Source organism: Lissotriton vulgaris, chromosome 2_1 (genome assembly GCF_964263255.1).
Source record: "Lissotriton vulgaris chromosome 2_1, aLisVul1.2, whole genome shotgun sequence".
Classification (NCBI taxonomy): domain Eukaryota; kingdom Metazoa; phylum Chordata; class Amphibia; order Caudata; family Salamandridae; genus Lissotriton; species Lissotriton vulgaris.
This window is the reverse complement of record NC_141687.1, coordinates 258,673,134-258,961,491: the sequence shown is the minus strand read 5'-3', so window position 1 is coordinate 258,961,491 and position 288,358 is coordinate 258,673,134.

Sequence of the window (288,358 nt, the reverse complement as noted above, 5' to 3'; positions counted from 1 at the left end):
GAAAGAAGAGGAGGAGTGGAGAGTAGGAGAGGAGAGGAGAGAAGAGGAGGAGATGAAATGAGAGGAGGGGGAGGAGAAGGGCGGAGAGGAGAGGGGAGGGGATGGGATGGGAGAGGAGAGGAGGCGAGGAAAGGAAAGTAAAGAAGGAAGGAAACTAGAAAGTAGTATGAAAGGTCAAGGACAGAAACAAATGCAGGAGGGAGGAAAGGATGAGTAGAGAATGAAGGGGGAGAGAGAGGAAGGAAGTCGCTCGCTTCTACTGTCTAAAGATTACCATTCTACATACTGTGGTAATTACTATGCAGTAATACCTGTGTACCTGTCATTACAGATACTGCAGGTGTCTATAATTCCAGGATGCACTAATACCAGGGGAGTATATGTAATCCCCTATAGATCCTTTGTAGAATGGCTAATAAGAGGGAGGGCTCAATGGTACTTATTCGATTTCCACGTTATCATCTGATACCTGGCTTTTTCGTTCTGGCAATTTTCCCCAGGTTTGACATGGATAATTTATGCCCAGTAATTTGGCATTTGGTAAGACTGCCTATATTATTATATTATTACTGCACATCTTGCAATAGTGATTTGGGGGAAAACTTTGATTTCCACTCAAATAGGTATTAAGATGCTGGTTATCATGTGGGCCTAAGGGTCCCCATCCTCGCTGCAACCCGCATGTTACAGTTAGAGTTGGGCGAGCAACTGAAGACTGGAGCCAGGATTGAACCAAAGGCCTGGCTTTGGCTCGGCTTGATGGCCTGCTAGACACTGAAGCCAAAAACGAGCAGAGCTTTCATTTAGCTTCTGCCTGCCACTCTTGCTGTAACCTCACGTGCCAAGAATCCAAAGCCAAATCATAAAACGTTGATATTGCCGGAGAGAAAGAGGTACATCTTGTGGTTGGATTGTATGATGTGAGACCAGAAACCCGAAATATTACCCAGCTTGACCAAAATGTGTGATCCTGGGCAAATATTTTATTTCACTAAGCCTCTTTTTTCGTTGTTATCACACATTAGAGCACCTTCAAAATACGTGAGTTCAGAAAGTGCACTGAACAAAAACCTCTGACATTTGATTTAATAGACTATAATGCTACTCCATCTATAATAAGAATCTAAGCCACATGCAGGCAGGCGACTGGAATTATGTGGCAGAGGAGGAACAAATTATGCAGTAGGGTGTCTAAATTATGCATCAAGAAAATGCAAAGTATGCCGCATAATGTGGCATATTTTCTGATAGTACTACTTGGTTATTATGACATTTTTACACATGTTAACACAGTCTTGGAACATTATTAGTACCAGTTTAACTCCCAAAATTGCAAAAGCAACTGAAAGGTGACCAGTGCTCCTTGTGACCAAGGGCCTTAAGAATGATACAGATAACTCTTACCTTGATCTGAGAAACCGGCTCGAAACATGATGGTCATGTAGATAATTGAAAACGGCCTTCCACTGCACAGCAATGACATTTGATTTAAATAGAGCAGGAAACAATTTTTTTTGTTAGAATCTTCTAATTATGCAGCAGATGCTAGATTATGTGGCAAATACACAATTATGCGGAAAAACTGCAATTGCAGAATCACATAATTCTAGTGGCCTTGCATATAGGGTACAGATGACAATTGACCTGCCTATTAGTACACTAATAGCATTGTTATCAAGGTGGGTGCAGGAATGTTTCTCGTTTCATGTTTAAAAACTATCACTTTGATTAATTACCTCTCAATGCAGTTACATAATCTGATGTACTAATGTGAAATATTTTTGCATGTTAACCGCATCGCTGCGGCGGCTTTTCCCGCTGTGCGCGGCATTTTTAAAAATCCAGCGTAACGTGACAAAGCCAGCTCGTCATCCGCGCAGCGCAGGTAACGCCCATGACGAGCTGGCTTTGTCATTAGCGTTGAAGGGGTTAAAGGACAACACCTTTTTGAATTTTAAAAAGACATTATCATATTTATACATGAGGTTTGTTATATGATTGAAATATCATCTATTTTCAGGGCTTGTGCACAGACTCTTCGAGCCATGCTAGACCCTTGGCTTGGCTTGGCTCTTCTTGTTAGTTTGTTTGCTCTCCAGGCTATAGTTAGATGTTAAATCCTGTTAGAGTCGGTGGCGTGGCCAACTGCCGATCGCAATGGCCGGGCACCTTGGTCCGCAGGCTGCATTTGAATGATCAATGGGAGGACAAAATCTCTTTGTACACTGATGACATTCGGTTTCATGTAACAGACCCTGTCAATAACCTAGATCGATTGATGCAGATTATAACCCACTTTGGTCGCTACTACAGTTACTCTATTAACTAGAGAAAGTCTCTCATTTATCTTTTGGAGGGTGGGCGACACAACCGCCCCACGATTGTGATGCTAACATAGATACAGATGGATTTCGTTATCTGGGTATATACATAACTATCAGTTCAGGTCTGTTCTTCAGTTAAAATCTCTCACCACCATTAGCCAGGCTGAGATGAGACGTTCAGCACTAGAGGTCTTTGCACCTGTTGTTTCTCGGCAGGGCCGCCATCTTTAAAATGATGTCCCTGCCCGCTTCCACTACAAAACACTCCTTAACCGTTGCAAGACTCATACTTTAAAGCCATTAACGAAGAAATTAGAGCAATGCTCTTGGATGGGAAACGAAAATTCATCAGGGGTTGGTATGATAGTGGGATAGCCCTGCCCATTATTCAGAAATATTACTTGGCTGCACAAGTCACTACCATGAAAGCTGGGTATTTTCACCCTCAGACGAACCTGCAATATGAATGGACAAGCTGAAAATGCAGCATGGGGGAGATCTGTGGGCACTCTATGGCACGGATAGGAACATAGCCCTCCACAGCCCAACAGCAACTGTGATTGCTGTCTGGCACACAGTGACAAGAAGGATAAACTCATGCAGACTACACCCTTATGGGACACGACTCGGCTGGGAACGCTGGGAGCGCAGTCAAGATTTGACAAGTGGGACTTCATTGGCCTATCACAAGTGAGGGACCTTTGGACCAAGGGGGAAGTTCACTCATGGGTAAATCTACAGCATGACTATCAACTAGCCCCTACCAAGATTTATCGCTAGCTCCAAATACGGTACACACTCAGGGCGGTGTTGCTGAAGGGAGTGGAGCTCCCCGAGGCTTCACCCCTTGAGGACAGTCAGTCTGTTCGACAAATATATGCCACAGAAAGCCACATCCCTGACATACAAAAAGTTAATTAATAATATACCTGATGCCCTGCAACATCTGAGGGAACAATGGGCGCAAGATCTAGTAGAGATAGAAGACAATGATTGGGCAGAGGCCTTAGCATCCCCGAGGTAAGTGACTACATGGGCATGTTTCCGTTTAGGCCAATTAAAATTGCTCCATCTGTCCTATTATGCCCAGACTACCCTGGTTCAATTGGGTCGGGCAATGACATAGGGTTGTCGGCGTGGGTGTGGGCAAGTTGTTACATTTTATCACATGGTCTTGTACTCCCCAGCACTATAGATGTTCTGGGCATCAGTTATGGACTGTAAGAGTGAGTTAAATGAATGTGCTATAACCCCTTCTGCAAAATGTGTCTCCTCAACATCTGGAGCGCAACAGACCTGAACCATATGGAACAAATATGGTGGACATTGGGACTGTCGGTTGCAAAACGCAATATAGCGAGACTATGGGGGGAGAACATACACCGCAGTTGGGGGACTGGAAACGTGATATGGATTGGTGTATGTTGGCTGAGACAGTGGTATATGAGGGTTGGTTTGGTCCCCATACTGGGGGGAATTTAGAGAAAACGGAATGATTATAGGGGCAACATTTGTAATGATTTAGCCTCTACTGGCTGGTGGAGTAGCAATTGGGTCTGACGACACCCCTCGCCTATGTCGATTGAGTTATGTGATGGAGAGGATATATTACCACGAAAGTTGGGTATTGAAATTATTGTACATCCAAAAGAAATGTGAGTGCACGTTTATGCTTTGCATTTGTTTTTTACTAAACTGCCAATAAAAAGATTTATAAAAACAAAATCTTGGTAGAGTCCACTTAACCTCATGTTCTTCGTGTTTACAGGTCAAATGACAACAAGTTGGTGTTAATAAGTCATAATACTGATGCACCTACAAGTAAATCAAATAGTAGTGTGTGTTGCCAGTATAATACAAATTATAAAAATGCTCACCTCTCACAGTTCTTCACTCATCTTCATCACTTCCCATTACACAATAACTGCACCTCAGTTGTGATCACACATGACATGGAAACACTTCCCACATAGTGTCTAAGCAAAAACAACACACTTCCACCAACATTCCACCACAGTGTGGCATGCTGCCCACATAGACAAGTGATTCAGTCCCTCACATAAGGGTAGTAAGTCCTATATAAATACAATAATGCAATACAATACAGCTAACTATTAAGGCTGAAAGCAGCCTGCAAATAGCTTGTCTCTCCCTCTGAAAAAGCCATAGAACATAAACAAGGGAGTCAGAGATTATAAAGAATGCTCCTGTAACAGAATTATAAAATATTTTACATTATCAAACATATCTGGTAGCACAAAAGATAAGACAGCGTTCTCATAATAGAATATATGTTTAATTGAATATAAATTAAGGTCAACCAGCTGCCTCAGATTTTGTGTTAGGCCAGGAGCATAACAAAACTTGAAAGGGCCTCACTGCAAACTACATGGAGCCCCCCCCGCCCCCCCTCACTCCACCCACCTCACGGACTCAGTCAGGAGCTCTCAGGCTAGGCTTCTGTGCTCCAGCTAATATACCCTGTTTGTGACTGCTAGACCAGCAACCACTGCCTTCCAGAATGAATGCAGTGTTCAGATTGTTGGAACCAACTCATCCAGCTGTCTAATAGCAGGCCTTCTCAAAGCCAATATTTTGTGAGATAGTTAGGGATCAATCCATCAAGGGCCTTCATAATGATACAGAGAACCCTCACCTTGATCTGAGAAATGACGCTGAGCTATCCCAGACTACTCCTCAGACTAGAAACATGATAGCCTATTGATAACTAAAAAGCTTTAGATTTACCATTAGAAAACTATGGAACAGTCTTGATAATGGCTTTACAGTAGCTGAGCCTAGAACTCTAAATAGCTTGAACAGGAGCTATTCTATGTTTAATGGTCAGCGGAAGAGGTGTTTTAAATGTGTGGTAGAGATGTCAATGAGCTGCCTGGTGGTAAAAAAGGACAGCGGCGTAATGAAAAATTGCACACAGGTTCCTAATTTCTCGGGTAGGTTTCCAGGGTACACCCTTTATTCCGGCCAGTCAAATGAAGGTGCCATGGATTACGTAAAACCAAACTGTACACAACAAAATGTAAATGTCAATAAAGGAACTATGCAAATGTTTGAGAATTTGGAAGGCAAATATGAAGCACTTCTTTTGTAATTTCTAAGTGTGATGGAAACAAATATGTTAATACCTTTCAAAGCAAATCGATACACTAGGTGATGCCATTTCAAGACACTATCATTTGTGGGCTGTATAGTTTTATCAGTAAATCTGTATGCCAGTGCAAATATAATAGTAATTTCCATTGAAAATATGTTGTCTGTATTGGCATACACCACCACACCAAGCATACTGCACTCTACGCCACTCCACTTTACGCCCCTCCATTCCAGTCTATGCTACTCTACCCACTCCACTCTATGCCACTCTACTCCACTCCACTCTATGCCACTCCACGACACTCAACGCTACTTCACTCTATGCCATTGTACGGCACTCTACACCACTCTATTCTACGCCAATCTACTTCACTTAACTCATTCTCCACTTCACTCTATGCCACTCTGCTCAATTCTATGCTGACCTACTCCACTCTACGCCTCTCTACTCCAATCTATGCCACTCTACTGTACGCCGCTCCACTCTATGACACTACTCTCTGTGACACTCCACTCTGTCATTTCACTCTATGACACTCTACTCCTTTCTATGCTACTCCATTCTACGGAACTCCGTGTCATTCTAGGCCACTATACTGCACTCTACGAAACTCCATTCTCTGACACTATACTCTACGGCACTCTACTATACAACACTGCACTCTATGACACTCCACTCTATCACAACCCACTCTCTAACACTCTACTCCACTGTACGACACTCATCTTCACTCTATGCCACTCCACTCTATGATACTCTACTTCACTCTGTGCCACTATACTCTACAACATTCTATGTGCCACCACTTTACGCCCCTAATTACTACACCTCTCCACTCTACGACACTACTCCACTCTGCTCAAATCCCTTTTAATGCCACTCCCCAACACTTTACTCCACTCTACTCCACTCTGCACCACCCTACTCTACATCACTCTACTCTACTCCACAACACTCCACTCTACTCCATACACTCCATATACTCCACTCCATGCCACTCCACGACAATGTAAGCTTCTCCACTCTACAACACTCTACTGCACTCTACACCACTCCACTCTACTCCATACACTCCATATACTCCACTCCATGCCACTCCACAACAATGTAAGCTTCTCCACTCTACAACACTCTACTACACTCTACACCACTCCACTCTACTGCACGCCACTCTTCTCTTTGCCACAAACTTTTAGTCATGCTGAACTGCAGCCACGCTGGTGCACAACATGACTAAAATACACTGGCAAAGTCAATAGCTCTTACATAGGAGAAACTTACTGGCTTTGCCAATGCTTGGTTTCTTTTTTCATTTATTGGACCTATTTTTGTCTAATCTGTGAGACTTGATATCCGCTAAGTAGACTTCAGTTTTTATGTGGTCTTTTAAATTCTAAATCCACATTACACAGACAACCAGATAGTGCAGGATTGGAGTACTCTGTGTGAAAGACTTCGAGGTGGCTCTGAGAGATACATCATTTTAATAATTTCATACATTGTTAGTTGAAAGTACATGGCTGGGGTACCAGCTCACAGATCTGTGTGTTATTGGTATCAGGGTCAGCAGGTACAATACTCCTGCTGTCTACCATTTTTCACAATTAAAAGGATGTCAATGGTGACGACACTAACGTTTGTAGAACCTTCCCTAAATCCCAAAAGTAGAACGGTGACAGAGAGTTAGTGATGATTTATAAAGGAATAGAGGGGCATATTATCAAGAACAGGCAATAAAATTATCGCTGCTTTATCCGCATGAAACTGGCGCTAAAGCAGCTATAATGAGCTTGATAATATGTCCTTGTGAATTCCCATAGCAGCCCAGGGTCTGGTGTTAACCTGGGCTGCTATGGGAATTCACAAGGGCATATTATCAAGCCCATTATCGCCACTTTAATTTTATTGCCTGTTCTTGATAATATGCCCCATAGATATGACAATAGAATTGATATATCAGACAGCACAACCTAGTTTAATAAATACTATTTTCAATTGCTAGTTGCAGAAATGTGCCGAGTACCCGAATGTTTGGAAAAATACACTTTCTGATAGGTGACTACAAGCTTCATTTTTGTTTTCTACATTAAAGAACTAGAGGTGAGTGGACATGTCTGCTCTGTGGACCTTTGCTGAAGGGTAACAATGAAAATCCTGTCAAAGTTCGTGCCTTTTCGGAAAGGATGGGATTTTCAAATATTATATCTCTGAGCAGTACCAGAGGTCTTTGAAAGAGGGCTCTTAAGTGTCACGGGGGGTAGGCGGGAGGGGGATGTTAGAGATCAGGCAGGATGTCAGAGCTGGAGAAAGAGATGGAAAAGGAAAGTAAAGAGTGGTAGAGAGTGAAGGGGCTGGAAATCTATTTTATGAATTAATTTGAATTTGGTGTATCTGTTGCAAAGACACCTTTGTGCACTTGTGACATGATCCTAAGTGGAGAAGGGAGAACAGTATGACTGGGAATTAACAAAGGATTGGGTGGAATATTTTCACCACTCATTAACCCCTGGATACTCTATAACTTCCTCAAGCTTAGCCTGACCCTCTTCTCCACAGTATGTTCCCCGGGAGATGTGCAATAGACCTCCCTGTCTTGCCATCAGGGTCAGTGCATCAAAAACCCACGTGGAGCAGCCAAATCAATTTGCAACATCCTCTCCACAAGCCTGAAAATAATGCCACCAGTGCATGGGACAGACATGCACATTTTTAACTTGCAACCAAAGAAAACTGACTGGTATTGTTAGTACGGGAAAATCCTCAAAAGTGGATTGCAATATATTCTTGGCTTGTGAAATACTTGGATTTGTGCTGGTAATACCCCTGAGGATCTCAGGATTGCCTCCCAAAAAACACACATATGGGGGTTTGTAGTGACCGGGCTTTTGGTTCTATTTCTGAGTGATGGTGACTTTAGCTTGCTACGTTCCTAGATCCCTATTCTTAGCTTGTTTTGGTCCTTTTCAGGCCTCCTTTCAGACCTAGAAGCATAAACTAGAGGATAGCCGCTTTATACGATGATAGATCCCTTATTTCTGACTCTAATCTATCTATTGCCTATTGGCTTTGACATAATTATGTGTCCTTTCATCATTTTCAGGCCTGAAGACCTATAGTAGAGGGTGGATCCTGTAGTTCTGACTTTATATTACCTATTGGTAGGGTTTGTGTATGTATTTTGATAGAGCTATGTGTCTATTTCATCCTTTTCGGGCCTACAAGGCCCAGAACCAGAGAGACTCCATTTTGCTTTCTGCCTCTGCTGACTGAGGAGCTTGCAGGGTAAAGGTAATGTTTATAGTTAAGCCTGTTGTGTGCTAGAGGAAAGCCAGCGAGACTGGTTCTTATCGAAAGAATGTGTTTGTCTCTTGGGTCCAGACGTAACATGCAGATGGCCACTGCAGTTGCGCGGAGAGCCTTGGAGCTGGCACAGGAATTCGGTGGGAGGTAGTTTCTGTTGGAAATTTCCATGAGGAGAGAGCATTCTATATTAGCGAAGTGCAGAGAGGTGGAGTTGTCAGAAGCAGTTGTGTTCAGATGGTTTTTGGAGCTGAAGAGAGCGGTCAGATGAATCTTGGAATGGTAGAGGTCAGATGGTTTTTGGAGCTGAAGAAAGCAGTCAGAAGCAGTTGCAGTCAGAAGCAGTTACTTGTCAGAAGGAGTTGTGATCAGAGGGAGCTGGTCAGGATGAGATGCAGTCTGGAGAAGATGCAGTCAGAATAAGTTGCTTTGCAGTTTGAGTAAGATGCTTTGGAGACAGAATGAAGTTACATCATGATAGATCAGTTGGAGCAGGCAGTTAACAGCTGGAGTTTGGAGTGATACCTTTCGGAAGAGTCTGAAGTTATATCGTGGATTAGTCTGTGGGAGCAGCTGGAGTGAGTTGGACATTGGAGCTGGAACAATCAGACAGAGTGAAGAAGCTAGTGAAGCAGATGGTTATCAGAGCGGCAGAAACTATATCATTAGACTGAAGTTGGAAGGTGAAGACAGTTCGTGGAAGAGAGGAATCCAGTGCAGAGTGATCGGCGCAGATGTGTGTCCAAGAGTGCAGGGGAGAATCTGAAATGAGCCAAGGCACAGACGAGAGAGGGACCCAGATGACAGCTAGAACAAGACTTCATAATAATCAGGTGATATCTCTCCTGTTACATTAGTGCCCATATATATATATATTAATCCTTTCCTTTATTTCCTAGGCTATATTCCCTACTGTATTGTTGCACTGATTAATCCCTTTTCTTTCAGCGGTGTGCAGTCCTGTTATAATCCATTATTTCCCTTTTTAGCTATCTACAGTTCCTGTCAGCTATATGTGGATGTGTTAGTAATAACGCTTTATGTATTCCTTAGATGTGTCTATTTCCCTTTACTTTTCAGGCTATGTCTAGATTGCTAGTTATTGTGATGTTATAATTTGCTATTGCGTAATAAAGGGACCACAGTTCTTAGTGAACAGCTGTGCAGGTGTTATTTCTTCATGACTAACCTTTCTTCTAGCCAGATGCTGTTATGTGGACGGATGTGTTTCCCGTCCAGGTAAGTGGTAACTGATCAAGGGAGCAAGGAGCGCCTAAATCAGGGAATAACCTTTGCATATAGTAATTACATTTGGTTGTTATCTTCGAGGACAGAGCTAACCCTTCTTTTTACCCAAATGCTGACAGGAGAAGGATGTGACATTCCCTTCCCTGCAGATAATTGATCATGGTAGATTGTGTGTAGATCAGGTCAGGAGATAACCTTTAAATGCTACAATTTGGCCATTCTTGTGTGAGAGGATTGAACTGTCTATCTATCACATAACCTATAATATTACATTCCCAGTAGATATTAGGTATATAGAGAAACTTCCCAACAGAGAGAGAGAGAGAGCACCGGGAGGATACGGTGTGTATACCCATAAGATTGTGGTTTGAGAGAGAGAGAGAGCACCGGGAGGATACGGTGTGTATACCCACAGAATTGTGGCTTGAGAGAGAGAGAGAGAGAGAGCACCGGGAGGATACGGTGTGTATACCCACAGGATTGTGGCTTGTGTGAACACTGATTGTGGTCAGTGTGTAATGGTAAGTGATCAGAACTGCCCCCTTCACTATGAGGAGGAGGGTATTATAGTCTGGGCCAGATTGCCGTGAGACTATAAGGTGAGGTCATAGGATGTAACATGGAATTCCTTAGTAATCAGTGAGTATTCCTAGTAATCCCATAGATTTAGTGGTGTTTTTGATGATATGAGATTGTATATTGCTAATTCCCCATCCCCAGGAAGGTACCTAGGTACTGTGGTAAGTAGGCTCTGGGGAGGGAGATGGTTACGTTTCGGCTGGATTGGTGGTGTCTTGGTGAGCTGGTGATATCTGGTCTGAAAATCCGGTCGTTACAGGGTTCAGAACCAAAGTTGCATACCTCACTGTGATTCAGAAAAGGGGGTGGTGATGAACAGAGTGTCTGAATTAAGCAGACCACTCTTACCCAGTCCAAAGATCAGGGCTTGATCCATCACCGTTATTTATCTCACTGCACCATCCCAGCTCAGAACCTGGCTATATGCAAATCAGTCTGTCCCTGGCCCAGTGCATCATGGGAACAGGGCAGACTAAACTACCAAGCCAATTCTTCACCAGAAAGGAGACAAGCTACCGGGGACCGGTTTCTGGCATTTCAGCCGTCTTCGGCCCCGCTTGCTTGAATCCTGATGGTGCAGTGAGAAAGGGACTCACATCTGAGTATACCCTTCCACGCTTATGGTGGACAAAATGATTCAGAAAAGGGGGTGGTGATGAACAGAGTGTCTGAATTAAGCAGACCACTCTTACCCAGTCCAAAGATCAGGGCTTGATCCATCACCGTTTACCGAGAGATAAATAACGGTGATGGATCAAGCCCTGATCTTTGGACTGGGTAAGAGTGGTCTGCCTAATTCAGACACTCTGTTCATCACCACCCCCTTTTCTGGATCGTTTTTGGCCACTATAGGTGTGGCAGGGTATACTCAGACATGAGTCCCTTTCTCACTGCACCATCAGGATTCAAGCAAGCCGGGCCGAAGACGGCTGAAATGCCAGAAACCGGTCCCCTGTAGCTTGTCTCCTTTCTGATGAAGAATTGGCTTGGTAGTTTAGTCTGCCCTGTTCCCATGATGCACTGGGCCAGGGACAGACTGATTTGCATATAGCCAGGTTCTGAGCTAGGATGGTGCAGTGAGATAAATAACGGTGATGGATCAAGCCCTGATCTTTGGACTGGGTAAGAGTGGTCTGCTTAATTCAGACACTCTGTTCATCACCACCCCCTTTTCTGAATCGTACCTCACTGTGAGGCATCTGGAACCACCAATGTTCAATCTAACCCGACCCTGCCAGCCCGTCAGAAGCCTTGAACTGGATGAGTTCCTCCCGGATGTTCCTAGATGCATCACTGCCTTCCTTTGAACATTTTCAATGACTCTTTGGTACTGAATACTCTAGGCATTACCAGATATTCCTGTTATTTCTCACGGGAAAAAATTCCTTTTGACCTTTTACACTTAATTCGGATTTTGAATAATAAAATATTTCTATGTGTAACTAAGTCTTTGTTTGGACTGTTTGAGCTTTTTACAGGTAGTGTACTTTTTTTTGTGTGAGGTACCCAAATTTTCTCTGAAGATTTAGCCTGATGTTTCATGCCACATTACCAAAGGTGTACAGTGGTATTCCTGGGAAATTAGTTAAGCTCTGCGGATCTATTGGGAAACCATTGGACTTCCTACATCTTCAAACAAACTCTACAAAGTTGATTGAACACTGGACGCCTCATTTATTGTCCCTCCTCCAGCAAACCCTATGCAATGTTTCAACGATAGACTCATGATTTTTTTTTTCTGATAAAACCCTCTCCCTATGGGTCAGCAGGGCACTTGTGCTGGAGTCCCTCCAAGACGTCCCTCAATTAGACATCTTTCAGTGCCCCACCTCTTTTCAGCTCCAGTATATAGAAGAGGAGGTGATTCTGAAGACCATGGGCGATACGAAACACTCAACTTGAATCACTTGCAATGCAAACATCATCACATTAGGTAAGTTGGCTTTCATGCCTCTCATCACTAAGGTTTACAAGGACTCTCTGGAAGTCCCACAGAGCCGCAGACTGATAACACTGCAGCTAAAGGAACAAAACATTAACCTAAACCACCAGCTTATATCACATCTCATAGGCTTTGCAAAGATACTAGAAACATCAGTGACCATCCAGCACACTGATTATCTTGAACTCATCATACCTATTGCTTGCAAGTCTGGCTGCATACCCCCATGGAAGACAGAAATGTTAGAGAAGAACTGGTCACTGCTAGCTGCAGACCTGTGCCTTAGAACTTTTGGACCTCTCTGTGGTGTTCTGCTCCATCCATCACAGAATTCCTATTTGTCTCCTGGAACAACTATGTGCAGTTGGATGGTCAACATTGAAATGGTCCACATTTTCCTCACCATATCCCGATGGCATACCTACTGCCAAAAACAACTGTTTCCTGTGGCATCCTCCAGTAAACTAGCCAGACTTGAATCTTTCACAAAATCTGCATTCCACCACTAGCATAGTTGTGTAATATAAGCCCCCTGCAACACCCATGGTGTGGGGGGGGGCAATCTCCAGGGGGCCCCCCTCAGCAAAAGTGGTAGGTGGTGGGCCGGGAAAGGAGAGCCTTCATATAATTTGCAAGGGGGGCCCCCTCAAGTTTCGTTTCACCACTGCATTAGCATTGGTCCTTAAACAAACAATATTGGCTACCGTATGCATGTAGTTGGCATACAGATTAACTGACTCAGATACCATTCAGGATCAGCAAATGTGTTCTACAAAAATTACAGGTAAATAACTAAATGAATAAAAATGGGTATTATTGCAGTAATGCGTGTAGATTCTCAGAAGGATTCCATGGTTTATACCTTGCTTCCAGTCTTAGATGGAGAGAGTCTCATTCTAAGGGTAAAAACTTTAGCTTAAATTGTGGACTGTAAGCTGTTTTTTAGGTCTCGCCTGGCGACGCTGCGCGAAAGCGCTGTCGCCGCGAGATCTATTGTCAGCGACTTGCCTCGGAAGTGGGACAGACCGGGCCACGCGCTGGGCTTTTGGCGATTGTGGTCTGTGGACGCGCCCGTCATCGCAAGACTCCGCAATGTAAGTTTCACTTTTGTCTTTTTTTTGCGCACACGTGCTTAGTTTAACCTTCTGGCTCCCATATTATGCTTTTAATTAAACTTTCCCCATCGTTGGAGTGGCCCGCAACGGCGGGTCCACTCAGGAAATCAACCTGTACACTGTGCCTTCATCGGCACAACCACTAGACAAACGGAGAATCCCCCACTCACCCGGTCTGCGGGGGGAATCCTCCTGAACGGCGGCTGGCTGCGGCGCAGAGCACTCTAGTTCCTCTGTACCTCTGCCAGCACGATGCAGGGCTCTTTCCCCAGTCATGGGAGCCCCGCACTGCTATCAGCCGATCTTCACCCGGGCCCCCTCCTGGGACCCGGGACTTCAGCTCCCGCACTCCCTCTCTGGCGCCAGGGCTCCCTCTGCACCACGGGCCACGCTGATGTGCACGCTCACGGCGTGTAATGAGCGCATGGCGCTCTTTAACTTTTTTCAAATAAACGAACTGCACTTGCATAACAGGCTTGAACCTTGTTTCTCTCTTTCATTGCGTCTCCATCGTGTTCTCCTTTCCGGCTTAAATTTCTCTTGTCAATATTTCCCCACCTTTCCTTTGTTTCATTGCCCTTCTACCAGACTCCTGTGTAAGTTTTAGCCTCTACCCTGCCTGTCCTATCGCTGACTGTTATTATTTGTAGACTTTTTGACATTCTGTCTTTTATGTTGGCAAGCCTTAAATAAACCCCAATTTGGCAGATACGGTGCACTTCCGTAGGTGCAGTATTTGAATTTCTCCAACTGCCCCCGTCTGCCAAGATGCCAGAGGCGGTAACAATCCACCACTCTCCCCCTTCTGCCCCCGGCTTTAAGTGCCAGGCTCATTGTAGCTCGGTTCTACGCCAGGGTGTCTTTGTCGGTATTACATGCAGGGTGTCACAATAACATTAGGAACACAGTGGTTGGGAGGACAGATATCATATGGAACAAACGTTCTGCAATGCCATTCCGCCTGAACTCTGAACAGTCTAACGGCCAGAGCTGCTGGTTCATGTATGAGAGATTTATCGGACCAGTTCCTGCTCTTCGGCTCTAGGACTGAACTGTCTCTCCCCCCACTGCCTAGTTTTATACTTGGAAATGCTGCATTATAAATGTTGACATGATCTGTGACAAAATGCAGAACTTTGCAAACCTAGCAGGACCAGCAGCAGAGCGAGGCAGCCCTGCGCAGCCTTCTCTATGAGCAGCGCCTCCCTACCAGAGGCGTGTGCGTCCCTGTGTGATGGTTGACAAGACTAGAGCGGCGCTGTACAACTCAGTTTGATCTTCGGCCCTGCCCATTGATTTGAACCTGGACTGGATCCCGTGTGAGTGGCTGCCTCGACCTTAGGGCTTTAGGGAGCTGGCCAAGTGAACCACTAAAATACTGCTTTATTTTGCATGACTTTAAAGGCTCAACAGAAAGACTCCTCTAGGCTGAAATATGACTGGCCGGTGTAGGGGTCTCCTACCCATGGTACATGGACTATGGCATTTTATGATTTTTTTTGCATATGCCACGTTCACCAATCACTTGCTCTCCTGGCTCTTCGCTGCTGAGCTTGCTCACGAATGAGGGTTTGCTCACGGGGTAGGGCCTTCCCGAGGGATGTAAGTGGTGACCATAATCTGCCCTTTGAGTAGGGGTGGTGTGGAACTGATTGCTGAGTGTTTTTTCCAGCGGATGGGTTGCCTAAGTGCGGGCGCGCAACGCCCATTGGGCTCAAAGGGCTTCGGCCGGCCTCCTCCCGTCGGGTGTGTCCGCCCGGGCTGAGGCAACTACCCGGGCACACACACCCGAACCTGAGTACTTCACAGGTCTTTCAAAGACCATTTACTTGTTAACAAGGCTTTTGTTATTCTTAGAGCCCCTGCATCTTCACTCTGCCGATTGCTAGAAGAATAACCCATCCGAAATTTCACTCGAGTTGCACCTCTGCCTAAGTGTGGTATTTTGAGACCTGCCACCCAGGCCATGAATCGGGGCATGTCTGGTGGATGTACCGCAATGGAAGGGTCCCCGCTGCTCTAGATGGGGTTGGATTAGAGGGCGGGCGATGGGCTGGCATCGGAGCTGCGACAGTGGACCACTTTTCCTGACAGCATGATAGCGGACCTATCTGGAGGCCTGTAGCTGGGGGCAGAAGGACCTCTGTTACCCCCCTTCCCCAACTGCACGGCGGAGGTGTCATTACCAGTCTGTTGCTGGGCCCGCCCATTAATGCATGCAGACCGGAGCAGGGGGCCTGAGCAGAACAGGCATTACTGATATTCAGATGTGGTTCACCAGTGTGATCTGATCCGTGCACAAGTAGTGTGTGCTGGCAACATGTGCATTTTTTTTAAATATCCTAATGAAGTTAAGAAAACAAAAGTTCTGTGTCAATAGGTATTTGAGAGCTCTTTACAGCTAGACCGGCAGCCCCATAGGTTAATGTGTTCACTAGGTGATAATGTTCATCATCAAAAGGTCATAGGTTCAGTTCAGTCCCCCATAATGCAATGGTTATAATATTTTTAGCTGCAGTCACACGAGCCAAGTCTTATGTTAAGGTGATGTGCTGCACTTTTTGGGAACTTTTTTTCCTGGTGGGACTTTGATACTGCATGAGCAGCGTTAAACGGAGCATCAATTACTGCTCCCTCAGTTTATGGCTTCCCTAAATGTTACGTTTTTAGGTCGTGCTGGAGAAAGCAATGTGAAGCATTGCGTCCAGCTCGACAACTAATGTTGCCCGTCTCCTGGGATTCTGAGACAGGAGTCGGGCACGCACGGCGATTGGTGTCTGTGGACGCGCACGTCCAGGCCGGCGCCGTGCACACCCCCTGCCTCAGATTCCCTGAAGTGCGCAAACACACACATACACACATGCACATGCAGGCAGGCACACACACACACGCAGGCAGGCACACACACACGCATCCCCCCACGGGCTCACGCGCACACAGCCACGCACGCATCCCCTCCAGACCCACATATACACACGCACAGCTAAGAGACACACAGTCACACATATACAGACACACACAGCTAAACCCATACACGCGCACACACCCCCCCCAGCCACCACCCCCACTACAACTAAGCCCCACTTACCGCATCGGCGCAACTCCGGACTTCAGCCGCCACCGCGGGGCTCTCCCTCGGGCATAGGAGCCCCGCGTCACCACTGCTCCTACCCTAGCCAGCCACTCCGTGGGTGCGAGCTTCCAGCAGGAAACGGTAGTCCCGCCTCACGGCAGTTTTCGGCACGCGCACGTCTTGTTGAACAATTAATTGAAATGTGTCATTGAGAGACTGGCAAATTCAAAGAGTCGGAAGTCGAGTTTTTGTCTGCCGAGTGTGGAGACTTTCTGTGCACAGCGAAGCATTTCAGCCGAGCTCAGGTCAGGTAAACAATGTTGGAGTCCTTATTCAGGGACATCCGCAGGTTTGCCGACATTCGTTATTTTATTTTTATATAGGCTCCTCTGATGCTGCGAATGAACTGACAGGTGAGGCTGTAATGTGGGGAGCTCCGTTCAGTCACACACCATTCTCCCAAGAGTCTCGCTGCAGTCCAGCTCCAGCCACCGCTTTTAAGCAAGGAAGTTAAAGCAGGTCTGCTGCTTGGGAATCTCTCGCTATGCAGCTTTACAAAGGGTAAGAATTCTGCCACTGCAGAAGAAATGCAATGGTATGTATTCGTGTATTTAAGCCCAACTGGTGTCTCATAGTTAGATGAAACATTTCTTGCTGTCTCATAGAGGAAACATCTCAGAGATTCAATAAAAAAGAAAAATGTTCCGGAATCCAATGAACCACCCACAAACTTCAGCAATCTTAACCAATCCAAAAAGATGGTCTGAGAAAGTAAATAAATAAATATACATATTCACTTCAGGTGAGGGGAAGTCGTGGTTCAAACTAATAGATGGATGCCACTAAAAATGCCCAACTGTGATTAGCGATGCAGGATTAACTTGCTTTGAGATGCACTGCTCATGACCTAACAGACAGCACTAGTTACATCATCCATAATATTACTGCTGCCATCACATTTGATCTCACCATATACTTCTTTATGGATACACAATTGTTTGTATCTGTTATTTACTAATTTTGCGTTGCTATATGCTATTATTGTATCGCATATTACCTATACACAGGTGTGGACAAAACCCCTCTTCAGGGGTTTATCACAGGCCCTGCTCAATGACCTGATTCTGCAAATTCCGCCCTAAACCCTGTTGATAAAATGCCCATCACACCGCTATCAAATGTACAGAGTGAGGGTTAGCACAGGTCCTTGCCTTTCACCAGGGCATGTGCTGTAACCTGTGAGCTGGTGTGATTCTTAAAGATTTTAAACAATTTTGTACTTTGACCATGTATATATACAGTTACTGATTCACAAGGCTCTTAACTATTCGGTATGGGGCACTTGATAGCCTTGTTATGAACTGCATGAGCCAGCCCCAGTGAAATACTACACATGGTGTTTATGCTTTGACAGCATGGTTTGTCCTCTCAATACCAGGAAGCCGACTTTGAATATAAAGGAGCTATTGAATGAGTTTACTAAGAATGGTCCAACTCTGCCAGGCACACATTTACCCTTTTTGCCTGCCATGATCAGTGTGTTCAGTATAGGATGCAAGACTCTACAAGAGCTTCGTGAATATTTATGTTTTGTCTTTGAAATACCATAAGACAAAATACCAAACCTAAAAACAAGACTGCTACTACTTAACCATGCCATCCCACAATCGTCCGACAGGAGTGAAACATTCAACTAACAATCACCCATAAAGTAAGCCAGCTCACCACCGCACCCATATCTTTCTGTTTATAAAATGCCATGTCCAGTGGTTCTTTTTGGAATTGCTTACTCACCCTCTACCACATTTGCAGCCCATAGATTGGCACTTGTATCACTAGTACCCCAAACACACAGAACATGATGTATCTACCCCATCCCTATGTCACATCTGCCTACTTGACCTCTCGATTGATTGCATCCCTCTATACCCCAACACTCTCTACCTCTCTCTCCCAAACCCAATTCTCTGCTCTCAACCAATCTCTGTGCCTACCTTCATTTGTATCTATCTCTATGCCTCATCGCTCTTTATATACCTCAGTACTCTGTTTCCATTTCACATATGCCTCCCCTTCATCTACCCCATCTCTCTCTCAACCTTATTGCTTTCTTTACCTCGCCTATCTCTCTCCATCTGTTTATACCCCAACACTCTCAACATTTCTCTTACCCCCTCTCTAATGCACCACATTCTTGATCACCTCTCTCTCTACCTCATTTATCTCCAAAACCCTCATCTCACACAGTACCTCACCAAGCACTGCCCCACTCATTATCTAACCTCTCAATTTTTCTCACCCTTCATTCCCTACCACACCTCTCTCATTACCTTACTCCTTTCCTACTACCCCTAATTCTCTGCCTCCATCGCTTTTTCAATCTATGATTACATCCTCTCTGTTGCTCACTGTTACTCTCATCTCTTTCAGTGGCTTTTCTATTTCAACTTACCCTACCTCACCTCTCTCTCTCTCTAACTTGCTCATTATATACCTCCAATTCACCGCTCTTCCTCCACCTCAATATTCTCTCTATACCTAACATGGTCTCTAAATCTTTATCAATCTCATCTCTCTTTCTGATTTGTGCCTCTGTATTGGCCCAGGCCGTCTCTGCAGTGCCACCTCAGATTTTTGCCTTCCTTTGCTAAACCGTTTTTTGTTGGCTTTTAGGACTTTGCCACAGTCCAACATGACCAGATAATTGAGAATGGCGCTTTGTGCTTTTTGGCATGATTTCCACCTAAACGTTTAAACACTCATAACTCCAGTTCTATTGTTTACATTTTAGTTGAATTGATGTCCTTTTATGTATTAAAATTAACTCTATGTTTCTAAATTGGTTTGGGATTTTTCGTGTGTGGTGTTTACACTTTATTACTGTTTGAGTATTGCATAAATAATTTACACATGACCTCTGAGTTAAGACCGACTACTTTTGTGCCAAGCTACCAGAGGGTTAAGCATAGGTCTATTTAGCACTTTTCGTGGTCTATCCTGACAAGGAATGTGTTTATTATTTAAGTTGGGTTTCCATCCCTCTTAACTAATCAACTCATAACCCAACTTTTTTTATATCAGTGGCAGAGGTGTGATCCAGTACTTGAATTTGTGAGTTGCCACTCAGTGATTTGTGTACAACAAAAAAATCCCTTAATAATCTGATAAAATAATCATTTTTTATATTCTCCTTTATTTTTAATTGCCCATTTTTCTCATTTTTCCTAAATTTCACTCCTCTCTCGCACCTGTGGTTATGCTAAAATGAAGTTGGAACTCAACAGCATTGAGAACTTCAAGGTGGCAAAATTGAGGTAGATCTGGATCTTGGTAAAGGCTGACACACAGATGGACTTTCAGAAAGCACTGAGAGCCATTGAGGAGATCCACAGGATGCAAGTTGCAACAAAAGAGCAGGAGGGTGATAACACTGAGGAGGAAGATGATGAAGAGGTGATGTGCAGATGAAGAAGATGAAGGAGATAGTCCGGCCACAAAGCTGCAACAAGAGGATGAGGAAAACCTGTCCACAGGAGCCAGTTCCAATGCCTCATCAATGGCTGACAGCCCTACCATCCTGACTCCTGAGGAGTTGGAGGACGTGAGGGCTGAGAGAGAGTTATATATACAACTATCCAAACCGAAACTGGCTGATGAAGAGAAAAAGATGGCAATGGAGGAAAAAAAGATGGCCTTTGAAGAGAAATGACTAGCATTGGAGGAGAAAAGGCCTTGCTTGCTCATGAAGTGAGTCAAGCAGTGCTTGACCTAGAAGCCAAATAGCTCTCAGAGTCCATCAGTAATGGTGGCAGTGACAATCCAGGTGGAGTGGTTAGTCAGTCTCTGTAGGCATATGCCCACTGAGGGGAGAGATTCTCTGTTGGCCTTAGGGAATGGTGACAGGATTAAGTATCCCCTTATGAAGAAAACTCTTATCAGGACATATAGCCTCTTCCCTGAGAAGTACAGGTTACAGTTCAAGGACACCCAAAAGCTGTCAAGCCAGTCCTGGGTAGATTTTGTGGATAACTCCAAGAGAGCACTAGATGGTTAGGTGAAAGACGGTAAAATGAGTATTTATACAGAGCTAACTATCTGTTTTTGAGAGCACATGCTCAGTAATTGCTTTACAGAGTTGCACAAACACCTTACTGATTCAAAACTCACTGACCCCAGTGAACTTACCAAGGAAGAGAGCCTCTGGATCAGCACCAGGACCCACACGAATGCACCTGGGAGTTGCCCCCAAGAAGTTTTGTGCAGGCCCCCCCCCCAAGCAGACCAAGGAAGAGGTACAAGGTAAAACTGATAGGACCAAAAAAGGGCCACAACTAGTGTGGGAGAGAAGAATGTACATGCCCTTTTTTAAAATAGTGGGGAAGTTCTGATGGACGGAGGCCCAGTGTGCCCTTTTTCAAGCCTAGGTGATTTAATTGTTCCCAGTTAAGACACAAGCAAGGGGACCCTGTCTGAAACAATAGACCATCCCCTGTTGGGGACACTATAGGGGGTGGCAATATGGCCTTGGTGGCAGGTAGTCCTTAGGTGCAGCGCATGCCCTAGTGTCCCTTAGTTGGGAAGTGGATCAGAGGGTATGCTTGTGAGCTCTGAGGGTGGGAGTTACCACTTCATCCAGATTACAGTAAATGGGGCTCCTGTCATTGCTCTGAGACATACCTGTGCAAGGCAGACCATGGTGGTGGTAAGGCTGTTTTCTCAGATCAATAACTGTCTGGAGAGATGTGTAGGGTGACCCAGGCCCGTGGGCAGAAGTTCTTTCATCCTATGGCCCCTGCCTCCCTAGAATAGGTTGGAGAAGTGGCCCAGAGAGAGTCATAATCAGTCCCCAATTGCCCATTGAGTGGACCGTGGGAAATAATCACCAGTTAGAGAGGAGCTAGGTGGGGAAGCTGCTCAGTGCACAAAAAACTCAGGTTTCTGGGGTACTATTTCCAAATGGAGGGGGCTGCAGCCCAGATGTAGAGCAACAGGTAGGAGGTGGGAACAATTCACAATGGGAAGACCAGTGGATCAGCGTTTGCCAGCTTCGACAGAGTAGCACCCCAAGACTGACCCTAGTGAGGCACTTCTGATCTGGAGATGCTGCTTGTGCAGTCCCAGAGACAGAAGACAGGAGACCTGCAACAGGAAGATCCCTGGATGACATAGACAGAGGGTGTCACCCTTGAGGGGGTGGTGGTTCCTCACTGTAAGTGCCCAGCCTCCCCAAAAGTGACTTCAAGGTCAGTTGACTGACCTCCTGTTTGAGCTATAGTGATATAACACACTTCCAGAGGCCTTTTTTGGAACTGCCCAACTGACCAGCACCAACTGGGCCAACCTTGACTGCCTGGGCCATGTTGATGGACTCTGGAGTGAGTCCTGATCGCCAAGAGAAGCCCCCCATCCTGGACCCTTTGCTGGCATCCTAGTGTACTCCCCCTGAACTATATACAAAATAAGGTGGAACCAGGAGCAAATAAAGGTCCAGTATCCAAGCTCTGAAACATTTAATCACTAATGTATGATGTACTGTTTCTATAGTAAAAAGAAAAAAGAAAGAAAAAGGAGTGGTTGACGAATCATTGTGGATCCTAATGATTTTTTCTTGGTGCCCTCACACATCTAAAAGGATGTCATGCTTCATCATGGGACATGCTCCTCATATGGCTAATATGCTAACAGGCCCCTTGAAGGGTCTCTTTGTCGTACAGCTTTTTATTTTTACTTGTAATGAAGATTGTAAGTGTAAGGGCATGAAACGTGTAGGGTAGAGTGGGTGTATAAAGTTGAGTGAAGTAAGATTATGTAAATGTAAATGTGGGTGTACTTGTAAAGCACACTGCGACTCCATGGAGTATCCTGGCGCTGAAGACCGCTGGGGAACCAGTCCTGGTTTTCCCTGTGAGGTGGTCCCTTTCTGGGTATCTCCAAGGTGAAACCAGGCATCCCCGGAGTCTGTGGGGGGCCGTTGTAGAGATGAGGCAAGCTTAATGCCCAGAGTTCTGAGTGTGTTCCCTGGTTAGAGTAGGCACCAAGGCGAGAATTATTGAGTCCGTTTTGACCCTGGTCCACGACCCTGCTGCATCGGGAATTGAACCCTGGTCCCAGGCCGTTCTCAGCTTACGGGTCTGCCGCCTCTAACCAGTGAGCCACACCACTCCACACTAGTGAGCTACACCACTGCAGATTAAAACTGTCTAAGGGATACCAAGCTATGTTTAATATAGTGGTTCCCTTGGTAGGGTTAAAACCAATGAAGGGAGGCTATCTTATGGGCTCAACGGGCCAAGATAGCCTGAATGAATGGGTGCGGTCAGGTCAACATGTTTCGCCCCTAATTGTCCAGCCAAATCCTCAGCCCTTCCTCAGGACCTAGAAAAGATCCCTATCCCACACCTAGGATGTGATGTGATGTGTAGTGCCAGGTACTCCCCATTAGGAAAATACCTTTATAAAATGATCGTCCAACCTAGACAAAACAAAGAATATAGAAAGACATTAGGCAGACCAGTTTTTATAATACATGGTAAGGTGCTTCTCAAATTAGCAAAGTGCTTGCTTGTGATTCCTCCTGGTAGACAAACTCATGCTGTTAACTATAACTCGTGCCACCACAATGCACAGTGTTGTCATCAATGATGTAACTTCAAATATTGCAGTGATTTTATCAATGATTTCATAAATTATGTCATGAGTGCTGTAATATGTGGGATACTAAGCAGTGCATGATAGATAGATAGATAGATAGATAGATAGATAGATAGATAGATAGATAGATAGATAGATAGATAGATAGATAGATAGATAGATAGATAGATAGATAGATAGACAGACAGACAGACAGACAGATAGACAGACAGACAGACAGATAGATAGATAGATAGATAGATAGATAGATAGATAGATAGATAGATAGATAGATAGATAGATAGATAGATAGATAGATAGATAGATAGATAGATAGATAGATAGATAGATAGATAGATAGATAGATAGATAGATAGATAGATAGATAGATAGATAGATAGATAGATAGATAGATATACTTGGGTAAACATGTCAGTTAAAACATACAGTGTAAACCCATTGAAAGTTGTCAGTTATAGTTATCTCAAGTAACTAAAACTCATACTCGCCATGGACTGCTAAATACCTCACATATTATATCACTCATGACAGGTTCTATGACATCATTGATAACATCCTTGCAACATCTGAAATTACATCATTGGTAAGAACACTGTGCATGATGGGGTACAAGTTATAGTCACTTCAGGGCACAAGTTATAATTTCTTGAGATAACTATAACTGGTGAATTTTCACCTAAGTAAAACATCTCTGTAACATTTATTTTTTTCAGGGAATTTCTATGGTGTTTTTCAATGTAAAGTAAGAGATTATTACAATTCCTAACTATAATGTCAATTTAACCTTTTGTTTTTTGTGAATTCTTTGGTTTTTAAGGTGAAATAAGATGTCCATCGTTGTGCCCAGCATGGGGTTGGGCGCCCAATCCATTGAGGGTACCCACCCTCCCGTCGCGCATGTCTGGGCTCCTGCCATATCCCGCACCCAACTCCCCATGGGTGTCCAAACCCACACTTTGCACATCCTTTCCACTCTGTCTCGATACATTACCTCTCTTCTCTTTTACCTTTTTTCACACCTCGCTACTCTCTTTCGTGAAAAATGTATAACATTAACACGCATGTATTTTCCACGCATCCTTTAATACACAGATGCCTTTAGTACACATGGCTTTACCATGCATGGTAAGTACATGAACGCTAAGTAGAACTAGATATTTTGTCCGTGCAAGGTGAGGGGGTTTGGGCTCAGGGCTCGGCCTGTAGCCACTGCTCACTGCTAACTGTGTGATTTTACAATATAAAGGGTATTACAAACTATTTACCAGAGTATATGCCCAGGATTAATGTAAAACTCTGTAGTGGTTTCTTAATGAATTCTTCTATGCAGCTGATCTTTAAAGAATATGATATACCTGATGTGTTAAAATCATCAAAGTCACCCCAAATCATTTGCTACAAAAGTCTGAAGTGGTTCTTCCGGAAGTGCATGGATCTCTATAGGAGATACGCCATTCCCCATACTAAAGCAGGTACAACTTTGTCAGAACTAGTTAAGGATTCTGGTGCTAATTTGCCACCCAATATAGTGCAAAAGAGGGCCAAAGTGGAGTTCAAGAAGCTAGCAGATTTTTTTATCTGGTGAGAGATGATTATGCATGTCTGAAGCTCACAAATTAGTTCAAGGCGACTTTCTGCTTCTCAGCTCTTTTAGAATGTTGAAAAAAGTATTTAGTTATTAAGATTCTAACCAGAATAGCAGTGGTCAAAAAGTGGTAACCACCTTACCTGTAGCTCCCGACCATAAGTGCCTGGGGAATGGAAAAAATTGTTTGCTTCCATGAAGTGCCCTGATATTAGTCAAAAAGCAATCAAAAAATGGGAAAAATATGAAGGGTTGGAACTAACAAAAAAGATGTGGGATGAAGTTAATATACCAATTTTTTGTGTCCTGAGAAGAGGCAATTAGTGCTGAATTTTTATTTAATTTTTTTAATTCTTTTTATTGATTACAGGTGAAATTCAAAAACCATGCGATCACATGTTGCTACTTTTTTGCACGTTACGCGTTACACAATTAGAATTTTATTTTTTAGTAGGTGATTATTATATAGAACCTCGCAATTTCTTCCACAAGTCAACCCTAGCAGGTCGGGCCATTGCTTCCGATGTGTCTCGGGAGCCGCTGCAAATTTGTTGCGTGCAATTGGTCTGTGTATGCCTATTCAGGAATTTTGGAATTAAATATTTCAGCATTTGACGAACGATTGGCAGGTTAAACTAGCTCACAGTCCCTGGTGGAATGTTTGGGGTACGATCTCGCTTCTTGTCTAACAACCAAATTTGTACCATTATTATACGTAGCAGTGGCCAGATCCTTATTACTCCAGAAGTGGCGGACACAGCTGATCCATAAAATTAGGGATGGCTTCAAAAAATGAAGCATGCTAGAAATAAGGAACCCCTGTACCCAGTGCGTTAAGGGGGGATTAAGAAATGCGATAAACTTTGGGGAAGTTTATGGACCAAGCCGTGGGGTAGGTCTAAAAGACTGGCTAGCACATTATTGCTTCTTTGCACATGAAGTACTTTATGCACGTTAGGTGTCTTAAACAAGAAAGACAGCTGTCAAGACTCTTTCTTTGCATTTATCTTATGCAGAGGTTTTTTGCAGTGTTTGTGCCCCTAGACATATTTTGTGATGAAGTGTGTTTTACATGGGTATTTACTGTTGGTGTACGAAATTAATGAATTGATGTATTTTATCTCAATTTTTGGATCTCAATAAAAATATTAAAAAAATAAAATTAAAGGGTATCAACAACTGAGTTTGTTAAAGGATCAGACGACGAAGCGGACCTATTGGCTTTATTAAGTGATCAGCACATCAACACATATAAAGCAGACCAATTTGCTTTGTCAAATAGTTACCAATAACTATATTCAAATGTATGTTTTATAATTTGGCACATTGCAATGTTTAATAATAGTGATTGTCACAAAATATTTTCAATAAGGCATTAAAAAAAAACTTGAACACACCATTTAGTCTTTTTAATATTTTTCAGGCAACAAAGTGTAGCCACGAAACCAACTACAAGAGACCCTGCACTTTAGCTGAGGAGCATACAGCTCCATCTTAAACTGCTTTAAAAACTATGGTAAGCTCTTCTGGAGTCGTGGATTTAATGACCCAGGGGACTTACTGTACATTCTTTTAATGTTGCTGGGGGGCTGCTGCGCTCCCTGCAGCCCTCTACAGCATTACCAAAAGTCTTGGAGGGGCCTGTCCTTCCTAGGGGCACCACCAAGATCAGAAAAAAATAACTTAAAAGCCCTTGGAGAGCATTATTTGTATTTGTATTTGTATTTAATTTATTTATAAAGCGCTAACAATCATCCTAGGTAGGATATCACGGCGCTGAGGTTTGGTGCTGAGGGGTACGTAACCGCATTGATTACTGATTATTCTGGTTTAGGGAAGAGTAGTGTCTTTAATTGTTTCATTATGGGAACAGTCCTTGCCTGGAGCAGTGAATATTAAATGAGCAGCTCTTGCCTCCCGTTTATTATTATTTTTTGTTTATATTTAGTTTTTTGGGGTTCTCCTGAACCTACCCAGGGCACTCCAACTTTTTTTTACGGTTGGGACCTGCAGTAGGAGCCCTGCGGCCCCCACCACCTCTGCTAATTCCTTAGCTAGCATCCATACTGGGTGCCAGCGGGAGCTGGCTATTTGTTACTGTGGGTGCCCAGTGCTCATCTGGACACCTACAATGTAACTAATGTTGGGAGGAGTGAGGGGAGTGCAAAGGCCCCCGTGGCCCAAACCAGCTCCCCACCCAGTATCCATCCTCGGTGCTGGCAGGAACAGGCTATTTAGTTACAGTGAGTGCCCGGTTCCCACCCAGGGCACCCACAATTTAGTCACTGAGAGGGGCTGCAGAGGGAGTCCCAAGGCCCTCAGAGCCCATACCGGCTCCCCAGCCAGCAAGCATCCCGGGTGCTGTCATCAGATGGCTCCATTCCTTTACATCCGCCTGGGCAGGAGCAGCTTTTTTCTCTGCTCCTATCCAGGTAGAAGCCAAGCTATGTTCCCTGGCTTGGAGACTGCATACATGGAATACAGGTTACATTCTCTGCCCACACTAGTGGAGGGTGAAGAACTTTTTTTATATAAGATTGTAATTTCATATTTTATTTAATTGTTTTCTTTTTTTTTGGAGGAGTCCCCCCAGTCCTCTCTTGCTTTTAATTTACTCCTAACCTCCTTTTACCACCACCCCCACCTAAACCCTACAATTACCTATACCTCCCTTTATCACTACCCAACTCTACACCCTAAGCGTACCCTTTACCTCTCATTTCCCTACCACCCAAAACCCTTAAATGACCCTTACCTTCCATTAACACTGCCCACCCCTAATCTATCCACTCCTGATTCCCTGAAAATTGCTCTTATTTTCCTTTAACACTGCCCGCCCATAAACCCAAAATTAACTTTACCTCCTTTTACCACTGCCCACCCCTAAACCCTAAAATTACCCTTACCTCCATTTACCCCCTACCCAACCCTAATCCTTACAATTACCTTTACCTCCCTGTATCACTGCCTGCACCTAAAACCCTTTTTTTTTTAAATAACATAATAATTATGTTATTAAAAAAATACTTACACGTGTTATAATGCTGTGTGCCTTTGGCATTGCGTGGTAAAGACGTTGTTGTAAAAGTTGGTTCCCTTACTAAAGCTGTCTTTATATATCACGCTTCTCATCTTACCCCTCTGTGTATCTCACTACTCTCTCTGCCTTGCAAATGTCTGTACTCCACTAACTACCTCACTTTTTTACCTGCCACTACTTCTCTCAACCTTCCTTCTCTCTCTCTCTTTCTCCTTCACCCTTTTGTGTACCCTCATTTTACATTTCCTTCTCCATGTCTCTAACTCACTCTATATCCTTACGCACTTCTTTACTTCTACCTAATGTTTCTTCTTTCTACCTCTCTGTATCTTTCTTTCTGATACCTTACCTTTCTCTCTTTACATTAACTACCTCACGTATCTCGTTACCTCATCTCTATCTCTACCTTCCTTTTCTCCCTCTCCTTTGCCTCTCTCTCAATGCTGTTTCATTACCTCTCTGCCCTTCCCCTTTCTCCTGCCCCCTCCTGTTTCTATTACTCAGAAGAGCCATACGTCACCGTCGAGCCAGAGCAGAATACAAATGGAAGAGGACAGGAGCAACAAGGCTGCACACAAACATTAAGGAGAAGATGATCAGATTTGAGCATTTTCAATGGTGAAAATCATCAGAGCTGTGATTTGCTTTTCACTATTGTAGCAAGAATTCCAGTTGTGAAGGGGGATTTATTGGACTTGTGAATATCCAGCAACTAAAGCTACGATTCCTAACACTGTCAGTATAGGTTTTATTTTATTAATGTGCCCTATCCACTCAACATCCACCAAGTCACCTTTACTGTGTGTTTCGTACAATGGAAGGAACTGGCAGGTTACTGAATTATAGGTAAAATATTGTTACAAGACGAAAAAACATTGGGAGGGACTCTGACACAGGAATGCTACAACACATGGATGTAGACACTAACACCATGAACTGATATGACACACGGTCGTCATCTTGCAGGCACTAACACTGGGTCTCTGGGCCACTGTTAAAGAACATCACCACATTCAGGAAGGACACAGATACAGGCACACCAAAAGTTGCAAATGAATACTGCTAGAGGGCACTGAGTCAAGTCAAGTCAAGTCAATAAATTTGTATAGCGCGCTACATACCCAGAGGGTCTCAAGGCGCTTGCGGAAGGGTGGGGAATTATTTGTCAAATATCCACGTTTTTAGTTGCTTTCTGAATGCTAGGTGGTTCTGAGTGAGGCGAAGGTGAGTGGGAAGTGAGTTCCAGGTTTTAGCTGCCAGGTAGGAGAAGGATCTACCTCCCATGGTGGTTTTGTTGATGCGAGGTACAGTGGCAAGGGCTTGGTTGGAGGATCGTAGCTGGCGGGAGGGGGTGTAGAAGGACAGTCGTGTGTTGAGGCATTCGGGTCCGATTTCGTAGAGTGCTTTGTGTGCGTGGGTTAGGAGCCGGAAGGTAATCCTCTTATTGACGGGGAGCCAGTGGAGGTTTTTCAGGTGACCAGAGATGTGTTCTTTACGCGGGATGTCTAGTACGAGCCTGGCTGAAGCGTTCTGGATGCGTTGGAGTTTTTTCTGGAGTTTTGCGGTGGTCCCGGCGTAAAGGGTGTTTCCGTAGTCCAGTCGGCTCGTGACCAGAGCGTGGGTGACCGTTTTTCTAGTTTTGGTGGGGATCCAGCGAAATGTTTTTTGGAGCATGCGAAGAATGTTGAAGCAAGATGAAGAAACGGCGTTGACTTGCCTGTTCATCGAGAGTGAGGAATCCAGGATGACGCCCAGGTTCCGTGCGTGGTCAGTCGGGATGGGTGCTTTTCCGAGGGCCTCTGGCCACCAAGAGTCGTCCCAGGCAGAGGGGGAGGTACCTAAGATAAGGACTTCTGTTTTGTCGGAATTCAGTTTCAGACGGCTGTGATTCATCCATTCGGCTACTTCTTTCATTCCTTCATGCAGGTTGGTTTTGGCAGTGTTCGGGTCTTTGGTGAGTGAGAGGATCAGTTGAGTGTCGTCGGCGTAGGAGATGATGTTGAGGTTGTGTTGGCGTGCGATAACCGCGAGGGGGCTCATGTATACGTTGAAGAGGGTGGGGCTGAGTGAGGATCCTTGTGGTACGCCGCAGATGACTTCAGTGGCCTCTGACTTGAATGGTGGAAGGCGGACTCTCTGGGTTCTTCCGGTGAGGAACGAGGTGATCCATTCCAGTGCTTTTCCTTGGATTCCGACGTTTCTGAGGCGTTGTAAAAGGGTGCTATGACAGACCGTGTCGAAGGCTGCGGAGAGGTCGAGGAGGATGAGGGCGACTGTGTCTCCATTGTCCAGTAGGGTTCGAATGTCATCTGTTGCTGCGATGAGGGCGGTTTCAGTGCTGTGCTTGGCTCGGAAGCCGGATTGTGAGGAGTCGAGGGATTTGTTGGTTTCGAGGAATGCGGCGAGCTGGTTGTTGACCACTTTCTCAATGACTTTGGCCGGGAATGGAAGGAGTGAGATAGGGCGGTAGTTTTTGAGTTCGGTGGGGTCAGCTGTGGGTTTCTTCAGGAGGGCGCTGAGTTCGGCATGTTTCCAGCTTTCCGGGAAGGTTGCTGAGTTGAGGGAGCAGTTGATGACGTCACGGAGGTGCGGTGCTATAATGGAGTCTGCTTTGTTAAAGATGTGGTGAGGGCATGGGTCTGTGGGGGATCCTGAGTGGATAGAGTTCATCAGACGGATGGTGTCCTCAGTGGAGATTGGCTTCCAGTCATTGAGGATGTTGAGGGGGGTGTGGGGGTCCTGCGGGGGGTTGGTCATCGGGTTGGTTGTCGAAGCTGTTGTGGATGTCTGCAATTTTGTTGTGGAAGAATGAGGCTAGGGAGTCGCATAGGGCTTGAGAGGGGGTGATGTCGTTGGAGTTGGCTGAGGGGTTGGTAAATTCCTTGACGATGTTGAATAATTCCTTGCTGTTGTGGGCATTGTTATCTAGTCGGTCCTTGAAAGCGGCTTTCTTGGCATTTCGGATCAGTTGGTGGTGTATGCGGGTGGCGTTTTTGAAGGCGTCCTTGGTGCTGGTGGTTGTGTCTTTTTTCCAGGCCTTCTCAAGGGAGCGACAGAGTTTCTTGGATTTCTTGAGATCATCGTTGAACCATGAGGCCTTCTTGCTGCTTAGTTTGATTTGTCGTTTTTTCAGTGGTGCTAGGATGTCGGCGCTGTTGGATAACCATTGGGTGAGGTTGGTGGCTGCTTGGTCGGGGTTAGAGGAGTGGGTTGGGGGGTTTTGAAGAAGCGATGAGGAGATCTGGTCGATGGTGATTTTGTTCCAGTTTCTTTGCAGAGAGGGTTGGGGGTGGTTGTTGGATGTGGGCTTGTTGTAGGTAAAGTGAACGCAGCTGTGGTCAGTCCAAAGGAGAGCTGTGGTGTGGCTGAAGGAGACATGTTTGCTGGAGGTGAAGATAGGGTCGAGTGTGTGACCTGCGATGTGGGTGGGGGTAGTGACAAGTTGTTTAAGTCCGAGGTTGGCGAGGTTGTCCAACAGGGTGGTGGTGTTGCGGTCGTTGTTCTTTTCAAGGTGAAAGTTGAGGTCTCCCAAAAGGATGTAATCCTCGGAGGGGAGCGCGTGTGGAGTGATGAAGTCCGTGATGTCTTCACTAAATTGTGCGCGGGGTCCTGGTGGCCTGTAGAGGAGGGTGCCTCTGAGTGTGGTCTTGGGGTCGATGTGGATCTGGAAGTGAAGGTGTTCAGTGTTGGCGAGATTGACGTCTGAGCTGGTTGACATGCGGATGGATTTCTTATGGACGATAGCGATGCCTCCTCCTGTGTGGCCGGTACGGTCCTTGCGAATGATCTTATAGCCTTTCGGGATGGCGATGGTGATGTCTGGGGCTGAAGAGGCGTTCATCCATGTTTCTGTTAGGAAGGCGACGTCCGGGGAGATGGTGTCTAGTAGATTCCAAAGGTCGATGGCGTGCCTGTGGACCGAGCGGGTGTTGAGCAGGATGCAATGTAGGTGGTTGGGGTCGGATATCTGTTGTGTGTTCGTAGATGAGGAGTTGTTCTTGGTGCCATCGAACTTGCAGGAGTTGCAGGAAAAGGGTCCATGAGTGTGGCCAGGAGCGGCTTGGACGCAGTTGGGGGAGCGGCCGGGGTTAAGGGCTAGGAGGGTGGTAGTGTCGTAAGTAATGCGGGAGGGGTGGGTGGGACGGGGGCCAGGGGGTCTGGCGCTGGGCGCGGTCCAGGCGCGGACGGGCGTAGACGGGCTTACCTTTGGCGCACCTTCGGCGCGACTGTGGCGCGATCGCTGCGCACAGATACTCCTGTCATAAATGGTGGTGAGGGGGGAGGGGCGAGGGCGGGTCAGCTGGGAAGGCGGGAGCGGGGTGGAGACTAGGGCAGGGCGATCAACAACAACAACAAAATGGCCGGCGGCCTTACAGGATCGATCAGCTGCACTGTACCTGCTGAAATCGATTGTATCCTCTGTGACACACAGCGCAGTAAAGCGGCAAAGGAAATGTGATGCCAGGCAGGCAGCAGCGGCCGGGGCAAGCAGCAGAGCGGCGCTGAACAATTAAATGATTTTAAAGCAGTAATTATAAATACGCAAAGATATCAACAATAGCACGATGCAGACAAGTCAGGCACTGTCAAGCAGCAATGTAGTAGTGGCTAAAGCAAGCAGCGGAGCTGCGAAACGATACCCAGCAGGGAGGCAAGGCGGGTCAGGGAGCAGCGTGGGGAGCGGCCGTGTCCGCAGGGAGCAGAACGGTCACAGCGCGTTAGGGTCAGAGTACGGAGGAAGAGCTTCGTGGGAGGGCGGGTCAGCTGGGAAGGCGGGAGCGGGGTGGAGACTAGGGCAGGGCGATCAACAACAACAACAACAACAAAATGGCCGGCAGCCGTACGGGATTGATCAGCTGCACTGTACCTGCTGAAATCGATTGTATCCTCTGTGACACACAGCGCAGCAAAGCGGCAAAGGAAATGTGATGCCAGGCAGGCAGCAGCGGCCGGGGCAAGCAGCAGAGCGGCGCTGAACAATTAAATGATTTTAAATCAGTAATTATAAATACGCAAAGATATCAACAATAGCGCGATGCAGACAAGTCAGGATATATTGACACAGAAACAAAGGGAAGTCGTAAGTGACATGGAGCAGTAGGACCGGCATTGGGAAGTCCATCGCTGAGACGCCACCACAGATATGGTGAGACACTGACACTGAAGCTGAAGCAGTCATACTTATAGAGTAATACTAACAAAGAAATGTTGACACTGGGACAGTGGCACAGACAGTGAGTGCCTGATTCACAATGGGTCCCACACTCGTCGTGGAGAACCCACAGTCATGGGGGAGCCTCCGCACTCGAGACAGAATCTTCGCATTGAGATTTCTTAATACGGAGATTCCGCCCGAGCGCAGGGACTCCCGCATGACTGTGGGGCCTCCACCATGAGTGAGGAGGCAGTTTGTGAACCAGGCCCTGAGATGGGAGCTCTGGCACTGGGACAAAGACGTAGGGAAACGGAAAGTGTCATGGGAACATATGGACATGGGGACAATGTGAGAACGTACCCTCTTTCTGCATGGTTGAGCCCATTTTTTGCTGAACTGCTGATGTACTTTGACTGAGTGTGCCCAGGGCTCCTGCTAATCAGGTGCCCAGGGCCTATGTTCTTTCCCTAAAACTGCATTGAAGACCAAACCCAATTGTCACTCTCTGGCCACAGGTCAGTCCATGGTAAATGGTACCACAGGTACCCAGGGCAATGTGACTAGGGAAGGCCCCTAAGGGCTGCAGCACTTATTGTGCCACTCTTAGAGGCCATGTACCTTTACACACACACACTGCCTTTGCAGGCTGTGTGTTTTGGTGCCGAACAAAGTGAAGAGTCGACATGGCACCCATCCCTGAGTGCCATGCCTAAAACCCCCTGCCCTGGCATAGATCAGCCACCCCTCTGGCTGGGAGCACTATACCAGTGGTGAGGGTACAGTGGCATGAGCCCTGTACCCCTACAGTGTCTAAGCCAATTCTTAGACATTGTAAGTGGAGTAATGCCATTAAGAGTATATGGTGCTTGGAGTTTTTCATTATGAACTTCACAGTACCACAATGGCTTTACTGAAAACTGAGAAGTTTGGTAACAAACTTCTCAGCACATTAAACCCACACTGATGCCAGTGTGAAATGTAATGAACAATGCACACAGAGGGCTTCTTAGAGATGCCCCATTAAAAATGACCTAACAATAGTGTCCAGGCTGAGTGGCTGCTCCCCAGCTGCCACCACCAGACATGTTTCTGGACCCCTGGATCGAGAGCCTGCTGCTTTTGGGGGCCTGAAACAATGCACATCCTGGGACGAGGTGCCAAGCCTCCTCCCGAGAATGGGCAGGGTCCACGAAAGGGAAGCTTCAAAGGCTTGCCACCTTTGTGAGCTTCCCCAGGCCTTTTTCTACTTCCAGCAACTGGTCCCCACCGGTTCTAACCCCCACTTTAGGCGGGAGAACCGGCGGAAAAACCAAGTGAGGAAGGAAGATGTGCCCACCTTTGCCACCCCGACCCCTAAGGTGGGGGAGACGAGGTGAAGCACAACTCTCAGTCCCCGCCATCTTGCAGATGGGGGGACCCAGCCAACCAGAGTGAGGCATATGCCCCCCGCCCACTGGAGGGTGGCATAATACGTGGTGTACCCACTCCAATGAATGGACCCATTGGTCCCAACTTTTACTTACTTGTAACGCCCCTAAATCAAGTATTATGGGGGAGTCCTGAACCTTGCCTTCTCAGAAAAGCAACGACCAAGAATAAAAGAAGAAGGACCGAACATCTTTGCCGAAGCTAAGAAGAGGAGAACGCCCACTGACTTGGCCCCAGCCCTACCGGTCTTTCCCCACCTCGAACCTGCAAAAGCGTAACTACGGTGTGTCCTGCAGCCAGCAATCTCAAGAAACCCAAGGACCTGCCCTGCCTTCCAAGGAAAATACTTTGTCTCCTGTGAACACCGGATTTGTTCACCCACACACTCCAGCTCCGGCAAAATCCGTGAGTCTGCACCACTCTGCACCCATCACCCACGGCCCAAGTTCCAGTGGCCCAATACCACGAGGAGGTGTCCCTGGCAATCCAGACTTGAGATCCAGTGATCCCTGACCTACCTCAAGCCTCCAGCTGACAGCTGCAGCCTTAATCCGGAAGGTCCCCCCAACCGCGACCAGGAGCTGGTAAGAAGATCCGACCCTAAAAGACACCACTGCACCCGACGCCCCACGGCTTTAGGAGGCCCAACCGAAGGTGTCTAGCCAACCCCCAGCATCCCAACTTACCTCTTCAAGTGGTGTTCGCTCCCAGAAGACCTTTGTCCTGGATGCCTGCAGTGTGTTTGTAAACCGGAGAATCCCCATTGAAAGTAACAGGACACCTGACAACAAAACAGCACCCTGAACCTGGTCGCCCTAGTGCTGCTGAGGGTGTACCTTTGGTGCTGACTTGAACCCCCATTTGCCCTGAGCTTAAGTCCAGGAGCTTTGCTCCCACAACCTTGCGGCCTGCTCGTAAGCAGCCACCAACCCGAGGCTCTCTATCCCCTAATGGATAACATTGGGACTCAGCACTCTGCACCCCCCCCCCGCCCTAATGCCGCTGAGGGTGCTTTGAGAGTGCATCCTCGACCCTGAGGTACCCCTGAGATTATCCCCAGAAACCCAACTCCCACAACAAAGTACTTACCTCTGAACTGATAACATTATTTTCTCCCATAGGATAACATTGACTGTTTTCTATGAAAAAGTTTCGAAGTGTGGAGTTGGAAAATCTATAAAAGTCTCTAAAACTGTAACCAAATAACCAAAACGCTTTTACTTTCCTGTTCTACTGTATTCAAACCAAAGTTTCTCCGTGGATGTAGACACTAACACCATGAACTGATATGACACACGGTCGTCATCTTGCAGGCACTAACACTGGGTCTCTGGGCCACTGTTAAAGAACATCACCACATTCAGGAAGGACACAGATACAGGCACACCAAAAGTTGCAAATGAATACTGCTAGAGGGCACTGAGTCAAGTCAAGTCAAGTCAATAAATTTGTATAGCGCGCTACATACCCAGAGGGTCTCAAGGCGCTTGCGGAAGGGTGGGGAATTATTTGTCAAATATCCACGTTTTTAGTTGCTTTCTGAATGCTAGGTGGTTCTGAGTGAGGCGAAGGTGAGTGGGAAGTGAGTTCCAGGTTTTAGCTGCCAGGTAGGAGAAGGATCTACCTCCCATGGTGTTTTGTTGATGCGAGGTTGTTATATTCACCCTTTTGCTTGGTGTCATGACGCGTGTCGCGCGCTGTACTCGCGCTGCTCCGCTCTGTGACATGTCCTGTGTTCTATCTAACGGTTGACAGTTGCCCGTTAGATCTTGTGCACGATGGTTGGGTTTTCTACTCAGCGACTCATTAAACTACCCTGAACTACACGACGTTGGTGTGCCGCCTCATCTTTCATTTACAACATTTTGGCGACTGCTGAAGGCGGAGGGTAACGTGAGGGAAAGTGTCTCCCGGTAAAGACGACGCGAGAAAGAAAACCCGACCGGAGGATTCGTTTTAAAAGAGAAAGCGGTTTGAAAGTAAGCCTCGACAGAAGGTACGTTACAAACTCGCTCACCGTGAAGGGAAGTGTACTTAAGACTCTCTTCTTCCAAGCGCGACGGAGTGTTGACTGTTGCTCCTCAACCCGTCGACGCAGGCAACAGCGCCCCTTGCTGCCATTGGCCTTAAAAGGGAAATTATTTTTGAAGGAAAGGCAATACCAGTGAGCCCCACTGCTCGCAAGGCGGAGTGCCTTAAAAGGGAAACGCGCAGCCAAAGAAAAAGCGGTTTAAAAGAAACAGATACCACCGCTATTCTTTCTGCAGTGACACACTCACTTCCATGCAAGTTCGCTTTTGTGTGTCACGCTGTCTTTAAGATGTTTTGCCATCAAAGACTACTGTCGTTGGTCTACAGTGACACACTCACTTATAAATCGATTTCTTTACAGTGTGTTACTCAAATGTCAGTGACACACACACTTTAAAATAAGACATTGCGAACTTTGCAGACTGTTTAAAATTTTGGCTGTTTAAGTTATTGTTATCGTGGTTTGGGTATCATTCCTGGGTATTCACTATGAATGTGAGCAATGCCATTCAAGCGCCTGTTCCTTTCCTGAGTGCCCCTGGTGAACCCTCAATGGAATGGGATGACTGGTGTGAGGCATTTGAGAACTATATAATAGCCTTAGATGGTACGAAGTTTTCTGCCATCAGGAAGAAAGCCTTATTACTGGGTGCTTTAGGCAAAGAGGGTCAAAGGGTGTTTAAATACTTGCCAAATCCGCCTCTTGACATTGATGACGTTTATAAAGATGCTCTATTTAGACTTTACACTAGGTTTGCTAAACAAGAGAATGTTGTAATGCGCAGGCACAAGTTTTACACTGCTCCTCAGAAAGAAAGTGAAACTATTGATGAATTTGTTTCTAGGCTGAGGGAACTCTCTGTGAAATGTCAATTTGGGAACATACAGGATGAGATGATTCGCGACCAGTTAATTGTGCAATGTTTTAGCAAGAAGACACAGGAGAAGTTGTGGGCAGCTAAAAACCCCACCCTTACTGAGGCAATTACCATTGCCAAAGTCGCTGAAGAAAGCGATAGGTGTATGAAGGAACTTAAAAGAATACAACTGGGACACACTAGTTGTCAGGAGGTTGCAAGCCTACAGGCAGATGCTTCAGAGAGCATAGCTTTAATACAAGGGAGACAAGCAAACAAGGGGGGGAAACCTGCAACCTCGTTTAATAAAAGTGGGACTAGCAAGTTTAGACCAGCCACACGGTCTTGTAATAGGTGTGGAAGCCCTTTTCATTTAGCTGATTCCAAAAATTGTACAGCTTTGTCTAGGGATTGTTTAAAATGTGGAAAGAAAGGGCATTATGCACGAATGTGTAGGACAGTGGGCATGAAAAAGGTTGCTTTGGTTGAGGGTGAAGTTACTGATGATGAAGCAGAGGTTATGATGATTACGTCTGCTGGCAACATGCAGTCAGAAGAGGATGTTGTCTTATCTCGGCCTAAAGCAGATTTTGAATTGAATGGTGTTATTATCAATTTAATGGTGGATACAGGATCACTTTACACAATCATCCCTAAGATTCTGTACAATTCATCTTGTTCTGGTTCAACTTTAGTCAAATCTGACATCACACTAAGGGGTTACCAGGGTGTGAGCATTGGTGTCCTTGGATATTTTGAGGCAAATATAAAGTTTAAAGGGAGGTTCACTCAGGGGAAGGTTTATGTGTCCCCACATGGCCCTGCCATTTTAGGGTGGTTACATCAGTATGAACTTAACATAAGAGTGAACCCGAGAGCTGATCCACCTGTAATGTGCATTGACGTTGAAAGTGCTTGTAATACAGTCCATGATAATTTAGAAGCTGTTCTTAAGAAGCGTGAGTGTATCTTCAATGAGAAGTTGGGGGAAGCTATTGGTTATCAGCATGTCATTAAAACCAAAAGAGATGTAGCACCTGTGAAACACACTGCAAGGAAGATACCTCTTTCTGCAAGAGATGAGGTCAGGAAAATCATCAAGCAGCTATTAGAGGATGACATAATTGAGCCTGTGGAGGCCACACAGTGGTTGAGTCCAGTCGTGATCACACAGAAACCGGACAAATCTTTGCGCTTCTGTGTGGACCTGCGAAGCCTCAACAAAGCGGTGATAATGGATAGCTTTCCGCTTCCGAACATAAATGAAATTGTTCTGAGTTTGGGTGGAGGAAAAGTGTTTTCAAAGTTAGACCTTCGCAGCGCATACCACCAGATAAAGCTTCATCCGGACTCTAAGCAATTCACATCGTTTATCACTCCGGAGGGTACTTACCAATTTAAAAGACTTCCTTTTGGCCTCTGTTCTGCAGCCAGTGCTTTTCAAAGAATCATTACGGATGTACTAAAAGACATTGAAAGGGTAGTATTTTTCCAGGACGACATCCTGATTCATGGTTTGGATGTGGGTGACCATGATGTTATTCTGGACAAAGTTCTCTCTGCTCTCTCAAGGGCTGGTTTAACATTACGTAGAGAAAAGTGTGTTTTTGCTGTTAAAGAAGTGGACTATTTAGGGTACCATGTATCTGGTCTTGGTATACAACCCAAAAAAGACCTTGTGAGTGCAATCTGTAACGTGTCGGAACCTGATGACAAAGACAAATTAAGGTCTTTTATGGGCATGGTTGAGTACTATGCGAAATTCGTAAAGAATTTTGCGGAAAAGGTTGAACCTTTGCGTATTATCATGCGGAAAGGGAAAGGTTTCATTTGGGGAGCAGATCAGCGGAATGCTTTTCTATTGATCAAACAGAACATTTTAGATGCCAACATTCTGTCAAGTTTTGTGCAGTCTTATCACACCATCCTCACTGTTGACGCAAGTTCCTTTGGGATTGGTGCGGTCTTAACACAGAAAGGGGGTGGCAAACAGAACACTATTGCGTTTGCGTCACGGTCTCTGACTGAGACCGAAAGGAACTACTCAGTCATAGAGCGTGAAGCTCTTGCAGCCGCGTGGGCAACTCGATATTTTAGGGTGTATCTGTGGGGAATCACCTTCACACTCAGGACTGACCACAAGCCCCTATTAAAGGTCTTGGCCCCTGGGGGGATTAGGAACTGCTCTGGGAGATTAGCGAGACTTGCTGTTTGTATACAAGAGTTCACTTGTAGTGTAGAATATTTGCCTGGTTGGTGCAACAGCGTTGCGGACTGTCTTTCTAGATTACCTGACACCAAAGAACCACCTAAAGAATTAATGACTGAAAATGTGGTTGCGTTTTTGGATGACTTGGAAGGTGATTTACCCAGCTCCATATCTAGGAGGGAGTGGATTGAGGAAATGGGGAAAGATTCTGTTATGGCTGGCTTAGTCAAGATGTGCAAAGAAGGGGTATCAAGGCAGAGTACTGTCTCACCAGCTCTTAGGCCTTACGTTCAGTTACAGGATGAAATTTCTTTACAGGGCGAGCATATCCTTGTGCGAGGTGAGAAATATATACCTCCGGCATCCCTTAGACCCCGTATCATTGCGCTGGCGCATGAGGGCCATCTTGGCCAAACCCTTACTGGCAAACGTGTCAAGGCTGATTTTTGGTGGCCCGGTGTAGATGCACAGGTGAAGGGTTGGGTTGAACAGTGCCAGCTGTGCAAGGAGTCTGAAAAGAGACTACAGGTTTGTGCTAGTAAAGATGGCATGGGGAAGATTATTGCAGATGATGGTGTATGGCAGAAGATCTGCATTGATTTCATAGGTCCATTTCATGATCTGGTGGATGTTGAAAAATTCGCTTTGGTTGTAGTTGATTCAACCTCTAGGTGGGTTGAGGTTGCTTTCATGAAAAGCATCACTGCAGAATCCACTGTCAAGGTCCTTGATGAGATATTTCGACGTGAGGGCATTCCCTCAATGGTGTTAACTGATAATGGTACGCAACTTACCTCTGCCATTATGGAGGATTATTTTGTTTTCCTTGGTTTGAAGCACTTGCGTACATCGCTCTACAACCCACAAGGGAATGGACTTTGTGAGCGAATAAACAGGCTTGTTAAGGGTACTATGCAGCTCGCTTTAGCGTCAGGTCGCCCTGTGCAGAAGGAGATCAAAGAAATGCTGTGGGCATACCGTACCACTGTTCATAGCAACATGTCTGTAACACCTTTTGAGCTCATGAGGGGGAGGGTGCCAGGCACTAAACTCATTCCCACTTGGCTACATGAAAAGAAAAAGGGTGTGGGAGGTGACTCCATGGGAAAAGCTGTTCTTTCCAAAATAGCTGAAGGGGACCTGGTAAAAGTTAAACCTGGGGGTAACCAGAGGATGTTCAATAAATTTAGGGGACCCTACCAGGTAAAGTCCGTGGTTGGCAACTATGTTAAGCTACAAAATGGCCAAACGTGGAACCTCCGCAGGGTAGCACTTTACCAAAGAAAGCTTAGGTCTGTTCCTTCAGCTCAAACTTCTAAGGATGTGGTTGCTGATAGAGCTGGCAGACCTCTTCGCTGCAGGGTTGTTCCTGCTTATTTGAAGGACTATGTGTAACTTTGTCTGTTTAAGGGAGAATGTGGGGTTGAATGCCTTGTTTCATTTTCTTCTGCTTTTCCAAGAGCAAGTAATGTGTTCTATGATGCTTTGTTTTTTTCTTGTGTACCACCTTTTCTTCGTAAAAGGTTACTGTGAGCTTTCGACCTATTTCTGTTATTGCATCCTTTTCTCTCTCTGTTTAAGAAAAGGAGATGTGTTATATTCACCCTTTTGCTTGGTGTCATGACGCGTGTCGCGCGCTGTACTCGCGCTGCTCCGCTCTGTGACATGTCCTGTGTTCTATCTAACGGTTGACAGTTGCCCGTTAGATCTTGTGCACGATGGTTGGGTTTTCTACTCAGCGACTCATTAAACTACCCTGAACTACACGACGTTGGTGTGCCGCCTCATCTTTCATTTACAACAGAGGTACAGTGGCAAGGGCTTGGTTGGAGGATCGTAGCTGGCGGGAGGGGGTGTAGAAGGACAGTCGTGTGTTGAGGCATTCGGGTCCAATTTCGTAGAGTGCTTTGTGTGCGTGGGTTAGGAGCCGGAAGGTAATCCTCTTATTGACGGGGAGCCAGTGGAGGTTTTTCAGGTGACCAGAGATGTGTTCTTTACACGGGATGTCTAGTACGAGCCTGGCTGAAGCGTTCTGGATGCGTTGGAGTTTTTTCTGGAGTTTTGCGGTGGTCCCGGCGTAAAGGGTGTTTCCGTAGTCCAGTCGGCTCGTGACCAGAGCGTGGGTGACCGTTTTTCTAGTTTTGGTGGGGATCCAGCGAAATGTTTTTTGGAGCATGCGAAGAATGTTGAAGCAAGATGAAGAAACGGCGTTGACTTGCCTGTTCATCGAGAGTGAGGAATCCAGGATGACGCCCAGGTTCCGTGCGTGGTCAGTCGGGATGGGTGCTTTTCCGAGGGCCTCTGGCCACCAAGAGTCGTCCCAGGCAGAGGGGGAGGTACCTAAGATAAGGACTTCTGTTTTGTCGGAATTCAGTTTCAGACGGCTGTGATTCATCCATTCGGCTACTTCTTTCATTCCTTCATGCAGGTTGGTTTTGGCAGTGTTCGGGTCTTTGGTGAGTGAGAGGATCAGTTGAGTGTCGTCGGCGTAGGAGATGATGTTGAGGTTGTGTTGGCGTGCGATAACCGCGAGGGGGCTCATGTATACGTTGAAGAGGGTGGGGCTGAGTGAGGATCCTTGTGGTACGCCGCAGATGACTTCAGTGGCCTCTGACTTGAATGGTGGAAGGCGGACTCTCTGGGTTCTTCCGGTGAGGAACGAGGTGATCCATTCCAGTGCTTTTCCTTGGATTCCGACGTTTCTGAGGCGTTGTAAAAGGGTGCTATGACAGACCATGTCGAAGGCTGCGGAGAGGTCGAGGAGGATGAGGGCGACTGTGTCTCCATTGTCCAGTAGGGTTCGAATGTCATCTGTTGCTGCGATGAGGGCGGTTTCAGTGCTGTGCTTGGCTCGGAAGCCGGATTGTGAGGAGTCGAGGGATTTGTTGGTTTCGAGGAATGCGGCGAGCTGGTTGTTGACCACTTTCTCGATGACTTTGGCCGGGAATGGAAGGAGTGAGATAGGGCGGTAGTTTTTGAGTTCGGTGGGGTCAGCTGTGGGTTTCTTCAGGAGGGCGCTGAGTTCGGCATGTTTCCAGCTTTCCGGGAAGGTTGCTGAGTTGAGGGAGCAGTTGATGACGTCACGGAGGTGCGGTGCTATAATGGAGTCTGCTTTGTTAAAGATGTGGTGAGGGCATGGGTCTGTGGGGGATCCTGAGTGGATAGAGTTCATCAGACGGATGGTGTCCTCAGTGGAGATTGGCTTCCAGTCATTGAGGATGTTGAGGGGGGTGTGGGGGTCCTGCGGGGGGTTGGTCATCGGGTCGGTTGTCGAAGCTGTTGTGGATGTCTGCAATTTTGTTGTGGAAGAATGAGGCTAGGGAGTCGCATAGGGCTTGAGAGGGGGTGATGTCGTTGGAGTTGGCTGAGGGGTTGGTAAATTCCTTGACGATGTTGAATAATTCCTTGCTGTTGTGGGCATTGTTATCTAGTCGGTCCTTGAAAGCGGCTTTCTTGGCATTTCGGATCAGTTGGTGGTGTATGCGGGTGGCGTTTTTGAAGGCGTCCTTGGTGCTGGTGGTTGGGTCTTTTTTCCAGGCCTTCTCAAGGGAGCGACAGAGTTTCTTGGATTTCTTGAGATCATCGTTGAACCATGAGGCCTTCTTGCTGCTTAGTTTGATTTGTCGTTTTTTCAGTGGTGCTAGGATGTCGGCGCTGTTGGATAACCATTGGGTGAGGTTGGTGGCTGCTTGGTCGGGGTTAGAGGAGTGGGTTGGGGGGTTTTGAAGAAGCGATGAGGAGATCTGGTCGATGGTGATTTTGTTCCAGTTTCTTTGCAGAGAAGGTTGGGGGTGGTTGTTGGATGTGGGCTTGTTGTAGGTAAAGTGAACGCAGCTGTGGTCAGTCCAAAGGAGAGCTGTGGTGTGGCTGAAGGAGACATGTTTGCTGGAGGTGAAGATAGGGTCGAGTGTGTGACCTGCGATGTGGGTGGGGGTAGTGACAAGTTGTTTAAGTCCGAGGTTGGCGAGGTTGTCCAACAGGGTGGTGGTGTTGCGGTCGTTGTTCTTTTCAAGGTGAAAGTTGAGGTCTCCCAAAAGGATGTAATCCTCGGAGGGGAGCGCGTGTGGAGTGATGAAGTCCGTGATGTCTTCACTAAATTGTGCGCGGGGTCCTGGTGGCCTGTAGAGGAGGGTGCCTCTGAGTGTGGTCTTGGGGTCGATGTGGATCTGGAAGTGAAGGTGTTCAGTGTTGGCGAGATTGACGTCTGAGCTGGTTGACATGCGGATGGATTTCTTATGGACAATAGCGATGCCTCCTCCTGTGTGGCCGGTACGGTCCTTGCGAATGATCTTATAGCCTTTCGGGATGGCGATGGTGATGTCTGGGGCTGAAGAGGCGTTCATCCATGTTTCTGTTAGGAAGGCGACGTCCGGGGAGATGGTGTCTAGTAGATTCCAAAGGTCGATGGCGTGCCTGTGGACCGAGCGGGTGTTGAGCAGGATGCAATGTAGGTGGTTGGGGTCGGATATCTGTTGTGTGTTCGTAGATGAGGAGTTGTTCTTGGTGCCATCGAACTTGCAGGAGTTGCAGGAAAAGGGTCCATGAGTGTGGCCAGGAGCGGCTTGGACGCAGTTGGGGGAGCGGCCGGGGTTAAGGGCTAGGAGGGTGGTAGTGTCGTAAGTAATGCGGGAGGGGTGGGTGGGACGGGGGCCAGGGGGTCTGGCGCTGGGCGCGGTCCAGGCGCGGACGGGCGTAGACGGGCTTACCTTTGGCGCACCTTCGGCGCGACTGGGGCGCGATTGCTGCGCGCAGATACTCCTGTCATAAATGGTGGTGAGGGGGGAGGGGCGAGGGCGGGTCAGCTGGGAAGGCGGGAGCGGGGTGGAGACTAGGGCAGGGCGATCAACAACAACAACAAAATGGCCGGCGGCCTTACAGGATCGATCAGCTGCACTGTACCTGCTGAAATCGATTGTATCCTCTGTGACACACAGCGCAGTAAAGCGGCAAAGGAAATGTGATGCCAGGCAGGCAGCAGCGGCCGGGGCAAGCAGCAGAGCGGCGCTGAACAATTAAATGATTTTAAAGCATTAATTATAAATACGCAAAGATATCAACAATAGCACGATGCAGACAAGTCAGGCACTGTCAAGCAGCAATGTAGTAGTGGCTAAAGCAAGCAGCGGAGCTGCGAAACGATACCCAGCAGGGAGGCAAGGCGGGTCAGGGAGCAGCGTGGGGAGCAGCCGTGTCCGCAGGGAGCAGAACGGTCACAGCGCGTTAGGGTCAGAGTACGGAGGAAGAGCTTCGTGGGAGGGCGGGTCAGCTGGGAAGGCGGGAGCGGGGTGGAGACTAGGGCAGGGCGATCAACAACAACAACAACAACAAAATGGCCGGCAGCCGTACGGGATTGATCAGCTGCACTGTACCTGCTGAAATCGATTGTATCCTCTGTGACACACAGCGCAGCAAAGCGGCAAAGGAAATGTGATGCCAGGCAGGCAGCAGCGGCCGGGGCAAGCAGCAGAGCGGCGCTGAACAATTAAATGATTTTAAATCAGTAATTATAAATACGCAAAGATATCAACAATAGCGCGATGCAGACAAGTCAGGATATATTGACACAGAAACAAAGGGAAGTCGTAAGTGACATGGAGCAGTAGGACCGGCATTGGGAAGTCCATCGCTGAGACGCCACCACAGATATGGTGAGACACTGACACTGAAGCTGAAGCAGTCATACTTATAGAGTAATACTAACAAAGAAATGATGACACTGGGACAGTGGCACAGACAGTGAGTGCCTGATTCACAATGGGTCCCACACTCGTCGTGGAGAACCCACAGTCATGGGGGAGCCTCCGCACTCGAGACAGAATCTTCGCATTGAGATTTCTTAATACGGAGATTCCGCCCGAGCGCAGGGACTCCCGCATGACTGTGGGGCCTCCACCATGAGTGAGGAGGCAGTTTGTGAACCAGGCCCTGAGATGGGAGCTCTGGCACTGGGACAAAGACGTAGGGAAACGGAAAGTGTCATGGGAACATATGGACATGGGGACAATGTGAGAACGTGTGGAAAATAAATACAAACTTGGTGAACATTATCGGCGCCATCTTGCCCCTTTCCAAGCCCATTCGTGCGCGTAAGCGGCAGCCATTTTGAGCACCATGGCCTCCCTGCCCCTCGCTGATAGCCAGCGCGTCTCTCTCTCTCTCTTAACCTCGCAAGCATTCCCCCGCACGCTGACAACCCCCGCTCTCTCATGCCTTGGGTCATAAACCCCTCTTCAGCGCAGCTTCACCACGGAATCCCATCCTGTTCCCAGCACGACACCTCCCCTCATTCCTTTCATGGCCTCAAACCCTTCTGATGCAAACCCCCTTTTCCTGTGTCCCCGTTTGTCTTCCCTGTTCCCAGGCTGCCACCTGGCTCTGCGGATACTGTTTATTACCCCGTACAGTAGGAAGCTTCCCCTCCCCATCAAAAGACCCCCGAATCGATCAAAGCCCCCACCCCATGAGATCCGATCAACCCCATGCATTCCGTGAATCGGCGGAATGCCCTGCTGTGCGACAACCATCACCTGTTGTGACCGGGGTGGGGAATCCAACTGTAAATGTATGTGGGAAAGGGTCTGAAGGGGAGATTCCGAGGATGTTCTTTCAAGTACTAAAGTATTGCGAGAATGTGTTATGTGCAATAAAGGTCATAAACCCTAGTATAAGAGGCCAGGCCTCAGAGATGTGGTTAGAGCACCTCGTGACGATACTTGCTGTCTGAATTGATGTGTTCTCCTCCGGAGAGAATAAAATCCTCGTTTCCTGCCTTCCAGTCTCCAGCGCCTGCTTCTTCATTGATTAATATTGGTGGGTCATAGAGGCGATACCGCCGGGCAACATAAAAGGGTCTTTGGTTACCGGTTGTCTTTGGAACCCTTTTTAACAATTGGCGTCCCAAACGTGGGGCCCATCAGCGACTCGTGGATCCAGTGGGAGAGGTCCCGACGACAGAGTGAACGACTGCAACGATCGGAAGGTACCCTGTCCGATAGACCCTCGTCTGACAGCCGATCATCCGAACTTCACTGGTTCCGAACAGACCTCTCTCGAGTGATCTGCGGTCCTGACTGGGAACCATCAGGAAGTGCCATGAGAAGTACGAAGAGAAGAGGACGATCGGGCGCTGGATTCGGAAGACGAGAAACTGTCCATGCGGTCCGGGTAAGGTCGTGTAAACACGACAAATTGCGAAAGTGATAGATAATTGAAAGTGGTTGATAATTGTTGAGAAAATACTAGTATTACTTTTTGTTAATTTATTGGAGATTCACTGTCTACAAACGGAGAAACAACAGGCTCTCCCTTTATAAACAGCGAAGGATAGGTACGCACCCATCGGACCCATCTTTCTCCCCCATTGATTAACTGTTATAGACTGTTTTCTGGAGATTCTCTGTCTGCAAACAGGGAAAAATAGGTCCCCTCTTTGCAGATAGTGAAAGGGTAGGTGACGCGAACCTTTGCGAGCCTACTTATTCTCCCCATTGACCATATTGATTTTTTATTTTCGACCTAAACATTGATTAACTGTTATAGATTGTTTTCTGGAGATTCTCTGTCTGCAAACAGGGAAAAATAGGTCCCCTCTTTACAGATAGTGAAAGGGTAGGTGACGCGAACCTTTGCGAGCCTACTTATTCTCCCCATTGACCATATTGATTTTTTATTTTTGACCTAACATTGATTGCTCAGAATTGGTTCATGAGGTATTCACTACGTGCAAACAACGTAGAATAGAAATATTCTGTCTAGTCTTTGCGCGCAGTGATAAGATAGGTAGTGCTGACTATTATCCCATTGCGATCCGTCATGCCTGTCTTCTCCCCACTGGTTAGTAGCCTGTTTTACCCGGACCGCTTATTAGAGATGAACCATCCGGCTCCGCTGGAAGGCACCCCTAATAAGGACATGTTCATGAAGCATGGATTAATCGCTATAGCCTACAGTGAACTATGGCATAAATATACGAAAAAGGATCGAGAAAGTCAGTGGCCACTGAGAGGATCCTTTGATCTTGACAAAATAGAAACGGTAGAAATAGCCCTTCGTAGGAATGAAACAACACCTATTATGCTCGATAGTCTCGGTATGTGGCGCAAAGAAGCCACGCGACGAAGGGAAGGCGACGAATTCAGAAAAGGTGAGGGGACACGACGGATAACCCTCCAAACGTCTAGTAGGCAAAGGGAAGGGCCAGCGATGGCACAGTCCCGAGGAGTAGACATGAAAAGAGAACGGTGTAAAGGGGTGTGCCGACAAGTCAACCCCGGAACACAACGACCCGAAGGTAATCCCCCAGCACTATGCACAGGACGAACAGATGTAAAACAAAACCAATGTGCTTTCTGTAAATGTCTTGGACACTGGAAAGCCCAATGTCCGACTTTGCAGAGCATAGGTAAGAATGGAGGGTCGACAGAAAGGACAGGCCGACAGAAAGGAAAAAGGCGTGAGATAAAAACCAATCAGACTAGTGCAGACAGAACAGACAGGACCACCCCGTTTGATTATGCTGGGTGGCACAGATTTCGTCAGACCAATTTTAACGACATGTTAGAGTTCTGGGACTGATTGCTCTCTGTTGCTCCCCCACTCTGAAAAACAAACACAACTGCAGGTCAGTGTAAACAACCCCCCCCGTTAGAGAAAAGACTCAAGGAAGCCAAGCGTCTATTATATAACTTAAGGATTTAATTACGGTAAAACACACAACCAACAGTAAATAGAATAACTAGTAGAACTCTCTAAAAAAAAAAAAAAAACTTTACTAATAGGAAAAATACAAAACATATTATGCTCACTCCGGAAGTCTTCCAATGTAACAGTTCGATGGTCCCGCCCATCCGAAACACATAGCACGTGTGGGGCGGGGCCTGCCAGCAACCATGGGCCAAAAAGAGATCGCTGGCGAGAAGGTACTGGAGACTCCACACAGCAGGCAATGAAATGGTCTTCCCATACTGCCCTTCCAGGGATGGCGTCCCCCGGACCGCGAGTAGGGAGGGGGCGGATGAAAATGACCCCCTCCCTCGTATCTCCTGGTCCGGCCATCATGAATTTCTCCATCGAACGGATGCAGGGTGGGCAGGGAGGAAGAGGCGACGCGGACGAACCTCTTCCACCTCCACAGGTAGGAGGCTTCCCTGCCCTGGCCCGACGCCGATGTCCTCCAGCCGGGCGACGGCCATATACCTACGCTGCACAGGAAATATAATACCCGACTGGTATATTTCCGCAACACAGGACACACAATGCCCGACTGGTATATTTTCTCAGTACAGGACATACAAGACCCGGCTGGTATACTTGCGTAGTACAGGACATACAATGTCCGACGGGCATATTTACGGAGCACCGGATGTACAGTGGTCCCCCAAGAGTCGGAATCAGGGGTGTAGGGTGGTCATCATGTGCGCCCCTGATTCAAAGGGACGGCGTAGGATGCGCCGGGAGAGGAAGGCGGCACGGACGAGCCTCCCTCACCTCCCCAGATGAAGGCTCCACTGCTGTACCCTGGCGCCCCGAACCAAAATGTCCTGCTCCAGCAGCATGATGCTCTGTCTTTCGCCATCACAAGAAGTTTCTTCCACTCCTGATGGATACGGCAAAGGTGGCTGCCACAGGGTCTCAAAATGGCGTCTGGGCCCTCGAAAGGCGGGTCTAGGCCGCTGGAGTAACTTTGTCCGAAATTGCAACTCGGGCACTTGCCCACCTGGGCGCAAGCCCCCACCATCGACAAACATCCCCTCGACTTTGAAGATTCTACCAAAGTCCCAAGAGCCCTCGGCCCCTTCAGGCTTCCGGTGAGGAACAGTTGCATTGATCTCAAATGAAATAACCACGGCACAGCAACAAGATGGCGGTGCTCTCGTGTTTGCATCAGCTTCCGTCTGAACCACCCAGGAACATTATGGGCTAACGAACTCGAGCAAGTTCCGGCTGAACATCAACATGACCCGGTAAGAGAGACTCTACCCCCTCCCTCTCTTGATTGACGGTCCACACCACCAGCCCCTCTGTTAGCACAGTTTTCTTTTGAACTGCCGAAAGGGACTCTGGTCCAACCGCCAATTGTCGGGGATATTTTGCCCCTGATGCTACTTCCGGACTAAACCGACCTCGCCCAAAATGGCGCTGGTATCAATGAAAACTAACGGATGCCTCGTGGTGTTCCTCAGCTAATGAAACTTGATGTACTAAGATATATATATATATACGAACCATTGCGCACTCGATGTTAAAGGGAGGAGGGTTCACTTGGCGAACATTTAAGAAGGGTTCCGTAAAATGTTGATTTCAATGAACAATTTATTTTTGATATTTGTTGTAACTGATACATAACGTCGCTCATGATGCACACCCGCGGTTTACATCTAGGAAATGTGGTTACGATGAGCTTGACTGTGTTTCCATTTATGAACTGAAATGCCCCTGATTCCTTCGTCACGCAATGAAATGTTTTTGGTTACTTGCAAATAATTAATTAGACCTTTTTTACATGTTCTTGTGCTACAAAATAACCCCCTGCTGTATATGCTTCCATCGACGACATGTCAGACCAAAATATGAATTGCGCTCTCACATTTTACGTACTGAATAATTCTACAAATAAAGGTCTTAAAAAGCTATGGATAGGCATCGCATACTTTTGTAAATGCGGGTATCGGTGGGAGGGTTTTTCTGTGCGCAACTGTTCTGCTCTTTTTTTAAGGTTATCCGAGAAATGGTTGTTCGGCCCTGGGTTGATGGTCGAATCAAAGGTATGATACGCTGCCTCCAAGATATGCGACTAAGCTCAGGAACTGACGTATGAAGAAGGACCTCGACTTCTGAGAATGGGTAAAGTAAAACGGTGTGATCGATAAAATGTTATTAAGATATGGTGGTCGAAGGTACTAAGGTACCGGGTTAAAACGAAGAACTGATATGTCTTAGAACCTCACAGCTTTGGGAATGATTTAAGGATCCCGAAGGCCGGATACATCTACAAAACCGGGTACCTCACGCTAGGCACCTCTGATTCCTCTTTTTAAGCGTTTTCACTACACACGATCCTTAATGCCATCCTCGAACCTCCCCATGAACCACCTATCACATTGCCTGCCCCCATGACTTTAGGAAACCAAAACCCTAAGGGATTATATCCCGAAGAGATAAGTACGAGTATGTGGTAAGTAAAGGACTTTCGTGCCCATACATTTGATGTGTTCGAATGATGTCCCCCTACCCCCCCTTTTTTTTCCCCCCTTTTTCCCTCTGCAGGTTACATTAGAATCCCGATTGGAGTATCATAAGGGATCTGGAACCACGTCACGCCCGATGCATGAAAACGGACTACCGCTGCAAGACGACACAAAAAGGACGCCCTACCCAATGCACGACCTTTTTGTACTAGATCTAATGCTTTTCTGTCCCAAAACTGCATGCTTTTTTTTACATCCTAACACAGACCCGAAACGTCTAACGTTGGGTAACACACTGAATAGCCCAAACAATACACGGTCATTCTCTATGTCCCATGTGTACTGTTTTGCCTATTGTCTCTCTCTCTCTCTCTCTTTCTCTCTTTCTCTCTCTCTCTCTCTCTCTCTCTCACTCTTTCACCCCTCCACACTTTCCCTCTTCCTAGCGACTGGCACCTAATTGGCGAACCTGGTGCACCTCCTGATTGGCCCCAAATACCACAAGTATTTGCACAAATTTGTCCTAAATAAAATTGTATCGGTACCACGTTACTACCTCTCCTTTTCTACTAAAATATGGATGAAATTTAAATTGGCCGATAGGAAAGGGACAGGTAAGACGACTAAGGTTCCCTAAATTTGACCCACTCTCAGGGAACTATTTGTCAGTGGCTTCTATGATAAAATGTGTCTGTGGTAATGCGACCATCCCCATTGAAAATTGTCTCCGTACCCCAAGCTGTAAGAAATGATCGAGACACCCCCATCTACCCAAAATGCCCCCAGTTTGGTATCAGCTGCCCTGAACGAGAACTTGAAAAACGCCCCTTGCTCCGATTCGCTGTGCTCCTAATCGTTTTTCATAAGATCCCACCTTCCCCGAGGATAAGTTTAATAATTATCGCAAACCACCCCCCGAGTTTTTGTAGTAACCAGGTTGCGAGGATTTATATAGAAAGTTAGAAAGATGTATGCAAAGTTAAAAATTAGATCGAAAATCGAAAGACCTTGTTGCTGTAAGCCTTGCTGAAAATAAGATGTTTTGATGTAATGAAGACTTGTTTAGCCTATGTTCATCCCTCAGAAGGATGCCTATCAGACTATGGTGAATAGCACGTTGCACTTTTTGTAAAATACAAGGCCCTGAAGACCAGCCTAGCCTTGCAAGACTCGTACTAGGGAAATGGGTCTCTGCCAGAAGAACTGACATCTACTATAATAGACATATGACAAATGAACGTTATAATCATCAAAGCGTCAAAGAATTAGCCAACAAAAGGAAGTTGTAAGGAATCCAGCAAATCCATCATCAATTGTTTATACGTAAGCCGCAAAAAAATCTCAAATGTAGCGAGTGCTTACCCCAGTTGCTTGGTGTTGGGAGAGAAAATAGATTTATGTAATTACCTTTTTCTGCAAAATCTCTAAAGACTGTCTTTTCAACACTCATTTAAGGGTATCACTGTCGGAGGGGAAAGAGACCGGATGTGGGAGCACGCGGCCTGACTGCGGATTGTGGAACATCAGCGACGGAGGCCGAGGCGAGACCACAGCAGTAAGGAGTCGCAGGACGGGGCACTGTTTCAAACAAAGCTAAGGAAAGGGCTGACCTGAAGCCCCTGCTCTATGATCAACGTGTGCCAAAAAGTCCCCGCTCTCTGAACATGGTTACGGACCCGCCTGTCGCAAACCCTCCGTCCCCCCTGATCTGTTCCCGACTTGGCCTTGCTCCATCCCCTCCTCCACCGACCTACCATAAGGACTGTTCACACCCGCACCTTTCCACCCGAACTCCCAAGTTCCTCCAAATCCTACTGAGCTACCCAGAGAAGAGTACTCCCTGCGTCAGAAGGGAGGGAGCTCCGACTAAGTAGACCACGAACTATGTTAAATCCCAGAACGGTGACCTAGAACTCCACCAAGGGTCGCCCCCCGAAGAAAAGATAAACAAAGTCTGTGGTTCTGCCCGCTACCAAGCACCCTGAAGATGATGGAAGCAACAGGAAATGCCCACCACAGAGACTCAAGAAACGAACAGATCTCACAATTCTGGAACAATTGCACTTTCCATTGCAAAATCTATGCTCTGCATTACGGAAGAAGATGCACCTGCTCCAAAACCGTAACGCATTTCTCCTACGAGGTCTGGCGAAAACCAAACAGAATGCACCCCTACCCGCAGACCCCCAACGACTCAATCCACATGAACATTTCTGTTGATAGGTAATCCAGGTGCTCAACAGTGCCGACAGAAGACGACAAAGGACAACGAGAACTCTGATACATATATTTTTTTACTGTATCTCATTTCTCTCCCAACCACCATTGGACTGACTATGCACCCGCCGTATACAAAAAGGACTTACTTATATGATAACTTACCAGTTCTTATTCTATGATCTGTACCCAACGCCCTCGCTACATAATTCTAGTCTGATATTACATTACGATGACTTTTTCTGCAACCAACTTAACGATGAACCCGCCTACTAAATGATGAGATTTTTCAATATGATGTTTATAATGTGATGTTTATGTACAGTTCTTTCGCCTAAGTCTCCTCTCCCTTACTTATGATCGCTGCATATAGGTGTAGATAGGAAATAGGCCAGCAAGATGTCTTGGAAATGTTAAAGGGAGGACTGTGGAAAATAAATACAAACTTGGTGAACATTATCGGCGCCATCTTGCCCCTTTCCAAGCCCATTCGTGCGCGTAAGCGGCAGCCATTTTGAGCACCATGGCCTCCCTGCCCCTCGCTGATAGCCAGCGCGTCTCTCTCTCTCTCTTAACCTCGCAAGCATTCCCCCGCACGCTGACAACCCCCGCTCTCTCATGCCTTGGGTCATAAACCCCTCTTCAGCGCAGCTTCACCACGGAATCCCATCCTGTTCCCAGCGCGACACCTCCCCTCATTCCTTTCATGGCCTCAAACCCTTCTGATGCAAACCCCCTTTTCCTGTGTCCCCGTTTGTCTTCCCTGTTCCCAGGCTGCCACCTGGCTCTGCGGATACTGTTTATTACCCCGTACAGTAGGAAGCTTCCCCTCCCCATCAAAAGACCCCCGAATCGATCAAAGCCCCCACCCCATGAGATCCGATCAACCCCATGCATTCCGTGAATCGGCGGAATGCCCTGCTGTGCGACAACCATCACCTGTTGTGACCGGGGTGGGGAATCCAACTGTAAATGTATGTGGGAAAGGGTCTGAAGGGGAGATTCCGAGGATGTTCTTTCAAGTACTAAAGTATTGCGAGAATGTGTTATGTGCAATAAAGGTCATAAACCCTAGTATAAGAGGCCAGGCCTCAGAGATGTGGTTAGAGCACCTCGTGACGATACTTGCTGTCTGAATTGATGTGTTCTCCTCCGGAGAGAATAAAATCCTCGTTTCCTGCCTTCCAGTCTCCAGCGCCTGCTTCTTCATTGATTAATATTGGTGGGTCATAGAGGCGATACCGCCGGGCAACATAAAAGGGTCTTTGGTTACCGGTTGTCTTTGGAACCCTTTTTAACAAACGTACCCTCTTTCTGCATGGTTGAGCCCATTTTTTGCTGAACTGCTGATGTACTTTGACTGAGTGTGCCCAGGGCTCCTGCTAATCAGGTGCCCAGGGCCTATGTTCTTTCCCTAAAACTGCATTGAAGACCAAACCCAATTGTCACTCTCTGGCCACAGGTCAGTCCATGGTAAATGGTACCACAGGTACCCAGGGCAATGTGACTAGGGAAGGCCCCTAAGGGCTGCAGCACTTATTGTGCCACTCTTAGAGGCCATGTACCTTTACACACACACACTGCCTTTGCAGGCTGTGTGTTTTGGTGCCGAACAAAGTGAAGAGTCGACATGGCACCCATCCCTGAGTGCCATGCCTAAAACCCCCTGCCCTGGCATAGATCAGCCACCCCTCTGGCTGGGAGCACTATACCAGTGGTGAGGGTACAGTGGCATGAGCCCTGTACCCCTACAGTGTCTAAGCCAATTCTTAGACATTGTAAGTGGAGTAATGCCATTAAGAGTATATGGTGCTTGGAGTTTTTCATTATGAACTTCACAGTACCACAATGGCTTTACTGAAAACTGAGAAGTTTGGTAACAAACTTCTCAGCACATTAAACCCACACTGATGCCAGTGTGAAATGTAATGAACAATGCACACAGAGGGCTTCTTAGAGATGCCCCATTAAAAATGACCTAACAATAGTGTCCAGGCTGAGTGGCTGCTCCCCAGCTGCCACCACCAGACATGTTTCTGGACCCCTGGATCGAGAGCCTGCTGCTTTTGGGGGCCTGAAACAATGCACATCCTGGGACGAGGTGCCAAGCCTCCTCCCGAGAATGGGCAGGGTCCACGAAAGGGAAGCTTCAAAGGCTTGCCACCTTTGTGAGCTTCCCCAGGCCTTTTTCTACTTCCAGCAACTGGTCCCCACCGGTTCTAACCCCCACTTTAGGCGGGAGAACCGGCGGAAAAACCAAGTGAGGAAGGAAGATGTGCCCACCTTTGCCACCCCGACCCCTAAGGTGGGGGAGACGAGGTGAAGCACAACTCTCAGTCCCCGCCATCTTGCAGATGGGGGGACCCAGCCAACCAGAGTGAGGCATATGCCCCCCGCCCACTGGAGGGTGGCATAATACGTGGTGTACCCACTCCAATGAATGGAACCATTGGTCCCAACTTTTACTTACTTGTAACGCCCCTAAATCAAGTATTATGGGGGAGTCCTGAACCTTGCCTTCTCAGAAAAGCAACGACCAAGAATAAAAGAAGAAGGACCGAACATCTTTGCCGAAGCTAAGAAGAGGAGAACGCCCACTGACTTGGCCCCAGCCCTACCGGTCTTTCCCCACCTCGAACCTGCAAAAGCGTAACTACGGTGTGTCCTGCAGCCAGCAATCTCAAGAAACCCAAGGACCTGCCCTGCCTTCCAAGGAAAATACTTTGTCTCCTGTGAACACCGGATTTGTTCACCCACACACTCCAGCTCCGGCAAAATCCGTGAGTCTGCACCACTCTGCACCCATCACCCACGGCCCAAGTTCCAGTGGCCCAATACCACGAGGAGGTGTCCCTGGCAATCCAGACTTGAGATCCAGTGATCCCTGACCTACCTCAAGCCTCCAGCTGACAGCTGCAGCCTTAATCCGGAAGGTCCCCCCAACCGCGACCAGGAGCTGGTAAGAAGATCCGACCCTAAAAGACACCACTGCACCCGACGCCCCACGGCTTTAGGAGGCCCAACCGAAGGTGTCTAGCCAACCCCCAGCATCCCAACTTACCTCTCCAAGAGGTGTTCGCTCCCAGAAGACCTTTGTCCTGGATGCCTGCAGTGTGTTTGTAAACCGGAGAATCCCCATTGAAAGTAACAGGACACCTGACGACAAAACAGCACCCTGAACCTGGTCGCCCTAGTGCTGCTGAGGGTGTACCTTTGGTGCTGACTTGAACCCCCATTTGCCCTGAGCTTAAGTCCAGGAGCTTTGCTCCCACAACCTTGCGGCCTGCTCGTAAGCAGCCACCAACCGGAGGCTCTCTATCCCCTAATGGATAACATTGGGACTCAGCACTCTGCACCCCCCCCCCCCGCCCTAATGCTGCTGAGGGTGCTTTGAGAGTGCATCCTCGACCCTGAGGTACCCCTGAGACTATCCCCAGAAACCCAACTCCCACAACAAAGTACTTACCTCTGAATTGATAACATTATTTTCTCCCATAGGATAACATTGACTGTTTTCTATGAAAAAGTTTCGAAGTGTGGAGTTGGAAAATCTATAAAAGTCTCTAAAACTGTAACCAAATAACCAAAACGCTTTTACTTTCCTGTTCTACTGTATTCAAACCAAAGTTTCTCCGTTTTTGCTCGCTGGATGGCATTGTGGAGCTTTGCTTGATATATATATATATACCGTTCAAGAATAAGTCCAAATTTGTCCCTTTAATAATGAAAGACGCCATAGACACTTTCCATGATTGTATTACCAACAAAATCAAGCAACTATACATTAAATCACGCAAACGTAATAGAACTAACTATGATCATCAACAAGCTAATTATACAGCGCTAATGAAGAAGCTCAGCGCAAATCCCAATATTGTCGTGAAGACAGCAGACAAAGGGGGAAACCTTGTAATCTGGGCTAAAAGTGATTATCTTACAGAAGCTTTGCGACAGCTTCACAATACATCATGCTATAGCAAAGCCAACAAGAAAGAATATTCTAATGCTAAGATTTCTTTGGAAAAACTTTTGAGCAAATATCGACGAGAAGGATTGATTTCAGGAGAGGAATACAAATTTATGTATAAAGAATTTCCAGTACTCCCTGTTTTCTATCTAATTCCAAAAATCCACAAGGACATCTTGCCAACTCCCGGAAGACCAATTATTTCGACTATTAATAGTGCCGGAGAAAACGTGGGTCGCTATATTGACTATTTTTTACAAGATCTGGTCACCAAACTACCTAGCTATGTGTGTGACACTGGCGACTTTCTTTCTAAAATTAAGGACTTAGAATGGCAAGAAGATATGTTGCTCATCACATTGGACGTAGAGTCCCTATATACAAGTATTGGACACGAAGAGGGACTAAGAGCTACTAAATATTTTTTGGACACTAGATCAGCTGACTTGTATGAACATAACAAAGTCATTCTGGAATTGATGAACTGGTGTTTAAATAACAATTACTTTGCTTTTGGTAAAGAACTATGGAGACAATTATGAGGCGTGGCCATGGGATCCTGCTCCTCCCCCAGCTACGCGTGCTTGCACGTGGGCTGGTGGGAGGAGCGGGTCCTTGGCGTTACGCATGCAGTATGGGTCAGAGAAAAGATTGTCAAATATCTGCGATATATCGACGATGTTTTTATTCTTTGGCAAGGCAGTGAGGATGAGGCCAAATCTTTTATAGATGAAATCAATATAAATTCCCTCAATCTCCACTTCAGTTCACATATCAGTCCTTACCAAATAGAATTCTTGGATGTACAACTATATGTGAAAGCCAATAGACTAATATCTACCCTACATCGCAAACCTACATCTGGTAACACCATATTACACGCCTCTAGTCTCCATCCCATACACACCATATACAGAATCCCTCTTGGTGAAATCTTAAGGATTAAACGAATCTGCAGCTCTACAGCTGATTTTGAGAGCTGTGTAAATGACCTCAGGACCCGTTTTAATGAACGTGGTTATTCCAACCGTATCTTCAACCAAGCTTTGGCTAAAGCAAGGTTGAGAAGCAGAGAGAGTCTGTTACAAACATCTAATCCTGACACAGAAAATGTTGAGATCTCCACCGACCCAGACACACTAACTAACACCTGTCCTAGGTTTATCACTGCTTACAGCAGTGAGGAGAATGCCATTAGAAGGATTATCCAAAAGAATTGGCCGATAGTTCTCACTGACAACATCCTTAGCCCTACTTTACCAGAAAAACCAATCATAACTTTTCGTAGAGCTAGAAATATGGGTACCTCGTTAGATGTCAGTAGTCCGGAACTAAAACAAAAGGACACATTGCTAAAGGCCAAACCTGGTTTTCGTAAATGTACCCATTGTAGGGCATGTAAATTCGGTGAGAACAAGACCCATTACCGTACACCATTTAGCTCTACAGACATTCCAATAAAGGGCTGTTACGATTGCAAAACGGACTTTGCAGTCTATGTTCTGACGTGCACCTGCGGGCTACACTACATAGGAAGTACAAAAGCCCAAGTGCACGTCAGTATCCTGCAACACCTCAGGGCAATATTGCATACTGATCCCTCCTACCCTGTAGCCCGCCATTTTGCAGCTAGGCACAATAAGGATCTCAACTGCCTCGGATACTTTGTGGTAGGATCAGTATTGCCCTTGCGGAGAGGAGGCAACAGAGAGTTGTTATTGCTACAACTTGAGACACCCTTTATCTTAGAATTTGACAGCAAATTGCCGAATGGCCTAAATAACACCGAAGATATTTACAACTTTTTGTAAAGGTATTATAAATCCTTGCAGTGTCTCGTATAATCTAGTTGCCCCTACTTTGACAATTCTGCTTCCGTAATTAGTAATCCCTCTTTGATCTAGGCATTCTTTGTTATGTTTCTCTGTTATGATCCGGAACATCTCTCTGTCCAAATGTGTGGTCAGGTTCCCTGTTGCTCATTCATGCATCCAATGATGGAAATGTATCGATTACCGCTATTTATGATATTTAATAGATAGTCGGGTTCCCTGTTATCTACAAGGTTTTGGTATTTATGACTTTTTGCACTTTACATATGTATAGTAATATGAATATTCTTATATGCATGTGTTATAAAATTCCGTGCAATTTTTTGATCTTCGCTCCTCCGACCATTTTTAGATCAATGGCATGTTTTTCTCCCTCTTTTTAATCAATTTTTATCACTATGTAATTTTTCACTACACTTACTGATATATTCTTTTAAAGAAAATAACATCACAATGGAATTATTGTTTTTAGAACTGCATTTTACCGTTAATTGAATAATATGGCTTAGTTCCTGATTTTAATACGGGTAACTTATATATTTTCTAAGTGCATTCTTCTTTGTTAACAATATAAACTATATAATGAATTTTACTACTTTTTAGAATATACAGTATGCACTTTATTTCCAGCTTCTTCGCACAGTAGGCAGGGTTATCCTAGCTTTTTTGGTTGTTAGTCTTGTAGCACTGTTTGGCCCTCTTCTACATAACTTGACTCCCCCTCTTGTTGGTGTCCATACAGACAAAAAGTAGACTTATATTATCGTTATTTTGAACCTGTATGAAATTGCTAGTTGATTTTTGTCTCAATGATTTACTGGATTTAACCAGTTATTATATCTGTTGTAAATAAGAATTTTATTCCGAGATATGGCTCAATGTACAAAAATGGAACATAATGATACATACAAAATGCATTTATGCACAACATTGACAATATGTCAATTGTCATTTTGGTTCCCATATATTCGTTGAATTGTTATATTTTCAGGAAGAGAATCATTATAAGTTGATTTTCTGTTTGCAATAGTAAACACTTATAACGACAGTCTGTTTTCCATATTAGTTTGGTCACATGACCATCCAGGGAGGAGGGCGGCAGGCGGGGCACTATAGCACTTTAAATATCACAAAAATTCAGCTACACCCTGCATGTGAACAAGGGCTGCAAAGCCCGAAACGCGTCATGGTTGGTTGGTTGATGAAAAACTGAAAAAATAAACTTACTTGGAAAGAACTCGTGGTCTGTCTCCTGCTTCGCCGGTCCTGGGGGATCGGAGGTGGTAATGCGGAGTTCCTGTTGAGAGAGATATATATATATATATATATATATATATATATATATATATATATATATATATATATATATACAGCTCAGCCTCGGAATTGTACTCTCCAAAGAACCGCACTCGTGGAAACCAAAGGATTGCAGTGCTCACACCAAAAGTTTAATCACACTCGTTTGACAGACGCGTTTCAGCAATACGCCTTCCTCAGTGTCAATTACACTGTGAGGACCTGCCGGGGATATAGCGTCAACACAATCATCAACATGGTAGATGGACTACCTCATTCTAACGGGCGCGCCATCTTGGAACATGCAAGTACAGTTCACAATAGGGTGCATATTACCGCCTAGGGGGAAACAAAGTAAATCAAGCCGTGGATCGGCATGGAACCCCGTGTATCCACATCCGGGGTGATGTGGGGTGCTTTAAGATAAGGCCCCTTCTAAACGTTTCCCCAGTCCATCCTGCCATGTATTGGCAAGTACTCCAGTGACTAGTATTTACAGTGTCCCCATATGTCCTTAACCCATCAATGAACTTATTAAACTAAACTATAATAAACAATTAATACATCCGTAAATTGCATTGCTGTTAATGTTAATGTTACTGTGCATCAGTTCATGAAGAAGTGTCGGGAAAATCTCGTGTTGCTTATTTCCCCAAATGAACCGCCAGTTCTTCCCCATGATTCAGCCCGCCTGGACTTTTAGTCATGAGGTCGATTATGTACCTTGATTCCAGGCGTCTCAAAGTTTTTAGCCTGTCTCCTCCTCTTGGATTTTCAGGTACAAAATCTATGCCAAAATACCGCAGCTTAGTCCTGTCCCTTTGATGAACCAGGTCAAAATGTCTCGCGACTGGGTATGCCGGGTCTGCCTTGTCTATTGCCCTTTGGTGCTCAAGTACCCTGATTTTAAGTTGGTGGATCGTGCTCCCGATGTATCTCAATCCACACGGGCAGATGAGGCAATAGACCGCATAATTGGTGCTGCAGGTCAAGAATTTCTTGATGGGTTTCATGATGTTTGCTCCCGGGATGTCATAGTTTCGCACTCTCTTGCATCCCGAGCAGGCCTTACATTTTCCGCAAGGGAAAAACCCACCCATCTCTGCAATTTTTCCTGTTCTTGGGGTCACATTCTTGAAGTGGCTTCTCACAAGGGAGTCTCTTAATGATCTTGCTTTGCGGTATGTGATCAGGGGTTTCGTGGGGATTTCATCTTTCAGGATCGGATCTGTCTCTAGAATATGCCAGTTCTTTTGCATAATTCTTCTCAGTCCCATAGAATCACTGGTGTATGGTGTGATTAAGCGAAATTTCCCCTCATCTTTGGTTTGTTCGTTTGGTGCTTTTGGTTTTAGGAGATCTTCCCTTTTTATTTTTCTCACTTTCTTCAGGGTTTTATCCAAAGAGTCCGGATCGTATCCCCTCCTTGTGAACCTTTCTATGCAACCTGCCGCTGCTGTTTCAAAGTCCTTCTCTCTGCTGCTGTTTCTTCTCATCCTGAGAAGTTCCCCATACGGGATGCTTTGTATCAGCCTCTTCGGATGGTTGCTGTCGGCCCGCAGGATGGAGTTGCCTGCCGTCGCTTTGCGATACAGTGATGTATGTAGCTGGTTATTATCTATTTCCACTCTCAGGTCCAAGTATTCAGCCGTTGTTGTACTGATGGATCCTGAGAAGTGTAGATTACAGTTGTTGTCATTCAGCATTCTTATATATTGCTGTGCCCCCTCCATCGTCCCTTGCCACACGATGAAGAGGTCATCAATGTACCTGAACCACTGTATTACTCTCTCTGTTCCTTGTCCCTCAGTCTGAAGGGCCATGGGCACCCGCTCCTCCCACCAGCCAACGAACAAGTTCGCGTAGCTGGGAGCAAAGCAGGTGCCCATCGCGGTCCCAGAGACCTGTGTGTATAACTGGTCATTGAACAGGAAGATGTTGCTTGTTAGACAGAATTCAATGAATTCCAGCAACATGCGGTTGTGCAGAGTGAATCTGGCAGGTCTCTTGTTCAGAAAATGTTCCACTGCCGCTAAGCCTAAATCATGTCTGATGTTGGTATATAGGCTAGTTATATCTAGCACAATCATCAGGTATGTTGGATCCCATGTTATTTCAGATACTTTCGTGAGGAAGTCTTTGGTATCCTTTACGTGAGATTTGAGTTTGGTTACCAAAGGGAATAAGTAACTGTCTATGAATTTTGACATATTTTCAGTTAATCCATTTATGGATGACACTATAGGCCTTCCCGGGGGCTCCCTTGCATTTTTATGAAGCTTGGGTAAATGATAGAAGGTGGGGATCGTGGGATTGTTGCTTCTCAAATACAAATTTTCATCACTTCCCAACATGGATTTTTTGTACCATTTGTTGACTAGATCGTCATACCTCCTAATGCCCTCCTTGTAGTGTTTATCATCTGTTTGCCGATAATATTGCATATCTGATAGTTGCCGTAGTGCCTCCTTTTGGTAGTACTCACGTTTTAGAAGCACAACATTTCCCCCCTTATCTGAGGGTTTAATTATCATGTTCTCCTCTTTTTCCAGGATATGTAGAGCCTCCCTTTCTTGTGGGGTAATGTTATCTTTCCTGGTTGACTTCTCCCGTTTACCTCTTAGAGTTATTAAATCTTTCAGAACCGTCTCTGAGAATGCATCTATTGCATCCCAAGGCATTATCGGGCAGAACGTGGACATTGGCTTCATGTTGCTTTCCTCTCTCTCCTGATCTATTTCATTTGCGAGAGCTCTATTAATCATGGTGTCCTCCTGTGATGGTTGTGTCTCTCTTTCCAATCTTAGATTTTCAAGATTCTCTATCCCTCTCAAATCTTCACAGGATAGGATATCAGTGGCTGTTAGTCTTTTCTGTACAAGTTTCGGTCCCTTTGTATTGATTCTGATTTTGTGGTATTTATGTAACTTGAGTTTCCTCACAAATGCATGTAGATCGATCCTCATCTGCGTATATTCACTCTTGTTGTTGGGACAAAAGCTTAAACCCCGACTTAATAAGTTATGTTCAACTTCAGTTAACCTTCTGTCTGTTAGGTTAACCACAGTGAGGTCGTCTGCATGGTTCACATTCACTTCTTGTTCGGTTTTCGCTTGCTCCTCCATCTTTGTGCCCTTCCTCTTCCTACCGCCTCCGGCTCTTCTTGTTCTTCTCCTGCCACGGTTTCTGGCGGTTTGTTCTTGCCGCCCCGTAACCATGACTGGCGGATTACCGTGCACTCGTTGTGAAAAGGAGGGGGAAGTGGTGTTTGACCTCCTCTTTGTCTCCCAGTTGTCGTTCTCTTCCTCTGTTCATCCACAGCCTCACTGTCGGTAACTTCTGATTCCGACGTGTCCAGTGGAGATAATGTACCTTGAGCTCTTTTGCGATCAACCTCTTTTCTTGGGGCGTCGTACTTTTTGGCAAAGGTTAGGATCCTACCCGATAGGTAGTCGTTTTCGTCTCTTATGTATTTTTCTTGTTTACGAGTCTTTATCTTTTCTTCGTACTTATTCAGACGAGTTTTGAGTTGGTCTTTAAACGTTGCTAGTTTATCGGGTTTCTCTTCTTTCAGCAGTTCTTGTTCTAACAATTCTATCTCTGCCAGCGTTTTCTCGCGGTCACTCCACGCGTACTTCACAAGTATTGCCAAAGTTCCTTCGCAGTAATGTGCGGTGTGCTCTGCCCAATCTGTTAGAAGCTGAGGGTCCGGGTTCTCATAGGACGGGATCGTATATACTCTTAAACCCCTCGGTACCCTCTTGTCATCTATATAGCTCTGGAGGCTGGTGGCTTCCCACCACTTCCGAATTTCTCTCTCGTGTAGTCTCTCAAGTTTTAACAGCAGTTCATTAAGTTTAGTTTTAGGTGGCTGAGGAGCTGCACCCGCACTGGAGCTTGCTGCTATGGTCTCTTGCTTCTTGAACATCCCTCTCGCCGCATCTCTGCGCGTGTCCTCACAGTACATATCCTCTCATGGATTATACTGTAAACAGTGTGAGGGGGTGTGAGCACTGGTTTGGTTAAGCCACTGACGCCCTGCTGCTGCCTCTGATGCCCGTATGGATCCGGGCTCGCGCTCTCACCGTGATTATGCGTGTCCCGCGTCGTCCTCCCGTTCTCTCGCGGTCCGCCTCTTTCCTCCGGTGTGCGTTATTCTCCCGTTACGCGTTTCAGATCTGCAGCGGTGCCCGTCCGTAAATGATGCTCCCTGTCCCACTGTGAAGTCAGGGCACTCGCGAGCGGGTGCAGTTTGCGGTAATGGGTACCCGCAATAGTATACAGCTCAGCCTCGGAATTGTACTCTCCAAAGAACCGCACTCGTGGAAACCAAAGGATTGCAGTGCTCACACCAAAAGTTTAATCACACTCGTTTGACAGACGCGTTTCAGCAATACGCCTTCCTCAGTGTCAATTACACTGTGAGGACCTGCCGGGGATATAGCGTCAACACAATCATCAACATGGTAGATGGACTACCTCATTCTAACGGGCGCGCCATCTTGGAACATGCAAGTACAGTTCACAATAGGGTGCATATTACCGCCTAGGGGGAAACAAAGTAAATCAAGCCGTGGATCGGCATGGAACCCCGTGTATCCACATCCGGGCTGATGTGGGGTGCTTTAAGATAAGGCCCCTTCTAAACGTTTCCCCAGTCCATCCTGCCATGTATTGGCAAGTACTCCAGTGACTAGTATTTACAGTGTCCCCATATGTCCTTAACCCATCAATGAACTTATTAAACTAAACTATAATAAACAATTAATACATCCGTAAATTGCATTGCTGTTAATGTTAATGTTACTGTGCATCAGTTCATGAAGAAGTGTCGGGAAAATCTCGTGTTGCTTATTTCCCCAAATGAACCGCCAGTTCTTCCCCATGATTCAGCCCGCCTGGACTTTTAGTCATGAGGTCGATTATGTACCTTGATTCCAGGCGTCTCAAAGTTTTTAGCCTGTCTCCTCCTCTTGGATTTTCAGGTACAAAATCTATGCCAAAATACCGCAGCTTAGTCCTGTCCCTTTGATGAACCAGGTCAAAATGTCTCGCGACTGGGTATGCCGGGTCTGCCTTGTCTATTGCCCTTTGGTGCTCAAGTACCCTGATTTTAAGTTGGTGGATCGTGCTCCCGATGTATCTCAATCCACACGGGCAGATGAGGCAATAGACCGCATAATTGGTGCTGCAGGTCAAGAATTTCTTGATGGGTTTCATGATGTTTGCTCCCGGGATGTCATAGTTTCGCACTCTCTTGCATCCCGAGCAGGCCTTACATTTTCCGCAAGGGAAAAACCCACCCATCTCTGCAATTTTTCCTGTTCTTGGGGTCACATTCTTGAAGTGGCTTCTCACAAGGGAGTCTCTTAATGATCTTGCTTTGCGGTATGTGATCAGGGGTTTCGTGGGGATTTCATCTTTCAGGATCGGATCTGTCTCTAGAATATGCCAGTTCTTTTGCATAATTCTTCTCAGTCCCATAGAATCACTGGTGTATGGTGTGATTAAGCGAAATTTCCCCTCATCTTTGGTTTGTTCGTTTGGTGCTTTTGGTTTTAGGAGATCTTCCCTTTTTATTTTTCTCACTTTCTTCAGGGTTTTATCCAAAGAGTCCGGATCGTATCCCCTCCTTGTGAACCTTTCTATGCAACCTGCCGCTGCTGTTTCAAAGTCCTTCTCTCTGCTGCTGTTTCTTCTCATCCTGAGAAGTTCCCCATACGGGATGCTTTGTATCAGCCTCTTCGGATGGTTGCTGTCGGCCCGCAGGATGGAGTTGCCTGCCGTCGCTTTGCGATACAGTGATGTATGTAGCTGGTTATTATCTATTTCCACTCTCAGGTCCAAGTATTCAGCTGTTGTTGTACTGATGGATCCTGAGAAGTGTAGATTACAGTTGTTGTCATTCAGCATTCTTATATATTGCTGTGCCCCCTCCATCGTCCCTTGCCACACGATGAAGAGGTCATCAATGTACCTGAACCACTGTATTACTCTCTCTGTTCCTTGTCCCTCAGTCTGAAGGGCCATGGGCACCCGCTCCTCCCACCAGCCAACGAACAAGTTCGCGTAGCTGGGAGCAAAGCAGGTGCCCATCGCGGTCCCAGAGACCTGTGTGTATAACTGGTCATTGAACAGGAAGATGTTGCTTGTTAGACAGAATTCAATGAATTCCAGCAACATGCGGTTGTGCAGAGTGAATCTGGCAGGTCTCTTGTTCAGAAAATGTTCCACTGCCGCTAAGCCTAAATCATGTCTGATGTTGGTATATAGGCTAGTTATATCTAGCACAATCATCAGGTATGTTGGATCCCATGTTATTTCAGATACTTTCGTGAGGAAGTCTTTGGTATCCTTTACGTGAGATTTGAGTTTGGTTACCAAAGGGAATAAGTAACTGTCTATGAATTTTGACATATTTTCAGTTAATCCATTTATGGATGACACTATAGGCCTTCCCGGGGGCTCCCTTGCATTTTTATGAAGCTTGGGTAAATGATAGAAGGTGGGGATCGTGGGATTGTTGCTTCTCAAATACAAATTTTCATCACTTCCCAACATGGATTTTTTGTACCATTTGTTGACTAGATCGTCATACCTCCTAATGCCCTCCTTGTAGTGTTTATCATCTGTTTGCCGATAATATTGCATATCTGATAGTTGCCGGATGGACTGGGGAAACGTTTAGAAGGGGCCTTATCTTAAAGCACCCCACATCAGCCCGGATGTGGATACACGGGGTTCCATGCCGATCCACGGCTTGATTTACTTTGTTTCCCCCTAGGCGGTAATATGCACCCTATTGTGAACTGTACTTGCATGTTCCAAGATGGCGCGCCCGTTAGAATGAGGTAGTCCATCTACCATGTTGATGATTGTGTTGACGCTATATCCCCGGCAGGTCCTCACAGTGTAATTGACACTGAGGAAGGCGTATTGCTGAAACGCGTCTGTCAAACGAGTGTGATTAAACTTTTGGTGTGAGCACTGCAATCCTTTGGTTTCCACGAGTGCGGTTCTTTGGAGAGTACAATTCCGAGGCTGAGCTGTATACTATTGCGGGTACCCATTACCGCAAACTGCACCCGCTCGCGAGTGCCCTGACTTCACAGTGGGACAGGGAGCATCATTTACGGACGGGCACCGCTGCAGATCTGAAACGCGTAACGGGAGAATAACGCACACCGGAGGAAAGAGGCGGACCGCGAGAGAACGGGAGGACGACGCGGGACACGCATAATCACGGTGAGAGCGCGAGCCCGGATCCATACGGGCATCAGAGGCAGCAGCAGGGCGTCAGTGGCTTAACCAAACCAGTGCTCACACCCCCTCACACTGTTTACAGTATAATCCATGAGAGGATATGTACTGTGAGGACACGCGCAGAGATGCGGCGAGAGGGATGTTCAAGAAGCAAGAGACCATAGCAGCAAGCTCCAGTGCGGGTGCAGCTCCTCAGCCACCTAAAACTAAACTTAATGAACTGCTGTTAAAACTTGAGAGACTACACGAGAGAGAAATTCGGAAGTGGTGGGAAGCCACCAGCCTCCAGAGCTATATAGATGACAAGAGGGTACCGAGGGGTTTAAGAGTATATACGATCCCGTCCTATGAGAACCCGGACCCTCAGCTTCTAACAGATTGGGCAGAGCACACCGCACATTACTGCGAAGGAACTTTGGCAATACTTGTGAAGTACGCGTGGAGTGACCGCGAGAAAACGCTGGCAGAGATAGAATTGTTAGAACAAGAACTGCTGAAAGAAGAGAAACCCGATAAACTAGCAACGTTTAAAGACCAACTCAAAACTCGTCTGAATAAGTACGAAGAAAAGATAAAGACTCGTAAACAAGAAAAATACATAAGAGACGAAAACGACTACCTATCGGGTAGGATCCTAACCTTTGCCAAAAAGTACGACGCCCCAAGAAAAGAGGTTGATCGCAAAAGAGCTCAAGGTACATTATCTCCACTGGACACGTCGGAATCAGAAGTTACCGACAGTGAGGCTGTGGATGAACAGAGGAAGAGAACGACAACTGGGAGACAAAGAGGAGGTCAAACACCACTTCCCCCTCCTTTTCACAACGAGTGCACGGTAATCCGCCAGTCATGGTTACGGGGCGGCAAGAACAAACCGCCAGAAACCGTGGCAGGAGAAGAACAAGAAGAGCCGGAGGCGGTAGGAAGAGGAAGGGCACAAAGATGGAGGAGCAAGCGAAAACCGAACAAGAAGTGAATGTGAACCATGCAGACGACCTCACTGTGGTTAACCTAACAGACAGAAGGTTAACTGAAGTTGAACATAACTTATTAAGTCGGGGTTTAAGCTTTTGTCCCAACAACAAGAGTGAATATACGCAGATGAGGATCGATCTACATGCATTTGTGAGGAAACTCAAGTTACATAAATACCACAAAATCAGAATCAATACAAAGGGACCGAAACTTGTACAGAAAAGACTAACAGCCACTGATATCCTATCCTGTGAAGATTTGAGAGGGATAGAGAATCTTGAAAATCTAAGATTGGAAAGAGAGACACAACTCTCACAGGAGGACACCATGATTAATAGAGCTCTCGCAAATGAAATAGATCAGGAGAGAGAGGAAAGCAACATGAAGCCAATGTCCACGTTCTGCCCGATAATGCCTTGGGATGCAATAGATGCATTCTCAGAGACGGTTCTGAAAGATTTAATAACTCTAAGAGGTAAACGGGAGAAGTCAACCAGGAAAGATAACATTACCCCACAAGAAAGGGAGGCTCTACATATCCTGGAAAAAGAGGAGAACATAATAATTAAACCCTCAGATAAGGGGGGAAATGTTGTGCTTCTAAAACGTGAGTACTACCAAAAGGAGGCACTACGGCAACTATCAGATATGCAATATTATCGGCAAACAGATGATAAACACTACAAGGAGGGCATTAGGAGGTATGACGATCTAGTCAACAAATGGTACAAAAAATCCATGTTGGGAAGTGATGAAAATTTGTATTTGAGAAGCAACAATCCCACGATCCCCACCTTCTATCATTTACCCAAGCTTCATAAAAATGCAAGGGAGCCCCCGGGAAGGCCTATAGTGTCATCCATAAATGGATTAACTGAAAATATGTCAAAATTCATAGACAGTTACTTATTCCCTTTGGTAACCAAACTCAAATCTCACGTAAAGGATACCAAAGACTTCCTCACGAAAGTATCTGAAATAACATGGGATCCAACATACCTGATGATTGTGCTAGATATAACTAGCCTATATACCAACATCAGACATGATTTAGGCTTAGCGGCAGTGGAACATTTTCTGAACAAGAGACCTGCCAGATTCACTCTGCACAACCGCATGTTGCTGGAATTCATTGAATTCTGTCTAACAAGCAACATCTTCCTGTTCAATGACCAGTTATACACAGAGGTCTCTGGGACCGCGATGGGCACCTGCTTTGCTCCCAGCTACGCGAACTTGTTCGTTGGCTGGTGGGAGGAGCGGGTGCCCATGGCCCTTCAGACTGAGGGACAAGGAACAGAGAGAGTAATACAGTGGTTCAGGTACATTGATGACCTCTTCACTCTGCCGCGTTTGACACGGTTCCCCACCAACGCCTCCTGACCAGGCTTGCCGACATTGGCATTGGAGGTCTTGCATTAGATTGGCTGAGCTCATTTCTGTCGGCCAGATCCCAACAGATTTGGCTCCCCCCTTACTCCTCTTCAGCGAGACCTCTCGTGACAGGAGTCCCACAGGGCTCGACTTTGAGCCCTTTGCTCTTTAATATATATTTGACACCTCTGATTGAACTAGCAGAACATCTGGGTGCCAAAGTTATAGCCTACGCGGACGACACGCAGCTGTTGTTTACCTGGCCTGGAGAGGCGCTTGACACTGAGCAGATTCAGAACTGTCTGTCCTCAGTCTTCAATTGGTTAGCGTCTGCTCAATTGAAGTGTAATGAGGACAAGACCGAAATTCTGCTCTACGGCCAGTTCCCTCCTGATTTTCGATCCCTACTGTGGCCGGTTGGCTTTCCTGCACCATGTGCCTCTAACACCTTGGCTAAAAACCTTGGGGTCTGGTTTGGGGAAGACCTCCGCTTCGAGGGGCACATCAAGAGGCTCACTGGTGGCTGCTTTGGGACTCTGAAGTCTCTTAGAAAATGTTTCCCTTATCTGCCTGCCCCGGCCTGCGAGTCAGTCGCGAGAGCTTTAATTCTCTCGCGTCTGGACTACGCCAATGCCCTGTTCTGTGGCTCACCGGCCTATCTGATCGGGCGGCTCCAGATTATTCAAAACGCCACCGCCAGACTTTTGGGGAATATCTCCAGGCGGATCAGTGTTAGAAGTTATCTGGAGAGCCTGCATTGGCTGCCGGTTCAGCATCGTATTACCTTCAAAATTCTGACTCTGGCCCATAAAGCCATCAATGGGTGTGGCCCTGCCTATCTGATGAAACGTTTCACGCGGTACTTCCCTAACAGAGATTTACGCTCAGCAGCTCAACATCTGCTGCTGGTCCCGCGCTTCCAGCGTGTTCGGCTGGGAGGCCACTCTGTGACTGTAAAGGCCGCACGTGCATGGAACGCCCTCCCTGCGGCTCTTCGCTGCATTGACGAATTCACTGCTTTCAAAAAAGCGCTGAAGACTCACCTGTTTAGAATAGCTGTCTAGAATGTTTACTGATCTATGCTCTGTGTCTACTGTTCCCCTCTTTCCGCGCCAGGATACTCCGGAGTAATTGTGCGCGCTATAAAACAGCTTAATAATAATAATAATAATAATAATAATAATAATAATAATAATAATAATAATAATCGTGTGGCAAGGGACGATGGAGGGGGCACAGCAATATATAAGAATGCTGAATGACAACAACTGTAATCTACACTTCTCAGGATCCATCAGTACAACAACGGCTGAATACTTGGACCTGAGAGTGGAAATAGATAATAACCAGCTACATACATCACTGTATCGCAAAGCGACGGCAGGCAACTCCATCCTGCGGGCCGACAGCAACCATCCGAAGAGGCTGATACAAAGCATCCCGTATGGGGAACTTCTCAGGATGAGAAGAAACAGCAGCAGAGAGAAGGACTTTGAAACAGCAGCGGCAGGTTGCATAGAAAGGTTCACAAGGAGGGGATACGATCCGGACTCTTTGGATAAAACCCTGAAGAAAGTGAGAAAAATAAAAAGGGAAGATCTCCTAAAACCAAAAGCACCAAACGAACAAACCAAAGATGAGGGGAAATTTCGCTTAATCACACCATACACCAGTGATTCTATGGGACTGAGAAGAATTATGCAAAAGAACTGGCATATTCTAGAGACAGATCCGATCCTGAAAGATGAAATCCCCACGAAACCCCTGATCACATACCGCAAAGCAAGATCATTAAGAGACTCCCTTGTGAGAAGCCACTTCAAGAATGTGACCCCAAGAACAGGAAAAATTGCAGAGATGGGTGGGTTTTTCCCTTGCGGAAAATGTAAGGCCTGCTCGGGATGCAAGAGAGTGCGAAACTATGACATCCCGGGAGCAAACATCATGAAACCCATCAAGAAATTCTTGACCTGCAGCACCAATTATGCGGTCTATTGCCTCATCTGCCCGTGTGGATTGAGATACATCGGGAGCACGATCCACCAACTTAAAATCAGGGTACTTGAGCACCAAAGGGCAATAGACAAGGCAGACCCGGCATACCCAGTCGCGAGACATTTTGACCTGGTTCATCAAAGGGACAGGACTAAGCTGCGGTATTTTGGCATAGATTTTGTACCTGAAAATCCAAGAGGAGGAGACAGGCTAAAAACTTTGAGACGCCTGGAATCAAGGTACATAATCGACCTCATGACTAAAAGTCCAGGCGGGCTGAATCATGGGGAAGAACTGGCGGTTCATTTGGGGAAATAAGCAACACGAGATTTTCCCGACACTTCTTCATGAACTGATGCACAGTAACATTAACATTAACAGCAATGCAATTTACGGATGTATTAATTGTTTATTATAGTTTAGTTTAATAAGTTCATTGATGGGTTAAGGACATATGGGGACACTGTAAATACTAGTCACTGGAGTACTTGCCAATACATGGCAGGATGGACTGGGGAAACGTTTAGAAGGGGCCTTATCTTAAAGCACCCCACATCACCCCGGATGTGGATACACGGGGTTCCATGCCGATCCACGGATTGATTTACTTTGTTTCCCCCTAGGCGGTAATATGCACCCTATTGTGAACTGTACTTGCATGTTCCAAGATGGCGCGCCCGTTAGAATGAGGTAGTCCATCTACCATGTTGATGATTGTGTTGACGCTATATCCCCGGCAGGTCCTCACAGTGTAATTGACACTGAGGAAGGCGTATTGCTGAAACGCGTCTGTCAAACGAGTGTGATTAAACTTTTGGTGTGAGCACTGCAATCCTTTGGTTTCCACGAGTGCGGTTCTTTGGAGAGTACAATTCCGAGGCTGAGCTGTATACTATTGCGGGTACCCATTACCGCAAACTGCACCCGCTCGCGAGTGCCCTGACTTCACAGTGGGACAGGGAGCATCATATATATACATATATATATATATATATATATATATATATATATATATATATATATATATATATATATATATATATATATATATATATATATATATATATATATATATATCCAAATCTGTTGCAGGAACCCTTTTCGGGGAGCAGCCACACACAAAATGGATCCAAATCCTTGATTCTTCAGCTTGCTGGCAGGTTTTCAACACTCGTGTCCTCACAGGAATGCTGCCAAACGCGTTTTGAGAGCCCAGGCTCTCTTCGTCAGTGGCACAGTTCATTAATCACTGAAGCTGCCCCATATGTAATGCGTCCCCGCCCCCTGGGCGTGTACAGTCAGGGTGGCGTTTCTGGGATCTGTAGTCCTGTGTTCTGGACAAGGGGCTTTTTGCTTGAGGTAATGTTAAATGAAAACCACAGTGGGTGTGAAAGTACATCTATGTTGTCTGCCTGCCCTGCTTTTCAGCTGAAGACGGAGTGTGATGGGGCACCCCTGCAGAGCCCCAGCACGTTTCGTGTCCATGGTTGTCCTCTTATGGTGTCAACCTCGGTTCTGCCTCAGAGCAGCAGGCTGCATCCCCACGACCGGGACGGCCGTTGCTTAAATCCAAAACTGTTGCAGGAACCCTTTTCGGGGAGCAGCCACACACGAAATGGATCCAAATCCTTGATTCTTCAGCTTGCTGGCAGGTTTTCAACACTCGTGTCCTCACAGGAATGCTGCCAAACGTGTTTCGAGAGCCCAGGCTGATTGAGTGTGCACAACAAATGCTTAACAATACCCTCTTATAAAGCCTTACTGCTCACCCACACTACCACAAATAGAGAGTAAAGGGCTATCTACCTTTACCTCTGCCTACCTTTGGGGTTCCACTGGACTCTATGCACACTATACCTCACTTTGGTATAGTATATACAGAGCAAGCTTACTACAGACATTCACACAGATATGGGAACATTGACATGTGGATATGCAGACACTGACAGACGGTCATTGTGACTGACATTGATATTGGACTGACAGTGCAACACTAACACCTGAACACTGGGATACAGGGAAAAAGAGTAACTGAAACTTTCGCAACTTCATACAAAATCTAAACTTAACTTTTTTTAAATTTAACTTTAAACTTGTGGGCACCAAGACAAGTAGACAGGCCAGATAACTTCAGCTGCTTGCACCATAGATATAAGAACTAGCGCGTCTATGGACCCAACTGAGCAGGATTCTTTAACTGTCCTCAAACCCCAGAGAGCATAAAGCTGATAAATGCTGTGCATCAGGAATACCTCCCAACCTTCATTTTTGAATGCTAAGACAGCCTATCAACTTCCAAACACAACGACAGTGAGAGCTGCTAGAAGACACCTTTTCTGTTTCCAGTGCCGGGAGAAGCCCACATGCTTTCTGCTGTCACAGAGCAGAAAGGGGCAGTGTCGGCCACGCAAGTAAGAGCAGTGGGGCGGGAGGGGTGGAGGTTGGGAAAGTCAACAAACGACAGGATAAGTTAAATTACATTTTTAGAAAATACCACTTACCTTACGCTCGCCGCATCGCCGACACTTGCACAGCCTTATTCAGGTGCAAGTGTCAGTTCCTAACACCACCCTAGCTCAAGAACACCCATCAGCCTGGTGTTGGGCCATCAGGATATACAGGGCGCACCTCAGCTCCCTTTGTCTGTGACTGTCTAGAATGAATTCACAAAGCCCAACTGTCATCCAACCCAGGAGTGTATTCCAGGGGCAGGCAGAGGCACAGAATGTTTAAAGTAAGGAAATGCCAACTTTTAAAAATAAACCACTAAAAGATGTGTTTTTAAATTGTGAGTCCAGAGACACCAAGCTCCAAATTTCTGTGTGCTCCCAGGGCCGGCTCTAGGCTCATGGTGGCCCTGGGCAGGGAGCGTAGGTAGGGGGCCCCGAAGAGGGGGTCTGGCGGGGCGCAGCGCGCAGGCCAGTAAAGAGGGGAGGGGGTCAGGGAGTTTAGAAGTGGAACAGAGCCGGAGGCCGCCAAATCCCTGCCAGGGGCCACCACGCAAATATGTATCCATCCTCAGAAGATTAATATATTAAGGATATATATTGGCGTGGTGGCCCCTGGGGTTTGGTGGCCCTGTGCAGGTGCACAGCTTGAACATGCCTAGAGCCGGCCCTGGTGCTCCCAATTGGAAGATACACTTGTAAAGTGTTACAAGGGAGCTCCTATGCTAACCTATTGAAGAGATAGGCCTTGCTGCAGTGAAAAACGAATTTAGCAGTTTTTCACTACCAGGACAGGTGAAACTTAAAAGCACATGTCCTACCTTTTAAATACCCTGCACCCTGCCCATGGGGCTACCTTGGGCCTACCTTAGGGGTGCCTTACAGGGAAGGTTTGGGCCTGGCAAGAAGGTGAACTTGCCAGGTCAACATGGCAGTTTAAAATGGCACCCACAGGCTCTGCAGTGGCAGGCCTGAGACAGGTTTGAAGGGCTACTCATTTGAGTGGCACAAACAGGGCTGCGGCCCCATTAGTAGCATTTGATTTACAGGCCTTAGACACATGTAGTGCACTGTACTAGGGACTTATTAGTAAATCAAATATGCCAATCATGGGAAACTAAATTTCATCACGTATAAATGGGATGCACACCGCTTTTAAACCAATGTTCCTCATTCTTCATAGTCCAAATCCATTGTTTTGCGTGCTTTAACACTGGTGACGTGCCTAGCCCAAACGCACGTGTAAACTAAACATCATCGACCTGGGGCTTTCTTTTTTAGCCCCAGAAACCAGTGGCACAGCTCATGTCGCATTTGCAAATGTTCTCAAATTCTTAAACTATTGATACTTCTTTAAATTCCATGTTTCTTCTTGTTTTTCATTTACACTGAAAACCTTTCAAATCCACAAGCAGGGAAATGCTTTTTCTAAGTTTCTCATGTTTTAAGTGGGCCATCCGAACCTTCGTCAGGGTGTAACTGAAAATAACAATAAAAAGTACATTTTAAAACTCCGAAGTAATTCATTCCGCTAAATGTAACATTTAGCGGAATGAAAATTGTACCACAAGCACATTGACATGAGTTAAACTGTACATACTTCGGAGTTTTAAAATGTACTTTTTATTGTTATTTTCAGTTACACCCTGACGAAGGGCCCCCAGAGGCCCGAAATGCATTGGTGCTAATAAACTGCTTTTGATGAATTTCGCCTCTGTACGTGTTTTTTGGAGAAGAGGTTCGGATGGCCCACTTAAAACATGAGAAACTTAGAAAAAGCATTTCCCTGCTTGTGGATTTGAAAGGTTTTCAGTGTAAATGAAAAACAAGAAGAAACATGGAATTTAAAGAAGTATAAATAGTTTAAGAATTTGAGAACATTTGCAAATGCGACATGAGCTGTGCCACTGGTTTCTGGGGCTAAAAAAGAAAGCCCCAGGTCGATGAAACTAAATTTCATAACATTTTTGCCACAGAGCACATGGTCAGCAGTGGTAAAGTCCCCAGAGTCCCAAAACCAGCAAAAAGGAAAGTCAGGAAAATAGTAAGAGGAACGTTTGGGGATAACCCTGCAAAAATGGCCACATTCAACAATCAGTCTTTAGTAAATGTTACATACGACAATGAGGATTACAAGGTGTAGGAAACACGTCATCTAAACTGTAGGCAGTATGAGTGCTTGTTCTGGATATGCATAAACTCAGGATTTAAAACATACCACACGATTTAAAACATTGTAAACAGTGTTTAGAGTTGCTTTACTAATACGAATGTATTTCTACCCAAACGAACCCTTTTAGCAACATCAGGATAATGAAAGACTGGGCAAAAAGCATAACATTCTAACCCATACCATGCACCATGCCATTTGCATGCCGTTCTTTGATGACAGCTCATAGGTCACTGTGCTATATTAGGATTGAAACTTATGAACTGCAAGTAACAACAGGATCTCTATGACAAAAGTAGTAACCCACTGAGCTATCCGCATAAAATACGGTACTGTGATCTGTCTGGAACATGTTCTTTGAAGCAACCACTTTGAGCAGCTGTGCTACTTTATGTTGTGCCAAAACTGCCACTAGACAAAACTCTGATCCCTCTCCATCAGGTAGATTAATCACTAGAGGTATCTTGGCATTTTTATTGTTGCCTGAAAACAATGCTGGACACACAAGGAACTCTGCAGCTAGTGCTTTTAAACCTGCTAGTTATTTATATTATTTCCAGACACAGCACCCCCTCTCCCAACAGAGTTAGTGCCAGGTGCGGTTGCACCGGTCGCACTGCCCAAAAGCTGGCCCATGCCTATCTTCCACTTCTTTTTCCTTTTACCTTTGCTTCTTGTTCTACTTTTGGTCTGGGTTAAAGTCTGATCATGAAAAATACGTTTGGGCTGGTAGTTACCCACCTCTTGCAACCACCTGCACAAATTAAGCTCAAGGTTCAAGGCCCAGGAACAATGGATGGTCGGCTGACCAGCTGGTTCCTACTCCATTGAATAGTGGAAGTGGGCCCACAGCATGCTCAGTCTGTGAACTGTGCCCATCCTCCCAAAACACCCCTTGGCTATCTCGATTACCTGTCCTGATGACTTCTCTGTTGCAATCTATTCTGCAGGAGCCGGTTATAGATAGTGACCGGGGCAGCATATCTTTATATGCAGGATTTCTGTGTACTCATAGCTCAGTGCCAATGTGCATAGTACTGACATTAAAAACAATGTAATTGTTATGTTATTAATGGCTGTTAGCAAAATGTGCCTATGAATGCAGCATTTGCTACACATTTTCCCAAAGGCATCTTGCGGGAGAACACACAAACCCACATAGCTAATTACATGTACTATTCAGTTCCCATTAATTTTACTAGCTGGAAGTGTTTACAAAAACATCATTTAACACACATTTCCTAAAAAATTCCAAATGTTCCTGGCTCACTTTGCTTTAATTTGTAATACTTCCTACTAATTATGACAACTAAACGTAAATACAGAAAAACTGTAACTTAAAAAAATATATTCAGCAAAATATGCAGCTTTCTTTAAAATTGCACCATATTATGTCATTTTAAAAGATACTATGGGGTAACCTCACTGCTGTCCAACCATGAGACCTCTTTCATGCTATACTTTCTCTTTGGGGCCCTTCCCCCAAAAAACATCTACCTGGATTGGGGAAAGGCACGGGTGAGCAGCTCAATGTATGCGTTTGTAGTCAATACTTCTACATGACTAAACCCCAAATTGGAACATAGTCTCTGCTAGAGTTAGATCAGGCCTGTGCTTTTGACTGGTTGTGCTCACTCATAGCCAAGGCCTCTGGAATTATGCTGCAGGGAGACACCTAGTTATGCGGCAAGAAAAGGCAAACTATATAGAACTTTTGGAGATAGTATTTCGTCATTATTTTTTATTTTTTAAACATGCTAATTCTGTTTGGACAAATATTTCACCTCATAAGTACCGGTTTGACAAACAAATACAGAAACAAGCAACTGAAAGGTGATTAGTTAACCTCTGCAGAAAAGACCTCCAATGAGCATGTTGCCAAGTTTTCAGTAACCTTTGATCCTTGTGAGCTAAAAACATGTATTTGCTTTAAAGTCTGCAGATTATGGAGCAGATGGTGAAATGTGTGGCAAATTCAGCAAATCCAAAATTATGCGGAAAAATAGCCGAAGAATCACATAGTTCCAAAGGCCCTGCTCATCGGTCAGTTTGGTTTGTTTTGGCTCATAGCCAGAGCCGGGCACTTGAGTCAGGTTCGAGGATTTAGTAGCTCGTGCCTCTTTGCTTCCTATGGGGGGATGCCAGGTCCATAAACTCTAATATGGCAATCATATTTAACATTTTATTTTTGCAATATGCTTTATGTAGGTTTGTGAACTGGGAATTACAGCGTGTTTAGTGTTGTTTAATGTCTATGTCTTCACCAAAACAGTCCCAAATTACTCCACCGCCCCTATGACGTTTTTGAAGATGGAATTTAAATACCACCCTACCGCTCAATGACATCAAAAATATAACCTTCTTTTCCCAGACACACCTCCGAGGGAGATGTCGTATTTTGCCAAGCGCGAGCTGAGCATCGGCAAGCGCGTCCTTAGGGCCCGGCCCCCCGGCCCCCGCCCTCCTACCTGGTCCAGATAGGGGCGACCAGTCTGCCCCAATGGGCGACCGGCCGCTTATCATTTCCGGGATCAGGGTGACGCACTTCCGGTGCGACAGAGGGCGGAGCCTGGTGACCTATTTAGGCACTGGGGGCAGTGACCCCGGCCTCTCCTCCCTCTGTGGCACCGGATCGTGGCGGTCTACTTGAAGCGTCCCTCCTACAGCCCTTAGGATAATTTGAACTTGGTTTACCCTAGTTCCTTGTTAACTTTCCCAGCTGTGGTGGGTTTTTTCTGTAAACGTAGACCGGAGGATTTGGGAACGGCGGCGAGACAACACGGCGGAGCCCGGTGGAGAGGCGACAAGGAGGAGCGCATGGGACTCGGAGACCGTCCATCTCGCCAGGTAAGGAGCCGGGTGCTCGGGGGGCCTGCTGGCGGCCGCCGACGACGGGAGGGGGTCGGTGGTGTAAAGTTAGTGTGGGACTGCTCCGGTGGTCTGCGGCTGCCGGTGGGGCTCCGGGGTGCGGGCTCCTTCGGGGGCGACATGGGCGGTCTTCAAAGGGGATGGGGTAGCTAGGTATCCGGAGTCTCGAGCAGCCTGAAAGGGAGCAGCGCCACATAGACGCGAGGCAGAGTCAGGCTTGAAACCGCGTGGTCTGAATCAACCAGTAAGCAGCAATAATCGCGAGCGTACCTCGTGGCTGCTCATGGGCTGTGGGTAAGCCGTCTGCATTGCTAGTTGGGGTGGTTAATGCCCATTCGTGGAGGGAGTATTAGTATTTGGCCCCTGAAGGTTTTTAACGGCTTGCGTGATTTGGCAGCAGGGTGACGAGTGCTCGGCGCGGGCAACGGTGCCACAGTGTGTGTTTAGCGGTGACATAATGGTGTATTTACTTTTTCTCCCATGGGGATCAAACAAGTGGATAGCCTTGTACTGGACACACATGGGGGTTATCGTGGGATCACAGCCCATCATAAGGCAGGAGTCAATTGCAGAGGGTGGGTGGTATATGTGACCCTCAGATGAAAGGAGGTAAAGCTGGTGTTGTCGTAATAGGCGGAGGCCTAGGAATGTTGGTGTAGTGGAGCAGGTGGCGATGTTGAGTGTACTGCGTTACCAAGCCCTGCTCAAGCTGGGATCCCCTTAGCTTATATCATGTTGTCTCTGTGATGGCTAAGTGAGCGGATGCCGAGATGCAGCTCGGGCCTGGTGACTGCCCCTGTGACCGGCAGTAGTGGTCAATGGTAGAAGATCTTAACTGGTAAAGTGCATGTCTTCATAGCTAGCAACCCGGAATATCTGACTCTTGTGCCAGTATGCCGAGCGCGAGTCTAAAGGAGCGCGCCCTTCGGACCCTTGGCCAGAAATATTAGCTGTATCGTTCGCTCCTGAGGTATTAGCAGTGTGGTTCGGTAGAACAGGCCGCTGTAGCGGGGTACTGCTCGGAGCTAGAGGTATCAGTGTGACCAGGGCTCATGGGTATTGTGGAAGGTTGTGTTGGAAGCGACTTGTACTTTCCGCAGTCAGTCAAGGGGGTTGCTTTATATCGTTGTTGTCTGTAACCCAAACTTACGCTTGCAATCACCACTGGGTACATCTGGGTCTGGGGGTAGCGACACAGTACGTCTGTTTCTGTCCCTCTGAAAGTGCATCTGTCCCTCTGAAAGTGCAAAGGTATAGCTGTTAAGGCGCGTGGCAGCAGGCTGCGATCATACAGGGGTTCTTTGGTTACTGGATCTGTGGCACTTCGGAATAGTTATGTCATCATCGCCTCTCGGGGGTTTGATTGTGCACGAGAATAAGGGTCATAGTTTGTGCGTTTTTTCACTAGTTACACTTAATGGTGGAGCGGTCACACGCAGTAATCTATACTTTGGCAGCTTTGTTCTCGGCCCAATGGGGGGATGCCAGGTCCATAAACTCTAATGTGGCAATCATATTTAACATTTTATTTTTGCAATATGCTTTATGTAGGTTTGTGAACTGGAAATTACAGCGTGTTTAGTGTTGTTTAATGTCTATGTCTTCACCAAAACAGTCCCAAATTACTCCACCGCCCCTATGACGTTTTTGAAGATGGAATTACAATACCACCCTACCCCACAAGGACATCATCAAAAATATAGCCTTCTTTTCCGAGACACACCTCCGAGGGAGATGTCGTATTTTGAGACGTGCTGAAACGAGTTCTGCGTGCCACGGTTTGCGATGGCCAGCTCTGCCGTCATTCCCTGGGTGAGATGAAGAGAGTGTGTCTAAAAGGTTAAACTTTATGAAAGAGGGGATGGTGGGGGGAGCAGGGGGTAGAGGGTCAGAAAAAAACATGTTTATCTGAAAAGCCACTTGAAAAATAAATGCGCCGTGGGAGCCGCAGCCGCTCGGCGCGGCCCCCTCGCCAGATGCAATCCCTCCGCCGTAATTTCTGGGGATTGCTTCATCGTGGGTGCAGAGATGTGCGTGTCAAGGTGCAGCTGCAGAGATAGCCCGACTCTATGCATAGCAAGCGGCTTTCAGAGGCAGGGGTTATGCCCGGAGCAAGGCCTTATCACAGGAAGCTGCCTGCATTTATCCGGCTCCCCATCGAATATGGAAACAGGCCTCAATCTGCCGCGTCTCTTTTCCCTGGGAACGCCGCGCGCGGAATAGTAATGCGCTGCACGTCCTTCTTTTGTTTCCAAAAGTAACCTCTCGGCCAAATCGGTCTGATTCTGTCTTATCATGGGGAGGAGACATGCAACGCAGGCAGTTTTTGGGCAAATGAGCGCCTTTTTTTCTTTTTGCTTAAAAAAAGTCCTAACCAAATAGTGCAATCTTACCCATAAAGCGTTAGTTAAATACTAAAAGTTGTCGACCATCCCACACTCGACGATCCATGTAAAGGCATCGTGCTATGGCGGATGTTTCTGAAAGAAACGTCACTGCCATTACTGCTAATTAAAACAGCTACATTTATTTAAAAGGCATTTGTAGGAGCAGAGGGTCATTCTCAGGGCCGTAGCTTCTATTGGTGCAGCAGGTGCAGTGGCACCATGGCCCAGAGGCCTGAGCAGCCCACTAAACCCTGAGTATTGCTGTATTTTATAATTAGGGCTCGCGTTTTCTGGTATATCGTTTTTGTTCTTTTCCATCTGCATTTATCCATGTTTATTTTTTGGCAATCTTATTAGTATTTACCATATTTCATTTGTTTTGTGAATATATGAAGTTGTTAAATGGTATATTTCCACGTTTATTTCAAATTATAAACGTACGCTCATATTATGGCGCCTGTCATGTTTTACCAAATTATGCAGCTAAATCTAACATAACAATATAAATCAATCAATCAATCAAAGACATTTATAGAGCGCACTACCTACCCGTAGGGTCTCAAGGCGCTGGGGGGAGGGGGGTGCCGTTACTGCTCGAACAGCCAGGTCTTCAGCTTCTTCCTGAAGGAGAGGTGGTCTTGGGTCAGGCGCAGATCGGTCGGGAGGGAGTTCCAGGTCTTGGCGGCCAGGTAGGAGAAGGACCTTCCTCCTGTTGTCGCTCTTCGGACGCGGGGGACGGCGGCGAGGGCGTGGTTGGCTGAGCGGAGGTGGCGTTTGGGAGCGTAGAAGTTGACTCGGTTGTTGAGGTAGCTCGGGCCTTGGTCGTGTAGGGCTTTGTGTGCGTGGGTGAGGAGGCGGAAGGTGATTCTTTTGTTGACGGGGAGCCAATGCAGGTCTCTGAGATGTCCGGAGATGTGGCTGGATCGTGGGATGTCGAGGATGAGTCTGGCTGAGGCGTTCTGGATCCGCTGGAGTCTTTTCTGGAGCTTGGCGGTGGTGCCGGCGTAGAGGGCGTTGCCGTAGTCCAGTCGACTGGTGACGAGGGCCTGGGTGACGGTCTTCCTGGTCTCGGTGGGGATATCAGCATTATACTACAAATGGGTGTTGGCATATATTGTAATTTAAGGAAATCTCATCTTGTTTTTAACTCTCCATGCGATCTATCTGCTCAGTGGTTGACCTGGAACTGATGAAAGACAGTATGGAAAGTCACTCAAAATAAAGCAGTTTTTCTGTATTTTTCCGATTTTAAAAATAAATGCAGACTTGAATCCCTTTGCTTTATGTTTGTATTTATCTGTAAACATCTGTAAAAACGGAAAAGTGGGAGTGTTATTTATAATCCAAACAGAAGCCAGGGGACACATTTCTTTCCTTGCACAAGGGCCCATGGCGCACTGGCCATGGTACTGGTAATTCTGCCTTTTGTCATCCTGGTGGGAGTGGCCAGTTATTGTTGTGGAGCTGCGGAGGTTCCAGAGAATGCGGGAAACCAACAGTGCTGGAGCATCCATTATCAGGTCGTAAATGGACCTTGGATGTGTATGAAAAATATGTTGTATCTTACTTTTGAAGTTATCCTGCAAGTGACTATTGAGGAGGTTGGATAATTCATTCCAAACTGGAGTGTGCCATTTATTTGTGAGAATTGTTTGTGAAAAAGGACCTTGCTTTGAATATTGTCGTGTAATTACTCTCTGGCCCTGACAAAGCAACATTATAAGTTGTAAAGCACGCGTTAGCCCTTGGTTCTGAGCGATAAAGAATTTGATTTGCGACAAAACCATTTTCAAAGCAATAATTAAATACAATTGAAGAATTTAAGAAATCTCTAGTCTGATATCTACTTAAAAGACAAGAAGCCTCAAACTCTGTCTACGTTTCAGAATATGTAAATATAAGGACGGTGGGCCTACTCCAGTCTCATCAATGGCATACTTTGCTATCTAAAGCTGTGTTTTGAGCGGAGTTGGGCAATGTCTACATCACTTCCATGTGACAACATGTGTAAACAGTGCTGGAATTGGAAGAAAACAACCCTGGGTGCCCGTAAATTGGGGGACAAGGTGTGGCAGGGGAAAGGGGGTGAAATGACATTTGGAACCCACAAATTGGGGGACAAGGTGTGGCAGAGGAAAGGGTGTGGAGTCACAAGGGCAGAGCTTGATAAGCAGAGTCTGGCAATCAACGTATAATATTCTTTAAAAAAAACAGTGGCAAAGAAATTGGTAGTAAGGGCAAATGTGACAGCAAATCTGTTCTAGATTACTTAGTTGGTGAGAAAGAGGCTGCATTTTAAAATATCTTACAGGGATAAGACACCTGCTGCAGAGATCACTGTGTGCCCAGCAATAATGAGAGGATTATCACAGCGTTAAGATAACTCTGGTAGTTAACAAGGTTCTGGGAGAGTTCTGTGTTTTGTCCAGTTGCAGTTTTGCTCATAATGTAACTAAGAGGGTTAATATGTCTGCTTTAGAGCACACCGTGCTACATGCAGATCACAGATATGTGTGTTTTTTGTTTAGTTAGGTAAGGGTTCGTTCCTTTGGGAAGTAAAAAAGTTTTACTAGCACAGATATGCACAATTATTGTGTTAGATTTCGTATTCTGACTTTGTGTTTCTCCTGACTGTTCACTCTTAACATAATGTTGACAAATATGTATGATATGTGATTCCTACACCTTACATGTTATAACTCTCATAGTCTTATGTTACATTTTTTGTGCATTGATTTACATGTGTATGATTGTTTGTGCTTCTGTGTGTGATGTAAAGCACTCTGTTGCTTAATGCTATAAAAGAAACAAATAAAAAAATAGTAGGTGGCCTTTACCTCATTATTGGTGTAATTACTCATACAGACTGATCAATCTTGCATTCATACTGTACTATCAGACCTCTTAAATAGGGAGTTGAACAAAGTTAAAATCTGCCTCCAAATCATATCTTAAGTACTCATGAAGTGAAAACATGCTGTGTGCCTTTGTATTCTTGCATTAATTTGGCGTCCAGGAGTTAGGCTCCAAATAGCGTCCATCCAGTATTTTGCTAAAAAAAAAAGGAGGACTGATAGCCTTTTAAATCAGGCCTTTGTTTTGGGCACAGCTGGACGTGTAAATAAGAAGTGCCCCTATGCAGTTGTTGCTCCGAACGGATTGCACACAACGTTTGGGTGCTGCTGAAATGTGTCTTGGTATTGGAAAATTACACCAGGACAAATTCAACATGTTTTCCTGGGTTAGCTGGATCCCTGATCTATCCAACAATAGCTGCCGGAATTGGGATCCGGCGTGTTCCTCCTAAGTTCCAGCACTGCGTGTAAATTAAGGTATATGCGCCTGCTGCCTAACAAATAGTTTATGCAACATTTCATGGCATTCTCTGCCTCCTTCAGGTTGATGCCACACTAAAAGGTACAAACACACCCCCATGCCTATACAATGTGTGCACCTTAGTGGACTTGATTATTACTTAAGCAATGGGCAATAACTTGCAAAATGTTAACTGTGCGCGCAAAATTAGAGACACTTTTGCACTCATCTTGTAACAGGAACAAATTGCAACCATGTCCAAAAACAATTTGCAGCCCATTTTCCATTTTGTGCACAACTTGTAATGAGGGCATAAAGGTAACCAGAACAGCCTTGCCTCACAATTTATTCGGAATACACAAAACACAATGTGACCGATGAATGCCATTTTGTATGAAATTTCTATGATGAGTATTTGGTGACAGGAAATCATTGCAGAAAATGAGGGAGACCCAGCCAGATCTGAGATCTGGCAACTGTTACTAAGCCGGATCTGGGATGCGGCTGTCCCCAGTGAAATAGGCCGAATTTGTCCCAGTGTACTTTACAGACATCAGGACGCATTCAGCCGCACCCACACTTTGTCGGCTTCACCTGCAGACGGTGAGGGGGTTCTATTGTCCCTCCCAGCTGGGCCCAATGCAGTGGCCTCACTTAAAAGGCCATCAACTCTCCTTTTGTTGGAGTCTCATCCTGGCTGAGAGCTATCTGGAACCTAGCACCTAGATGCCAGTGCCATGGAAGAAAACAAAGGGGCTCGGTTTTTTATCACTTCATAAGAAACTATGATTTGGAGGCAGTTCTTTTTTACTTTGTTCAGCCCCTGTACATAAGAGATATCCATACACTAAAAGATATGGCAGGTGCATCAGTCTGTATGAGTAATTACACTAATAACAATTTAAATAGCACTTGCTATTTTTTATTACATCTCTTTTGTAGTGCTACTTATTCCAGTGTAGGTTGTCAGAGCGCTTTACATCACACATATATAATCACAGAAACACAATGAATCATACAAGGCTGTAAATTAATGTACAGGAAATGTTAAATAAGAAAATACGGGTTACAAGCTGTAGGAGTCACATATCCTTATTGGTAGGCATTCTATGTTACGGGCGCTCAGTCTGGAGAAGCACAAAGTGAGGATTTAAAACGTAATGCTTTACGGTTGGGATTGTCTGTACTAACAAAAGATCTCTACGACAAAAGCAGTAACCCACTGAGCTGACTACATCAAATACTGAAAGTTAGAGCCGGGCACGAGCCTGAACCCTGGCTCTGGCTCAGCTCGGGACACTGTTGGAACCTCGAGCCCATAACAAGCTGAGCTTTCATGTGGCTTCCGCCTGCCTCTACCCAGGATGTGGCATTATGGTTCAGTCTCAGCATTGGCTCAGCATCATGTGATTCTGGGCAAATCACTTAATTTCCCCATGCCTATATACAATGCATGTGACCTTTGTAATGTAAACAGGTGCTCATGTAAAGTGCTCCAATACCTTCGGGTCACATTCAATCTATATTTTTAAAACTGCACAAAAAGGTCAAAACAAAACCTTAACATATTGAAAAACAAATAGATACCCATTTACTGGATGATTTGTACAAAGTGAAATCAGAAAACCTGGATACATTGCAGCTTCCCCATATTAGTTGAATATTTTATTTCGCCAGTATCTTTTTGCTTCGTTATCTGTATGAAATAAATGTCTAATATGTGAGTTCAGACTACCAGTTGGATAAAATTATCACTTTTAATAGGTACTTCTCACTTCAGTGCTATAATTAGCACTATGCATGTCAAAGCTTCCACATGCTAAACAAAAGCACTTTTTTTAATTTTGAAGAGACTTTATCATATTGTATGTGATGTTTATTGTAAGATTTAAATAGGAAATATTTCCAGGACTCGGCTTATGCACGGCCTCTAAGATCTTTGGGTCGGCTCTGGCCTGGCACTCCCTGTTAATTTGCTGGGTCGCCCACCTCTAATCTTTCTGTTATAAGTATCCCCTCAAAATTGCTGGGTACATGAAGATTTCTGAAGCAGGTGCCTTAACCTTGTAAGATATTTTAAAATACCAATTCACGAGGTCCAAAAATATTTACTGGGATAGTTTTTCTTGTTGCCAATTTCTTTACGAGAGAGTGTGTTTTTTGTGTGTTTTTTTAAATAAAGATATTAGTTGACAATCAGCTGCTCATGACTCACACCCCGCCCCCATCCCCCCGTGGCTCCACCCTCTTTCTGCTGCCACACCTTGGATCCCCGAGTTATTGGTTCCCTTTCCAGCACTTCAGGAAAAAGAAATCAGGTGGGCGGGTGCCAGACTTCGAAGAACAAATCGAAGCAAATAAGCCTGGGCGCCCGTCAGTAAGCCGCAGTAAGCCTGATCCGGCATGTAGCTTTGATGAGCGCAGAGTTGCTGGGATCGTACTAACCGAAGGGGGTGGAAACCGAGAAAAAGCTGTATGTAAATCGAAGGCCTCCCCTGTCCCCGAGGGTTGGTTGGATCCGTGTAAGCCCGAGGCCATTATCAAAGGGGCATTGGCATGGAAATGGGCTGCTGGCCCTGGGAGAAGGGTTCGCATAAGCAGGCGTGCTGCCTGCGCAGAGATGGGCTGGGGACCCGCGGCGCTCGCTCGGCTTTTGTGCGCTTTACTCTTTAGAAGACATATAAGAAATAAAGGTCGGCTGTTAAGGGGAGAGTTGGGGAGCCGGGCACATCAGAGTCTTGATACATTTCCATGGAGTTCTACTTGTCAAAATTGAAAAGAGCATGTAATACTTTTATTCAGATATTTAATAAGCGTTCCCAACTTTTTGTCGAGGCATGGTAAAGCGCTTTCTCGCTAAGGGCCGGACTCGGATTTCTTCGGGGCGCTATGAACACTGCTATTACAGTTCTGCCATCCATTTACAAGTGCTATAGGCAACAATTGACTTCTTCATTTATCCTAATGACGTGGAAGGGGATGGGGGAGGGTTACTTGAATCTGTGAAGTCCAAACTCTAACTCAGTCCTGTAGCGCCTGTAGGAATTTATGTTACAACGTCTATGAAGTACTCCGAATCACTAGATTTTAGGCAGAGGCGCAGCCGATGTGTCAAGGGTCCTAGTGCAAGGGAGGAAATGGGCCCAGGCCCATCAGGGTCCATGGCCCCTCTCGCCTGTAGACCCTGGTGTCACTGCACCTACTGCACGCACGGAAGCCTCCTCCTCCCTAGTTGTAGGCGTAAGCCCTTGTCAAGATATGTACTTTATCCTAAGCCCACTGGTCTTTTACAGGCAACGGTAGGACGGCTCGGTCCAAACGTTCTAATGGTTGCCACCTGCTAGCCAACAATTGGGTGGCTCGACTTTTCATCTTTATTTTTAGCTTATGCTATTTTTTCAGGTATTCTAGGAGAGGCAGTAACCTAGAAAAGGGGAGACCCAACAAGTAAAATAAAGGTCCTTGCGACATCCTACTGACGGCTTTTTTTTAAACAGGACATATCCCAGGAAGCCCAAACACGAAGAGAGGTCACGGGGCTTTTTGGTCACCTAAGACACCGTAGCGCTTATCGCTGAAGCAGCAGACGTCCCATCTGCTGGGACGAAGTGATAGCGCAGGGCCGGTGTCTCCGCCCTAAAGGCTCGTCATCCATCACGTTTATGGGCCGCAGACCGGGCGCAGTCAATGCGTTCTGGACGCAGCCATTGGAAGCGCGGGGGTAGGGGGTCAGGTGCAGCTGTAAATTGGAACCTAAACGCTCCCCATCCGCAGCTAATCAGAAATCAGTGACAGAATGCAAGCCTGACAGAAAGCACCGGCCAGGGACCTTCATGGAGGAGAAGAGGGCAGCCACGGCAGGCCGCAGCAAAGGAAGGAAGGCAGGTTTATGGCCCCCATATCTACCACCAGGTGCAAGGTGTCGGTCTGGGGGCATGTACCACCTCCTCGTCTTAAAGTGTGACTTCTGACTTCATTCTGAGAGCTACCACTGCTCGCCTACTGAAGAACCGACGACCAGGAAACAGTTATTTAACATAAACACACAGGTTTATGAAGCAGGCAAGTTCGGGCCTGGACTTCGGATCAAAAATACTCCTGGCAAACAGTGGTGGAGCAAGGGTGAGCTGCCCCATACAGTGCTTAATTTGGGCCGGTGGTTGCAGGTGGGGTCCAACGGTACTCATTTTCGAAGGCTGGGACTTGCTTTTCACAATCAGGCTTTGACACAGAAAAAGAGAGAGAAAGGATGAAAAGGGGGAACACGGAGGACACTCAAACCTGCCCGATTGCACCCCATTTATGCCCTACAGGAAGACTCGCCTCGCCCCTTGTCCTAATGATAAACAAGTCCCTCTGAAAAATATCATCAAGGCGGCCGCACATTCCTCTCCTGAGGGTAGGGCGGGGTCTCCGCCAAAGTAAACATTAAAAACAAAATGGATCCAAACGGTCATATTAAAGCACATGTTGGATATATTGGCTGAAAGAAATACTAAAGAGGCAGCTTGGAAGGGTGACTCGTGAAATATCACAACACGTCTGGGTGTGTCACAGTAGTCAAGAGGAATATTTATCATAGTTCTCACAAGCAGAAAATCAATGATATGCCTACAGAGAATTTGTGTGACATATGCCGGAAAAGTTGATGCATAGAAGGCACACATTTGTCCAGTGGTAATTTCTACAATGCCTGTGACCGTAAAGCTACAGTACAGTTCCAGAAACCACATGGTGGAGGTATGCTAAGCGCGACTGTCATGCCAGAATCGAAATTATTGCATATATCAAGAACCATTGTCATGCCACATTCCATATTACCCATATGTAAAGCACCACGCCTATGCCAAAATCTGCATTTCTGTGGTATGCTAAGCACCTATGCAATGTCTAGTATCAAACAGGACTACCGTGTACATCAGAGGTGAACCACCTGGATATTTCATTCTTTCAGAACAATGGGTTACCTCGAAATATTCAAATAAACTACATCCCAACAAGTAAGTGTACAGTTCATGAACCAAATCTTACGGCTACTAAAAATATTCATGTTTAAACTGTGGAGTGATCAACCGTATTATCTTTTCATACAGGAAACTATCTGATACTGGTGGTCGCGAGAAGCTGTTGCGGGATAGTCATGCACTAGTTGAGGCTGGGTTATTTATTTTCCTTCCTGGCATGTTAATACATTAACCGTTTTACTCGGTGGGTGATTTTATTCTCTCGTGTTACCATTCCTTCTTCCATATTGAGCAGCCCCTAAATTCTCTCTTGGTGTTGTTAATTGACTTGGGTTCTTTGTACATTTTAGCAACCCTATTAAGATTTTTGATTTTACCTGGGCACTTGTCCTCAGGCACATACTTTTTTGAGCTTGTCCTAATGAAGGCCCATGGATGTGTTGTCACTAAGGGTCGAAACATCGACATTATAAGTGAAACAATGAGCATTTATACCACAGAATGGTTCTAAATGATAAAAAACAGATATAGTCTTTTTCTGTTGAATACACAGTAAAAACACTTCACCTACAGATTGTGTAATTATTTTAAATATTCTACCCAGCACGATCACCTGAGCACTGCCCAGTAATATTTGTACCTATATTAAAATATGATACAATTAATCATACTATGGCCTGCTTGTGAATAGTTTTGTTTTACTAACTAATTGTTATACATTAATTGGCGCTTGTGCATTCATCCTTAAATTTCAGTTTTCATTTGAACATTATACACATACTGGTTCTGATGGTGTTGAACTGGATTATTTTCAGATTAACCATTGCTTTTTTGTGTGAAATGTTCCAATGTAAGCATGCACATTGACACAGGTAGGTACCTCGCCACTGGTATCACAGCTCTAATGACACATTTTGCACCATATAAATGCCTAGATCGAAAAACAATCCACACTGGCTAGGTGTAGTATGCATAGAGCCAAGGTCAAGCAAGACATTAAACTGTTCTGCTATGTCAAGGGGGAGAGGAGATAGGTCTCAAGGAAAAACGCCTGAGAAGAGAATTGTTTTGGATGAAGCTTTTCAACACTTGACCCGAGAGGAGTAAATAGGTTGCTTTACTTAAAATTAAAGGGGTGGATCACAAAATGATTGTATGTATAAACAATAACGTTCATGTGTATGAGATAAATTATGCTGAGAAAATATTAAAAGACGAAGCTTTAAAGATCGACACTGCCTTTTATTAAAGGTGTAATAAATGCAATGAATCTGTGAGGTCCAGTCAACATAGATAAAGTTGGATCGCTCCAAACCTGGACATAAAAAACTTAAAGACGCAGATCAACACAAGTAAAATGACACAGGAAATATCAATAAGGCATTATAAATTCAAGCATGGAAGAAACAGCCTGTAGGTGCTGTAAATAGGGCTGCTGAAGCTGCTGCAGTACCCCTCAATGATCATGAAAGAGTTTAGATGGCGAATGAGCATTCCAAATAGGGGAACAGCGTTTACAACGCAACTTTTACCACGCAGTACCTTTACCACGCAACTTTTACAACGCAAGTCGTTACAACGACTTGCACTGGGGGGCGCTGTAAGATAGGGAACAGTTTAATTTACTATCCAAAACCTTCCCTACTATCCACAGGGACAGGAGTTGGAATAGTAAATTAAACTATTCACTATCCATCGCCCCCCCCAACGCAAGTCGTTGTAACGACTTGCGTTGTAAAACCTGCGTTGTAAAGGCATGCGTTGTAAAAGCATGCGTAGTAACGACATACATCCTTCAAAATGCATTTAGATTTTGCTTTTACCTGGTAACACTTGCTGTGTTTTAAAAACAGAGGTCAAATGTGAAGCAATATCTTTGGCAAATGGCTCTTTATTCTTTTAATGTGGGGATTGGAGTTTACTGTATCTGACTGCAAAGTGAGATGTGTTGTAAAGTGAATAATGTGCAAAATTTGCAGAGTACATGTAGTGTTAAAGCAACAGTTGTAGATTGTCACTTTTTTCTAACACAATAACATTTAAATACATGTAACTTAAATGTACACATGTTTCCCAATATATCAGCAATTTGGAAAACACACACGAAGCTCCATTTTTTTAGTTCTGAAGTGTGATGGAACCAAAGGTTTTAATAGGATCAAAACAAATCAAGTCATACTTAGTTCCTGAAACCCGATTTCCAAACATTAATGTTTGCATAATTTTGATAAGTAAAACTGTATGCTTGAGCAAATGTAGTGGCCATTTCAATAGAGAATATGTTGTCAGTAAATGATAGTGCACTTCCATACTATGCTTTTGAAATGTATTTCCAACAGTGTTCCCCAAAAGCACCACCAACTACATACTACTAGGTGTGAGTCGGTGGAGTTTACAGAGGTTTGCCCAGTTCGTGTTTCCCTTGTAACACGTAGTTCGTGATAAACTCTGCCAACCACCATGTGGTGGAGTTTTTTCTCATGTGCAGCTCGCCAACGGTAAGTTAGCGAGTGCGAATTGGTATCCCCTAGCATGAGTTTTGGGCACTAGGACGGCATATGGCAGTCATGGGTGGTTCGAGAGATGCCCTCGAGTACAAAATCTACTCAAGCCACAGCAAAGAAACAGCACCCACTGGTGCGCTGCGTGGTGCCATGTGCACTGATTATAAAGGAGAGAACAGGCTCCCGGCATTAAAATCAGCACGAGTAGTGTGGCGTACTGATTTCACCCACTCATGGAACTCTGTGGAATCCCACAGAGTTTCAGTATAACTCTGCAGAATTCTACAGAACGGAATTCCGCGAGTTCCGCCCACCCCAACATATTACACCCTCACCAATCTCCTGCTTGATGTTTGGACAAAATATTAAGGTAAAAATATCATGTGAACAAAATATTGTGTCAAGAATATTGAGGACAAGAATATCATGAAGGTAAGTTTCAATGGGTAAGCAAAGTTTTACTATATATAACTCAACATATATGTACCTTGTCGATATATATATATCTTCAAGGTACGTAGATGTGGAGTTAAGAATAGTGAATCAATACTTACCTCTTTGCACTTACCTTTTCGATATTTTGGTCCTCGATGTTATGACGCGATATTCTGTCCACACAATATTTTTAGCTTTGATATTGTATCAGAATACATTTGCAACACTTGTACTTTGCTAAACATTTGGCTATTTCAGGATCCCCAGGACTTTTGTGATGGTACTTTGATGGCAGCACCCCCATGCTGAAAATTGTTCAAGCGCCACTGAGAAACACTAAACTGAAGCACAACGCTTCAGACCACGCTAGGACTCAGAAAGAAGCAGGCGAATGCAGAAGAGAACATGGAGGCGTGGTGAAAGACCAGGACAGGACAAGACAGGTGAAAGCTATGCAGATTATTGTAATTGTGGTTGGATGCAGGTTTGTTTTCAATGTTGTGGAAGGAGACAATAAGATGTACTTTGAATTGCATGAATATGACATTAAAGATTGATGAAATACTTTAGTATCTTGTTGCAGGTTCTCTTTTGACTTGTAAATCCTCTTCTCCTGAAGAAGACAATTTCTCCTCTAAATGTTTTGGGGCAGATGTGTGCAAATCTGAAATCCCTGAATGATTATACATCAATGAAGCAAATTACTTATCAAGTAATAGAAAAGAATGTAATTGTTGAGTTAACATTTTGCTGATACACATCTATCGAGGGTGGCACTTGAGGTTCAATGGATTAAATATGACCCGATATCTTAGGTCGCGAGCCAGTGTAAGCACCATTGCCAGCATGCCATCATCCATCCACACTTCCTACTCCCTCCTCTCTTCTCCTCTGTTCATCTGCTAGTCTCAGAGGCTGGTGCTACAAAGGTTTTGGGCCTGCAGCTATGTGCCCTTGGATCCCCATGGTGTGTCCATGGAGGATGTATGTCAGTACAACACGATCTTTTAGATCGCGGTACTTTACAACGCTGACATTACAATGCAAGTCGTTACAACGACTTGCGTTGGTGTGCGCAGATTGAGGATTATTATAATTTTATATTCCAACACCAGCCCACGTAACAGTGGGGAAGGTGTTGGAATATAAAATTACAATATTCCTTATCCAACAGCGCCATCCAGCGCAAGTCGTAGTAATGACTTGCGTTGTAATGGCATTGTTGTAAAGGTACTGCGGTGTAAACACAGCTTTGTAAACGATGTTTCCCTCCATGGATGACCATTCAAGTCTTAGCTGTTCAGTATGCCATGACTCATATAGATGTGTGTCTGTGCCTTCTTCCTGTTGCAGTACTTCCATTTTTACTCCTCCGTGGAGGTGCAGTCAAGTCAGTCAAGTCAGGACCATTTGTTGAGCGTGCATATCACCCTAAAGGTCTCTTGGCGCTAGCGGACAACTCCACATTAACTGACCAGTAGGAAAGAGGGATGCTGGTAATGATCAAACAGCCAGGTTTTTAATTCCCTGCGGAATCGATTATGATCTGTAACAGAGAGCAGATATCATGGAAGTTTATTCCAGAGGGTGGGTGCCAGGAAAGAAAATGATCTCCCGCTGTTCCTGGTGGTGCAAACTCTACGGGGGTGAGGAGAGACCTAGAGCTGGATCTAAGCGTCCTGCATGGCTGGTACCAGCTGAGTTTATTTGCAAATAGCTGGGCCCGCTTCCGGGCACACGCCTATGCACAAGACAAAAGATCTTGAAGCTGGTTCGCTTGCTGATGGGAAGCCAATGAAGTTATTTCAGACTTTGCGCCGATGGATACCTGGGCTCCCTGCTTTTTGCTCTAATTCTGATTGCCCACGTATGAAACCTTCTACGCCTACATACAATCAATCGCACTCTAGCACCGTATTACAGGGGGCTGGTTGATTGGGCCTGGGAAACTGATGTCAAGGGTGTTGCAAGAAGAACCCTTAGTTGAAAGCAGGCACGAGTAGGGATTTTGGCTATAATGGGGCGTGTGGAATTTCAGGGCTGGATTGTGCCAGCTCATCTAGGCCTTAAGGCACCACCCTCACATGTGGAGTGGTGTGGCTCACTGGTTAGAGGCGGCAGACCCGTAAGCAGGGAACGGCCCGGGACCAGGGTTCAATTCCCGACGCGGCAGGATAGTGGACCAGGGTCAAAACGGACTCGATAATTCTCGCCTCGGTGCCTACTCTAACCAGGGAACACACTCGGCAACTCTGGGCATTAAGCTAGCCTCATCTCTACAACGGCCCCCCACAGACGCCGGGGATGCCTGGTTTCACCTTGGAGATACCCAGAAAGGGACCATCTCACAGGGAAAACCAGGACGGGTTCCCCAACGGTCTTCAGCGCCAGGATACTCCATGGAGTCGCAGTGCGCTTTACAAGTACACCCACATACATACAGTTCACCAGAAAATACCAGAGTGCCAGAATGCCAATCTGGGCAGGGGCAACTTAGAATTGGAACACAGCATCCATAGAATGCCACTTGAACACTGGACTACCTTCGCTGGTATGGCGCTTTGTCAGAGGTCACTGCGCTTTGTCAGAGGTCACTGCACGTCACCGTGCCTACTTTGTGTGTACGTATCAGTATATACGTAGTGGGAACCTAAATATGAAGCAACAGAGTGCTGTACCTTAGCACAGGGTGCTGTTGGGAGATGATCGTAGATAGTGTAAATCAAGTGGAAATTGCACAAATACATTTCATGGCACAGGGAAATTAAGTGATTTATCCAGAATCGCATGTGGTTGAGTTGCGCGAGGAAGCCAGAATTCGAGCCTTCAGACTTGGATCCCCCGATTCCACCTCTAGCAGCTAGGCCTCATCTCCTCAGTCACAAGGCCCACTATGCCTTCCTGAATAGGCACTGCGACAACACCAAAGCACGTTCTGCCTCTTCAGTGTTCAGTTCTTAGGTCCTTTGGAGATCCTGACATCAATGTTATCATGAGTCTTTTTTTATTCTTTTTCAGACTCATTTTCGGTGAAGTGGCTCCTTTGACTTGTCAAAAGGGGTTGTAGAGAAAGATTAGATCGTTTAAAAAAGAAAAAATAGACCTAGGACTGTTTTGGGGGTTGATGTTTTTTTCCAATAATGTCAATACATATTACCACGCAAAACAAAAAATTATTAACAAAATCAGGACTACTTTTCCAGTGCTTGAAATAACACTGAAAGTATTTATGTGCTAAGAATTTGTGCCGTTAGATCGCTATGTCCTTGCAATAGCCCTTTCAGTTTAAAACTTAGGTGGGTGCCATAAAACTGTTGGTTGCACTACTGAACCAATCACACACTGTCGCACCGTGATTACATCAGTGTACGTTCTCCGGAATTGGCTAGGTCATTGGCAGACAGGACCTAGTACGTGCATGTGTGCTGTAACAGAATTATAACGGAATCTAAATGTACTACAGAGTAAACACAAATCTCTCTCCAGGATGTTTCAGAGGTCTCTGTAAGTGGGTCTCTCATAGGCCGAGAGCTGGCGCGCGCGGGGCGCGTTTTGGCCCGCTAGTATGGATTAATGTGAGAGAAGCTGACAAAGTCACATCATTGTTTCAGACAAGTCCGTGATGTAAATTGGCAGACTACGAAGTGAGCAGTCGATACAGATTAGACTGAGTCTTGGCCGCCTGTCCGCGCGCCGGGCCGCCATTGATTGGCGCGAGGCTGGGTCTATGGACGCGGCCAACACCGACAGTCGGGGAACGGCAGCCCGGGAGGGGGTGCTGGGAGCCAGCCATGGCAGCTCCTGCCGGCCAGGCATCAAGTGGTACCCACAGGCTTACTTCGGCATCTGAGCAGGATGCGGCAGGGCCTTTTCTCTCTTACATACAAGAGGTTTGGCTCAGTGTGTGCAAAACATGTCATGTTACATTCCTGCCCTGAACGAGAGGGAGGATAGCGCTGTTTTAGCCAGGAAACAGGATTATTTCCCCTCTCAGTTACACCATGCTCCGCTGCTTTGCGCTGTTATCCTCTCTCTCTTTCTCTTTTCTTTCATTCACTCTCTATTTTCGAGGAATCCTCCATTCTTCCATCAGCTTCTTCTTTCTTCTCCCCACTCATTTTCCTACTCCCTGTCTTGCCTGTTCTCCTTTTCTTTACTTATTTCCTCTATTTCTTTCATCTTCCCTCATTTCATTGCACAATGCCTTTTGTTGTTCCTTCTTTACAAAAATTATCTTTCACTGCCTCCCACCGCTTTCCTCTTCCTTCCTGTTTTGCACTCTTCCCTCCTTCTTTTCTGCTTTAAATAGTTCCTTATTCACCTCACTGCGGTCTAGCTTCTCACTCCCTCCCCTCCATTCCCCCTTCTTTTTGATTTCCACCCTACATCAAGCACTTTAGCTTACTCCTTCCACAGGGCCCTCGTAATCAAATGTTTAATGTGCAAATTAATTACTTTGGATTCTGCTGTTGGAACACACACTTCTTTTTCCTTAATGAACCTTTAGGCCGGATGTCCTGCTTCACAGCCTCCGCAGTCATATAGTCTCTCAAAAAACCATGGGGCATATTAGTAAGGGCGTCTTAGCTGCTTTAGCGGCTCTCTTTGCCGGTAAAGCTGCGATATTATTATCGCCCTATCAGCAAGCTGTCGCTAACAGCTGTTAGTGACAGCTTTCTGGCGAAAACGACCATTTTTGGGGTCGCTTTGCATGTCAGCGATATTTATCGATAATGACATGCAAAGTAGGCGTACCCGACTAAAAGAGCACGGAAACAGCCGCTAATAGACCTAACGACTATTAGCAATGAAGCCCTGGTCCTGGTTAGCGATGTAAAAAGTCACGCTAACCGGGGTTATCGCAGGAATTTTTACACCTGCTAAAATCCTGACTTAGCAATTATTCTCAATGGGAGGTGGATTCTAAGGCTGAATCCTCCCCTGCCTATTAGCAAGGTTTACGTTAGTGCTAAAAGATTTATCGCTGTTTTACTTGTGTTTTTGGTGCATTTCGCCGCTATCGCTGGATCTTTTATTGCATTGGAGAAAAATGTTGGTAATAGCGCGCTATCTCCGCGATAAGATCCAGCAATAGACATCATTAAAAAAATATGCGCTAAGCGCGATTTGCAATATCTATCGCACGCCCTTGCTAATGGGAAACAGCTCACTTAAGTTTCATAACAGCCCCCAGTGACTTGAGACCCGTAGGGGTGAGTAATTCGCGCTTTACAAATACCGGATTTACGATTTAGTGGCAGCATTATCCCACTGACTTCTCAGGAGACTGTGTTGGCTCTGCTGCGGCTGCATTGACCCACTGACCTGTCTTAGCAGACTGCCGTAGGTGTCATGTGTTGCCTCTGCAGTGTCTACATTAGCCCACTGAGTTATATCGGTGCAGACTGCCATGTGCACCACAGAGTTCACATATTACCTGTGCTGCCAGTGCACTAACCCTGTAACATATATTTGCAGTTTGCCTTATGCTGCATGGAGGCCTTGTGTTGCCAGTACAGTGGGGGCAATAATGCACCGGCCTTTATTAGCAGACTGCCCTGTGATTCATAGAGGCCGTGTGGTGTCTGTGCAGTGGCTGCATTAGCCCACTGATCTATCTACCATCTTAGCCGACTGGCCTGTGCTCAATGGAGGTCACGTGTCACCTCCCAGCCCCTCCCAGCCCCGGCTGCATGACCATGAACCGCAGCCCTGGCCTCAGAGCTGCTTCCCAGGCCTACTTCCAAGAGATGCCCTGAGGCTCTGCACAAGGTTTGCTTGGGTCGATTACTCACAAAAGCACTGTCTGGAAAGTTGTATTTTTAGTTTCTTTCTGAAGGTCACGACTGGAGGTCAACTGTGTTTTTTCGGTCGGTTGCCAATATCTTCCTGGTTTTTAGAGCATCTATTGATAAAGCCTCTGGCCATATTTGGATTCTGTGCTGATGAGGCTAAGCCAGCTGACAAATCATGTCCTGACTCCTCGCGTGACCTTTCCCCTCTGCCCTTCATGATCTCTCATCCTCTTGTCCAGGCTGCGTGCGCGTGCTAGGTGTCTGGGCCTTGCAGGGGTATACGCAGGCACCAAGGAAGGTGAGGCGCAGGTTCCACAAATCACCAGAATACGATTACATGCTTTTTTTTAAATTATAAACGTTTCTTAAAATAATTAATATTTGCGTTTGCTAAGCTGACTGTTTTATAATTGACCCTTGGATTGTATTTATTGTCCCAGGTCTAATGGCTTCATTTTCTCTCCATGTGGGGAATCCATGTAAGATTCCTAATTGTGCAAGCTTTGGATGCGACGAGAATGAGGAAAGGGTCTCAGTCCGATGAAGTATTATTCGTACTAACGCCTGCAGAATGATCATCAAGCAAGCCCAAAGCCTTGTGTGTTTACTGTTGTCTTACCTACCGGATCATTCATCCTTCTAGTGTCGACAGCACGATTATCTTTTGATTGGATGATAATAAGACCTCATACCACTTCTGTGAAATGCTGACATGGGTGCCCACACTCAGAAGGCTGACGCTGCAGTAGCTTCAGAGCAGAAACACCAAGCAGGGACAGTTGGCCTGTTGTCTGTATGTGGGGAGTAAGTGCCAAGGAGCACGAGTTAACAGGCTATTTCCTAGATACTGCGACCATTACCAGTTGTTCAATGCACCAGCACCTTTTGTGCAGTCAGTTATTGTCGTGCACCATATAAATGGCCAGCAGTAATGACTGGGGATTATTCCCCTGCCTCTGATTAGCATGGGGCGCCCTACTGAATCTGAGACGAGTTTCTGACCATGAACACAGGTTGGGAGGATATTGCCATTTTTAGGTCTTGCCTACAGAGCTTTTAGCTATCTGTTGTCGAAAGACCTACTGTGGACCTTACTAAAATCTACAGGGGACTTTGTGCCAGCCAATTGCTTACCCTTGGTTTTCAGGTCACACTCATTTGCTTGTTTTGTATGCAATGACTTTCCTCATGCTACTTGCATGTCTTCTTCCTCTGGAACATGGCATCCTAGTTAGTGGATGAAGGGTGTCCTTTCACGCTCACTTTCAGTGAACTACTTTTTAGCGCTTGCTTAGGCAGCACTTACACTATCTCTTCGAGACATACTGTATTCATGAATACAGTGGACATGAAGCTTCACCCACTTTCCGCCCATCTTTTCTATTGGGTCTGCTACTGTCCTTCGTAAATGGGGGCTTTTCATTGGTCAATTGGCTTAGTAGTCCCTCATTAGTGCTGCCCTTTCTCTAATTGTGTTATAATCTACCATGAGGACTGCCCCAGTTACATGTGTTGTTACTCTAGATGTTTTAATTATAGCCTCGAGCATTATTTTGTTAAATTACTTTTTCCTGGCTGCTGGTGCAGGCAGGACCCGCTGTCCCCTTCACACTTTTTCTAAAAATTTAACCAGCACAGCATTCCCCAGCTCCAATAATGGCAGCTGCGCCTTTCCTTTATTATTTGCAGCGCACCGAACTCCGGGGCATGCCTTTTTTTTATCCATACTTTTCTTACAATGGTGGCACCTATGCTTTAGCTTTAAACATCTTAAGCAAAAGCGCTGGTGCCGCAATTGCATCAAAAGTAAAGAAATAGAAAAGAAACTGCGACCCCATATCTTTTTTTCCATTTCTTTACTTTTGAAGTAATTGTGGTAATCGTGCCTTGGCTAAAGCATGGGTGCCACCATTGTAACAAAAGTAAAAAAATAGAAAATAACGCGGCAGCACGTCGTTTTTTGTCTATTACTTTACTTTTGTTACAATGGCGGCACCCGCGCTTTAGCTTTAAACATCTTAAGCTAAAGCGCGGGTGCCACAATTGTAACAAAAGTAAAGAAATAGAAAAAAAATGCATCTGCACACCTTTATTTTTCTATTTCTTTCAGTCCTGCTCGTACTCATCAGAAGTTACCACCCCACCCCCTTCAAACCGGGGGTGACAAGAAATGTTCTGCACCGGGTACAACCTGACCTTGCTACGCCACTGTGTGGAAGGAAAAAGTTGGTTTGCAAGTTGCAGTAATTGAAGTTTAGTGAGAAAAAAACATTTTAGCAATTGCATGAATTCAGTGTCTCTACTCTCCCTTCTTTAGGCTTTACATTTGTTACAATGGCGGCACCCGCGCTTTAGCTTTAAACATTTTAAGCTAAAGCGCGGGAGCTGCGATTGCTTCAAAAGTAAAGAAATAGAAAAAAAGGCGTGGGGACACATTTTTTTCTATTTCTTTACTTTTGAAGCAAATACGGCACCCGTGCTTTAGCCTAAAATGTTTAAACCTAAGCGCTGGTGCCGCAATTGATTTGCACTGCAATAGCTCTCGCATTACTGAAAGTGTTTGAGACCTATTGCATTGAAAATGCTTGTTTCTTTTCCTCTCAGCACTTCATTAGTGTTTTATTTTTCTCTCACTTATGTGCTGTTTCCCCACTCCAATACCCACTCCCCATGTGTTTGGTCTTGCTCCCGTCTCCCTCCCACTTCGTCTTCTATTTATTCCACCTCTGTTTTTTCAAACTTTTAATTTTTGTATTTCCTCCCAGCCACCTCAAGCTCCTCTGTTGCTCCCTTGCTCAGTTCCCTCTGCTCCCCCGCGTGGACTTCTTCACAGCCCTAATCTCAGTTGCTCCCTTGCCTCTCCCACCCTAATTCAATAAAAGTGTTTTTTCAATTGTTTTTACGAGACCCGCAGCCGCCACTGTCTGCCTAGCCACTCCATTTTCAAAAAGTCTTTTCACATACATATGAATTTTTTTATTTACCTCTCAAAGTGGGGTCCACCATCTTAGTAACAGTAAATGAAAACTAAATAAAATGGCTGTTCCATCTCACCATATGCAAGTTTGTGTCATGACACGTGCATGCATTTACAGGACCAAGTGCCCATGAATCAGCCAGGCTAGTCCAAGACAGTGCGACTGGGGTGTAGTGTAGTTTGATTTTCCTTGGTGGCAGGAATCGGTGTACTTTCATTTTCTAATGCCGATAAAGGCAGCGTTCTAGTTATATTTTTGCCAGATGGGACCAACATGGGACCAATTACGTAGGAATCAGCAAGGCTAGCCCGAGACATGGCGGCCAGCCTTTATGTGGTAGGGGGTGCTCATAGGGCTCAGTGCACTTCCATGTTCTAATGTTCTTAAAGGCAGAATGCAGGACTTGTTTCCAAAATGCCAAGGGTCAGCTAGATGGGACCCAGGCATCCGCAATGCTAGCTCCTGATATTATGACTCCCTCCTTTTAATGTGGTAAATTGTAGGTTGATTATCCTGACTGGAAGGACATTGCATACTTGCATCTTCTAATGCTGATAAGGGTAGATTGTGGGTGACATCTCCATCGTAAGTAGCGTCAGCGGGATGCTGCCAAGAGCCCTGGAATCAGTGAGGCCAGCACGAAATAAAGCAACCAGTCTTAAAGTAGTAAGGGTCATTTTTCCCTCTGATGAGCCTGTAAGGCCCAAGACCAGAGTCATTGCATAAGAGTCAAGGGAAGGCTCTGATCTGCAAGAGCAGACCAAGGCTGCAGTATCCAGTGAACCCATTCAACTCACTCTGCTGGCTGCAGCTGGCATTCAGAGGGGTTGAAATAGGAGTTGTCCAGGAAAGGAAATTTCACTCAGGGCTGGACTGGCCGTAGCGGGCACTGGGCGTTTTCCTGGTCGACTAGAGGGGACGGGCGGTTTTGTACCTGTGGGGCCCGGTTTTGTTACTGGGGGACGTTTTTGCCCCTTGTAACAAAAGCAGAAGTAGGGCTTCTCACTAGCATCCCCCCACTTCTGGGGCCAGTACACCAGCAATCTGCCAGGGCTGGTTGCTCTTCCCAGTCAGGTGTGATTACACCTATTGGCTACTACTGCTTTAGTTCAAAGGCCTCTGACTAGAGATGAGAGAAAAGTTAATGCATGGGGAGAAGGATAGAGTGGGAATGGACCAGACAAAGGAGTTTGGAAGAGAAGTTAACTTGTGGAGGCCTATATAAAAAGTGTTTATCATAAGGCCCACAGGTCAGCGGAGAGCTGGGAAAAGCTTGAATGAATTGAGAATTACCTAATCAGTGCCATGCTGCTGTCCTAGCTGAAACAATGGAAGCACGGTACTTCTCCTTTCACCATATTGTCTGTTTTTTACCTTGAATTGTCATTCACTACTAATAATGAAAATGGATGTTGTTCTGGGAGGAAATTCTAGAAGGCCAGGAGGATGTGTCATTATGTAAACTTTTAAGCGCAAGGGTCTCTGGGATAAAATTACTGGATGCTCATGGAGGGTAAGAACAGAAGGGTAACAGAAGGCAAGTTGGTGCGTTCTTGCGCTCATCTTGCGCTTCAGCTCCCACTTTCACATGTGCAGGGCGCTCATGTAGCTGGGATGAGAATTATGACATAAATAGGGCTTGCTTAACTGGTGCTCGTCTTGCTTGAGAGCCTGCAAGCGGCTTGGGGCACGACGTGTCTCCTACCTCACCCCGTTCAAAATGTTGGCTTCCTTCAGCCTATTATAGGTAGATGGAATGTGGGCTTTTACAATTTTTGTTATTTCTTCTTAGGTTGCCAACCTCAATTGCTCTTTCACACCCTGTCTCCTTTATGGGGTGTATTTGTTCAAAAGTAGACAGCTCCCTGCTTTAAAAAAATAAATGATAAAATAAAATGGTGCCTGGCTACTGCTTATGTACCAATTCCTATTCTTTCCTTTTGGTATCCTTTTACTCATTTGACACCATGTTAAAATCAAGTTTGCAGTGTCAACATTATCGGCGCCATCTTGCCCCCTTTTTGAGTCCACTCGTGCGCGTAAGCGGCAGCCATTTTAAATACCATGGCCTCTCTGCCCATCGCCGACAGCCAGCGCGTCTCTCTCTCTCTCTCCTGGCCTCGCAGGCATCCCCCGCGCGCTGACAGCCCCCGCTCTCACATGCTTGGGCCATAAACCCCTCTTCAGCGCAACCCTGCCTCGGAACCCCATCCTGTTCCCAGCTCGACACTTCCCTCCACTCCTTTCATGATCCCGGGTCCTTTTGATAAAACCCCCCCTTTTCTCTGTGTCCGATTGTCCTGCTCGTTCCCAGACCGCCACCTAGCCTTGCGGATGCTGTTTATTGCCCCCATACAGTAGGAAGCTTCTCCCATCAAAGGATCCACGAGTTGATCAAAGCCCCCACCCCATGAGACCCGATCGACCACATGCATTCCGGGAATCGGCGGAATGTCCAGCTGCGCGACAATCGTCACCTGTTGTGACCAGGGGGGGACTTCTACTGTAAATGTGTGTGGGAACGGGCCTGAAGCGGGGATTCCGAGGATGACCTTCCGTACTTTAAAGTATTTGCAAGAATGTGCCACATGCAATAAACTGTAATAACGATCATAAACCTGTGTATAAGAGGCCAGGCCTCAGAGATGCGGGGAGAGCACCTCGAGAAGATACCCTGTTGTCTGATTTGATGTGTTCTGCTCCGTCGGAATAAAACTTCTGTTTCCTGCCTTCCAGTCTCCAGCGCCTGCCTCTTTGTTTGATAACTTGAGTGGTATTATAGGCGGTTAGCGCCGGGCAACTTTGAAAAAGGTCATCGGTCCTACCTTTTTCCACAATTGGCGCCCACAGTGGGGCACATGAGTGACTCGTGGATCCAGTGGGAGAGGTCCTGACGACAGAGTGAACGACTGCAACGATCGGGAGAGCTCCTGTCCGATAGACCCTCGTCTGACAGCCGATCATCCGAACCTCACTGGTTCCGAACAGACCTCTCTTGAGTGATCTACGGTCCTGACTGGGAACCATCAGGAGTGCTGCGACGGTCACGAAGAATAGAGGACGATCGGGTGCTGGATTCGGAAGACAAGAAACTGTCCATGCGGTCCGGGTAAGGTCGTGTAAAACAGGGAAGAACAAACAGGGAAGAACAGGTTCTCTTTTTGCAGGTTGTGAAAGGGGTAGGTAACGCAGACTTTTGTCCCCGTTGTAACCCGTCGTGCCTACTTATTCTCCCCATTGATTGTTTGATTGACCGAACATTGACTGTTCGATATTGGTTCTTTTGAGGTATTCACTGCCTGCAAATAACGAATAGAAATATTCTGTCTAGTCTTTGCACGCAGTGATAAGATAGGTAGTGCAGACTTTTGTCCCCGTTGTAATCCGTCATGCCTATCTTCTCCCCACTGATGAGTAGCCTGTTTAGCCCGGACCGCTTATTAGAGATGAACCATCCGGCTCCACTGGAAGGCACCCCTAATAAGGACATGTTTATGAAGCATGGATTGATCGCCATAGCCTATAGCAAGCTGTGGCATAAATATACGAAGAAGGATCAGAAAAGTCAGTGGCCACTGATAGGATCCTTCGATGAGGATAAAATAAGCGCGCTAGAAACAGCCCTTGGGAAACACAAGACAACGCCCACTATGCTTGATAGTCTCGGCATGTGGCGCAAAGAAACAGAACAACGTAAAAAGAGAAATGAAAGTAAGTTGGGAAAAGAGCTGCGAAAGGCAGCCCACCTAGCTGCTAAGAAATTAGAAGAAGAGATAAAGGAAAGAGAAGAAGCCAAACAGAAACAAGAGTTAGAGACATCAAGTCAGTGTCCGGTTAGAACACCCTCTACCCTGAATTACCCTCGAAACAGCGAGCCAACGATGAACTTTTGTTAGGTCCTCCGATCATCTACATGCCCCCTCCATATGCCCCTTCCCAACCTTTAGCACAGCACCCACTACCCCCAAGCACCGGCAAGAGTAGTACCAGAGCTTTGGTCCCCATGGCCTCCGCGCCGGCGGAACCCCTTGTACTAGATACAGCACAAGCAACAGTGTTAGATGACCCAGAGGCCCGAAAGACAGATTCCACAAGAACGAACAGGTTAAGCAAAGATGAGCGAGCGGGGATTGACAAGATAGTAAGGACACTGGTAGAAAGAAAGGAGAGTGAGGAGCACATCACGGATATGTTCAACTCATATGCAGGGAGCCACAGACGGCACTTTGCGGTACGACTGTGTGATCATGCCCTGAATGCGTATGAGGACCGATATCGAGACAAAGGTCCTGCGAGCCTAACGACTCTGTATAGAAAGGTCGATATCGGGGATGAGGGCGAGTGTGACTGACGGACCTCCTTATGCGTACGCTTGAGGTTTTCCGCCACCTCACTGAACAAGAATCGGAAGCTAAACCTACGACACCCGTAGCGACCGAGTCACAAACTGAGCAAGCTAGCACCATGATGCCAATAAGAGAGGCTGCCCCCTACTGGGTTCCCCCACGAGGTCTGGGAACACACGATGACGTCAACCACCAAGATGCTAGAGGGAGGGTAGTGTACAACTGGGTCTACCAGCCATGGGATCGGCAAGATATTCTAACGTTCCGGAAGTCTCTGCCCGATTTACGTAAAAACCCCACTGCCTTCTACACTGAATTAGGTACAGCCCTAGGTTCAACGATTATGACCCTGGCTGACATCGACTTGTTTTTCGGGTTATGTCTGCCAGCTGATGTGTGGAAGCAAATCCGGAAAGTCGACCACCTTAAGCTGTTCGGACATACCTGGTCACAACTCGATGGCATAGATAGGCAACGAGAACCTGGACAGAAGCCTTTGAAATCCATTTTAGAACTCCCAGATAAAATTATACAGAAATTGAAAACCCTGATCCCAGAAAAGAAAGTAGACTGGTCGATAGTAACGGCCTGTCGTCAGAAACCCCAGGAAGACGTATCGGAATACTTCTCCCGGTTTGAAACGGTGTTCTCCAATTACAGCGGCCAGGACATGACCACTGCAACCGGACACCATCTGTTTGTCCAGAATTATGTAAAAGGTTTGTCGCAGGAGGTCTCTCAGAAACTGCAGGCCAGCGAGAGTAGTTGGGCAGCCTCCAAACCCGCGGATATCCTCCAGATGGCCCAATATTACGAGCACCAGAAAAATGAAAACGATAGAGTGACAGAGAAAAAGAAGAAAGACTTAAAAGAAAGGGTGATGATTGCGCAGTTGCAAGGGGCGACTATAGGACGAGAGCAATACAAAGGGAACTACCAGACAAATGTCCCTAGGAACGCACCCCCTAAAGACCATACCCCGACACCCCATGTTGGACGTAGAGACATTAGCGAGGACCAGTGTGCATTCTGCAAAGGATTCGGCCATTGGAAATCCCAGTGTCCGGTTCTGTTGGAGATGAACAGAAATAGGGACCCCCAAGGACGTAGCGGGTGGACCGAGAAATAGAGGACAGCAACGGGGGTCCACGAATGACACAAATAACGATAGATCAAACAGACCGAATACATTTGACCGTCCCCGACAGAACCAGTACCAGCAGTCTGACTGCGACGATGCCCGCGACTTCGCATAGGACTGCCTAGGGTAAGGGAGGGATCCAGTCGAGCTCTATGTTGACCAGCAAGGTCCTTATGTCACCGCTAAGGTCCTGGGTACAAAGTCTCCATTTCTGGTAGACACTGGTGCGACACGTAGTGCGTTATCTAAACGACTGATTCCAAGGGTATCCTTGTCTGGCTCGCTTGTAACATCAATAGGTTTCGATGAAACGCCCTCCACTAACCCTTTGTCCACACCGATCTCCTTCGACTTAAAGAGCAACACAACTGACACGACGTTTTTGCTTTCCGCCAATACTCCTGACGCCATTATGGGACTTGACTTGCTGAAACATTTCCGAGCTACTATTAGATGTTCACAAGACGGAGTTCGAGTTTTTCTGTACGACAACCCAATTCTGCTCAGACATTGCCCTTCCCGACGCATGTTTTCCATCACTGACACTGACTCGTCCCTACTTGACACTCTGCCTCCGTATCTGTGGGCCAAGACAGATTCGGACGTAGGACGCATGATGATTGACCCAGTGCACATCACTGTTCGACCGGACTCAATACTCCCGAAACTCCCACAATATCGGATATCGCCCGAGGGCGAGAAGGCATTGGTAAAGATTATTCAGTCACTGATAGATGCAGGAGTGGTAGAGGAAGTAGTTAGCAATGTTTGCAACAGCCCTATCTTACCCATCATAAAGAAACAAGGAGAAGGAGATGAGAAAGCGTACCGCTTCATCATCGACCTTCGAGAGATCAACAAAGTAGTTGTACCCCAGTACCCCGTGGTCTCAGACATCACCACTATCCTGACTTTGATTCCTTCTACTGCCACCACCTTCACTGTCATTGACCCCAAAAATGCTTTCTTCTCTATCCCCATCCATCCAGACAGCCGATACCTCTTTGGCTTCACCCTAAAAGCTCACTCATATAGATTCTGTCGAGCACCCCAAGGCTACACAGAAAGCCCCAGCATCTACAGTCAGGCCCTCAAGAGACAACTGGACGAAGTCCAGTTACCCGATGGAGTGGTGTTGATACAATACGTCGATGACATCCTTTTGGCGGCCGATACCACTCCGCTTGCAGTCACAGCCACCATTCAACTCCTACACTTCCTTGCGGAAAATGGCCACAAGGTCTCCAAAAAGAAGCTGCAATTCTGCCAACCCCAGGTCACTTACTTAGGCCACCTTTTGTCCAAAGACGGAAGGAAACTTACTCCCGACCGGATCCAAACCATTCTGGAGACCCCTGTCCCTAAGACTCAGAAACAAGTCCGCTCCCTACTAGGCCTCACCCCCTTCTGTCGGCAGTGGTTGCCAAACTTCAGCCTCATTGTGAAACCACTGCTTTCTCTACTAGCTAAAGATGTCCCCTTCCCACTGCCTTGGACCCCTGAATGCCAATCCTCCTTCATAGAACTACGAGATGCCCTTTGTTCGGCCCCTGTCCTAGGAAACCCCGACTACACAAAGCCCTTCTCCCTCTACACCCACGAAAGGGAGGGGTGTGCTTTATCTGTCTTGACCCAGTCCATTGGCCCAAAGCAACGACCATGCGCTTACTTCTCTGCCACTCTTGACCCCGTAGCCAGAGCCTTGCCTGCCTGCCTTCGAGCTGTAGCTGCCGCTGCTATCTCTATCCAACAAAGTGAGGGGATCGTGCTCTCGAATCCCCTCGAGGTATTAGTACCCCATGCAGTTGACACCCTCCTGAACCAAACTAAGACGCAACACCTGACGAGTGCACGACTGACTGGATACGAACTGACTCTGCTTGCACCCCACATCACCCTGAAAAGATGCACCGCACTGAACCCGGCAACTTTGTTGCCCCTACCGGAGAACGATCCCAATGTGTCCCCTGTACATGACTGTGTGACCCTCACAGACGAACAGACTAGGAGTAGGGTTGACCTCAGAGACACGGCTTTTCCTGACCCCGATGGAGAGCTGTGGGTGGACGGCTCTTGCATCAAACTCCCTGATGGCACCACCTCAGCTGCTTTTGCGGTCACCACAGCCCGAACTGTAGTAGAGACAGCCCGCATCACACAAAGATCTGCACAGGCAGCAGAACTAATTGCCCTGACACGAGCATGCATCCTAGCAGCAGGAACCACAGCAAACATTTACACCGACAGCCAGTATGCCTTCGGGGTGGTTCACCATTTTGGGCTCCTTTGGAAAGAAAGGGGATTCTTGACCTCACACGGCACCCCCATCTGACACGGAGATCTAGTCTCCGCCCTGATCGAAGCCGTCCTCCTCCCCAAACGACTTGCAGTCATCAAATGCCAGGCACACAAGAAAGTGACAGACATTATTGGACAGGGAAATGCACTAGCCGACATCACTGCTCGGACCACAGCTGAGAATAGGACGACGACACGCATGTACGTGACCAGGTCACAAGCAGAGAAATGGACCAACGCTAGGGACACTATTAGGGACATTCAAATGGCTAGCTCACAACACGAATTGACTGAATGGGCACGGGTGGGACTGAAAGACGATGAAGGCTGCTGGCGAACAAAACACACGAACAAATGGTTGCTACCTGACTCATACCTGATTCCCATATTGACTATGACACACTCCCCTGCACACATAGGATCAGCCCCCATGATCGAACTTGTCTCCAGAGTTTGGCACAACGACAAAATCACAGACTCCGCCAAACGTCTGGTCCAACAATGCTTGATATGCTTGCAACATAACCCTGGGAAAGGAACTGTAGTACCCCGGGGAGGGTTTGGGGTTCCTAATCACCCATTTGAAGTCCTGCAGATGGACTACATCCAGCTAGACAGATGCCAAGGCCTGAAATACGTACTTGTTGTGGTGTGTGCATTCAGCAAATGGGTGGAAGCCTAACCAACCCGCGACAACACTGCTATGGCCACTGCAAAAGTACTATTAAAGGAATTTTTCCCTCGCTACGGCCTTTGCCGAATTTTATGGAGCGACAATGGTCCCCACTTCGTAGCCGAAGTTATCCAGCTCATCTTGAAGGGGCTGGGTGTAAAACAGAAGTTCCACGCAGTCTTCCACCCCCAGTCTGCTGGACTTGTTGAGCGACACAATGCCACACTAAAACTAAAACTAGCTAAGATAGTGGCTACCACAGGACTGAAATGGCCAGACGCCCTCCCACTGTCATTGCTATTGATGCGTTCCACCCCCACCAAACACCACTTGACACCTTACGAGGTTGTTTTTGGCCGACCATGAGAGTCTGGTCTGCACCAAAACCGACCTCCATTCATGACGTCCCGGACGTCCTAATGTCTGATTACTTGTATAAATTGACTGAAACTCTGTCTGTCATTCACCAACAGGTGCTGCATGCCATCCCTGACGTTTCCAGGGGTCCCGGACACAACCTGCAACCCGGGGGCTATGTTCTTATAAGAAATTTCCAGCGTGCCAAGAGTCTGGAACCCCGGTGGACGGGCCCCTGGCAAGTCCTCCTCACCACCCGAACTGCTCTTCGAGTGGAGGGAAAACGCACCTGGGTACATGCGCACCACTGCAAACGGATCCCCCCGACTCTGACGACGACCGAAGACGTGACCACCCAGGAAGAGCTCCTGAACAAAGACCGACCATCACTGAACTGCTATCCAGACACAGAGACAATCGAACTAGCAAAGATTCCTGACCCCACGGTGCCATCCAGAGAAGGGTATAACCTGCGACGAAAGGAGGGAGTTTCGGCTAAGCAGACCATTAACTAAGTCATAATTCTCAGATCGGTGGCCTAACACTACAAAGGCTGTCAGGAGAGAAAGCCAGACAAGGTTTTTGGTTCTGCCCGCTACCGAGCTCCCTTGAAGATGATGGAAGCGCCCGATAAGAAGGTGATGGAAGCGCTCGATAAGAAGGTGATGGAAGCGCCCGATTAGAAGATGATGGAAGAAACCGGACATCCGAAGATTCACTACAAAAACCCAAAGACTGACAAAATCCACAGTTCAAAGACAATTGCACTCTTTATCGCGATCCTCTTTTTCCTCCTCCTCATGACCACCCTCTGGATTGGGGAAGAAAGCGCACCCGCTTATGAGACATTCCTGACCACTGCACAGCCTACCACCATGAAGGAACATTATCTGATTTCTCTTTCACCCCAACTCAGAGAAAGGCGAAAGGAGTTCTGGAACAACTCCTTCGTGCAACTGCTGCACCAGCACAATCTTGCCACCAATGCCACCAACTGCTGGATCTGTGGGTTGCTACCCCACGCCACTGGACGTTCGATACCCTTCATCCCTTCACCATTCTCAATTCACGGCTCCTGCCTTGCTTGGCTGATCCTCTTGCATGAGAGCTATAGGGATAATGCCACCTCCAGCAAAACTGTGACGCATTTCTTTCATGAGGTCTGGCGAAACAAAACGAAGACACACTTCTGCACGCAGACCTCCAACGACTCTATCCACATGACCATCCCTGTTAAAGAACGAATCGAAATGCAGGTGTTTAACAATCCGACCAGACCCACCTTCTCCTACCTCCGGAAACGAACAGCTGCCACCCTGACTGTGGCCCTATCCGTCATCAACGTCACAGGCCTTATGTGCATAGAAGGGCTTGGGACACAGCTGGTGGGCCGCAGTGCCTGCCGCATCACCAGAACTTTGGACTCCACCGATCCACCTTCCTTTGTATCCTCTCCAAACATGTACTTTGTTTGCGGTACAAAAGCCTACACCTGGCTCCCCAAAGGCTGGGGGAGCACCTGTTTTATCTTCTTCATCCTTCCTCCAACCTATGTGGCTCCGGCGAATCACCATAGACAAAAACGAGCCAAGGACATTGAACAAGCCGACTCTACAGGAGCACAGTTCCTCGATGCAATGAAGGGGCTTGTTCCACTCTGGGGCCCGATGGCAAACAGCCGTGCCATCCGACATTTGACTCAGGCAGTCGAGACAACAATGAACATCACAGCTGGCATCCTTGCAAACAACGCAGCCGAGCTTCGAGCGGTCCGCCTGGTGGCTCTCCAGAACCGCCTTGTTCTAGATGTGGTTCTAGCGGATCGTGGTGGAGCATGCCGCATTATTGGGTCCAGCTGCTGTACATATATACCGGACAATTCACCCTCAGTGTACGAAGCCATCGAACATCTCCACAGACTCTCCTCAGAAGTTCACCAGGAGCAAGAAGAATGGTCGCTTGGTGGATGGTTTTGGAGAACTGTTAAGGACTGGGGCTGGAGACTGTTTACTATTATCATGATTCCTGTGGTTGTAATATGTGGGTTCTGCTTAGGAATTCAATGCCTGCCGCCTCTGTGTTCGCTATGTGCGAATTGTATCTGCCGTAAGACTGTGGACTTTGAAAAAGAACGCATGAGAGCACTGTATGATGTCGAGGTTAGGAATCTGATGCAGATAGACATCGATTAGACAAGCTGGCTAGATATGTTGAAAAGGGAGGACTGTTAAAATCAAGTTTGCAGTGTCAACATTATCGGCGCCATCTTGCCCCCTTTTTGAGTCCACTCGTGCGCGTAAGCGGCAGCCATTTTAAATACCATGGCCTCTCTGCCCATCGCCGACAGCCAGCGCGTCTCTCTCTCTCTCTCCTGACCTCGCAGGCATCCCCCGCGCGCTGACAGCCCCCGCTCTCACATGCTTGGGCCATAAACCCCTCTTCAGCGCAACCCTGCCTCGGAACCCCATCCTGTTCCCAGCTCGACACCTCCCTCCACTCCTTTCATGATCCCGGGTCCTTTTGATAAAACCCCACCTTTTCTCTGTGTCCGATTGTCCTGCTCGTTCCCAGACCGCCACCTAGCCTTGTGGATGCTGTTTATTGCCCCCATACAGTAGGAAGCTTCTCCCATCAAAGGATCCACAAGTTGATCAAAGCCCCCACCCCATGAGACCCGATCGACCACATGCATTCCGGGAATCGGCGGAATGTCCAGCTGCGCGACAATCATCACCTGTTGTGACCAGGGGGGGGGGACTTCTACTGTAAATGTGTGTGGGAATGGGCCTGAAGCGGGGATTCCGAGGATGCCCTTCCGTACTTCAAAGTATTTGCAAGAATGTGCCACTTGCAATAAACTGTAATAAAGATCATAAACCTGTGTATAAGAGGCCAGGCCTCAGAGATGCGGGGAGAGCACCTCGAGAAGATACCCTGTTGTCTGATTTGATGTGTTCTGCTCCGTCGGAATAAAACTTCTGTTTCCTGCTTTCCAGTCTCCAGCGCCTGCCTCTTTGTTTGATAACTTGAGTGGTATTAGAGGCGGTTAGCACCGGGCAACTTTGAAAAAGGTCATCGGTCCTACCTTTTTCCACAACCATTATAGCCTGGTGTATCTCACTGTATGGATTACTGAGCATTCTCTGAATGCTCCCCTTCTGGTGTACAGGTTTACCGCATTCCATTAAGTCTTTAATTATAATTCACGCATACATCTCTCACGTACCCTTACCCATCACATTGTGTATCCCTTATCATGATAACCGCACCCCGGTGGTTATCACAAATGACATGAAAAACTTCCCATATAGGCATAAAATAAAAACTACACCCTCTTAACCACACACCCTACACATTGTAACTTGCTATCCATGTGGGTAAGCACTTTAGCAGACCACATAGGGGTTGTAAACATTATACCTTTGCTCCTATAAATAGCTCGTCACACTAGGCTGCCGTAGAGACTATATACCTTCATGCATCTTTCCATTTTTTTTTTGCCAGTGCTGCACAGCATTGACAGAAAGTATTGGCAATGCCAATAGGTTGGAAAAGTCGCTGAGTTGCCATCTCGCTTCTGCACCCTGGAGTAAGTCTTCTCTGCTTGCTTTCGCTACCTTTGACAGGTCAAGTGTACACCGAAAGAAACATGAGTATTGAGTTGGAATTAAATAGAAACTTAGGAATCACAATCACCTTATGCTTTTAGGGCCAGATGTAGGTAGCCTAATACCGGTCGGTAACGGCCGAAATTACCGAATTTCGGCCGTTACCAACCGGTATTAGGCTTTTGAGATGTAGATGGCCAATTTACAGATTTTGTAATTTACCGAATCGGTATTTTAAGGAATCAATAAAATACCGATTCCTTAAAATACCGAATCGGTAAATTACCGAATCTGCAAGGTAGGGAGCACTCAAATGAGTGAATTGCATAGTCAAGGATTCAGTATTTTTCACCAACTAAAAGTTGGTGATAAATGTCGAAAACCTTTGGAAAAGCATTTTTACGTATTTCCAAAAGTGCCATGTTGCAGACATACATGCCCTTAGGGCATGTATGTGTGCCACATGTGCACACATGCATGATTCAGGGGTGCAACAGGATGTCAATGTGACACCCTGCTGCCACCCTTAAATGTGTTCCCCCATTACCGAATCAGTATTTACCGATTCGGTAAATCTCATTCATTCCTATGGGCCTCAATCCCCATAGGAATTAATGGGAATTACCTAATCGGTAAATACTGATTCGGTATACTTACCAAATTTTTTCCTACATAGCATTTACCGATTCTAAAATACCAAATCGGTAAAATTCAGTATTTTAGAATCGGTAAATTAAGATTACCTACATCTGACCCAATGTCTCTTACCTGTAAATATTAGGCGTGCTTAGAAACAGGATCAATTAAGGTAGTGAGTGATTTAACAATCCTTGACAAAGACCCCCAACAAGGTGTGCACTTCAATGATATGGGAAAACACAAACTCCCAACCTCCACCACTAAACGTGGATCAGTGGAAACATTTCAGCAATGGCACTGGGAGACTTGAGGTTCAATCCTGGCTTTGCCACTTTATCAAAATAAACCGTTTGGGAACTCTGTATCAAAAGTCTGGGCAGGTTCCACAGCACAGTAGCATTTCTTTGGTGAGAGTAGTCCCTGAGTCTCAACATCAGAACCACTAATTCCTTAGTTTTTGTGCAATGAGCAAATTTTATCTATGGTACCAGAAGACATGGTTTTTAATAATGGCCTCCCATTGTGACAAATTGTATGCTCTTGGGCAATCATTTTGTACATATTTTTCTGCTTTTTTTTTTTACAGAGAACTTACATCGAATTAAACACTGGTGAAAAAATATAAGATAAGAAAACATGACTGTAACCCAGCAATTGCAAAATTTTTCGCATGGGAGAGCACCCAGTCTCTTGGACCACTCAGTAAAATGTGGTGTAGTATAACTTTATTGACCATGAAACAAGTAGTCTTGCAACGTGGAGTTGGAACTCTTACTTCACCAAATTGTTTCATCATGGTCAGATAATGCCCTTCCTATGCCCTTGTCCCCTTATTTGCCATCGTGTGAGAGAGGTGGGCAAGCCACTGAAGGCTCAAGCTAAGTTCAAGCCAGACACCTAGTTGTGACTCAGCTCGAGGTTCTCTTGACTCCTCAAACCCAAAATAAGCCGAGACTTTAAGTGGCTTCGGTCGAACACCCACACTCCTAACCTCATGTGCCAAAATATAAAAGAAGCACTCACTTTTGATCTAAAATGAAAGAGGGAAATAACCATCTGATGGCTGAATTGTACAGTGTGAAACCAGAGCATGAGTTAAGGATGATTGCTGTTCAAAAACTTCTCTTCTACACTGTAATGTCTCATAGACTATAATGTTGTGCCATGTATAATAATAACAGGACAGATAGAGGGTGCCGAAGACAACTGACTTGCTTCTTGATTCACCAATGGTTTTGTCATCAGAGGTGGGGGAGGAGGTGAATGTTTCAAAGTTCATGTTTGAAAACTATAATTTATAATAAATGCTACCCAAGGCAGTGATGTCATCTGATAAAACTAAGGTGATGTACTTCCAAACTTTTTGAATTTTGAAGAGACCATCATATTTTTACTTGCATGATATTGTTAAACACGAAGGTGGCCCTGAAGATAAGTAGTCCAACACATCTTCTGTGCTTGATTTCCTTCACTTCAGCTGACATGTAAATAGATGCTTGCCCATTGCTTAACATCTTTGTGAATGTTATTGCTCAGTCAAGTAAAGAGCAGCCCAGCCCGGCCCAGCTGTCCACTAAGGGGCACATGTGAAAGGTCAAGTGGGCTCAGGAGGCACTGAGGCCTTACAATGAGTATCTCTGGTTTGCAAAGTGAGGAGACTTAGGGAGGGAAAGATTGCCTGTTTTGGGATTGACATCTCTGCGACCTCAGCATAGTTGTTAGTGCAGCAAAAGAATACACGTGCAAAAGTCCTTTGACAATGAAAAAACAATGAACGTTGGAACGGCTTCAACAAAGCTGGAGACTACAAAATTCTATGTAGGTGCCACAGAAGATGCAAAATTGGCAGTGCCTTGTGGTCTTTTTTGCTTCCACTTTCGGTGAATCTTGGACTCTAAGAATGTTTTAACTCTAACCTATACACGCTAAGTTACTTTGTTTCTGTATTTGGCTTGTCAACAAGATTTTCTGGGTCACAGTTCTATACTTTTAACAACTTGGCCAGTGCCACTGAGCATAAGACTTGTTCAATATTTTAGTCCACAAACGAAATGCAGTGGGGCGGGGAGGCGTGGCCAGGCACTGCAAGACAGTAACGAAAGTTTAAGGGCCCCCCCCTGCAATGTACACAGAGGGGACCCGCTCCGGATTTTATCCGGAGTGCTCAGACCTGAGTACGGTGCTGTGGGGTCCCCCCTGCAGATGGGGGCCCCCCGCACCGCAGGGATGCAGGGGCCTGTGTTACGCCCCTCGGTAGACGGGCTTTACGATGGTTCTGTTGGGAAACCTTAATCCCGCAACGCCTGCCAACATCTGCGCCTTTAGGAGCCCCATCGCAGTGTCTCCATAATGACGCGTCACCGAATGAATGGTGCATCTATGTTTTCAAAAGTCCGGAGACAGCGGGCGTTGAGCATAACAGGACCAGCAGGGCCTGTGGCGTGGACTGTTCCTGGAGCGGAGTGCCCCGCACTATCCCCACCCAGCAAACCAACTTGAATATTGGCAGCCAGGCCGGAGTGACTCCAAAGCCCTGGGAACCAGTGGGGGGAGGCAACCAGTGCCTACCTGTGTCCCACTTAGCGACCGCAACAGAGCTATGTGATGGGAGCCCAGATCAGAGGGCGAAAGTCTGGCCGGCTTTCTCATCTGGCAAATTGCTGTGGTGGGTGTGGGGATTGCGGCCCAGACTGTGACACCTCTACGCTCCTCATGCACTCATGGCTTCTAATTGTTAGCCCCTGCGGTCACCTCTTGCACTGGAGTTGGGGTTTGAGCCCGAGACGAGCAAGAGCCTTTGTGGAAGTGAGCCTAACTAGATGACGGGTTTGGCTTTTCCCCTGCTGCTTTTCGAGTGCGAGAGCCTGGGCGGCCTTCTTGACTGGTGGAGCGTCTCCATGTTAGCTGTTGTGAGTGGGGGTAGGAGGCAGCAGTATGAATTGTAACACCCTCTGCACCCCCCCTAATAACCCCACAGCTTCTGATTGTTAGCGCTTGCAGCTACCGCCTATCATGAAATTGTGGGCATGGGTCTGGGACAAGAGGCCCTTCCCCTAGCTGCTTTTCCCCTTATTTCTCCTCTGCATCTGCATAAAGTGGTGCAGCAAAAATCCCTGAGACTCAAATGGGAATAGCCTCAAGTTTTGCTTAACTGCAGGGAGTACAGTCCAGGCTTATATAAGGAGTGTGTGTAAGTGCCGAAGCTCTATCACATTTGCGGTCATAACTTGGAATGTGACTATGATCAGAGCCTGGTTTTGAGAGGTGGCACAGTAGTGAGACCCACGAGGACCTGCTGCAAGGGCCAAATACGGCTGGATTGATTGCCTGGATTGTGCCCGCCTGAGCAACAATTGGAACCTTGGCGAGGTCGCGTTGTGAGACCTCTGTATTGAGCTGCCTTGGACTCCCTGACACCTGATTCTCAGGGTGATGGGGCGGGGGCCTTCTCCCCTCTTCTCTCCAACAGTGCTGAGGGAACAGTGACTGGAGGGCAGCCCAGGTGCCTGGGGTCACATATAAAAGACTAGGACTGGAATGAACTGAGGCGCTGCCTTCTGGCAGACTGCTGACCCATGAGCTGTCTTTAAACGCAGAGGTGCACGACAGTGACACACACCTATACTCTGTTGGAGGGCTGGCCTGACTTGTTGCTGACCATGAGAGACCAAGAAGGTTGCGGGGTGGATGACCCCCTCTGTCCTTCTCTTGTGTGAGCTTCACTCGGAGCGGTGCAAGAAGGCAGCTTCGGGGCTGCTCGTGCTCCCCAGGTGCAGGAGGCAGGGGTGTGGCAAGTCCTACAACGTGGGGAACCGGATTCACTCACTTGGCGTGCCCTGCTCCAAATGTGAAGGTGTCTGTATGTAGAAGATACACAGATCCTGTGGTGCCTGTTGTGACCATGTTGATTTAGACCGTAAGTGGGAGCCCTGCCAACATTTGGGCACCTATTCTGGTGGGACTGCTCATGCTGTCCCATCACTAGGAGTGTGGGGAACTGGCGGTTCCATACCAGCCTTCCGCTATCCCCATTGCGTTCTTCTGATCGTTGGGATTAGACATGGCAGCTCATTGGTGGAAATGTCAGCATGGGGTGCCGAGGTGGTGTGGGGGTTCTGCAGCAGCAGGACCAGAGTGAGGTTGAAACGAGCAGCTCTGGTTGTGTCCTAACCTCTGTCCCACCCTTGTCTGAGCCAACCATGTACCTTAAACTGGACAAGATACTTTCTGCAACTTGCTGCTGTAGCAGATGCCCACCAAGATTTGCATACTAAGGCGGATGCAGTAGTGAATGAACTGGGGTTTGTATGTGAAGACCAGCATAAACTGGCAGACCGCATCACCCAAACTGAGCAGGAGATCACATAACTGCATCCAACAATGAAGGATCTGGTAGCCCACGTACGCTCCCTTAACACAAAGTTGCAGGAATGGAGGTCCGGGCAGAAGACCCAGAGGGGTGTTCCCGCTGCAACAATCTCTGCTTTGTGGGCTTCTCAGAGGGTGCAGAGGGCTCTGACCCTGTGCAGTTCTTCAAGGCCTGTCTCTCACTGAAGGTGGCTCCTGGCCGACTGTCTGCTCACTTCTTAATCGTACGTGCCCACAGGGTCCTAGCATGGTGGCCTCCGGTGGGGGCCCCTCCCCGACCCGTAGTTGGCTGGATAATGAATTACAGATCAGACATGATATTGCACGTCGGTAGAGAGCACGCGCCACATGAATATGAAAATGCAAAAGTGTTCATTTTCCTGGATTACACCATGCCGGTGCAACGCTACAGAGCCTTTTTTACTACGGGTTAAGCGAAAACTCAGACAGATTGGCCTGCACTACTCGCTACTTTCTCCGGCCAAGCTGAAAGTTATGGTGAGGCACAAGATTTATTTCTTAGAACCCGGGTATACTTGGGACTGGGTGGAGCACTGGCTCTACGAAACCTTCATGCCATCTTCTCTTGTGCCACGGCTGAGAAAGATGCTTGCACCTCACAGCTCAGGAATCAAGGAACCAATGGTTACTAGCATGTCTATGGGGCTGCAGTTTGCAGTTTCTCCGGGAGCCATTCCACATACTACCTTGATAAGATGACTAAGGTGGACATAATCACATGTAATGTCCATGGTATAGGTACTGCATGGAAAATGGCATGCAGCTCAGCAATATGTCGGGATGAGGGGTGCACAGATAGCAATAATACAGGAGACATGTGGCTGGTGGGGAAGATACTAGATTACAAAAGTGGGGGCAATGCTTTTGCGCAATGTACTTTAGTTTTGCATATGGTGCACTGATCTGGGTTAAGCCAGGGGTCCCCTTCCGCTTCCTAGGGTCCAAGATTGATCCTAAGATCCGCTATGTGCTTGTACAAGGGCAATTAGATTGTAGGACAGTCCTGCGGGGAAGTTTATATGGGAAGAGGGAACAAGGGGACCCTACTCACTGGGAGCCTGGGTATGAAGACTATAAAAGAAAACAAAGGCAGCATACGCTGTGGTAAGCATAGTAACGGCGGCGGGTGAACCCCCGGTGTCCTGTAGCAGTGGAACGTCCTCTCCTGCTGGTGCGATGACAACAGCGTATGCCGCCTCTATTGTATTCTCACTTTCTTCGGCTGAGTTATTATCTTGAACATCACCAAACGAATCCACGCTCCCCCGTACTCATAGCGCCATCGCGAGCTCGACGTGCCTCGCAATTTCCTGACCAACCATTGGTTTTATCAACATTGAGCTCCCGGGCCAGCTCCACCATACAGTCTGTCTGCCATCACTACCCTCACTAGGGCTTCCGGCTGGGATCCCTGTGAGTTTCTTTTTACACTTTGTTCACAGTGCCACTGCAATTCAAACAGCAGGATAGCCCCCCTTCAGGTGTCCCTACACTGCCATGTCCTGAAGAGACCCAATACCCTGACTGGGTCGAAACGCCGTCGACAGTTTAAAGAGGCGAACCAAACAGCAACATTTTCTTGTTTAAATTGTTGTTGGTCAATTGAATATAAGTTACATGGTCGCCTAACTTGTTTGAAAAATTAAAACATTACTCATATGTCACTGTAACGTCACTAGTTTAGCATAGGTTCAATTGTACTTTCACTGGGACACCAAACACCATTCTCTAAATTTTTAGCTTGTGTACAGTCACAATTGTTTATCTGAACACTCGTGTATATATTGTGTTAATTATTTGATTTCTGCATAAACTATGCAATAATGTACTACACCTTACACGTGTGCAGGCATCTTTCTTTCTGACATCCTCGCAACCCTTTGCATTGCCATTGTGCGTAATTTTTACTACAAGTTGTTACATATCATTCCACAGGAGCCTTTGTTTTCTTTAATAGAGAAGTTTATATGGCCCCAACACAGCACAGCCAGTCTTTCTAGCGAAATTATCTGCAATTCTTACTAAGTGGGATCGCATTCCTTGGATGAGCATTTCAACTGTGTGCTCGATCAACAACTAGATCACTCACATCCATTGCATCCGGCTTCCCCGATGGTGACGTTTGCGACCCATCTTTCCCACTGGCTTCAACACTGCTGAATGCTGTATGGTGCTGTGTAGTGCTATGTAGTACTATAGGCCTGTTGCCTGTTACTGGCCCCTCCAAAATCTTCTATCAGTCTCCAGTGGTCCACCGCTCCATGCCTGGTCTAACCTGTCCAAGCCCCTGCCTCGCTCCTCCGCTGGAAGCGCCTCTTACCTGTATTGTCACTGTATTGACACGCAGTCTCGCCTCACCTGTTCCACCAAGCCCCCGCCAGCCCCTTCAGCAGGATGCCGTGCTCTGGGTGAAAAACAGCGGAGCCAGAAGACGCGGACGCCGTCAGCCGTTCACCCGTGGGCTCGAAGTTTCAGGCTGCTCAATCTCAGGCAGCTCAGGACTCCCGCTGCTGCCTGGAGAGCTGCGGACTGCTGACCGCAGCACTTTAATCTCCATTTCCCGAAGCCACTGAGCCCGCCAGGAGCCAAGACCAGCAGGGGCTCTGGCTTCGGCTCTGGCGTTCGAGGAGTCTATTGCTCCCACTGCAAAACCTGGACTGGACTCAACACTGGTCTTTATTGAATTGCTGGAGGTCGTTGCCTCCAGACTCCAGGGAGTTCCCCTGCTATTCGGCCCGCATGATTTGCATGTTCGGCTGGATTGGGCACTTGGTGATCCAGTCACTAGATTGTTGGAAAGGGAGCAGAATATATGGTGAACACCATCTCAGATCACAATCCCCAACAACTGGAGCTGGACTGGGGAGCACCACGGCCACGCGTCCCCACCTGGAGCTTGTAGCCTGCTATGCTGGAAGACCCTGTGTTTTGGGATTTATCATCCGAATCTCTGACCCTTTGCCTGACAGACAACTGGGGTACATCCACTTCTAATTTAATAGACTGGGAGTTAAAGAAAGTTGTTATCCAAGGTCATTGCATTCAGGAAGTGGTGGTGTAAAGGGCAACACTGCAAAAAAATCAGGCCCGAGTTGAGATTTCCCTGAGTGGATTAGGGGCTGCAGCTCGAGCTGACCGTGAAAAATTAAGAGCACTCACAAAGGTATTGGAGCACCATACCTATCTAGACTTCTGTGCGTATCAAGCGAACATGCACTCAGATGGGAATAAGTCCGGTCCGTTACTAGCCTGGCTATTGCACAGCACCACTCCAGCTACACTGATTACAATGATCAGAACACCCGGTGGGTGGCTTGGCACTCATCAGGTGGGCGTACAATGCGCATTCACAGCACATTACCATGCCCTGTATGACCCCCCCCCCCTCTAGAGAATTGCTGAGAAATCATAGGTCACTTCCTTACTACAGTGACGCTCACCATGGTGACTCCTTTGGATAAGAAAGCATTTAATGCTCCTTTTACACTGCAGGAAGTACGAGGAGCTATAAGAAGTCGCTGTGACCAGTAAGACCCCAGGACTCAACGTATTACCTGTAAAAGTCTCATCTGGCTCCCAAAGTGCTGGAAGTCTATCAGGAGCCCAGTTGGGGGATAATTTCCCACCTACAATGTGGGAGTCTCTCCTGGTATCTCTCCCAAAGCCCGATAAGGATGTCCTGGAGTTCATCTCCTACTGACCACTGCCAATGCTTCGGTCAGACTATAAGGTGCTGAGTAAGATCATAGCAGGCAGATAATATGAACATATGCCGAGGCTGGTGCATCCGTACCAGAACGGCTTTGTGCCTGGGCAGTCCACCACCCTTAATACATATTGTTGACATCCAGTGTTGGAGCTTTCCCAGGTACAGTGGCCCAATGCAGCATGCCTGGTGCTGGACCTGGAGAAGGCTTTCGACAGGGTGGACTGGGAGTACCTTTTTTTGACCTTGATAGCCTTTGGCATCATGTGGAGACTAAAAAGTCTCATATGTCTCCTTTACACTGAGGTTTCTGCCTGGGTTGAGATTGGTCAGTGTATGTCCCCTCCCTTTTCAGGGAGCAGGGGGATGAGACAGGGTTGTCTGTTGTACCCCCTGCTCTTTGCCCTGGCAATGGAACCTCTGACCCAGCGACTTGGACAGCAGGGACACAACTAGGCCATTCTGCTGCATGGGGACACACACATCGTCTTGTTGTATGCGGATGATGTGTTGATCTACATGTGGGATATTCGAGTAGGCATAGATAAGATACAGACTGTGCAGCTGGAATATTGAGCTGCTTCAAAACTGGCTGTGAATTGGGCTTAGTCTTGTTTCTTTCCCTTACAACCGGACCGCCCAACAGTAGAATGTGGTTGACTCTTACCTGGTGCGATGGGAACCCCACACATTCCGCTACCTCTGGATTAAAATATATCATGAGACCCAAGATATAATCGATGCCAATCTCACTAGAGCTATAGCCTCCCCATGGCCTCAGATGGCGTTCTGGGTTACACTGCCACTCGTGGTGCAGGGCCAAGTCTCATTGACAAAGATGGTGATCCTGCCAAGGGAGCTGTACTTTTTTTCATAACTTTCCAAGTCACATCCCTAAATTCACCTTTCACACACTACACTCAGCACTGGGCAGCATTATCTGGGACAATGGGAGGAGGCATTGTGCTCTCCGTAAATTGCAGTTGCCTGTGGAGCACGGAGGGCTGGGTGCCCTTAACATTAAACATTATTATTTGGTGGCTGCTTGCCTTACGCAGTAACTGGGCCTCCCTGACGTTGCCTAGGCATGGCAATTCGTCGTTAGTACCTTCCTACCCAATGCCAGATTCACGCAACATGCAAACAGTTTGCTTTGGATTGCATATACCAGTCTACGCCCCAGTTTGCGACTCATGCCACTTATACCTTGTTACTTCCCTGAGATTCTATTGAGTTCACTTGAGCCTTTTGGGATTATTCTAGGTGGGGCAGGGGTGGGGGCCTGGGAGGCAGCGGGAGCAAGCACCCTGGTGCACTGTTCCAAGAAGGTGTCCTATTGCCCAATGAACAGTTGCGGGGGAAGTATGACCTGCCGGCAGGGCACTTCCTAGCTTATGGTAGATTACTGGTGTTACAGAAGAGACACAGGGGCAACATAAACACTTAACCTGTCCAATACCCTCTGAATCATACACTATACATAATGGGTAGCGACTGGAGACTTATTACATGGGAGGTCCAAGCACTCACATTCACCATACAGGATCCACTAGCTGCGACTCAGAGTTGCTGGGAGGCAGACGTGGACAGAAAGTAGGCCTGGGAGGAGATCGTAGAGTTTCACTCCGCAGATATCTGTGGAGTTGCTGAAACCCTCTGCCAAATTTTGCAGAGTCCCGTGATCGGACAGAGTATTGCTCGGCCACCCTGTTGAAGTCCCCTCGGATGCTGTGAGTAGTTCGGGGCCCAAACCCCCTATTGTTGCCACAAGTAAGTTCCCCATGGCGGGATCGCTGAGATGATTTTGGAGGCCCGCCCCCTTTCTCAGCCACTCTGCAAAGGGGCCTCCTGGCGCACTGCTGGTTGGGGTGATGAAGTCCCCTTGGCTGCTGAGCATCGTTGGGAGCAGGAACCCCTATTGTTGCCATAAATAAGTTCGCCAAAGCGGGATTTCTTAGATGTCAACGGAGGCCCTGCCCCCTTTCTCAACCACTCTGCAAAAAGGCCTTCTGGCAGACTACTGGTTGGGGGATGAAGTCCCTATGGCTGTTGAGGGTCTTCGGGAGCCAAGAACCCCATATTGTAGCCAAAAGTAAGTCCTCCACAGCTGGATTGCTGAGATGTCATTGGAGGCCTGCCCCCTTTCTCAACCATTCTGCAGAGGGGCCTTCTGGCACTCTACTGGTTGGGGCAGGAAGACCCCTTGGCTGCTTAGGGTAGTTGGGGAACAGGAACACCTAATGTTGCCACAAGTAAGTCTCCGACAACGGAATTGCTGAGTAGTCATCAGAGGCCCGCCCCCTTTCTCAATCACTCTGCAGAAGGGCCTACTGGCGCACTACTGGTTGGGGGACGAAGTCTCCGTGGCTGCTGTGGCTTGTTGGATGCCAAGAACCCCTACTGTTGCCATAAGTAAGTCCCCAACAGCGGGATTGCTGAGACTTCATCTGAGGTCCTTCCCCCTTTCTCGACTACTCTGCAAAGGGGCCTCCTGGTGCACTACTGGTTGGGGAAAGAAGCTCTTTTAGCTTTTGAGGGTCGATGGTGGCAAGAATATCTATTGTTGCCACAAGTAAGTCCCCCACAGTGGGATTGCTGAGACTAGGGGTGAGCACACTGGTAAACTCTGCTCCCTCTGCAAGTTGGTAGTGTTTTTTCCGAACTCCGCATTCCAAGCAGAGTGCAGAGTGGAAAAACTGTGCAAACTCCGCTGGCAGAGAGTTTACCGCTCATCCCTAGCAGACAGTTAATACAGAAGGAGTGAAAGAACGTATTGCGCTATCCTAGGAATGTATCGAGGAACGCAATGTTACAATATATTCAGCATAATCTTCTCCATAGGGCCTATATTACTCTGGCAGACTTACACCGCATATTTGGATCCTCCTCTAAGTGCCCCAGATGTTCGCAGCTGGGTGCGGATATGCTGCACATGTTCTGGAACTGTCCTGAGGCGGAGACACTATGGAGAGGGCTGTCTGGAGCACTGGAAGAGGGGACTGAACGCTCGGATGTATGTTCACTGAAGGGTGCTCTGCTGGGTCTGTTTAAAAGCCCAAAGGGTGCAAAGGTAACTGCTAGATTAATTCATTTAACACTACTGATCACTCGTAGGCTCACTGCCATGCACAGGAAAGCACACTGCCAGGACTACTTCACTGGTGTGGGGTGATGCTTAAATGGGGGCGTGCAGAGGTGGTGGCACTCAGGCGAGAGGAGGCTTGTGGGTTATAGATTGCCTTATCACTCTCCTTGGAGTGGGCCCCTTGGTATGCATTGGAAAGCTTGCACTATGTTGTTATTGCTACAATTGGCAGTTATCGACTAAGGAGTTGTCACTGTGTGGTTTTGTTGGTTTGAATGGTTTTTTTGTTGAAATGATGCCAGTTAAACAGTCTGAACCAGGAGCTCCTACTGATATTGTCGCAATGTCATGGCTGTCACTTCTAATGTACTGGAGACGCTGCATGTCTACATATGTTCTGAAATGAAGCTGATTGTGCTGCTGTAAAAGGAAATAAAATCGGTTCAAAAAATGCAGTTATTTTTCTGAATTTTCTAAATTTAGTTTAAAATGTTTTAAAGATGTAGCTTATATCACTCTTTTTCAGGAAGTGATTGCATTTGCTGTATGTACATTGTATTTGTGGAGCAAAATGTTAATATATCTGAAAAAATATTCTATCCCACGGTAAAATGTTCGTGTTTCTATGTTCACGGTGCCTCAGGCAGCCCCCAGCGTGTCTGCAATGCCGCCTGCTGCCTCCATATCTGTCCCTAAACCATGGAAATGAATGTATGTTTACACAAACACGTCAAAACTAGTGAATGGAAAACCGAACACATGGCAAGGATGCTTCAAATACACAAACAGGGAACAATCGCTGAAGTCACCGGCCATACCCCCTCGAGACCGCCAGCCGCGCCTTTCTCACCATCTGTGGCATCACAGCGGATGGTATTTGCATATCAGTCTGTCTACACACAAAAGGTGCCGAGAAGTCCGAAGTGACAAACATTCGCCGCTAAAGGGATTACACGAGACCCGTTGACACGGCACTCACCGCGCTGTAGCATCCGCGCAAAAACCTGGAAAGGGAGGCAGGCGTGGCCAGCTCATGATTTTATCGGCTTCAACTCAAGTTTCAACCTTTAGCACCTCACGGAAATCAAGTCGCGCGCGAGTTCTGTTTTTTAACAAGTTTCTCCTGTTTTCTGAAAAAGGAGGGCTTTTGTTGCATCATGAAGTCTAATCACATGCAGTGTGGACACAGACTGAGTGCAGCCTCTGCAGTGCACTGCACTCCTAGTGCACGCTCGAGCACGCTGAACACATAACTCCACAATCACAACTCTGCTGGTTTCACACGCGTGTGTGTGTGTGTATGTGTGTGTTTGTGTGTGTGTGTGTGTGTGTGTGTGTGTGTGTGCGCCTTTATCAGCGCCAACTTTCGACGTGGATCATATCGAAAACATGAAAACCCTGTCAAACACACACTAACACCCTCCCATCACAGGCGTCACCAGTCAGGTAATCCTGTTAATAAAAGGGGCCGGGCGCTCACCGCGCTATAGCATCCGGGCAAAAACCTGGAAAGGGAGGCAGGCGTGGCCAGCTCATGATTTTATCCGCTTCAACTCAAGTTTCAATCTTTCACACCTCACGGAAATGAAGTCGCGCGCGAGTTCTGTTTTTTAACAAGTTTCTCCTGTTTTCTGAAAAAGGAGGGCTGTTGTTGCATCGTGAAGTCTGATCACATGCAGTGTGGACACAGACTGAGTGCAGCCTCTGCAGTGCACTGCACTCCTAGTGCACGCTCGAGCACGCTGAACACATAACTCCACAATCACAACTCTGCTGCTATTTTGTGTGTGTGGTTGTGCGTGTGCGCGCGCGTGCAGATGGAAGCAGATTTGTTTCTGTCTTCCCACTTTACACTTTAATACGTGTCCTCCCTTTATCAGCGCCAACTTTCGACGTGGGTCATATCGAAAACATGAAAACCCCGTCAAACACACACTAACACCCACCCATCACAGGCGTCACAAGTCAGGTGATCTTGTTAATCAAAGGGGCCGGGCGCACGTGCCCTGGGCCAGTTCTAGTACCCTACTACAGTGTCTGTGTACCCTCATTGCTGGGCAAGTGGGCCTAGGGCCCAAGACTCCACAATGGCGACGAGGGGGTCTTGTCCCACACGTGAGGAGGAGCCGCGTCCCAGTCCTGTGTGGGGGAAAGTGTAGTTAGCACAGAGGGCACCCCGCACCTGCTGCTGAGCGCCTGCAGTGGCACACTTGGACGCGCGCCCTCCAGTTCGCCCAGGATCTGAACGCAAACTGACCCAGCTGCAGTTCGCTGAACTGATCAGCCCAGCACCGGACCCAAGGTGACGCAGACAATGCGATCAGCACCATAGGAGGTGAGACTCCACCCCAGCATCACCCACATGAGGCGAGAGAACTGTGATAGTCCGATAACTGACAGAGTGCCCAGGTGAGAGGAGCCGAGAGTGGCCCTCTCTCGACCCCCACGCACCTGCTGTCGGCGGGCGAGAGCTAGTAATCTGGGGGACGTGTCGTAGCTAGCTCCGCTCTCGAGGCGCTCCCCTACTGCCAACTCACCTCCACATGGCGGGATGAAGACTGCGCCAACATTGAGGCAGACGGAGCAACTATAGTGCACCCCCGTGCCCACCAGAAGCTCGGCCAGCTGCGAAATGCCAGCCAATAAGGAGTTCATACTAGCCACAGCAGTCCAATAGGTATGATCCCCCCGGCCCCCCCCTCGGGAATCCGCGCCCGTGTTGCGGTAGCACGCCGGAGCGTTGCCTGCCCCACTGCTCCAAGGCCAAGAAGACGTGCAGTGCGAATGCCGGAACCTTGCACCTCACTTGCACGTGCCCAGTGCTCCCACAGCCTCCCAGCACGACCCGACCAGCTCACTCCAACTGGCCACCCGCATGCTGTCATCCTCCCTTCCGGTAGGGCAAGCTCGACCTGGAGCTGAAAAGACGACTGCCCGGGTATACGGAAGTCCTACTACATTAACCTTGTGACACCGCCTGTAACTGGCATCGAGCTTGGAGAAACACTTTAGCACAGACTAGGAAAGTCGGGCACTCAAGGAGAAGGCTGCTGCCGAAGCCTGTGTTGTGAGGAAACCCGGCGCTACTGCACCTTAGCAGCGGCAACCCATGCCCCTTGAGCAAACAACCCACTCTGCCACACCAGGGTGCCCACTCAGCTAAATGGGCTAAAGTAGTGTTTCCCCAAACTGTGGTCCGCAGACCCCCAGGGGTCCCTGACACATTCCTAGAGGGTCCTCAGGCAGTAGTTTTAAAAGCCCTGCAAAGTTCCTTGTATAATTAGCAGTTTTTGAGCAATAATAAAAGTGTCAAGATAACGCTAGTGATTAATGTACCTGCTGGAGAGAGAAGAGAGTTTTGTCCAGTGGCAGCTTTGACTTATCTAATGTAGCACAAGGGGCTAATGTGCCTACTGCAAAGAACGTGTACCATGCATTTTAAAAAATAGTATTTTATGTGCATAGGTCAGTGGGTTACAGTTTTTGTCAATTTCATTCTTTTGTTACTGTGCAATTCATAAGTGACAACCGCAATCTAGCACAGTGACCCATAAACTATCATCAAAGAGATGCTTGCAAACTGCATGGTACAAGTTATTAACTTATGTTTTTTTCCAGTCTTTCATTATCCTGATGCTGCTAAAAAGGTTTATTTGGGTGGATATACATTGTTATTGTTAAAGTCAATGCTAACCACTGTGTTGTGTTCTGAATCCTGGGTTTCTGCTTCTCCAGACCAAGCACTCGTCAAAAATGCCTACCAGTATGAATGACGTGAATCCTACACCTTGTAGTCCCCTTTGCCTAATGTAACATTTTCTATACACTGATTTACACGTATGATACATTGTCTCTATATGTGTGTGATGTAAAGTGCTCTGAGATCCTACAATGGTATGAGAGATGATATAAAACAAATGAAATACATGTGACAGAGGGGCAATGGAGAGGTGAGAGGCACTGTTGGAGGTTGATGCCCGGTGGAGCTACCATATAGCTAAAAGAGGAGATGGGTTGGGGACTCCCCTTGCTGTCTCCTACCCAGCCGGACCTTGGGGCAGTTTTTCCCCTCGTCTCTACGTCCTATCTTCCCCCTACCCCTTTACCCTATCCCCTTACTCTTCCTTGCTCCATTCACCTGTCCCCTATGTTCTTTAAATGCTTTTCTTGATACTTCCGTAACTTTTAACTGATATAAATTACATTATTGTTCCTCATGTAAGGCGCTCTAATTCCCTCCGGTCTAGCCAGCGCTATATAATAACTCATTAATTAAATTTGTTCCCATTTCATACTCTTTCTCTCTTTGTCTACCTCCCTAGCTCTAAGCTCCTATCCCCTCTCCCATGAATCTCTCATCTAACTTGCTAGTCTGCCAAGCCCCCTGTCCTTTGTGCCCTTTGACTAAGCATTCCTTCTCCCCTTGTTGGGGTAAGATCCAATATTTATACTCTGGAGTCTCAGCGAACCTGCTGAGAGAGTCCACTGCGCCAAGTGAGCCGCTCACAGATGAGGTATGGTATGGCACCCCTTGCCAAAGCACTCCCTCTCCCCTTTTTGGGGAAGGATCCAGAATATAGGCCTTGGAGTCTCAGAAACCCCTCTGAGAGAGTCCACTGCGTAAAGGGAGCCTCCCGCAACTGAGATCACAGCTTACTGGACTTTGGACGTTGCTTTGACTCATCTACTGGTTTGTGTTCCCCGTCGCCCCTCCCCTCCTCTTCCCATGCGGTGTCCTTCACCCTCCCCTCCTCTTTCCCGCCTTCTTTACCTGTCTTCTTCCCCAGCTCCTTCCCCCTCCCCTGTATCTTTCCCTTGCCTGCTTTTCCCCCTACGTATTTGTGCTGATTGTTTATCTCGACCATACAAGTAACTATGTTGCCATGCTCTAATAACTGTGTAACCTTTGTAACGATGTAACCTGTAACTATGTTCTGATGCTCATGTAAAGCGCTCTGATACCTCCGGGTCTAGCCAGCGCTATATAAAACCTTTTAAAATAAAAAATAAAATAAAAAATATAAAGAACCCCTGCAAAGATTGTCGTATCCTGGAGCATAGTAAGGTCATCATTTACTATTCTTTAAAAGTTAATACAATTAAGTATATCATGATAAATGTGTTGTAGAATGCACCATTGTTTCCTAAATGTTCTTGGGGTGAGAGCTTCCCAAAGCCCCTTTGTAGTGATCAGGCTCACTCACTGCACTTGGTGTCCACCGTATGGGGACAGGCCTGAAAACATTTGCCACAGTTGCTTTGTGTTTCCAGTCTGGCCCCGGCAGCAGCAGAAACCATGTACTGCGAAATAAAATTAACCATTTAAAAGTTAGTCATGGAGATGCAGCACCAACCTTCCCATTAAAATATTTCATTTTTTGCAAATTCTTTCAATGTAAAATACTAAAATCCTTAGTAATTTGAGTATTTGTTTTGTGTGCACATGTATTTTATTTTTTGTAATTACTGTTTTAATTTTCGAAATTTAAATCATACAAATTGCTTGGGGTCCCCAGCTTCCAGTGGTGACTCAATGGGGGTCCTCAGGAGTCAAAAGTTTGGGAACCACTGGGCTAAAGCATTTGTGACAGCAGAGCCCGGTGAGCAGCCCCGGGTGACTGAATAGCTGCCCTCAAACCTACCTAGAAATTGTCAAAAGCCCTGCCGTACAGTGTGAAGTATGCAGTGCGAGCACATACCTCTGCAACAGCCCATTGCAGCAACTATGAACTCCCGCTATGCCTGCGCAAGCTGCGACTTGTAGTTGCACGAAGCTAGGAATGGTAGCTGTAGCGCCACCTGGTGGTGTCTCGCCGGCATCGCTTCTTAAGTGGAATAACCAGCTGTTGACTAAAGCAAAGTCCCCGTGCCACAGGGAAGGCACACGAGGCACCACAGAAACTACCCAGGAGTGGGACCACAAGCTTTCTCCATGCAAAAGGGTGGGCTGTATGTGAAGGGAGGAGATGTTACCCTGTGAGAGACACATCTGTAAGCCTGTATGGCAACACGTGAAAAGGCAGCATTGCCAAAAGGACCGCTGATCTGCCTGGGGATTAAGATGTCAGCCACTCGTGCCCTAGGGCATGAAAGAGAATGAGCAATGCCCCAACACACAGCCACAAACACTTAAGCACAGACTAGGAAAGTGGGGCACACCAATCACATTGCCAGCGCAAACAAAACTGTATATATGCTGAGCTTTACAGCTATTCTGCCACACATAACCTGGAGAGTACCTCCCTCCCAGCGGAACACTGCTGTGACTGCAGGCCTGACAGAACACGTGCATCCGGACACACTCGCCGTACTATGCCGTGGAGGAGTAAAGAGAGGAACTCAGCAAAAGTACAATTTACGCTCAAGTGAGTTACCTATCCGTTGCAGGTCAAGAGACTGTAAATCCGCGCACAAGGGAAAGATCAAAGAAGAAAAGGAGCAGCATAGCCCACAATGTCAACAAAGTTGCCCCGCCCCCCAGAGGATGTAATAGTGTTTCACCAGAGACTGTAAATGCCTGCTAATTCTGATGCTGGCAGCCAGAGATCTGATTTCCCTGTGAAGGCGCACTACGTGCCGGCCAGAGAGAAGAGGCCACACAACAAGGAAGAACCACACCCTAGGAGAGAAGTGAGAAATACACAACCCCAGTGGCTGTCTGCCACCACTGCCTGCAAGCAATGAAACAGCGCCACTTACCCCTAATGGTGAACTGCCACCCCTGCAAGAAAGGGCGAGTCAGAGAAAAGCAACATTGAAGACCGCAGAGAGATCCTCTATATCTCCACCATGCCAGCGAAGCTCCGCAGTGGGACAAACACATCAATGTCCTCCCTCACACTGCCGAAAGATGGAGTCACCAGAGATCCACAACAGGCAAGAGGAGAGTCACACACCCCATGTGGCATGCGCCACCACGACGTATGTTCTGACGTCAGGTGACACATGCCCGGACGCCACGGTTGCAGCGCCAGCATGGAGCACGGCACTCAAAGTAACCAACTCCATCAAGCGTGCCCGAAGGGAGGCAGGATCAATTGCCACGACGGCGCAAGCACAACACTCTCAAGTGAAGAGAAGAGGAGCACCGCAAAATCCCTGTGGAGGGGATGGTGCCCGTGAAAGGTCCCCAAGAGGAAGAAGTAAGTCCTACTGACAGGACAGACTGGCTACAGGTCCGCAGAAGAGTGAAGACCGTCCCAAGAACTTCACACAACAAGTGAGATGTCCACATGGTGCAAACATGAGACATGTGGCAGGACCTCCCATCCAAGTGAGGACCTGGTTGGAAGGAGGAGAAGAGAGTGGCAGGACGCCACTCCACGAAGGGAGGAAGAACAGTGCACAACACCACAGGGCAGACAAACACCACAGGCATGCAGGAGGAAAAGAAGCAGAGCGACAGGAAAGAGGACTCATCCCACCACAAGATGAGCGCACTCAGACACCAGACAGCCATCAAGCCGGACCGATGTCCCAGAAGACAGCCCAACGGGAGAACCAAATCTAAGCCTCAGCCAGCTCGAACCGCATCTCTCTCGAACGCTTCCCAGTGTGACCGCCCAGTCTCGAAGGCAGGTCGACATCCCTGGAGACAGTCCAATCGGAGAACCAAATGTAAGTCACAGCCAGCGCGAACTGCGTCTCTCTCCAATGCTTCCCAGTGTGACCGTCCAGTCACAAGCATCGGCAGTTCAAGTCGGACAGCATCCCTGCTCCCCACTGCAGATGCCACGGGTGAAGAACAGCCTCAGCAAGACGAAGACATGGGCTGCGAAGTCCCTCTAGTCCTCCTAAGTCTGTAAGGTCACCCAAGACCATAGATCGCCACCTGTTTGCCCAACTGAAGGAAGATCGCTGTTTTGTCATCGTCATCCAGGTGCTTCATCACCCAGGAGCCTCACACCACCATAGTGGATTCCAATACTCCAGACTACCAGAGTTCAATGAGGTGAGCCACCCAGGAACCTTCTGTGTGCCCCCGTCAACCTGAACCCTGCCGAAGTAGAGCATACCCGACCATTGGAATATCCTCCCTTGGGGTTACACAAGACTTGGCCAAGGCCCTGTAGGGAGTTCCGCAACGGCCCCTCAGCGCGGCCTTTGAAAAGGCCCGCACAGCCCACGCAGTCACGTGGCAATCCAGGGGCAAGGGCTCAATGGAGTTCCTGTGAGAGGGGAATCAGAATAGGAGAGATGCATCAGCAGCAGCTCCATGACGGGCACGGGAAGCATGGAGGTCACAGTTGAAGACTGGCCAACCAAAGACCACCAGAGGAAGGCATAGAACATGAGTCCTGATGGCGAGAGCGTCCAGACCGAGACACTACTCTCTGCGGCTGTATGAGCTACTTGGCTGTGAGTCCTGTTTCCAGTTCCTCAGTGATGCCTTTGTGCGCCTTACACGAAGCCCGCACAGTCCACATGGTCCCATGGCAGCCCGGCAGGAAGGCCCTCCAGGAGTCTCCAGTGAGAGAGGAGTCCAGTCAAGAGAGGCAAGTCTGAAGTTGCTCGGCTGTTAGGAGCTAGAAGGACCATCAACATGTCCCCTCCAAGGGAAGGCCTCATACACCAAGATCATCCCCAACAGCTGAAAGTTTGTCATCCGCTGGAACCTCAGCGCCGGCGAGATCTCCAGAGTGGACTCCACCACCGCTCCAGATGCACCGATACTTGAACTTTGTAAATAGACTCCGACACCACGAGACCAGGCCGTTCTGAAGTACATCACCAAGGTGAACCAAAGGATCCTGACATGTGGTCCGGAGCTCCAGCGCTGCCTGGCTGACGCCCTGAAGAGACTCATTTGGTGCTATGTGTTGTTTATTTGTTTTCTTCCAGGTTGGACTTTTATTTGTTTCTTTTCGTTAAAGAATGGGAGGGATGCAGTGTCCGGCTGGACGCGTTCTAGTGTTTGACCCTGTCAAACACATACTAACACCTACCCATCACAGGCATCACCAGTCAGGTGACCCTGTTAATAAAAGGGACCGGGTGCACGTGCCCTGGGCAAGTTCTAGTACCCTACTACAGTGTATGTGTACCCTCATTGCTGGGCATGTGGGCCTAGGGCCCACAATTCCACATTAAGGTCTTCAGATATGTATCAGCTCATTATTGTATCCCCAAAAAATCCCATATGTATATATTTTTTGGGAGTAGGGGTCAAGGAGGTGTTGGTGATACAAGGGGGACTATCGCTGAGGCAGAGTAAAAGAGCCCTATACAGAAGGGGAGGGACACATGAGGAGAAAGTGAAATGTGGTAGGGTTTGAACAGGAGCTATTTTATCGAGCCCTAAGGCCCCTCTCAGCGGTGACATTTTATCTCACTGTACGGATGGAACCTCGTCTGCTGAGGTCTTGCTGCTATCTGAACATTCAGCAGCCTTGTATGTGCCTCCATCAGGCTGTAGTGAGGAGCTCTCTTAACCCAAGCACTAGGGTGTAGAATGCGTCAGCCCAGACCATTGGCGTGTGATGCAAACTGAAGTCATGTCAGGGCCGTAGGCTAAGACAGCGAGGAATCTGCAGGCGCTTGCTCAACAGGGCTGCTTTCAGCTTCCTTCTGGGAAAGAGAGATGACCCGTAAGTGAATGATGGCCAGTCAGGAAGGTTTTTAGTAGCCACTGCGCCATGTGGAGGAAGACTGATCTTTCCTAGAAAGTTCTTGGTAAGGTGGGTTTGAGGGAGCAGAGTAGGGCGCCTTTGGAGTTCAATGCCAGGTACGCTGGTGCTCCACAGCTGAGGGAAGGAGTTTGAAATGTATCCTGGCAGGGGTATGAGATGGTGCCGACATCTTAGGATACAAGCGATGGGATTGGATCTCCTGTGTGTGGCATCACCAATCTTGTCGCTGCATTAAACAAGCCATTGGGCAAGGGCACGAGGCATGATTTGAACTGGCCATTGAGGAAGGCGCTTCACTTGTCTACCCTAAGACAGTTTATGACAATGGGTGGATTCAGGTGTGGGCAAATGTCTTTACAATGCAGAGAACACGTATCAGATGGAACAATCCAGCGGTTGAGGAACATGACTCTGATGATCTGCTCTCATGATTCCTTTATATTTCCATCTGTGTTACAGAAAGAGGCGACGCCCAGATCGAAGGGGAATAGGTCCACAGAATGTAGACAAATAAGGATGTCTAAGGAATATATTGGAAACCAATGGTGGCAAAAGTGTCTGTTCCTCTGAGCGCAGACTTGCCTTTCACCCAACACACTGTCCTCCTACATTTTGCATAGGGCCTTTCTAGGCATTGTGGAATAACTACTTTCTGTGCATAGATGGCATCATGCAAATAGTGTCAGACCCCTCTAGCACATGCATATTCTACTCGGGGTATTATTTAAGAGGTAAATAAAATCCAGGTCGCAAATTGTGCACCCAGTAAATACAGATTCCATGAGGATTGGTTTCTACCCAGTATGCAAATTCCGCCCTATGCCACTTAATACACGTAAAAATGGGGGATAATGAACTAATAGGGAATGTTAGTCCCATTCTGATGTGCACACTCTCAGGATGCTCACCATTTGACCACACGATTTAAACCAGGTTTTGCCTGGTGAAAATCATCCTCAAAAACCCACGGTGTCTGAAATTTGTGATGGGGTTATAATTCTGATTCGAGCACTAATCAAAATGTAGGCCCAAATCAGCTTTGTGCACAGCCTTTGCCTTTGGTTTTATACTTTGAGGTTTCTATGACTTATTATACCTGTGGACTTGCTCACTGGTGCAAATTGGTCTGTGATTTTTAAGATAGGCCTCTCTGCTGTGGCCTTGTAATTTATGGCGAAACCGCTTCTGGGCTGTTACGGGGTGGGTTACTGATGTTTTGGCCTGCAGTTCTAAGTAACTTGTGCTATTTTTGTCTATTACAACATTCCAGTTTTATAGGTTCCAAAGTTGATTAGAGGACTTAAAGTACTGACCAATTTGGCGCCTGATGCAGTGTTCTCTCTATTGTATTCACCATGACTGTTTGTGGTAATAAATGTCTCGGTTTCATGTCCAGCTGTGGAATATTCATCAACCAATTCAACTCTAAGGTTCAGAGAAGTGATGTGGTTTCATGGTTAAGTTGGTGCCTTGTAAAACAGGGTTCCTGGGTTCTAGCCCCTGCTTTCCTACACTCCCAAAGTGTGTGATATGAGAGAAGCACCATCTCCTGATCCCCAGCTTCACTTGTTTTCCAAAATTCAAAGAGCGTAAAAAGATGCTAGAAACCACCTTACTGCTGCATGCACACCATGCATCTCCTGGGCATGAGGCCACTACGCTCATTCAGTTTCCTTTTCTCCTTCCTGCCATTGCTGGGGGCATGTCTCGTCAACACTTCTAGAATTTGTGGCGCTGACAAGGCCGGATTGGCCATGCATTCCATCGGGCATTTCCCCAAGGACTGGAGCCATTGGTGGCTAGTTTTTGAAGGTCGACAGTACTGCCTCCGTCTCAGGGTTTATTTCAGCAGGCACAGCATGCAAAGCAAGTTAAAATCAGACATCAACATAAAGAAGGCCAGGTAAATAATGGAAAGAAAGAGAAACGGAGTAGGGATATTTAAAAAAAGTTTTAGGTCTGACATTACTAAGGCCTTTTATTTTTAATAAAAATGTATATATTATTTACTTACTTACAGGGCTTAGTTTCAACCAGCCTCATCATCTGTTTGTCTGCTGCAGAGTCAATTACATTTTGCTTCTGCCACCAAGACATGTTTCACAGAGCCAACCCACTACAGTCATTGGCTTATCTAATTGGCGGCATTCTTCTCATTCATAATGTGCACATTCTCACAATAAGTATCTCCTTTCAGTGCCAGGGACTACTATTACAGTGCATGCATTTACAATTGAATATATCAATTCTGACTTTTAGCAAATGGTCGATTTAATTTGGTGAGGGAGTAGCAGCTCACTCAGCACTGCTACCAACACCAAGGATCTATGCTAAGATGCCCATCATCGTTTACTGCTCCCTGCCCTGACAACAGAGACCTTAAATGACTGAATTCCGCTTGCCAGGGGTCTTCGTCGGACAGCCGAATGGGGCGCATATGATTGCTCACAGAAAATATGCTTATGTAAAAAGCAGACCCTGGCTGCCCTCTAGATGCACTGATGTACAGAATATCTGGCAAATAATCCAGATTTGTTATTATTTGGTCCAAATAGGTATTGTTCCTCCTTAACGGTTGGCATCTAATTATGATGAAGGTCACAAACTAGTTCATTGAAGAGATTTTGATGAGGTTCCTCAATCAATTTAAGTCAGATGAGATGTCTTGGCACACTCGCCCACTATGTCTAAGCCACAATGGCGGCAGTTCAAGATGATGCTGTTGACAATTTAGGGCAATTAGACCCAGCATAAATGCAGAGGGATGGGGGACTGACAGTCACACAAGCAGGCAAAGCCAGGCCAAGGGGAAGTCAAAAACCACCCAGGGACATGAGCAAGAGATCCAATGTGGACTGGTGCTTGGCAGCAGAGAAGAGAATTTATACCGACTTGGGTAACTCTAGGCGGATAGATAGGCTTTGCGGTTCATTGAAAAGGATCTGAAGGGATACCGTGACTGGTTCACTAGGGGTAGACGGCAATGCTATTCATTCTCATGTGTAGTTTTGGTCCTCAGGACTGCATGCTTGATATGTGTTACCTTACTTTCATTATGTTTATATGGTGCAGGACTGCGGCATTGTCTCTACTTCAATGCTGTTATCTAGCTGACGTCTTCTGTTAGCCAATGCTGATGTGGTTCTGTTTGCATTACAAGACACTACAATTACTTTTAATAAACGTGTGTATCTATAAATGTTAAATAAAAGGTGCTCTCTGTTTATTCTTTACAAAGCCCAGGAATTTTAAATTAATTGCCAGGAATCCACCAATTATATTTTCTCGCTTAAGTTAGCACACAGTAGGTTGATTCTGGGTTAACATTTCTGTAGAAAGTCACCCAACAGCCCCGCAATGCGTGGATCAAAAGTGCAGCATTTAAGAGATCTCTTAAACTCACAGATACTTCTTTGCTGTGAAAACAGGGCTTAATGTCCTTTTGCTTTTAGTTTAATTCGTTTCTCAGTTTGATGCTTAAACAGACTATGTCTTCTTTCCCCTTCCCAGCCTTCATCCTGCCTCGGAGTGCGCGGCACGAATGCAGAAGACCAGGCCTTAGAGCACTAGCTCGAGCTGCACAATTACAAGCAGAGAAAGAGGTCAGAAAATCAATGTCTTCCCCTTTTGTTTAGCGCAGAACAGACGCCAAAGTCACTTAAATGTCCTTGTATCTTTTGTGATGTCATCTTGGTCTCCACGCTCCTGCCCTTTAAACTCCACTGGAGAGCAGAATTTGAAAGAAAGCAGTGAAATGTAAAAAACAATAATTAAATAAAAATGTCTGAAGAGGTTACCTGAAATCCTGCACCCACACGGAAAAAGAGGATTGCAAGGGATCGGAAAAGATTGTGCATCCTCCATTTGTTTTTACCCTATGCAGATTACCATGGCATAGGCGTATGCTTTTTGATACCTATGTGGAAAATTATTATTTCCCCTGCTAATTTGAATCCCCGTCCTGACAGGGTGGGTGTCCAATAAGAGCTCCTGGATACAAGAAAAATTTAGACCGGATTATCAGCATTAGTTCTGGCCTCTTTGTACCACTTTTGAAGTCTATAAAGGGGCGTAAATAGCCAGCAGCAAAAAAAAAAGGTTTTGGAGAAAGAAAGTAAGGTGTTAGTTGTTCTGCGCAATAGGTCACAGTACTTTCAGTCTTCTTGACCTCATCAGATTTTTTTTCCAGGTATTTCCAGGAAGGCTGGGTCACATCCGTCATATGTTATGACAATGGTCCATCCATGGATGCTGCTGTGGGCCATGGCTTCAACACTGCAAGTTGTTGGGAATTGGCACAAATACCACAATCTAGATGCTGAGAATGTCTGCAGGATCACAGTTTTTAGGTCTAAGAAGTGCAAGGATGTGGCATCCGGAAACCAAGCTGCATGGCAGGGAGGTTAGGTGGAGGCCCAAAAACAGAATGTTATCTCAGTATGGAGGGTGAGAGTGATAGGTCTTGAGGAAGAACCGTGAAAGCTGTTATACTCTGTTTTACTCACGAGGACGGGTTGCCTTTAAAGGGCATTAGGAAATTTAGCAGATTTTTTTATTGGTGTGGTGAATTAATAGTCTGTAAGGCAATGAGACAGAATGTGTTAATTTGATGAAAGGTCAGACCTGGTCTTAATAAAGCATCCTTTTTCATGACATGAAATGGTTCTAGTTGTAATGGCAGGCAATCTCTGTCAATGTGGCCCTGGAAAAAAAAAAATCGGAATTTTCCCCTTTGACACCTTATACAGGTCAGGGCCAAAAAGCCCGGTTTGAAGAGAAGGATCAAGAGCGGTCGAGCCCATCCAGTTAGTCCCAGAAAGCCCATGCCAATGAGTGATCCTTCAAGGCCTCCTTTCCAGGCCAGGGTCCCTCCCCTGATGTGTGTAGCATTGGCGTGCGGGTGGCTTTGGATGTTTTCAGCAGATTATGCACGAGTTAAGATTCGTTTTACTGCTTGCTTCTTGTAACATATGTGATTCATGTGGGGTTATCAAAGTTACAAGAAGAATGTCTGTGGTATAGCCAGGATTTCATTGTATCAGGAATATTATTTTGGTCAAATTTGAGCGCAGTGGTGCGATTCATCAGCCAAGTTATGGAACATTGACCAACTCTTGTGTATTAACGTGCTTCTTGACAACTGGTTGATCGATATGTTAAAAACGAACTGTATTTTTCCTGCCTACAGAATCACACCACTTCTATAAAATCATATTGAAGTGCAAAGTTTTCTTCAAGTCTCCCAGCACAAACACATTAAGAACTCCGCAGCAAATCACTATTCGCACTGTGGAATGTGTTCTTTCTATGACAAAAATATATAAATAGCCAGGCAACATGCTGCCCGTGGTCTTCTATTCTTTGTTAAACTCCAGACCATTGATTCTTTCTGAACTGGTCTTTATGAATGATAAAAAAGGTTATGCTATTGACAAGATATCTGTTGATACACAACATTAGGATGTAATCTGTTTGAATTTCAATGACCAGGCAGATGACTCCACGTGGTTTGTTCAAATCTCCATGTTGTTTTTTACAAATGTTTTTACCTAATTTCACCTTTGGTGAAGAGTTTATCCTTAGTTCCTTACTATAATAACATGCAGGGTCTGCGTCGGTTTGCACAGATTGTCTGCTAGTGCGTAATGGCCCAGGATGTGATATTTTAGTGTGAGTGCAGACTCATCCTTCTTCAAAACTCAAGGAGATGTAGGTAGTAATTTGCATAGTTTGTTATATGGGCCCAATCAAACACATAGGCATATTACAAATTAAATTATTTTATCACTCATCAATTTCAATCCCTTATTCTCTTTCACTGTTTATAGCTCTCACCAATTGTTCCCTTTATCGCTCCTTTCTTCTCTATTTTTCTTTCTTTTTTCTCTTTAACTAACTTCCTTTTTCTTCTCTTCCATTCTCCCTCTTTCACTGTCTCTTCTGTTTATTCTTACCATCTTTCTCCATGTGTCTCTCTACATATTGTACTCTCCCACTTCTCTACAGTTTTCTCATTCTCTTTACATGTACCATTCTCCATTTCCTCATTTTTTATACATTATTTGTGACTTTGTATTTCTCTCCTTTCAGATTTTTTTTACATTGTCTTCTGTTTAGTTTCCCACCCTCTGTTTATATTTTTGACTTTTATTTGCTTCAAGGCCTGTTCCCTCTCAGTATTCCTCCCATGTATGTCTCTCTCTTCGTTTCTCTCACAGTTAATATCGTAAAATGGTGTCCTTCTTTAGTTTTCTATCGCTTTCAAACTTTCTCTCCTAAATGTTGTCTATTGTTATGTTTCTGTTCTTCATATCTCTTTTGAGTTTTCTTTATCTAAGCTTTTCTCTCTTCACTTTTCTCTTAATCTGTTCCCTTGTTTTCCTCTCTTTGTTACTATCTTTATTTTCTTCTTATTTCTTTCCCTTGAGCTTCTGTTCTCTGTGTTGTCCCATTCTTTAACTCCACATGGCTCGCTATTTCATTACTCATATCCCTCACTCTTTCTCACTGCATATGTCTGTATATTTCTATCTTGTAATTTCTCTGCAGATCTATTTTCTTACTCTCTCGCTTCGTTTTATTTTATCCCCCATTTCATTCCCTTCTGCCACATTTTCTGTTTCTCTATTTTAATGTTAATTCCGATTGTTTTCTCTATTTCTCAGTGCATCTCTCCTGCTTTCGATGTATGTCTTTTTTTTCTTGAACGCTATTCTATATTTTGCCTGAATTTCTTTTTTCATCTTATATTCGCTTCAGCAATTTTTCTATAATTTCCCCTGCCCATGTTTTTCCACTCCTCTCAGTCAACGGAACCGTTTCTCATTTTTATGCAAATGGTTTCCATTTATTTGTGTATTTGTTTATGTGTTTGCGTATTTGTTTACCCCCTTGATCGGGATTCATCGCATATCTCTGGCTGGGATCCTGCCGAGTTTAGCCGGAGACAAAACCCGTTGACACTGGGAGGGAGCTGGAGAGAAAGGACGCGGGCGAACAATGGCCCGGATTTGTAGCAGCCGAGGCTTTGCATTCAAATGTTCGCCTGCCGCCTCTGAGCCGAGCTTTATCATGTCTTTACAGCCAACAGCTTGTTTATGAATAAAAAATGTGGCATGGAACCAGAGGAGTGAGTTGTCTTTGTTTTGTCAAGTGTGCCGAGACAAAATGCTCGCTGCGCGCGAGTCTTCACTTTCGACAAGGCCTTCGGGGACCTCCGGGGGCAGCTGCGCTCGAGCCCCTACCTGCGGCCCGGTTGCTATGGCGAGGCGGCTTCACCTACGCTGACGGCTGCTGAATATTCATGAGCGGCCCCTTTGCACGCGGCCGACTGTGGGGCGGGCCCGGGCCAGCGCGCGGCGCCGCCACGCAGAGCAGGCGCGCGCTGACAGACAGCCACTTTATTAACTCGTTAAGCTCAATGTGTTTCCTTAAACACGGTATAATTACAAATAAAGCTGTCACACTTTGTTTGCCATTATAGAATTGAGCTAAGTGCTGGTCTGACCTAAGCTTCGAGGGGCACCGCGAGAGCGGGGGATCAAGCAACAGGCAGAAAGAGGAAGGCTTGGGCCAAATTTCTGACACTTTTTTTTTCTTCATATTACTGTCATTGGGTCGAAAGTTGAAAGGCAAGCGGACTTCAAGTGCACTGTTATTCAAGTATCTACCATATCTACTCGCCGTTAATCAGGTATCCACAGGGCTTTAAGTGGGATTAAAAAACTGGGGGGGAGGTGGAGTGTCTCTCAAAGGGGCGTGGCCAATGTAATTAAGTGCGTGGCTTAAATACATGTAAGCTAAAAATCTGTGCCACCCGACTTGTATTTTGCTGTTTTTGTCATTGCATCCCGATATATTATACTGCAAGTAACACAATACCTTGTCAGGACTATTGGCTTTGTCAATGGTTGTTAGTTGCCTAAGATAAATAAGCAGCAACTATGGCCAGTATATAATATTGAAAAAGCTTCCACTTAAATCCTTGGTGACACCAAGACTATGTTGCTGCTCCTGAGTATCAAAGAGAGAAGGGAAATCCAGAGTGAAATTGACTCTCTTTGAAGGATTTCCTTTCCCATAGAACGCTCACCTGGCATTACGTCATGTCGTCACTTCTCCACAAGTGAGAAGTGAGCAGTGTGAGCATGCGCACATGGATGTGCCTGCTGTCACTGCAGTACCAAAAAACGGACCGCCTGTGCCAAGGCACAAAACAGAGCCCGATAGAGACCCTTTTTGAGGCTCCTTTAAAAAATTTGCCGGTGCTCAGACCCGGCCCACTTAAAGCCCTTGTTATGTACCATAATTGCTCACCATAATGTGCATCCATCCAGATCCATAAAGTGCCTCCATCGAGGTCCTGTACATCCTGTCAGATCCTAATTCACATCTCTCAAATTTAAAACATTTGCAGGGGAGAGAACTATTTAGGATATTTGATGACATCACAGAAATTGATACAGCACAACTTACACTATCAATCAGAACATGAGTACTAATGTCAGTGAAATTATAAAAAAAAATACAGGAAAGAAAAAAAAGGCAATACCAAATCTTTACTAAATTCGTATCATGGCTTACTAAAGTGTCAGAGCAGCGCTTAAGGAGTGGGAAACAGTTCCTCCCATGAACTGAAGTGGTATGTAGAAAGGGCCCGCAAAGGTGGGATGGCTTCCTGGTGTCTACCACGTAGCAGACCTCTAAACTGAGTCACATGGTTGTTCAGTTTCTAGCCCTTCTGACCAGGTGGAGCCCATGTCTGAGTGAGAGCTTAACTAAACCTCCAAATGAGTTAGACTCACTCCCAATTATGTGAGACTTGTAGTCACTGCTTATTTAAGTATTCGTAATGTACTCTACTGCCATATTCTGAAATCTGGCCTTGTGAGTGGTCACAAAAAGGCAGGACATATATGCATAAATGGTAGGCATGGGCGGAAAATCCGTTCCGCTCGCGGATTTTGCGGATTTTCGGGAAATCCGCGAGATTTGCGAATCTCCCGCAAAATCCGCAAATCCGCGAGCAGCGGATTTTGCTCGCACTGCTCGCACTGTTCGCGTGAGTTCGCGTGAGTTCGCGCCCCGCGAATAAGTGCAAAATTGCAGAAATACGATTTTAGCAAAACTGAAAGTAACTACTTACCAGGTTCAAAAGTTCAGGCTCATCATTAGTAGCCATTTCCTGTAGTGCTTCCTGAGGGGCCCCTCCAGAGTTCAGTTGCCAGTTGAAACTATTATGTGACCCTGCTCTGAACCTCAGAATAGTTACACATATGCCACAAAGGTCCTGAATTACAGCTAAGGGAGACAAGCAGGAGCCAGGCTGGAAGTTAAAATCCATTAATCAGCCCCTAATTCATTATTGTCAGTTGGGGCAGGGCAGGTGTTGTAACTAATTTTGCAACAATGAAAGCACTTAGCAAGTGCAAAAGATCACTAATCAGGGCGCACTAAGGAAGCAGGTGCCAGCTAAAAAAATATTCTGTGACACATTAATCAGCCCCAAATTAATTCAGGTCACTTGAGGCAGGGAAGGTGTGCTTTGCTTTGCCGAAAATAATGTACACTGGACAACCAGAGGGTGTGGTGATGAAACAGAGGGTGGCATGGGTGGGCCAGAGGGTGGCATGAGTAGTCAGAGAGTGGCAGTGGTGACAGAGAGTGGCAGTGATGAAGAAGAGTGTCCCAAACAGGCTGGACACGTAGAAACAACAAGTTCGCGAAACTTGCGACCCGACAGGTAAGTTCGCAATTTGCGAAAGTGTACAAAACCCTCGCGAACTGGCAGAAACACGGGCGAACACAAAAAAAAAAAAATCCGCAAATTCGCGGGAATTCGCGGATTTTGCGGATTGCGAATCCGCAAATCCGCAAAATTCGCGAACGCGAGATCCGCAAAATTCGCTCATGCTTAATAAATGGTTAACAGCTCAGATTTTAAAACATATACAATAGTGTCTGCAGTGTAGACACTTTAAAATAGAGACTCCATGCAACAAGTGGATGATGACAAAGTGTCAAAAAATGTCTTTGTAATTGTAACTATTAAATTGGTTTGTAGCCAAAGTTGTATTTAATTATGGTGTCATAGACGAATATTGCTGAAATGCACCACTCTGTCAACAATTAAAAAAAATGTAACCCCCCCCCCACATGAAGAATCAACCAATCAGAGGGCAGGATTTGGCCCATTCACCACCTCACAAATCCTGATTGGAAAATCTGTGTCGAAAGTTACAGTCTTAACTCTTCATTGACTGTAAACAGCTGCGGAAAGAATCACCTCCTCCTAAAAAAGTCAGGTTAGCACAGGTGCAAGTGTATAGAGCTATTATGCTCAAAGCAAATGTGTACGCGCCAGTCTTACTGCTGTTTCAAAATTCTAGAAGAAACAACATATATAAAACACTTCACCAGTTTCTAAAAGTGGCACAGAACAAAAAAATGGTAAGTTGTCGCCCAACCCAGTTCACTCAGTACTCCTGTGGTGTGGAGGCTCTCTGCATAACTAATTTTGGCAAGCCCACGTGTGCTCCTAGTGGTCTAATAATACAGACAGTGGCTGAGACGAGCTGTGTAAGGAGCAGATACCAGGCACCACGACACATGAAGCTGACCAGCGTTTGGAGGTGGAAAGCGAGACAATGACATCAGGACAGAGAAGAAGCAGTTGAGCAAAGGTTTGTGGGAGGGGAGAGGCCACATATATTGCATTGCTTGCTTTTAAACATTCTGAAACGTGAAAAAGAAGTAGCTGCACTCTTTGATCTTTTTAATAATTTTTGGCGTTTAATTTGAGAAACATAAATATACATCTTTACTTTCGTTTTCACAGTTGTTTCACGTGTTCCTCACACATTTCAACTTTTTCCCCTGATAGATATTGGCAAATATTTTTGCAAATGTTCACTTTTTTGCTACTATTTGAACTGATTTTACTCTTAAGTACATTATTTTGATAAGAATCTTTTTTGAGGTCCTCCCAGCATTCACTGGCTGATTTCACAATCTGTTTGGTTAGTTCAAACAAAGTCACTGGAATATTTGAAAACCAACTTGTAGAGAATGGATGTGTCTCTTTGTCCATCTTTCCAGTGGCGGCTCCTCCGCTAAAGCGGAGGAGCATCACCCCATTGTTCTTTAGCAGTGAAATAAAGAGAAAATTAAACGGTAATAACTCACATTATTACAAAAAAATCCCCCTACTTCCGCAGCTTTGCAACAGGGGGAAGGGGGGACGAAGGAGTGATAGCACCCTCCTAAGTGTGCAATGACTGCTTGGCTGGCCCTCACGGGCCACCCAAAGCAAAACAGTCTTGCACTCTCCACATGTTCCCTATGCAGACCTGCATTACAGCCTGCATGGAGAACATGCCTAGTATCCCAGAGTCTGAGCGCCGAAATACAGCACTCAAACCAATTGGCTGACTTGGAACCTGGGTGTGCTTCCTGTTGTTCAGGTCAGGGAGAGGGGACCACGGAGGAGAGACACAGCAAGGAAGTGTCCCTGATGTCCTACCCTCTCCCCCTCCCAACCCTGCTCCCGCTCCCCTACCTCTGATCCACCTATGCATCTTTCTTCGCACTTATTTAAGGCAAAAAGGACACCTTATGTTGAGAAATGGCTTAGTAGCCTTCATTACCTCCTAGTCCATCTCCCTCATCGCAAACCTTGTTCAGTGAAGTGATGGCTCACCTCACAGGCTTGTGTTTTTCCTCCTTTCTCAAGTACACAGGGCCACATGTATGAGCATATTTTGCATGTGCAAGAAGTGTGAATCTTTAAATTTGACCGTTTGTGAATGCAAAATAGCCTTTCAAGCTGTATGAAAGGCTTTGGATTTTAGGTAATCACAATTTTTTTCAATTACCTAAAATTGTGACTACAAATAGGGAATTGCAATTTGCGATTCTCTAAGCAGATGTACCAAGCATTTTCTAAATGCAAACTGTGCATTTAGGAAATGCTATTACCATCAAGTCCAATTCGATGGCAACCATGTGCATTTTTTTGAGGGTGATGCTTCAGGGGGCTTTAGGGCCCGGGCACCCTTGGGTTTGCATTACGTAATTCGCAGATACCAATAAGGTAATGCAAAATCAATCACACCTATGGGCCTTTAGGCCCCTAGGTACGAATGGAGTAGTATAACCTAAGAGCAATTAGCTAATTGCGAATGTGACTCTGCTGTTAGGTAATCGTTATTTTCTTACATACCATTTTGCGTTCCTTAAATAGCAATTACCTAAAATTCGCTATTTCGGGACTGCAAATTTGATTTTTGATACAAGTAGCTCAACAGGCCTCAATGATAGTTCGGCAGATGGGTTATTGCATCAAAATGTGGCAGATATTCCATCCACTGTATTACAAGTGACATACACAATAATGCACTTGTAAAACAGAAGACGTGACATCTGCCACCTTTGTGATGGAGAATTCAGTCCACCAAACTCTAAATAAATACAATTGTTTCCCATTCATTCTTCTTTTGCATTACACCTCCTCTGGGGTATATATGCTCTCTTTTACATCACTTCCTCTAATATACCAGATTTAATCTTTGGTTAGGCATCAGCAGTGTAGTAGTAGAGTGCGAACATAATGACTATGAGGAGGAAGATAAGCAGTACATAATCTGACCAATACCATTAAGGGAAAGACCTGTAGTCTGACTAGGAGGAAAGAAGAATTGGAGTACTTTGAGGAGGAAGCCTTAAACCTGGAGTAATTCATCCATTGCAAAATCATCAGCCTTCCATATATCTGTCCTTACATCTTGTGATGTTCAAAGCAGCACCCATATTTCACCTATAAAAACACACATGATGGCGTTCTGCTACACCCATGGCTTAATCCCTTCCATAATTTTAATTACAGAGCAATAGAACTTAATACACTTTTTTTCAAAACAACTGAACTAACGAGGAGCACCGCAGCAAGCTTATAGTGTTGCACAAAGGTGTTTGTAGATTCCCAGGTGGCTGCATTACAGATATCTTTTAGATTCACTCCTTGGTTCTCAGCACAAGAAGTTGCTGATTCTGTAGTCAAACTTCCTGAACACCACCAGGAAAACACATACATGCAAGGCATATGCTTTGCTGACGGTCTGTGGTATCAATCGCTGATAGTGGTCAGTGAGGGGATCCCCTTATCTTCTGAGACTAAATATAACAAAGCACAGAAAGATGGCATCCTTCTAAGTAAATGAAGAATTACAATACATTTGTTGTTCCATTGCAAGTACCTAGTAAACCCCAATCACGATTCCAAGTATTGCAAATTTACCGCTTTCCTGGGTTGCTTTCCAAATCGCCATTTCACTAGAAAAATCCTGGCAAAATTTGTATGGTGAAAAGAGGTTAGCAAGAAGCAAACTTGCTAATGTAATTGCACACACAGAAACAAGAATGCTGTATTTTATGCCTCATTATGACCGAATTAACTTAGAGTTGGCCAGTAATGCTGACGTACTTGTATTTCTCGAATCGATATTAATGCACCAAGGCACCCGGGCACTAGAGTCAGGTCCTAAGTAAACAAGGTAGGTAAAAACATCATCAGAACAATAGCCTGTTTGATTTGAGAAGGGGAACCAACCTTTGTCTGAAACTTGGAGCCTGACGCATGGGTCAACATTATCTAGAAATAAAAAGAGAAACTGCTCCCCGCCCAAGAGAACCCCATTTACCCAATACTCCAAACTGACACTTTGCTACAAGAAATACAAAGTTGACCATCAGCTAGGATGAACGGAATGTTAGAATAGTGGCTCAAAAGCGACATCTAGCTGGCCTGCCGTTTTCAGAACTCTTCCATAAGCACTGCGCAGACATTTGAATGCTAGAAACACCACCTAGAGACTCTTAAAAGGGCTTTAAAGCCACCAACTTGTCGCTTATGGAGAAAAACACAAACTCCACAAGGAATCATCCTGTAAAAACCTCAATAAGTGATTGCATTGCCTTTGATGGAGACTCTTGGTTTTGCACATTCAAAATATTTTTTACAGTGATAGTCATTCATCCTCAGAAATGGTGATCTCCTTGACTGCTGCATACAATGATCCTTTGAAGCATGCCACACTTTGCTAGCCTAAACGCTAAATCTCCAGGCCAGTTATTGCAGCATGGATGTTGAGAGACGTAGATGGCAAATACATGATCATTGTTGTATCAGAATCCATGGAAGTTTTGCTCCAGCTGTGATTTGATTGGAAACTTTGAGTACAAGGCTATCAGAATCACCCTTTCATGGTCCTGCATCCTCTTGGCTGACGCACAAGTTCTCAAGAGCCCTGGAGGAAAGTAAAATATTAGCTCTGTTGTACACCAAAAGGACAAGCCATCTAACCTCCATGGTTGAGATATGCGGGGCTACAGATGATAACATGCCAGAAAGTCCCACACATGGTGGTTTCTGGGAGTTGTTCCTTCTCTAGCACTGATCTCAATGAAGCATGAAGCAGCACTGACACGCACAAAAATGGCCCCATTGAATGTCCGGTCATGTGTAAGATCCAATACAAAGTTCTCTTTGTTGAGGATGAACCCATGGTAGCAAAGGTCTCATAGATCACTCAGGAACCTTTCTTTGCCTTAAAATGAGAGGGAGCCACAGTCCGGCAATCACTCGGTTATGAAAACAAACATATTCCATGATTGTATAATTAAGCCACCACTGCGGCCAAAACCTCATGAACCCCATGGACACTGAATTCCACATGATTGGTTGGCCCATGTCGAATTGTAGAAACGAATTGGCTAAAGCATAGTAAGGAACATTTTTAGATCAGAAGTCTGGTCCGCCGATTTCAGCTTATAAAGGGAATGTTTGCATATGTGGATATGGATCCTTCAAGTGCTTTCAATCCAGAAGTCCCCTGGTAGGACCACTGAAAGAATGACCCGAAGGGTCATCCCTTTGAAGGGATAATGTAGAAAATCTAGATATCTGGAACAGCAGAGGCAGGTTTGGTACTTATACAGACCTAGAGTCAAATAAAAATAGGTCTCTATTAGGGCCTACAATGTTTAATGCGCAACTGGATAAACATGCCTTGAGAAGGAGTCCACATTGCACATCATTTGTTTAGAATTGCTTGTATAGTTTGCCAGAAAAAGTTTCACAAAACAAAAAACTTAGTACTCTATTCTTATGTGGATGGATAATTGGATGTACATCTACTAATGACTAAAATATTGGGGGGCGTGTTACCTGTATTAAAAACAGGATGGGAAGTCCATATCCTCTCCGTGAAGCTACCCTCGCTTCACGGAGAGAATATGGACTTCCCATCCTGTTATTCCCCACACATACAGGGGGGTTCTGTCCTTGCCCTGAAGAAAGTCCTGGACCTTTATGGCCTCATTGGACTGAAACATGTCGGCACTTGGGTCTTAGGACCATTAAAATCCAATAAGACCCAATTTTTTTAGAATGTAATTGACCCAGACAGACCCAAGAATAAAGGGAAAACAGGGGTCTGACTGAGGTTTTTTATCTTTAAGGCCCTCTTACTTCATCTATCTGAAGAGCTCCCAACACTGTAGTTGAGCCCACCCCGACTTTTAGGGATCAGGGTGACCCGATGATGAAGCATGACACCACTAGGGTGTGTGAGGGTAATTAATAACCAGAGGTGTCTTTCCCCCTACACACGGTTATGGTTAGCATAACCTCCCATAGTTCTGAATAGCATATATCTTCCCTTGAGGGGTTCTCTATATCCATAGGTCCCTCTCATGCAGGGTTCCTGTAATTAGATACATTAATACAGGTAATACGCCACCTCATTATGCTACTGGTGAGTTGATTGGAGTATCTTTAGTGATATAAAGTTTCAAAGGGAGGATATACTCCATTTGTTTTTCTTCTCCAACCCCCTCGGTACTGGGAAAATTACCGGTAACTTTTGATGTTTATAAAATATTGGCGGGTCAGTTTACAAACATCTGCAGGAATTAGCCAAAGGCTTTTGGAAGTTGTGACTTGTATTTTGCATCTAACTGTGAACTGTAATTCTTCTGAGGACCTCGGATGTAGTAACTAAAATACCACAGAAATTTGCATCTGCATGAGTCAGTGTTTCTGAGGTTAATTTACCATTGGGGGTCCTCATTTTTTATTTCAATACTCATATGTTCAGATTTTCACTTATAAACCACATCAGATGTAATTTGCTCTGGATGTTTTGCCTCAGAAATAGTTACACGTGGTTCCTAATTTTTTTCCAGTTCCAGATTCATAGACATTAAACCTTTCTAGTAGGGGTTGACAGTGAATTCCTCTCCCCCGGCAGAGTTTTGCCACTCTGCACGCAGCTTGGAGTGTATGGAGTTTGGCAAAAACTTCGCAAACGCCGGCGGAGCAGAGTTTACCAGTGCACCCTTAGTTTGGCAACACTGCAATTGGAGATTATTGTTATAGGTCATTATCGCAGCCCAACTGCTGTGGTCCATCTTCTATCTTTGATTATTATGATGACTGCTCCTCTTTGATCACCTTATTCGCCCCACTCTCCTATTTGGTAATTTTCATTGAGTAAAACAAAAAACAGCCTAACCTGGCTCCTCCTGATTGACACGGCACAATCTTAAATTAAATCGCTTACGAGCAAGCAGGTGTGCGACATGCAGGAAAAACTGATGCTTCCAGGGTACTTGAAGTTTGCGAGGGAATGGGAAATCAAAGAAACATGGACCAAGGATACGTAGATGAGTGCCTCCTGCGGCGGGAGAAAACCAGGACCTTTGTAAATGGAGGTGACTTGCATATACTGAGTTGTTGTGCCTCAACCCCCTCCCATAAGTGAATAAAATCCTGCACAGCTTGTATTGTGATCATTGGACACCCACCGCATCGCTCACCCATGCCTCGGCTTGCCTGGTCTATCTGGACCATCAAGTGGGAGTGCAGATTGCTGTAGGGTCGCGTTGATGGCGAGTGAAAGGTAAAAGAGATACGAGTATGTATATGACCCACTTGTCTAAAATGTTTGGCACTGCTGTGTTGACCGCTACAGTGCAGCGTTGGGATTGCATATATTCATAGGGCTCTGCAAGAGGTGCTGCTGTGTTGTGCTAATGGTTATACCGTTAATACCCTCTGCACCCCGAGGGCGAACCATGCGGTACCAATGCATATATGTGATGATGGACACTGGACGTGCGGTCCGGCATGAGCCTGGGTCCAGTTCACATTCAAGGGCTGTCAGAATTCCATGGCAAACATTAACCCCATTGAAAACCATCCCATTAAGACTATGTCACATCATGTGAAGGCAAAAATAAACAGACTGATGTACCAGCAAAAGAACGTAGCACTGCTATATAAATGTATTTTTTATTCATCAACGTCATGTTCTGAGCAAGTTTATCCTGTATCGATTTGTCATATTGCTCCCTACACCCACAGTGGGCCTTTATTAGGACCGGACGTTGGCATTCCGCTTTATTGGGGCAATCTCCCATGACCTTTTGTGATGTTACTGCCTCTATCTGTGAGATTGATCAAGAGTTTCCTGCCTGAGCATTAGCCTGCCAGCCACATACCCTCCCACCTGTGATCCATGAATCAGCAATCCCAGGCCTTAGTCTGAGGGCCTGTTTACTACATATTTGCAAGGCGAGGTTGATGTAGACTTTACAAAAAGCAATTCTATTAAAACGGATGAGATATCATTTTTATCAATAAATGCATCCAATTTCATATAAACACCATGTTGACCAAATTGAGTATGCGCTTGAACCTAATTTCATTTAAAACAGTGCAGAAGTTTTATCGATTTGTAACTGAACCTTTGTTTGCTCCTGGCACAGTGATTTGTCATGTTTTGATCTAAACCATTTATGTAAAACTAAATAAATAAATAAATCTTGAGCTTTCATCATCAATTGTAGATAGTGCAGAATCGTGAGCTTTCATGATCATGTTGTTCCTCCTCAGAGGGTTTTCTGTTTGAAGTATGACAAGCTTGGGTAGTCGTATTTTTCCACAGAGATTGTTTTTCTAAAAACTCTGTGTTGTCAAATTTTTAAAAGAGAGATGTTGGGTCTGGTATCATCTTCTCCACTTCAAATACGAACTTCCAGTAAGACATCTCACTGCTCCGTGTCCTCTCTTACTCTGGCTCTTGGGGTGAAACGGATCATGTGAATTCCTTGGATGGACTTCCAAATCCTTTGGGACCAAATCAGTCTCTTAACCCATGACATCTAGAGCTTTTTGGGCTACAGCAAAGCCACACTTTTTTGGGGGAGTTTATATAGCATGAACTAGACCCGAGACATTGGGTATCAGAGCACGTTACATGAGCACCAGTTTCATTACAAAAGGACACATTCATTTTTGTTAGGCATGGGCAGATAAAGTGATTTGCCCAGAATCACAGGATGTTGAGAGTTCTTGCCGAGACTCGAGCCCGGTTCCCCAGCTTCGAGGTTGATCGCTCTAGCAGTAAGGTTACAGCCTCTCCCCAATTACATTTACATTTACATTCTTAGATCAGAAGATGGATCCAGGTATTATACTTTCTTTGAATTTTATTACAAGCTGGTGATTCATGCTTCTATAACCCTTGACAAACATCTCTCAACAGCCTTAGGTGAGTCTCTCCATATCAGTATTCATGCCAGGAGGTGATAAGGCTGCATCCCCCACAAATGGTGCTTTTTAAAATAAATTGTGTGGTTGTATGGAGCTGTGTCCCATGACCACCCTACTTTGGAGGGATCTCCTGGGTCATGCCACCTTCCTCCTTCTTGTCCACTTCTTGTTGCAGCTGGACTACTCTTCTGTTCTCCTTCCCTTTACCTTTATGTACGGCACCTCGGCCAGGTTTTGTTTCCAGGTCTCCCCTGACCTCCTTTTTGGGGGTCCTGCTGGCATTGGATAGCTGCCTTCAGTGCCGCTGCCCCTTCCTTGATATTAGTACACGTGACACACACGTGCAGTAATGTGAGACCAGTGTGCTATTTGGTGGAAAAGCCACCTTCAGTGAATTAGCCCCAGCTTAGTCACTGCAAACAGCTGTGAACAAACATAAATGATGCTTCTGATCTTACCATAAAATGCACATTGTGGTACTTAGGCAAAGTACTAATGTTAGTGAAGACACAAGGGAGATTACATGAATTTAGCGGCTGTTTTCAGCGCTCTCTCATATTGTCAGTTACTGGAACCATGCATCTGGCACGAGTTAATAAGTCATACTTCACAGTGATGGACGTCATTCAGTTTTTAGTTTGGGTTTTCCTGTTGATGTTCTTGCTTCTGCTGGTGCACATTTCCCAAACAAACCCTGGTCACCAAGAAAAAAGGACTTGCTGATAAATTGAAGTGATGTATTACAGAGCTAGAATTCTTATGCTTTAAATTCTCTGTACAGATCTCTTGCTTTTGGGCACTGCATGTTTTGTGTTTCACTTTTTTGATATTATTTCTAAAGCAAAAAACATAGCATACTACTCACCTCAGTTTAATACAATCAGGACTTTCCCAATATCTAGATAAGACAATATGCATTTGTAACTCTCCATAACAGTTCAATTACGGTATCATGTGTCTGTTGTATCTAAAGTATTTAAGTGCAGAATGTGTGTTCCCAACACATGGACTTTTAGGTACTTGTAGGGTCTTTACATTTGACAAGCCACTATGTTGCTGATCTGAGAACTTGCAGACCTAGGTTCAAGTCAACGGTACGTGCTAAAACCAAATTTTAGGACTATTTGCAAATTACATGTGCTCTGCTATCTCACGTTCTGTGTGTTCAGCTCCATTGCTCCTGCCAGAGCCTGACTTATGTAACCTTCAAACTGCCTGCCATCTTGCCATGTACAATTTTAAACAGGGTGCTCCAGCTGTAACAAAAATGTTTCTCTGTATATTGCTCTTCTGCTACTTGGATGCAGGTCTGTGCATTATTAAACAGATAATGTTAGATTATAATCCAAGGGGCAGATTTATGTTAACTGGCGCATCCCCAGGGATGCGCCAGTTAACATGCGCCACAGTGCGCCACAGCTCCGCCACCCATGGTGCAAAAACGGCACAGATGCGTGGCGCATCTGTGCCGGAAATGTGGCGCATTGCTGGAGTTGCGTCGCAAGCGCGACGCAGCTCCAGCAAGGCTCGGGGGTGCCCCATCTACACAATGCTTCATCAAGACCTACGCCTGCTTTAAGCAGGCGCAGGGTTTTGACGCAGGATTGGCCTGAAAGTGACTGAGTGAAATCTCATAGATTTCACTCAGCCACTTTCAGGAGGCGTTCCTGCGCGGGAATGCCCCCCCTGCGCAGGAACGCCTCCTTATGGCGCAGGGCTTTACAACGTGACGCACCTCCTAGATGCGTCACGTTGTAAATAGGGAGCATTGTTTGCGCCGCAGTAGCGTCAAATAAAGTGCCTCAATTACGGCGCAAGGGCATCATAAATCTGCCCCTAAGTCTTTTAGTCAGTATATAGCTTGCCTCTTGGGGTGGTCGTTCAGCATTTGACCACATGAGTTTAGGACCTTAGAGATGGTAGATCCTTTGTTCTCCTCACTAATTGCGTACCCCAGTCCCCCTTGTGGGAAAAGGGAGGACTGCAGCCTAATGCTGAGACCTCCAATAATATGTTCTTTCGACTGACCACTTGGTGTCGCTGGCACAGCAGCGCCTTCCAACTTCCCCAGTGAAGTGGGATTGGGGTGCCCTTTCAGAAACATGCTGGCCCTGGTGGCTGCTGGAGCTTATCCTATAATATAATTTAGCAGAAACAATGAATTGCAGCTCATCTGCCTGGGTAAGGTTCAAGTCTGACACTTTCGTCGCTTTGCTCCTCATGGGAAAGACTTCTCTTCTTTACCCATTATTATAACATTCCAGAGTGGGATTTGTAATGAGGAAACAAGATAAGAAAGAAAGGGGATGCTAGGATGGGAGTGGATCAGTTGTTGATTGGGCCAGCAAACCACAGGGAAGACAGTGGTCATCAAAACAAGGCGATCTGACGGAAATAATGTTATTTTATGTTGTGTACAGATGGGGAAGAATTGGAGGCCATGAAGGAAATGACAAACAGCGATAATAAATAGGCAAAAACGCTTGGCTTATGGCTAAGTACCCAACAGTGGGCGCAAGAGGTCTGGGTTCTAATTATACATCCTCCACTTGATGATAATGTGTGAACCTAGACTAATCACTTCATACGTGTGTGGCTCTGTTCCGGGGATGTCCTACAGCATGGGGAAGCATGGGATTGGATCCACTGCTGCCTAATATGCAGTGTATGAGAATAGCTGGCTCTGTTGCTGCATGTCTTGTGCCTGTTCTGTGTGTGATTAGAGCTTCCTTTGCGACTCGTGAGTTGTGGGAGGAGGCAATCTTTCACAGCTATGCTCTAACATCTATCTAATGTCATGCATAACCATTAGCAAAAAAAAGTTGACATGAGTATTGGGCTCTCATTACGAGTGGCCCGGTCTTTGGGCTGATAAGTATTGGACCAGACAAAAAATTACTCAGCTGGGTTGAAATTTATTGGGTCCAATAAATAACTCCCATTTAGGAGTTTATCCCCCAAAACAGGGAATAGCATGCGCATTATGGTGCTTCGCCAAAATCTGCATGTCCCTATATTTATATGTCTTTTTTTTTTTCACCCAATAAGATTCACCAACTTGCAATGCCCTATTTGCCAGGGTATGTTGTCAACTGCTAAACTCCATATTGCAACTAACTTGGCCACTCATGATGACACTTCTACAATCAGAGGCTTGAAACTGGAAGATTTCTGCATCTTCAGTGATGCTGGTACTCTTTCAAACCAGACCCTGTAAGAATTGTTTAACCTGAGAGATAGTGTTACCGTTTGATGTTTGATCCTGTAAGTGGTTTGTAATCCAAAGGATGGATCTGCTCCCATAGACCTGAGCCTGTAGGATTTGTTTAGGATATATGTGCTATCAGTTGGGGGCGTGGCTTGCACGCCATCGGCTGAGGACGTCTTTCCTGTGAGCTCCGCTGCGGACCTGAAACGCGGATGCCGTGAGGACCCTTCCTGCCGTTTTTCGGACGGCTTTTTTGAGTCACAGCAGTGTCGGAAGGTAGACACTTCTCGATGAAGCTATTTTGCAGCCTCGACGACCGCAATATTGCCAATAACTTCAAACGGTAACTTTTTTCTGGCATTTCTTCACGAACGGCCGCCATCTTGTCTGATGCCGGCGCGACTGTTTATTTGCGCCTATTCTTCAACCTCCCTCTCACTCTGGCATTTCACTTGTTCGGGACACTATATTGAGACGCTCCTTTCCCAATGACTGCTCAGAACCTGTTATACTATGCATATTTTACGCTAATGCGCAACAGTACCCCTCAAGTAAAACGGCCGCCATTTTGTGTCTTCTAGCTATGATGTTTTCTACTTCCTCATAGTGGTTTTCTGGTACTGCCTCATCATTGCTTCATAACGCTTGCTTATAACGCCTCCCATCTGCCTCCTGCATTCTGTGCTTATTTTGTTTCTGCAAGCCTCGGTACAACACCTTTTGCTTCTCCAACCTACCACTTCATATTACTGCTGTGGCATATCGCCTTGCTCATGTTCTGTTCCTGGTTGATGCCTTCTTCATGAAATTGTGTGGTTTTCCGTTATCCTCGCACTGAATACTAGTGCGTTACTTTGCGGTTTCATATTTACCACATGGTGTGCCCCTATTATTTAGAGTGCATCTCCAGTCCAGTTCGCAATTTACAAGCTACATTTTCATTGGATAATCCTTACCTTTGTTATCCTAAACATGGCGAATGTTTCTACTTCACCGAAGTTGGTACAGACCGGAGCCAAGCCTAAAAGGCATAAGAATGACCCGCCATCCCCAATTAACTCTTCCAATAACCCTGTACTGGATTCTATCCTTGAAGAGGTGCGTGGTCTTCAACCTTTTATGACTGCTACTAATGCCAAACTACAGCAGATTGAGGAGCGCTGGGTGGTTATGGAAAACAAAGTTTTGAACTTAGAACAACGAGTGAGCGATGTCCAAGATCTCTCAACTAAGATACCATTCCTTGAACAAGAGATCCACAAGCTCAAGTTACACACCGAAGATTTGGAAAATCGTAACAGACGCAATAACCTACGCGTTTATGGTGTTCCGGAAAATTTGGAGGGGGCTGACATGGTCTCCTTTATTAGAAAATTCCTCCAGGAACTTTTGGAACTCCAACCTGCGTCATACCCTCTTAACATCCAGCGAGCACATCGTCTTGGCCGTCTTAACTCCAATGCCTCCAAACCACGTGGCATCATTATGCTTTTCTTGGAATTCACTGAGTTAATGGCTGTTCTGAAGGCTGCCAGAGCCAAACGTCATCTCCAGTGGTCTGGCCATAACATTTTCATTTCCCAGGATCTATCTTCTGCTACAAATGCTCGACGTAAAGAGTTCCTGAACCTCCGTCCTATGATGCGACAGCTCAACATTCAATATGGAATTCTTCATCCCTGCTTCTGCAAGATAACGCATAATGGTCGCACCAAGTCCTATGATGATCCACAGACACTTCGCGACTACCTGCTAAGTGTCTCTCCTTCCACTATGGACACTGCTAGCTAATGCTTTTCCGTCTCTCTTTGTTCTCTTTTTCTTTTTATACATAACCATTATTCTATTTCTTTCCTCTTGATGTCCCCTTCCGCTTTATCTCTGTCGGATATTTACCTCACATCCTTGTGCTTCTCCTTTTCATAATGTCCGTCTCCTGTGTGCTCGTGGGTCATGTCCTCGCTGTGGTGTGCCCTCGTCTCACATGCTTTGGTTACTCTCTTTCTCTCAGATCGAGCCTTTGTGCCTTGATCTGTTCTCTTTAATCCTTTCTGTCCTTAACTATCACTCTTTCCTCCTTCTTTCTTCTCTTTCTCTTTGCTTTCTTCTCCCTACATGGTCTCTATTGTTTTCTATGTTTGTTCGATTGTTGACCCCTTATTTCCTGATTCTTGTTGGTTTTCACATGATGAGCATCCTACGAATCCACTATTTACCTATCATGTTTTGTCTCCCCTTTTACAGTGATCTCCTTGCCATGTTTCGAATCCATTTGTCACCCATCCTCTCTTCCTCCCAACATGTGTAATTTTGTCTCTTGGAATGTGCGAGGTCTTGGTCACCCTGTCAAGCGTCAGAAGGTATTGTCACATTTAACCAAATTCCATTCACAGGTTGTTTTTCTTCAGGAAACGCACTGCTCAGACGTTGAATCACTCAAGCTTAAGAGACAGTGGGTGGGTCAGGTTGTGTTTTCGCCGGCTGTTAACAAAAAAGGAGGGGTTGCTATATTGTTCCATAAAGCGTTAAATGTTCAAATTATTTCCTCTCAAAATGATGATGAAGGTCGTTGGGCAATGGCAAAGGTTGTTATACAAAACAAGACGATGGTTGTATTGAATATATATGGCCCTGTTCGCCCAGATCCCAAATTTTGGAAAGACATCAAACTGCTCATTGCATCTATTGATTGCCCTGATTTTATAGTAGCTGGTGATTTTAACCAATGGATAGATCCTTTTTTCAGACCGTTTGTCTTCGAGTACATTTCAACCTGACAAAACCCATAAAAGTTTTCAGTCTGCCATTGCCTCTCGTCCTTTATTCGATTCGTGGAAATTGTGCAATCCTGATTTATTGGAATATACTTTCTTTTCTAATGTTCATCACACACGTTCAAGAATAGATTATATTATGATTAGCAAATCCCTTCTCCCCTCCATTCAAAAATCTGATATTGGTTCCATTTTTATTTCTGATCATGCTCCTGTTTATACTACCCTAGACCTCTCCCTCAGCACAGCTAAATTCAGTCGTTGGAAATTTAATTCTTTTCTTTTAACGGATGCCACTTTCATGAAAAAATGTACTGAATTTTTTAATGAATACTTTTCCTTCAATGATCCTGCTGACACTTCCATTCCTAATACCTGGGATGCTTTTAAAGCCTCTTTTCGAGCCTTTACAATTTCCTATGTTTCCACAAAAAAGAAGCTCAATAAGCAAAAATATGAGGATCAACTTAAAAAGATTAAAACTCTAGAGCACATATATTTTACTTCCAAATCCTCATCTGCCCTTCAGGATCTGATTCTTGCTAAAACGGCTCTTAATAAAATTCTCACTAATGAAGCTTGTCACACCCTCCTTAAAATAAAGTCTAAATTTCATGGCGGCCAGAACAAAGCTGGTAAATTGTTGGCCAACTATTTAAAAGTCAAGTCTGAACGTAAAGCTGTCGGCCCAATTTTTAATGATTCTATCAATAGACTAGTTACCTCCGATGAAGACATTGCTGAAGTCTTTCACAATTATTACCAAACCCTGTATACTGATGATACCCACCCCTCCGATACAAACTTAACGACATTTTTTGATGGTCTCCCCCCACCTCCTTCCCTCCCCGATGAGTTTTCCCACTTGGAACGTGAAATTACTCTCCAAGAAATTACCATGGCCATTCGTTCTCTTAAAAAATCAAAAGCCCCTGGTCCCGATGGTCTGCCTGTTGAATTTTACTCCTCCTTCCATTCCTTTTTTGTTCCTAAACTCCTTCAATTATTTAATTCTTTTATTTTGGAGGCTAAAGCCTCTGGGTCCTTTTTGGATGCTCTCATTGTAATTATCCCCAAACCTGATAAAGATCACTCCCAATGTAAAAAATGTCGCCCCATATCTTTAATCAATTATGATTGTAAAATTTTTGCTAAAATCCTTGCCTCTCGCCTTGACTCCATTATCCCTCGCTTAATTAACACTGACCAGGTGGGTTTTGTTAAGGGAAGACTTGCTGCTGATAATGCTCGTCTTTTTTCCAATGTCCTTGCCCACAGCAAAAATATCCCCACCCCGTTGGCTGCCCTTTTGTTAGATGCTGAAAAAGCCTTTGACTGTATTAATTGGCAATATATGTTCCGTACCCTCCATTGGTTTGGTTTTGGCCCACATTTTATATCCTTCGTTAAACTCCTTTATGCATCACCCCGTGCCAGTATTTTTGTTAACAACCAATTTTCTAGATTCTTTTCTTTGTCCAGAGGCACAAGACAAGGATGTCCCCTTTCCCCTTTATTATTTATTTTATGTCTTGAACCTTTTCTACAGCGAATTCGTTCCAACCCTGATATTACTGGTATAAAATTTTCCTCTGTGGATGTTAAATTGTCAGCGTATGCTGACGATGTCCTCATTTACATGGCTAATCCCGAATCTTCCCTTCCACCCTTTTTGCGTGAAGTTCAGTTGTATTCCTCCATATCAGGTTATAAGCTTAACTTGTCTAAAACGGAAGTTCTACCCCTTAACTCGTTGTGCTTCCAATACATGTTTAGTGATACTGATTTTGCTTGGTGCCCATCAAAAATAAAGTACCTCGGTATATGGTTTTCTTCCTCTCTTAAGGATACCCTTAAATTAACCTTTGATTCGTTAATCAGTAAAATTCAATCCCTTCTGCAAATTTGGTCACCCTTGTTTCTATCCTGGTGGGGTAGACTGGACACCATCAAAATGATGATTACCCCTCATGTTTTATACACTGTATCTATGCTACCTTTCAAAATTCCCAAATCCTATTTTTTACGTATTAATTCTGTATGTACAAAATTTTTGTGGAACAGCAAACGTCCCCGTATTGGTTTATCCAAATTGATCCGTCCCAAAAATGAAGGTGGTGTGCGCTTTCCTGATTTTGGCTCATACCATTCTGCCTTTTTGATCAAACAATCCTTCTCCTTGGCATACAACTTCCTGGATACTCCTGTCCCTAAGTGGGTTCTTCTGGAACGCTCTCTTTTCAAAGATTTCTCATTTCAGCATATTGCTTTTATGTCAAATTGTACCTTTATATCCAAATACCCCATTTTGAAGTATTCCCATACTGTGTTGCAACATGTTTTTTCCTCCAATCTCACCCCTCTGCAATGTTTTTTATCCTCTATAGTTTGGTATAACAAATTCCTTAGATATAAAGGTAAATCGTTCTATTTTAAACACTGGAAAGAAAAGGATATAATGTTTGTACATCAATTTTTTCTTGATTCCTCCATTATTTCTTTTCCAGTATTACAAAACATGTTTAATCTACCTCCCTCATTTCTCTCTGAATATTCTATTATAACATCTGCTATTCAATCTCATTTATCCTCTCTACCTTTTTCTTCCGATTCTTTTTCTTCCTTTACTCCAGTCACCCCACTTTACCCTCTTTTTTCTACTCAACTCCCCAAACCTGCTCTTGTATATTCACTTTTAATGTCTAATTCTTCTGTTCGCTCTAAATCCAAAATAGAGACTGCCTGGGAGACTGACCTTGAGGTCTCTCTGGACATTGCAATGTGGGATCGTGTATGGTCCAGGATTTTTAAAGTCTCTGTTGCTGCACGCATTACTCAATCCTTACTTTTTTTATATCATAGAGTTGTTATTACACCAGTTTCTATTCATAAATTTTCCCCAACCTCTTCTCCCTTATGTTGGTCCTGCTCTACACTTACCGGTACTCTTAAACACCAATTGTACGAATGTTCATCTGTTTTGTCATTCTGGACTGATGTTTGGACCATATGTATGAAAATACTATCTCTTACCTCCCAATTGTCCTTTTTACGTATCTTTCTAGGTTCTTTATCTGAGGATATTAATATTGTTACATCTTCTTCTGCTAAACTGTTAGATCTATTTATTGCTCTAGCATTTAAAGTTATCTTATCGTGTTGGAAAGACAATTCAAAACTCTCGGTCCACACATGGTGGAATTATATTTGTGATGAACACAGAATTTCTATTGCCTCCTCCACCTCTATTTCTATGAAAATTAAATCTGATCTATTATGGCTTCCCTTTACATCCTATCTCTCCTCTAATCCTTCTCCCTTACCGCGTGCTCCTTACCCCTTGTGATCCCTCTGATTACCTACCCTTTCTCCTCTTTCTCTCCTCTACTCTTCCTTCTCTTCTGCTTTCTTCTTTCTCTCTCTTTCCTTCTTTCTTTTCTCTATTTCTTCTACCCTTCTTTCCCTTATAGAAATTCCTATGGATTAATTTCTTTTATTATTATATTCATATGTACTTTTTCTAATTTTTCATGACGTGTTTTTTGTATTGCTCTTCAATGCTTAATAAAAATTTCTTAAACAAAAAAACAAAAAAAATATGTGCTATCAGTTGACTGTGCTTTTGCTTCATATGTAGCCTGAGTGGTGGTTCTGCTGTCAGATTCCTCGGTGTATAAGATCTGTGTAACTTAAGAGACAACTTTGCAGTGAGGTGGTTCTGCCTGTTGGAGTTGTGATACCTGAAGGATGTATCGTTGGTCGTAGGTCTGAGCATGTAAGACCTGCATCGCCTAAGGAAAAGAGTTGCCGCTGAAGCTTTAGTCTACGAGATCCGTCCGACCTCACGGATACATCACCAGCCAACAATTAATCATGAAACCAGAGTGAAGGAAGCTTGTGTATGTGTGAGAGTTTAACCTGTAAGATCCTGTACACTGAGGAACTGGCATGTTGTCTGAAACCTGAAAGATCTGTCACCTGTGCGATAAACCTGCAATCTGATGTCTGATCCTGTCCATTGTGTGTTACCAGTGTGGGACAGCGGTAAGACTCAAACCTAGACATGTTCTTTAACCCAATTTTTTTTTGCCTGAGCCTACATGAATATGTGTTACCTGAAGGATATATTGTGTTCTGGACGCGTGAGCCGGTATTAGATCTGTTTAATCCGAATTGCTCTGCTGTCCAGAGTCTAAACCTGAAGGATTGCTTGGTTCTGTTCTCTAAGATCAGAGCCTTGGGCATCGGTGTTGACACTAAATAAAACTCTCCTACTAAACGGGCATCAGCCCTCCTTGGTCGAAGCCGGGGAAGGGAGGGGGAATGCTCTCCACAACCCTCATGGAATTTCAGCTCTTAAGTACTGTCAAACTATGTTGTGGTGCAGAGTCTATATCATTGTATACATGCATTTTTGGTTTACATGATCAAATTGTAACAAAGGTCAATGTACCTGTTATCAGCTCAATACATAACTTTAACCAACCATATACACTAAGTATTATTCAATTTTGAAGTAAACGCTTTTTATACATAAATAAACATAGGCCACTCTACCTGAAAGAGGCTTAGAGTGTGCTGTCGTTTATACAATGTGAAGTTAATATCAATATTCCTGGGAGAGCTGAAACTACCCCCAAGTTGCTAAAGTGAATGGGCTTAACTCAGACTTGAAAACATCTGCCATTCCAGTCTTTCTTCCATGTACGTGAAATGAAAACCATGGGTTGAATTGTCACAGGTCATAGGTGTGTTAGCTTCTGCGAGACGTCAAAGCTTTACCACTACTTCCGAAGATATTTTAGGGGAAAATGAATCTCTGGGTTCCAAAAACACAGGATCAAAAAACAGTGTTGCCTCTTCCAGTCAAATGCAGGGGTTGTACTCTTTCAACTCAAGCTGGTTGTAGTGAATGAGGACAGGGAGTATACCATGTCCCTCATGTATTAAAGGAGCATATGCCAGAGGCGATACCGAGATTTTGGAGACTTTGCATTCTACTGCATAGAAGGAAAAAATCATAATTTGTCGCATTTTATTCTTTCTCCCAGAAAATTGCATACATGGATTAGTCCATGGGTGCAGGCTTTTATGACACCAGTATGTTCAAATAAGAGAAGACATAAGCCTATTAAATCTAATGCATTCTGTATAGTGATATTTTACGCCTAAAAGATGGCCCAATAGCTTATGTTCCGAATAATGGATGCATTAATGTATCTCACAAAGAATAGATCTGTACGAATTTAACAAGTCCTTTTTAATTTTTCATTTTCTGCATGCCAACAATGCCTGCGAGATATGTGTTGATGGCTGGCATTACATTCTGTCTCATTTGTTTGTTCTGTTTACTCGCTTATTATGTCTGAATGTCCCAGATAGGGTGACACAAAAAGCTTAGCTCTATGGTGCCACACATCTTTAATGTGGGTCTCCTAAGTTCCTTTATCTGCTAATACTGTGAATCCTTAAATAAAAGCTAAAATCCGGCATTAAATATAACATAACTAACTGGATGTTACCATAAAGAAAACCCTGGCACATAAATGATTATGCCCTTTATTTGCTTAGGTTTTTTTTGTATAGCACCTATATGTCTTTCGGGTACAGTCAGAATCTTTCTGTGACCATCATGGCCCCGCATTTTGCTCCTGCATGAATCTAAAAATTAAAAAATAACTGCAGTAAAGCTTCACCAAGTTGACAGTTCTTGCCAATCAACATTTTGTAAATTCCTAAGGTGCCAACCAAGCCTGTTGTGAGGTAAGATATTGTGATGCTATGTCACCTAAAGATTGGTAAAAAATAAACAGAAATCTTCCAATCAATCTGTTAGTCTAAAGAATAATACAGCAAGTGTTTCTGAATAATGCTCATTTCCATTTGCTTTCATCCCTTGTCAGCTGCATGAAGCAACTGAAAGAGGATGCTGTGCAGTGCACCAGTGCTGGCTTTGTATTCCACTGATGGCCATGTAAGTGCCCTTCAGATGTGAGGTAGCATATGAGAGGAGAGAGAGCACAGCTCAGCCTGCACTGCTGGGTCCTAAACACTCTATCGTCTGAGGTCATCTCCCTCTAAAATCACCTTTGAATGAATGGTGTATGTTAATTGAAATCAATCCACCCAACCCTCCAAACTATTCCTGTGCACCAATATCATAATTTTGCCTCTTTAACCCACTTCCCCTTCCCAAATCTCCTGCCAATACACCGTCCATTTTTCCCCAAAAAACCTCCTCTAAGATCCCTTCACAGAGCCCTTACATCTCCACACTTAATATTTTTAACAGTCTGTAAATCGCACCACAGAAATCCCTGAGATCTCTTCCAACAAGTTGTAACCCCATTGCGAACTCTTACACATCTCTTACATATGTTCTTAAATCTAGGCCTGGGATAAATTTAAATGACACTGGCATAATTCTAATAATTTTGTGAATTTTGCATTGTGCTTCTTACGCAAAAGTCCTGAAATTACGTCATTATGACACAACACTAATTACATGCAATGTGCAACAACATTTTACTGGAGCATGCAGGAATCACATGAACAGCCAGAATGCGAGAGGCTATTGCTCTGTTTTTTACAGCAAAGTGCATCCTCGCATCAAAAATTGACACAAGGACTTGTTTTGCGTTAAAACCTAAGGCATTAGGTTTACTGATTTTCAGAACATAATTTTCTTATTGCAAAACACACCATGTAGTAGTCATATTGTCCCTCTAATGGTAATACACATACAATTAGTCACAGATAGGACAAGGGTCAGGAAAAACACACATCAGTGGTGGGTTGACTGAGGAAACACAAGAGGATCTAAATATCTAAACAAAAATGTGGTTTCTGCAAAGTGGCAAAACCCTGGGGATGTCCGAATGGAATAGCCAGGTTCACTGAGATCCAGTGGTGTAACGAACATTTAAGGAGCCCCCCTGCAAGGTACATGGAGGGACCCTCTGCGGCCTCAATCAGGAGCTCTCCGGCCAGAGTACTGAGCGGAAGGGGTCCCCAGGAGCTTGGGACCCCCTGCACCGCGGGGGCTGCGGGGACCTGTGTTACGCACCTGCTATATCTGAAATTGGTCAAGGGGGACCAACAGCCCTATTGCGTCCATCCTGCATGCAGAACCGCAAATCTACCCAGAGGCATTCAGGTTGGACCTTTGACTGGCAGGTGCGTAGGGGATCAAAGGCCTCTGGGGTGTACCTCCACCGCCCTCCTCATGGCTCCTCCCTCCCATTGCCCCAGGGTCTGATGTTGGAGGTGCCCCTGTGCCACTTAAAGATCTGTAAGGCTTGTGTTCACTACTGCCCACTTGTTCTTTGAATTGGAAGTAGCAGAATTTGCTGTATTTTAGGACCTGGGAGTTTTCACATAGGACTAACTTATCCAACAATGATACATTATGGCCAGAAATAGCCCTCATAATCCAGAAACAACTAGCCTGGCAACAAATATCTAAATGTTTGTGTGCACCACATAGGCACCTGGTTTTATCAAATTGGCACCTCACAATTATCAGCTCTGTAATATAAGATTTCAAACCCCAAGAAGCGCATTCAAGTGCTTGCCCTAAATGCAAAATGTCTAGATGGCACACGATCATGTTGATTTTTATGCCCTAACTTGGAAGGTGGCACCTAAACCTGGGGTTGGAATTGCCATTAGAGTACTGGAATGCTGTGCCCTCCATATAATAAGATAGAGTGGCTGAGGATCAATAATGGCAGATACCACCCTTCTGCTCCAACATTCCAATGTTTGTCCTACTGATTCTCCCTTTTTAATTTAGATCATTCTACCCTAATGAGCGTTTTTATTACAGCCACTGAAATGCCTTACAGTGCACCGTACCGGAGATGAATCGCCAGCAGGAGTTGTAAGTACCTAAGAACAATCATGCTGTATTACAGTTCAGTCAAGTGGCCATAACCTAATCCTTCCACTATTATAGCATAGCGGTATAGCCTGCTGCATGTGCTATAAAAGTAGTTATAGGCCCTGAATCCTTGTATTTGTCCTGCAGTACATGCCAGGGACTATAATGAGGGTGGGGTCCTTCAATACCAGTTTAGCCAGAGGAAGAAGTGCTATAATGCTCTTATATCTTTCCCATAATGGAGAGAGTGTACAGCTTCAGCTAAAGGCACAGCAGGAGGATCCACATAATACTTTATTCCCCTCCCCTGGTTCAAACTGTCTTTTTCATGATTTATTTTGCATTATTGTTATGTTGAATCTTTTTAATGGTATTTGTGTACCCATGTCCACTCCTAAAATGGACCAGAAATCTTCAGGGGCTCCATGAATTCATCTCAAATGGACCCTTCTTTGCCTACAGCCTGCCCTGTTTCAAAGTGATGTGGACAGAGCGTGGAGGTTGTTAAGGGTTCTTGAGTGGACTGAGCTTGCATGGTTCAGAGACAACAGAGATTGCTGAAAGAGGTGTAGGTGACTTCTGGTTGAGGACAACGGCTGTTAATGCAAGTGATACAAGGGAAGATTTTGAGGGTGAGTAATGTCTAATAGACATGATACGAAGGTAGTTGTGAAGAGAGCGGTATAGACTCAGCTTGCAGCGTTTGGACAGGTAATTAAGCAGGGTGCACAGATTTTATGTAATTTCATTTTGTGTATTTATGCAAAACGTCCAGATATTGAGCAAAATTACATGCAAGTACCTGAAAGCCATATCTGACAGTAAGCGCTATGAAATTTGGATTTACTTTAAAAATCACTAAACATGATGCATTCTGTTAATCTCTGGAAGTCCTGTCTCGTTGTGCTGGAACACACTGGTCGGCAAGTTAAAAGCTTCCTCATCTGTAGGATTTAAATTCCCATTTGGTCACCTTAGAAGGCTTGAAGGTAGTTTATCCCTGCCCCCACCCCAGATCAATCATTCTTTATGCACTTAATACAAGTTGGTAACAGCACAAGGTACAAGCAGAAAAATGGATATCCAATTTAGCAACTAACAAATTCTAGTGTTTACATATGTCAGCTTTTGGCATACAGAGAATATGACATTGACTACTTCCACAACTCTTTCTGGCTCTCTTAAAGCTGCATTTACCTCAACACAAGACCAGGCCTTGATCTTTTCTCCACTCATGACCTTGTATTTACTGCTTTCACATTGCTGAACTCCAAGAGTTGTTCCCATTCGTGGTTCCTTAACCAATTTATATTTGGAAGTCATGATCAACCCAGCAACAATCAGTGATCTTGAAACCATGACTTAACACAGTGAAAGACCAGAGCAACAGATAATCTCGACAATACTTTCATGCTCACAGGAGTGTGTGGGTCACTGTACAAGGTGGGCATGAACTACATATTAAGAAAGATATACTAACTAGAAAAACTTTTCTTATTAGTGTTAGAGCCCTGATCCGCTTTGGTTGCCCCACAGGCAACAATTATATACTCACCTAAAGAATTCCTTACATGCATAAATCTAGTATTACACTACAAGAAAGTAGACTGTGGCCTAACACCGAGTGGATTTTAGCATCTGCCTGACTGAAAGGCAGCCAGAAGCCAAAGATCTGATCAGGCTACAAGTACCTTCAATGTCTTTCATGAAAAGGAGCTCTTTTCTCTGAAAACTCCAGTGATTTCAGATTTATCAACACAGCCTTCAGGATGGGTTCAGGCAGAGAATAAGCTGAGGAGCTGATGTCTCTCTTTCAAGGCAATAGTAGTAAGACAGGCCTTCTTCTTTTATAGTCCTTAACTATGAAGAACTTCCTAAGATTTGCATTGAAAACCCCCTGAAAGCTACTAATTTATACACACTCAATATAACTGAAAACAAACCTCAGCAAATCATAGCATGCACATTTCTGCCTCAAAGTCAGGGCTTTAAGTGGGCCAGGTATCAAGGGGTCTGCGCACCGGCAGTTTTTTTCAGGGGACCTCGAAACGGGTCACAATCGGGCTCCGTTTTGAGCCCTGACACAGGCGGTCCGTTTTTTCCCCAGACTGCAGTGACAGCTGTTTGCTGTCACTGCAGTCCGGAAAAAAGTGCCAGAGCGCAAAACAAAGCCTGATAGAGACCTGTTTCGAGACAGCAGGCACATGGATGTGCTCTGCTCGCATAGCTCACTTCTCAGTACTAGAGAAGTTACAGCATGACGTTATGCCAGGTGAGCATTGTGGGGGAAGGGAAATCCTTTAAGAGTAATTTTCTTTCTGGATTTCCCTTCTCTTTCTGAAACTCAAGAGCAGCAACATTGTGGTAGGGTCACCAGGGATTTAATTGGAAGCTTTGTCAATATTATATACAATTCATAGTTGCAGCTTATTTATCTTCTGCAAGTAATACCCATTGTCAAAGCCAATATTCCTTATGTAAAGTAGGTATGATGTTACTTATATCACATATCTGGATGCAATGACAGAAACAGCAAAATACAAGTCAGGCAGCACACTAAGCTAAGCACAGATTCTTTGCGTAAGTTATTTAAAGCCACACCCCTAATTACACTGACCACACCCCTTTGAGAAACCCCCCAGTTTTTTCATCCCACTTAAAGCCCTGCTCAAAGTATTTGTTTTAGATGCATTTTGTGAGAAGTTGGCCTGGCATATGCTGTCTACTAGTTATAGTGGGCACCTTGCACCAGTCCAAACAACCCTTATTGATGAGAGGTTTAAGAAAACCTTTATTTAAAGCTATCCTAGTGGTAGCTATGGAGAGCAGCCTTCAGGCTAAGTCTTGAAGGAGTGTAAAGCAGCTTGATTTGAATGTCAAAATGAAAGGAGAACCACACAAGGTATATATATAAAATATATGTATGTATTTCTGAACACTCTCTAATAATCCATTTATCAGATTACAGAGCAAAGTACACACTTTAAATGCAATAGAAATTCAGTAAATAGCACAATATACACTGAGCCCCGGCCAGGGGGGGAGGGAGTGAGGGAGGAGGGGGGTCAAACCATATCATAAGAAAGTGGTATAAGATCCACAACTTGACTAGACACGAGGCCTAGAGCCTGTAGAATTGCTGGGACCACAAGGAACCACCCAAGGTAGTGACACAGGGGACCGACGGGGGACGCGTGCAGTGTGAGAACACAGCCACGAGACGCCGTTAGCTTCTATGGGGAAAGTAGCGGTTGGAATTTTAAAGATTAAGGACACTTAGGAGAGGACTTTGAGCAAACCCCTTTAGACTTAAGGGGTTCTAAGGCCAACACCCACTGGAGCACCGGAGTACTCAAGTTACCTCACCCAGGGAAGCCGGGTGCATAGGTGTCAAATGGTTCCTGGAATCGTTGTTGATTTCAATAGTGATCTGCTGCAAAGTGCTGCTGCTGCCGTGGAGAAGAAAAGTTTCCTGTGCGATCCAAGCCTGGATCGAAAATGTGAGGAACCTGAAAGCAGAGGGGACAGAGTCTGGGTCACTTGCCGGTGACCAGGGGCTCGGTAGACGAATGCCCACCAATGTCAGGTGATTCAGGTGCGAAGAGGTGAAGTTTGACTCTGCAGCCACAAGAACCAGGAGGTGTCGACGATGACCAGGAGCTGGATTTGAGCTGCCCCAAGAAGGATGTCGAGTGCTGCTGTGTTGGTGCCTGGATTGGACCCAACAAGCCTTGGCAACAACACCCACACAGGAAGAGAAAAGATGCTTCGGTGTGGATCATCAAGGTCTAAGGGACTACCCAAGTGGTAGAGAGTCAGGGCACATCTGGAGCAACCAGAGAAGCCCAGGGAAAGTCAAAGTTGCCTTCTCAGGGACCCACCAGTCGACAGACCAGGGATCGCGAAGGTACCTCGAGCGAAAACACAAAGGGCCGGCTCATGGAACACTTGTGGATTGTAGGCCAGCAATCTTCGGTAGAAAAAGTGCTTGAGTCTGGGCTACAAGTAACCCAAATGCACAGCCTCAAGGGACGTTGAGAAGCTAATGCACTTGCAAATGTGCACGGTGTCCAGGGGTTCCGGTTTCACGGTACCCACGAGGTCTAAGGTTCTCAGCTTTGCTGGAGACTTGGTCGGCCTCTGGGAAGTCTGGAAATCCACCTCCTGTGTTGCAAATACTTCGGAGTCTGGCGGGAGCTTCGGAGATGCAAACCGGTCAGATGCGTCTTTGGTGACTGCCACGCAGGGGAGTAACTCCTTTACTCCGAAGGAGATTCTTCAGTCATTCCGCATCGTGCAGAACATCGAAGTTCCAGGATTCAGTATCAGAGTTTCATCCAGGTGTAAGCTAAAGTCCTGTTACCAGGTGTTCCTATCTTACACCCAAGGAAGTGGTGGGACAAACTCTGGGGACCCACCGATTGGAGGGTTTGGAAAGAGGGGTGACTACACCAATTTCCTTTGTCCAGTTTTGCGCCAGAGCAGGGGCTGGTAGCCCCTGCAACAGGTTTGAACTGGGCTATGCTCAGGGGCACCAAATGTGCCCCAGTTCTGCCTTCAAAGCACTTTTGGAGGGCACCCACCCAGCCCCAATACACTAAAGCCTGTCTGGGAGGTGGTGACACCTCCCTGTGACAGGAAACCTATTGTCCAGGCCTCCCCTACCAGAGTTTTGTCCAGCAGCAGGAGGCCAGACTCGTGTCTGTGGCACCCATTTTGTGATGCCAGGGTTCTTTTAAACTGGTACCGGGTGTACCGTGTGTACATGTCTCTCCCTCTAGAAGGGTGGAATCATACCCCCACCGCCAGGACTGGTGGGGTGCTATGATTCCAAAGTGTTTGACTCCAAATACAACATGTTTCCTTGGAGCCATTCCAAAGTTAGCATTTACTGTGAGGTTATAATGCACTTAAGAGTTTATGGTCTGGCTGCATCACAGTACAACCCCGAAGAATAGATTCCAAAGGCTGCAGAGGGGCCCTACTCGTACACGGGCACCCTCTCACACAAAACCCAGCACCCTGCCTTCAGGATTGATAAGGCCTGCCATAGGGGTGACTGCTAGGTTTATATGTATAGTGAAATAAGGTAGATATAGGGAACCTATATCTAAGTAAGGGGTGTATGCACCACCTTACACAGGCTGCAGTAGCAGACATGTGGTGTCATTTTGTAAGGCTGCCCAGGAGTGGCATAATACAGGCTGCAGCCCCTGGTAGGCCTCTGGGGTATCTATGCCCTGGGTGCATGGTGTACCATATACTAGGGATTTATAAAGGTACCCCAGTAACCAAACTGGAGTGTACCTAAAGTACATGGAATCATTTTAGAGAGGAAGCAGCTAGTCTGGGATCCTGGATAGGGTTCCATGATGAAATATCGATTACAAAAACACCGACCAACAAAAATATCGTCACAAAAACATCGTCTACAAAAATATCGTCACCATATACTTACACAAGGATTTACACAAATATCGATAATTTTTCATTGACTACATTAATATCGTTAACAATTATATCGAGTACATAAATATTGACTACTACATTATCGATAACCCTTGAAATAACATTACCATCTACACTAATATTGATTACACAAATATCGAGTAACTTAGTACCTAATTAAATATACTAAAAATATCACCTTCTTCTCTATAACCTTAAATACACAATACCTTCAACTAATTAACTTTTTTATAATTATTTAAATAATAAAAATGTGTTTAAAACATATATCTATATACTATATATGTTAAAACGTATTATATAATATTTAAATAAACATTAGTAATATAAACGATACTAATAATTATAATACACAAATTTTCGATTAGTTTTATTAAGATTTCACATAATTTAACATTTTTAACATTATTAACTATTATAATAAAACACATACAAAACATTTTCTAATATAAAGTAGAACAAAATAATTATTACTACAGCCTCATTTAAAAATAACGGTTTCCAAATTCAAACTAAGGTTCTCATCCAATGAATTTAAAATACATATAATTGAACCAATCAAAATGAACAATTACTTAACTCACTACTATAAAAACAATTACATACTTAACTAAAATTAAAATTTTTGTCCCAAACATGGAGAAAAACGGTTTCTATGCTGAAGAGAAGAGAATACACACCTACAACAACTACTACAATACAGTCTACTACAACTCAAGTAGGTGAACTCCCATTTTATGTAGTATAAAAACCTCACGAAATGTAGCTAAACTCCCTGTACTAAATAAACGCTCTCTCTTTTTTGTAAAATAGAACTAAAACATCCTATCAACAACAGCCACAATAAATTCAGAAACGAAAATATGAACAGCCTTATCAATTTCTACTTAGAAAGTTTTAAATAAATAAGAATATAGCAAACAGAAGTTCCAAATGACTTGATATTGTATGAGCTACAAATATATCCAATTATAATAAATAACTAATATTAACTTTTTTTTGCAGAATATACAAACTTCATCTACCAATCTACAACTACACAAACAACATCTTCTACTAAATAAAGTAAGTATACCCACTGTGTCAATTAATAATCAGAAAGTAGAAACAAACAAGTATCAAACTGTATCATTAATTACTACTATTCTCTACTACAACTACAGGACATTCAACAGTGAAACTCTGAAAATAAGAACAGAAAACATCTGATTAGCTGAAAAACAACATTGTAAGTACATTTTTAAATTTCATATTTTAACCTAAACATTTAAATAAATGCTTATCACATTTACTAAAAACACATATATATGTCTTCACAGATCTACCTTAGAAATGGCAGAAGGAGCTATTTTTATAACTTCTCAAAAGGGGAAAATAATGCTCAGCTACATGGTTTATACCTACACCCAAGAAAGAGTCAAAGAGAATAAAACCCATTGGAAATGTAGTAAATATTATTCAACTGCATGCTATGGTAGAGCAACTACTGTTGATAACAATGTTGTAAATGTACGTGAGCATAACTACCCACCCAATGTAACAGAAGTTGAAGTAAGAGAAGCATTAGAGACACTGAGAGAAGCTAGTACAGGCTCCCAAGAAACAAGCACCACTATTTTGAAAAATGTTTTGAGCAAAGTCCCAGAACACGTAACAGGACAGTTACCTTCAATCTCCAACTTGAAAAGATTAATAGCTAAAACAAAACGAGCTTCTGATCCAACTCCACCACCACCTGAAACTTTTGAACAGATTAAAATATATCCAGAATATACGATTACCCACAATGAAGATAAATTCTTAATGTATGATAACTAAAATCATGATAAAAGAATTTAACTTTTTACAACAAATAGCAATTTGCAAAAACTAAAATCGTGTGAAACATGGATGATGGACGGAACTTTTAAAGTGTGTCCCAAACCTTTCTATCAACTTTACACCATCCACGGTGAATACCAGGAAACTAATATCCCTTTAATTTATACACTGCTGCCAAATAAAACAAATGCAACCTACGTAGAAATCTTAACAACTATCAAAGATTTTACTGATAATTACTATCCACAAAGAATCATAATAGACTTTGAAATAGCTATGATTCAAGCTATACTTAAAATATATCCACACACTTCAATACAAGGTTGTTATTATCACTACAACCAAAGTATATGGAGACACTTACAAAAATCTACTTTAAGCATAGAATATTCTACAAACAGTAACTTTGCTTACCAGATAAAAAAATTAATTGCACTGGCATATGTCCCAACAACAGAAGTAGATAATTATTACAATTTATTACTTGACAGCCCTTTCTACCGCAGTAATGAGAAAAAATTAACTCCCTTCTTAGACTATTTTGAAGACACCTGGGTGGGAAGATTACATCGTTCTGGTCACCGCAGACAACCTAAATTCCAAATTCCATGGTGGATGTATATGCTAGTACTATAGCACAGAAAGCCAAAACCAACAACGCGGTAGAAGAATGGCATAATGCCTTCCAAGCCACAATAGGAAGAACACAACCAACACTTCATAAACTAATCCAAAGCATCAAAAAAGAGCAAAGCTATCAAGAACTAAGAATCGAGCAATCTCTATAAAAAAACAGCCCCAAACTAAGTAAACAAACATTAAATATGTACGAATACCTACAACAAAAAACAAGAATGTACCCAAGTATCCAAGGTCTAGAATACTTAGACCTAATTGCAAAATCTATGCTTTAACAAAATACAAATAAGAACGCATCAAACAATATATACAATAGACCATTTATTTTTTAATTAGTTAAATTTTGTCATGTAAAAATAAATGTAATTTATTATTACAAGACATAATAGAACTAAATAAAAAAAAATTAACCTATAAGCATAATCCACCCCAAAAAATAAATAAATAATAACTTACGGTTCTCCAGCTGTAGAATGTGTTGCAAATAGATGGTTTCAACACGAATACAACCAAAAGCAATCCACATCGTAAAAAAAATCCCCACAAAATGCTAAAAATACAACTGTATAATAAGGGTCCAACGTAGCAATCCTCTGGATAACGGAACCATAAAAAACTCGAAAATAAATCACGATAAAAAACGCTCCAAAATCCCGAAAAACAAGGAAATGTATATAAACATTTCCCTGTATGTAAAAAAAAATAACGAGATGAAATCCATCTGGTCACCAAAACAAACACCTGTAAATAAAGTACAAACAAAACCCACCCGCAATAAATACTAAACCCACAAACCCTAAAAATAACATAGAAAACACAGTAAAATACATAAAGTAATACTTTAATACAATAGATTAACATGACATCCATATTAAATATCAAACTAAGGGCCCGATGTAGGTGGCAAATACCGGTCGGAAACGGCCGAATTCGGCTGTTTCCGACCGGTATTTGGCATCTTGAGATGTAGGGGGCCAGATTTTACAGATTCTGTAAATTTACTGAATCGGTAAAATTACAGAATCTGTAAAATACCGAATCGGTATTTTTACCGATTCGGTAATTCCCAGATGTAGGTGGGACTCTTCTGAGTCCCAAAGACCCTACAAATTCGGTATTTTACCACCCAATCCAATTGGGTGTTACAATACCGAATTCAGGTGTGCATGCACATGTGTGCATGCACACCTAGCCATGTGACAGACAGACATGCCCTTAGGGCATGTCTGTGTGCCACATGGCGCACATGCCTATTTTTGGGGTGCCAGAGGGTGTCAAAGTGACACCCCCTGCACCCTTGTGAAATTCGGTATTTACCGATTCGGTAAATACCAAATCGGTAATGCCCATTCATTTCTATGGGCTTCAAAGCCCATAGGAATGAATGGGCATTACCGATTCGGTATTTACCGAATCGGTAAATACCAAATTCTTCCGAATCGGTATTCCAGCACATCTGGAATACCTACATACCCACTCCTTAGATTTACCGATTTTTAATTACTGAATCGGTAAAATTCGGTAATTAAAAATCGGTAAATCTATTCTACCTACATCTAGCCCTAAGTACGCTATCACTAACGTCCTTAAATAACATGTACTTTTCACAGTAAAATCAAACACATAGCAACACGTACACACTAAAACTAGCTCAATAATTTCTTAAAATTAACTTAAAAGTTATGAAAATTAAACTTACATTAACAAACACGAAGCAGCTCCCAACCGCGAGGTTCCGTCTTCTGAAATGACCCAAACAACGATGTAGATAGACTAAAAAGTGAACTACACAAAACAAAATGGCAGCATAATAAAAACAAAAATAGGACTTAATCCCCATTATAATAAATAAAAAATGTGTAATAAATTGCAAAATATTTTCCTAAAATTGTGATAATTTTCTAAATGTTTACAATAAACATATGAATAATGTAAAATACACAATAATTATTTATTATATAATTATATATTAATAATTTATTGTATATTAAAAATAGGTTTATTATTGTAAAATATTTTTGTTTATTATATAAAAATGTGAACAATTTTATGTATATACTTTTGAAAATGCCAATTATATGTAAATTAATTAACATATTAAAATTTTAACTAAAAATTTCAAAATTTAATATGCTAATTAATATAAAATCACAATGTATATGTTACAAATACTGCAATGTAAAATTTGAAGAAATAAACAAAAATTGTGTTATAAAATTTTTTAAATATTTCCATCTACAAAAGAATTTAATTAAACAAAATGTTCACAAGACTATATTACTATTGTACTTTATAAATGTTTTAACTTGTGATGTAAATGTTAAAATGTTTTAAAAATCTATATTTGTTTGTTTATAAAAATAATATTAAATATATATCAGTAATAATAATTACAAATATAAAGAATATTTTTTTTATTTATTTATTGTTGTTTTAAAAAAATTAACAATTTTTATTAATCTAACTCCAAATCCAACATAACTCATTGAAAGTGTTTGACAGTAAACCATAATAATTTACTATTCTAACTCCAAATCCAACATAACTCAGGGAAAGTGCTGGACATTAAACCATAATAATTTAGTATTCTAACTCCAAATCCAACATAAGTCAGGGAAAGTGCTGGACAGTAAACCATAATAATTTACTATTCTAACTCCAATCCAACATAACTCAGGGAAAGTGCTTGACAGTAAACCATAATAATTTACTATTCTAACTCCAAATCCAACATAAGTCAGGGAAAGTGCTGGACAGTAAACCATAATAATTTACTATTCTAACTCCAATCCTACATAAGTCAGGGAAACTGCTGGAGACTAAACCATAATAATTTTCTATTCTAACTCCAAATCCTACACAACTCAGGGAAAGTGCTGGACAGTAAAGAATAATAATTAACTATTCTAACTCCAATCCAACATAAGTCAGGGAAAGTGCTGGACAGTAAACCTTAATTAATTACGATTCTAACTCCTATCCAACATAACTCATGGAAATTGCTGGACAGTAAACCATAATAATTTACTATTCTAACTCCAAATCTAACATTAGTCAGGGAAAGTGCTGGAATGTAAACCATAATATTTTAATATTCTAACTCCAAATCCAACATAAGTCAGGGAAAGTGCTGGACAGTAAACCATACTAATTTACTATTCTAACTCCAATCCAACATTACTCAAAGAAAGTGCTGGACAGTAAAGCATAATAATTTATAAATCCTACCCACCCTTCACCCTATTCACTCAACTAATAACTACTAAAACATACTATTTTATTTGTAATTTGTTTGTTTTATAATAATAAAAAATGTAAATTGAAAATTGAAAATTTTGCAATTTTTTTAATTAATTTGCTAAAAATCTAGTTTTTATTATACATTAACACACATTTTTAAATATTACTACCCACTCTTATCCATCATAATGCTAAATACCCATTAATAAAACATTCACACACTTATTTTTAAATGAAAATTTAATTTACAGAATTTATTTCAAATTTTAATTTCGCATTTAAATATATTATTTTCATTTAATTACAATTTTACATTTTCGAAAACATTAACACACATTATTATTATTTATCTTTCTCCAAACATTCTCCCATCAGGAAAATACGTAAACGACACAACAGGAGTTGCTGTGCTTGAAAGTTTAATTGGCAGCAAAAACAAACAACGCGTTTCACCTCACGGCTTGTTCACGTTTGCTGTGAACTCCAAAACCTAGTCCTTTTACATTGTCAATTACTAGTCATAAAAGCAGGACTATTCGTGTACACCCATACGTGAAAGTATAGCGGACATATTGGAACAGAAAGTACATCGTTCTATGTCAGATTCTAATTGGAAAATACAATTTTAGAATCAAAAAGGTGGCAACAGATTCACAATCACATACAATGTCTCATTATTTGACGCCCAAAATATATGACGCAAAACATGATAATTTCAACCACGGACATTATTACATACATCAATGTCATTAAATGTAGGCTATCTGCCGTTTATAAGCTAAGTATTAAGCCTATATGTATGAGCCACTATCCTGCAGTTCTGCCCTAGTGGGCGTGTAATGGGATACATGATATGAGATGCGACAGTAAAGTCTCCATATCCACTGGACAAAGGTGCTGAGGGAACATGAAAAATTCATTGTGACATGAAAAATAAATACATTGGAGAGTTGAAATTGAGCCCAAGTGGGCATAATCCGTGTACAAATGTGTGTATCAACTCGCAATTGTACTAATTACCTCCTTTATGTCACTTCTCAGATAGTTCCAAAATTGAGCCCAAGTGGGCTATCAAAAAGTTCCCAATATTTGCAAGGTGATCTCATGAATTCAAAAGTTCTCAGCATCTTGTATCTCATGGTTGATTACTATCAAACTTTCTTTCAATCCAATCCTCCAAGTGGGATTTCTTCAGTGCCACATAAATGTATTAGTTAGAACTGACATTTCTGTGCATTACGGTTCCAATGTCCAAAATCGTAGAAACAAATTCTGTGAATTAAAAACATAGGAGATGGTTTAAAGAAGACGACTTTAAGCTAAACAGCTGAGTATTTCTAATGTTCTACAACAAATATTCAATATACAAGCTAGGTGTCATTTACTTTTCATCTCTCAAGGTGCACAGAAAGCTCCTCATGATTGTTCAAACCCTGAGGAAACATGGTTTCGAAATCAATGATATATCTGGATTCCATTTTTCTAAGGCATGTTGTTTTATCCCCACCACGTACTCCCAGATCAACTTTGTCTAGCACCACCATTCTTAGCAGGTTTTCATTTTGAAAATGATGTTCAAAGAAGTGCCTGGCCACAGGGTATTGCACATTGTGATTCTTAATGGCTCTGAGGTGTTGCAGCACTCTTTCCTTTGCTTTTAATGTGGTGCTTCCTATATACCACTTATCGCAAGGGCAAATAAGTAGGTATACACAATACATGGTGTTACATGTTATATTCTTTTGTATGGAGAACACTTTCCCAGTACTGGGCACAGTTACCTCTTTACAATTAATGCTGTTGCGACATGCTTTACATGATCTGCAACACTTGAAGCCTGGTGTATCCGTGGGTTTGTTCGTACTGGTCACAGAATTTGGACTGAGCTCATCCCTCAGGGATTTGCTCTTTCTGAATGTGACCTGAGGGTTGTGGCTTATGTGTGGTTTTAGATGCTGCCATGCATGCCAGTGTTTCTTTAGAATCTTTCTCACTTCCGTAGCCTGGCCTGGGAAAGTAGTAATGAATCTAATATTGGATTCAGTGTTGTTAACTTTGTTGGTATCCAACAGGTCTTTCCTTTCTTTAGTGTTTACTCTCCTCACGGCCCCTTGTATGGTTTTATTATTGTACCCACATTCTTTGAAACGTTTGATCATTGTTTCTTGTTCAGTTTCAAACGCCTCCTTTGTACTACAATTGCGTTTGGCCCGTAACAGTTCCCCGTAGGGGATACTGTCGATGAGGCTTCTGGGATGTGCACTCCTAGCATTGAGTAAACTGTTGCCTGCTGTTGTCTTCCTATAGAGACTGGTGGTTATAGTGGTCCCTTTTATCTCAACACATATGTCTAGGAACTCTATCTTAGATCTATGTATATGTTCAGTAAATCTAAGATTCATTGCGTTGTTATTTAGCTGGCACATGAATCTTCTCACTGATTCCTCCGTGCCGTCCCAGATCACAAAGATGTCGTCGATATACCTAAGCCACAGGACAACATTGGTGTTAAATTCGGCGACCTCGTTGGACACCTGCTCCTCCCACCAACCCATGAATAGGTTGGCATAACTGGGGGCGAAGCAGGTGCCCATCGCCGTGCCCTGTGACTGTCGGTATATCAACTCATCAAAAATGAAAGAATTGTGATGTAGACAAAATTCAATGAGCTCAAGCAACATCTTGGAGTGCTCCAGAAAAGCAATAGATCTTGATTTCAAGAAGTGTTCCACTGCTTGTAAACCTAAGCTGTGTTTAATGCATGTATATAAGCTGTTCACATCAAGGGTAACCAAGATGTAAGTTGGCTCCGAAACAATGCCTTCTATACTTTTCAAAAATGTGTAGTGTCTTTAAGATACATGGGTAAAGCTGTTACAAAGGGTCTCAGGTAGTAGTCAATATATTGAGAGGTCTTTTCAAGAAGTGAGCCCATCGAAGATACAATGGGTCTCCCTGGTGGATTAGTGGCATTTTTATGCACTTTAGGGAGAAGGTATAAAATAAGAATTCTGGGATGATCATATTTGGGAAATAAATATTACTCCCAGGTAAGTAGACCCTTGTCCCTGAAATTGTGTAATTTAGTTTCAAACAAACCTTTGGTCCTCTGCCGCGTCCTTTTTGATTTCCTTGGTCCTGTTGTTGATCTGTCCGTCCCTGATTTGTCACTTGGAACTGTAACAAAAAAAGCTTCCTTATTTCCTCCTGATCATCCACAGCACTTTGATTTAGACCCACGGCAGTAAGATCTTGCAAACTTCCATCTGAAACATCACTTTCTACTGGTTCTGCTTGTGCCACTGTCAAAGCATTTTTTGTCGTTTTGGATTTATCATACAGATGATCATATTTTCGGTGGAAGGTTAAAGTACGACCCGCCTGGTAATCTTTGTAGTCCCTCAGGAATTTACGTTGTTTCTTTGCTGTTATTTCTTCCTCCAGCTTGTGCATCTTTATTTCTAGATTCTTTAGACACTTATTTTTAAATGCAAATTTAATTTACAGAATTTATTTCAAATTTTTATTTCGCATTTAAATATATTATTTTCATTTAATTACAATTTTACATTTTTGAAAACATTAACACACATTATTATTATTTACTACCCAACCTTAGTATCTATATAACATACAACACACTAATACAAATATAACACACTTAATTTAATGTACATTAAATTAAAATTTGCTTTCAGCTTTCAAATTTCAAATTTCAAATTTCGATTTTGTTTTAAACTCTCAAAAAAACAATCACACACTTTATTTACTGTTAATTTAAAATATATTATTTTCTAATTTAAAATTTCGAATTTCTAATTTCGATTTTTTTTTAAATGTACAATAAATAAAATAACACATTTTAAATTACTACCCACCCTTATCCCCTATATAACCAACAACCCGCTACTAAATCTTTTACATACTTCATTAAAAAAAATTATTTTTAATATCTAAATTATTTAAAATTTCAATTTTCAAATATAACAATTTGTTTCTATATATTTTTTTTTTACAGTTCTAAAAAAATATTTACCCAACTATTTTAAATTACTACCCACCCTTATCCCCTATAAAACCAATAACCCGCTCCTAAAAAATTTACTACAATTTTATAAATTGTATTAATTTTTTTAATTAATAATGACAATACACATTAAATTACTAAATATTTAACATAAAAAATACATTTTTCAACATTTATATAACACAACTAATTATAATAGCGATATTATATACAACGATATTTCTCTAAACTATATTCTATACAACGATATTTTTACATGTCGATATTTCTGTTATTCTACAAAAACGATATTTACAACACCAATATTTTTTTTGTCGATATTCTTACCTCGATATTTCTGCTAGTCGATATTTTCTCGTCGATATTCATGCTGTATACCCCTGGATAGCAGTGCCCCAGCCAGACTAAAGTCGAGAAACAGTGAAACATCAGCAAAAATTGGGGGTAACTATAAGAAGCAGACCGTACTATCCTACACATTTGTGCTCTAAAGCAAGCTTCTTGTGATGGACGAACATGCACCAGGATCAGATTTTAATAACTCAGCACCATGACTGCTTTCTTCACCAACATATCTCTGTTCTTATATTGTTCCTACTCTTGATTGACTAGTTGTCATCTTAATGTACTACCACCATAGTATCACCACTTGCCTCCTGCACATTAGATAATCATGAAGAATAACCACAATTTCAAGGGAAACCTTCCAAGTGGTGCTCATTTTCAGACACTGTGGCGGTCAGGGCCGGAATGGCCATAGCGGGCAATGGGCATTTCCCCGGTGGGCCGCCAAGGTGAGGCCGGTTTTAGACCCCTGGGAGGCTGGTTTTACAGCATAGCTGCAATATCGCCCCCCTGTAACAAAAGCGCCAGCGGTGACACGGGAGTGGTGCTTCAAATGTGCCCCCCCCCTGTGTGCCTTGGCCGGTTTCAGCTCCCAGTCCGGCAGTGGTGGCCCTACATTTTTAACTGCTGTGAGGGCCTATAGCCATCAACCTTTCAGACACTGACATCTTTGGGAAGGAAGTGTCTCACCATTTTCTATTTTCCACCACCCAGCTGCCAAATGATACACCAAATGGTTGCCTTAGTGGTTTGGAGTTTTTGTAATCAAGGGTTATCTATGATCATCTTTGAGGTGGAGTTGAGGCTGACAAGCAGGGTGCCCCTGCTGTAGAATGGTGAGGTTTTTTCCAAGCAGTTCTTGGGTGAGGTTCTTGAAGGTGTGAATAATTTGTTTGATAGTTTTGGTTGGCTATGGTTTGTGGGGGAGTACGAATGGGAAAGTGGTATATAACCAGTCTAGAGGTTGAACAGCTGATGACTATGTTCTTGGTTTTGTGTGGGGTTGTTTGTATGTTATATGTGATCATGTTGATGGTGTGGTCAAGGCGACCTTATTACACTTTTTCAGGGATTGCAATCATCGAAAGAGTGAAGTCTCTGATGCAGGTGTTGTGTGTGATTGAGAGATGTACTTGTGTCTAGAATGATGGGGTCATGCTTGAAGGATTTCTTGCATATGGGTGGTCTATAAAGTAGATACAAAGTGATTCAGAAGAGGTGAGGGTCAGGCAGTAGATTCGGGGCTGGTTAGAGAAACCAAAAGCAGCCCTGGAAAAAAATTCAAACCAACCCTTCACCCTTCGTCTTCTCAAGCAACCTCTTTCTCTTACCATCCATCCATTCCCTCTCTTTCTTCTTCTCTCCACTCCCTTCACCCTCGCTTGTCACTTTTCATCTACCGTCTTCTTCCCTCAATCTCTTTCTTTCTCTGTCTCTTGAAGCCTCCCTTCTGCAGTTAACCTTGGGGAGCTGGGGAAAGTGACACAGGTAGCAAGGGCAGCCCTGAGCTATAAAAACCCGGCCTCCAAAAGCTCCGGCTAACCGGGGAAATGACTGGTGCAATTAAAGGCCTGGCCTGCCCTGGGCAGATTAGGCTTTTGAAGACGCTGATGAGTGCTGCTTGTTGGATGGCGTAGCCCAAGTTGTGTTCATGGGTGCCGTGACTCCACCAGTCTTGTGTGAGCAGACAATGTGCTGTAATGCAGAGAAGAACGGAAGTCAAGGGTGTGTGTCAAGGACTGAGTCAGCTAAGCTTTCGTAATAACGAGTGCCATTATTGTGCATGAGTATAATGGATGCGTTACATTCAGTGTGTCGAAAGGGGGGGTGAGCTTTGATGAGTGTGAAATGTATTGTTTTCTCAGAGGATTGGTTGCATGTTGTGAAAATCGGGCCTGTTACTGCTTCAAGTAGATGTTGTTTGAATATCCATAAGGTTACTATCACAATCACTAGCAATTTAGGCAACAAAATAAAGTAATCCACATTGGTTTCACAATATGGGTGCCTGTCATTTCTGACAGCATCAGTGTCATCGTGAAGGCTGCAAACTGTTGCTCTAAAATTGTTTGCACAATGTCTTGAATATTCATCAACGTGCTGGTGTGGATGACGGAAGGAAAGATTACAGAAAATAAAAACACAAATACAAGCGTCATTAGCAATGCATCCCAAGGTAACAAACACTGCCGACGTTTTGCCCTGATTAAGAGGTGAAAGCGTTAAAAGGGGACTGCTGCTGTCAACGAAAAGGTGAATTCCATGCGGAATATAACGTCACTTGGACACAAACCCATTGCAAATGGAAGGGCGCCTTGAGGCGTCTTTGCAGGAATGTTCAATTGAACTTTCTGCCGCGCTTTCGGTTTTCTTGTGGCGCTTCCGTCTCCTTGAGGGCCAATGCCCTAGATTTAGCACGGGGCATAATGGCTCTGGAAGTGATGACTACCAGATTGCCCCGCTGTGCCCAACAGCCTGGCCCGCCAGCGCCCGGTGGCATGGCAGTTCTGGTGCCAAGGCCCGCGGTAATTCCGCACCCGGCCCATCTGACGCGCATTTAGCATATCATCAGCGGCTCTACAAATGAGCTCTCCTTGACCTTCACCGCTGGCTAATTGCTGGTATCATGTACAGGGCTTGCTTAATGTTATGTGATTATTACCTGAGAGCACGCGTCGCACGCGCTACGTATCATGATCAAGCGGCGGAAGCCAAGAGCAGGTCCGCGCGGAGGCCAGGGAGAGGCAGGGTTCCATGATCATTTTAACTGTTGAAGAAAAATCTGAGAAAGACATGGTAAACGAGGAGAAAAGAAGAAAAATGGAAAGGCAAGAAGGAATGTACCCAGGGCTTTAAGTGAGCCGGGTTTCACAGGTGCTGAGCACCGGCAGTTTTTTAAATGGAGGTCTCGAAACAGGCCACTATCGGGCTTTGTTTGGTGCCCTGGCACAGGTGGTCCGTATTTTCCGGAATGCAGTGACAGCAGGCACATCATGTGCGTTCTCACACTGCTCACTAGTGGAGAAGTTACTGTATGACTTCATACCAGGTGAGGATTGCAGGCATGACTTCATACCAGGTGAGGGTTGCAGGAATGACTTCATACCAGGTGAGGGTTGTAGGGCAAGGGAAATCCCTTAAAGAGAGTCATTTTGTCTCAGGATTTCCCATCTCTTTTGGAAACTCAGGAGCAGCTACATTGGCCACGCCATTTTGAGAGACCCCCCAGTTTTTTCACCACACTGAAAGCCCTTAATGTACCACAGAGCTACCACCCTCATCTTTTGCCACAAACGCTTTATTTCGGGGGCGGGTAGGTGGGAGGAGGGGGGGAGATTATAGGTGTTATTGTTTTCTGATTGTAAATGGCTACTCGTATCCGATGATATAGTATATGACGATAAGTTGAATCGAGAATATCCTTATGTGATTGCTTTTGAAAAGGACTCAGTAAAGATATATGTCCAAAGAAAAGGCTCTTTTTCAGTAAGACCTTCAACTGAACTTCGTATGTTAGTAATGACCAGGGCCACTGGAATTATGTGGCAGGAGAGGGGCAAATTATGCTGCCAGGTTGAGTAAATTATAAATCAAGAAAAGCCAAAATATGTGGCTTTATGCGGCACATTTCGCCATCGTGTTACTTCATTATTTTGCTTGTTAACACTGACTAGGCATTAGTTGTACCTCATTAGTACCAGTTTAACACCCACATATAGTAATAAGGTACAGAAAGGTGACCCGTCAACCTTCCCACAGGGCCTTCCACTGTGCGGCAACACATATTGCAGTGTTTTTACCAACCTTTGAACTGCATGAGTTAGAAACAACATTTTTATGATGAATAATTATGTGGCAAATGCGTCAAATCTGCAATTATGCAAAAATCGCTGCAGCCGCACAATCGCATAATTTCAGTGACCCTCGTAATGACCTCAAACATTGATGACTACAAATTTCTTCACATGTACCAAATTTAAATTGTATTTTAATTCTTCACCCATATCTTTGCAAATTATGTTATTCCACATTCATAAATAACACCCTCTGCCTGTATCAATTGCATGGAACTCGCCTTGAGCTTTATAATTTCTTTTCCTGTCTCTACAATTTTACCTCTTCTTATCCAGTTTGCATTGAAATTGCTTTGATTCCTTAAAGCTGTTTGATTTATTAACTGTATGGACCCCCTCCCCTCCTGACACCATATATTGCGTGAGGTTCATGCAGTCTTTAAGACACCTATCTGTATTTAGATTTTAACTACTTCATGTCAATGTATTGTGGTCTTTTACTCAAGCATACATATCCCACCACATTGTATATTTTATACGTATCAGAATGTAATAAGTGGTGAGGCACAAACCTTTTCCTAGGAGCCGGCCACCGGTGCGGCTGAAGGACAGGGATGCCAAGTACCAAGCTGCCTGTTCTTGATTCCATCTCATGCCTCTTTCCACCACCATACACTTCCTGCCTCACTCTTCTGTGCACTTTTTGATCCCTGCTTGCTCCCTTTGTCATTCTTTTTTCTATATTTCTCTTCCTCCTTCTTACCCCATTTTTTGCCTTTCTCCAGTGGTTAATTTGTAAACAAATAAGTGCCTGGGCTCTCGTCAGAAGGCAGGTTGAATGAGTCCATTTCTCCTGTTATCCTGGCCCAAAACAGAACCAACTACTAACTATGAAAGTAGGGAGGGGATGTTGTGTAATGACCAGAGTTGCCGACTTCAGGGCTGGGGAACCAGGTTCGAGTCTCAGCGTCGGCTCACCATCTTGTGATTCTGGGCAAATCACTTAATTTCCGAGGAAAATAATTTGCCCTTGGCTGGTCTCATGAAAAGCGCTGGTGTCGATGATTAAGTGCCAGTGCTGAGTACCAGAAACCACTGGTTCAAATTAAGCACTGCATTTCTCTCTCTTTCCGTGGGCCCGAGTCTGATGATGAAAAATAAAGTCTGGCACCTAAAAAATTAGTGTGGGTGTCCATCACCAGCAACCACAAATTAAGCTGTGGGTATTCATAGTTGCAAGGTAAAGGTACTTGCAAATTGAAGGCATTGTGATGTTTAGAACCCCCAGTAGTAATAATGAAAAGTAGGTTTATAAAGATCATCCTTTTCATGTTTGACTTTTTAAAAATCAATACGCTAAATTAATGTGTTGCATCACCATGCCTGGATTCTCCTATTTCATGCCTTCTATTTCTCGTGGCAAATGTTGTTTTCCCTTTGTGTCTATAGTTTACCATGTTTATTTACACACGTGTGTGTTTCTGTTTGCGTGTGTACACATGAAAAAGTACTTATGTAATTTAAACAATAATAATAACTTACCTATGTGGTAAAGTCCTACGTTGTAAAGTAGATAAAAGTGGCCTGTATGATACTTGCCTGCATAGTAAAGACTGTGTGCTAAAGGTTCTACGTGGTAAAGGCAGCATGCCAGTGAATGACCTAGCCCAGGTACCTTTGCATCTCTTCTGCCTTTGGATCTTTTCCCCTGATGGTGAAGTTTCAAACATCATTGTGTTTGTCACAGATTCCCACCGTGGCTGGTATGATGCATTGAGAAGGCCTGGCACAGTCAAACTCAATGGACTACAGCCACAGAAGTAAGGTCAATGGTGGGCGCCAGTGTATGCTGAATATGTTGTACATGTGTGCTTTTGGTGGGCTTTTGTGATGTTCTCCTACAAGTCGTGTCACTTGAAGGATCTTCGCACAAGATTGACAGTTAGTACTTTTTTATTTCCTCTCTCCATTTTGAATCTTAAGCCTGCCCTTTTTATTGGTATATATATATGCATGCACTTTACACATTACAGTTTCCTTCCTCCCATGTACTTAACACATTAGGTTTTACTTGGTCTCATGCGTCTTACACATAGTTCTATTCCTCTTACCATGCACTTAATACTTTACTACCCAGCATGTGCTATATTTATACCTTTTTTGTCTGTTGCTATTCACTTTCCACGTTACTCTTTACCTATTGTCATGCACTTTATACTTAAGATTATCCAGCTAGCAGGTGATGTACACATAACTATGTATTAGATTTAATGCAAACGGCACTTAAAGATTGACCTAAAAGCGTGTTATTTACACTTGACATGTTAGTAGGCACCATGCAGGTAGGATATTTAATTATTACCATGTACTTACCACTTAAAACATCTACCCTACAACTTACACTTCACACTTAATGTTAGAACTATCTGTAGTGGCTTAATTAGCATATTCTTTACTCATAACTTTACCTGTAAGCATGTGCTCAACTCTTTGTGCTATTACTGTTAACATAGACATTATTGGCATGCGCATTGCAGTTACCATGATCTTTGCACTTTATCTGTTACCTTGTATCAGATACATGTTGTTAAGTTGGGTCTGGGGTTTACTAGGCCTTTCTTTTAGGTCGTGGGTAGGGGTGAAGTTGTGAGTAGTATGAGTGCTTGGTTTGCTTGTTTCTGCCCAGCGCCCCATCATCACTGATGCTGTTGCTTGTGACCAATGTCCAGGTATTTGTTTGAAATGGAAAAGTAGAGTAGATCAGCAAAGTCCAGTGGACCAGTAGTCTGAATTGGCACTTCATTTGCTTGAAGTGCCAAGCAACTAGGAGGATTGATAAATTCTCTAAGCGTTCTAGAAATGTAAATATATTCAAAACTATCTGCATTCTTGTCTTGGTACCATCTCGGCCTGGCTTCCCTCAATATGCCAGAAATCACCATCATTGTGCTGCGTTGAATAACCACCATCCAGTTAGAACCACCACAGTACAGTGGATGGCAACAATAAGCCCTAGAATACTTCAACTATGCCAGAGCCACTCTCTTTCAAGGAGTGTTCATCACATCTACAAGTTGGCAAAAAATACAGCCATTAAATGAGGGTCCACATTTTACAAGTGAATGGTATGGGTAACAGATATCCTGTGGATGCCCACAAGTTGCCATGAATTACCATAATTGTCCCAGGGCCACCGGTCTACAATGGAGGCCAATGGCCATCTTCCCATGAATAACAACCATTATGTGAGGGCGGAATTTTCCTAGGGGTGTACAACAGACCTCATCCCATGATGCCATTAATTTCCCCAGAATTACAACCATTGTTCAGGGTACCACCAATTTTTCAGGCTATACAGTGGGGACAACAATAACACATACACACCACAGACATGCAATCACACGCACTGCATCAATCTTTTTTTATTGTTGAGACCTTATCGTTGAGGCTCATCAGAAATCACCTACAAAGAGAAATCCAGCACGTCAGAACTGCTATCCTTGTGGCTTAGGCAGGTAGCACAAGTCTGCTGGAGTTGAGGGACAGGCTGCAACCTCCCCAACCGTTGATGTTTGTCTCTCCGCAGTGGCGCAGCTTAACCACTCCCCTTGGTCCGTCGCTATAGTAGGAGGTTGCTGCTCTCTTGGACCTTCGTGGGTATTAGGGCTGGGCTCCTCTGCGCTAGATTGGGGGAAGGGAGCCAATGAAAATTCCTGGGTTATGGTATGGACAAATGGAAGTTCCTATGGCGTTATGGCCAGGGGCGTAGAGAACCGCCCGCTTTAGCAGCTACAGCAGGGTGGGATTTTTTATTGCCCCCTTATCTGCAACTTGGCAGATAGATCATAATTAACTAAAAGGAAGAAAGAAAGGTGGGTTGTTCGAAAAGGGAGAGAAAGATGAATAAATGGTTCATTAGAGGGTGAAAGGATGGATTGATGTGTGGGTGAAAGGATGAGTAGGTGAAAGGATGGGTGGATGAAAGGATGGATGGATGGATGAGTGGGTAAAAGGATGAATGAGCGGATAAAAGAAGGGTGGATGAAAAGATGGGTGTGTGAAAGGATGCATGGATAAGAGGGTGAAAAGATGGATGGATGAGTAGGTGAAAAGAAGAGTGTGTGAGAAGATTGGTGACTAGGTGGATGAGTGAGTAGGTGAAAGGATGTGTAGATGGATGAGACAGAGGAGCGTCTCCCCACTGCTCTTCTGTAGTAAAATGAAGGAAAAATAAAATGATAACTCTAGGTTATCATTTTATGGTGTTCTGCTACTGCCGTTTTGCAGGTCGGACAGGGCTGCCATGAAGATAGGAGCAGAGGGAGGAGTGGTGAGCATCCTTTGAAAGTGCGCATGAATGTTTGGCCGGCCCACTCGGGCCATATGGCCATTCTTTAAAAAAAAAATGTTTTAACATGAATGCTCATGATGGAATGGTTCCATCATGAGCAACAGTGCTCATGTGCTCATGACGGAGCCATTCAGTCATGAGTACAGGCTCAGTAAATCCCTCTGCTGCTGACAGCAAAGGGATTTCCTTTTTTTCCCTGGGAGTTGGGGAAGAGCGTCCCCAACCTCCCGAGGCCTATTTTTGGTTTTCCTTGCAATGACCATCGCACACATGGCGCGCGATCGTCATTGCAACAAAAAAGAAACTGAAACTTAGTTTCAGTTTCACAGTTTTGGTTCTTGTGGGGCTATCTCAGCCCCACCAAAACACATGGGAAAGGTATCGTTGGAAAGGGGGTAATCTCCCCTTTCCAATGGCACCCATCCCTAGTGGATCCCCGCTTGGGGATCACCCAAGGAGGGCGATTCCCAAGCAGGGTTCCACCCACTAGCACCAGGGAGGGTGGAGCAGCCCCTTGGGCAAGGGCCTTTGCCCACCCCCCATAGATTTTTGGCACAGACAGGCCATGTAGGCAGTAGCCCCCAATCTGCCCCCCCCGCCCCCCAGGGGTGCACAAAGCATCCTAGATGCCAGGGGTTATTTTTTCTATAGACCAGAGGTGGGGGCTGCCCAGAATGGCCATCCCAATGCCCCTAACCTACCCACCCAAAGAAGGCAAAAGACTTTCTGCCCCCCCCCCCCCCCCCAGGAAGCAGATGGGGGCAATAGCCCTTGATCTGCTCCCCGGGGGAGGGGACAGAAAGCTCACTAGGCACCAGGGTTTTTTGTTTTTTTATACGTAGGGATGGGGACTGCCCAGAATAGGCATGCCAATGCCCCTTCCCCCCAAATATGGTGCAGTCTTTCTGCCCCCTTGGGAGGCAGATGGGTCAATAGCCCCTTATCAGCTCCCCCGGGGGGGTGGGGCGGGCAGAATGCCCACTAGGCACCAGGGATGTTTTTTCTCCGAAGATCGGGTTGGGCTACCCAGAACTGGCACATGAGGTTTTGGTCCCGGGCTTGGCGGCCATCTAGGGAAACCTACCAAACCCACATATTTCTGAAAAGTAGAGCCCCAGGGGAAGTCCAGGGAGGTATGGCTTGCGTGGATCCCCCAACGTTTCCGTACCCAGAATTCCCTCGAACCTCAGGTCTCCCGATAATAATGGTACCTCACTCGCTTGGGTGGATTAAGTACCCGCAACAGGCAAGGGCCCAAAAACTAATTGAGGAGACATCAAAATTACCTATCACAAAGCATCCTAGTTTTGCATGGGGGGTCACCTGGGTTTTTGACACCGGAATCAGTGGCCATCTTGGGAAACTACCAAACCCACACATTACTGAAAACTAGACACCCAGCGGAGTCCAGCGAGCTATGGCTTGTGTGGATTCTCCAAAGTTTTCATTCCCAAAATCCCCTGCAAACCTCAAATTTATCTGAAAAAACACATTTTCCACATATTTATGTGTGGAATCACCATGCAAGCACAAATGCCCTACCCCACAGCGTTACCCTCAGTCTCCCGAGTAAAATGATACAAGGGATTCTGGGTAGGATAACATCGGGAGATCCATGCAAGCCATACCTCGCTGGACTCCCCAGGGTGTCTAGTTTTCAGAAATGTGTGGGTTTGGTAGTTTCCCAAGGTGGCCGCTGAGCCCGGGGCTAAAAACCCAGGTGACCCCCCTTGGAAAAACCAGGTTGTTTTGTGATAGGTAATTTGTTTTGTTTTATACAATTTGAGGTTTGCAAGGGTTCTGGGTAACAGAACCTGGTGAGAGCCAGACAAGTCACCCCATCCTGTATTCCCCTGGGTGTCTAGTTTTCAAAAATGTATAGGTTTGCTAGGTTCCTCTAGGTGCCAGCTGAGCTAGAGTTCAAAATCCACAGCTGGGCACTTTGCAAAACAGGCATTGGCATAGCCAATAGGTCTCGCTTTTGGGACCTTATAAGTATTGTATTGTATTGTGGTATACTTATAGAGCGCAGCCTGTCACCACCAAGGGCATCCTGGCGCTTTGAACCCTGATCTAACAGCAGCTTCAGCAACTAGCCTATCCTCGGGAAGAGGTGGGTTTTCAACGCCTGTTGAAGTTATGCAGCACAATATCCTTGGTGCAACAACATCAACTGTTGAATGGCTAAACACTTATAAGGTCCCAAAGGCGAGACCTATTGGCATAGCCAATGCTTGTTTAGGAATACTGTGGAGGCTTTCCAAGATAGCAAGCAAAACTATGGAAAGAAGCAACCATATTTGCATGTGTTACACCAGCGCACACACCACCATTACTCAGGGGTAAATAAAAGTAAAATAAATATGCCTTCATTATTTCATAAACTCCTATGGAAGGAAATTGCAAAAACAGGAATGCTGTATTTAAAATGTTTCTGCTAGAGATGCTCTTCTCCCTTCCTTGTGATGATCAGGGTGGGATGAAGGAAAACATAGTTTGATTCAGTAAATGTGTGTAAAGTAATGCTTCTCAGGACATGTAGCACTATGGCCAAACCTTGACTTGCCATACCTTGATTTGCTATAAGGTAGGAATATATCAAATTAACAACCATGTCAGTCATTTATGTTATTTAAGACTTTTACATATAAATACCAGCAAAATAATAAACAAATCATGAAAAGACAGCAGTATTCAAAAATACAAATTGTACAAGCGATAAATCACTTAACAAAACACACCAATAATAGTTATGGAAAACAGCAAAAAGTTATATTCCTAAAGGTAATGCCTGCACACTGTGGTAAAGTATCTTGAGATGTGCTACTGAAGGACTGTTAAATGTTATTTAAATTTCACACCTTCACACTGCTTGACGGATTTTCAATATTTTAATGAGCACAATTTATTGTTTAGGTTGATTCATAAAAGCCCACGTTGCACTGTCGAGCCAACAATTTAAAGTTCTGATAACTAAAAAAAGTCAATAGAGTACAAGAGTGTCACACGTTCTACAAAAATAACATGAGGCCAGCAAACAATCCCCCATAACAGTTGCACGGTGGGTTGTATCTCACCAACTGATTTCATGGTAAAGCAATTCATAGTAAAACAAGGTTTTAAAAGGATCAACAAACCATTAAACATTTAACAGGTCCTAAGAATCCCTAGAAGCAATCACGTTCCCATTTACTTGCCCATTCCTAACAAACACAGATATCACACTGTCTCCAACTTTACCCTCATCTGATCAATATGTACGTTCCATGGAGACGGCTTCTGGTCTTTCTCATGTAATTTACTCTTTTTGCCCAAAAGCAGCTATCGACCCATCATTAAGTTTTACATATTTTCATAAAGTTGCTGTCCCTTACATTGTCCAATACAGGTATTCTATGGATGAAACAAGCTGACTCCATCATCCCAGAGCCGTTTCAAATCCCATGAATGAATGCATTCTAGCGCACACTGTGGGCTGAAACACTTCCACACATAGGGCCTGATTCACAGAACTAACTTAAGACAAAATCCTAAACTTACTACTTTTGATATTCACAGAAGTTAGGATTTTGTCTTAAGTTTGTCTTAAGACAGACATAAGACAGACTTAAGACAAAATCCTAACTTAAGTCTGTCTTAAGTCTGTCTTAAGTCTGTCTTAAGACAAACTTAAGACAAAATCCTAACTTCTGTGAATACCAAAAGTAGTAAGTTTAGGATTTTGTCTTAAGTTAGTTCTGTGAATCGGGCCCAGAGTGCTCAGAAATGGGGTACGTACGAATACTGTAATGCAGCCCTAACAAAAAGTATAAGTACTGGACCACAAAATAGATACCAAACCTGGCGAGCAAAGCTAGTTCTGTGCCACTTGCTGCACAGAGAGCCCCGCTAAGATGGGTAGGCACTTTCTCATTAAAATTATAACTTGTGAAGTAACGGAAAAAAAGGTTGCTTATATGAATGCAGTAATATTAACAACATACAACATTGATCATAAGTCAGTGGTGTCTTGTCCATTGTGGCGGTGGGGCATTGCCCCACAGCCGCCGCCACAAAATACATTATGTCAATAAAAAATATAATGTGATGCTCGCAAATGTTTAAAGCGCGTGGCGGCATCACGTCACACCGGCTTGGCTTAGCCAATGGCTTGCTTCATAATAATGTACTTGACTTCGCACTTCACCCGATACCGCGGCCCGCACATGCGCACTGTGGGGCACAAGCACACTGTATGCATGGCGGGTTGGTTTGGCCGTGCGCTGCCTTTTGTGACCAAGAACCCCCATATGCACAACAGTGCACTTCAATTAGGATGATAGAGATAACTGGGGGGCGTGGCGCAAACCACAGACCCCAATGTTAAAAAATGGGCGGCAACTTTTGCAGCACACCCCAATCCTGGCGCTGCTGTCTTTAAGAGAGAGCCTCTCTCTGTAATAGAGCAGCACCCGGATTGGCTGCAGTGCTGCAGCATCATGGCAGTACAAGGCGGCGGTTCCGGTTCCGTGGTTGCCAGTCTAATCTGCACTGAGTAGTAGCAGGCATGACTTGGCACCGCTTGGGAGGTCCCGCCCAGCGTCCACTAGCAATGCCCAATCACTGTATGGCTTTATTGTTAAGCCATGCAGTGATTGGGTCATTTCGGCGTTGCTAGTCTTCCCTCCTCCTCAGTCACCAGTACTGTCAGTCACTCTAAACCGCACCCCGCCGCACGTAATAGAAGAGTGTGTGACTCCCCTTCAGGCTAACAGGAAGGCAGGCGTGACTACTGCTGTACCAAGTTCCGACAGTCCTGCTGCATTACACCAGTTTTATTAAATGACCGACCCTTTGTGTATGTATGTGTTTTGTGCGCGGCGGTGGGACGAACATTTCCATGACTGACTGATCTCATCTGAGCCCTGTGGAGTGCAGAGGGCACGTGGCACCTTGAGCCGTCCCACTGTGACTGAGTGAGTCCGATCGGCATCATCATCGCATCGGCCGGGCCATCGTCACCGCCGTCACGGTTGTCCATTTCCCGAGTTCCGATCTCCAGAAGAGAAGAGTCCAGTAGCAGTCTGGGGATACCGTGCAGCAGGTACTGGTAGTAGTTCGAAGTTCGCTGTTAGTAAAAGTAAAACTAAAACAAAGCGGAAAGCATCCTTACAAGGCCGTCTCCTGTTTGGTTTTTCCACTGTTTCGTTTACCGTCAAATACATGAGAGTCATCCGTTTATCAGATTGTCATTCATGGATTGTGTTATATATATTTGCCGGGCCGCAAGGCCTCACTGCTTGAAACGATGCTGCCATGGACCATGTCATCTGTTAGTTTCATTGCATTCTGGCAGTCACGTAGTTGGTTTTAATAAATAAATGCCCCATGATAGAGGTTTGTTTATTTGGCCCCTTAAATACATTCCATCATTGCATTTATATAAGTGTATCTGCAGTTTTCTATAATATAATAAGAATATGCATCATTTTGTAGGCATGCACACTAAGCATATGCACATCTACAAAATGACACGTGTTTTTTTGGTTTGCTTTGGTTTACCAACCGGATTGGTAAACAAAAATAAAAGTTACTTGAGCAAGAGCTGTGAAAGAACATGCAAATATAATGCAATGAATGGAAGAGAATTGAATGGAAACCTATTTTCCGCATGTATGTAATTGTAACCCTTTCTCTCTATTTTTACCGTCATTATGGTTAGTCATTACCCTCCCTATCCAGCAGCGAGTTCTGATGCGGTGCTCACCTACCAAGGATGATTCCTTCTTTCGCATTATTCCTTCTTTTGCAGGGTTCTGCAGGGACTCGTAGTGTCCCCTTGTTTTATGTAACCAGGGTTTCTCGTAAAGTTCTTCAGGGTTGAGTTTGTGGCTGTGCTATATAAAAGTGCCCGAAAAGTACAGCAGATTGTTTTTCCAGAGCGTTTTTATTAAGAAGTCAGAAGAGAAAATACATGCAGTAAAACATCTGAAAGAGTAATATCCCCATGATAAAATGAGTGCCATTGAGTTGGGTAACAATCAACATCTGTTATTCAGTGCTAAGAGACCTATGGGTGAACGTGCGCTTTACAAATACACATTATGTTATGTTACTTAAAAGCCTGTAGGCTGCACAACTTGACACTGATGTCACAGGATGAATCTTTTTTATATATGATCCTAGGTGGTTCTTTATGATTAACAGTCTATGTGTTTGGTTGACACAACTACATTTTGTTATACTTGCTTTTCAGCATCTGGTAAAGCCGCAAGGCAAAGAAGAACAGCACCAACCTTCTTTGCTGCTTGCTCTACAGAAAGTGAATAATATGTTTTTTAATTGCTGCTAGTTTGCGACCTGTTTAGTTGTTAAATAAAAAAAATCTGTGAAGTACTCATAAATACACTGTATCTCGAAGTCTGTTATGAAGCTCTGTGGTTATACTGAATAAGCACCTACCTATGTTATATGAAATCTCTTTATTAATGTAATAACTGCACTTTCACAATTGCTTTATTAACCTTTCTTCTTTCTCAAATTTGCTTGAAAATGCACCATTTGTGCACTCTTTTTTCAACATTTTCTCGGGGGGAGAACCCCCCCGAACCCTCCTTGGGTTGGTCGTGCTCGCTCGCTGCGCTACACTATAACATCCATTTTACGCCTCACCACTTTGAAATGTCACCAGCTGCCACTGTCATAAGTGCTCATACTAACTGGTTGATGTCATGGAAACTACGAGGAGAAGTGGTTATAATGTCATATTAAAATGACAATTATGTGGTGAAGTGTTAGTGAGGTCCTGATAAAAAGTGAAGCAACTCTGCTTAGAAGTGCTGGCAAAGCTGAGACCCGTCAAAAACGCAGCGGCGAAGCGCAGAAATGATGGTGAAATCGATTAAAATGTAAGAAACTCTGACATAAGTGCTGGTGTGGGTCCCGTACAAAGGTACAATCTGTAACAGTAGGTACTAGCAAAGTTCCATTAGACGTGTAGTAACCCTGCCGAGAAGAGCTGATTAAGTACCATACGTACACTAGCTGAAAAGTGGTGTTAAACTCCTATAATAGAATTAGGCAATGGTATGATGGGCCAGTTTAATCCCGAGGTCACATCAACGTTGGGGCAGGCAGCCCTGCCAATAAGGGCCATCTCACTTCCCAAGATACTCACCCAGTAACACCGGGAATGACGCAGTCTAGTAATACAGAAAGTGGGGTAGAATTTACGATTTCAGAAACACAGTAAACGAGCGGTTCAGAGAAAGGGGAGAGCGGGTATGATCGGTAGGGAGGCACAGTACCGCTCCTGAAAGAAATGTAAACTGTGCAATACAGTTAGGTAATCACAGTGAGCAAAGCAAATCGACTAAACTGAAATTAAGCTAGAGTAGGTGATACCGCAAAAGCTCAATCTGCCCCTCCCAGAAAGAACGGAACAAAGGAACAATCCAATTAAGAGGAGGCACCTCACTGGAACAACGTGATAAGGAGTGTAGATGTAAAGTCTGCTGTGTCCTGTACTTCTAGTCATTGGTGTTTCGCAGGGTAGCAGGCCTAACAGAGGCGACGTGGGCTAATGCACACTTTGTGACACCTGCAGTGAGTTTTCCACAATGGCATAAACGGAGACTCACATCTACCATCCGCTTAAGGAGAGGATATGGCGTAACGTCCAAAGCAGCCGACCCTGGCACTTGTTAATTACAAATTAAGTACTGCATTTAAACCGTTCGATGCAGCGTGATACATCACTTTCCTCTCCGTTCTCAGGGTACAGAAGGCCGACCAGGGGGATGTTGGAAGTACACTTCTCTAGTGCCAGTCAGCTTTTCTCCGCTCAAGGCACCAGTATATGCTGCCTCAGTCGGTCTGGTCTTCCCAGTTGATAATCAAATATTTGTAATAAGATTTACTTCAAGATTTCGAAGGGGAGCCACAAGTGCACTCAGCGAAGCGCCATGTCGCCCATGTTGCCAAGTCTCTCCCAAATGCCACCAATATGTTACAACCCACAAATGGACCTCTCTGAAGATTACCTGGCACACAAAGATACTGTATTTAAACACTGCTCTTGTATTGAAATAACTTCAAAAGAACAGTTGAATACATTCTTACTCTCCTTGCAAAGTAGTTCAGTTTTATTATCTTAAATGTAGATTCGGACTGTTGTCTTTTTATCACAGACTAGGGAACATTCAGGCCTGGTCAAACCAAAATCAGTCTTGTTCTAGAATATATCATGACTTTGAAATTAACATTTTGATTTCTGTGAGAATTTTACATACGCATTACAACTTCATCAGTTAATACCGACTTGAGTGTCTAACCTAGTTTTACATTTTTGCCACAAGCACTGTTCCTGTTTTCCATATCTACAAATGGTCTTGCAATGACATCAAGAGCTGTATAGCCAATTGAAGAGAGAGCAGAGGGTGAAGATAGGAGTGCAGCGCATCATATCGCTCTAGAAGACAATGTAGGCTTTCGTTAAACCTTGACAGAAGATTATCAAAGTAAGTCCCCTGCTGAAATTGTGAAAAGCTGGCTAACGTGTACCTCGTTCAGCTATTTCAGCTGCAGCAGCGGATATTACATACTGAAAGATGAACTAACTGGGCAGAAAGATGTAAGGGCTGCAGTTGGCCATGTCAAGAAGGGGGTCAAGGATCTAAGGGATTCAAGGAAGAGGCTTGAGAAACAAGAAATAAAACAGAGTGCTTATGGTGAGCATACAGATTCCGAGTGTGATGCCAGAAATTAAGCGACCTTCAGAAGGAAGCAAACTGCTGCTTTAGAGTTATTGCAGACCACTCTTTCTATGATACACTGAATGTTAGGATACCATGGTTAAATAACCAGACGCCTCTTGAAAATGCCTTGATTTACAAAATCAGAGAGATGAAAACAGAAGAGTTCTTCACATTTACGTCTTGCATCATTTAAGGGCAGATGTAATTATTTAACATTCCAATATAAATCAATGCACGTTTGATATGTAGGCTGCCGGTAGCAGGGGGAGGCGCGCACGGCAGCAGGTGGGAGGGAGGGCTGCGAGATTAACTTGCAGGAGCGATAATTGCTGCCATATAGCCGCGCTCGCTCCCTGATATTCACAGAAGTTAGGATTTTGTCTTAAGTTTGTCTTAAGACAGACATAAAACAGACTTAAGACAAAATCCTAACTTAAGTCTGTCTTAAGTCTGTCTTAAGTCTGTCTTAAGACAAACTTAAGACAAAATCCTAACTTCTGTGAATACCAAAAGTAGTAAGTTTAGGATTTTGTCTTAAGTTAGTTCTGTGAATCGGGCCCAGAGTGCTCAGAAATGGGGTACGTACGAATACTGTAATGCAGCCCTAACAAAAAGTATAAGTACTGGACCACAAAATAGATACCAAACCTGGCGAGCAAAGCTAGTTCTGTGCCACTTGCTGCACAGAGAGCCCCGCTAAGATGGGTAGGCACTTTCTCATTAAAATTATAACTTGTGAAGTAACGGAAAAAAAGGTTGCTTATATGAATGCAGTAATATTAACAACATACAACATTGATCATAAGTCAGTGGTGTCTTGTCCATTGTGGCGGTGGGGCATTGCCCCACAGCCGCCGCCACAAAATACATTATGTCAATAAAAAATATAATGTGATGCTCGCAAATGTTTAAAGCGCGTGGCGGCATCACGTCACACCGGCTTGGCTTAGCCAATGGCTTGCTTCATAATAATGTACTTGACTTCGCACTTCACCCGATACCGCGGCCCGCACATGCGCACTGTGGGGCACAAGCACACTGTATGCATGGCGGGTTGGTTTGGCCGTGCGCTGCCTTTTGTGACCAAGAACCCCCATATGCACAACAGTGCACTTCAATTAGGATGATAGAGATAACTGGGGGGCGTGGCGCAAACCACAGACCCCAATGTTAAAAAATGGGCGGCAACTTTTGCAGCACACCCCAATCCTGGCGCTGCTGTCTTTAAGAGAGAGCCTCTCTCTGTAATAGAGCAGCACCCGGATTGGCTGCAGTGCTGCAGCATCATGGCAGTACAAGGCGGCGGTTCCGGTTCCGTGGTTGCCAGTCTAATCTGCACTGAGTAGTAGCAGGCATGACTTGGCACCGCTTGGGAGGTCCCGCCCAGCGTCCACTAGCAATGCCCAATCACTGTATGGCTTTATTGTTAAGCCATGCAGTGATTGGGTCATTTCGGCGTTGCTAGTCTTCCCTCCTCCTCAGTCACCAGTACTGTCAGTCACTCTAAACCGCACCCCGCCGCACGTAATAGAAGAGTGTGTGACTCCCCTTCAGGCTAACAGGAAGGCAGGCGTGACTACTGCTGTACCAAGTTCCGACAGTCCTGCTGCATTACACCAGTTTTATTAAATGACCGACCCTTTGTGTATGTATGTGTTTTGTGCGCGGCGGTGGGACGAACATTTCCATGACTGACTGATCTCATCTGAGCCCTGTGGAGTGCAGAGGGCACGTGGCACCTTGAGCCGTCCCACTGTGACTGAGTGAGTCCGATCGGCATCATCATCGCATCGGCCGGGCCATCGTCACCGCCGTCACGGTTGTCCATTTCCCGAGTTCCGATCTCCAGAAGAGAAGAGTCCAGTAGCAGTCTGGGGATACCGTGCAGCAGGTACTGGTAGTAGTTCGAAGTTCGCTGTTAGTAAAAGTAAAACTAAAACAAAGCGGAAAGCATCCTTACAAGGCCGTCTCCTGTTTGGTTTTTCCACTGTTTCGTTTACCGTCAAATACATGAGAGTCATCCGTTTATCAGATTGTCATTCATGGATTGTGTTATATATATTTGCCGGGCCGCAAGGCCTCACTGCTTGAAACGATGCTGCCATGGACCATGTCATCTGTTAGTTTCATTGCATTCTGGCAGTCACGTAGTTGGTTTTAATAAATAAATGCCCCATGATAGAGGTTTGTTTATTTGGCCCCTTAAATACATTCCATCATTGCATTTATATAAGTGTATCTGCAGTTTTCTATAATATAATAAGAATATGCATCATTTTGTAGGCATGCACACTAAGCATATGCACATCTACAAAATGACACGTGTTTTTTTTGGTTTGCTTTGGTTTACCAACCGGATTGGTAAACAAAAATAAAAGTTACTTGAGCAAGAGCTGTGAAAGAACATGCAAATATAATGCAATGAATGGAAGAGAATTGAATGGAAACCTATTTTCCGCATGTATGTAATTGTAACCCTTTCTCTCTATTTTTACCGTCATTATGGTTAGTCATTACCCTCCCTATCCAGCAGCGAGTTCTGATGCGGTGCTCACCTACCAAGGATGATTCCTTCTTTCGCATTATTCCTTCTTTTGCAGGGTTCTGCAGGGACTCGTAGTGTCCCCTTGTTTTATGTAACCAGGGTTTCTCGTAAAGTTCTTCAGGGTTGAGTTTGTGGCTGTGCTATATAAAAGTGCCCAAAAAGTACAGCAGATTGTTTTTCCAGAGCGTTTTTATTAAGAAGTCAGAAGAGAAAATACATGCAGTAAAACATCTGAAAGAGTAATATCCCCATGATAAAATGAGTGCCATTGAGTTGGGTAACAATCAACATCTGTTATTCAGTGCTAAGAGACCTATGGGTGAACGTGCGCTTTACAAATACACATTATGTTATGTTACTTAAAAGCCTGTAGGCTGCACAACTTGACACTGATGTCACAGGATGAATCTTTTTTATATATGATCCTAGGTGGTTCTTTATGATTAACAGTCTATGTGTTTGGTTGACACAACTACATTTTGTTATACTTGCTTTTCAGCATCTGGTAAAGCCGCAAGGCAAAGAAGAACAGCACCAACCTTCTTTGCTGCTTGCTCTACAGAAAGTGAATAATATGTTTTTTAATTGCTGCTAGTTTGCGACCTGTTTAGTTGTTAAATAAAAAACATCTGTGAAGTACTCATAAATACACTGTATCTCGAAGTCTGTTATGAAGCTCTGTGGTTATACTGAATAAGCACCTACCTATGTTATATGAAATCTCTTTATTAATGTAATAACTGCACTTTCACAATTGCTTTATTAACCTTTCTTCTTTCTCAAATTTGCTTGAAAATGCACCATTTGTGCACTCTTTTTTCAACATTTTCTCGGGGGGAGAACCCCCCCGAACCCTCCTTGGGTTGGTCGTGCTCGCTCGCTGCGCTACACTATAACATCCATTTTACGCCTCACCACTTTGAAATGTCACCAGCTGCCACTGTCATAAGTGCTCATACTAACTGGTTGATGTCATGGAAACTACGAGGAGAAGTGGTTATAATGTCATATTAAAATGACAATTATGTGGTGAAGTGTTAGTGAGGTCCTGATAAAAAGTGAAGCAACTCTGCTTAGAAGTGCTGGCAAAGCTGAGACCCGTCAAAAACGCAGCGGCGAAGCGCAGAAATGATGGTGAAATCGATTAAAATGTAAGAAACTCTGACATAAGTGCTGGTGTGGGTCCCGTACAAAGTTACAATCTGTAACAGTAGGTACTAGCAAAGTTCCATTAGACGTGTAGTAACCCTGCCGAGAAGAGCTGATTAAGTACCATACGTACACTAGCTGAAAAGTGGTGTTAAACTCCTATAACAGAATTAGGCAATGGTATGATGGGCCAGTTTAATCCCGAGGTCACATCAACGTTGGGGCAGGCAGCCCTGCCAATAAGGGCCATCTCACTTCCCAAGATACTCACCCAGTAACACCGGGAATGACGCAGTCTAGTAATACAGGAAGTGGGGTAGAATTTACGATTTCAGAAACACAGTAAACGAGCGGTTCAGAGAAAGGGGAGAGCGGGTATGATCGGTAGGGAGGCACAGTACCGCTCCTGAAAGAAATGTAAACTGTGCAATACAGTTAGGTAATCACAGTGAGCAAAGCAAATCGTCTAAACTGAAATTAAGCTAGAGTAGGTGATACCGCAAAAGCTCAATCTGCCCCTCCCAGAAAGAACGGAACAAAGGAACAATCCAATTAAGAGGAGGCACCTCACTGGAACAACGTGATAAGGAGTGTAGATGTAAAGTCTGCTGTGTCCTGTACTTCTAGTCATTGGTGTTTCGCAGGGTAGCAGGCCTAACAGAGGCGACGTGGGCTAATGCACACTTTGTGACACCTGCAGTGAGTTTTCCACAATGGCATAAACGGAGACTCACATCTACCATCCGCTTAAGGAGAGGATATGGCGTAACGTCCAAAGCAGCCGACCCTGGCACTTGTTAATTACAAATTAAGTACTGCATTTAAACCGTTCGATGCAGCGTGATACATCACTTTCCTCTCCGTTCTCAGGGTACAGAAGGCCGACCAGGGGGATGTTGGAAGTACACTTCTCTAGTGCCAGTCAGCTTTTCTCCGCTCAAGGCACCAGTATATGCTGCCTCAGTCGGTCTGGTCTTCCCAGTTGATAATCAAATATTTGTAATAAGATTTACTTCAAGATTTCGAAGGGGAGCCACAAGTGCACTCAGCGAAGCGCCATGTCGCCCATGTTGCCAAGTCTCTCCCAAATGCCACCAATATGTTACAACCCACAAATGGACCTCTCTGAAGATTACCTGGCACACAAAGATACTGTATTTAAACACTGCTCTTGTATTGAAATAACTTCAAAAGAACAGTTGAATACATTCTTACTCTCCTTGCAAAGTAGTTCAGTTTTATTATCTTAAATGTAGATTCGGACTGTTGTCTTTTTATCACAGACTAGGGAACATTCAGGCCTGGTCAAACCAAAATCAGTCTTGTTCTAGAATATATCATGACTTTGAAATTAACATTTTGATTTCTGTGAGAATTTTACATACGCATTACAACTTCATCAGTTAATACCGACTTGAGTGTCTAACCTAGTTTTACATTTTTGCCACAAGCACTGTTCCTGTTTTCCATATCTACAAATGGTCTTGCAATGACATCAAGAGCTGTATAGCCAATTGAAGAGAGAGCAGAGGGTGAAGATAGGAGTGCAGCGCATCATATCGCTCTAGAAGACAATGTAGGCTTTCGTTAAACCTTGACAGAAGATTATCAAAGTAAGTCCCCTGCTGAAATTGTGAAAAGCTGGCTAACGTGTACCTCGTTCAGCTATTTCAGCTGCAGCAGCGGATATTACATACTGAAAGATGAACTAACTGGGCAGAAAGATGTAAGGGCTGCAGTTGGCCATGTCAAGAAGGGGGTCAAGGATCTAAGGGATTCAAGGAAGAGGCTTGAGAAACAAGAAATAAAACAGAGTGCTTATGGTGAGCATACAGATTCCGAGTGTGATGCCAGAAATTAAGCGACCTTCAGAAGGAAGCAAACTGCTGCTTTAGAGTTATTGCAGACCACTCTTTCTATGATACACTGAATGTTAGGATACCATGGTTAAATAACCAGACGCCTCTTGAAAATGCCTTGATTTACAAAATCAGAGAGATGAAAACAGAAGAGTTCTTCACATTTACGTCTTGCATCATTTAAGGGCAGATGTAATTATTTAACATTCCAATATAAATCAATGCACGTTTGATATGTAGGCTGCCGGTAGCAGGGGGAGGCGCGCACGGCAGCAGGTGGGAGGGAGGGCTGCGAGATTAACTTGCAGGAGCGATAATTGCTGCCATATAGCCGCGCTCGCTCCCTGATATTCACAGAAGTTAGGATTTTGTCTTAAGTTTGTCTTAAGACAGACATAAAACAGACTTAAGACAAAATCCTAACTTAAGTCTGTCTTAAGTCTGTCTTAAGTCTGTCTTAAGACAAACTTAAGACAAAATCCTAACTTCTGTGAATACCAAAAGTAGTAAGTTTAGGATTTTGTCTTAAGTTAGTTCTGTGAATCGGGCCCAGAGTGCTCAGAAATGGGGTACGTACGAATACTGTAATGCAGCCCTAACAAAAAGTATAAGTACTGGACCACAAAATAGATACCAAACCTGGCGAGCAAAGCTAGTTCTGTGCCACTTGCTGCACAGAGAGCCCCGCTAAGATGGGTAGGCACTTTCTCATTAAAATTATAACTTGTGAAGTAACGGAAAAAAAGGTTGCTTATATGAATGCAGTAATATTAACAACATACAACATTGATCATAAGTCAGTGGTGTCTTGTCCATTGTGGCGGTGGGGCATTGCCCCACAGCCGCCGCCACAAAATACATTATGTCAATAAAAAATATAATGTGATGCTCGCAAATGTTTAAAGCGCGTGGCGGCATCACGTCACACCGGCTTGGCTTAGCCAATGGCTTGCTTCATAATAATGTACTTGACTTCGCACTTCACCCGATACCGCGGCCCGCACATGCGCACTGTGGGGCACAAGCACACTGTATGCATGGCGGGTTGGTTTGGCCGTGCGCTGCCTTTTGTGACCAAGAACCCCCATATGCACAACAGTGCACTTCAATTAGGATGATAGAGATAACTGGGGGGCGTGGCGCAAACCACAGACCCCAATGTTAAAAAATGGGCGGCAACTTTTGCAGCACACCCCAATCCTGGCGCTGCTGTCTTTAAGAGAGAGCCTCTCTCTGTAATAGAGCAGCACCCGGATTGGCTGCAGTGCTGCAGCATCATGGCAGTACAAGGCGGCGGTTCCGGTTCCGTGGTTGCCAGTCTAATCTGCACTGAGTAGTAGCAGGCATGACTTGGCACCGCTTGGGAGGTCCCGCCCAGCGTCCACTAGCAATGCCCAATCACTGTATGGCTTTATTGTTAAGCCATGCAGTGATTGGGTCATTTCGGCGTTGCTAGTCTTCCCTCCTCCTCAGTCACCAGTACTGTCAGTCACTCTAAACCGCACCCCGCCGCACGTAATAGAAGAGTGTGTGACTCCCCTTCAGGCTAACAGGAAGGCAGGCGTGACTACTGCTGTACCAAGTTCCGACAGTCCTGCTGCATTACACCAGTTTTATTAAATGACCGACCCTTTGTGTATGTATGTGTTTTGTGCGCGGCGGTGGGACGAACATTTCCATGACTGACTGATCTCATCTGAGCCCTGTGGAGTGCAGAGGGCACGTGGCACCTTGAGCCGTCCCACTGTGACTGAGTGAGTCCGATCGGCATCATCATCGCATCGGCCGGGCCATCGTCACCGCCGTCACGGTTGTCCATTTCCCGAGTTCCGATCTCCAGAAGAGAAGAGTCCAGTAGCAGTCTGGGGATACCGTGCAGCAGGTACTGGTAGTAGTTCGAAGTTCGCTGTTAGTAAAAGTAAAACTAAAACAAAGCGGAAAGCATCCTTACAAGGCCGTCTCCTGTTTGGTTTTTCCACTGTTTCGTTTACCGTCAAATACATGAGAGTCATCCGTTTATCAGATTGTCATTCATGGATTGTGTTATATATATTTGCCGGGCCGCAAGGCCTCACTGCTTGAAACGATGCTGCCATGGACCATGTCATCTGTTAGTTTCATTGCATTCTGGCAGTCACGTAGTTGGTTTTAATAAATAAATGCCCCATGATAGAGGTTTGTTTATTTGGCCCCTTAAATACATTCCATCATTGCATTTATATAAGTGTATCTGCAGTTTTCTATAATATAATAAGAATATGCATCATTTTGTAGGCATGCACACTAAGCATATGCACATCTACAAAATGACACGTGTTTTTTTTGGTTTGCTTTGGTTTACCAACCGGATTGGTAAACAAAAATAAAAGTTACTTGAGCAAGAGCTGTGAAAGAACATGCAAATATAATGCAATGAATGGAAGAGAATTGAATGGAAACCTATTTTCCGCATGTATGTAATTGTAACCCTTTCTCTCTATTTTTACCGTCATTATGGTTAGTCATTACCCTCCCTATCCAGCAGCGAGTTCTGATGCGGTGCTCACCTACCAAGGATGATTCCTTCTTTCGCATTATTCCTTCTTTTGCAGGGTTCTGCAGGGACTCGTAGTGTCCCCTTGTTTTATGTAACCAGGGTTTCTCGTAAAGTTCTTCAGGGTTGAGTTTGTGGCTGTGCTATATAAAAGTGCCCAAAAAGTACAGCAGATTGTTTTTCCAGAGCGTTTTTATTAAGAAGTCAGAAGAGAAAATACATGCAGTAAAACATCTGAAAGAGTAATATCCCCATGATAAAATGAGTGCCATTGAGTTGGGTAACAATCAACATCTGTTATTCAGTGCTAAGAGACCTATGGGTGAACGTGCGCTTTACAAATACACATTATGTTATGTTACTTAAAAGCCTGTAGGCTGCACAACTTGACACTGATGTCACAGGATGAATCTTTTTTATATATGATCCTAGGTGGTTCTTTATGATTAACAGTCTATGTGTTTGGTTGACACAACTACATTTTGTTATACTTGCTTTTCAGCATCTGGTAAAGCCGCAAGGCAAAGAAGAACAGCACCAACCTTCTTTGCTGCTTGCTCTACAGAAAGTGAATAATATGTTTTTTAATTGCTGCTAGTTTGCGACCTGTTTAGTTGTTAAATAAAAAACATCTGTGAAGTACTCATAAATACACTGTATCTCGAAGTCTGTTATGAAGCTCTGTGGTTATACTGAATAAGCACCTACCTATGTTATATGAAATCTCTTTATTAATGTAATAACTGCACTTTCACAATTGCTTTATTAACCTTTCTTCTTTCTCAAATTTGCTTGAAAATGCACCATTTGTGCACTCTTTTTTCAACATTTTCTCGGGGGGAGAACCCCCCCGAACCCTCCTTGGGTTGGTCGTGCTCGCTCGCTGCGCTACACTATAACATCCATTTTACGCCTCACCACTTTGAAATGTCACCAGCTGCCACTGTCATAAGTGCTCATACTAACTGGTTGATGTCATGGAAACTACGAGGAGAAGTGGTTATAATGTCATATTAAAATGACAATTATGTGGTGAAGTGTTAGTGAGGTCCTGATAAAAAGTGAAGCAACTCTGCTTAGAAGTGCTGGCAAAGCTGAGACCCGTCAAAAACGCAGCGGCGAAGCGCAGAAATGATGGTGAAATCGATTAAAATGTAAGAAACTCTGACATAAGTGCTGGTGTGGGTCCCGTACAAAGTTACAATCTGTAACAGTAGGTACTAGCAAAGTTCCATTAGACGTGTAGTAACCCTGCCGAGAAGAGCTGATTAAGTACCATACGTACACTAGCTGAAAAGTGGTGTTAAACTCCTATAACAGAATTAGGCAATGGTATGATGGGCCAGTTTAATCCCGAGGTCACATCAACGTTGGGGCAGGCAGCCCTGCCAATAAGGGCCATCTCACTTCCCAAGATACTCACCCAGTAACACCGGGAATGACGCAGTCTAGTAATACAGGAAGTGGGGTAGAATTTACGATTTCAGAAACACAGTAAACGAGCGGTTCAGAGAAAGGGGAGAGCGGGTATGATCGGTAGGGAGGCACAGTACCGCTCCTGAAAGAAATGTAAACTGTGCAATACAGTTAGGTAATCACAGTGAGCAAAGCAAATCGTCTAAACTGAAATTAAGCTAGAGTAGGTGATACCGCAAAAGCTCAATCTGCCCCTCCCAGAAAGAACGGAACAAAGGAACAATCCAATTAAGAGGAGGCACCTCACTGGAACAACGTGATAAGGAGTGTAGATGTAAAGTCTGCTGTGTCCTGTACTTCTAGTCATTGGTGTTTCGCAGGGTAGCAGGCCTAACAGAGGCGACGTGGGCTAATGCACACTTTGTGACACCTGCAGTGAGTTTTCCACAATGGCATAAACGGAGACTCACATCTACCATCCGCTTAAGGAGAGGATATGGCGTAACGTCCAAAGCAGCCGACCCTGGCACTTGTTAATTACAAATTAAGTACTGCATTTAAACCGTTCGATGCAGCGTGATACATCACTTTCCTCTCCGTTCTCAGGGTACAGAAGGCCGACCAGGGGGATGTTGGAAGTACACTTCTCTAGTGCCAGTCAGCTTTTCTCCGCTCAAGGCACCAGTATATGCTGCCTCAGTCGGTCTGGTCTTCCCAGTTGATAATCAAATATTTGTAATAAGATTTACTTCAAGATTTCGAAGGGGAGCCACAAGTGCACTCAGCGAAGCGCCATGTCGCCCATGTTGCCAAGTCTCTCCCAAATGCCACCAATATGTTACAACCCACAAATGGACCTCTCTGAAGATTACCTGGCACACAAAGATACTGTATTTAAACACTGCTCTTGTATTGAAATAACTTCAAAAGAACAGTTGAATACATTCTTACTCTCCTTGCAAAGTAGTTCAGTTTTATTATCTTAAATGTAGATTCGGACTGTTGTCTTTTTATCACAGACTAGGGAACATTCAGGCCTGGTCAAACCAAAATCAGTCTTGTTCTAGAATATATCATGACTTTGAAATTAACATTTTGATTTCTGTGAGAATTTTACATACGCATTACAACTTCATCAGTTAATACCGACTTGAGTGTCTAACCTAGTTTTACATTTTTGCCACAAGCACTGTTCCTGTTTTCCATATCTACAAATGGTCTTGCAATGACATCAAGAGCTGTATAGCCAATTGAAGAGAGAGCAGAGGGTGAAGATAGGAGTGCAGCGCATCATATCGCTCTAGAAGACAATGTAGGCTTTCGTTAAACCTTGACAGAAGATTATCAAAGTAAGTCCCCTGCTGAAATTGTGAAAAGCTGGCTAACGTGTACCTCGTTCAGCTATTTCAGCTGCAGCAGCGGATATTACATACTGAAAGATGAACTAACTGGGCAGAAAGATGTAAGGGCTGCAGTTGGCCATGTCAAGAAGGGGGTCAAGGATCTAAGGGATTCAAGGAAGAGGCTTGAGAAACAAGAAATAAAACAGAGTGCTTATGGTGAGCATACAGATTCCGAGTGTGATGCCAGAAATTAAGCGACCTTCAGAAGGAAGCAAACTGCTGCTTTAGAGTTATTGCAGACCACTCTTTCTATGATACACTGAATGTTAGGATACCATGGTTAAATAACCAGACGCCTCTTGAAAATGCCTTGATTTACAAAATCAGAGAGATGAAAACAGAAGAGTTCTTCACATTTACGTCTTGCATCATTTAAGGGCAGATGTAATTATTTAACATTCCAATATAAATCAATGCACGTTTGATATGTAGGCTGCCGGTAGCAGGGGGAGGCGCGCACGGCAGCAGGTGGGAGGGAGGGCTGCGAGATTAACTTGCAGGAGCGATAATTGCTGCCATATAGCCGCGCTCGCTCCCGCAAGTGAATCTCCTGACGTGCACGCTTTGCCATTGAAGGCAATGGAATGCGTGCACATGCTTGGCTGAAAAGCCAAAGTGATCCCAAAAGGTCTTTTTGCCTTTTGCAGCGCATGCATGCTGCATAGGCGAGACCTAAAAAGGGTCAGTTGTCACTGTGAAAATGTGGTGTGTCCATGTTGCGTTTTGGGCCGTTTCCTGTCGCGGGCACTAGGCCTACCCACACAAGTGAGGTACCATTTTTCTTGGAAGACTTTGAGGAATGCGGGGTGGATGGAATTTTGTGAATCCAAGCATATTCCAGAACTTTCCACCACAGAAAGGAAAATGTTTTGTTTTTTTACAAAGTTTTAGGTTTGCAAGGGATTCTGGGTAACATAACCTGGTGAGAGCCAGACAAGTCACCCCATCCTGTATTCCCCTGGTTGTCTAGTTTTCAAAAACGTATAGGATTGCCCGGTTTCCCTACGTGCCGGCAGAGCTAGGGTTCAAAATCTACAGCTAGGCACTTTGCAAAAAAAGGGTCAGTTTTCACTGTGAAAATGTGAAATGTCTGCGTTACGTTTTGGGCCGTTTCCTGTTGCGGCCAATAGGCCTACCCACACGAGTAAGGTACCATTTTAGACTTTGGGAAAAGCGGGGTGAGTGAAATTTTGTGGATCCACGCAGATTCCAGAACTTTCCACCACAGAAACGTAAGGAAAATGTGGGGTTTTTTACAAAGTTTGAGGTTTGCAAGGTATTCTGGGTAACAGAACCTGATGAGAGCCAGACAAGTCACCCCATCCTGGATTTTCCTGAGTGTCTAGTTTTCAAAAATGTATAGGTTTGCTAGGTTTCCCTAGGTCCCAGCAGAGCTAGGGTTCAAAATCCACAGCTAGGCACTTTGCAAAACAAGCATTGGCATAGCCAATAGGTCTCGCTTTTGGGACCTTATAAGTATTTAGTTATGCAGCACAATATCCTTGGTGCAACAACATCAACTGTTGAATGGCTAAACACTTATAAGGTCCCAGAGGGTCAGTTGTCACTGTGAAAATGTGTTGTGTCCATGTTGCGTTTTGGGCCGTTTCCTGTCGCGGGAACTAGGCCTACCCACACAAGTCAGGCACCATTTTTCTCGGAAGACTTTGAGGAATGCGGGTGGATGGAATTTTGGGAATCCAAGCAGATTCCAGAACTTTCCACCATAGAAAGGAAAATGTTTTGTTTTTTTTACAAAGTTTTAGGTTTGCAAGGGATTCTGGGTAACATAACCTGGTGAGAGCCAGACAAGTCACCCCATCCTGTATTCCCCTGGTTGTCTAGTTTTCAAAAGCGTATAGGTTTGCCCGGTTTCCCTATGTGCCGGCAGAGCTACGGTTCAAAATCTACAGCTAGGCACTTTGCAAAAAAAGGGTCAGTTTTCACTGTGAAAATGTGAAATGTCTGCGTTACGTTTTGGGCCGTTTCCTGTTGCGGCATTTAGGCCTACCCACACGAGTAAGGTACCATTTTAGACTTTGGGAAAAGCGGGGTGGGTGAAATTTTGTGGATCCACGCAGATTCCAACTTTCCACCACAGAAACGTAAGGAAAATGTGGTTTTTTTTTACCAAGTTTGAGGTTTGCAAGATATTCTGGGTAACAGAACCTGATGAGAGCCAGACAGGTCACCCCATCCTGGATTTTCCTGAGTGTCTAGTTTTCAAAAATGTATAGGTTTGCTAGGTTTCCCTAGGTCCCAGCAGAGATAGGGTTCAAAATCCACAGCTGGGCACTTTGCAAAACAAGCAATGGCATAGCCAATATGTCTCGCTTTTGGGACCTTATAAGTATTTAGTTATGCAGCACAATATCCTTGGTGCAACAACATCAACTGTTGAATGGCTAAACACTTATATGGTCCCAAAGGGTCAGTTGTCACTGTGAAAATGTGTTGTGTCCATGTTGCATTTTGGGCCGTTTCCTGTCGCGGGCACTAGGCCAACCCACACAAGTCAGGCACCATTTTTCTCTGAAGACTTTGAGGAATGCGGGGTGGATGGAATTTTGTGAATCCAAGCAGATTCCAGAACTTTCCACTACAGAAATGTGAGGAAAATGTGTTTTTTTTTACAAAGTTTTAGGTTTGCAAGGGATTCTGGGTAACAGAACCTGGTGAGAGTCAGACAAGTCACCCCATCCTGTATTGCCCTGGTTGTCTAGTTTTGGAAAACGTATAGGTTTGCCCGGTTTCCCTATGTGCCGGCAGAGCTCGGGTTCAAAATCTACAGCTAGGCCCTTTGCAAAAAAAGGGTCTGTTTTCACTGTGAAAATTTGGAATGTCTACGTTGCGTTTTTGGCCGTTTGCTGTTGCGGCCAATAGGCCTACCCACACGAGTACGGTATCATTTTTTCTTGGAAGACGTTGGGGAAAGCGGGGTGGGTGAAATTTTGTGGATCCACGCAAATTCCAGAACTTTTCACCACAGAAACATAAGGAAAATGTGTTTTTTTTTACAAAGTTTGAGGTTTGCAAGGTATTCTGGGTAACAGAACCTGATGAGAGCCAGACAAGTCACCCCATCCTGGATTTTCCTGGGTGTCTAGTTTTCAAAAATGTATAGGTTTGATAGTTTTCCCTAGGTCCCGGCAGAGCTAGGGTTCAAAATCTACAGCTAGGCACTTTGCAAAAAAAGGGTCAGTTTTCACTGTGAGAATGTGGTGTGTCCACCTTGTGTTTTGGGCCGTTTCCTGTTGCGGGCACCATACCTACCCACACAAGTGGGGTACTATTTTTCTTGGGATACTTTGGGGACACCGGGGTGGGTGAAATTTTGTGAATCCACACAGATTCCAGAACTTTCCATCACAGAAAAGTGAGGAAAGTGTGTTTTTTTGGACAAAGTTTGAGGTTTTCAAGGGATTCTGGGTAACAGAATATGGTGAGAGCCAGACAAGTCATCCCATCCTGGTTTTCCCTGGATGTGTAGTTTTCAAAAATGTATAGGTTTGCTAGGTTTCCCTAGGTCCCGGCAGAGCTAGGGTTCAAAATCTACAGCTAGGCACTTTGCAAAAAAAGGGTCAGTTTTCACTGTGAGAATGTGGTGTGTCCACCTTGTGTTTTGGGCCGTTTCCTGTTGCGGGCACCATACCTACCCACACAAGTGGGGTACTATTTTTCTTGGGATACTTTGGGGAAACCGGGGTGGGTGAAATTTTGTGAATCCACACAGATTCCAGAACTTTCCATCACAGAAAAGTGAGGAAAGTGTGTTTTTTTGGACAAAGTTTGAGGTTTTCAAGGGATTCTGGGTAACAGAATATGGTGAGAGCCAGACAAGTCATCCCATCCTGGTTTTCCCTGGATGTGTAGTTTTCAAAAATGTATAGGTTTGCTAGGTTTCCTTAGGTGCCGGCAGGGCTAGGGTTCGAAATCTGCAACTAGGTCAGTTTTCACTGTAAAAATGAAGTGTGTCCACATAGCGTTTTAAACCATTTCATGCTGCGGGCACTAGGCCTACCCACACAAGTGAGGTACCATTTTTATCGGGAGACTTAGGGTAACACAGAATTGTAGAGCAACTGTTAATAACTATTGACTTTCTATGCATTTCTGCCTTCCAAATGAAAGACAATGTGTAAAAAATAAGTCACTGGAAAAATGTCCTATAATTCTCATGCTAGTATGGGTACTCACAATTTTGGAAATGTGCAAATAGCTACTGTTTCTGAAACTCTATATTTTGTTCCAATTTCAGAAATACATAGGTGTCTTTCATCCTGATTTTTCACTATATATATTTTCCCAAATTAATCGCTATATATCCGGTACATAATAAAAAAACATTGTATGATGCTCCTCAGTTATTGGCTCTGCGCTCGTCCTGTATATCCTCACAACCAGAAAGGGCCTGCGGATGTAATGCTCTATTGCTTTCAAACATTTGTCATAATTAGAAGAAGTTACAGGTGAAAACGTTGTCACAAATGACTGTTTTTTTCAACTCATTTTCAATTTTTCCTATTTTCAACTATTAGTTTCTATAAAGAAACCTTGAAGGATGTACAAAAATAACTGAAAGAAGGTTGAAAGCAAAATAGCAAAAATAGGCTATGTCCCAGTAAAATGCCAAAACTGGTTAAAAATGTTGGTTTGGGTGACAAAAGTCAGTCAGTCCCTGAAAGCTGGGAAAATAGTGATTTCAGCCCCACAAACCCTTTGTTGATACCATTTGCAGGGAATAAACCAGATGCTTTCATTTGCAGCACTTGTTTTTCCATTTTTCTGCCCAAAAAAACGAATTTGCTGCATTTTGGCTAATTTCTGGGTCCCCTCCAGGGGAATCCACAAACCCTGGGTTACTTTAGAATCCCGATGATGTTGGAAGAAAAGGACACAAATTTGGCTTGGATACCCTATCTGGTCAAAAAGTTACAGGGGCCTAAGTGCCAACTACCCCAAATAGCCAAAAAAAGGTTTGGCACAGAGGGGGAGGCCTAGCAGCGAAGGGGTTCATATCTTTATTTATATTTTGTGGGATAAACAGAGGGTACAACACATGCAAATATAATCAGTGTTCGTAGCATGAACTGCAGAGCCAAATTGACAGCTGATCAAAACACAAAGGGTACATATATACCATTGTGCCACGCTGGAAAGTAATGAGGTGATGATATTGCGTGCCCAGGTAAAAGAGTCTGCGTGCACGGCGACCGGGCAAATCTATGCCCATTAAAGGCCTCGAAGTAATGCAGTTGTGCATGTGGATAGGGGGAATGGTTAACAGAGAAGATGATTATACAAGAGTATCAATCTGCATGCCCTGGAGATTTGGTATCAGTTTGTGCCCATTTCCATGACCCTGGCGCCCAACATCCAACCCACTGGAGGACTGCATGTATGGTTGAGCGACTGGGGAGTGGATGTCGGGGGCACAGGCGGTCGGCCTAGCTAGGGGTGTTAGTTGTTGATATCTATGTTAGGTCAGCCCCGGCTGCTTCAAGCACTGTGTATGTTTCTGAGATGGAGGCCGGCCAAACATTCTTGAGCACTTTGCCTGTTCCCCATTACAGCTTTGGTGGAGAACATGCCCAGGCCCCCATTCCCTCGCTGACCGCCGAACCACGGCACTCAGATGCAGCGTTATGATACGGGACCCTGGATGTGCTTCCTGTTCTAGCTTTGCAGAGGGACGAGAAGGAGAGACAGATGCAAGAGGTGGCGGTAAAGTAAGTTTTTTTTAAACGTATTATTTCCGAATGCCTTAAACCCCCAGCCCTGCCCAAGCCCACCACTCCCGGTGCATGCCGGCCGCCACTGATGAAAGGAAGGCAGAGTAAATGCAAATCTGAGATGGATGGTGGATGGGTGGGTGAAAGATGACAGAGTAAATGAATCGGCTGGATTGCTGCCAAACTAAATGGGAATCGGGGAGGATGGGCGGGTGAATGGATGGATAAAAGGAACAATTGATGGCTCAAATGCTTTTTTGATGGATGGGTAAGTCAAATGACGGATGTGTGGATGCATGCATAGATGATAGATGTGTAAACACGTGTAATGGATGGATGGGATTTTGAAAGATTGAATGATGGATGAAAGAATGAATAGATGACAAAATAGTGGATATCAGCACGTAGTTGAATGATGAAATGATGATGGATAGATGCGTGGATGGAAGGACAAGGAAGCTATCAGAGCTTTGCTTCAAGTGGGGAGTATTTTAATCTTCACGCTACTCTCTTTGTTATGGCGCAAACAAGAGCACTGGGGCAGGGGAAGGCAATTGGGATGGTCTGGTGGGGAAATTGGAGTATAAGCAGTTTGGAGTGGAGAGGAAGTGTCATTGGAGGACTGGAGAGGGGGTAACAGTGGCGCACCTTGAGAGGTGGGACCAAGAAGGTTTACGTTGGGTAGCCAAGACAGGGGGTGAAGGGAGTCGAGGGGCTTCTGGCAGCCAGGTTTGGGTAGGTCGGGGGCACTCTTGGGATGAGCAGGCATAGTTGTGTGGCGTCCTGCTTGTCAGGTTACCCAGTGATGTCATGGAATGTTAGGGTTAGGAGGGTTCCATGGCTCAGACAGACCAGATCTGAGCATCTAACTACACCTGCTCCTGGTGGGGTCACTTATGTATCAATATAACTTACAATTATACCTCTCCTCATCTGTTGTTGTTTCTACATGTCAAGCTGCACTTCAACAGGTTCCTGCCAGTAAGAGAACCTCTGGCAAGGCCGACATCTGGGGCTACTATTTTCGTCTTTGTCCATTCCCTTTTTAGAAAGAGTAGGACGTGCTACACTTTTTTTTAACCTTTTTCTATTCAGGTGGAAGATTTTCTTCACCTGCACAGCAAGAAGGTTCTGCTGTGTTTTCAATCACAAGACTGCACAGACCTATTTTACACGATCTAAAGATCTTATTGAAACATTCTGTGAACATCATAAAGATCTTATTGAAAAATTCTGTGAACATCACCTTTTCCCCCTGCTTAATATGCTGCATCTGTCAGTATTAATAGCGCATACGCACAGGTAACATAAATAATTTGAAAAGCATGTATTGGGGGACTTAGCTATAGGAAATGTGTTGGTCACACATAGCAAGCGGTTTAAGTCTTCCTGCCCCCTGTACTCCTTCTTTGTACACCCCCATGCGCCCCAATCTGCCCTGGCACAGGAAACCCCCATTTAGGGTTCTGTCACGCGCAGGGGAGCTCTGGCTAAGCTCTCGAGGCATACACGCATCTCATTCGCATGCTCCGAGGTGCGTCCCGCTAATCCGCAGAATTTTGCAAACATCAGGCCTGCCATCTAATCCACTCGCTTTGCATATCCGTGCCTGGTGGCACCGAGGTCAGTTTTAGCATCAACAGCCCCCCGAATCCCGTCATGATTTAACACTTTTTGGGGGTGAACTCTGAGTTGCTGCTAATCTCTCGTTTCTGGAGAAATCGGGTTTTCTTTAGTGCATTTATCCAGTGTGAATTTATAGAGTAGAAAGGAAGCAGAAAATATACAAAGCGGCCCCCTTTCATCCCTATCAGCAGACTATTGAAGTTACATGCCATGTGCCTCGTGCCTTAGCGCCTTAATAGCAGTTGCTAGTCTCTGGTAAATGTTCACACCTGAGGCTCACCTGGGCAACACATTACACAATTACCAGTCACAAGTAAGAGAAGTGGGCTGCTTCTGTGTTCTCCTCCTGCAGAGGGACAATGCACCAGGTCTTGGCTCGATGAATATTTTGAGACTGTCATCCATTTTATGACAAAAGGAAATAGTGCTTTTTTTGGTCAACATTCTTTTTATTAGGCATAGGATCAATACACAGGGTGACCGTACATCTCAGCTTTAGATAAAGATGAAGCAACATTCCCCAAGGCTGTTAAAAAACTCTATCGAGGGTACAGTTTCCTCAAATAAGGGGGTCAAGAATATTAGCCAACGTTAGTGTCAACCCACCCTGTATTCTTATGTTATATAAACCACGAGTCCTAGAAATGTATGCCCCCTCCCAATTCTTCCCTCCTCTCCCAAACCCCCCCCGTTCGCCCCCCCCCACCCGCCCCAACAACAAAGTAACAACTAGGGAGATGGACGTTGGATGGCGCGTACACTGGTTCCTGAGTCTAATATATATGTCTGTTATCGCTATGTAGTCTTCCGATGCCTAATGTAACATTTTGACATGGTTATGTGCGACCACATACATTAGGGGAGACATATAATGAGAGACTGCAATATTAATAGAGCAGCTTGCAATCATAGTCACATTGAATTTACAGCAGTATTGGTATTCTGTACTGTAAGTATATTGTCTCCATCTTTATCAACAAAGAACACATCATTTTGATCCATTTGTAGCCTTCTTTCCCAGACTTATATTCTTTGAGTAGCTTCATGGACAGATGCCATCTGCATGGCTTTGTAAAGCTGCGCCACACAGAGGATTTTTATAGCCTGCCATATTTTAATTTCCACCAGTGAATTCAACAACCAACCAGCCCACGGGAGTTGTTCCACCTTTCAACAAGACATGCTCTGCCACTGGGAAAGAGGTACACAGAAGCATACTCCCAATAGTAGTGAGGGTGTCTACTGCCCTTTTTACCAGGCTATAGGATGACTGGCAGAGGTGGCACTGCTTCTAGCTCAGACAAAAGGGCCTTGTTTCTCTGCTCCAAACAGAATCAGAGGCACTCCATCGCTCAGTGTGGAAAGCAGCTGACCCATAATTGCTTCAAACACGACTGCACTGGCAAAATATTAACCTGGTGATCAACTTAACAAGCCGAGCCACTGAGGAGAATGTGAGACCCTTATAGCCATGGAGACCAGGACCCAAAGTCTCAGGGTCACTGTGAGTCTGAGCTACATAGGCAGCACTGTCTTTGACCCACCCAATGCTCCTTAGGTGCCCATATCTACCCCTTTGATTCACAGAGGAAGAGGAAGATCTTTTCTGCAACAAGGGTTGCATTCTGATGGTTGTGGTTAGAGTGATGGTTCCAAATTTGTTTGAACCATCTCTATAGCTTCAACAACTACAGAGGTAGTGATTGAAAGACATTACTGAACCCTGACTTTAAAACCACAGCTTCCATCTGCGACTGGTTGAGGCTTTGTGTCCAGTAGGTGCCTTAATTTATAACGGAGGATGTGGCATAACCACCAGAGCTGCCGACTTTGGAGCTGGTGAACCAGGTTCGAATCTAGGTGTCGGCTCAGCATCCTGTGATTCTGGGCAATTCACACAGGGCCTGATTACGAGTTTTGGCAGTGTGGGAGTGGGCCGCCGCACCAGCGCCCGCTCCCACACCTCCAAGTCCGACTTCTGGCTGCCTACCAGACTAGGAGTTTTATCCTTGTCTGGAATCGGTCCCAGGCAGTTAGCTTCAGAAAGGCACCTCAATGGGAACACTAAAAGCCCTTTACTGCTCGGCATGGATTGGTGCAGCCCATGCCACGCAGGAACTGGGGGACATGCGCACAAGGGGGCACACATGTGCTCCTCTGCATACACCCCATAAGCCTGAGGCAACAGTGGTCCCATTCGGGCCCCCTTAGTTTCCTTAACACCACAGTTTTCATGCCAGGCTTACCGACATGAAAATTGTGGCAGTAAGGAAACTCGTAATCTGCTTATTACGGGCCTCAGACCGCTGCATGGCCGTCAGGGATTGAGGATCTCTAGCCGCAGCAACCGTCCCATGGTAGTCCGACCGCCCAACTCAAAATACGGCAGTCCGACCGCCGGTGATGCGGTAGCCGCACAGCCACCGTGCGTTTAGCGGTCAATGGGACCGCCAAACGCATAATCAGGCCCTTAATTTATCATTTATGTCCCATTTCCATTGGACTTGTGACAGACCATTGATGTTTTGCAGTGAGTTTTTGGGTGTGTTTGGCGAGTCAAGTGTGCAAAGGGAGTTAGTTGGTTATTCACTTGCAGTGCAATAGTGCCTGAGTTTCTTAAACACCTATAGTACACATCAGTACTCAGACCATGTTCAGTAACTACTGAACTCTCTAGACCCAGATGAAAAACTCAGAGTTTTATGACTGTTATAATATGTCATCAATAGTCCTTTCTCAGGTTCTAGTGAATGCCTCTGTGATGGTAATCACCTTTTAGATGTGCCACCTGATATGAACTCAAAAGCACTTTGGACTCACTGCACTACAGAAGAACTGACCATTTATCGGGCACAAATCACCCTTCTCCTATGGGCCTGCAGGCTCTGGTAGATAGAATGTGACAGAGTGTGAAAAATCATTTGTGACTTCATCTGCGAAGTTTTAAGATGTTCACTACTTCCATCCTGCGAAGTTTTAAGATGTTCACTACTTTCATCCTTTGTCAAGGTTGCCAAAATCCTTGGTTTACCCTCTTATTCATGACTCTTTCGCATTTCGAGATCATTTTCACCTCATTGCGAGATAATGTTTACTCTAATCAAACTGTGGAGTCTATGCAGAATATATATCTGCAAGTCTACCTTTTGTAGAGCTTCTCTATGCACTTTGACATTTTTCGGGAAATGAACGCAAACTAGCTTCTGTGAAGTGCTGCTAATGCACAAAAGTTGTGTTAGTGTTAAACAGCATGTGCAACATACATTTTTGCCAGAGGACGGACTTCCAGGAGGAAGTAGAATACTTTAAATTAAAAACCTTCTTGTAGTTGCAACTTTTCCATAGGCATTAATAAAAGATGTAAAAAACTTTGAAACTGTACACACCCCTAGTTAAAGGACTCCCCTGAGAGTGGTATAAGATAGGATGCATAGGTGTTGTGCATAATATCATACTTCAGGGATTTGTTCCATCATAAGTGCACGAAGAGTGCGTTTATTTGTTTTGCAGTTGTGTAGTGCACTCATTTGTGGCACGGCTCTTTCTAATTGGCAGTAGGAAGCAGTGATCAGTTGATGCTTTGTTAAGGCACCTGCATGCTTCCCTTACCCAACGCAAAGAACCGGAAAGCTCGGCGGAGGAATGGGCAGGCCTCCTGGGTCTCTCCCAACCTTATCCTGTACAGATTGCTAGGATCCTGATTATTGCACTTGTTTGCCTGTTGGGGTGAATCACCGAACAATGTTCAATCCTGTGTTGTTTTAATTAATTGCCTGCTAAGACTGTAATTAAGTCAAATGATTTTACAAATTAATTTGCAGAAAACTCTGCATTGACAACCCGTTGCACATCAAGGGGAGGCAGCCTCCATGTGGCTGCAAGGTGTCCCACACATGTTATTGTTTTTATCGTTTCAAAATCAGATGAAGTTACTCTGTGGGTCTCGCCTAGACTGCGCATGCGCTGTCTTTTCAAGGCCTTTTGTTTTATATTAGTGGCCTAAACACCCATTGCTTAATGTTAGTTGGCTTCATTGTCAATCGTATTTGCTTGTTTCTTATTGGTCAGCTGCCTTGGCTTCCTCCTACAGCATGTGTTTGTTCCTCGCTTGGAGCAAGGATGCATTACTTGTGTCCTTCTGCTGCTTATTTTTTTAAGGCACTGTTTTTTACTTTGTATTTAAGCACTCAACCAGAGGGTGTTTTTTTCAGCTGTTTTTCTTATATATTTATCCCCTACACTACCCTTTGGTTTTGCGTGCCCCACCCACCCTCCCTTCATCCCTCACCAATTTTGTTGCTTGCCCCCACCAGCCAAATGTTTGACAATGTTCAGCATCCCATCCATCATCTTTTTGTGATGGAATAGGAAAATCACCAGGTTCCACTGGTTTGTACCAGGTATGATTTAAAGGTTCAAGCTGCCACTAGCAAGAGAAAATCGCACAGTGACCTTTCTTGTTGCTGCTTGCCCACACCTGCCCTCCATCCTTGTTTTGTTGCTTGCCCCCACACGTCCACCCTCTATAACATATGAGAGTTGATGCAACCATGTCATGGATCCTTTTCCTCCACACCCTCCGTAGTCCATGTTGCCTGCCACCCACGCTCTGTGTTGCCTCCTGCCAGAAATGTAAAAAGTGGCATGACGATGCCAGGGCCGGCAGCCTCATAATGCTTTCTTTGTTTTTTAACTGTCAGCCATAGTGGATGTCAGCCACGCTGCTGTACAACATGACTAAACACTGACAAAGCCAATTGCTCTTATCTCATAGACGAGACCTATTAGCTTTGCGTGTTAGAACTCTTGTCGCAGGGCTAACCTTGAATCCATCTCAGGCAAAATGAACAAAAAAGTATTGGTATAGGGACCATTCAGTGAAATCGATTTTTTGATTTTTTGATTTTTTGGACACACTGCTGACAGTTGCCCAGCCGAATCGCGACAACTACTCCCACTGAGAAGTATGTGAGCCCAAAACCTACTCAAAGCGAAACCACAGGAAGTTGCCTAAGCAGAACATGATTCCCATCATGGAGAGCTACTAGGTCCAAGAACCAGAAAGAATTTGAGAGAAGGATAACAATGTGATCAATTTAGCAAAATATATTACCAACTAATAAAAAATTGAAAATTAATTACTGAGGACAAGAACTGAGAAAAGCATAAGTTTGGCTGAACTGATTGAAAGATCAGTGGCCGCCTTTTTGTGGGCTATTTCATATTGGGACTAAAGATCATAAAACGCCTAAAAATGTGCTGCGATGTAAGCATGATGTTCAGTAAAAAACGAGACAGTGAGTGACTGTGTAAGATCGAACAGCGCTTTTAAAATATCCCTTCATACCGAGGCATCCCTGCGTGGACTCCAACATGTAGCCATCTTTAGCACAATGTAGACACTAAAATGGGCAAATGCCCTTCATTCAGGAAAACAGTAATGCAGCCAATGAGCCCAATATGTCTAGACTCAAGAACGAGGCTCATTCCTATGCAGACATTGTACCCATCTCAGAGATTCTTCACTGGCAAATACCAAATGGCACATCTCACGTCAAGAGTCTGAAGCACGGGCCTAGATGTTTACTGTCACAATAAGAGACTGCGGAAGTGCACTTGTCGAGAAGAGGAATGAGTCAATTAGTTTACCTGAATTTTGCATCAAACTGAAAGTAGTGCTCTTTAAAGTTTAAATAGTGCATGGATCACTGGGCCAATTCCAAAATCAATCTCGTCTGAAAAAACAGTGATCTTGTTTGGTGTTCTTTGTTGAAAGATGGGGCAGAGATCACTGCAATGCAGATTTGGCAGTTTTTGGACTTCATATCATCAAAGCTTAATTTGTATAAATAAATAAACAAATAAGTAAAATATATTTGGAAGCCAAAGGTTTTTTAAGAGCCCACCTCCTGAACTGCCAAGTGCCATGTTTGCCGGATATCAAGGATACCTAATTTTGGTGCCACCTCTTGCCTCTCTCTTCCACCACCCAGCTCTATATTCTTCTCTCATTCTGCCAGGTTCCTTTTCATCCCTTCTTTCTCCCTTTGTCAATGTTTCCAAATCTTCTTCTTTCTACTTTTTTCACTTTCTGCCTTACTCTCTCTTGCTATTGGTCAAAGTCTGAGCATTGAAACAAAAGTCCCACTCCACAACAACCACTGGCAAAGTCAATGGGATGTGCACAAGACACCAGTTTGCCCTGGTCTCTGAGGTTACCCAGAAAAAGACATATGGCATCAGCCGTAATCATATCCGGGACTTTGTGTGCATGCAGGAAAGATGCACAAAAGCACTTTTCATAAGACATCCACGTGCGCTTTGCAAGTGAGGCCGCCACTAACTCCGGTAAGACAGAACTCCAATCCTCAAAAGATATGATGGGAACTCGGTCATCTCTGTTGCCTGCGGATGAAAATCCCAAAATTCCTTCACCTTGGAGCAAGATAAGACATCAGCAGCGTTATTATGAATTCCAGACACATGCTTAGCTCAAAACAAAATGTTAGACTTTAAGCACAGTGATACCAAATGCTTCAGACAAACTTGCAAGAAGCCCCTTTCCTGTTGATAGTCTACTACTACTGCCATGTTATCAGACCAAAAGATCACACTCCTATCCCTGAGAACCTCTGCCCATATGGTCACCGTTACTACAATGGGGAATAGCTCTAAGAAGGCAAACCTCTTAGTGATGCCGCTGTTATCCCAGGTTGCCGGCCAGTGACCCCTACACCATTTAGTGCCAAATATAGCTCCAAACACAGCGCTGTCCGCCGTGTCTGTGAAGAGACCTAGGGCTTAGTTAGAAATCCAGCACAAAGACCATACAACTGAGCCATTCATTGCTGCAAAAAAGCGAACCATATCCCTAAGTCTTCCTTTACCTCACTAGACAGCCATGTATTGTGATGTTGTTTGGTGAGCCAGCACTGTCTCTGACCCACCCAATGCTCCTTAGGTGTCCATATCGACCCTTTTTGATTCCCAGAGGAACACGAAGATCTTTTCTGCAACAAGATTTGTTGTTTGAGGCTGGCCATTGCCCTTGCAATGGATCGCAAAACGGGGCGAGCCATGGGAATGATCCATAGAACAAATTTCAGCTGACCTTCTAGAACCTGAAGGGTAATGTTTTTCAAAGCCAAAACAGCCTCAATCGACTGCTTGAAGGCCTGAACCTTTGCAAGTCAGAGGTGACATTTTCCCGTTAAAGTATCAATTTTATTACAGAGGAAGGTAAGACACTTATAGGTACCTACAGTCTTTTCTGGTGATATGGGAACCCCTAACTCCTTAAAAAGGGCAGTCATTGCATTCAGAGTCTACCAGTGAACTCTAGAAACCGGTGGCCCCAATACGGGAAAGTCATCCAGATAGAGAATCACCTCATTGTGGCCTGTGTGTGAGGTGAATATCCACAGTAACTTGGAGCTGAACTGCTCAAACTAAGTGCAAGACACACTACACCTCATCGGCATATACTTATCATAGTAATAAGAGGGCGTAAATTGGAATCTCAAGAGGTGGTAGTCTTCAGGGTACACTGGGAGTAGCTAAAATTCTTTATCTGTCTTTGCAAGCAGAGCCCCCAGGCCAAACTTAAACAGCACCGCTAATGCTTGATCTACTGATGCATAGCACACGGAGCATAACTGCGGGTCGATAGCCTCATTCACCAATGAACCCTTGTGGGCCGAGAGATTATGGATCAGCCTAAACTGCCATAGTTCTTTTTTGGGGACTACGCCCAAAGGAGAACATACAAAGTTCTCAAGGGGTGGAGAGGAAAAGACTGGCCACTCTACCGAAAGCCCTCTCTTTCTTTACCTTCTTGAACACTACATCTTGATGCATGCGGGCTTACAGAGTATTAGGAGCCACTCTGAGCACAGGAATTTTAAAACCTGAAGAAAAACCTTGATACAACAACTCTGTTGTGTCTTTGCTCGGGTAAAAGTTCAGCAATGGAATCAGCCTGGTGATCTGGATCGGGGAGGGTAACTCAATGCTAGCTGGAGGGTTTTACAACTTCTTTTCCTTTGTATCTTGACATTTTGGTACATTTGAACACTAGGTGGGACAGATGGCCGCAAAAGGAGATGATGTGTTTGTATTTACATGATCCTGCTGGGCGCGTGCAAACCTTCATATAGAAGGCCCAACCCAAGCCCTTCCTATCCCCTGTGTGTTGCTGGCGAAAAAGCAGCTTCAATGGAGTCTTGTTATTCATGCTCTATAGCTGCACGTTAACCTCCTTCTGATCCCAACCTATACCCAGATCTTCTACTTTTGCCCACTTAAAATCCCATCATAACCTAACCAAGCCATACTCCCATACACATGGTGTGCATTTAATATCTTATTAGTATAAAATATCATTGAGATCGCGATCTGTGGCTTCTTCTCCAGCATGACAGACATGAAAACATTGAACTTGAATAACCAATTTGTTATAGTCTCCTCCACCTTGGTTTATTGTCCTTCGCTGAAGCATCTTTACCCTCATTATCTTTTTGTTCACATTCCCTTATCAAAGAAAATATATCATCAAACTCCCCATTACATATTTTTTCTTTCACATCTGCAGGTACGTGTCAAGCCAATCTCCCCGGTCTAGAGAGTAAAGTTCCTGTCCCCCACAAGCCAAAATAGAAGCAAAACTTGCTTTCTGCCCACTTTGGTCAACTTTCTTACCTGATTCTGATCTAGGGAGCTCCTTTGCAACTGGTGGCTGTGAGTCACCTGACCCCTTGTAATGTGTGCCCGCTTTCTCACTAAGGCGTGTCATACCAATGGCCTCTGTTAAAAGGGGTTCAAAGACAACCAGTAACCAAAGACCCCTTTATGTTGCCCGGCGGTGTCGCCTCTATGACCCACCAATATTAATCAATGAAGAAGCAGGCGCTGGAGACTGGAAGGCAGGAAACGAGGATTTTATTCTCTCCGGAGGAGAACACATCAATTCAGACAGCAAGTATCGTCACGAGGTGCTCTAACCACATCTCTGAGACCTGGCCTCTTATACTAGGGTTTATGACCTTTATTGCACGTAACACATTCTCGCAACACTTTGATATTTGAAAGAACATCCTCGGAATCTCCCCTTCAGGCCCGTTCCCACATACATTTACAGTTGAATTCCCCACCCCGGTCACAACAGGTGATGATTGTCGCGCAGCAGGGCATTCCGCCGATTCACGGAATGTGTGGAGTTGATCAGATCTCATAGGGTGGGGGCTTTGATCGGCTCGAGGGTCTTTTGATGGGGAGGGGAAGCTTCCTACTGTACGGGGTAATAAACAGTATCCGCAGGGCCAGGTGGCGGCCTGGGAACAAGGAAGACAAACGGGGACACAGGGAAAGGGGGTTTGCATCAACAGGATCTGAGACCATGAAAGGAATGAGGGGAGGTGTCGCGCTGGGAACTGGATGGGATTCTGTGGTGAAGCTGCGCTGAAGAGGGGTTTATGACCCAAGGCATGAGAGAGCGGGGGTTGTCAGCGTGCGGGGGATGCTTGCGAGGTTAGGAGAGAGAGAGAGACGCGCTGGCTATCAGCGAGGGGCAGGGAGGCCATGGTGTTTAAAATGGCTGCCGCTTATGCGCAAGGCATGTGAGAGTGGGAATGACCGGTGCGTGGGGGTCTTTCGTGAGGGTGATTCTGATCGTAACGGCTAAAATATGGCGGATGTGCATGACGAAAAGTGTGGCATCGGGAAAAAGGCAAGATGGCGTAGATAATGTTCACCAAACTGTATTAATTTTCCACAGTCCTCCCTTTAACATTTCCAAGACATCTTGCTGGCCTATTTCCTATCTATACCTATTGCAGCGGTCATAAGTAAGGGAGAGGGGACTTAGGCAAAAGAACTGTACATAAACATCACATTATAAACATCACATTGAAAAATCTCCTCATCTAGTAGGCGGGTTCATCGTTAAGTTGGTTGCAGAAAAAGTCATAGTAATGCAATATCAGATTAGAATTATGTAGCGAGGGCGTTGGGTACAGATCATAGATACTTATAGTCATTTGGAATAGGAACTGGTAAGTTATCATATAAGTAAGTCCTTTTTGTACTCGGCGGGAGCATAGTCAGTCCAATGGTGGTTGGGAGAGAAATGAGATATAATAAAAATAAAAATCAGAGTTCTCAGTGTCTTTGTCGTCTTCTGTTGGCACTGTTGAGCACCTGGATTACAATTCGTTCTGTCAACAGGAATGTTCATGTGGATTGAGTCGTTGGAGGTCTGCGGGCAGGGGTACATTTTGTTTTGTTTCGCCAGACCTCATAGGAGAAATGCGTTACGGTTTTGGAGCAGGTGCATTTTCTTCCGTAGCCCAGAGCATAGTTATTAGGAGGCAGAAAAAGGATTGTGATGAAAAGTGCAATTGTCTTTGAGTTGTGGGGTCTGTTTGTTTCTTGAGTCTCTGTGGTGGGTATTTCCTGTTGCTTCCATCATCATCGAGGCGTTCAGCAGCGGGTAGAACCACATACTTCGTTCATCTTCTCTTTAGGGGCGACCCTTGGTGGAGTTCTAGGTCACCGTTCTGAGATTAACATAGTTCGTGGTCTACTTAGTCGGAGCTCCCTCCCTTTTGACGCAGGGAATACCCTTCTCTGGATAGCTCAGTAGGATTTGGAGGAACTTGGAAGTTCAGGTGGAAAGGTGTGTGTGTGAACAGTCCTTATGGTAGGTCGGAGGAGGAGGGGATGGAGCAGGGCCAAGTCGGGAACAGATCAGGGGGACGGAGAATTTGAGACAGGCGGGTCCATAACCAGGTTCAGAGAGCGGGGACTTTTTTGGCACACGTCGATCATAGAGCAGGGGCTTCAGGTCAGCCCTTTCCTTAGCTTTGTCTGAAACAGTGCCTCATCCTGCGACTCCTTACTGCTGTGGTCTCGCCTTGGCCTCCGTCGCTGAGGTTCCACGATCCGCAGTCAGGCCGCGTGCTCCCACATCCGGTCTCTTTCTCCTCCGACAGTGGTACCCTTAAATGAGTTCGAAAAGACAGTCTTTAGAGATTTTGCAGAAGAAGGTAATTACATAAACCTATTTCTCTCCCAACACCAAGCAACTGGGGTAAACATCCGCTACATTGAGGTTTGCAGCCAACGTATAAACAATTGATGATGGGTTTGCTGGATTTCCTACAACTTCCCTTTGTGGCTAATTCTTTGGCGTTTTGTGGGTTATTACATTCATTTGTCGTGGTACGAGGTCTGGTACCCATTCATTGCATTCGTCTATTACAGTAGATGTCAGTTCTTCTGGTAGAGACCCATTTCCCTAGTACGAGTCTTGCAAGGCTAGGCCGGTCTTCAGGGCTTTGTATCTTACGGAAAAGTGCAACGTGCTATTCACCATAGTCTGATAGGCATCCTTCTGAGGGATGAACATAGGCTAAACGACTCTCCATTACATCAATGCGTCCTATCTTTTAGCTAAACATCCTATTTTCAACAAGGTTTACTGCAACAAGTTCTTTCGGTTTTCGATCTAATTTTAACTTTGCACACATCTTTCTAACTTTCTATATAGATTCTCGCAACCTGGCTACTACAAAAACTCGGGGGGGCTTGCGATAATTATTAAACTTATCCTTGGGGTGGGTGGGATCTTATGGAAAACAACTAGGAACACAGCGAATTGGAGCAAGGGGCGTTTTTCAGATTCTCGTTCAGGGCAGCTGATACCAAACTGGGGGCATTTTGGGAAGACGGGGGTGTCTCGATCATTTTTTACTGCTTGGGGTATGGAGACAACTTGGAATGGGGAAGGTCGCGTTACCACAGACATTTTTTTTTTTATCATAGAAGCCACTGACAAATAGTTCCCTGACTGTGGGTCAAATTTAGGGAACCTTAGTCGTCTTACCTGTCCCTTTCCTTTTGGCCAATTTAATTTTCATCCATATTTAGCAGAAAAGGAGAGGTAGTAACGTGGTATCGATACAATTTTATTTAGGACGAATTTGTGCAAATACTTGTGGTATTTGGGGCCAATCAGGAGGTGCACCAGGTTCGCCAATTAGGTGCCAGTCGCTAGGAAGAGGGAAAGTGTGGAGGGGTGAGAGAGAGAGAGAGAGAGAGAGAGAGAGAGAGAGAGAGAGAGAGAGAGAGAGAGAGTAACAATAGGCCAAATAGTACACGTGTGACATGGAGAATGACCGTGTATTGTTTGGGCTATTCAGTGCATTACCCAACGTTAGACGTTTCGGGTCTGTGTTAGGATGTAGAAAGCATGCAGTTTGGGACGGAAGAGCATTAGGTCAGGTACAAAAAGGTCGCGCATTGAGTAGGGCGTCTTTTTGTGTCGTCTTGCAGCGTTAGTCCGTTTTCATGCATCGGGCGTGACGTGGCTCCAGATCCTTCACGATACCCTAATCGGGACTCCAATGTAACCTGCAGAGGGAAAAAGGAGGAAAAGGGAGGGGGAACAACATCCGAGCACATCAAATGTACGGGCACGAAAGTCCTTTACTTACCACATACTCGTACTTATCTCCCCGGGATATAATCCCTAGGGTCTTGGTTTCTGAAGTCAAGGGGGCGGGCAGTGTGATAGGTGGTTCATGGGGGGTTCGAGGGTGGCATTATGGATCGTGTGTAGGGAAATGCTAAAAAGAGGAATCAGAGGTGTCTAGCGCGAGGTACCTGGTTTTGTAGATGTATCTGGCCATCGGGATCCTTAAATCATTCCCAAAGCTGTGATGTTCTAAGGCATATCAGTTCTTCGGTCAACCCTGTCCCTTAGTACCTTCGACCACCATACCTTTATAACATTCTATCAATCACACCGCTTTACCTTACCCATTCTCAGAAGTCGAGGTCCTTCTTCATACGTTAGTTCCTGAGCTTAGTCGCATATTTTGGAGGCAGCGTATCATACCTTTGATTCGATCATCAATCCAGGGCCGAACAACCATTTTTCAGATAACCTTAAAAAAAGAGCAGAACGGTTGCGCACAGAAAAAGCCCTCCCACCAATTCCCACATTTACAAAAGTATGTGATGCCTATTCATAGTTTGGAAAACCTTTATTTGCATAATCGTTCAGTACGTAAAATGTGAGAGTGCAATCATATTTTGGCCGGACATGTCGACGATGGAAGCACATACAGTAGGGGGGTTATTTTGCGGCACAAGAACATGTTAGAAAGGCCTAATTAATTATTTGCAAGTAACTAAAAACGTTTCATTGCGTGATGAGGGATCAGGGGCATTTCAGTTCATAAATGGAAACACAGTCAAGCTCATTGTAATCACATTTCCTAGATGTATACCGTGGGTGTGCATCATAAGCGACGTTACGTACCAGTTACAATAAATATCAAAATAAATCGTTCATTGAAATCAACATTTTTACGGGACCCCTTTCAAATGTTCGTCAAGTGAACCCTCCTCCCTTTTTCATCAAGTGCGCAAAGGTTCGTATATAAATCTTAGTACATCAAGTTTCATTAGCTAAGGAACACCACGAGGCATCCGTTAGTTCCTATTGATACCGGCGCCATTTTGGGCGAGGCCGGTTTAGCCCGGAAGTAGCATCAGGGGCAAAAATGTCTCCGACGATTGGCGGTTGGACCAGGGTCCCTTTCGGCAGTTCAAAAAAACTGTGCTAACAGAGGGGCTGGTGGTGTGGACCGTCAATCAAGAGAGGGAGGGGGGTAGAGTCTTTCTTACCGGGTCATGTTGATGTTCAGCCGGAACTTACTCGAGTTCGTTAGCCCATAATGTTCCTGGGTGGTTCAGACGGAAGCTGATGCAGACACGAGAGCACCGCCATCTTGTTGCTGTGCCGTGGTTATTTCATTAGTGATCAATGCAGCTGTTCCCCACCGGAAGCCTGAAGGGGCTGAGGGCTCTTGGGACTTTGGTAGAATCTTCAAAGTCGAGGGGATGTTTGTCGATGGTGGGGGCTTGCGCCCAGGTGGGCAAGTGCCCGAGTTGCAATTTCGGACAAAGTTACTCCAGCGGCCCAGACCCGCCTTCCGAGGGCCCAGACGCCATTTTGAGACCCTGCGGCAGCCGCCCTTCGTCGTATCTATCAGGAGTGGAAGAAACTTCTTGTGGTGATGAAAGCGGAACATCATGCTGTTGGAGCAGGACATTTTGGTTCGGGGCGCCAGGGTGCAGCTGTGGAGCCTTCATCTGGGGAGGTGAGGGAGGCTCGTCCGTGCCGCCTCCCTCCCCCGGCGCATCCCATGTCGCCCCTTTGAATCAGGGGTGCACATGATGACCACCCTACACCCCTGATTCCGACTCTTGGGGGACCATTGTACGTCCGGTGCTGCGCAAGTATATGCCCGTCGGACATTGTATGTCCTGTGCTGCGGAAATATATGTGCGTCGGACATTGTAAGTTCTGTGCTGCGCAGGTATATGGCCGTCGCCCGGCTGGAGGACATCGGCGCCGGGCCAGGGCTGGGAAACCTCCTACCTGCGGAGGCGGGAGAGGCTCGTCCGCGTCGCCTCTCCCTCCCTGCCCACCCTGCATCAGTTCGATGGAGGAATTCGTGATGGCCGGACCAGGAGATACGAGGGAGGGGGTCATTTGCATCCGCCCCCTCCCTACTCGTGGCCCGGGGGACGCCATCCCTGGAAGGGTAGTATGGAAAGACCATTTCATTGCCTGCTTTGAGGAGCCTCCTGTACCTTCTCGCCGGCGATCTCTTTTGGTCTATGGCTGTTGGCAGGCCCCGCCCCACACGTGCTATGTGTTTCGGGTGGGCGGGACCGTCGAACTGTTACATTTCGAGGACTTCCGGAGTGAGCGTAATATGTTTTGTATTTTTCCTATTAGTACAGTTTGCTTTAGAGAGTGTTCTACTAGTTATTCTATTTACCGTTGGTTGTGTGTTATCTTTACCGTAATTAAATCCTAAGTTATATAACAGATGCTTGGCTTCCTTGAGTCCTTTCTCTAACGGGGGTTGTTTACACTGGCCTGTAATTGTGTTTGTTTTTCAGAGTGGGGGAGCAACAGAGAGCAATCAGTCCCAGAACTCTAACATGTCGTTAAAATTGGTCTGACGGAATCTGTGCCATCGAGCATAATCAAACGGGGTGGTTCTATCTGTTCTGTCTGCACTAGTCTGATTGGTTTTTATCTCGCGCCTTTTCCCTTTCTGTCGGCCTGTTCTTTCTGTCGACCCTCCGTTCTTACCTATGCTCTGTAGAGTCGGGCATTGGGCTTTCCAGTGCCCGAGACATCTACAGAAAGCACATTGGTTTTGTTTTAAATCTGTTCGTCCTGTGCATAGTGTCGGGGGATTACTTTCGGGTCGTTGTGTCCCGGGGTTGTCCTGTCGGCACATCCCTTTACACCGTTCCCTTTTCATGTCTACTCCTCGGAACTGTGCCATCGCTGGCCCTTCCCTTTGCCTACTAGACGTTTGGAGGGTTGTCCGTCGTGTCTCTTCACCCTTTCTGACTTCATCGCTTTCCTTTCGTCGTGTGGCTTCTTTGCGCCACATACCGAGACTATCGAGCATAATAGGTGTTGTTTCATTCCTACGAAGGGTTATTTCTACCGTTTCTATTTTGTCAAGGTCGAAGGATCCTATCAGTGGCCACTGACTTTCTCGATCCTTTTTCGTATATTTATGCCACAGCTGGCTATAGGCTATAGCGATTAATCCATGCTTCATGAACATGTCCTTATTAGGGGTACCTTCCAGCGGAGCCGGATGGTTCATCTCTAATAAGCGGTCCGGGCTAAACAGGCTACTAACCAGTGGGGAGAAGACAGGCATGACGGATCACAATGGGGATAATAGTCAGCACTACCTATCTTATCACTGCGTGCAAAGACTAGACAGAATATTTCTATTCTACGTTGTTTGCAGGCAGTGAATACCTCATGAACCAATCTTGAGCAATCAATGTTAGGTCAAAAATAAAAAATCAATATGGTCAATGGGGAGAATAAGTAGGCTCGCAAAAGTCCGCGTCACCTACCCTTTCACTATCTGCAGAGAGGGGACCTATTCTTCCCTGTTTGCAGACAGAGAATCTCCAGAAAACAATCTATAACAGTTAATCAATGGGGGAGGGGCAATTGTTCAGTGGGGGAGAAAGATAGGTCCGATGGATGCGTACCTATCCTTCACTGTTTATAAAGGGAGAGCCTGTTGTTTCTCCGTTTGCAGACAGTGAATCTCCAAATAAATTAACAAAAAGTAATACTAGTATTTTCTCATCAATTATCAATCACTTTTGCAATTCGTCGTGTTTACACGACCTTACCCGGACCGCATGGACAGTTTCTTGTCTTCCGAATCCAGCGCCCGATCGTCCTCTTCTCTTCGTACTCCTTGTGGCACTCCTGATGGTTCCCAGTCAGGACCGCAGATCACTCGAGAGAGGTCTGTTCGGAACCAGTGAAGTTCGGATGATCGGCTGTCAGACGAGGGTCTATCGGACAGGGTACCTTCCGATCGTTGCAGTCGTTCACTCTGTCGTCAGGACCTCTCCCACTGGATCCACGAGTCGCTGATGGGCCCCACGCTTGGGACGCCAATTGTTAAAAGGGGTTCAAAGACAACCAGTAACCAAAGACCCCTTTATGTTGCCCGGCGGTGTCGCCTCTATGACCCACCAATATTAATCAATGAAGAAGCAGGCGCTGGAGACTGGAAGGCAGGAAACGAGGATTTTATTCTCTCCGGAGGAGAACACATCAATTCAGACAGCAAGTATCGTCACGAGGTGCTCTAACCACATCTCTGAGACCTGGCCTCTTATACTAGGGTTTATGACCTTTATTGCACGTAACACATTCTCGCAACACTTTGATATTTGAAAGAACATCCTCGGAATCTCCCCTTCAGGCCCGTTCCCACATACATTTACAGTTGAATTCCCCACCCCGGTCACAACAGGTGATGATTGTCGCGCAGCAGGGCATTCCGCCGATTCACGGAATGTGTGGAGTTGATCGGATCTCATAGGGTGGGGGCTTTGATCGGCTCGAGGGTCTTTTGATGGGGAGGGGAAGCTTCCTACTGTACGGGGTAATAAACAGTATCCGCAGGGCCAGGTGGCGGCCTGGGAACAAGGAAGACAAACGGGGACACAGGGAAAGGGGGTTTGCATCAACAGGATCTGAGACCATGAAAGGAATGAGGGGAGGTGTCGCGCTGGGAACAGGATGGGATTCTGTGGTGAAGCTGCGCTGAAGAGGGGTTTATGACCCAAGGCATGAGAGAGCGGGGGTTGTCAGCGTGCGGGGGATGCTTGCGAGGTTAGGAGAGAGAGAGAGATGCGCTGGCTATCAGCGAGGGGCAGGGAGGCCATGGTGTTTAAAATGGCTGCCGCTTATGCGCAAGGCATGTGAGAGTGGGAATGACCGGTGCGTGGGGGTCTTTCGTGAGGGTGATTCTGATCGTAACGGCTAAAATATGGCGGATGTGCATGACGAAAAGTGTGGAATCGGGAAAAAGGCAAGATGGCGTAGATAATGTTCACCAAACTGTATTAATTTTCCACACCTCCACCTGTTCCTTAATGTCCGCAAGGATCCACGGGGTAGTCGGCGTCGAGGGAGGCATAGGGGAGGGTGGTGGTGCTATTGTGTGCACAGGGCAGCCAGCTTGGACAGCAACTGGGTCACTGAAATCAAAGCTTGGGCAGTAACATGATGTGAGTCTGATGGTTGCCCTGGGGAAAGAGAGGTTGGTTGCTCCTGGGAAGGCAGCACTATGGATGGCAGGGAGGTGGACTGGGGCACAACTGTAACAAGAGGATTCAATGTCTTGTTCTGGGGTTACTCGGTGCAAGACCCCGCTATCGCTGAGGAAAGGGATATATGAGTGCCTGTCTAATGTCCGCTAAGGCAGCATAAGCCCCCTGTGAATCAGCCGTATTCGGCAGTTGAGTGTTGAGTTTATGTACTCACCATAAAAGGTTGCCCCGCCCCTGGCATCTCTCTGCTTTCCTCCCTTTGAGAGAGGACGCCGCCTCACGGTCCGTGTCTACTCTGAGGACCCAGGTAACGCATTCCCCTCTGCATTGTAGTAGCGTATCGGTCTCTACCACTCCGGTTTTCACATCTGTCCCTTGAATTTAAAACCTATTTATTCTCTACAGACCCTTTCCCTTTCCGTCCCGTGATCCTGTATTTACCATTCCCGCGTCGGGACCACACTCTGACGCTGGGTGGTTAAAGGTTTGATCCGCCAGAGGCGCCTTTATCCCTGCATACCTGGGGTAAGAGTTTTTCCCCACCAAGGTTGTTTGTCCTGCCCCTCTATCGGTGTCTGTCCTCCTGAAAGTAACGTTTATGTTTATTCCTGGCAGTGTCTCTCCTCGGTTCCCCGTGATCGTGTATATGCCTTGCTACTGACGGGGAACCTATCCGGCTTTAAATTTCAAAATATCTGATCCACTCGAGACTCTATTCCCACGTCACTACTGGGATAAAAGGCTTGCCTCTTTGGGACTTACGGCCTTTGTCTCGCTGAATTTAGGTAATTTCATGATCATTATTTCCCGCAGCCCCGTTACTAAGCCCCCAGAGTGAGGGATGGCTTTGTTTCATCTCGAGCACAATGAACCGATTATTAGCCACTAAGCCCTCTCAAACCTCAAACCTGATCCCCTTCCCCCCATACTTACCTAATGTGCTCTCCCATCTCGCCTGCAGGACATTGCCCCTAATTCCCTAAAGACTCCGTCTGACTGGATGCGTATCTAATACGGAAGAAGGACACCTCCATAGCCTCTATATTGTGGCATCTCTGTGATTTCCAGTGCCCTACCAGGTAATTCCTTTCCCCTTTTATGCGCGTCCTGAGCCATTCCTTCACCGATGTCTATAGTGAAATTAGAACCCTCAGAGCCTGTGGCCTCTTACGCCTAGGACGGTTAGACGCCCCCTTTTTTGTCTACCAGTCGGCCTTTATAAACTGTCTCTGACTCCTGAACTGTTCTTCTATCTATAGGACTACCCGGGGTACTCTTGATTCTTGAACCCTCAACATCCTAAAAACCTACCTACTGGACCCGTAAAAGCCTATATCTTCGTCCTCAGAGAATCGCTGATTATTGACGCAGGAACCCTTCCCCATGCTGATGAAGCCCTTATCACGCATGTCATTTATAGTATGAAAAGTGGTAAGTCTCTCTTTCCCCCTTATCTCAATATCGGCAGGCCCACACTAATGTACAACGCCTCACTATGTGTCCACCGGGTACTCTGTTAAGTGATAAGGTTTCTTCCCCTACCCCGAATTGTCTTAAAACTGCTCTCTGTTTATAAGCTTTAGATACCGAGCTGCAATTTTGAAGGAATGTTTGCAAGCATACTGGTTTTCTGCCTACCATGCTTTACTATGTGCCCTCCCAGGTACTCCATTAGAGAATAGGAAAGAAAAAAGAAAAAAACTTTCTCCCCTTACCCCGAATTGTCTTGAAACTGCTTTTTGTTTATAAGTCTTAGACACCCAGATGTCTAACTGAATGAATGTTTGAAAGCACACTGGTTTCCTGCCTGGTTAGTATATACTCTTTTGGGTCTATCCTTGTTTTGCCCTGAGTGTTTCTCCCATTGAGGAAGAATCCATACGTTTTGAGTGACCACGTATCAGAGCCTTGATACACACCTTGAGTTAGCCCATTATATGAACTTTTTTGAAACCCCTCAATGTATATATGCATCTGTATCCCGGACCAATATTAATCATGCTAAATGTCTTTTAGAATATTTGAATGTATGTACCAGACATGTATTACTTCATATGATTTGAATATAACAAATACTTCTTTCATCCACAGTGTGCATGTCCCCATCCCCTGGTCTTCCTCGCCCTGATGAAGGTGCAGCCTAAATAGGCCCTGCATTGAAACGCGCGTTGGCGTGATCCACATGGATGGCCTCAAGTGTAGTCTCTGCTAAATTGCCTTGCCCACATTGCTTTGCCTCCATGCTGTTACCTTAGTCCTAGCAGCCACAAAATTTGTCATCTGCAGGCCTCAATGTACCTTTATGATTTTATGTGTGTGATTGTATTATTATTATAGAGAGTGAGATGGAGAGTGAGTGTATTCTTAGTGAATGACTGTGGGAGTGTGTGGGACGTGAATGAAAGCATTTTTCCTTGAACTTCAATCATGATATGCATTATTCAGGATTCTAAATCAATGTTTGTATATTTGTTCTAAAGTATCTATATGGATTCATCATATGAACTTAAATCTAACTAATAAACTATTTCTATTTTCATAAAAAGGTGTATTGAATCTGTGTGATGTATAGTTGGCTCTGATAGGTAGATTTTTGTCACCTCTCCCCTGATCATTAGGATCCCCTGTTGGGACCTTTAAACTAACCCTGGCAGGGTAGTTCTTGTTTCTATTCAGTTGAGTTTATGTACCGCCAGGGGGGAAGCTGTGGGAATGGGCTGTATTTGATTACCAACTTGGTGCTTCACCACACCCGCCCCACCATGGTGTTGGACCAAGTGGACTGTAGCGGTGGGAGCTGAGGGAGCATCGTGCGTAACTAGTGGGAGAGCAGGTACTGCCTTACCCATACTATCAGAGGGTGCTTGCATATGCTTTTTTGCCCTGCGCTTGATCGGCCGGAAGGCAGTAGGGTGGGGCAGAGGAATGCTCTGCCTTTGCACAGTCTACCTCCCGCTCTGACTCTGACCCTGAAACTTCTAAGCCCTTCTCATTGCCCAATTTAGCCAAAACCAGCTTCAGCAGCTGTGTCAATTCCAGATCCCTAGCTTTCTTTTGCCAATCCTGCCTTCCTTAGACACCATTAGGGGAAACGATTACAAGGAATCAGTAACACAGTGCAAGAATAACAAGGCACAGTCTAACACCCCACCGTCGTGAGAGTGTCAATGCATAAACAGCTTAGCATAGTAATACAGCAAACCTACAGTAAAGAGGGGCGCACTGAACCTGGGAAGGCACAACAAGCCACAAGTATAATCTAGCAATCAAGAGTTCACAGTACATTCAACTAACATGCACTGACAAGAAAAACGGTTAAAATAGAATAAATCAGCAAACCCCTTCTCCCCACATGTACCCTACAATCGCCTGGTCCGCTTTCCCGGCCCCCGAGGCTGAATAGCCAATTCAGGTGAATGCAGTGCTCCACAAGCATTGGTCCGCCATGCCAAGCAAGGAAAGGGGGGCAGGGCAGACAAAGGGTGGGTGACTTCAAACCGTTTAGAAGCAGTAGCCTTCTAAGAAGAGTCAAACAGTTAATGTTAAGGAGTGCTCGACGGCACAATGGAGGCAGTGGTTGTTGGGTGCCGAGCTACGGGCTCTCAACTGGCACGTCTTTATAGCGCAGTATCATTATTAAGGCCAGGAGAGCAGAATAAGGCATGATAATATGGAGCCCATGCCTTGGGCTCAAAACTGGGATAGTAGCAGGTGAGGACCGCTGCAGGAATGATAGGCAAGGGGGCCGGCTAAATTAATAGTAAAAAAGCCCGCTCCTCAGGGCTAAAATTGCGTATGCCACACTGCAGCGAGGCCAGACACAGGGCTCAGCCATGGGAGCTGCACTGCAGGGAGGACGACTTAGGGCTCTGATTGCGGGTACTACACTACAAAGAAGCCGAAGATCTGAAACCCACGCCTCAGGAAAATACCATCTCATTGGTGTCGTTCGGCTGCCTTCACCGCAGTGCTCTGTTCCTAAAAAGACAGAGGCCAGGGGTAGGGTCACCTATATACCCTTGGCCATCATGGCGGGCAGAAGTGACGTGCATCAAGCGTGACTTTGGATTTCTCGCCAACCCATCCCACATCTCACGAGGTGAAGCAACGGGAAGTCGCCATCTACGGGCAAGAAGCTGGATCAAGCCAAGGCCCCGAGCCCTGATGGTCCTGGGTCCTAAACTCTGTGCCCCTCTGAATGGTGGCGCACTCTGTTTAGTAGACCACTAGACATCTGGAAGGCTCAGAAGGACTGCTATGTTGCTCTGCCAGAAGGACTGCTACTCTGTTGCCCTGCCGCCTGAGTGAAGGACTGGGCCTGCATCTTGAACCCACCACCAGAGTGACTGCAAGGGCTAGTTGACTGGTCTCCTAATCAGAAGCCTAAGTGACAGAACAGGATCCAACCATCTTGAACCCAGCACCTGGACTCAGACTGTTGTGAGTCTTGTCTCCGAAGTGGTGCTACCTCAAGCTTGGAAGTGGACCTAAAGGTACGCTGACTGCCCAGCTCTTTCCCCCTCTGTCAATGTTTCCCTATCTTCTTCTTTCTTCTTTTTTCTCACTGTTATGCATTACTCTCTCTAGCTCTGGGTCAAAAGTCTGAGGGTTGAAACAGAAGTCCAATTCATTCTACAACAACCATTGGCAAAGCCCATAGGTCTCACCTACTCATGCTCTATTGGCTTTGTCAATGTCTTTCAACCATGTTATACAGTAATGTGGCTGCTTGGCACCCTGGCTGATAGATTAGAAAAAGAGTGATATGATGCAGCAAGTGCTGACCACGTCACAGAGCTTTTTTTCTAGTCGGATGGGAAGGGGTGAGCAACAATGTGGGAGGGTGCAGGGGACTGCGGAAAGCAACAAAGTAAGAGGGGGTGGGTGGGACAGGGGCAAACATAGGAGGGGGTCAAACAACAACTTGGGGGGGCGTGGCTTACGCGTCGCCTAAGATGGCGGCGGAGCTCCGGCGCCGACCTCCGTTGTTCCTGATCTTTCAGTGGCACGATCGGCGTTTCTCTGTAATAAATCGCCGCACCACAGTTCTTAGGATGAGGTGAGCCCAGCGCCCTCAAGTTTTTTCATTTTTGCTGCTGTATAGCCCCAATTTCTGCCGCGATTCGAACCTCCCGGTTCCGGCCGCCATTTTGATTCTTCATTTCGCGCGATTTCAGCTCTGAGGCATGATGACGTTCGCTTATTTACCAGTTATTTTTATGTTATGCAGATGATTTTTCCTGCAACATTTCTTTACTTTGAGCATTGTTCTGATGCCCTATGCTTCTCCAATGTTCTTCCGCTTTTCTACACATTGAATATCATACCTCAACTAGACTTGCGGCCATTTTGTCTATTTTTTCCCTCATGCTTCAAACTTCTTCCTCTTTTCATTATTGACTAATTGCTCATTCACTGAGTGCTTTTTGGTGGCCTGCACACTGGTTAATCAGTTCCTCCCTTGCTTCTTCATGGGAAAACTTCGTAATTTGAAGCTCTCTATTATTACAAAAATACCTGCCTGCTCAGACTCCGATTCTACATCACAGGACATGGAAGAAACTACCACGTCAAAACCTGAAATGGCATCTGGGACAATTCCTAAATCTCATAATGGCAGTAAACTTCCAACTACCTCAACGTCAACTAAGCTCCTCAAGAAAGTTCCTCCCTCACCAGGTAATGCCACATCCTCTTCATCTATGGACCTTATTTTGGAGGAGATACGAGTCCTTAAGCCATTTATGGAAATGACCACTAAGACCCTCCAAACTATGCATGACAAATGGTCATCCTTGGACTCTCGTGCTCTGATTATAGCGCTATTGACGGAGTCTCTTCAAACTTCCTGTTCTCGTATCTCATCCATGGAGGCTGACATACTTCACCTCAAAAAACAGGCAGAGGATTTGGAAAATAGGAATCGCAGAAACAACCTACGCCTGTATGGTCTTCCCGAACTTAGGAAGGGGTCAAACCCTACTGCTTTTTTCCAATCCTTTCTTCCAAAAATGTTGGACTCACCTGCTCTTTCTTCCATTAATATTCAAAGAGCTCATCGCCTTGGTCCCAAGATTTCCACCAAACCTCGAGGTGTCATCATGCTGTTTCTCCAATATTCAGATCTCCTTCAAGTTCTCTCCGCCGCCAAGGCCAAGAAGCAAATTATGTGGGAGTGTCATCGTCTTTTCCTGTCACAAGATGTAGCTAAAGCACCCGCTGACCATCGGAAGAAATTCCTAGACATGTGTCCCCAATTGAGAGCTCTCAATGCCAGATATGGTCTCCTTCACCCGTGTCTTTTCAAAGTCGCTAACAAAGATAAGCCTACCACGTTTGAAGATCCTGTAGCTTTACAAGAATTCCTTCGTCATCATGGAGTAGACGTTATGGACACCTCCAGAAATGTTTAATTGGACCCTATAATAATTTGGTCTTGTTGATTCTGCTTATTTTTGTTGTTCCTTTTCTGATTTGTTGTTATCTTTCACCCTTTCTTATTATCCCCTGTTCAGTAATGTCCTGACTTCATATTTCTTCTTTTCATAGAACACTTTTTCTCTTTTTTTTACAGATGTCCTCTTCCCCTTCCTCTCCCGATTGTGTCACATTGTCTCTGTGATTTTTTGAAGTTATTATGGCGGAGGTTGGTGTTCGCTCTTGTTGTTGTCGCCGTCGTCTTTTGACGCCGTCACCCCCGTCTCTCGTTTGTTCTCGTAAGTATGTTTTTTAGTCATCTGTTTTGGACCTGTACTGTCTTCTTGTTCTTTATCTCTTTCTCTTCCTTACTTCTTTCATCAATGATTCTTCCTCTTTTATTCATTTATCCTCATCTTTGTTTTTCTTCTGCTCATCTTTTCCCTGTCCTATTCCTTCTCTCACCTTACTTCCTGGATTCATTCTCTTTTCTCTTGCATTGTTCTTTACTTTTCCTCGTCTCAACATTACGTAAGCATACCACTGCTTTACACTTTTTCTTTGATTCACCTTCCGGGTTACTACTTGGAATGTTAAAGGTTTAAATAATCCAATTAAAATGCAACACATGTTATCCCATCTTGCCAGACTTAAAACTGATGTTGCCCTACTTCAAGAATCTCATCTTTCAGAGTCAGAAGTTTTGAAACTCAAACGTTGTTGGGTGGGGCATGTATTTCTTTCTCCTGCTACGGGTAAGAAAAATGGTGTCGTGATTTTGTTTCATAAAAAGTTAAATGTTTCTACAGTTTCTCATGTATGCGATGCTAATGGCCGTTGGGTAATTGTTAAATTACTTGTTGATAAAATTCCTATTGTTATATTCAATGTTTATGCTTCCACTGGCGTTGACAAATCCTTTTGGCCTTCCATCTCTGACAAATTGGCTACACTTACGGATGACTATATCATTTTAGGTGGCGACTGTAATCAAATCTATGATCCTATCCTCGACAGACACTCCAAGGTAAACATTTTACCGTCTAAAATGCATTCCCAATTCACCAACGCTGTTCATCATAATGCATAGTAGATATCTGGAGATTATGTAACCCCGACTTTAGAGAATATAGGTTCTATTCCCCTTCCCGTCACTCACAATCCCGCATTGACTATATTTTTCTCAGCAAATCTTTAGCTCAACATGCCATACATTCTGACATTGGTTCCATTTTAATTTCAGATCACGCTCCGTTCTCGTTGATATGACCTCATCCCCTTTTCCCCTCACTCCGGTAGATGGAGATTTAATAATTTTTTACTTCTCGACCCCATTTTTTGCACACATTTTACCACCTTCGCCACCGAATTTTTTTTACTTAACCAAACTCCCGACACCTCCTATGTTATGATATGGGATTCTTTCAAGGCAGCTTCTAGATCTTTTATTATAAACTTTGTATCACTGAAGAAAAAACTTATGGAAGCTAAATCTGCTCAGCTTCTTACTAAAATTAAACAACTCGAACTTGCTTACCATTTATTTATTTTATTTATTTATTTATAGTGTTTTATATAGCGCGGACATGACCCGTGGGTATCAGAGCGCTTAACATATGGAAAACAGATTGACATAGTGGTAACATTTATAGCAACAAAACATATATAGAGGTAGGGCAGAGAGCTATCGGGGAGGTTAGAAAGGGGATTACCTAGGGACATAGAAGAATTAAACAGTTGACATTATAATAGCAATTATAGCAGCAAAAACAAATCAGGTGTGGGAGGTAATGTGCTGTCTACGGTGATTAAGGTAAGATATATTCCTAACGCCTAAGTAGTTAGTATTAGGGAGTGCCTATGTTTAGGTAGTGTCATAGTCATGCAGTCAAATTCTATGAGGTAGTATTGTATATTATTAACAAGTCAATATCGGCGTAATAAGCCATAAGAGTAGTGAGGGAATAGTTGGATGCATCGAACATAAATATTAACAAGTTCAAGGTAAGGGTGATATCTTCCGGTGAACGGTATAGCATAGATATCACCTAATAGTGAGGTAGTAATAGGTTGTAGAGCCGATGCTTGGGTGGCATCAGTCGTTTGTCTTATTGGTCTTCCAAGTGTTCGTGGTGACTCCAGTCCTTTTTGGCAGAAATGTTCGTATCACAAGTCTGTGGGCATCTCTATATATGGTATTTACTCATCATGTGGCTTTTCAGTTCCCTTTTAAAAGCTGCGGTATTTTGAATCCTCCTGATGTAAGGAGGGAGTGAATTCCAGACTCTGGGGGCCGCTCCTGCAAAAGCTCAGTCATAAGTCTTTTTTTTATGGAAGAATGCCAGCCGCAATAGCAGCTCTTTAGAGCTTCTTGTTGTTCTGTTGCCTCCCGATATCTTAATTTTCTTGGCGAGGTACCTCGGCATGTTGTAGTGGACCGCTTTATGTGTGATGCAGGCCATCTTCATTTTAATTCTAGCATCATAAGGTAACCAGTTTAGAGCCTTCAGGTGAGGAGATATGTGGTCGAATTTCCTAGTTCCTGTGATGAGTCTTGCCGCTGCGTTGAGACAGGCTTTTAGTGGTGCAGTGGATGTTTTCGGTAGGCCAGCTAATGTGGTACAGCCATATTCGATCCTCGAGATAACTAACGATTGGCTGGCAAGTTTTAGGTCTGCTTCAGAGATAAAGGGCTTCAGTTTCCTTAGATAGTTTAAATGGAAGCGGGCGCCCTTGGCCATCAAGTTGATGTGTTCTTTCATGTCTAAGTTCTTGTCTAGTGTAATTCCTAATGATTTAGCTGAATTAACGATGGTCGGGGTGCAGTTCAGTGCTGTCACCAATTTCGCCCATTCCTTTGCCTCTGTGTAACTCCTTGTCGGTGAGATTAACAGGAATTCAGTTTTATTGGCATTCAGTTTCAGGTGATTGGCTGTAAGCCACTGCAATGCTCTCTTTAGAGTTTCATTCATAAGATCAATGTCTTCACTGCAGGCAATCTTCATGTATATTTGGGTGTCGTCTGCGTACATGTGGTAAGATATCTGTGAGATCCGAAGAATCTCTGTGAGAGGTTCTACATACAAGTTGAATAGATCAGGGGATAGCGTTGAGCCTTGAGGGACCCCTATTGTGTTAGGGCGAGGAGAAGAGGTTGCCTCATTGACCAAGAATAGCTGAGTCCTGTTCTGCAGGAAGGAATTAAACCACTTCAGTACGTTACCAGATAAACCCATCCTGTCTTGTAGTCTGGTCATCAGAATCGCATGATTTACCGTGTCGAATGCCGATGACAAGTCCAGTAGAATCAGTAGGCACGCATGATTTTGGTCGAGGGCTTGTAGAGCGTCATCAACAATATGTAATATCGCAGTTTCCGTGCTGTGACCTGTTCTGAAACCTGATTGGCAGTCGTCTAGTAGTGAGAACTTAGCGATATGTTGACTCAGTTGGCCTTGTACACATTTCTCAAGAAGTTTAGCCAGTAACGGGATGTTGGTCACTGGTCGATAATTGTTCGGGTCTGTTGCATCAGCTGTCGGTTTTTTGATAATGGGAACTACCTGCCCCGTTTTTAGGCAGTCCGGAAGGGTCCCTTGTATTAGTGAGGCATTTATTATCTCCGTCCAGATTGGAACTAGAGTGTGACTGATTTCTCTTACACATTTTGCGGGTAGCGGGTCTTGGTAGTGGTTGTTGGGTTTAAGTTTCGCTAGCGTTTTGGCGATCGTTTCTTGGTTGTATAGTTCAAATGTGTCCCAGCTTGCCTTGTTTTTTGTGAAAAAATCCATCGCTGGCGCATTCGTCTCCTTTTTTGAAGGGGGAAGGGTTGTGATGTTAGCCGCTGATTTTGTGAGCTCAGCTTCTAGCAATTTAGATTTGTCCGTGAAAAATGAGGAGAATTTCTCACAGCTTATAGGATTTTTTGGGTTCTCTTGGGCGGTTTTAGTTAGTTTGTTTGACTGTTGTTTTAGGATCTCGAAGAGTTTTCGGGGTCTGTTTGTGGCATTGTCCAGTTCAGCCCTTATAAATTCTTTTTTGGCGTTGGTTATCTTTAAGTTATATTGTTTCCTCGTTTTTCTGAGGTCCTTCAGTTCAGGGGAGGCGGGATGTTGTCTCCATTTCCTTTCAGCCATTCTCAGTATTCGCCTGTCCTCGTTCACAGCCTCATTAAACCAAGGATTTTTGGGTTTTTCCGAGACTCTTTTCAGTTTTTGAGGCAAGGTGTCATTGACAATATTACCGATTGAGGTTATATAGTGGTCAGTCAGCTCATTCACACTCTGCCAGTTGTTAGGAGGCTTGAGGTCTTTCTCACATCTTTCAACCAACATTTCAATATTAGCTTCTTTAGTATCTCGTATCAATTTTTTGACCCTGTGCGGTTGCATGTTCCTGCCCTTTTTCATTGTAGGTATCATGAAAGTTATAGCGTGATGATCAGACCAGTCACATGGGTCTATAGCGGTAATTAGAATTTCTTTGTTTCTAGAAATTATCCAATCTAAAGTCGCTCCTTGTGAGTGAGTAGGCTGGGTGCATATTTGAGTGAGGTTTAGCTTAGTTTAGCTCATTGAGGAAGTCTTTGATCGATTTAACCATTTTGTCATTGCCATCGTCCCAGTGGAGGTTAAAGTCACCTAGGAATATGTTGTTAGCGTCTGGGTTAGAATTAGCAGTTATGATCTCCATGAGATGCTCTGTGAACTTTGCATTATCTCCAGGTGGGTGGTAGAACGCATGTAGGTTGTAGTTTTGGTGATCTTATATTAAGGCCAAGGTATTCACATGATTCTATAGGGTCTGATTGGAATTGGTTAACCTTTATCTCTGAGCGGTGAATGCACGCTATACCTCCTCCCACTTTCCTTGGTCTGTCTAATCTGATAATGTTATATTGTGGTGGTACTAGAAGATCCATGGTTGGGGAAGATGATTCATTGAGCCATGTTTCCGTGAAGATGGCCAGGTCGATTTCTTGGTTGATTATTAGAGCGGCTATGTCGGATGCATGTTTATTAGCCGATCGACAGTTAAGTAGTAGGCACTTCAATGTTTTCAGTGAGTTGAAGTTGTTTCCGTTTTCAGCTTCGGTTGAATTTATCTGGATGGGTTGTAGGTTGTGGAGGATTGCTTTCCTATCCTTTGATGAGGCCTTTCTATTAGGGTCAATAGGTACAACTTCGATACTCTCTTCCTTTTTCGAGGCCTGTTGTTCGTAAGATCGAAGTAGGGCATGAGCTTCTTCGTTTGGAATGGGGTTGGTCCTGTTCGGTCGGTTGGGTCGTAGTATTATATTCTGGATGTGTGTGATCTTGGAGTTCATGTTTATCGTCATCTCCCAGATTTTCTCAATTGTCTGTGAGACTTTTATTGAGTCTTGTGCCATGTTGCTTATTAGTTTTCTAAGCTCTTTCATTTCTTTCTGTGTTCGGGGTAGCTTCTTAAGTGAGATAGATCTGGCAGTTTGCGTTCTGTATTTGGATCTCCTCCGTGATCGGTCTGTTCTCAGTGTCCCATAATTTATCGTTGTATCCTTAATTTGGTTGTGCTTCCTGATTCTATTAAGGGTGGCATCATTATTTTCTATATTGTTAAGTTTGGGGGGTGTTTTTGTGGGTGAGGATCCGTGGGCCTCTAGTCTCGTATTCGAAGGGTGTAGGGGAAGGTATATATTCTCTACTATGTTCCTTTCGTAATTCTCGTCATCGGGGGGCTCGCTCTGATAAGAGTTGTCCTCTGCCGTTGGAGTGGCCACGCGTGATGGTATCAGCGGTCCTTCTAGGACTGTCAAGTTCTTCTCTTCGTTTCCAATGATCTTATCTACCGTTATCCTTTCATTACCATTCTCCGGTATTGTCATCACAATTCCGGGTAGATCTCCGGCGTAAGATGTTTGATTGTCAGTTGAATTGACATCTCTACTGACTGGGTAGTTTTTGTCAGATGTGGTCTCAGGAGGGGTCACGTTTTGTTGGTGACTTGGTCTCACTGTATTTTGCAGGCGGTTTGGTCCTACTATGGATTCCTTTAAGGCTTGGAAAGTTATCTCAAATTTCTCAAGTTCTTTGTTAGTTCCTTGTATAAGCACTATTCCCGTTTTGTATATAGTAACGCATACTTCTGTATTACCTCTTTGAGTTATTGAGGTCGTTATTTTCGTGCCATGTGGTATATTTTTTACCGTTTTTATGAACAGTCTTTTTGTAATGATATTACGCCATTTAGCTGTTTTGTCTGTGTGGAATATTAGGTCATTCATCATGATACCTTTAACTCTATCAAAGTATGGGTCCACGAACAACGTGTCCGGGTTTTTTCTCAGAGTTGCGTGTTTGAATTTTTTGGCTGCATTTTTTGATAGGGTGGAAGGATATTCTATATGTTTTGCATGCGATCCGGGCGACCCGTGGTATCTGCCCTCCATTTCCGCTTCTCCTTCACGTTGTGGGTCTCCAGCAGCCCTTTGCCTATTTAGGGTTGAGTAGTTCACTGTTGTGACTCACTCCAGACTGAATATTGACTATGGTTATTTCGTTGTGTCAGTATAATTAACTTTAGTGTTTTCAATATGGCAATGGTGATACTTTCATTTCCATTTCGTTATTTCAATATGACAATATAATTGGCTTTGGTTAACTTTAGTTTATTCAATGGGTCAGTGCTGATACTTCCCCTTCCAATACATTTCTTGAGCCTTGTATGTTGTAATTTCTGGTGACACTGCAGGTTACTTTCTCTGTGTTGTTTGGTGTTTCTTAGTCTTTTTTCAATTTCTAGTTTTATTGGTTGTTTACTTCCTTCTGCATGGGCAAGGTTCGATGTCTCAGTGTTCTTTAGTGTTTCTTTGTTCTTTTGTCCTTTTTCAGTTTCTAGTTCTCCGTTTGTTTACTTCCTTCAGTGTGGGCAGGGTAAGCGGCCGCCATTTTAAGGTCAGGCGCGCCGCTTTGAATGCTCCCGCGTTGGTTTTCTTAGGCAAAGTTCTTTCCCTTTGTCCTCCCGTAGTGCCGCTCACCCGCTGGCTCTCTCCGCTTCCTCAACTCGTTCTTCCTCCGCTCCCGGCTCCCGCTCCTCTCCCGCGTCTCAAGCCGCACCGGCAGTGCTCACCTGTCACCGCCCCTCACCGCCTCGCACCTCAGCCAGCCCCCGGTCCCGGACCTCCGATATCAGTGGCGCTCTGTCGTCGGTGCCAATGCCCCTCATCTCCCGACCACCTCCGGGGACATCGAGCAGCTAGGGCGCCCTGAACGTTGCCTCCCTCGTGACCACCGCTCCAGTGTGGGGGTCGGTCGGTGCCCCCCTGTCCACTTCCCCTCACGAGTCAATGGGCATGGAAGCGCCGCATTCGGTCCTCCAGGCCGTCGGTCCTCCGTCAAGGCAGTCTGGTCGGTCGTCCAGGCAGTCGAGTCACAGCCCTGGTGGTCCGGTCCAGCAGGGGTCAATCGTGGTGGACACTCGTCTCTCCCCACCCGTCAACCCGAGGTATGTTGACGCTTATTACTTATTCCTTGTGTTGTGGGGGCGTTGGGAGGGGGCAAGGATGACTTTTTGGTTCCTCTAATAATGACTCTTCTCTCAAGGACCTCATTGAAGCCAAAATCAACTTTAATAAATTTACCACAGACACCGCTTCCAATCTCTTATTAAAATGTAATTCACGTTATTACGGTGGTCAGAATAAAATGGGGATATTGCTCGCCAATTACTTGAAGATATGGAAAGAACATACGAAAATAGAATCAATCCGGACTACTTCTGGTGACACTTTATTCAAAGACAAAGATATTCTAAATGAATTTGTCAACTTTTACAAAACTCTTTATACTTCGGAAACCATTCCTACTTCAGATGATCTTCTTTCCTATTTTCAATCTATCCCCCAACCTACTTCTGCCCATGTAGACTTTGGAACTCTGGAACAAGATATCTTGCTTGCAGAAATCTCCCAAGCTGTCTCAAAGTTACGTCTTGGGAAAGCCCCTGGTCCTGACGGATTTAGTATTGAATTCTATAGCCATTTCGCTTCTCTTCTTTTATCAAAACTTTTACTTTTATTTTAATCTTTTCTTGATGCAGGTTTGTCGCGTGGCACGTTTCAACAAGCTTTAATATGTTTAATTCCTAAGGATGATAAAGATCACTCTTTATGTAAGAACTACAGACCCATTTCTTTGGTCAACACTGATTACAAAATTTTGGCCAAGATTTTGGCTCTTAGAATGGATCCTTTTTTACCCGACTTAATTGGTCCTGAACAGTCAGGCTTCGTTAAGGGCCGTCTTTCTTCAGATAATTCACGAATCTTTTTCGTCATTCTCAGTAGGCATCTTCTTTAGACCTCCCTCTAGCTGCTATTTCTTTAGACGCTGAGAAGGCTTTTGACAAGATTAGTTGGGATTTCATGTTTCAAGCTCTTAAATCGGCAGGATTTCCACCCAAATTTCTTTCTATTATCTCTTTACTCTATTCTGGCCCTCAAGCGTCGATTTTTGTTAATGGTACGGTTTCAGATTATTTTGACCTTCTAAGGGGCGTCCGACAAAGCTGTCCATTATCTCCTCTATTGTTTGCCCTGGCTCTGGAACCTTTTTTTACCAAAATTTGACAGGACAATACTATTTCAGGTTTCCAATATGGTCCCCAACAAGTTAAACTCTCGGTTTATGCTGACAACATTCTTTTCTACTGTTCAAACCCTCTTTCTTCTCTTCCTTCTTTTCTTCAACAAGTCTCTTCCTTTTCCGCTGTATCTGGTTATCGTCTCAACGCTGACAAATGTGAAATTCAGGCCCTAAACCCTCTCTGTCAAAAGCATCTCTTTGACCAATCTGGTTTTTTGTGGCAACAATCCAAGATTAAATACTTAGGCGTTTGGTTTTCTCCCCTTTTAACTGACACTCTTGAAATAAATGTGATTGTATATCTCAGAAATTGGATGCAGCCATTACCCGATGGAATCCTCTCTATTTATCCTGGTGGGGGTGCCTACGTTCAATAAAAATGATGCTATCACCTCTTATACTATAAACCATCTCCATGATCCCTATTCATATTCCTGGCTACTACTTCAAGAAAATTGATTCTATCTTATTAAAGTTCTTATGGAATGGTAAACGTTCTCGTATTGCTCTTGCTTCCTTACGGAAGGACAAGCCTCATGCTGGAGTCCGTTTTCCTGATTTTAGAGCTTATCATCGTGCTTTTTTCCTTGAAACAGGCATCCCATTGGCTCTCAACTGATCTCTGTTTTTATCCTCCTCTTTTTCTGAAAATAGAATCCTTTTTTATTTCCTCCTTTGATTTCCGTGAAATCCTATCTTTTACGTCTACCCTGACTTGTCTTGGTAATCCTATTATCTCTCACTCTCGTAAACTCCATCTCCTTTTCTTGTCTTCTTCTTATCCATCTCTTTCTTCAACACATGTTCAACCTATTTGGCATAATAAACAACGCAAGCTTCGTAATTGCTCCTTTTTCTGGAAGACTTGGCATTTCCAAGTTCTGCGATGGATTTCTCAACTCCTTTCTCATAACCATCCTCTTTCCTTTTCGGATCTCCAATCTCAATTCTCTCTACCTTCCAGCTCTCGTTCTCAATATAACTTGCTACTCCCCATTATTACTCAATACCTTCAGTCCCTACCAAATTCTATTGACAACCCTAACATTCATCAATCTATTTCCTCTGCACTAGATTCCTCTCCCCCTGCATCATTCTTCTGTAAATCTTTTCACCTCTCCCTTGACCGACCCAAGACTAAGATTGAACTAGCTTAGGAACAAGATCTTTCACAAGATTGGCCGGTCCCATTTTGGGATAAGATTTGCTCTAAAATACATAAAACCTCTAGAGCTGCTAATACAACCCAAACCCTTTATTTCATTTATAATTGAATTTTGTTTACCCCATTGACTCTGTCAACTTTCTCCTCAGACTCTCCCTCTACTTGTTGGTCATGCACTTGTCCTTCTGCAGATTTGAAACATATGTTATTTGATTGTCCTCCTATACTCCAATTCTGGAAACTAGTTTGGCTCCAAATGCAAAAGATTTTTCAGTTTCAAGTCCCCTTTTCCCTTACTCACATTTTTCTAGGTTCTTTCTCTCCTACTCTCCCTCAATCCCATCGACACTACATGCTCATAGATCTTTTGATTGCTATTGCTTTTAACCTTATTACCTCTAATTGGAAACTAGCTACTAACGTTACATTTCGTGCTTGGTGGAATGCGGTTTGCTTTCATCACCGACTGGATACTAATTATGTTTCTCCCATCTCCCTGGCAATTAAAAGAGATCTCATTTGGCTCCCTTTAGTAAATTATTTTTCCTCATCTGCTCCCTCAGTCATTACCTCCTATGTTAGATCTGTTGAAGTACGAAAACCACCTTGATTCTCCCATTGCCTTTTCTTAATATCACTTATTGAATGCTTTAATTATTGTTTTGAATATATTGCATAATCTTGTCAGTTCTTCAATATTGCTATGCTTACGTTGTCTTCTCTATGTTCACACTTTGATTGTATTTCTTATTTTTTCATATATATTTTGTACTACCATAATTCTCATTATTATTGTATAACCTGATGGCTTATCATTTTATCTGATTCTTCATTTTGTGTTCTGTTTTCTTTATTCTTTAATAAACTCCAACTTAAAAAAAAAACTTGGGGTGTGGGCGGGACAGGGCAAGCAACAATGCAGGAGAAGGAATAGTGAAAATAATAACGTGCAAGGGACAGAATAGATGGGACAAGCAACAGTGCAGGAGGCAGGAGGGGTAGGGAAAGCAACAATGTGGGAGGGGGGCAGGGAAAGCAATAACAAGGGAGGGGGCAGAAGAGATGGAGCCAGTAATAATGCAGGGGGACTGAAGGGACTGGGTAAGCAACAATGATGCTGCAAGCAATAACGTAAAAGGAGGCAGGAGGGACGAGGAAGGCAAATTACGAGGGAGGGGGCTGGAGGGAAGGGTCAGCAACAAAGGAGGAGGGGAGCGGGAGTGACGTGGCTAGAAATAATGGGGCAAGCAACAATGACAGGGCAAAAAACAATGCAGGAATGGGAAAGTGCATGCAACGATACGGGAGGGGGCAAGCTACAAAGTGGAGTGGGACGGGGAAATGACCTGCAGACACATGCACTCCTATGGAATGCTGCAACTTGAAGAAAAAAGTAGCTCTAAAAGTGGGAGCAGTGGAAGGACACTGGGCAAGGAAGCAGTACTTCGGCAATGCTCCAGGGGAGGGACAAACACACAAAGATGACGTGAAGCAGGCACAAGCTGACCAAAGAGAAGCAAGGAAATGAGAATGATGATGAAGGCAACTAATGATAAGCAATGGGCAGGCCCTAAGCCCCCTGTAAGTAAGCAAAATATCTCACAAGTGACAGCACATACTCTGTCTTTGGAGCGGACGGAAAATTAGTGTGAGTGCCCACCACCTGCACCCTCCCGCACCAATTAAGCATTGTCACAGCCTACATAAGCAACTATGAGTTATACCGTTCATGTTGGGATTTATTTGAATTTTGCAAGTTTGAATCGCTTTAAAAAGAAAATCAATTTTTAAGTTTAAACCTGTGATTCTACAAATAGGCACCTTCTACTAGGTCTTACAAACTTTGGATCCAGGTTGAAAGACAGGATGGAAATCAGCATTTTTTAATAGTCATAAAGCCTGTTAATTCAGTCAGAGTTTAACAGTCTCCTGAATTTCCTTAGCTCCGATTTAAGACGCCCCGGACGTTGTCGGGGTTTCATCCGCTCTGTCGTCCATAACTTTTTATGGTTGACATGTATCCCGGAGAGACGTAAAACATGTTTTATCTGTTCAGGATATGGAAAAGACCGCGTCTCCATAAAAATGTGATCTCCGAAGCAATCACAAATGAGATTGGCAATTGTCATCAAGTTCCTCATCGCTGTGTCCCCAGGAAGCAGCAGAAAAGCCGCGCTGCTCACAATATTATCCTGGAATTGTCTAAGCATGTTTACATTTTAATTTTCCAGACTTGAAATTGTGATGTGGAATTAGAACAGACTCCGTCTCGAATACTGAGGGGAAGGACTCATGTAGTCAAAAGATGGCTGAGGCTTTGACTTGTAAGTATGATGGGGCAGATTTAAAAGACCCTTGCGTCCCTTTTACGCCGCCGTTGCGTCACTTTTGTGATGCAGCAGCGGCGCAAAACTGGCGCCATGCTGCGGGGTATTTACAGAGTGACGCATCTGGGAGATGCGTCACGTTGTAAAGCCCTGCACCAGAAGTAGGCGTTCCTGCGCAGGGAGGTGGGCGTTCCGGCGCAGGAAGGCCTCCTAAAAGCGGCTGAGTGAAATCTACAAGATTTCACACAGTCTCTTTTTCACCCACGTTGCGTGAAAACCATGCGCCTGCTTGAAGCAGGGGTAAGGATTGACGCAGCATTGTATAGATAGGGCACCACAGAGCCTTGCTGGAGCTGCGTCGCGCTTGCGACGCAACTCCATCAATGCGCCACTTTTACGGCACAGATGCGTCACGCATCTGTCCGTTTTTGCCCCATGATGCGCCGTATTGTAAATGCGGCGCTTCCATGGTGGCGGAGCCGTGACGCACAATAACTGGTGCATCCTTGCTGATATGCAGGGATGCGCCAGTTATTGTAAATCTGCCCCGATATTTGTAATGCCAATCTGTATGTAAAAGTCTGCTTTGAACCACTGAGGGAATACTTCAGATTGGGTGGTTGTTAGCCTCCGTCCGGAGGCGATAGGAGTGGTAGTAAAAACAATTTCAGTGTCAATTTCTTATATTGGCGAACCAATTTAAGGTATTCCTCCACAAGCAAGTAACATTAAAGTCATATGTTGTATTACCACAAAATAACACACTCCTTTCTGGCAAACATTGGGTCGCAGGTGCGAACAGAAACATTCCACCCCAGCCCTCCATTTGTGCATTGTGTCACAATGCCCAAGATGCTTAATCTACTTCATCACTCGTTAAATGTAGGAAACACGGCAGTATCCATGTGCCTGTACAGTGGATCTGATGTGGGTTATGATTGTTCGGTTTATAGCTAGACACCGGGCGAAGTTTAAATTAATCTGGCGTATTCCACGTAATTTCCAAAAATTCATGTCACGCTTCTTAGGGGAAATGCCTGAAATTGCACCATGTTGCATGGTGATGCCACGATTCATGGCAAAAATGTAGCACGGGAGCAAGGAAACAACACAAATAACATGAATTCAAATGGCTGTTGTTAACAGTAATTGTGTTTTGGCAATATGTTTTAGCGCACAATTCATCCTGCCATCAAAAAGTATCACAATTATGCATTTTGCGATAAAATACAGCACTAAATTATGGATTTGCATTTTGTGTAATAATAGTACATCATTTTGGATAATTTTCCAGAAATGTTGCATAACCACGCGAATTCCACACCCCATTATATGCCTTAGTTGGTCTGTGTCTTGATTCTCAGCCTGATTTAAAGGTACAGCATGTACTGTTCACTGCAGCAGGTAGAGTTATAAAGTCCTGCCGCCTGGTCTATTCATTGAAAGTGGGGTCAGGGGTTTATTAACACATACATGTTGGATTTTCAATGGGTGAATAGAAGTCATCAGCTGTTCTTTTGGTTAAAAGACTCAAAGGCGATCAGACTGCTACTTGAAGCCCAGCATGCCAGCACGTCACTGGATTTTTACTTGGGAGGATCGGACTCATAAAAATATACACTGGCTGGACTTAATGCATTGATTGAGATGCACAGACTGTTTTGTTTATGTTTAGCTGTGTTTTGTTATGTTAAAATCCGTTTAGATATGTTATGTTAAAATATGCTTAGCTATGTTTAGTTATGTTTAGCTATGTTATGTTATGTTGTCTAGCATTTGTATAGCTCGTGTGGAAGAGGATCATGAAGCAGCAGAGCCTGTAACTGCCAAAGCATCACCTAACTTGTAGTTGCTAGTATATCATATCGCCCACTGCAGCGGGTACACCAGTTATTAAAGGCCCCGAAGCCAAGGCCAGAGACGCAGGTGAGAGCCTTTAACGAAGGAAAGCCTTTAACAGCTAATATAGCCGGAGGCAGAAGGCCTGTAAGGCTATTAGAACATTGCACTCACTGAGGATGACATACTAAACTGAAAAGGAAGACACAGAGAGACAAACATTGGAAAGTTATAGCAGTAGGTCTCTATCAGCCAATAAGGGCCCGAGAACCGCGATTATCTTCAATGCAGCACTCAATATATAGGGCCTGTGCTGTTTCTTGAGAAGGAAATGATGTCATGGGCATGCTGCATTTTCTTCTAATGGAGCCCACAAGACAGTCAAATGAATATATAAGTGTGAATTCCACCCATGAGCCCCTCTGTAGCATGTTTCACGAAGCCGCACCCCTTTCACTCTCTGATGCAAAGTGAGAGAGTGGCTTTGAAGAGACATGCTTTGCCTGTTATGGGCAGGTGTCTGTTGACAAGCATCAGTAGCTTCTGCTGGACAATGAAGGCCAACCCTATTAAGAATGTGGAAATAGATTAATTAGGTAAATGAATGCTCTACAGGTGCATATATAAGAAGTATGTGCGAGGAGTGCCATGGCTAAGCTGCATCAGTTGAAAAGCTGCAGACGTTTTACAGGACAGAAAATATGCCTGGGGTAACTGACTTCAGACCTCTGCCCCCCTTGTGTTTATGTTTCAATAGTGAAATGTAGCATGGTGTCCCAAAACTATGGTTCTCATGAGCAACTGGGAGCTGTATGACCATAGTGAATGGTAGCCCATATATATGGATGTGGCTTGAGTATCAGCTCCTAAACACAGTCACATTTGATACCTCACGCAGCGCTATAATGACAGTTTCAAAGTGATGATAACAGATGTTACTCAACTCGACTGAGATGTAAAAGTGAGTGTGCCTAGCAAAATAACCCGTCAATGGTTGATCCTATGCAGCAGATGCATTTCCCACGGAACTCACGCATAACGAAGTGGAATGCATAGATCTACTGATATTAGAAAGCAGCTAAGACATGTCCAGCCTGTTCCTATGGTTTCTTTGGCTGTGGCAGTGATGTAGAATGAGGGAAGGAGATCATTCTTGAACATTTTTCTCTAGCAAGAGTGTACTTTGAGGTTTTAGTGTCCTTTACAAGAACCATTCGGAATGCAGCATAAAGTACGAGGAACCAAGTAATCATGGAAAATACACCTGAACCATTCATATATTCAATAACAGGGGGTAACAGGGTGGGACAGGTTCCATCGAGAGCGTGCTTGGAATGTTATGGTCTATGGATTGCTATTTATAAAGCGCATGTGTCGAAGGGCCATATGTATCATCAAACTATTTTGCATTTCCTAAATAGCGAATTTTAAGGAATCGCTATTTAGGAAATGCAAAATGGTATGTATGAACAAAATCGCTTTTTATTTGCGATTCCTTAAGCTTCCTTATTTGCAAATTCGCATTTTGCGAATTCGCAATTAAGGAATAATTTCCAATGCATTCCTATGGGCCAGGAGGCCCATAGGAATGAATGCAAAATAATTCTCAAATTGCGAATTCGCAATTTGCTAATCGCAATTTGAGAATTATTGCAAGGGTGCAGGGGTGTCTCAAAGACACCCTGCTGCACCCCTGAAAAGAACATGTGTGTGCATATGGCGCACATACATGCCCTATGGGCATGTGTGTGCATCATATGCCACCTTTAAAAATGCCAATTTGTGCATTTCTGGAAGAATTCGCAAGTCACCATCAACTGAAAGTTGGTGGTAATTTGCGAATTCTTAAACAAAATTCGCAAGCTAAAATTGCTACATACATAGCATTTAAGGAATCGCAAATTTGCGATTCCCTAAATGCTATGGAAAAATAAGGAATCGCACAAGTTTGCAATTCCTTATTTTGGGAATGTTTCATACATTCCAAAACGTGCAAAACAGCCGCCGTTTGCGAGTCGCAGAGGCCGAAATTCTGCGAATTTCGGCCTTTGCGATTCAAAAACGGCTTGATACATATGGCCCTTACAGCCTGATTCATCATTCTCCCGTTTTGCGAGCCCCTAATAGTGATTCATAGCAAATCGCTATTAAGGACTCGCAAAACGGGATTCATGTAGAAATTGCATAAAGAAATGCGATTCCTACATAATCCTTATTTGCGATTAGCAAATTGCTAATCGCAAATAAGGAATAACTCGCCAAAAGGCCCGTAGGAATGAATGGGGAGTATTCCTTATTTGCGATTAGCAATTAGCTAATCGCAAATAAGATAGCGATATGAAGGGTGCCAGGGGTGTCCAAAGGACACCCTGTAGCACCCCTCAAATGAAATTTTACACAGGTGTTGCACACACACATGTCCAAAGGACATGTGTGTGTGTAACATGCAACTCAGAAAAATGCATTTAAAAGCATTTTTCTGAGTTTTCGCAATTTACCACAAGGTCTGACCTCGCGGTAAATTGCGGCCAGAAATTGCGAATTCGCAAAACAAAATTGGATGATGAATTGCATTTAAGGAATCTCAAATAGAGATTCCTTAAATGTAATTCCTCGCAAAATTGCGAGATCGCAATTAGCGATTTTTGCATTTGGGATGATGAATCCCAAATGCCAAAATCGCACTCGCAAAGGGCCAGATTCTCAGAATCTGGCCCTTTGCGAGCCGATTTCGGCTTCATGAATAAGGCTGATAGTTCTTTGGTGCTCTTCAGAGATTGTCAGGAGTTCAGAAAGGTAAAGATGAAGGTCCATGTTCATGAGAAAAAACATTTTAAATGTAACCGTGGCCTCGATTGGGAGCCAGTGTAGGTCTTTCAGAACTCGCTCACTGTGATTTAATTTTCTATTCTCATATTAAGACAGGCTGTGGCATGGAGTGCGGCCTTAATTGAAATAAGAAATGACCATGGGACACTCATCAAATCATAGGATGTGTGCTTGGGCAGCCGTCTTTGGTTATTCAGAGGTTAGGGAAGCCTGGTTTTCTTCGGTTAGTGAAGAAAGAAATTTGTAAATTGGACAATGTTGTTAAAGTGATGTGCTGCTATAACTTTTTGTCCTAAAGTGGAGTATAATAGAGACGCCTTCAGTGGTAAAGATGTACAGTGACTGCGCAATTTGCGACAGGAATTTACTTTGAATGCACAAGAAATACAGAGCCCGACTGGTTGTTGCTTTGCGTAATTACGCATACTTTCCGTGATTTTCCCATAGATTAGTGACGTGTAAGCAAATTACACAGATTTCAGACACCCGAGTTAGAATAGGCTCTGGTCTCTGCTTCCCCCTGTTATTTACTTATTTTTTGGGCACATTAAAGTGTTTGAATTTGGCTTTCTTTTAATAGGATGCCCCACTTGACTTGCCCCCACCCCCAGGTAATTGTCTAGTCTAGTTATATGGAGGGGTGGACTTCACTCGCCTTCAGCCCCTTATTTGTATATTTTCCAGAATATTGTTCCGATTCTTGGAAGTTCCCACCAAGCTGCTTGAAATAGATTTTAACACTGGATTTATTTTGCATGTTTTATTTATTGGGCTGTCAGCGTGCTGTGAAATACTAGGTGAAAGGGAGGCCATTGCGGGTGGCGAAGGGAGTGACCGTGGGCGGGGAAGGGGCCTTGAACGAGAACCCTGGTCCAGGAAGATATCAAAAAATAAATGTAGGCAAAATATGTACACAATTCAGTTCAGCTTTTGTGGCTCGCGCCGTGCGTGATGCCGCAGTCGTCAACGACGGAAGGCTAATCCGTTTATGAATATGTAAACGAGGGGGAAGGCGAGGCAAAGGGAGGCTTTCTTCCTGGAAGGTGTTTAAAAAGATTAAACTGCCATGTTCCTTTTTTTTTTTTACTTAAAATGATAAGCAGTTGTTTGAAAAGGAGATAAAAGAGGTAATCCGCGAGGCAAACAGTCACGTATAAAATTCAGTGTCAGGCTCGCAGCGATGAGATTAAAGCCGGCGCGATGGACTTCTCTCGTTAGTAGCCGGCTCGAAGCAGCAACTTCTGGGCGTTATTTTATGTGGCTAATTATTTACTTCCGGTGTCTTTGGTGGGAAGAGCTTGGAGCTGACACGTTGTCAGCAGTATAAATTGGGGTAAATGGACCCAGCCTGATGATGCACACACCTCACGGGCTCTGAGTCCAGCACCCCCTGCAGGGACTGACCCAACGGAGCACATTCTCACAGGGAATGCCCTCTTTCTCGACTCTGACTCCGACAACAAAAAAAAAGACTCTGAGTCACATTCCAAATGCAGTGATAGTCAAATATTAGTGATCAGTGACTTTAATTAACGCCTCAACCTTGGAAATAAATGGAATTGTTTCTCAGGGTAGGGTCAGAGGTTGATTTTCACCACTCGCTCTAGGGTGGAGGGAAATCAAAATATTCCCCTACAACCTCACTGGTGAGGGAGGGTCTGAAGGCTGCGGAAGTACAGGAGGTGTGCAGTGCATTCTCATGGTTGGGAGAGAGTAGGAGGACGGACAATTTCTGTTACACATTCATGGGTGGAAGAGAGTAGGAGGACTGAAGACTCCCATTGCCCGGACATGGGTGGAAGAGAGAAGGAGGAATGGAAGCTCCCATTGAGCGGTCATGCGTGGAATGGGTGGAAGAGAGTAGGAGGAATGGAGGTTCCCGTTCCACGGGCATGCGTGGAAGAGAGTAGGAGGACTGAAGACTCCCATTGCAAGGACATGGGTGGAAGAGAGTAGGAGGAATGGAGGCTCCCATTGCACAGTCATGGGTGGAAGAGAGTAGGAGGAATGAAGGCTCCCATTGCATGGTCATGGGTGGAAGAGAGTAGGAGGACTGGAGGCTCCCATTGCATGTTCATGGGTGGAAGAGAGTAGGAGGACTGGAGGCTCCTGTTGGACAGGCCACGTGAAGGGCTTGCTCCCTCCCCGCACGACCAGGCCCGAGCCTGGCTCTTCAGGTGTTACGCGCAACAACCACCCGTTTCCCGTCTCATATGGGACCCCTGCCCCTGGACATCTCCCCATCATGGGCCGATTCCCTACCGGCCCTCTCGCCCGGCCTGGGCGCCATCTTGGACACAGCACCACGAGGCCGCGTGGCCTCCGATCGACCCCAACCCTGGGCCTGGCCAGGCCCCGACATCCCGGCACCACCATCCACCCAGGAGGTGAGCGGACTACTTGGCAGGTCAATGGGAGAAAGAGGTGTCGATGGCTCTCCCCCGCCAGGTGCCAATCGCCCCAGCTCCCCCGGGCGATGGCTCCACCCCCCTGCTGGGTGTCTGGACTCCCTCATCCTGGACCTCCCGACCTCCAAGTGCGAGGGTCCGGACATCAAAGAGCGCCAGACCTATAACTGGGGCAGCTCCAGAGCAGGAAGGCAGTTGTATCCTGGAGTCGAGAGACGCAGTGAAGAACTCATCCTTGACGGACTACTGGCGCTGCCGTAGCCCTGCCTTGCGAACTATCGACCTGCCTGCTGGCGCTGCCGCAACCTTCTGAAACCTTCATCGTCGTCGGGACCTGCTGGCGTGGCCGCGGACCGTTTGTAACCACCACCTTCATCGGGACCTGCTGGCTCCGCCGCGGACCGTCGCTACCTTCAGCCATCCCGGGACCTGCTGGCTCTGCCGCGGCCCGACCACCTAGAACGCCGAGCTCGAGGATTGTGAGCTATTTCATCTACCAGATTGGTAACGAGACTGTCCCGCTACCCATTTCCCAACCAAGAGACTAGAATAGAGGGGACCCCTGAGTCCAGACCTCCTTGTACCATTTCACCGTACTTGAAGAATTGCTTATAAAGAACGTTGAACCATATCCTTGTGTGGTGTGCATCTGTGGGGGGGAAGTTACTTGTCTGTACGATCGCTGGAGACGGCTCTCCCCGGAGACCTCTCCCCTTGTCCTCGGCCGACCCTCCAGGTCCCGTCTAACATTGGTGGCAAGCGGCGCGATCCGAATCGACGCGTAACCGTACAGAGAGTAGCTCACCCCACGACAAAACCACAATGTCAACCAAAGAAAGCGGATCCACCGAGAAATTCCAGATGGAGAAATTGGAAGAATACAGCCATCGTGAGTTGAAACAATTCTGCATTGAACTAGGTATCGCTACCACCGGTCTGAGTACTAAAGACGATTTCAAGCACGCCATTGAGTCATGGGCAGAAACCGGGGCCGTCAGACCCCCGGACCAAAATGTCGCAGCAGCAGAGAAAAACACCACGGCTCCCGAGGAGCAAAGAACGGGTCTCTCGCAAGATGAGATCCAAGAACGAGAATGAAACCGACTACATGAGATAGAAATGGCCCGGCTCAAAATGGATGGCGAACTCAAATTAGCCGAACAAAAACTGAACCTGGAACACCTGCGGCTCCGAGAAGAACGGGAAGAGAAACAGAGACAAAGAGAGCTCGAAGAGAAGAGACTGGCGTATGAACACGAGCGCAAACTAGCTGAGATAGACTTACGCAAGCAGAACAAAGAATTAGGGGTGCCCGAGCAACCGGGCACCCCGGGGGCAACCGAAAAGAAGGTACACATCCCCAAGGATGTCGTTCGAGAATATTTCCAGGATGACGACATACAGCAGTGGTTCAAGGCCTATGAGATCGCTATGACCTCCCACCGGATCGATCGCAGCGACTGGGGAGCCAGTCTATGGGGGAGGTTCGTCAATGAGGGCCGCGATGCCCTGCTACAGCTTCCCGACCATCTGATGACCTCCTATGACCACATGAAAGCTACCCTCCTCACCCGCTATGGGCTCACACCCGAAATGTACCGCCAGAGGTTCCGAGACTGCACCCGGATCCCGGGTACAACTTGGTTGGAATACGTGAACTATTTCAGCCGAGCCTTCGAGGGTTGGATCAAGGGAAGCAACGTAACGACCTACGAGCAACTCTTCAATCTCATGGTATGGGAGCATCTATCAAACAACTGCTTCGTCGAGCTCAGGCAGCACCTCCTCGACAGTAAATTGACTGATCCGCAGCAGCTCGCCGCCGAGGCTGACCGGTGGGAAATTACCCGAGTGGGCCGAAATGGGTCACATGAACAGAACCGGAACAACCACGGTCAGCACCGTCCCCGAGGAGGAGGAGGGGGCCAGGGGCGAGGAAGAGACAGCACCCCGGCCGCTCCCGCTACCAGCACCCCACCCCCGGCCAACCGGGGCAACCCCCCGGCGCGGCCGGGATACCGAGCCAATGTCACCTGTCACCGATGCCAGCGAGTCGGCCACTACGCAAACGACCCGAATTGTCCACAGAGCCAGACTCCGAGACCCCGCCAGATGGCTGCCGCCGCCCTGGGGGAAGAACAAATCTCTGAAGAACACGAGGAATGTGAGCAAGAACACCAAGAATGGGAACCCGCCGCCATGGTTCTAGCGTGCCTAGGGGGAAGAGACATGGTCCCGCGGGTCCCCCTACCCGCCAACACCCAGAAGTACAGTCAGTGGGTGAACATTAATGGACGCAGGGCCGAAGCCCTACGTGACACCGGGGCCAGTGTAACGGCCGTCCGCTGTCACCTGGTGACCCCAGAACAGATCCTGCCGAACGTTCTCTGCCCTGTCCGTTCAGCCGACAATTCGGAGAGTCTATGTCGGATGGCCTGCGTCCCCTTCGAGTGGGGAGGAGTCTCCGGCATGTTGAAGGTGACAGTCCGAGATGATGCCCCCGTAGACTGTCTCCTGGGAAATGATCTTGAGAGTTCCCCGTGGGCCGCCGTAGAGAGGAGAGAGCACCTGGGGATGTTGGGCATCCCGGACTGGGCGTGCGTAACCACCCGGTCCATGGCTGCCCGTGCCACTCCCCGACCCGAAGAACCTGAATGGCCGGCACCTCCTCCCCCGGTCGCTCCAGTAGAAGACACCGACCGTGCCGTCCCCCCAGAGCAAACTCCCGAGGGGCTCGTTCAGCCTCAGGACCTTCCCGGCCTGGCTCAGTGGCGTCAGGAGGGGGGGCCCACCCAGGAACAGTTTCGCCACGAGCAGAAGACCTGTCCCTCCCTCGAGGGACTCCGCCAACAAGCCCTCGCCCAGAGTGCAGGGGATACCTCCTGAATCCATTGGGTCTATTGGGACAATGACCTGTTGTACAGCGAACAGAGAATCGCAGAGTTAGGGGCCAGTCGAGTGCTAGTGGTGCCCCTACGCTTTAGAGACTTCTTGCTAAACCTGGCCCACGATGTCCCCCTGGCTGGCCACCTGGGTCAGGACAAAACCTACAGTCGCCTGGTAACTCACTTTTTCTGGCCCAAGATGAGGAACGACGTACTCCAGCACTGCCGGTCTTGCCCCACGTGCCAGGCCAGCGGGAAGAGCGGCCGCAAGCTTAAAGCCCCTCTGCAACCTTTTCCGGTGGTCACCACCCCGTTCGAGAGGGTGGGGATAGACATTGTGGGGCCCCTGGACCCCCGTACAGCCCAAGGACATTGGTTCATCCTGGTACTGGTGGACCACGCCACTCGCTACCCCGAGGCTGTTCCCCTGCGAACTGTGACAGCCCCGGTAGTCGGCCGGGCCTTGATGGGGATCTTCTCCCGGGTGGGCTTCCCCCGAGAAGTCGTCAGCGACCGGGGCAAAAACTTTATTTCAAAATACATGAAGTCCCTCTGGCAACAGTGTGGGGTCACCTACAGATTCACGACCCCCTATCACCCCCAAGGAAATGGACTGGTTGAGCGGTTCAACCGCACGCTCAAAGGAATGATTGGGGGGTTGGAAGAGCCCCTCCGTCGCCAGTGGGATGTGCTACTGCCGTGCCTCCTCTTTGCCTACCGAGAAGTCCCCCAGAAGTCCCTCGGCTTCAGCCCGTTCGAACTCTTGTATGGACACCCGGTGCGTGGGCCGCTCAGCCTAGTCAAAGAAGGCTGGGAAATGCCCCCTCTAAAGAACCCTCCAGATGTTTTCAAGTACCTCCTAACCCTCCGCAACCAGACCAGACGGTTCAGGGAGATGGCAAAAGCAAACTTGGAGGCCAGTCAGGAAGACATGAAACGGTGGTACGATCAAAATACCTCCTCCATCGAATTTGAACCCGGCCAACAAGTATGGGTAATGTCTCCCACCGAACCATGCGCCCTGCAAGACAAATGGACGGGGCCCTTCAAAGTAGTCGAGCGCAAGAGCCCTGTCACCTATCTCATCGATATGGAATCTTCACGGAACCCTCTCCGGGTCCTCCACGCCAATAGACTGAAACCCCACTTTGTGCGCTCGGAGCTCAGCCTCCTGATGGCAACAGACAGCGGAGCCGAGGAGGACTCCGAACCACTTCCTGACCTCCTACGGACTCAGGAGAAGGACGGCTCCGTGGACGGGGTCCGACTCTCGGAGGCCCTCACCCCGGAACAGCGCCAAGGCTGCCGAGACCTCCTGCTGCAGTTCGCTACCCTGTTCTCCCTCACCCCAGGGGTCACCCCCTGGTGCTTACACGACGTGGACACCGGAGAGAGTCCCCCTGTCCGCCATCGGGCCTACCGCGTACCAGATCGGGTACAGGCCTGTATCCAAGAGGAGGTGGCCAAGATGCTCACGCTCGGGGTCATCGGGCCCTCAGACAGCCCCTGGGCCAGCCCGGTGGTACTGGTCCCCAAAGCGGCCGCCCCCGGCACCACGCCTAAGCTCAGGTTCTGCGTCGACTACCGGGGCTTGAATGCGGTCACCAGAACAGACGCACACCCCATTCCCAGAGCAGATGAACTAATCGACCGCATGGGAGCTGCCCGCTACCTCAGCATCTTCGACCTGACAGCGGGCTACTGGCAGATCGGTCTCACACCCCAGGCCCAAGAACGATCTGCCTTCTCCACCCCTGATGGCCACTACCACTTCAAGGTCATGCCATTCGGCATGAAGAATGCCCCAGCAACATTTCAGCGGCTAGTAAACCAGGTCCTGGCGGGACTCGAAGAATTCAGCGCCGCCTACCTGGACGATATCGCTGTGTACAGCCGCCACTGGTCCGACCACCTCCACCACCTCCGAGAGGTGCTACAGGCCCTCCAACGAGCTGGCCTCACGATCAAGGCCAGCAAATGCCAAATTGGCCAGGGGTCCGTGACCTATCTCGGGCACCAGGTGGGAAGCGGTCTGGTGGCCCCTCTGCAACTCAAGATCGCTGCCATCCAGGCTTGGCAGCCCCCCATCACCCAGACCGAGGTCCGCGCCTTCTTGGGACTCACAGGCTACTACCGGCGGTTCGTGAGGGACTATGGCAGCATTGTGGGGCCCCTCACGGAACTCACATCCAAAAACCAACCAACGAAAGTCAACTGGACCCCCGACTGTCAAGCGGCCTTCGAGAAGCTGAAGGCCGCCATGTGCTCCGCCCCTGTGCTCCAGGCCCCCGACTACAGTCAGGAATTTATCGTCCAAACGGACGCCTCCGACCATGGCATTGGGGCAGTCCTTTCCCAGCTGAACCCCGAAGGACTTGACCAGCCAGTGGCTTTCATCAGCAGACGGCTCCTGGCCCGAGAACAACGCTGGAGCACCATCGAGAGGGAGGCCTTTGCCGTGGTGTGGGCCCTCAAAAAGCTCCGGCCTTATCTCTTCGGTACCCACTTCCGGGTACAGACCGATCATCGGCCCTTGCAGTGGCTAATGCAGATGCGGGGGGGAAACCCGAAACTCTTGCGTTGGTCCATCTCCCTGCAGGGGATGGACTTCACTGTGGAACATCGGCCCGGGCAAGACCACGCCAACGCAGATGGCCTGTCACGCTTTTTCCGCCTCAACGAAGAGAGTCCCCAAGAGGATGGGTGACTCTCCCCGCCTTCAGCTGGGGGGGACGCATGTTGGACAGGCCACGTGAAGGGCTTGCTCCCTCCCCGCACGACCAGGCCCCAGCCTGGCTCTTCAGGTGTTACACGCAACAACCACCCGTTTCCCGTCTCATATGGGACCCCTGCCCCTGGACATCTCCCCATCATGGGCCGATTCCCTACCGGCCCTCTCGCCCGGCCTGGGCGCCATCTTGGACACAGCACCACGAGGCCGCGTGGCCTCCGATCGACCCCAACCCTGGGCCTGGCCAGGCCCCGACATCCCGGCACCACCATCCACCCAGGAGGTGAGCGGACTACTTGGCAGGTCAATGGGAGAAAGAGGTGTCGATGGCTCTCCCCCGCCAGGTGCCGATCGCCCCAGCTCCCCCGGGCGATGGCTCCACCCCCCTGCTGGGTGTCTGGACTCCCTCATCCTGGACCTCCCGACCTCCAAGTGCGAGGGTCCGGACATCAAAGGGCGCCAGACCTATAACTGGGGCAGCTCCAGAGCAGGAAGGCAGTTGTATCCTGGAGTCGAGAGACGCAGTGAAGAACTCATCCTTGACGGACTACTGGCGCTGCCGTAGCCCTGCCTTGCGAACTATCGACCTGCCTGCTGGCGCTGCCGCAACCTTCTGAAACCTTCATCGTCGTCGGGACCTGCTGGCGTGGCCGCGGACCGTTTGTAACCACCACCTTCATCGGGACCTGCTGGCTCCGCCGCGGACCGTCGCTACCTTCAGCCATCCCGGGACCTGCTGGCTCTGCCGCGGCCCGACCACCTAGAACGCCGAGCTCGAGGATTGTGAGCTATTTCATCTACCAGATTGGTAACGAGACTGTCCCGCTACCCATTTCCCAACCAAGAGACTAGAATAGAGGGGACCCCTGAGTCCAGACCTCCTTGTACCATTTCACCGTACTTGAAGAATTGCTTATAAAGAACGTTGAACCTTATCCTTGTGTGGTGTGCATCTGTGGGGGGGAAGTTACTTGTCTGTACGATCGCTGGAGACGGCTCTCCCCGGAGACCTCTCCCCTTGTCCTCGGCCGACCCTCCAGGTCCCGTCTAACAGCTCCCATTGCACGGTCATGGGTGGAATGGGTGGAAGAGAGTAGGATGAATGGAGGTTCCCGTTCCACATGCATGGGTGGAAGAGAGTAGGAGGACTGAAGACTCCCATTGCACGGTCATGGATTAAAGAGAGTAGGAGGACTGGAGGCTCCCATTGCATGGTCATGGGTGGAAGAGAGTAGGAGGACGGGAGGCTCTCATGGCATGGACATGGGTGGAAGAGAGTAAGAGGACTGAAGACTCCCATTGCACAGTCATGGGTGGAAGAGAGTAGGAGGACTGAAGACTCCCATTTGACTTTCATGCGTGGAAGAGAGTAGGAGGACTGAAGACTCACATTGCACGGACATGGGTGGAAGAGAGTAGGAGGAATGGAGGCTTCCATTGCACAGTCATGGGTGGAAGAGAGTAGGAGGAATGGAGGCTCCCATTGCACGGTCATGGGTGGAATGGGTGGAAGAGAGTAGGATGAATGGAGGTTCCCGTTCCACATGCATGGGTGGAAGAGAGTAGGAGGACTGAAGACTCCCATTGACAGGTCATGGGTGGAAGAGAGTAGGAGGACTGAAGACTCCCATTTGACTTTCATGCGTGGAAGAGAGTAGGAGGACTGAAGACTCACATTGCACGGACATGGGTGGAAGAGAGTAGGAAGAATGGAGGCTTCCATTGCACGGTCATGGGTGGAAGAGAGTAGGAGGAATGGAGGCTCCCATTGCACGGTCATGGGTGGAATGGGTGGAAGAGAGTAGGATGAATGGAGGTTCCCGTTCCACATGCATGGGTGGAAGAGAGTAGGAGGACTGAAGACTCCCATTGCACGGTCATGGATGGAAGAGAGTAGGAGGACTGGAGGCTCCCATTGCATGGTCATGGGTCGAAGAGAGTAGGAGGACTGGAGGCTCCCATTGCATGGTCATGGGTGGAAGAGAGTAAGAGGACTGAAGACTCCCATTGCACAGTCATGGGTGAAAGAGAGTTCGAGGACTGGGGGCTTCCATTGCGCATTCATGGGTGGAAGATAGTAGGAGGACTGGAGGTGTCCATTGCACGGTCATGGGTGGAAGAGAGTAGGAGGACTGAAGACTCCCATTGACCGGTCATGGGTGGAAGAGAGTAGGAGGACTGAAGACTCCCATTTGACTTTCATGCGTGGAAGAGAGTAGGAGGACTGAAGACTCCCATTGCACGGACATGGGTGGAAGAGAGTAGGAGGAATGGAGGCTCCCATTGCATGGTCATGGGTGGAAGAGAGTAGGAGGACTGGAGGCTCCCATTGCATGGTCATGGGTGGAAGAGAGTAGGAGGACTGGAGGCTCCCATTGCACGGTCATGGGTGGAATGGGTGGAAGAGAGTAGGATGAATGGAGGTTCCCGTTCCACATGCATGGGTGGAAGAGAGTAGGAGGACTGAAGACTCCCATTGCACGGTCGTGGATGGAAGAGAGTAGGAGGACTGGAGGCTCCCATTGCATGGTCATGGGTGGAAGAGAGTAGGAGGACGGGAGGCTCTCATTGCATGGACATGGGTGGAAGAGAGTAAGAGGACTGAAGACTCCCATTGCACAGTCATGGGTGGAAGAGAGTTCGAGGACTGGGGGCTTCCATTGCGTGTTCATGGTGGAAGAGAGTAGGAGGAATGGAGGCGTCCATTGCACGGTCATGGGTGGAAGAGAGTAGGAGGACTGAAGACTCCCATTTGACTTTCATGCGTGGAAGAGAGTAGGAGGACTGAAGACTCACATTGCACGGACATGGGTGGAAGAGAGTAGGAGGAATGGAGGCTTCCATTGCACGGTCATAGGTGGAAGAGAGTAGGAGAAATGGAGGCTCCCATTGCACGGTCATGGGTGGAATGGGTGGAAGAGAGTAGGATGAATGGAGGTTCCCGTTCCACATGCATGGGTGGAAGAGAGTAGGAGGACTGAAGACTCCCATTGCACAGTCATGGATGGAAGAGAGTAGGAGGACTGGAGGCTCCCATTGCATGGTCATGGGTCGAAGAGAGTAGGAGGACTGGAGGCTCCCATTGCATGGTCATGGGTGGAAGAGAGTAAGAGGACTGAAGACTCCCATTGCACAGTCATGGGTGAAAGAGAGTTCGAGGACTGGGGGCTTCCATTGCGCATTCATGGGTGGAAGAGAGTAGGAGGACTGGAGGTGTCCATTGCACGGTCATGGGTGGAAGAGAGTAGGAGGACTGAAGACTCCCATTGACCGGTCATGGGTGGAAGAGAGTAGGAGGACTGAACACTCCCATTTGACTTTCATGCGTGGAAGAAAGTAGGAGGACTGAAGACTCCCATTGCACGGACATGGGTGGAAGAGAGTAGGAGGAATGGAGGCTCCCCTTGCACGGACATGGGTGGAAGAGCGTAGGAGGAATGGAGGCTCCCCTTGCACGGTCATGGGTGGAAGAGAGTAGGAGGAATGGAGGCTCCCATTGCACAGTCATGGGTGGAATGGGTGGAAGAGAGTAGGATGAATGGAGGTTCCCGTTCCACATGCATGGGTCGAAGAGAGTAGGAGGACTGAAGACTCCCATTGCAAGGTCATGGATGGAAGAGAGTAGGAGGACTGGAGGCTCCCATTGCATGGTCATGGGTGGAAGAGAGTAGGAGGACTGGAGGCTCCCATTGCATGGTCATGGGTGGAAGAGAGTAAGAGGACTGAAGACTCCCATTGCACAGTCATGGGTGGAAGAGAGTTCGAGGACTGGGGGCTTCCATTGCACGTTCATGGGTGGAAGAGAGTAGGAGGACTGGAGGCGTCCATTGCACGGTCATGGATGGAAGAAAGTAGGAGGACTGAAGACTCCCATTGACCGGTCATGGGTGGAAGAGAGTAGGAGGAATGGAGGCTCCGATTGCACGGTCATGGGTGGAATGGGTGGAAGAGAGTAGGATGAATGGAGGTTGCCGTTCCACATGCATGGGTGGAAGAGAGTAGGAGGACTGAAGACTCCCATTGCACGGTCATGGATGGAAGAGAGTAGGAGGACTGGAGGCTCCCATTGCACGGTCATGGGTGGAATGGGTGGAAGAGAGTAGGATGAATGGAGGTTCCCGTTCCACATGCATGGGTGGAAGAGAGTAGGAGGATTGAAGACTCCCATTGCACGGTCATGGATGGAAGAGAGTAGGAGGACTGGAGGCTCCCATTGCATGGTCATGGGTGGAAGAGAGTAGGAGGACTGGAGGCTCCCATTGCATGGTCATGGGTGGAAGAGAGTAAGAGGACTGAAGACTCCCATTGCACAGTCATGGGTGGAAGAGAGTTCAAGATCTGGGGGCTTCCATTGCGCGTTCATGGGTGGAAGAGAGTAGGAGGACTGGAGGCGTCCATTGCACGGTCATGGGTGGAAGAGAGTAGGAGGACTGAAGACTCCCATTGACCGGTCATGGGTGGAAGAGAGTAGGAGGACTGAAGACTCCCATTTGACCGGTCATGGGTGGAAGAGAGTAGGAGGACTGAAGACTCCCATTTGACTTTCATGCGTGGAAGAGAGTAGGAGGACTGAAGACTTACATTGCACGGACATGGGTGGAAGAGAGTAGGAGGAATGGAGGCTTCCATTGCACGGTCATGGGTGGAAGAGAGTAGGAGGAATGGAGGCTCCCATTGCACGGTCATGGGTGGAATGGGTGGAAGAGAGTAGGATGAATGGAGGTTCCCGTTCCACATGCATGGGTGGAAGAGAGTGGGAGGACTGAAGACTCCCATTGCACGGTCATGGATGGAAGAGAGTAGGAGGACTGGAGGCTCCCATTGCATGGTCATGGGTCTAAGAGAGTAGGAGGACTGGAGGCTCCCATTGCATGGTCATGGGTGGAAGAGAGTAGGAGGACTGAAGACTCCCATTGCACAGTCATGGGTGAAAGAGAGTTCGAGGACTGGGGACTTCCATTGCGCGTTCATCGGTGGAAGAGAGTAGGAGGACTGGAGGTGTCCATTGCACGGTCATGGGTGGAAGAGAGTAGGAGGACTGAAGACTCCCATTGACCGGTCATGGGTGGAAGAGAGTAGGAGGACTGAAGACTCCCATTTGACTTTCATGCGTGGAAGAGAGTAGAAGGACTGAAGACTCCCATTGCACGGACATGGGTGGAAGAGAGTAGGAGGAATGGAGGCATCCATTGCACGGTCATGGGTGGAAGAGAGTAGGAGGAATGGAGGCTCCCATTGCTCAGTCATGGGTGGAAGAGAGTAGGAGGAATGGAGGCTCCCATTGCACGGTCATGGGTGGAATGGGTGGAAGAGAGTAGGATGAATGGAGGTTCCCGTTCCACATGCATGGGTCGAAGAGAGTAGGAGGACTGAAGACTCCCATTGCACGGTCATGGATGGAAGAGAGTAGGAGGACTGGAGGCTCCCATTGCATGGTCATGGGTGGAAGAGAGTAGGAGGACTGGAGGCTCCCATTGCATGGTTATGGGTGGAAGAGAGTAAGAGGACTGAAGACTCCCATTGCACAGTCATGGGTGGAAGAGAGTTCGAGGACTGGGGGCTTCCATTGCGCGTTCATGGGTGGAAGAGAGTAGGAGGACTGGAGGCGTCCATTGCACGGTAATGGGTGGAAGAGAGTAGGAGGACTGAAGACTCCCATTGACCAGTCATGGTGGAAGAGAGTAGGAGGAATGGAGGCTCTCATTGCACGGTCATGGGTGGAATGGGTGGAAGAGAGTAGGATGAATGGAGGTTGCCGTTCCACAAGCATGGGTGGAAGAGAGTAGGAGGACTGAAGACTCCCATTGCACGGTCATGGATGGAAGAGAGTAGGAGGACTGGAGGCTCCCATTGCACAGTCATGGGTGGAATGGGTGGAAGATTGTAGGATGAATGGAGGTTCCCGTTCCACATGCATGGGTGGAAGAGAGTAGGAGGACTAAAGACTCCCATTGCACGGTCATGGATGGAAGAGAGTAGGAGGACCGGAGGCTCCCATTGCATGGTCATGGGTGGAAGAGAGTAGGAGGACTGGAGGCTCCCATTGCATGGTCATGGGTGGAAGAGAGTAAGAGGACTGAAGACTCCCATTGCACAGTCATGGGTGGAAGAGAGTTTGAGGGCTGGGGGCTTCCATTGCGCGTTCATGGGTGGAAGAGAGTAGGAGAACTGGAGGCGTCCATTGCACGGTCATGGGTGGAAGAGAGTAGGAGGACTGAAGACTCCCATTGACCGGTCATGGGTGGAAGAGAGTAGGAGGACTGAAGACTCCCATTTGACTTTCATGCGTGGAAGAGAGTAGGAGGACTGAAGACTCCCATTGCACGGACATGGGTGGAAGAGAGTAGGAGGAATGGAGGCTTCCATTGCACGGTCATGGGTGGAAGAGAGTAGGAGGAATGGAGGCTCCCATTGCACGGTCATGGGTGAAATGGGTGGAAGAGAGTAGGATGAATGGAGTTTCCTGTTCCACATGCATGGGTGGAAGAGAGTAGGAGGACTGAAGACTCCCATTGCACGGTCATGGATGGAAGAGAGTAGGAGGAATGGAGGCTCCCATTGCATGGTCATGGGTGGAAGAGAGTAAGAGGACTGCAGACTCCCATTGCACAGTCATCGGTGGAAGAGAGTTCGAGGACTGGGGGCTTCATAAATCGCAATACATTTACATTTACATTTACACTGCGCGTTCATGGGTGGAAGAGAGTAGGAGGACTGGAGGTGTCCATTGCACGGTCATGGGTGGAAGAGAGTAGGAGGACTGAAGACTCCCATTGACCGGTCATGGGTGGAAGAGATTAGGAGGACTGAAGCCTCCCATTTGACTTTCATGCGTGGAAGAGAGTAGAAGGACTGAAGACTCCCATTGCACGGACATGGGTGGAAGAGAGTAGGAGGAATGGAGGCATCCATTGCACGGTCATGGGTGGAAGAGAGTAGGAGGAATGGAGGCTCCCATTGCACAGTCATGGGTGGAAGAGAGTAGGAGAAATGGAGGCTCCCATTGCACGGTCATGGGTGGAATGGGTGGAAGAGAGTAGGATGAATGGAGGTTCCCGTTCCACATGCATGGGTCGAAGAGAGTAGGAGGACTGAAGACTCCCATTGCACGGTCATGGATGGAAGAGAGTAGGAGGACTGGAGGCTCCCATTGCATGGTCATGGGTGGAAGAGAGTAGGAGGACTGGAGGCTCCCATTGCATGGTCATGGGTGGAAGAGAGTAAGAGGACTGAAGACTCCCATTGCACAGTCATGGGTGGAAGAGAGTTCGAGGACTGGGGGCTTCCATTGTGCGTTCATGGGTGGAAGAGAGTAGGAGGACTGGAGGCGTCCATTGCACGGTAATGGGTGGAAGACAGTAGGAGGACTGAAGACTCCCATTGACCAGTCATGGGTGGAAGAGAGTAGGAGGAACGGAGGCTCTCATTGCACGGTCATGGGTGGAATGGGTGGAAGAGAGTAGGATGAATGGAGGTTGCCGTTCCACAAGCATGGGTGGAAGAGAGTAGGAGGACTGAAGACTCCCATTGCACGGTCATGGATGGAAGAGAGTAGGAGGACTGGAGGCTCCCATTGCACGGTCATGGGTGGAATGGGTGGAAGAGAGTAGGATGAATGGAGGTTCCCGTTCCACATGCATGGGTGGAAGAGAGTAGGAGGACTGAAGACTCCCATTGCACGGTCATGGATGGAAGAGAGTAGGAGGACTGGAGGCTCCCATTGCATGGTCATGGGTGGAAGAGAGTAAGAGGACTGAAGACTCCCTTTGCACAGTCATGGGTGGAAGAGAGTTCGAGGGCTGGGGGCTTCCATTGCGCGTTCATGGGTGGAAGAGAGTAGGAGAACTGGAGGCGTCCATTGCACGGTCATGGGTGGAAGAGAGTAGGAGGACTGAAGACTCCCATTGACCAGTCATGGGTGGAAGAGAGTAGGAGGACTGAAGACTCCCATTTGACTTTCATGCGTGGAAGAGAGTAGGAGGACTGAAGACTCCCATTGCACGGACATGGGTGGAAGAGAGTAGGAGGAATGGAGGCTTTCCATTGCACGGTCATGGGTGGAAGAGAGTAGGAGGAATGGAGGCTCCCATTGCACGCTCATGGGTGGAATGGGTGGAAGAGAGTAGGATGAATGGAGTTTCCTGTTCCACATGCATGGGTGGAAGAGAGTAGGAGGACTGAAGACTCCCATTGCACGGTCATGGATGGAAGAGAGTTCGAGGACTGGGGGCTTCCATTGCGCATTCATGGGTGGAAGAGAGTAGGAGGACTGGAGGTGTCCATTGCACGGTCATGGGTGGAAGAGAGTAGGAGGACTGAAGACTCCCATTGACCGGTCATGGGTGGAAGAGAGTAGGAGGACTGAAGACTCCCATTTGACTTTCATGCGTGGAAGAGAGTAGGAGGACTGAAGACTCCCATTGCACGGACATGGGTGGAAGAGAGTAGGAGGAATGGAGGCTCCCATTGCATGGTCATGGGTGGAAGAGAGTAGGAGGACTGGAGGCTCCCATTGCATGGTCATGGGTGGAAGAGAGTAGGAGGACTGGAGGCTCCCATTGCACGGTCATGGGTGGAATGGGTGGAAGAGAGTAGGATGAATGGAGGTTCCCGTTCCACATGCATGGGTGGAAGAGAGTAGGAGGACTGAAGACTCCCATTGCACGGTCGTGGATGGAAGAGAGTAGGAGGACTGGAGGCTCCCATTGCATGGTCATGGGTGGAAGAGAGTAGGAGGACGGGAGGCTCTCATTGCATGGACATGGGTGGAAGAGAGTAAGAGGACTGAAGACTCCCATTGCACAGTCATGGGTGGAAGAGAGTTCGAGGACTGGGGGCTTCCATTGCGTGTTCATGGTGGAAGAGAGTAGGAGGAATGGAGGCGTCCATTGCACGGTCATGGGTGGAAGAGAGTAGGAGGACTGAAGACTCCCATTTGACTTTCATGCGTGGAAGAGAGTAGGAGGACTGAAGACTCACATTGCACGGACATGGGTGGAAGAGAGTAGGAGGAATGGAGGCTTCCATTGCACGGTCATAGGTGGAAGAGAGTAGGAGAAATGGAGGCTCCCATTGCACGGTCATGGGTGGAATGGGTGGAAGAGAGTAGGATGAATGGAGGTTCCCGTTCCACATGCATGGGTGGAAGAGAGTAGGAGGACTGAAGACTCCCATTGCACAGTCATGGATGGAAGAGAGTAGGAGGACTGGAGGCTCCCATTGCATGGTCATGGGTCGAAGAGAGTAGGAGGACTGGAGGCTCCCATTGCATGGTCATGGGTGGAAGAGAGTAAGAGGACTGAAGACTCCCATTGCACAGTCATGGGTGAAAGAGAGTAGGAGGACTGAAGACTCCCATTTGACTTTCATGCGTGGAAGAGAGTAGGAGGACTGAAGACTCACATTGCACGGACATGGGTGGAAGAGAGTGGGAGGAATGGAGGCTTCCATTGCACGGTCATAGGTGGAAGAGAGTAGGAGAAATGGAGGCTCCCATTGCACGGTCATGGGTGGAATGGGTGGAAGAGAGTAGGATGAATGGAGGTTCCCGTTCCACATGCATGGGTGGAAGAGAGTAGGAGGACTGAAGACTCCCATTGCACAGTCATGGATGGAAGAGAGTAGGAGGACTGGAGGCTCCCATTGCATGGTCATGGGTCGAAGAGAGTAGGAGGACTGGAGGCTCCCATTGCATGGTCATGGGTGGAAGAGAGTAAGAGGACTGAAGACTCCCATTGCACAGTCATGGGTGAAAGAGAGTTCGAGGACTGGGGGCTTCCATTGCGCATTCATGGGTGGAAGAGAGTAGGAGGACTGGAGGTGTCCATTGCACGGTCATGGGTGGAAGAGAGTAGGAGGACTGAAGACTCCCATTGACCGGTCATGGGTGGAAGAGAGTAGGAGGACTGAACACTCCCATTTGACTTTCATGCGTGGAAGAAAGTAGGAGGACTGAAGACTCCCATTGCACGGACATGGGTGGAAGAGAGTAGGAGGAATGGAGGCTCCCCTTGCACGGTCATGGGTGGAAGAGAGTAGGAGGAATGGAGGCTCCCATTGCACAGTCATGGGTGGAATGGGTGGAAGAGAGTAGGATGAATGGAGGTTCCCGTTCCACATGCATGGGTCGAAGAGAGTAGGAGGACTGAAGACTCCCATTGCAAGGTCATGGATGGAAGAGAGTAGGAGGACTGGAGGCTCCCATTGCATGGTCATGGGTGGAAGAGAGTAGGAGGACTGGAGGCTCCCATTGCATGGTCATGGGTGGAAGAGAGTAAGAGGACTGAAGACTCCCATTGCACAGTCATGGGTGGAAGAGAGTTCGAGGACTGGGGGCTTCCATTGCACGTTCATGGGTGGAAGAGAGTAGGAGGACTGGAGGCGTCCATTGCACGGTCATGGATGGAAGAAAGTAGGAGGACTGAAGACTCCCATTGACCGGTCATGGGTGGAAGAGAGTAGGAGGAATGGAGGCTCTGATTGCACGGTCATGGGTGGAATGGGTGGAAGAGAGTAAGATGAATGGAGGTTGCCGTTCCACATGCATGGGTGGAAGAGAGTAGGAGGACTGAAGACTCCCATTGCACGGTCATGGATGGAAGAGAGTAGGAGGACTGGAGGCTCCCATTGCACGGTCATGGGTGGAATGGGTGGAAGAGAGTAGGATGAATGGAGGTTCCCGTTCCACATGCATGGGTGGAAGAGAGTAGGAGGATTGAAGACTCCCATTGCACGGTCATGGATGGAAGAGAGTAGGAGGACTGGAGGCTCCCATTGCATGGTCATGGGTGGAAGAGAGTAGGAGGACTGGAGGCTCCCATTGCATGGTCATGGGTGGAAGAGAGTAAGAGGACTGAACACTCCCATTGCACAGTCATGGGTGGAAGAGAGTTCAAGATCTGGGGGCTTCCATTGCGCGTTCATGGGTGGAAGAGAGTAGGAGGACTGGAGGCGTCCATTGCACGGTCATGGGTGGAAGAGAGTAGGAGGACTGAAGACTCCCATTGACCGGTCATGGGTGGAAGAGAGTAGGAGGACTGAAGACTCCCATTTGACCGGTCATGGGTGGAAGAGAGTAGGAGGACTGAAGACTCCCATTTGACTTTCATGCGTGGAAGAGAGTAGGAGGACTGAAGACTCACATTGCACGGACATGGGTGGAAGAGAGTAGGAGGAATGGAGGCTTCCATTGCACGGTCATGGGTGGAAGAGAGTAGGAGGAATGGAGGCTCCCATTGCACGGTCATGGGTGGAATGGGTGGAAGAGAGTAGGATGAATGGAGGTTCCCGTTCCACATGCATGGGTGGAAGAGAGTGGGAGGACTGAAGACTCCCATTGCACGGTCATGGATGGAAGAGAGTAGGAGGACTGGAGGCTCCCATTGCATGGTCATGGGTCTAAGAGAGTAGGAGGACTGGAGGCTCCCATTGCATGGTCATGGGTGGAAGAGAGTAGGAGGACTGAAGACTCCCATTGCACAGTCATGGGTGAAAGAGAGTTCGAGGACTGGGGACTTCCATTGCGCGTTCATCGGTGGAAGAGAGTAGGAGGACTGGAGGTGTCCATTGCACGGTCATGGGTGGAAGAGAGTAGGAGGACTGAAGACTCCCATTGACCGGTCATGGGTGTAAGAGAGTAGGAGGACTGAAGACTCCCATTTGACTTTCATGCGTGGAAGAGAGTAGAAGGACTGAAGACTCCCATTGCACGGACATGGGTGGAAGAGAGTAGGAGGAATGGAGGCATCCATTGCACGGTCATGGGTGGAAGAGAGTAGGAGGAATGGAGGCTCCCATTGCTCAGTCATGGGTGGAAGAGAGTAGGAGGAATGGAGGCTCCCATTGCACGGTCATGGGTGGAATGGGTGGAAGAGAGTAGGATGAATGGAGGTTCCCGTTCCACATGCATGGGTCGAAGAGAGTAGGAGGACTGAAGACTCCCATTGCACGGTCATGGATGGAAGAGAGTAGGAGGACTGGAGGCTCCCATTGCATGGTCATGGGTGGAAGAGAGTAGGAGGACTGGAGGCTCCCATTGCATGGTTATGGGTGGAAGAGAGTAAGAGGACTGAAGACTCCCATTGCACAGTCATGGGTGGAAGAGAGTTCGAGGACTGGGGGCTTCCATTGCGCGTTCATGGGTGGAAGAGAGTAGGAGGACTGGAGGCGTCCATTGCACGGTAATGGGTGGAAGAGAGTAGGAGGACTGAAGACTCCCATTGACCAGTCATGGTGGAAGAGAGTAGGAGGAATGGAGGCTCTCATTGCACGGTCATGGGTGGAATGGGTGGAAGAGAGTAGGATGAATGGAGGTTGCCGTTCCACAAGCATGGGTGGAAGAGAGTAGGAGGACTGAAGACTCCCATTGCACGGTCATGGATGGAAGAGAGTAGGAGGACTGGAGGCTCCCATTGCACGGTCATGGGTGGAATGGGTGGAAGATTGTAGGATGAATGGAGGTTCCCGTTCCACATGCATGGGTGGAAGAGAGTAGGAGGACTAAAGACTCCCATTGCACGGTCATGGATGGAAGAGAGTAGGAGGACTGGAGGCTCCCATTGCATGGTCATGGGTGGAAGAGAGTAGGAGGGCTGGAGGCTCCCATTGCATGGTCATGGGTGGAAGAGAGTAAGAGGACTGAAGACTCCCATTGCACAGTCATGGGTGGAAGAGAGTTTGAGGGCTGGGGGCTTCCATTGCGCGTTCATGGGTGGAAGAGAGTAGGAGAACTGGAGGCGTCCATTGCACGGTCATGGGTGGAAGAGAGTAGGAGGACTGAAGACTCCCATTGACCGGTCATGGGTGGAAGAGAGTAGGAGGACTGAAGACTCCCATTTGACTTTCATGCGTGGAAGAGAGTAGGAGGACTGAAGACTCCCATTGCACGGACATGGGTGGAAGAGAGTAGGAGGAATGGAGGCTTCCATTGCACGGTCATGGGTGGAAGAGAGTAGGAGGAATGGAGGCTCCCATTGCACGGTCATGGGTGAAATGGGTGGAAGAGAGTAGGATGAATGGAGTTTCCTGTTCCACATGCATGGGTGGAAGAGAGTAGGAGGACTGAAGACTCCCATTGCACGGTCATGGATGGAAGAGAGTAGGAGGAATGGAGGCTCCCATTGCATGGTCATGGGTGGAAGAGAGTAAGAGGACTGCAGACTCCCATTGCACAGTCATCGGTGGAAGAGAGTTCGAGGACTGGGGGCTTCATAAATCGCAATACATTTACATTTACATTTACATTGCGCGTTCATGGGTGGAAGAGAGTAGGAGGACTGGAGGTGTCCATTGCACGGTCATGGGTGGAAGAGAGTAGGAGGACTGAAGACTCCCATTGACCGGTCATGGGTGGAAGAGAGTAGGAGGACTGAAGACTCCCATTTGACTTTCATGCGTGGAAGAGAGTAGAAGGACTGAAGACTCCCATTGCACGGACATGGGTGGAAGAGAGTAGGAGGAATGGAGGCATCCATTGCACGGTCATGGGTGGAAGAGAGTAGGAGGAATGGAGGCTCCCATTGCACAGTCATGGGTGGAAGAGAGTAGGAGGAATGGAGGCTCCCATTGCACGGTCATGGGTGGAATGGGTGGAAGAGAGTAGGATGAATGGAGGTTCCCGTTCCACATGCATGGGTCGAAGAGAGTAGGAGGACTGAAGACTCCCATTGCACGGTCATGGATGGAAGAGAGTAGGAGGACTGGAGGCTCCCATTGCATGGTCATGGGTGGAAGAGAGTAGGAGGACTGGAGGCTCCCATTGCATGGTCATGGGTGGAAGAGAGTAAGAGGACTGAAGACTCCCATTGCACAGTCATGGGTGGAAGAGAGTTCGAGGACTGGGGGCTTCCATTGTGCGTTCATGGGTGGAAGAGAGTAGGAGGACTGGAGGCGTCCATTGCACGGTAATGGGTGGAAGACAGTAGGAGGACTGAAGGCTCCCATTGACCAGTCATGGGTGGAAGAGAGTAGGAGGAACGGAGGCTCTCATTGCACGGTCATGGGTGGAATGGGTGGAAGAGAGTAGGATGAATGGAGGTTGCCGTTCCACAAGCATGGGTGGAAGAGAGTAGGAGGACTGAAGACTCCCATTGCACGGTCATGGATGGAAGAGAGTAGGAGGACTGGAGGCTCCCATTGCACGGTCATGGGTGGAATGGGTGGAAGAGAGTAGGATGAATTGAGGTTCCCGTTCCACATGCATGGGTGGAAGAGAGTAGGAGGACTGAAGACTCCCATTGCACGGTCATGGATGGAAGAGAGTAGGAGGACTGGAGGCTCCCATTGCATGGTCATGGGTGGAAGAGAGTAAGAGGACTGAAGACTCCCATTGCACAGTCATGGGTGGAAGAGAGTTCGAGGGCTGGGGGCTTCCATTGCGCGTTCATGGGTGGAAGAGAGTAGGAGAACTGGAGGCGTCCATTGCACGGTCATGGGTGGAAGAGAGTAGGAGGACTGAAGACTCCCATTGACCAGTCATGGGTGGAAGAGAGTAGGAGGACTGAAGACTCCCATTTGACTTTCATGCGTGGAAGAGAGTAGGAGGACTGAAGACTCCCATTGCACGGACATGGGTGGAAGAGAGTAGGAGGAATGGAGGCTTTCCATTGCACGGTCATGGGTGGAAGAGAGTAGGAGGAATGGAGGCTCCCATTGCACGCTCATGGGTGGAATGGGTGGAAGAGAGTAGGATGAATGGAGTTTCCTGTTCCACATGCATGGGTGGAAGAGAGTAGGAGGACTGAAGACTCCCATTGCACGGTCATGGATGGAAGAGAGTAGGAGGAATGGAGGCTCCCATTGCATGGTCATGGGTGGAAGAGAGTAAGAGGACTGCAGACTCCCATTGCACAGTCATCGGTGGAAGAGAGTTCGAGGACTGGGGGCTTCATAAATCGCAATACATTTACATTTACATTTACATTGCGCGTTCATGGGTGGAAGAGAGTAGGAGGACTGGAGGCGTCCATTGCACGGTCATGGGTGGAAGAGAGTAGGAGGACTGAAGACTCCCATTGACCGGTCATGGGTGGAAGGGAGTAGGAGGACTGAAGACTCCCTTTTGACTTTCATGGGTGGAAGAGAGTAGGAGGACAGAAGACTCCCATTACACATTCATAGGTGGGAGAGAGTAGGACAGAAGACTCCCATTGCACGGTCATGCGTGGAATGGGTGGAAGAGAGTAGGAGGAATGGAGTTTCCTGTTCCACGGGCCTGCGTGGAAGAGAGTAGGAGGACTGAAGACTCCCATTGCACGGACATGGGTGGAAGAGAGTAGGAGGAATGGATGCTTCCATTGCACGGTCATGAGTGGAAGAGTGTAGGAGGAATGGAGGCTCCCATTGCACGGTCATGGGTGGAATGGGTGGAAGAGAGAAGGATGAATGGAGGTTCCCGTTCCACATGCATGGGTGGAAGAGAGTAGGAGGACTGAAGACTCCCATTACACGGTCATGGATGGAAGAGAGTAGGAGGACTGGAGGCTCCCATTGCATGGTCATGGATGGAAGAGAGTAGGAGGACTGGAGGCTCCCATTGCATGGTCATGGGTGGAAGAGAGTAAGAGGACTGAAGACTCCTATTGCACAGTCATGGGTGGAAGAGAGTTCGAGGACTGGGGGCTTCCATTTCGCGTTCATGGGTGGAAGAGAGTAGGAGGACTAGAGGTGTCCATTGCACGGTCATGGGTGGAAGAGAGTAGGAGGACTGAAGACTCCCATTGACCAGTCATGGGTGGAAGAGAGTAGGAGGACTGAAGACTCCCATTTGACTTTCATGGGTGGAAGAGAGTAGGAGGACTGAAGACTCCCATTACATGGTTATGGGTGGAAGAGAGTAGGAGTACTGGAGGCTTCCATTGCACGGTCATGGGTGGAAGATAGTAGGTGGGTCCCTTTTTCCCATTAGGCTGAAACATGTTGGCCCCTTTGCAGATATTTGGTTAAACTGCTATGATATTGCGCTGTTCTTGTTTTTAACAGGAAGAGACCTTCCCTATTAAAAAGTTCCTCTCTAGGTTCTCTATCCTATTTTAATTCACCACTTTTTACTTTCTGCACTGCACCAGATTCCATCAGATCAATACTACATTGGTCCAACAGTGATTGCGGGTCGGAACCCTTATCCACCACAGGGTACGATCTTTGTCTCAATGATCCAGAGACACACGACCCTAAGGACGACCAAATGATAACATTGATCATCACAAGTCTTTGATGGGAATCCTATAGTAGGTTTTTTGATCTACAATCACTGGTGACCCTCTGCTTTAGGTTTTTTGTGTCCTGTCAGAATTATTTAGTCTTGACTCTAACCAGATACACTATGCTAGACGTCGGGTTAAGTAAATAGGAATTCCTATGATACTTTCCTGTAGAGACCCCTAGCTTTTCTTGTTGTTCATTTAACTTTGCCAGAGGGGTACTACCTAGGCTGGTCTATAAATATCCCTCAGGCCCTCCACTAACGTTTTGTTATTTGAATAAAAAGCATTTGACAAATGGACTCTATCTTTTTAAAACATGTGTTTGCCCCTGATTAACTTGTGTGGGATGTTCCATAATCGCCCAGTTTTACCATTTCTATGTTCAGATGCCGCACCAACCCATTCATAGCCCTGGACTTAACCTGTCTACCATGACGTGGGACCATGCGATGATGGCACTGGAAAATGTCCACCCTAACCAAGCAAACTCATGCAGGATGGATTCTCTCAAGTTCTTCCGACCCAGCTGAACCAGATCATTACCCTCAAGTTGCACGACAACCAGATCTGAGAACTGCAGTCCCACATGACCTTTCTATCCTCTACAGATCACACAGCTGTAAAACCCTGAGGCCACCAACTCCCCACCATCTGAAGAAAATGTTCTGGAGGGATAGAGGCTACCGTCCATGGAGCTGTCACAGCTAATACTCATGAAGGAATGGCCAAGTACTCACACAACCTTGAACTGCACACCTACTAAACCAAAAGAGAATGGAGAGGGTTAAGAAATCAACAATGACCATGTAACCATGCAGCCCAATCTGCTTACTCCAGCAGCTGAAGGCAAACATAGCACTTATAACATGCAGATTACCATCTGGCAATCCTCTTTACTTCTTGATGCAAAAACCCCGCAACCGCCGCAAAGGTCGCTGCACCTATCCTAAATGTGTGTGAGAAATACCCTAAGGGATCCAAGCCAATGCTTCTCAAGGCTGCGGCCAAGACAGCAGAGAACTGGTAGCACTACAGGCAATCCACAGACTCATGAAAAAACATTGCAAACCACGCCCCCAACCCACTGGGGCGCCGTGCAAGATACACTCATGTGGAAGACTACGCATGTCAGAGTTCCATGCGCCATGCGGTGCTGTCTGGAGATCAATAAGAGTTCCCCATCTCTCTTGATCATTCTTGAGCCTTCTCAACTGCAGAGTTCATCGGTCATTACCCACATTGATGTATGAAAACTGTAAGTCCCCCGACTACTCGTGTTTGGAGGTGCCCACCAGCTCACTGTCTCTAAAGGCACTGTAGCAGGCCAAAACAAATGCATCAGAGACGAGAGTGACCTTGTAGGGTGACGTGCACAAGCTATGCAAGTAGGGGGATCAGCTTTGGTGCGCCCAGCAGCCTCCAGCAGTCTCCCGGATTGGCTCAAATCCTGGCCCACCCTTCCTAGGCTTCATTCACCAAGAAGACGTTACATCTACATTGCAGGTGCCACTCAAGTTTGCAAAGAACCCAATGGCAAATCCGCACCCCCTAGCATGCGACAACGGCCTCCCCATGTCGAACAAAGCAGCAGACAACATGCACGGTGATTGAACTGAAAAGGGGTCAGCACTGCCTCTTTTCGGTAAAAATATTCTATAGTTAATGAAATGCTTTTCATATGACATCCGTTTATGTTCAAATAAGGCTACTGCTACTAAGTCTGATAAGGCTGCACACCAATCTTTCATAGATCTTCTGAAAACTCTATCATCCTCTTGGTGGTCTGTAGATGGAACATCAGGAAAACCTGCAACGTGGAGTGAGACAGAGCTTCAGCAGCATTATTATGAGTTCCTGCAGCGTTTTTAGCCTTACAAATACATTGAGGTGCAGGCATAGGATGACCAAATGCTTCAATAATCTCAAAACCAACCCACAAGAAACCCCCTGCCTATTGAAGGCTTCAACCACTGCCATGTTGTTGGACCAGAAGATGACACTGTTGTATTTAAAAACTTCAGACCAGATGGTTAGAGCCGTCCCAATTGGAAAAAAGTCCAGGAATGCAATATTACTTGCCACCTCGGCTTGATGCCAAGAGAAAGGCCAATGGTCCAACACCACTAAGTGCCCCGATTCACTCCAAACCAACACTGCCTCCAGCATCTGTAAATAATCTCAAGGTTTGATTGGATACTGGCAGCGAGGGTCACACCACTGGGCCATTGAAATGTGCAAGGCAGTTATGCAAATTTGCAGGTCCTCCCTAACTTCTGCCAGAAGTCTTGTGTGGTGATGTTTCTGTGTGAGCCCAGATTTTTGACCTGGCAATAGACTTAGAGAAGGGACGTGCCATGTGTATAATTCACAAGGTAAAATTGAAATAACCAATCAAGACCTGAAGTTGGTGCACAGTAATTTTTTTAGGGGCTAAGACGGTGTCAATTGCTCCAGAGAAGGCACTCGCTTTCTCCACGGGTAGGCAGCAGACCCCTGCCACAGTGTCAATCTTAATGCCCAAAAAGGTTAAACAGATTGACAGAGGGACTGTTTTGTCAGGGCAAAGAGGCACACCGAAGTCCTGGAGCAAAGAAATGAAATCATCTACTGCTGCCTTGCAACAGGATGACCCAGGTGGACCCATCAAGAGAAAATTGTCCAGATAGTAGATACTCTCTTGGTGGCCTATTTTTTCGTTAAATATCCACTCTGAGGCTGAGCTGAACTGTTCGAAGTAGGAGCAGGAGACAGAGCAGCCCATCGGCATATATTTGTCATAGTAATAAATGCCCCAGAATTGAAAACCGTAAAGGTGGTAATCGTCAGGGTGAACTTGGAAAAGCCTGAATGCAGATTCTATATCAGTCTTAGCTAGCAGGGCCCCATGACCTATTTCCTTAGCCTGACGAAGTCCGGGTCAACTGGTAAATACCTCACAGAACAGGCGTGAGAATCTATTGTGTCATTGAGTGATTGAGTGAAGTCCCTTCCCTCTTGGAACTGCCCCTATGGGTGAAGATACAAAGGTCTCCAATGGAGGGGTATGGAAGGGGCCAGCAGTTCTGCAGAGAGAACTCTACTTAAGAAGATTTTCTGCCAGCACCCCAGAATGAGCATGTGCAGACACTTGGTTGTCGCAATGGTATATGGGTTTGACATTCGGACAGGAATTCTGGAGCCAGAAGAGAAGCCAGAGAAAAACAGAGAAACTGACTTTATATTAAGGTACATATTAAACTGGGGCAACAACTTATCCACTAAAACAGGCAGAGGGAGTCTAATTAGAGGACTTTGTTGGTCCTTGCCTTTCTCTTTGGACTTTTCGATGCACTTGGTAAGCCAAACCACAGAAGGAACAGACGGGTTTGAATTTGCACACTTTCCTATTACAGGCCCAACATGTCCCCTTCTTGTCCCCAGTAGAGCACTGTGAATGAAAAGGGTGCCTAAGTGGGGTCTTATTGTTAACATTCTCTAACCACACATTGACCTCGGTCTGATCTCACCTAATTTCGGGATCTTCCGCCCTGGCCCTTCTAAAATCACGTTCATAATCAAGCCATGCATTACTCCCATAAGCATGATGTGCCTGAAAAAGTTTGTCAGAGTAAATTACTATGGAGGTTGCCAAGTTAGGACACTTGTCCAGCATGACATTGAACCTAAATTATCAATTTGTAATATTCTCCTCTACGTCTCAAGCCTTCTCGTTGGAGCACTCCTTTCTATGGCCTCTAAGTCCCTCCCGTCCACGAGAATCAGAGAAGAGACATTGACTAAGTCACTATTCCAAATCTTCTCTTTGATGCCCACCCATACGTGTGACACCAATTTGCCTGGCTTGGAAAGGATCGTCTCCTGTACCTCTAGACTCCTCCTTGCTGTCAGCGCAGAATTTTCAGAGGCTCCTCTTATTTTTTATCTGCGGCAGACATCACAGGAGTGTCCTCCTGTCTTGATTCCGTATCCTGTTCGGTCCCTCCACAGCGCGTGTCCTCAGCCTTCTTGTTGCAGTCAGCATCTAAGGCCTCTACTTGTTGGCACAAATCCAAATCCGCAGACAAACTCGAACTCTAAGGGGCCCATGAGGTGGTCAGGGAGGAGTGTGGAGGGAGTAACTTGGCATTGGCTACTAAGCGTGCCAGCAACTGGGCCACTGAAGTCAACATCCTGGAAGTGGAGCAATGGAGGCCCTCCCATGCTGCTCCAAGTCTATGGGAGTGATGAATGTCCTTCTACTCTCTCACTCCAGTAAATAAGCAATGAAAGCTCATGTACCTTGCCCCACCCCTAAGTGAGATATGGCAGCCTTCAATCTTCCTACTCACTGCCACCCATGAGTGTTCAATGGAAGTCTTCAGTCCTTCTACTCCACCCGACTAATGAGTGTGTAATGGAAGCCCTTAGTTCTGCTACTCTACCAACACATGAGTGTGTAATGTAATAATTGATTTCAGGGGCCATATAATAGAAAATACCCAGGTGCATTTTGGTAATACAGAAGGGGCTGCAGATAGTGCTGGCACACATATAGCGCCAGCGCATGGGGTGGTGGGGCCCCATGAAAATGAGGGAACCCATTTGCCTCTGC